This window comes from Dromaius novaehollandiae, chromosome 12 (genome assembly GCF_036370855.1).
Source record: "Dromaius novaehollandiae isolate bDroNov1 chromosome 12, bDroNov1.hap1, whole genome shotgun sequence".
Taxonomy (NCBI): domain Eukaryota; kingdom Metazoa; phylum Chordata; class Aves; order Casuariiformes; family Dromaiidae; genus Dromaius; species Dromaius novaehollandiae.
Genome location: NC_088109.1, coordinates 24,684,287 through 24,914,135, shown reverse-complemented (window position 1 = coordinate 24,914,135; position 229,849 = coordinate 24,684,287). Strand labels below are relative to the sequence as shown.

Below are 229,849 nucleotides of genomic sequence, written 5' to 3'. Positions count from 1 at the left end.
CCCCCGGCGCCCAGAGGTCCCGCTCGCGAGCCCCCACCGAGGAGCCCTCGCTCTCCAGACAGACACGAAAACGATCTTTCGACTGAAGATGATGAAGACGAATAACCATCTGGCGAGAAGCAGCCGCGGACCCACGTTTTATGGAGGCCAGATGGTGTCCGGGGTTTCTACGTGCGGATTCAATTAGCCGCCGGTGCCTGCGTCAGCGATGCTGGATCCACCCAGTCGTGTTTTTGGAACAAATATTGTAATATTCCCATGGATCCTCCAGACGGTGGGAGGTGTTTCCTTCACTGTGAAGCTTTTGGGAAGTGATGACTTCGCCTCATTTTCTTCTTACCCTGCTCGGCATTTCTGTTTTCTGGCCTTCCAGGGTTTCGCCTTTCCCCGGCATCCAGCTAGGCTCCCGCGCAGCAAAGGCACCGCAGGCTCCAGTCTGCACGTCGGGTCTCACGTTTCAGCCTCCTCGTTCGCCGCCACGGCGAAGGGAGGCAGATTTTCGCATCCGTGACGGGACGCACGGAAAGCCCGGTCCTCCGCAGCGCGGGAGCCCGTTGGCTGCCCCCCCCCTCGGGCAGCCCCTCCGCCGGGGAGGTGTCTGCTCCCTGCGAGCTGCCAAGGCTTTCCGTGGAGCTCCGCGCCGCAGGAAGCGCCGTGCTCGGCGCTCGCAGAGCTTTCGGGGTGCTGGGCAGGCGCAGGGTCCCCGGGGCTGCCCCAAGCCACGACCCCCCCCAGGGCAGCGGGACGGGGCCGGGGCCGGGGCCGGGGAGCGAGGATGGGGGTCTGGCTGCGCCGGCCCTCGCGCCCTCCCCGCACCCCACGGCTCTACCGTTGCCCCCGGGAGACGACGTCCGCATTAGACGTATCCGAGCCTCCTTTGCACAACGCTTAATGCCGGTTTACGCAGCGCTTAGCTCTGCTGATAGTAACGCGTCTGTTGCCACCAACTTACCATTATGTAACAGCGGCGTGATTTCAAAGATATAATCCTTTTACTAGGACGCAGAAGGGTGGCAATGAGCAGCTGCGTGACGGGCCTGCCCAGCCTGGCAGACGGGCTGCTTGCCCGCCTCGGGAAGCCGGATCGCGCAGAACCCGGCGATCAGCTGCGGCGATCTTCCAAACGCAGTGATTGGGGAGCCCCTTTTTCCTCCCTGAAGGAGCAGCGCGGTGCTAGGCCTTGCACCCGGCACGCTGCGCATTTGCACGTAGTCACCTCTCTGCAGCCGTCCAAGCGGGAGAAAGCGTGTCGCAGGGCCGGACGGAGCAGAGGCAGCGCGCGCGGCGGGCTGTAATTACACGCGGGAAAGGCCTTTCCCACGGACCGCACCTTCCCTCCGCGTGCTGCTAACTCGTCTGCACAAGACCCGGCCTACAGAAGCCCTCCTGGGCAGAAGGTCTCCCTAGGGAGGGACAGGATTTGTTGTTTTATTCTGGGTTTTTCTGGGGGGGGTGTCGAGATAGATGGCTTCTCTGTGCAGACGCACTCGCTGGAGGAGTCCCCTTTCCCCTCTGCGCGCGCAGGCTCGTGCAGCACGTGCGTGCCAGGGCTCGCTCCGGGCTCAGGGACGCAATGTCTCGCAGAGCCCCGAGCTCCGCGAGGACGACGCAGAACGAAGATCGCAGCACTAATCCCCAGCCAGGCCGGGGCCTCCAGCTTACACAGCCCCCGATCGCTCCGTCCTCCACCGCGGCCAGGACTCCCTTTCCTATGGGAAACCACTTTTCCAAGGGCTGCCAAGGCTCCTCCCGCTAAGGCAACGGGCTCAGCGCGACTGCCGCCCCCGAGCTTCCCCGCAGCATCAGCCGTTCAGCCGCTGACCTGCTCTGGGTGAACGTCCCCAGGTGCGACGAAGTGCTCCTGCTGCAGGCTGGGCTGGTTCCCGGGAGCTGCAGCTGCTCTTTGGTGGTCCCACAGCCTGTCTGTGAATCCACTGGCCTGGTGAATGGCTTTACCCCGCTCCATCTGTGCCTGCTCCCGTTTCTCCAGCCCAGTATTGCTGCTGGGATTTGCTGACCGCCTGTTTACATCAGCGTCTCGCTAAGGTGCTCGGTGCTGCGGCCGGGAAGCCCACCCGTCGCTGCGGGCAGCCCTGCGGAGAGGCACTGCACGCTCGGACCGCGGCGCCGGCAAGCCTGGAGGGGCACCTTGCTGGCAAGGCCCTGCTCCTCGTCCTGCACGGCTACGATCAGAGACTCGTTCCCAAATTAGAGGATTATCAGCGTAATAATGCGCAGCTAGACTAATTTCCAAAGACTTCTCTTTTTTTTAAATGAAACATAGCCCTTTTGCCAGATCGGTTCCACAAGAGGAGCCCTGAAGAAGCAGCCATCGGGAAAGAGGAGCAGCACGGAGGGGTACGAAAGCGGAGCAGGTTCTCATTAGGGCGCAAAGTGAGTAGTAGTTACTCGAGGAAGCACTGCGGATGACAGGGCTCATTGCGTCCTGGGTCCCCCAGCGACTGCAAGCTTGCTCGTGCGTGTTTGCTGCAGGCCTGGAATGTTTTACAGCTATGTCTGAGCTAAACATCATTTCCTCCTTTTTTCTCAGGAACTCGCTGCAACCTGTATCGGATCCAGCAGGCCACTTTTTCTTCTTCCCCTCGGTGCTGAACTGCTTGATAAAGCACTGACTGCTCGAAAACAGATTTCAGGCAGCTAGTTCATATCTGAGACCCCCCAACACCATGGTCACCGCCCTGGCGTCTTCAGCTGCCGTGGGCAAGCCTTACCAAAGCATCCCCAAGATGCGATTAGCGGCTGTGCCGGCTTTCTGTACTTCAGGTTTGTCTTGCTCGAGGAACCCGCCTGCATCCCCCGGCCGCCCCGCGGGACCCTCTTGGCTGCTTCGGCCCAGGCAGGCGGCAGTCTGCGCGCCCGAACCCTGCGCCAGCGCCAGCTTCACCCCACCTCCGCCCATCGCTATCCCATTTTGCCAACTTCTCCCACTTCGGATTGCTTTGAGGAAGATTGAGAGTTGGTTTGTTGACGGTTGTGACTAATGTTCTTGGGGGAAAGTACTTTATGTCAAAACAGCTCGGTTGTAAAGCAGAGACGCGGTGCGGAGATGTGTGGAGGTAGGGAGGGGCTTTTCGGTGCCGAATTTCCCTTTTGCCTAAACGGAGAACCAGACTTGCCTTATTTCTTAACACACAATAAGACACAGAAGGAAAACTTCCTTCTTTCCGTCTTTCAGTTTCTCACATTTCTAGAAAGCTGCTGAATCACCACCTTATGATACATTGTCATGGAAATGGGCCCCCTCAGACTTCACTCACGGAAGCAGCAGGGCAGCCCATTAGCTGTATTCCATAGGTGCTGAAGCCAGATGAGGGCATTACCTTCGGCTAGTCTACTCTCCTGCATAATATAGGCTATAACTTTGATTACGCTATAGTATTGCTCCTTTTCCCATTGCTTTTTACCGCAGCAAGAGCCTGAGATTGAAGGCTCTGCGAGTCTTCCCCTAGCAAGCGTAAGTTGTATAAACAGACGCACGCAAAAACCGGTAAGAAAACTTGGTTCGGTTCAGGCCTAGGTGCAACGCGTGCGCTCGCGGACAACTGCAACAGCTTTGTTCCTTGGAAGCCCTAGGGACAGCAAGCTGGGGTCAGATACGGTGTACGGAAACGCTTGTGCTCTGTGCCTTCAGAAGCTAAATGAAGAGAAAAACCATATATATTGAGGTGTTCAGAACAGGCAAAGCACCCAGCCCTCTGCTTAGTCAAGATCCTTCCACTTAAATCGACACTAAGATCTGCTGCATAACTATTCTGCTTCCCAAAGATGTTCAAGCCCAGTGGAGCCACACGCATTTGTTTATTAGCTATGCTACTGCAACAGCAAAGCCGCCTTCCTCCCTCCCCAGCTCAACTGCGGTAGGTGAAATGGCAGCGCCTTTTATAGCCCGCTGCCCACAGCGACTCCGCTGCAGCAGTCATTTCCTATTTGCATCCAAAAAATAGTTCAGCCGGGCTTGCGAAGGCTGCAGAGAGCACAGGGCTTTCCACAGGTGTGGAGCGTGACTCACCCGCCCGTCAGCAGCCCGGGGCCCGGCTCCGTCCCGCACCCTCTGCCCACGGTTATCTGCGGCTCGCACGCTCCGAGCCGGCCTTCGGCCTTCCCCAGCTCCGTGCAATTCTCAGCACACCCAAACGCAGCCCCACGGCAACCCTGTCTGGCCCCACCTTCCTTCTCGGCAGCGGTTTGGCTCTTCTCCACCTCTGCCTTCTTTCTTTTCCTTCCCAGAGGAAATCCTCCTTAAAAGCAGCCTCCTCCGAACACGCTGGAACAAGGAGGTTGGATGTCACCTGCCCGACCCAGTTTCCCCGTCTCTTCTGCTCGCCCTGCAGAATAAAGCCCTGGAGCCCTCTCGGGGCCCAGCCCAGGCTCCCCTCCCCGCTTCCACGCGCTGCTTCCCGGCCCTCCCCGGGACGAGCCCGGCTGCCCGCAGCTCCGCTGCCAGCGCCCGCCCTCGGGCTCCCTCTCACCCCTTCTCCGGCCCCGCCGCGAAGCCCGGGCGCTCGGGGCAGCTCGTCCCCCCTCCCAGGGCATCGGCCGCGAGGCGCCGGAGCGAAGCTGGGAGAGACGGGACGCCTTCTGCAAAGGGACGCCCGATACCGAAGAGCTTCTGCAACAGGCCCAGCACGTAGCGGATCCGGGCGCCAAGCCGAGGAGCCCGCGGGTTCTCCACCCGTCGGCTGGAGCCGTCGCAAGGACGCGCTGCCCGAAGGGGCAATTTAACGGGGCAGAAAGTAAAGGCCCGTCCTAGAATAATGCCGGAATATCGGGGAATTTCCTCCTCTTTGTAAAAAAATGGCCCGCGCTCTTTGACAACCAAGCGATGAGACCCTTGGGGGGTTTCTGTCACCGAGTTTGTTAAATTTGCACTCCCCTGCTTCCGACTATCCTGTGCCTCCGGGCTGGGGGGGGCATCTCATGAACCTCAAGCCCACCTCACTGCCCCCACAAAGCAGCCCTCCAAAACCTCCTTTTTCCCCTACGGGAAAGAGTGACGAGGGGCAGGGAGCCCCGTGAACCCGCGGCATCTTCTTGTGCCTTTGCCCAGCAGCCTCAGCCGCGGCGGTCGCATTGACGGCTGCAACGAGGCCATCGGGTAATTAGGAATAGCACGTCGAAATAAAAAAACCCCATGGCATAAACATCTGGCTTGAGCCCTTTAATTTTGGCTATTCTTTAAAAACTCGTTGGAAATACTGAAGCTCGCTGATTTTACCAGCCGTCCCTTGGGAGGAGCGGGACGGCTCCGGAGCAGCAGCGCGGTGCTGTCGGGACGCCCGGACGCGGCCAGGCCGGCTCTCACCGATGGTCTGGTGCCAGCTTGTAGTCCCTAAGTGCTAATTCACAGGAAAAGGCGCTCTGGAAGGCGGATTCTGAAGACGAATTTTATCAAGGTCAGCTGACACGAAACAGAACTTGTTGCAGATCATCTCCACAGATAGCTATAGGGGAAATACAGAGCAGACTACCTGGGGAACAGCCCACCTTAGCAGAGATTGCTCCACTAATCACTTTGGCTGCAATTCAGCATCGCCAAAATTGGAGAGGTTTGAGGTTAGCTTTGTATTATGAGACGACATGTCACGTTGTGACTAGATACTGTGTTGAAATTCAGCTGCCGGAATTATGGAGGTGGAAGACCTTTATTTAGCCCGATCTTCCATGGTGAAACCTCCTCCAGATTTCCAGCGAAACCCCCGTCGGAGCATGGCAGAAGGCTGAGTAACGAGACCCGCTCAGCTGACTGCAGTGACCTCTTCCAAGCTGCTTATCGCTCTGTATTTTGGATACAAAACTATCTTCATCTGCAAGTAACTTCCTCAGAGAGTTATTGGGAGATCTGTGTTTTGCTTCTGTTTTGGATTTTTTTAAATAGGAATAAATTCTGTTTTGTGTTTGCAATGAAAACTAAGAAACCTCCTGCAGCTAGGGTACAATTCCGAAATACGTGCTCGCACTCTCCTTCAAGCGCTCTTACCTCTCTCACAGACAGCCATTACTGTCATTTCACCCAGAACATCGCAACATTTACGGGCAGGAGCTTCTGCAGGGCCGGAGCTCACCACTCCCTCCACCAAAATCGCACTCGCACGGCCAGCTTTCCAGAAAAAAATTATTTCAGATCTTTTGGCATCTCCTTCATTGCACTCGAACATTACCAAATTGGGGTGGAAATTCCCTGGCAGCAGCTTTTATTTCCATTCTGCCTTTTCCTGAGAAACGGTGAAGAAAATTTCAGGAAATCAGCTGTGGGCTGCTTTAAGCTACGTGGAGCTGCAGACTCGCCCAAGAATTTAAACTCGAGCTCTTTAAATGTGATCCAAACATACATTACGTTTGGGGTAATGATGGGGACTACTTAGAGATGTCTACTGCCGCCTAAGTAAAGCTGACAGTGCCGTCTTAATCGCCCGAACGGTGATGCTCTCTCCGACCCCCGAGCAGGAGAAGCTACTCGCTGGTTTGGTTAAAAGGCGGGTGCCCCCTCCCTTGGGCCAAGCAGGAGAGAGGGTATCGCTGCCTTCTCCTCGTCTGCGTGGCCCCACCCGGCCCTTGCCAAGCACCGGTTCGGGCCGACCCGCCCGGTCTAGAGACAGCCCTGCCTCCGTCACGGGCCCCACCGCCAAGCTGATGGTAAGGTGCAAGTGGCTGGAGGAAAGCAGAGCAGCTCCCACTCTACCAGAGCAGGTCCTGCCTCAGTTCCACACCTGCCGCGGCACCAACGCGGTTCTCGTGGTGCTTTTCTCAGCCGGGACACCCCGTTTTGCTCACTGCGACACGCACGGCTTCCGTTCGGCGTGGCGTTGCGTGCTCAGCGCTCGCGCAGAGCCGTTGGGATGCCACCAGGGCTGAGAGGCGGTGGCAGGTAAGGCAGGAGCCGGGCCACATCAGGCACAGGCTATCCACACGCGCATTCTCGGTCCCTTGCCACCGCCGTCCTGTCTTTTTTCTCTCCGACTGCAGGGCACCGAAAACCCCCGGGGCCTAATACTGGCCACTTTTCAAGTGCAGCTGAACAGGAGAAGAGTGACTCAGACGAGGGGAGACTTACAGGTCAACAAGGCAACAGGGTGAAGCATCACCCCCCGTCCTCACTACGGGGAAGGAGGAAGAGAGCAAGTGAGAATTGGGGAAGTGGTGCAAGTTGGCAGAAGAGGTCAGCAGCGGGTCGGGGGGTGGGTGGAGTAATTTCTAAGCTTACTTACAGATGAAATTTAAAAATGAATTCCTCTTCTTGCATCTCTCTCGGGGGCGTGCGACGTGGGCAGACACATATGTATGTCTGTCTAGATGCCCCCTCTCCGGTGTTCGGAATATAAGATTTTTCTTTTTTTTTATTGCTGGGTGCTATCACTCAGTTGTCACACTTTATGGACGGTTTCTGTATCAGATTCTGCCAGTAAAGCGCTCTGGGACTTTTTAGAACGAAAAGTACCACCTAACTTTAAAACTCTCTCTCTCGGAGCCATTAAAGTTACCTAGAAATAATGCAATCCCTTCGATTCTGAAAACTCAGCAGGACGCAGGGTTTAGTCTTTACCCATCATTGGCCAAGTACATTCTTGCACTCCACCAAGATGTCTTAGCAACTGCCCGAAACGAACACAATGCCACACTTTCTGCTGTTAGACTGATGATTGATTGATTTTCACTGCTCGGGTAAAGAGAAGGGAAGAAGTGACATAGTGAAACGAATAGAAATGAAGCCACTAGTTAAGCTGAAAACACAGCTTCTTTAGGAGCGCTGCATTACCCGCCATTTATCACAAAATCTGATGTCTGCAGCCGAGATGGCAATGCCTCGTCACTTCAACGTTAGACTACGGCCCGTGACACCCAAAAAACCACAGCGATACAAATCCCGCGCTGTTCCCTGCCTCCCTCCCCCAAGGCAAAGAATTAGAAACAGTGAAAACAAAATCATGGGACTGAAATAATAGGAATAATAATACTGAAAAACCAAAAGTCACAAGACCAGTGGTTTAGGAGCCTCGTAAACTCTAAGCGGGCAGCGCAACGCCTGTGCCTGCAGCAAGGTGCTGCAAAGCCGCGAGAAGGCAGCAGCGGCGAGGGGCCTCCTGCGACTCTAGCTCACGGCGCTGGACCGCCTTCAGTCCAAACTGTCACCTGAACTCCTCTTTGACAAAGGACTGACTTTAAGACCACAAGAGTCTACTTTTTTTTCCCCTTCAAGCCACACAGAGCCTTCTGAGGTGGGATTTCTCCCTTCTTTGTATCTTCTTTCACTTCCTTAAATTTACTCCTGAAAAGAGGGGACAGGGGAGCCAATTTGATTTATCATATTTTATGGTGTTTTTTTTTTCCTATAAGGAAAACATTGAGGTTTTTTTTTTCCCCATGAAATTTTCAAAACCGCTATGTTTGGGGCATAACAGCTCCTCTGCATGCCTCCAATGCAAGGGGGACTTTGACTTCCCACAGATGTTGATGCAGATGCAGATGTTCGCAGAGAGGCAGGATCGAGCCCGGAGCAGGACGGCTGCGCGAGGCTGCAGCAGGTGCGGGTCCTGGCTTTAGTCCTCCCGGAGACCTCAGGCGATTCGCCTAGGCCGAGGTTAATCCATCAGCCTATCTTCAGGCTCTACAGCAACATACCTAAGCTGGGTCCCCTCGCGCTAGCCAGCAGCGGAGAGGCGTTTGACCTTGTCTGCAAAACGCCCGTTGCTCCCCATGACTGTTCAGGGAGCCTCAGGCAGCCTCTCCTCCGTCCCGTGACCCCGCAGGTCAGATGCAGGAGTTTGGTCAGATGTGCTGTCCTCTTCCCAGCGGTGCCTGGAGTCAGGGAAAGTCCCAGAATGGGAAAAGGAAAAGGGGGAGGCCTCACGCTCGAGCAGACCTTGCCAGGAGGCACATGCTCTGTGGCTTTCTGCCGGGGCCACGTGGCGAGACCCGTGCGCCCACCAAACCATCTGACGTGTAGGGCAGCGTCATGTGTTTCCCCGTGCCCACCTACGGCACGGCCTAATGCCGGGCAGTGGATTTTCACCCATGCCATGGAGACTGGCCACCCGTATCTTTCGCTCCCGAGCACAAGGCTAGCTCTGTCTTCCTCCCTTCCTTATCCTCTACTAGTCTGCTCCGTGCAAATCGATCCTGAAGGGCATTTTTAAAACCTTCAGGCTATGGCCACAGTCTATACTTTGACTAAATGTTCTTTGTCTCCATAACAGTAAAGTTGATAAACCAGTCAATTATTTTACCAAATCCATCAAGCAGTTATTCGTTCAACAAGAACTATGCAGGAACCCCAAAACCTGCTGTGCACGTGCAGCGGGAAGCACGCTTCGCCATTCCCTGACATCCTTGCGTCAAGGTGTCAGAGCTGTTAACTAACACAGTCAAGCCAAACTTTGCAATAACCCAGATCGCCTGATCCCTGGTCTTGTGCTTTGATCACAAGACAGTCTTTCCCTCTGTGCAAGAGCACTCGGTGAAGGATGAAACATGATTTACGTTGCCCAACACCTCCCCCACGGACATGTTCCCGTTAGACCTTGGTATACATGGAGAAAAGCCAAGAAACCAATGCAATAACGAAAGCAATCTGAGAGTAACCTGGCGTGGGGCTGTTCTATAAGCTGTCATCAGAAGCTTTCAACTATCAAGGGTTTTTTTCACTCCTACCTTGATAATCCCCGATTTTTAAAGGACAGATTTAGGACTGCGGTAAACTTTAGATAGGTAAGCCTGGACAGGGAGCGAGACCAGATTTGGCCATGTGAAGTCTTGTTTCTTAGGGAAAAGAACAAAAATAACATGCTGGAAACAAAACACTACTTTCTGTATGCTTTCTTTCTCTTCTTATGAGGTGTGTAGGCTCCAGCCCACAGAAAGGATTCAGTATCAGGCTAAGTTTTGCTTAACGGCACATCTTTATAAACTGAAAACTCTGTGCGTGAACTTTCATATATTCAGGATATTTCTGTTTCCTGATGCTGACCCAAAGCCCCTTCAGAGTGTTTCCACCAGCTGCAATGAGGCTAACAGAGCTGGGAGGGACTTCTCTGCAAATTCCAGCAAACTTGTCAGCCCCAAGTCCTTACGGATGCTTAGGCACTTAACACTTGTCAAACCAGGGGGAATTAGGTGTCCAAATAGCTGCAAAAGCCCAGCCACAGTTCCCCTGTGCTGCTGGTCTCCATCGACAATATCGCCGCTGCGCCTTGCCCTGTCTGCACAGAAAGCAGCTAAAGTTTGGGTGCACCGGAGATGGACATCACCCGGCTACACGAGTACCAGAGAGAGACGTGCTCCTTGTTTGATTTATTTCTAAAATCTCTCAGCTTAAAACAAAGATCGATAAAGGCAGAAGCAAAGCCAAGGAATTTGTTCTCGCTGTTAATACTTTTCTGGCCTTGGTCAAATGCTTGTTTTGCCAGTATTTACATGCTTCCAGGAGTCGTGCTCTGTCTTTCCGAACTGTATTCATCTCGTGTTTATACTTCTCAGGCATCCCGGAACTCACGCCACTCACTCCCTCATGAGTCAAGTGACTTTTTCTTTCTCTCATCAATAATGACTCTCTCAAGAACAAGCTAATTTGGGGGGAAAAAAAGTTTTATTGATCACATTTCTCACTGATCTAAACTGAACCGTCTTTTCTTAGGAGACAGAGAGTGTAGCTTTTTATTAGCCTTCTCTCCTTCCACTAGCTCGACCTGTTTCATTTCTTTTTTTTTTCCCCCCCTTTTGCCAACTGAATCAAATCCTGCAAGTAACCTTTAAGGGTTCCTTCGTCTTTATTTTGTTCCTATTAACCTTCTGTTTCTCTGGATAATTCTGCAGCCAAGAGTAGGTGTGACTCCCACGTTACAAGTCTAGCTGTGCTGTTGACTCATGTGCTGTGCTCACAAAGCCAGATCCCTCTAATGGGAAGGCTTATGCAATGCAGCAAGGTCTCCCGGAGCATATGCTTTACGAGAGTTGTGAGATTTCTGCTTGTTCTCTCCGCTAAATGAGACCGAAGTGATGGGGGGCAGCACAGAAGGTGCACGCTATTTCATAAGCCCTTACTACGCCCTGAATACGTACACGACTCCCTGATCCCCCCTTCTACCTTATTAAGGCACTTTGGGGCAGATTTTCCACTCTGCACCCAAACCCAAAGGTCTGCAGAGGGACAGTTCTTGGCTCAGGAGCACGCTAATGCTGCAGAGAAGCCACCGCCACCGGGGAAGCCCGGCTGCAGCTCTGCCGTGCCACTTCCAAAACCCAAGGAAAGGGACGGTGATAAGTTCTGACTCTTTAAAGACTGCTTGATGGTATACTTAGATTATATAAAGTCAACTTAACAGACAGTCAGATTTGGCCCGTCATGTTCCAGGGCTCTCATACAGATTTTTTTTTAGGAGGGAAACTAGCAACACATGTGGTTAAGAAACACCCTATAGCTTTTAAATAATGTCTTTCAGATCTAGCCATCTGTTACCATCAACTTCAAGTGAGAAGCAGCCACCATTTTGAAGGCAGATGCTTCAAAAAGTGAGAGTATCTACCCCTCAATTACTTGGGCAGAAACCTGCCTCAAAACCAGCGTGCAAGGCCAACATATGAACTGAAACCTCTTTGTACCTCCTGTAGGATCGAGTAAAATGGGCTAATAGCTGCAAAATTCCAGATATTCCTGCTTACGTCATCAGCGAGGCTGGTGCATAAAACAGCGAGCTCAGGCTGATTTAGGGAGTTACCTATTCACTTGTGAAGAATGCAGATTTCTGTAGCCTGATCGGGTAGCGAGAGCCGAGTTGCTTCGTCTCACTTTATTTTCCCGAGGGAGAAACGGCATCGTTGGCACAGACCTCCGAGGCAGCCCTGGACTGAAGGAGCAAGAGCTGTTAAATCAAGCCGTGGGCACGCTAGCAGAGCTGCAGGGATCTCCAAAACCTTTGCTAGCTCCTTGCTACCCGGCCCATAAACTTACAAAATGTACAAAATAAAAAAAAATAAAACTCCTTAAAAGTCCTGCTACCAAAAAACCCCCCCTCCTGCAGCAGACCTTATGCACTGTCCATTAGAGGTTTAAGTCAGATTTTCCCACAGCACGCTTTAAAAAAAAAAAGAGTTTGCGAGAGACATTTCTGAGACATGAATTCTCCGCGGCACTGAGTCATCGCGGCCCTTCGCTGGAAGTTTGGAGGAAAGCAGGCTGAAACATTAACCTGCGGTTCGCTGCAACGCTCCCCATGGCACCTTTCCCAAAAGGAGATTAAACCGAGCAGCTGCTGATATGGAAACCAACTGTTTGAACTGCAGTGCACTTACATATGCTAATAGCGTGGAGCTACCGGCTCCTGCAAACGTGATGCAGGAAATGACTAAACATTTAGTGCTCGTTATTTAGCAGTATTCCTGGAGACACGTAGGTGGTGTGGACAGCATGGTATGTGCATTAAAGTGCAATTTAGGTCAATGATTCTTTGAAAGGACCATTCTGGTTTTTTTTTCCCCCCCCCTTTCCCTTCAGGGGCATTCGCCGTTCAAAGATTAACTTTTCCAGCTCTCTTTTCCAAACAGTTACCATCAGCACAAAATAAAATAAAGAAGGGGGAAAGACTGCAGGAATTACCATGTGTTAAAAATAATAGTGTGTCTCTGCAAAGCTTTGCTCATTTTACCTTTTTTTTTTTTTTTTTTTTTTTAATACTTAGGGAAGAAAAAGCTAAAAGAAGTTTGATAGGGAAAGGTGCATGTTTAGACAGAAGCAACAGTATTTAATAAGCTGAGTCTAATTTTAACAGGTGAACCGACAAACCAAAACGAAAGCCCGAGCCGGAAACGCATGCCAAATATGGGCTGACGGGAAGGCACTCAGCACGGCTTTTAGATTAAACCCATCTTTACCGATTCTCCCTTTCTGCGAATTCTCTCATGCCCGGTGGTTCAGGAAAGACCTCCAAGAACGCAACGCGGTGTCTCCAACGCTACCACCGGCCCCAAAAGTCACCTAATTAGGAAAGTCTCCTGCCTCCTTGGAGGAAGGCAGAGCTCCCCGCGGCACCACCAGCGTGGTGCAGAGCTCCTTGGGAACCTCCGACCAAGAAAAGGGGACACTGGGGGTGGCTATGACCCACCTGAGCATAAGGAAGAACTTGCTGACTGTGAAGGTGACCAAGCACTGGAGCAGGCTGACCAGGGCGGTTGTGGAGTCTCCATCCTTGGAGATACCCAACACCCATCCGGACGTGGTCCTGGACAGCCTGCTCCAGGGTCAAAACAGCAAACGTTTTGCATAAGCTGCTAAAAAGCCATCAAAAGCATACAATTTCCACCGTTACCTAATTTAACACAGATGCTCTATCGTAAACAGAACTGCCCGGGCGGAGCTGAAGGGGCTGTTGGCTGGTATGACACGTCCCGTGGACACAGCAATCAAACAAAAAGGTCTTTTTGCTAAAGAGAAAAATAAATATATATAGCAGATAGATGGTGTTGCTGTTTCCTGCCAGAGCACTAACAGTGGGAAATTTAAGACCCTTTTCAAACACAAATGCAACTGGGCAGAATGCTGCTCTTTTTCAGGCCACCCATATTTTCCCTCTCACGGACCAACTACGCAAAATCCTGACGACAGTTCATTTGTACCCACTTAATTATTTACTTGGCAGTGCTGCTTTCAAATCCCCCCCTCACCCTCCCTCAAGAAATCACTGGTATTGCTCACGGTATCTGTGACACCCAGGGCATCAAGAAGCATTTTAGGGGGAGCTGCTAAGGGGGTTAAACTAGCTTTAATTAAAGAGGCTTTAAATTAAATACAGAGGCTCAGTGACAGAGCGAGGACAAACAGCAGCCAAAACGCTTGCCAAAGCTCGCACGCAAGTTCGGGTATAAAAGCTGGCTTTTGTGAGGGCGAGACGGTCGGCCAGGATGCCCAGGTTACTCCGGCTTTCTTCCAGCAGCTCCGCAGGTCCCGCAGCTGCCAAGCGGGCAGAGAGCGGGGTGGCCGGGGGGAGCTCAGTACGTCACCTCCTCCGAAGGACAGCACCTCCAGCAGCCTCCCGAAAATCAGGGCCTATTTTGAATTAGAAATTTAGGACCAAGCAATTTCTGAAAGCCTCTGACTTTCTTCTGCAAATCTTTTCCTCAGGCGTCTCAGGCATGCCTACAAAGGAAGGAAATAGCTACTGATGACTCCTCGGTGCTATTAATGGTAGCCAGGCAGCGCTTGTCCGTCAGATAAGGTTTTCTGAGAAGAATTTTTGAAATCATTGAGAAATCTCAGATGAACTTGATATGGACGGTGTCTCTGGAGGTCTACATCAGCTGGGATACACCTATCTTGGGTTAGGTAGTCAGAGGCGTCAGGTCATGGTAGACAGACTGTGCTTTCGTAGGAGCCACCGTTTTAATAAACCCTTCCTCAGGTCAATGGACTGCTAAGATGCATCAGCTGTGAATCTCACGGTAGGTCAAGAGGAATGAAAACCAGAAGTAAACCGCAAGAGGTCTCAAAAAAAAAAAAAACCTTCCATTATGCAGAACACTGTGCATAACTTTCCTTGGTTTACTAACACCTGATATTTGCTTCATTCCCCTTGTTCCCTGCTTCTGGTTCTCTCTGAAAGCACATGTGGTTCCCGATTCATCTAAGGTTGGAGCCGGGTAGCAGCAATATCACAAACCTCTCTATAGTGAGCTTTCATTTTGGCCGATTTTCCAGCATTAACTGCTTTTCAAGATCGTTTCTCCTCAGGTGCAAAGCCTTTTCCCCCCCGCCTAGAGATACTGATATGGCAATGCTCTCAGAAGCGCTGCCAAGGGAAAGGTGTCCCTACTGCTACGTCATTACTGTGACACTATGGGAAACTTTGCTACATGTCTCTGTAACTTGGCTGAAGACTGAATCAATTCCAGAGGCCGAACAGTATTTCCAAATGCCGGGAATTCCCTTTTGGTAACGGGGGAGGTACAGCCACAGGAATCTTTCACTGCCAGTCCGCAGACGTGCTCCTCCACGCCGCCTCGGCCAGCTGCAGGCAGCGCGGAAGTCAAGGGCCACATCTGTCCCCATTCCGCGGGCTGCGAAGGAGCCCCAGGACGCAGAGCTCACCCAGGTCTCCACCAGCACCAGCGCTACAAGCGCCGGCCGGAGAAGCCACAATGCACTGAAATCACAGCACGGGAAAGTCACTCTACTTTTCTCCTCTTAACACACTTAAGGGCCTTACACAGGGAAAAATGCATAACTGGAGGGAAAAAAAAGTGCACATGTTGAGTATCAGGAAAATACGAGCAGCTCATAGAAATGCAGTTGGGGAAAAGAGCTCTTACATTATTACTACTCCTCTTGGAGAAGCTATTAGTGATCCCTACAGAGCTCCTCCTCACTGAAGTTCCTTGTCTCACTTTCTTGATTACGGCAGAACTGCTCTGTCCCATCCCGACGTTTCCTGCACCACTGATGAGGATCTTGCCTGCCAGCACCATGCACTTTTCACTCCAGACCCTCTCTGGAGCAGTTATTACTCAGAGACCCAATTACTTAGTGTCCCCTCGACAAGAGACCTGTATTTCAGTCACTCACACAAGACATCAGCCACAGAAGACATCCAAGAGTCCAGCTTATTCGAGGCCCTAAAGTTTTTTCCCAGGAAAAGCTTGAAACAAGAAAAAGTTACAGATAATTTACTTAATGTTTACGCCATTAAGCCATCTTGCATCCTCACTTTAAGCATGCATCACTTCCATTAACAACAACGTTGCCCTTTTGCAATGCATCAGCTAAAGACTGAGTTTGGGCTTGTGAACGGAGAAAGTTTTACGTGGACGTGGGGCTCGTGCTTCACAGCAGCTCTGCTCGACCGCACTACGAAGCGACATGCTCCCTACATTTTCCATATTCTCTTCAACGTTTCATGCTTGGATCTTTGCTTTCATCTAAAAAACATAACATGGGTGGGATTTGTTTATAATGGGTGGAAGTGTGTATTAAAGCCAAGCCGGCAACAGCAAGTGTTAGGAACTGGCAGAAAGGGCAACAGCTGTTATGATGCAAAACTACATATTTGTTTGAAGACTCTGGCTAGAAAACTCTTAGAGAAATCCAGACTGACTCGTGTTCTGCACCCTCACCGGATGACTTCCGAGAGCTTCAAGCCAGCTGTCCTCCAGAAGGCTGAACCCAGACGACACGTGTCAGCTCCCTCCCCGGCCAGTCGTCCGAACGCAGGTAACCAACACCGGCCGGTCATTTGAGCCCCCCATGCCCCTTAGTGCAAGTTCTTCCTCTGGAAATTAAAAATATACTACTGCACTCAGAGAAAGAAAATTTTTCTGCATCTTGTTACATAGATTTCTCTTCATTAAAAGTATTGCAGGTAAATAATATATCAAACTTATGGCTGGACTGTAACATCAACTGCTGAGTCGCAACTGCTGACCAAGAAACTAGACCCACATAGGTCCCGTCCCACCTGGTTCCAGGGCATCCCCCAGGCCTCTCCTGAACCACACAAAGCAAGGCAGGGATGTTCAAGGCTTGAACGCCTGCACTGCAAAACCCGTCCAGCTGGAGGACTACGGTAGGGCCAGGAACGAAGTGCCCACATAGTCCATACTCGTATTTGCAAACTGCAGTAAAACTGCCCAAGCCTGATCTTTGCATGCAGAACAATTCTCTTTGCTCCAGGGACAAAAACCCTGCGAATTCAGAAAAGTGACTCTTCAAAACCTCAAGACTTTCAAACACGGACTGAGGTTTTCACAGTGATGAGCCCATGAGGAGGAGGCTCCACAGGCTAGTCTGCAATTTTGAAGCACACCCTTCCTCAGCAGGAGCTTCCAATTTACCTTCAGAAGATTAGGAAAAGATGGAAACAACACTTCTTTTGTTTTGCTGAGCTTCCCATTCAGATTTCCATGCTTTGCATGTGATATTAAATGAACAGAAAGTGCTGCCTGAAGAACCTTTCCACTGTCACATAAACATGATTGTTCAAAATGGAAAAGATAAAATCATTTCCCCTAAAAATTCTGTAAATATGAAAAATATCATCGACTGTTGGGGTAGTTCAAATTTCCCAAGATTTGGGAAAGCAATCTCAGCATTTCAGATCTCAGTTAAAGTCCCCCTCCCCCCCCCCAGCCATATACTCCAACATTTCATTGCTGGCAGCAGCATTTTTTAGGTGCTTTTCCTGGCTATATCCAGCAGCAGTCTCAAGATCAAACTCTAATCCTAGTCATATCAGCATCAATCAGCAATACTCTTCCTCCCTATCCAAATGACTTGACTTGTGCCCTGCAAGTTCAGACAAGACAAGAATCCCTAAGTGAAAAAGGCAATCAATCAGTTTGCTGGATTTCATGCATGAGGCAAGTTTTTTCCAGGTGCCTGTAGTCAGCAGTCACAGGAGTGCTGAAATTGTCCTGTTTGTCCTGTAAAGCTAATCTGACCGTGGTTAAAGCATATTACGCTCCGTGAATCCACTCCAATACTTGAAAGCACCCTTTTCTGGGTTCACACAGTCAGATTTCTGGTAGTATAAATATGTTACATAATGCTGCATTATCTCCTCAAACAGAGGCTTCGGGGGAGAAAGTCCCAGGGAAAATACTGTAGGAGGTCTGACTCTGTCACAAGGGGCCTTATTTGAAGGGTGGGGATGAACACAGCGGTGAAGAAGCCTCACTCTGCATGCCCTCTCCCTTCCGACTCCATTTCTCCCACGTGCACAGGACCGGCTTTCCCCCTGCCCAGGGACACTGCCGGGTACCACGGTCGCCGTGATCGGACCGCAGCTCCTGGGTGGATAAGCGCGTTCATGCATGTGAATCGTGATCCCGTTACTGTAAAAGGGGAAAAAACGGGCTGCTCTAGAAAAATAGTGGCAAATCCCCCCAGAATGCTATTAGGTCACATACAAGCCCTAACTTTATGAAAACGAAGACTTCTCGTGAACATTAGTTTTGAGTAAAGTCTGCTTCAGAGTCATTTGTTTCGCTCTACTGATAACAGCGCAAACTCAGAAGTTTCGCCAGTGAGCAATGTGCAACAGCAACGCCGTCTGCAAGGCCATGATGTGGCCAGAGAGGAATTTCATGCTGTGCTGTATTCCCAAGAAGTCCTCATTTCCCTCAGGTCAGGATTCAGCTTCCATCTGAACGGAGTCCTGAGGATTTGGCTGCCTTTTTCTAAGGAGAAAAAAAGAAAAAAAAAGTAGCCTATTTTTTTCCCCCTGCTGCCTGTGACAAGACCTCTATTCACAGTAATGTAATGTCTGCAGACTTGCTTATCCAGCCAGGGGCTAACGTCTGAGCATGTTGCTTAACTAGACCACAAGCAACAAAGGCATCAGCTGACAACCCCCGCAACCTTCCAGCACGCAGACCTCAAGCGGGATGGGAGCGAGCCAAACACCGATCCCATCGGCAGACTAACCACTTGGCAACTGCACCTAGCCGATAGGTTTTGCCAGCGCAGATCGCACAGACCTTCCCTGTGCGCACACATAACCATCCAGCCTACTTGACGTGAGGGGTTTCAGCATCGGTTTTGACAGCTGCAGTCCCCGAGTCCCAAGGGGGCTTGTTTCTGTCATTACTTCCATCTCCAGCTCATGCAAGCGCTGGCTCTCTGCACTGCGCAACGCGTAGCACCTCCTCGGGCCGCGCTCAGCCCCTTGTTTGCGTTTGCAGATGCGAGGGGCCGACACGCTCCCTGAAGGCGGGGACCGAGGGGGCCGCCACTCCCTGGCAGCAACGTGCTGGGAGCACATCCACGTCGTGTCGGGAATATACCCACAACGTGCAAGCAAGTTGTTGAGCTTCTCCAAAGCGCTGGCTCCACGCCTGCCTGCCGTTTTGCGTGCCGTGTTGCTGGGGGGTGTTAGGGGACCCCCCTCACTGGGAAATTTCCCCCGGCAGCAGAACTGCCCAGGCACTTACCCACCTAATCACACCCCGTCAGGTCGCACCACATGGCGTTTGGATGGATTGCATTAAGGAGTCCACTGTATAATTAAGAAAAGAAAGTTTCCCTGCTTTTGTCTGCCTCCTCCTTTTCAGTTTGCATTGGCCTTTTCTTTGGTTCTCCCATTAACCTTAACCTCTCTCTCCTGGCTTGTGATTACAGCATAGGAAAGAAAACCTCAGCAATGCTACCATTTCCTCTGGGCTCTCCAGTTCAAGAAGCTGATTGCCTACACTGGATTTATTTTGTGTTTGTTTATTTAATGGCCCAGTTAGGAAACTCAGACAGTGGGGTAACAGATGAGATACGCACGCACCACGGTGAGACGTGGCAAAAGCGCGTGGGAGCTCTCTAGTCTGCAGCTCGGTGCTAGGCCACATCGCATCCCTATCACTCACACCGAAAATGTGCGAAGATCGTTTCCTCCTCTGCGAGAAGGGCTGCTCACTTCGGCGGTGCTACCCGCAGAGCTGAGCCCGCGACATCCACCCTCAGGCTGCAGCCAGCCCCGCGTCGCGGCCCCGGTTCCTCCGCGGGGCTGCACGCAAGGGGCTGCAGCCGCAGGCTTTGCCTCCCCGATTGTCCTCCGTCTCGCGCCTGCAAAAACTACAGCATCAAGGAACCCCGTCTGGTTTCTGCAGTCTTGGTAAAGTAGTCAAATGTGAAGCAGGTCAAACTTGCATGCTTTCCTGCTGCTGACATTTCTGCTCCTCGACTTCTTATCCCTTCCATCGGAACAAGCTGTGTTCAGATGATGCAGGGAGCAGCTATGCCATCTCTCTCAGTTTTATGTAAACAGAAGATCTCCTGGGGGACGCTCTAGCTGTTTTACTTCCGTATTACACTATATACAGGAGCACTGTCAACACAGATGGATACAGAATCTGGCCCACAGTGAATAAGTAGGAAAACCAGACTTTAAGGACAGAGCCTCTGTCAACCTTCTCTACTCACTTTCCAAACCACGGCAGGGCAGGCACAGCCGCAGGAAGATTTCTCTCCTAGGCACCGCACAGAGCAGAGGGAAGCACTAAAGAAATCACAACAGAGACCACCTGGCTCCCAGCACACCAGGACGTCTTCCGTTCCCATTCCTGAGGCCCATGACTTTTATGTTACTTGGAAGTCTCCTTCTCCCTGCCCCAAACCAAGATTTGGGATTATTAGAGGAAGTAACATCTGTCAGAGCAGAATGCAAATTTAAAACACTCATCCCAAATACAGGAGTTAATAATTAGGCTCCAACATTCCCAAAGCAGCCGCACTCAGCCCCACCCTTTCCCGCACTTCTGCAACCACGCAGGACACGAACCATGAAAATGCAGTGAAAACACAGGCCATGGGAGGTTGCCTTTCTATCTCCACTTCATTAATCAGCTTCTTTTCATTTTCCCCCTTCCCTCTATCCCCTTGTCAATGAGCTTGACTCCTTGCATTTCCTATATTTAAACCTTCTACCTTTTTTCCCAGTGCTGCCCCTTATCCTGGCCTGTCCTGTCCTGGTCCTCTCCTTTTTGTTTTTTCCTCTTTAAAGTGCCTCTTCCCTTAAATAGTTCTTTTCTTCCTCTCGTTCCTTCCTCCCCTCTTGCTATTGTCTTCTCTTTCACGCAGCCAGCCAGTGCCTCCCTCCTCCCCGCTCGGATGTGCTGCGAGGCCGTTTGCACTCCTTCTGACTCACATCAGACAGGTGATTCCCATTGAGCAGCAAGCAGGGAAGCACCGCCGGCAGCCACAGGGTATCAGAGCCTCCCGCCACCTCCCCTCCCAACAGCTCACGCGACTCCTGCTCTGCAGAGTGGCCATAGGGAACGCAGAACGAGTAACGTCTGGAGGACTTCCCTGTAGAAAGTCTTGGCCAGATGTGTGCTTTAGGGAGAACGTCTCCGGCAAGGATGGCTCACTAGGGTTTCCTGGACAAACGTGAGCGCTTCTGCTAAGCACCTCTGACCTAACCAACGTGATAAATCCTGCAAGGTGCTAAGGGGCTGCTGGGTAGTCGCAGCGTCCAACTACGGGATCTGGCCATGAAGTGCTGGGGTGTACACGGAGCTGCCACCGTCCCCTGCCACCGAAACGTTCCCAAAGCCACACTTCTGCCCTGCCCTCCTTGGCACGTGCCTCGTCAGCTCTGACCCTAGGAGAACTGTTCTGTGCGTCCCTTCAGGTCGGGAGGGGCAGCCCTGCTGTCCAAGCGAACCAAAAAAATAACGTAACCGAAGGCCACCGTGCAGTCATCGCACCAGATGTTCCCGGGCCCTGCACAGCTGCAGGAGGAGGCCTGAGTTTATGGCTGCTGCAAAGGATAGAAAGCTGGAGGCAAAACACCCAGGCCACAACTACCTTGCCCTGCTAGTGCCTGCACCCTCGGAGAGAGCAGCAAGTTAGACAGGACAAGTCTTTACACGGCTTTTAAAAAGGAGACACAGCAGTTACAGTCTGATTAAAATTCCTTGCAAACACTCTGTAGTGTTAACTCTGGAATCAATGAAGGATCACGAATCTCCTTAAGCACCGGATTTACATTTAAGAAATTCTATCATTACGGTAAACCTACAAAGAGCACGTCCAAGTGACTAAACAGGAACAGCAAACACCGTGGTTTAAAGCATCTAATAAAGAGTCTACGGTTTATTTTGTCCATCTTGACTGCCATTTTAAAAACTCGCCTAAACTGAAATCCCAGGTTAAAAAAAAAAGTCAGATGATGTTTTCAAAATGGCAACTGGAAGCAAAACCAGTATTTCTTTACATACCACTTTTTCACTCTCAGACTGTATAGGTAAGAGAGAATTCGCAGGGAAAAAAGTAGAGACCTCCTGAATGGCTTTCAGCCAAAGGTTTGCAGATGAAAAAACAAGAGGAACAGCCATAATACCAAATAAAGTTTCAAAATTTGTTCTTCAGGACAGCCAGAAAATGTCCTAGAGTGACTTACCAATTGCTAGATTTTTTTTTTAACTCTCTAATTCCTCTGGGACTTTATTTGCTTCCCGACTTTGGAGACTCTAGCCAGCACTTCGGTAACACTTCCCGTCATTCTGCAGCAACTGTGACAGCTAGAAAGTGGCTTCATCCTAAAAGGGAAGCGGAGCGCTTGAGCGACCAAGAGCCCTGCAAGCCCCAGGGGCGAGAGGACGCACGTGCGAGAGCAGCCCCGGCCACCGGCCGCGACGCCGGCAGGCAGGAGGGGAGCGGAGCCCTGCGCCCCTCGTCTCGCCCGCCGCCCCCCTCCTCCTCCCGGGGCATCCCGGCCGGAATCAGCCTGCAAACAGCGTCGGGAAAGGATCCGATTTTATCCGCCTCTGCGAGCATCCAGCGTGATCTGGGATGCTGAAATGACAGACAAACAAATAGCCGTTGTGTAAGGGTGTATTTCAGGCGTTTCTAGTCGGAAACGAAGCACGAATCTCGCTCTATTTTAATCCTGCCCAGGGTCTTCTCGGAGCGGGGCCGAGGCCGGCGCTGCGGAGTTAAGAATGAAAGCCTATTTTTAGCGGGTGCCGCGGTGAGGTAAGTGTGCGTGAGTCACAGCGAGTGTGGGCTGTTACATAACGCGCGGCAGGCGCTGCCGTGGCGCGGCGCACGGGGGAGAGAGGAGGATGGAGCCAGCCTTCCCCCTGCGTTTCCTGGCATTGTCATTTCAAGACAGACCCTCCACGTTATTTAAATGCAGGGCTGCCTTCCCCCCCCCCCCCGAAAAATTTAATTAGAAACAGCAGTAGGCTGGTTATGTAATGTGATTAATTGCAGCATTAGAGTGAAAAAATATAGGGCATACAGGTCTTAAAGCTTCACATGCAAAGTCATGTGTGGGAGGGAGAGAGACAAGGGTGAAATGCAAGACTTATCTGCTTGATTGTGTATTTTTCATGGGGCAGTGATTTATTCCTTGAGTAATTTAAGAATAATAATCAGCAGATAGCTAAAGGGGGGGGGGGAAAAGGAGCAAATAAACATCTAGAAGAGAATGGGACAAAACTGCTTTCACAGCATCTCTAAAGGTTAGATGTGTACCTTGCAACAGGATGTTACCTTCAATAGCAGACCTGCCCCTAATAACTCTAACTCACACCGATAAAAATGAGGTTTTCCACTGAGTCATGGTTAATAAAGAGCAGGCACATGCCAAATGGGAGAATTGCAACCAACTTTCACTATGTTGGAGCTTTATCTGAGAGAATATTTGAAGCTTTAGGCTTATTGTCCCTGTCTTTTGTAAATGTATTACCAGAGAAGAACTAGAGTTTGAATTAGCACCCTCCTCCACCTGTGACCTCCATAAATGCTCAGAACTGACCAGGACAGCTCCGTCAATTGGGTAATCTCCATGGCTGTTGATTAAATTCAACCTAGTTCAGTAGCAGCAACAAGTCATTGACATATTCAATTGCTCAAGTGTCCTACATGTTGATGGGCGAAGTGAAGGCATGTCTTCATTGCAAACCTTAATCAAGCATCTGGGTCTAAAGCTGAGCGCCATTAAGGCTTCAGGAGGCATACTTGCATGTATGTTAACGTCGCAATTTTTCAAAGTGAAAGAAGGGAAGATAAAAAGGCACTGGAGAAGGGAACTTGTGGCAGGGTACCAAAGAGGTCTCAGCATGTTTATCCTGTGCTCTCGCTGGAGACAGGAAGGTTCACAGCCTAAGTATAGTTGCTTTAATACTATAGATTATACTCTGGGATTGTCTTGATGCCAGCTACCCCCATACTCATTAAGCCTATGAGTAAGTGCCTGACTTCTTGCTGAAGCGAAGTCTCTCCACTCAGAGAGCTCAGCCTTGTTCAAATTAGCTTCATTACTGCCAACCTTAGCTATAGAGACATGGTCTGAAAAGGAAAAGCCTCTACGCTTGATGTCTCCTGAACAAAATGAAGGCATTTTATTTGCTGCAGCCATACCCCACCCTTCCAAGGACTTCAGAGGCCCCTGTGTCCGGATTTGTCAAGCTAGCAAAATGCTAAGATTAATTCAAGCACAACTTCAGAATGGCCTTGTGTTTGTATCTTGTTTGATAGCTTTACTAATATGAAAAATGCTCAGTGATTCATGTCACTAAAAACATATTGCAGCTGTCTCCTAAGCCAGGCTCAGCACTAGCTTTGAATCGGGGGTGAAAAGCAGACAAACACACACTTCTCCAAGTGACGAAAGCAGGACACCTCCGAGAGATTTCTGGTCTTACTGGAAGCACAACGTGAAGGAGAGTGAACTGTCCGATAACCCATCAGATGGGTTTGTATTGCTACATAGTGGTGAAATAACCCTCAGCCTCATCTACGTGTTTCTAAAGCATTCCTCACCACGGCACATGATAGCTAAGCGTGAAACACATCCGTTGATTTAGCATTTGACTTCATCCGTCTCAGTGCATCGGTTACGTATCACTTGAGCATGCTTTCTTCATTACGCAGAACCTATTTGCAGACAGATATCGGGCCAAATCCTGAATATGTTATTCAGCGAAACTTTCACTGGAACCATAAACTTTTTTCCTCTCTTAGAAACTGGCCCAGAATTTGTAATGCACGCCAAAGAAAAATTGCTAAGATTTGTCAGTTAGGTATCTAACTATGCAGTAAGATTTCTCTTGAAGAAATCAAGATCAAAGCTCATACAATTAGGGACAAACTAAAATCAAGGGCACCTTTACTAAAGCTCATTAAGAACACCCTTTTTACCACTCTCCTATGTGGCACCCAAAGTCTCATAAATACAGTGGTCTAATGAGAATGCAGAGTGTGTGTGGGGGGTCCTCCAGTATTTTTCTCTTCCATACTTAGCAAATGTCATAGTTTAATTAAGGGATGTCAAAGGAACGGAGAGCTGCCCCGAGATAATCGTCGCCTGCTGCGAGATCAATGCTGCGGGGAAGACAAGCGAGAAGGGCTATCGTGCAAACGATAAATTGTGGAGAGGGGGCAAAGTGCAAAAATGTAACTGACAGAACTTTTATTTATAGAGGTGAGCTGAAGCAGCTCTCCTTGCTGGCCTTGGCGAGGGCCTCCTCCGGCCCGTCTCCCTCGCGGGCGCCCGGAGCTTGCCGACCTCTTCCAAGCCTGCGCGGAGCCTCGCCGCCTCCTCTGCAGCAGGATCCACCTCCGAGCATCTCGGCACGTCCTGCGGGCAGAGCGTCTTCAAAGGCACCATGAGCTCGCCTGCCATTACCCTCTCATTAGAGCAGAAAGCTCATGTTTAACACTGCTACGCAAGTCCTTAGCTAACGTGTGCACACAGGAACATTTGATCCCCGGTTCCAGCCACTAGTCTAATCACCAAACGAGTAGCCTTTTGCAAAGCACTCGCTGAAGACCTGACCTAAGGCCATTTAAATCTCTGCAGAGGCTCTTACTGACTTCCTTCAGGACCTTACCAAGAGCCTTTTATTCAGCCTTTAAAAGCGTGCAACCCAGTTAATATTTATCAAAGCCCTTCCAATCTTAGACTCTTGGATTTCACAACCTTTTATGATTCTCACTAGATGAAGTTTTCTTTTCCTGAAAAACAACCTAACCCTAATCCACATGGCTGCCTGCCTCTCTCTCCCCTGGTTTCTCTGCTTCCTTTCGTATAAAGGCTGTCTCACTCTCCTTTCCCTTTTTCCATGTAGGTCAATATTGATGTGGTCATGCCAACAGTAGTTTTGTCGTCCTCTTCATGCTGTGCTCCCTGGTAAGTCCATGACCTGCACAAGGTCCTTTTTTTTTCTTGTTGCCCTTCTCCAAGGCCTCAAGAATTCATACCATTTGTTTACAATTTACTTCACAGAAAGTTTTACAAGAACTGTAGTCTATGCTTTATTTCACCAGTTCCTCCCATTTCTCAACTGCTGCGCAGAAATGACGCAATAACACCTTATGGGTGCCCTGTCTCTTCAAAATTATCTCCAAATTAATATCCAAGTATAATACTCCCAGCAACACGTTTTCTTTTAGTGGAAATGATGCCCAAGAAATAACTTGCTGATGTCCCTATAAAATTTCATCAACATACAGCTCTCAGAAGATGGCAGGAAAAGACCCAAATCAGGCCTAGAGGCCCTATTCCTGAGGAGCAGAGCACCAGTCAGTGTAGAAATCAAATAAATATTTCTGTGGCACCTCAACACCTCATACAACTTCCCCACTACTCTGGGGACAATTGCAAATACGGAGCTACAGCATTTGCAGACTTTATAGGTCGAGCAGAATGGACATTTTTTTCTCTGATCTTGATGGATTTTTCACTGCCTTCTTAAGAAACAGCTGTATTTTGAATGGCTTTGCTGTATCCTTCATCTGCCCCACTGGAGAGGTTCCTAGGGGGGAGCAGCCACACAGAGGTCTCCGAGGTGAACGGTTCACAACGTAAATTATAGTGAATAATGAAATAGGAGGAGCCAAATGAATTCCATCACACTGAAAAGATAGTTTGTTTTTTGAGCCAAGAAACAACAAAAAGATTTCCATGGCTTTCCTCTACAAAAGTATCAGTCATCTCATTAGCATTAAACAAGCATCATAAAATATTCTGCAATTTTACAAATAAATTCTGATAAAACTAACCTCTCCCCTCCATACTGCTTAATTGCTCTTATTAGCAAGCCAATTGCCTGTCAGATTTATTTTGGCACATGAGGCACACTAATAATACAGGGCATGCAATTTTGAATCAGACATATGAGGTTTGCTACAAGACAGACTTTTGAAGGGTGCAACTTTTCCCAGACAAGAAGATTCTCCATAGCTGGACACAGAGAAGTGGCTGTATCTGTTGTACCAAAAGACACGGTTGTATAAAGGCAAGATATATCTCCTCCATCATACTCAGAGTGCAATATATTTGCAGACCTGCCTGCCTGGCCTCCAGGCCAGCCCAGAGCTGGTCTCTGTGAACTTGTTCTCTGACGGCTTCGTCCAGACGAGAAGAGACGCTGAACGGCAACTGATAGCCAACCATAGCAATGAAACACGGACGGAAACACACGTATACACCCATGTTAGCTTTAAGAAGCAATTTTAGCAGAATACTGGGAGATCCCCAGTGCGACTGCTGTTGCCGTGGCTTTGTGAGACCTTCGGCAAACGCCCAGCGCTGCCGTCCGTGCCGGTACCCCTCTCCGGTTAGCCCAGCCGTACGTGATGGGGAGGGCTGCTGCGCGCCTGCCCTGGCAGCCTGCAGCCACACGTCCCAGCAAAGCCCTCTGTTAACACTCTCCTCTACTCAAGCAGCTCCAGCAAAATTAAGGCTCACAAATTCAAGCTAACACTTACCCTACAATTTTACGCAGTTTGGCGCTTATGCAGGTTCAACTCGGTCTAATTCTCTGTGGTAATTCCGCTGCTCTCAGTCAGTATTATGCCCAAGATCAATTTAACCTATTTTTCAGGGCAGTGGGGTTACTCAAACACAGTTTTCGGTGGAGTATGAGCCTTCAGCTTTAAACACATGCTCTATGTTTTTTATTAAATGCATTTTTTTCTGTTTTCTGGCGAGCAGGTGGGTGAACCCTGGCACTAATGCAGTCTGTCCTCTTCTGAACCCAGGAAACCTGGCTGCGCGAGCGTGGTTCCCAAGCTCTTCACGCAGGTAAGCACTTCGAGGTCACCTGCTCCTTCTTTCCCTCCCTCTCTCACACGAATATCCTCACGCCTATAAGGTAATATAATGCTATACTATAATGATACTGTAACGCTGCTGCTTCTTTCACTGTTGGGACGGCCGTATCTCCCTTGTCTTTTAGCCACCTGTTCTACTGGGATGTAATTCTGCAGTTTAGATGATGACGGCCTTGTGAAATCTGGCCGGTATCAGCCCAAAGTTACCTGAAAAGCACACGCGTAGACGCAGCGATCGCGCAAGCATTGCTCCCACAGCAGAGGTGTTCTGCAGTGGACTCTGACCTCGCTGCTCACTATCTGTGCAGTTGCTTAGATGGCGCCTGTTGTTAAGAGTCCTCATGACACAGAAACCACCCAGACTGAACTTTCCTTCCAGACATTTACCTCAATCCCCAGCGCACATCCTTAGCACGCCACCCTGCCCTTAGTATTTCCATGAATATTCCAGCTAGGGCTGGTATGAATATTCCAGCTAGGACCGGTATGCCGACCTTAAAGGTTGCCCAACACTTTCCACAGCAAAAATCCTGCTTTAAGTTGCTTATAACTTTGAAAAGCCTGTTTCTTTCAACCACAAAATAGGAGGAGGAAATCTTTTATCCCTGTTAAATAATTCCAGAAATGTTTTCGGGGGGGGGGGAGGGGGGAGGTGTAATGCCACCACGCTTTGGGATGGTAACTTGAAATCTGGCTGGGGAGGGAAGGGAGAGCTCTGCCGTTTCAAGGACAAATCGACCAAAATTTGGACAGGTTACCAGCCTCGGCTTATAGCTTCTCCAAGCAGACATTCGGAAAGCGGCGGCGGGCCCCAGAAGCGGGGCGGCGGAGCCGGAGGCCGGGGTGCGGCAGGTGACCGCCGCGCGTCGTGTCGTGTCATGTCGCCTCATGTTGTATCGTCTTTAGTCGCGTCGCGTCACGCGGCCAGGCAGGCGCCAGGCCTCCGGCTGCCGGCGGGGGCCGAGTTAAGCGTAGTATCGGCCCCGCCGTTAAGGCAGGGTCAGGGAGCGGCCCCGCGCAGGGGCCACGCAGCCCCTCCAAGGCAACACAGCACCGTGCGGCATCAAGGGGCGCCGGGTCCGCAGCGCCCAACGCCATTGCGTGGGTTGGGTCACGGACAACCGCCACGACCACTCCTGGGGCAAAACACACCGTTTATTGAAGGGGGGGTAATTTCCAGAAGGGCAGCACAGCGCTCCGGGGGGGGGGGGGGGATCCCGCGGGCTCTAAGCACGAGGCCAGGCCCGAGGGCACAGACGACGCGGCCCCGCCACAGCGCGGGCGGGAAGCGGCTCCCTGAGGCGGCCGCTCCCCCCCCCCCCCCCGGCGGGACGTGCGTTGCCGCACGCGCGGGCCGCGGCGGGGGAGGGGCGGCGGCGGGGGGGGGTCGCGCGCCGGCCCCGCCCTCGCGGCGGGTCCGGCGCGGCCGTTGGCGGGCGGCCGTTGGCGGGCGGGCGGCGGCGGCGCGGGGGCGAGTCGCACGGGGCCGGGCGGGCCGCCAAGGCGCGTCACCAACCGGGCCGCCGGCCAGCGCCTCCCCCGCCGCGGGGCCGGCCCGGGCCGCGGCCTTCCTGCCCCCCGCCCCCCGCGCCTGGCGGGGCTTTCCAGGCCGGGCCCGGCCCCGCGGCGGCGGCCTGCCCGGGCCGGGAGCGCCGCGCCCGCCGCCCCCGGCGGGAAACGCCACAGCGGGGGACAAATGCCGCCCTCTCGGGTGTGTGTGTGTGTGTGTGTGGGGGGGGGACGGACACGCAGCGGCCGGACGGGGCTAACCGCGCCCGGAGCGCGTGTGCAGGCCGCGGTGTCGGGCGGGTTTCCGACGGCCGCCCCTGAGCAGGCTGTCTTGGGTGAAAAGAGGGCGAAAAACGGAAAAAAAACAGCAATCCACTAACGCAGCAGGTAGCCACCGTTTTACCTTACACAGAAACCCGCTTCTCAAACGCGGCTGTTGCTTTAGCGTTCATTTTGAGGTGAAACACCCCGAAAGCCTCCACTGCGCCCCGGGCTCCTTCCCCGCGGGTCTCCAGAGGTGCAGCAGGCTTTAAAGCAGGCCGACGCGCGAGGCCTCGATCTTCCCGAAGAGGCCTGGGCATGCTCTTGCACAATATTCAGATATTATCCTTACAATTACGCCGCGAAGTTTTGCTTCCCACAATTAAAGAGAAAAAAAGCCTTCGGTTAGGATTCCACTTGTCAGAAACGAATATTCATGCTTAAATACTTAATATTCTGTATTTCTATTTTACTTAAAAGTTTTTAACTTACGTATAAAAAAGGCCAGTTTCTTAGGCCGTTATCCTGCAGCTTATTGCATAGCAGCGCAGAATTGCATTTACTTAGACATCTACCTGCTCCACTTGACTCCGGCTAGGCAAAGACTATGTGATTTTCCAGACTGAGTCCTAACACTGCGAGATAGTAGGGTTTATATGCTTCCAACCTGGTGGGGGATTTACGACTAAAGTGTTGTGGCTGATGCATTGACATCCATTAGTTACAATCTGTGCTGGTCATAGATGCTTATTCTGCCCCAATTGATGCATTAGCTTGGTTCAGCAGAAATTTGTAATTTAGCACCTTTGCTTGCTCAGTGTCCTGTTTTCTTTAAGAAAGAAGCCTGGCAGCATTCTGAATTCATTGCCCCCTTACCTGCTGTAGGTGTTTTATCTCCTCAATATAATGCTACAAAAAAGTTGTTTCAGCTTTAAAAAAAATCATACGCATAATGTATACTGATGCCTCGCTTAAACCTCCTCTTACATTGAGAGTGTATAGCAAATGCATTTGAAACTATAGCTTTTTAAAAACAGTAGTAGTGTAGTTTAAATGTGTTCGTGTTTCTTCCAGTAATAAGGAAGAAGTTGATGATATCTTTAATGAGAATCAAATGAAGGAACCAGCACACTCATTTTCTGCCATTTAAGTATTTTCACATCATTGGGATGTCAAGGGGTTTTGAAGAAATTGTCACTGTCTCTTTCACATTCGAAATAATTATCAGAGTACTAAAGCTATTTTTCGCATGGGCAGGTTTCCCGTGTCAGATTTATGAATGAAGAACCTGGAGGTGGCTGATCCTGGGAGTTCCTTCTTGCATCCTGCTTGGTCTCGGTAGGTAGTAGGAGCTTTTGAGGGTTGGCAAGTTTCTAAACTTGCTACTTAGTGTTGCATTGGTATACATAAAAACATATTTGACCTATCAATAAATGAATGCAGAAGTAATAGAGCTGGTAAGGCTGCATTCATTTTGATTCTTTTTTTCCTGGTACTATAGGCAATTAAAACTTATATTTAAGAAAGCTGCTTTTGGAGAAAAGGTGTTAAATGCCTAATGGGGAAAAGGAAGTTTAGTGCTACATGAGGCTTCTTATTTTAAAGCCTTCTTCTAAAATGTCGTTTCAATTTGCTTTCAGCAAATAGTCACTACGGGTATCAATGACTTTTCCAAATGCATTTAAATTTATTTGCACTAGTCCTTCCATTTGATAGTCAGATTTTTAGAGTACACAGGTTTTTGGGACTAGAATTGGCAACTCCTGCAATAGAGGCTTACCTGCGAGGATGAAAAGCAGAACTAGCACATATTTGCTCCAGCTCGTACTTTGAAGTTCAACACCAGCGTCTGTGTGGGTAACCCACCATCTTTCCAACCAAAGAAATAACTAATAGTCAACAATGGTAGAAAAACAGAACAAAAAATACTTGATGAGTGCACGAGAACATAAATCTCCTCTAGAGCCATTGGCTTCTGTAGAAGACAAACTGATAAAAGTCTATTAAATGCACAAAAAGTGAGTCAGTTGCGCATCATTGTATTGGAAATTTTTTTGCTAGTGCAAGAGACAGCCCCCAATAACAATAGTGCTAGTGTAGAGAGGTGATAATGTGCAGAAATATAGCAAAAGTTTATATCCTTGCATCCTAAGTCGAGATTCTCCTTTCCCACCAAAAAAAGTGCAAAAAAGATTCTTGGTAGTACAGGAATACAGGAGAAGGTCAGAGAAGGTCTACAAAATACCTGACTGTTTCCTATTTAAATAGCTTTTATGAAGCTTATATGCAAAATGTCAGATCAAAGCAAATTAATGCTGCTGAGTTATGGCTAGAGTGGAAGAAACAAGCTAATTTTAAATATGATCTGCAAATTAACATGAAGGAAAGAAAAAAGCCATCCTGCAGCTTTTGAACTCTGTGTGGAATGTCACAGTGCGCACAAAGGGAACAGTGTGTCGAGGTAAGGGAAACCCTGATTAACCATTTAAATCAAATACTTAAATTCCAAAATTGTTGTAAATATAAGGTAAGGAACAGCGTAAGTGTTTTTAATCACAGTATCTTTCAAGATCTTAAAACATAGTTCCAAAATTCTTAAAATCAAAGCTGCAACAAAAGTAGATAAGCAAGTAGAAAGTCTGAAGAGTAGCAAATCCAGCCAGCAACATTGTGTTTACTTTATGTAAAATAAGAATGTATCAGTGAAAAGAAGAAGATTTTTTTAAAGTTATTCTGGATTTATTTTTCTAAGTATTTTTTGTTTTATTCTACGAACGTTCTAATTTAAAACTATAAAATAATGCATAGATTGTATGCTTCTCTAGTAGGGTTTGTCTTCTTCCCAACTTTTGCCAACCTGAGGACACAGAAAGGGCTTGAGCGTACTTGCGGAACAGGAAGCAGTGCAGTCGTGCCGGTGTGGCACCAGTGTAATGAGGAAATAGGTGTGAATAATTCTGTTGGGAAGATAAAGCTGCTTAGGAAATGCTGCTTTACTCTTCTAGAAAAACAGCTTTTCACTTTCAGTGCAATTCACCTTCCCTGTCTTGCTTTGCGAGCGGAGTGACCTCTTTGCAAACAGGGACACAGAGATCAGCTGCACGGTGAGGCTTTAGATGGCACCAGGTTGTACATGGACCGAGGGCTGGTGTTGCCACTGTAGTCTCCCATCTCAGGCCTGTGCTCACAACGCTAAAGCTCTCCTTTTTCAAACCGGTACTACCCTTAGTTTCAAAAGGGATGCAGAGTCATCGCTGTTGTGGCGTTACTCCATCACTGATCTTCAAAGATGCTGGTTATCACAGAGCGGAGGTGGGTGGAGGGAGGGCACCGTGGCCAGGCTGGCATCGATAGGAACAGTGCCAGCAGCCTAGCGAGGCCAGGACTTCATTGCTGGGTTCCAGCGGCGCCTCGACAGCTCCCTGTAACTTCGGTGCGGGTTGCTAGTTGTTAATCCCTGTGAGAAAACAAACCGAGAAACAGTTCTTGCTTAAACTCGCATCTTGCTTTTTTTGGTGGTTTAAGCAGCACACAGTCCAAAAGTCATCGGGATTTAAAAATCTCTTTGTGAATAATCTTCAGCTGTGTTGTTTCTTAAGTATTATATCTTTCCGCTCATAGTGGATTTTCCTGACAGTTTTCTGACCTTTCTCTCTTAATTACAGTGAACGCGTACGGTCTGAGTCCATCCAAAGCAAAACGTGAGAAAGGTGAAGCATCCCTAGCAGAAGGCTGACCAGGTTCTGTGACTCGATACATATGTTAATGAACATCAGGTGGAAAAAAACGTGGGCATTCAGATTAAGGACTGGAGTAATAGTTGTAAGTAGAGTTTATATTCTACTGATCATGGGACTTTCAGTTGTTTCCTAGCTGTTTTTCAGTAACGTGTCTGGTGGTTCTAAAATGAGTAGTATTTATCTGACCCAAGAGTCAGAGACATTACCTCATTGTCACAGGGTCAGCGGCAATTAGACTGCAAAGACCAGCCAAGCAGGGCCGCTGGGTACAATAGTCTGTGGCAGGCTTAACCTTTACAGTCAGCGTTGTTGCGGAGGGACAGCCCTGCAGCGTTACGGCTTCACCGTCCCGTGTAAGCCAGGCCTGGCATTTCAGTAGCAAGAACAGAACAGAAAAGGCCCTCTTCTTTCATAATGTATCTTAATGCTTATGCACACTTATCAATATACCTGCTAGAAGACTGTCATATATTAATTTAAGCAGGATTAATGGGTTGATTTTGAGTTAAAAATGAAGCATGTTCCAAAGACCACGTAATAATGGATGAAGGTAACATAAGTACAATAATTTATAGACATCAGTCATCCTGCACTTACAGTAAACATGATGTACAAAGGTTAACAGTCAGGTCAGCAGCTGTGCATAGCATAAGCAATTCAGCAGGGGAAGGCAGCTGAATTTAACCTACAAATAGAGAAGGGGAATGTAATGGCTTGTGTACTGGGGTAGCTTCTGAAGGGGCCATATCCTCTCCTGCCCTTGGTTCTTATTAGCAGCTGACCTGTGTATTCATAGTACATTTAGAACTGAAAACAGGTGCTTCTCCTTTCTGGGGAGGACAACTTTGTATTTCTCTCCTATTAATATTTGATTATGCATCATACATACTTCCTATTCATACATGATACACTTCAATCACGCGTCTAACCCACGCAAGCCAAAATGTGGTAACTAGAGAAACTCAAGAGCAGTTCGTTTTCAGATAGCGTGTTTAATATTCACCCCAGATGAGACAGCTGAGCCGCCAGATGAAGCACTTTGGTCATAGGCTTCCCACTGTTATTCATTATTGAGTGAAAGGTTTTGTCAGGACGGGTGGGTAGGATGCTGCTGGAATGCATGCGAGAGGCATTCTTCCTGATCGGGGCGCACTGCCAAAAGGGCTTTCCTCCTCCATGTTGTCACTGGTTCTCCTGATTCACTCTGGCTGCCCAGCTTGCTGCTGCACGATTTCATGCGCCACCTCTGCTTATTTGGTTCAGGAAAATTTAATGTTCTGCCTATTTATTGTTCCACTTTATACAATTTGTTTTGGCATAGGCTGAGGTAGCCCTGCTCTCCTAAAGAGAGAGGCTGTGAGAGACATTAAGGTTAGCACGATGGGTATTTTACAAGCATGTAATCTTCCCTTTCGCTTTACAATTCAAATCGCTCAGAATTAGGACGAGGATGGGGTAAGGAGCAAGGCTTTGCCCTGCTGTCCTGTAAGACCAAGTACCAGACCCAGAAAAAGCCTAGACTGAGGATTAGCTCCACAAAAGGACTGAGGTAACAACAAACGTGAGCATTTCAGTTATTACCTGTACGCACCAACTCAAGCTGTGAGTTCAGGCTCTCGGCTTTCTAGCGAGTGGATGGGAAGAGGCGGGTGGTTGTGTACAGGAGCCACAGCAGGTATCATGGGGAACAGAGCGCTCCTGCGGCACCTCGTCGGTGTGCTGGGAAGAGAGAGGGGTCTCCTCTGCTGAGCAGGCATCAGGCTCTGCGCCGCTTTTCTTCACGCTGGATTCCCAACTTGGAGCGCTGTCCGGAGGCACGGTAGCTAATAAATCACAACACGCACAGCAGCAGCACCGAGGAGCTACACAAATGCCTAGGTGCTAGAGCATCCAGGAAGTGAGAGCCAGGTGCAGTGCCCATTCACACCAAAGATTTTAATCTTAGGTTTTCTGGGTGAAAGCTCTAAATATCAAGATATCAAATATCCCTGAGATATAGGGGTGCTTTCATTGCTTTTTGTATGTGTACTCCTTTGTATCATATAATATTTAATTATCCACCAAGTGAGAAGATTGTTAACACACTGCTCTGGGATGTAGAGACCTTACTTTCAGAGCCTGCTCCAGACAGTAGTTATTTTTATTAAATATTCACTAAAATAGCAACTTTATTCAGGTCTGCTTCCTAGCAGAGTGTGTTAACAATACTGTTGTCCCTCCCTTTAGTCCAGAAAATGCTGTTAGATGTAAAGTGGAACAGTTTCAAGAGGAGAAAGTGGCATCCTCCCTAATCTGGTTGTGGAAATATTTATTGGGAAGGTACGAGATATGATCAGAAGCAAGATTTGGGCCTGAAACATTTACATTTCTAGAGAACTGCCCTGCTCAGGGCTATCCTGGATGCCTTTGCATTTTTAATGGGCCTGATCACCATCTCTTCTCTAAAAATATGTGCTTGGTTGGCTCTAACAGGAAAGGTGGGATTGAGGGGCTTAAATGCATGCAAGATGTGAGGCACTAGGTATTGTCAAAACATAGCTTATCCCAAGTATGGCAGTAAATAAGTATTTTAGAACTGGGGGAATTATTAAGCAGCCAGAAGGGCTCCCAAGTCTCAGCATATGATCTGGTAGCTCTTTTTTCTACTGCTTGTTGCCAGAGGGAGGGCTGACATGGGCATTTGGTTTGACCCATCATGAAAATTCTTACATGAATCCCCACTCAGCTGATAGTTCACCCTGTATTTGCTGAAACACCATAGACATGTCAGCGGTTCCGGTAATATTTCCCTAGGCACCTCGCGTTGTGCCTTGGTACATGCCTGCAGCTCCCAGGGTCTCATCTTAGGTCCCTGTGTGTCTTGAGCCTTCAGGCAGTCTTGGGCACACCAAACCTTCCCTTCCACTTGCGTTTCAGAGGTAGCCAGTGGAGCACAACAACAAGAAAGTTGCGATGGCGATTTCTCACTTGTAATGTAGATGAGTTGTTAGGGCGTTCGCTTGGAAAATAAAAGACTTTCCTAGCTGAGGTGGTGCAAGCCACGTCTCCCACCTTGCAGGCTGAACATCCTGGGTGTGCTCTGTGCTGCTCCTCTTGACATTGCCTCTGTGCAGAAAGTCTTCATTGGGCCACTAAGAAAATGAAGAGTAGTTACGATGGCATTGATATCAAAGGCACTGTGAAGAACCTGCATTTCAGTCTCTCTTCCCAGCATTTCCATTAATCAGCCATTGCGTACCACCATTTCCTTCTACTCCTCCTCCCATTTCTTAATTTAGAGAAAAGAATGGGCCCTCGTTACCAAGCACAAAAACGTACCTTCAGGAGAAAGGCTCCCTGGCATAGCAGGTGGGATGGGATATCTGGGAGCATGTTTAAGGTAAGCCCATCAGCAGCATTTTCCTGCCGACTATTCTTTCCTGTTTTCTAACCATGCCTTTTTCAGGGCACCAGCTAACTTGTGCGCTGCTCATTTTAGACCCCGTGCGAATGCCGTGGTCACTGTGTACTGCACGAAGGCTTTTACACCTGAGGTTTTCATCAGCTCTAGTCCTAGCTTCTTCCAGAGACAGACAGTAGCTGTAGGTTGTGGGGTATCGTCAGAGTGAGCCTGGATTTTTCAGGATGTGCATTTACGTTTAGATAGCCTAATTCTCTTGTCAGCTCTACATCTAAGTGGGCACAATCCAAATTGCTCTGTGCAAAAATCTCCTACTAAGCCAGAGAGCTGGCCTTCAATACTAGAGTGCCGATAAAATGAGATTCAGTGGTTGCAGAAATCCAAACTAAAGCCCAGAAGTAAAGTACCAATTACCAGTAAAGGCAGTTAGTCATTGAGACATATTACAAAGGTCTGCACTAAATTTACCATAACTAGGAGCTGTTCTCGAAAGTGTGGGGCAGTTTTTCCGCCAGTTACAGGATCGGACACTGGAATCACTGGGCGATACTCTGTGGTTTGTTTCATGCAGGTAAGTTGTGCTGCTTGATTATAATGGTTCTTCTGGTTTATGCATAATGAATCATCCCGTGATTAAATCACTATGAAGACTCAAATGGTACGCAGATAGAGACAAAACCACTTTCAGCTATGCTAACACTGATGGAATATAATTTTCTTTACTGTAATTTAAATATGCACGGTGTTGTTCCTGTCATTCGTAAGTGTAAGTTTCTTATAGAGTTAACAGATTCTGTTTCAGTCTTTGTTGTGTAAAAACAGTATTATGGATGCAAGTGAAATGTAAATCTTCTAAGAATCACATTGAAATTCATGGAGCAGATACAGAAATTCCACTGCTTGCTGTATTCGCATTCAGTGCGTTATGTATTTACTTAATGCTAGAGATGGAAGATTAAAACAAAATCATTGTCTCAAAAAACACCAGTAAACAGGCTTAGAGTCTACTCTCTCCCTTAGGACTGAGTACCATTTCCAGGCAAAGGAAGTACTCTGTGCAAGCAAGAGCTGCAAAGTCATTCCCTAAATGAGACAGCGAGGAGGGGAAAAAAAAAAAGAATCAAGGACTGAGTGCCAGAGTGAGAACAGACAGCAGAGGAGGAATAATGGGTGAGAGAAAGCTAAAGAGAAGACTCTGAAGGATGATAGCTCTTCTGGATGAAAAGGCTGACTTGAAATAATTCAGGCTGTTCCTGCTCTGTGGTGCTCCTGGGGAAGCACCTGGCTTAAGGCAATTTATCCAGCTGTCAGCTTGTTTTCACACAGACAATAAATGCATCCTGGGATTGTGACTTCAGCTAGGCACAGGATGGTTTTCCCATCTCGTGATTATTTTTGAAATTTCTGAAGTTTTTCCCGTGTTGCCTTGGGACAAACCTTTTCCCTTTTTCCCCACTGAGAACCGAGCGTGGGGAAGAAGAGAAGCTGAGCAGGGAGACTAGCTGAAGCTAAGGCATCCAGCAGCGTCACAGCCAGGTGACTGTGCCCCATACTCTGCAACTACAGACTCATAACACACTCGACAAAACCACTGTAGGTTTTGTCCATTTTCCTGTGAGCTGTTAAGGTTTAAATCAATTGGCACTCATTTGCTTTCAGTAAAGTTTTCTAGTTGTGATTCCAGCTGCATCTGTATTTGAATTCCCCTTTATTTTGCTCTCCTGTTACTTTGATTTGATGAAGAGTTGTTCCCATCCTATTTTTCCTTCCAGCTTTGTATAATTTTGTTGCCAAGAGTCCCACTCGCACATGTAACTGCAGTCCAGAAGCATCCTAAATAATCACTGGAGCACACCAAAAGTCAGCTAGTTGGACTAATACGACTATTTGGTGTGGCCTCTCCTGTAGGCATAACGTAGCTGAATTTCTATATGACTAAGCACATTGGCTGTGGCGTTTGAGCGTACCTTTAGAGCACTGCTCCATATTTGTCTTTCCTTCCTCGGTTCATCTTGGTTGGTTATAAACTCTGATCAAAAAAAAAAAAAAAAAAAAAAAAGAAAAGAAGTGGGTTTATAGGCGATGTGCTGACAAGACAACTGCTATGGATGGTAATAAAGTTGTGTAGCTCACAATGTAGCCTCATATTGGAAAGATATTTGTCACTAGATTTTGCTTGTCATATGCAGAGATGACATGCAGATCTCTCCTCTGACTGACTGAGAGTCATTCCGAGATGCATCCACCCACAAAAACCACAGACATGCTGCTTTACTCAAACCTTTACTTTAACCACTACTTTGTGATGCAAAACTGGTGGAGTTTTTGGTACTTTTTGTGAAAAATGAAATCTTTAGAGGGGTTTTCCAGCATCCTTGCTGGTTACTAAAAACAAATCAACATTAGCCTACTGGATGGGACAATTCAGTTTACTTGTGGGTGGTTTTGACATTCAAATTAAAATGTTTAGTCTGGAAGAAGGTTGAAAAGGTAGTAAATAAAAAGTTAGACACAGAAGTACTGCACCTCTCTTGAAGTTATCACTTATCTCACAGTTAAAATGGGAGCTTCACTTTAGTGGAGTTTTTGTCCTGGTTTCACTCCAAATATCAACATCTTCTACTGACCAAGCTGAAAGGTTAACAACATGGGGTCAGTCTGTTTGTAAGAGCAAATACGCCACGTTAACCATAAAGGTTACACTATTAACTGTTCAGAGCCAGGAAACTCACAGTTTAAGACTGGACTTCCACCACAGCATTTGAGAGTCCCGTCATGTACGCTCAAAACAACGTGGGCTCCAGTTAGAACAAAGAGCCCACACAACGTTCATCGTTAGGCTTATGCCAATGGCGTGTGCCTGCAGCAGCAGCTACCTGAATGCAGTGCCTTGGATATTTTGACACTGGCAGACTTCATAGGCATCATTTTAACACCTCGCTTGGGGCTATCATATCGCTGCCTGGAGAGAAATTGTAAGTGGGTCTGCAGGAGTACAAAGAACACAAATGGCAATGTCTTCAGATGCTTATGTTGAAAACGTAAAAGGGAAAGTACTCCAAATAAGTTTCTCTTGTTCAGAAATACAATGGGCAATTTAAAAAACCTACTAAGTATGTGTGTAGGAGCATTTCCCATTCTGGGAGACAAGTTGAATTGTTATATAGAGCTATATTATGACTTTCCTGACAAATTATCAATCAAGACTCCATTATGTAACGAGGTATCCATCACACGCGTCCTATTGAGAGTCCCTGCCACGAGCATGTAGACTGTAATCCGGGCTCCTTTGTCCTGCCCTGTGCCAATTTGCTGTAGAATTGAGGACAAGGCTAGAATTTGTCATCGTAACAGTCTTACGACCACAGCGTTACAGCTGTGCTTTCTGAACAGTTATTTGCATTGCCTTGATTAGCATGTCACCTGCTTCATTAGTGAAGAAAATCCTCATCCACAGATTCAGCCATTCATGCAAATTGAAAAATACACGGAGATCCTTCCCCCCTAGGACTTTCCATTATTAGTAAAATTGGTAGATTCTTTTTGTTCCTTCCTCTTCTGAAGGTCACTTTCATTTTCACCTCAGAATGAAAGTTCTCATTTAAAAGACAAAATAATCATATTCCCAAACTTTAAAATACAGGAATCCTGCTTAAAAATTTTTTTTTCAAGCTGAAAAATGTCAGATGCATGTAAGACAGAGGTAGAAACTGAAGTTTTAATCTAATTCTTAAACTGACTCCCATCTGCAAGGGTCATTGAATCATTAATTTTATTGGAGGTCAAGAAAGTGTTTTCACAGTTAGAAAGTTTCCTGCAGTGTAGGACCGAAGTCTCCCGGGCTCTAAGCGGAACGGTTTCTTCCCTTATATCCCCAGTGATCATTAAGAACAGATTGTCATCGCGTTCTCTCTGATAACCTATTGGAAAGCTTATTTCCTTTCTATTCCTTTCTCTGTCCTCTTTTCCAGACTACACAATTTCAATTCCTAATGAGCCATGTTTTCCAAATCTCATCATCCTTTTTGCTTTCCTCTGGACCTCTGGCTCTGTTCCCTGAAGTTATCTTTTGATATTCATAGTTATTCCACTGACTTAACAGGACACACCAAACTCGCCGCTCTTAAAGGATTTCATATGCCAGATGACCGGTCATTCTTGATGTCTTTAAGAAGTACTACCAAAAAAAACACAAAAAAAAACAAAAAAAAAAAAAACCCTCTGCAGAGCTGGACAGGAGCAACCCTGTATCTCATAATGTCTTAAGAGATGTCACTTAACCTCTGAGGTCCTGACACCGAAGGGTAACTTACGGAAACGAACGATGTAATTACATTACATAATTACAATTATTCCGATTCAAGAATTTTTTTTGCTTAGAGTCCACAAGTTGTGAATAAAGCTTTTTGCAACTTCAAGAGCTATTTAGCTTTTGTAGAAAAGAATAAATGTGGCATTTAAATACAGAGTCCTCATTTAGCTTCCTTGAGACCTATTACAAATTGACATAGTGCAAAGGATCTCAGTCAAGAACTGGAAATCCCTTACACGAGCATTAACTTGAATAGTTGCGGGGTCAAAAGCTCTACAAACCAGAAGAGGGTTTCTTCCATTCCTCCTGTCACCGCCGCGACGTGCAGAGGGAGCTCAGGACAAGCTACCTAAAGCCAGCCAAGAAGAGGAAAAACAAACAAACAAACCCGACTTCACTAGCTGCTTCGGGGAGCTGTCGGGGAGATGGCTGTAAGAGCAGAACGACAAACTGTACTGCAAAGTAACAACACTTTCAGCATTTACAGAAACAAAGGGTAAACCAAATAGTTACAGTGACGAAGGAATTCTAGGGGGCAGGGACAGAAGGCAAAAAATACAAACTGTTGGTGGCTTTGAGAAACAAATAACGCAAGAAGAAAAGGGTGAAATACCTATGGTGGTTACACGCGTTGTTGCACTGTAGCAACAAGTCTCCCGAAGTGAATGGCATGTTTGTTGATGGATGGGAGGAAAGACAGCAGCCTTCCTCTCTTCCCCAGAAGTTGTTACAGGCTACACCCAAGACACGCAGCAGGGAAGGGAAAGAACCGGCCGTGTTAACCCTCTCTAAGCCACTTGCTGCACTCGCCTTCTCCACACCGTCAGCCAACCCGGCAGCGGCAGCCACCTGCCCCGGGCCGTATTTCTAACGCCAGGGAGGTGGTTTCGCTTCGCTTCAATCACAGTGTTGCAGCTGTATCGCAGGGAAAAAAAATACACCACTTTTTGCATCTCACCACATCTCCTGGGAAATGACAACCACATGTGAAAATATCAGTAAGATCTTATAATGCTGATTTTCACACAGATCGGGGCTCGTACTTCTTGCTGAAGGCCCCCGTATTCTGCCTTTTTTAGGCAAAGCTTGAGCAAGATCACGTATTTGCACCGTGTGCAGGTGGCCTTCTTGAAGCTCCTGCCTTCATCCATTACCAGGCAGAGCCTCCTCCCTCTCACCTGACTGGAGAGAAACCAGGCGGCCTGGCAGAGCTGCGAATGTCTGTTTATTCCCGAACGGAATGAAGGGAAGAAATGAGTCAGACACGTCCCCGCTGCTCAGAGAAAATGAAATCCTGCTCCTTTTATTGCACAACTCTCGACAGCCGTCACATTTGTCACGTTTCCTATGCAAAGCCCTTGCCAGGAGCCAGCAGCTGGAGAGGCGAGGAGGACGGATTTATCAGGACACGTTAGGGAAACTGCCTGCGATTAAGGAATCGCAGTCGCCCTGAGACCCCCGGCGCGAGCTGGGCCCGGATTCCCTCCCCCCGAGGATGCAGTCGATCTGGTGTTTTGTGATGACCTACAGTAGCGAGACCCGCCCTGTTCAGACAGTTGTACGCACTTATCACATTAAAGATGATTAATGGCACCAGGTAGTTCCTGCTACATCTTACTCAAATACACATAATCAGCACATGCTCCCGAGCACACAGTACTTCAAACCGGAGCAGCTTTTAAACTCTCACAGAGGATGACAAGCCTAAAATACGCATCAAAAAGTCTCAAGTACCAAAACCCGCAGAGAGCTCCTGGGGCATAGTGCTTCCCTCCGTCAGAGGAGGGATTACTTGCTGTTATGAACAGACCAACCTCTTGCCCCCTCGCTCGCTTCTGAGGTGGGAAGAGCAAGAGCCTTACCTGCCAGAGCCCCCCGTGGGCACCGCTTTCCCGGCTTTTCCTAGCAAAAGCAGAAGGGTGACTGCAGCAGCAAACAGCAGCACGCCGTCGCGCAGGGGGGACAAACCACCAGGAGCCTCTCACCACATAGTATTTTGCATCATTTATTTAAATACCTATATTTATGCATTTACAAATTTTCATAGCTCTGTTTTTTTTGTTTTTTTTTTTTTAGACAGTATTGCAGAGAAATTAGCTTTTGTAAAATGAGGTCCATGTATAAAACTATGCAATGGATTGGAGAGGGAGGGGGGGAAAAAAAAGAGATTCCTCTCATACTCTCTGGAAGCAGAAACCAAAGAAACAGTGACCAAATGAAGAGGGAGAGGGAGAGAAAGGGATGGGACAGAATCTCAAAACAAGTGGCTCTCTCACAAGTATTACATATATCAGTGCTCAACTACAGTCCTAATGGGATAGTTCATATTTCAATTGGTGCAACGCCTGTTGTTCAAACTCCAGCAGGCACATAGGTCTCTAAGGAAAAAATAAAAGGAAGGAGTCCCACACAGAGTGCGAAGCCTGGCCAGCCTCGCTGTAGGTTTTTAAGTGTCATGGCACAAAATGCCTGTAGGAGACTGCACTGATTCATAGCAGTGCGTACTCATCCCAAACTCTCATTTTGCATAAAAAGTTCCCTTTAAGAAATGTTACCGTTTAAAAAACTGGTATCTGAGCTCTTCTAGCCTCAGTACTTTGAAGAAAACACTTGAAAAATACCTCCTGCTTTCCTGATTTGGACGCTTCAAAGTAATGTTTTGCTTTAATTGATACCAATTTAACAGCTCGTGAATTCCCAGAGTTATCTCCGGGAGGAAGAGGCAACAGGAATGGCATTGCAGGATATTTACACACATGGTACAAAAATGTCCAGGGGTATGAAAAATCACCAGTAACACTATTTTGCAGCAGCCTCATTTACACCTGTAATTTTATACCATTTATTACATTGTACTAACACACCAGATTCAAAGATGTGCACTCCCTTTAGGACATTCAGGAGTTACAAATATATTGTGATTGCATAATTCATATTGCACAATTGTATAAAAACATAAATACTAGCTATTCTATTTCTTAAATACAAAATACATGTCACATAGTCAAATATTCTTTTCAAGTGCAATTCAGGTGCTCTCTTTAGTCCTTCCAATAAAAAGGCAATTTTGATAGTTTTGGCACAAGTATAACCTCCATCATGTGCCAACAGTTCTAATTACAATACATATGCCCCAAACTTTATATAGTAGCAGTCATATACATATAGTATAAAAACATGGTATTTACAAAATGAACTAAACATACACAGAAGCAGCCTCAGTGGTTGAATCTGAACTCGTTTAGCATTATTCATATTGTCGCAAGAGGGATAAGTGACCCTTCTGGTTTATGCTGGTTGCTGTGGGTTCACATTCATGGGAGGAGGGTGTCCTAGGAGACCAATACGCTGTTTCTGCTTCCTCTGTTCTGTCATCTGGAAAATTAAAAAGTTTGCTCATTAGGCCTGGACACTTCCTGTACGTCAGCTTGCAGAATGAACCAGCGCTGCATTTTGTGGTTAGGGTTTATTCTGAAATCCACTTTCTACAAATAATGCTCTTCTGTCTGCTGTGCCAAATACTAAGAGATTAAAAGGCAACTACAAACCTGTTTTGTGAACTCATTGGGGAAATCTATGAACTTGCTCGTGTGACTGGCTACTGTTTTGCAACTGTTTTGCAAGAAAACAGATCATGAGAACCAAATGGCTGGCGTGAATTAATACGGAGAGTAGCTTGCAGAGACTTCCCGTGAAAAATTCTTTGTAGCTCATCCAACACACAAAACCGACTAAAGGGAAATAAAAGGAGAGCCCTCAAGTCAAGCTGGGAATACCCTTCTGTTTGCTGGAATATACTGGAATGCTCCAACTCTTTCATCAGAAGACAGCAGTCATCCCTCTTGATTTGCCAAAGCCAAAGTGCAAGGCAGTGATGTAAGATTAACTGCTTTCCGTAACCTTAGTGCCAGAAAGCCAAATCTTTGTCAATACTTTCCATCAGATAAAATAATGTTGGTGCCATTATAAAAGTTATGTTTGGTGCCACCAAGTCAGTTGGTGCCATTACGACCTGAAAATGGATCATCATTTTTTATTACTGTGCTATTGAAAAGTGACCATAATCCATCCCTTTCTCTGCTCCCTTTCTTGTTACAAACTTCCCGAGGTCTGAACTTTTACATAAACCAAACCCCCATATAATAAGCAACTCCAGCACGCTCGTGATTTCCATCTGTGTGCAATCGGATCGCTGCACAAGTGTTTCCCTCAGATCCCTCGGTGCCTGCGCCTCAGCTGGAGGAGCCGGTACCTGGAGGGATTTGCAGCAGCAGCCAAGGAGAGATGCGGGAGGCGGCAGCTCCAAGCCCGCTCCTGGAGCGGCTCACGGACTCGAGCGGGACGGGCACCAAGGCAAGGGAAGCGTCTTTCTGCAGCTCGGGGCTAACACCGGACAGCCCCCCTTCCTCGACACCGAGGGCCCGAGCGAGCGCCAGCCTCTGCGATGCCTGTGTCAAAGACCTGACGCACACCCGTACCATCACACCTTGCCTGGGCAGGACTCTGACAGCCCCAGGCACGTTCCGCCTCCGTCGCTTCTTCCTTCAGGCTTGACGTACCACGTCCCATGAAAAGGATCGGCAGAACCCGGCTGCCCTGCACCTGCCAGGGCAGCCCGAGTGTCCTGAGGAGCTTTGGAGAAGTGGGAAACGGGGGGCTGGGAGCACACCTGCACTCACTCACGTGTCTCACACACACACGCGCGTTTGCATAAAAGCTAGAATTTGAGAGATGGTGATGAAATTCCCCTTTTCTGGTGTGGGATACAAGGGCAGGTGCTGCGGGAGCCGCCCACATCAGTGCCGGGCCGCCCGCGGTCATCTCTGAAAGGTCGCGGCGATGGGGGGAGGCTCCCGAGGCCTGGAAGAGAGCAAGCGTCACCCCGTCTTCAAGGGGGGCAAGGAGGAGGATTTGGGGGACTGCAGGCCTGTCAGCCTCACCTCGATCCCTGGGGAGGCGAGGAAGCAACCGCTCCCAGCTACTCTTTCCAGACACCTGAAGGACAGGCAGGTGATCGGGAGCAGTCAGCGTGGATGTATAAGGAGGAAACTGTGCCCGGCCAACCCGACAGCCTTCTACAGCGAGATGACTGCTTCGTGGATGAGGGGAGAGCACGGGTGTTGCTCCTCTTGCCTTCAGCAGGGCTTTTGACGCCATCTCCCACACCACCTCCACAGACAAGCGGATGAAGTACGGGCTAGATAAGCGGGGAGCAAGGTGCACTGAAACCTGGCCCAGCTGCGGGGCTCAGAGGGTTGTGATGAGGACACGAAGTCCAGCTGGAGGCCAGTCCCGCGTGCTGCCGAACTTTACCGGAGTTCACTGTGGGAAGATGAGTTGGTTGGAACAGATAACTCTGGGCAACCTTTCGAGTATCCTCGATGTACCACAGGCTGTGCAGCGCGGGACACGTGATTAGTGTCACTCACCTAAGTACAGCAGCATGCGTCACTACGCTCCTTTAACCTCCAGGGAAAGGACTGAAGTCCTGTAGTCCTCTTGAAACCACAGTTACACTGGATTACAACCAGGTGTCTCGCTCATCTTACCGGAGGGGAGGCAGAACTATTATGTTACTTGTTAAGAAAATTACCTTGGTCTCACAAGGAGAGGTCATACCTCACGCTCTCCTTTAAAGCACTTGTGGAAGTCCGTTTTCAAAAAGCCTTGCAGAGATTCACCGACAAAAGGGAGTAGATGATAGGAAGAGAGGAGTCTTTGCATCTCTCTGCTTTACTGACACGCTCATCATAAAAGCTACTCCTCTGCCGAACCACCTGGGACATTTCCCCCCCGTTTTGTAGATAACCCACAAATTGGAAATGCACAGACACAGTGAATACTTCATTTAGAGAATGCCTGTTTATGCGAATCGGTTTCTCTGGACAGATGAAGAGCCACGATTTCACACAGCTAACTTTTTCAGAGGACACACAATAACAAAGAAAAAATCCGGGAAAAGAACAATGAAAAGAGCCTGTAATAGGTATTTTTCGTGTTGCTTAGAAAAAGTGAAGTGCATTCTGATGCAGGAGACTTACAAGGAGACTTGCCTTTTTAAAAAGGGAAGAATAAACCAACTGAAGCTGAGAGATAAATGCAACGTAAATGCAGAATGTTATTAATACGGTGAGATGTACAATTCTTGTAGAGAAGGCACAGGCCTACGAGATGGAACAATTTTAACCTTTATTACATTTAAGCAGAGAGCGAATCTCTTGCAGAAGCCTGATAGCTGTAGTAACTGTACACCTGGGCCTAACAGACAATAAAAACTATGCACGACGCTTTGCAGGGAAGCTGTCTGCTACAGGAGGGGCCTGATAGCAGGTGAGTAATGTTGAAAGGACGAAAAAAACAAAAACAAAACCAAGGGGCCTGAAGTTCAACTGAGTCAAGCTGGACTCTCAGTCATATATAATTACACAGACGCACTCTGCCTAGTCTCAAAGGTTACTTGTGAGTTGGAAGGAGCTGCAGAAATGAGCGCCATGCATGTGCCAAATGCATGATCAGGATACTGATTACACGCAGAAAAACATGCGGTGCGCGACATGCCGGCGTTTGCCTACTTTGCCGCTCGCCAGGCGGCTCGAATAAAGGAAACCCGGGCGACAGTTCCAGGAATGAGTCAAGGCTGTGGTTAGGGAGGTTAAGGGTCCCCAGCTGATCAGAGAGGTTCATCTTGAAAGAGGAGCCAACATCTATTACAAATGCATCATACTTACTGACATTGGGACGCGGCACTGGAAAGGACTTCTGGTGATTGCATCTAATCCCCTGCTGCTGCAGACAGTTATGTGGTAATCTTTTTGCACAGAATTGATCAAGATTTTAATGCCTCTTGGTGGACCTTTTTTTGTGAAAGCGGGCATGCTGAATGCCAGTTTTTAACAATTAGTCTTCAGAAACCTAACGAGCTTGAAAAATACATGAATGAGAGGCCTGCCCTTTATTTAATTACAAGTAAACACAAATAAAAGTTCCCTGAGTTAGTTCCTTTTCCTGGAGACAGTTCCTGATCAGGAGGAGGGATATACTGGTTTTGTCACATATTTGGAGCATCCTGCAACTTAAGCAGGGTTCTCAACAACGGTACTTGGGGGAATTCCTAAAAGCTATCACAACATTAATGAAGCCGATTCCCTCTTTTTCTTTTACAGTCAAATATCTCTCTAAAATCTAAATCCTTCATTCTTATTCTCACAAAGAGAGAGAGGGTTTTTTGTGCTTGGTCAGCCAACAACTGCAAGCTTTAGAAATAAATGCGCTCTGATCCAAGGCTGGCTTGAGTCGATGGAAAGACTCCTGTTGACTGCAGACCACTTTTGAGTCAGGCCCTTTCACAGGAAGACACAAGACATGTTCTAAGATAATTGTTTCCAGACAAAATAGCAAAAATGCTACACAGCAAGTATTAAAGCACAGATAAAGGAGCAACTGCTTCTACCCTCAGCTCTCTAAAGCAACTAAAGCAAGACAGTCCACGGCACAGCGTCTGAAAATCAATTACAGCCAAGAGCAGCAAGATTTTCTGCTCTCAGTCCTGCGCTTCCAATCAGGTCCTGTGCTCCACAGGGTCCTGGCTAAGAGGGCCCAAGTCTATGAGAAAAGTGGAGCACGATCAGGAGTCAGAAAGTCACGGTCCCAGTCAATACCGCCTTCCAAAGACTAATGTCTTCGTAAAGATAACTGGCTTACACAGAAAACAGGTCAAAGGAGAGCAGAGACGGGAAGCAGGAATCGCGGTAGTGTTGAAGGCGGTTGTGCCAGCTGCTCTGCAGCAGGCAGATCACATGCTGAAAAGATAACGACCAAATCCGTCGAGCACTTCTGCCCTGCGCAATTCCCCCGGCTGCCCGGGACACCGCAGCGTGCGAGTCAGCACTCGGTTTCGTCCGGGGGGCTATCTATATAAACTTAACTAGCCGAACCATCTGGCTTCGGTTATTAATCCATGAAGACACGCACTTAGTCACTTCACTGCCACAGACAGCTTGCAGGGCAGGCAGCAGCGTCTTCCCCTTTACTTCCAGCTAGGCTGCAACCCCTGCAGGCAGCGAGAAACGGAGCCCCGGGGCCCGGCGGGTTTCACAGACCCCTCACTGGGGTCGGGGGACGACCCCAAAGAGCCCCCAAGCCCAGGCCCAGCCGTGGGACTCGGCACAGCACGGGCTGCTGGCACAAGCAAACTGCCACTTGCTGTTTGTTCTGACCCCAGTAAGATGTCTGGAGAGAGCCATGGTCTATACAAAACCTGTAATTCTTTCGAGCTGTGTTCACAGAAGAAAACTAGGAAATGGGAGCTAAGAAATGAGTAGCTGGGGACAGTTACTGAGCTGCTCTTCAGAGGGAGATTGCCCCCGCAAAGGCAGCGCGAGGGTGGGCATACAGCCGCCAGAAGCGGTGGCCAGGCTCCCTCTGGGGGTTTTGTGGTACACTGAGAACCCGCGTGACGCTGCACGTGCTGCACAGGAAAGCACAGCCTCCAGTGCTTTGGTACATAGCAGAGCAGCAGTGATCACTGTAAGATGGCCCAAACATTTCTCTACCAAGATTTCATTTCTTCAGGGGACTCTGCCACGTACAAGCTTTCAATTAAACAAATTAAGTACAAGGAGTCATAAACTATACTACAGTTAATAATTCTCAAGTGGCAATTTTCTGGTCTGCTATTGTTTCACCTTCACATATCATAAGTAAGCCTTTGCCAACCTCTCCCAGAAAAGAAAAGCATTTCTATGAGAAGAACAACCTTAAATGCTTAAAACTGTTGATCTTAATTACACACAGGAAGGAACTGGACCAAAACAAAGTTAACAGGAGCAAGACCTGCTGCATTTAAACAAAAAACACCCACCCAGCCCAAAGCTTTGCCTCCCCAGTGTGCATTTGTTAAGCAGAAGCAATGCCCGGTGCAATGCAAAATATTTCTGTGGGTATGTCTGTGCTGCAGTCAAAAGCGTGAGAGTAGCAAAGCTGTACCTGCATTAGCAAACAGGGCAGCTATAGCACAGAGGAGATAAGTGCAAACTAACCACTTGCATATTTATCCAGTCTCTCAGTGGGTTTTGAGGTCCAGGCAGCAATACGAGCTTTATCAATATCACACCCTCCGATTTACACGATAGCATTAAGGTGCTAGGGTTAAAAGAGCTACACCAAAACCAAAAATATATACCTCCATACGCCCCCTACCAAATATGACTTAAGTTAACTTCAACCTTGTTTTTTTAATGCAAGTTTTTGTGTTCAAGAGGTGGGCAATTCGGAATATTTTGGTTCGGTTGGCATTAGACAGGCAGGTCAGCTGTGGTGCTGGGCTCTGAAGGCTGTTTTGTTTGCTGACTTTTTTCTTCCCTAGGAACTAGCTACTTTAGAAAAGTTCTTTGCATTGTTTGCAGGATCCACGAAGCTGTAAAACGCCAGTTTGTAAAACGGGCTTGGAAGACCTTTGTACTGCCCAGTATCAGCACGTGACGGCACATTCCCAGGCACGGTGCCCTTACCTGATCTTTCAGCTCTGACAGCTGGCCAGAGAGATTGGTCACGAGCTTCATGGTGGACTCTAACTTCTCCTGCAAGTTCCTCAGCTCGTTCTGCTCTCCTTCCGAGTCGCTGCTCACCAGCGACATGGCTCGCATCCGGGGGAACCAGTCAAGGTTTCTCTCCTGAAAAGCAGACACCAGTTAGTAATTAGCATTTGCCAGAGAAAAACCTCTCCGCAAGTGCAGAGAAATGTTTAATGCTACACTGGGACATTCTTCAGCTACGCAAGCTTTGCGGTAGTCTTATTTGCATCTTACTGGAAAGTTTGCAAAATTGCCCACTAGAGGCAATGAGGCACTTCAGACGTAACTACAGAAAATTAAGGCTTCTTGTTGTTGGCTTTTCCTTTCCTAGCAACTCATTCTCTCCAGCCGCCTTTTTTCTTTTTTCTTTCTTTCTTTCTTTTTTTTTTTTTTTTTTTTTTAAAAGACATGTTTCAGTGTAGTAGCTGAGCACTGGACAATCAAACAGCCCAGATAATGTCTTGACAAGCATCTTCCAGTGCTAGAAATCTGGTACGTAGAATCAGATGGTAAACAGCTTTGGATAACCTTTTCAATATATTTGCTTTTTCTTGAACAGCTATGACTGAGCGTTAAAATGGAAGGTTTAATTCCAAACCTACTTCACAAGGAAAAAAAAAAAATCAAGTATTTCAAAAAACCAGTATAGGAAACAGTATATATGTCCTGGTTTTGTTAAAGAACACCCCGCTGGAGAATGATTTCAAAGCTCCCCATGAAGCTGAACGTGCAAGGTGCAGTCTCAACTGCCAAAGTCTTTCCGCTTGTATTTGCTGAAGATTTTCTGCTGACAAAGTTGGTTTGACTTTTTGGGTCAGGCAAAGTTTGGCTGTGCTTTTGAATGAAAGAGAAACCACATTCTAACCAAGTATTTTTGTAAGTTGAAATATTTTCCTTCTAATGCAAAATAAAGAAAACATATTATGACCAGCTGCTGCAGTCTAGAGTGGAGGACAAATTCTCCTGAACCGCTTACCTCTGAGTTTCCGTTCGGGCACATGAGCGACCTAAAATTCCCGGCTAAGTCACGGCCGGGAGCCTCGGTGGTGCGCGGGGCTGTGCTCACGCGCCCGTGGAGGCTCGCAGGCGCCTCCCGTACGCCCCGCGACGTTAAGCGCGGCCGTGGGTACGGGGTGGAAAGCCGCCGAGCAGGAGAACATCCGCGCCATCCCAGGCAGGGCTGCGCAGGCTGCGCGAGGCTGACGGGAAGTCGGGTGCCCTACACGTAACCCGAACTGATCGGCTGCTGCTCCGCTTCGAGCTCACCAGCGCAGGCACAAGAGGGCATCGAGCAGGCCCTTCCCCGCCTAACGCGGCCCAAGGTGCCCACGCGCGGCCAAACTGCCCGAAAGGCTTTTCTCCTCGTCTCTGTCTGCAGGGCAAATGGTGTCTGCTAATAAAAGGAAAAAAAAGACCGAAACTACCGCCGGGCCTCCGGCGTGCTCCCGCAGGCCAAACGGTTTCAAAGATCAAGCGAGTTAGACTGAAACGTGATTAGAATAAAACGCACTTTTCCAGGCTATCCTGCACCCGTGGGTCCTCGGGCTGGAGCTGCTAAGCAGGCGCAGTGCAGGGCCCCAGGGCTCCTGCCCACCTCCAGCCCAGTCCTTACTGGCTGTGGAAATACTTTCATTTTAGTTTTCCCAAACAGGTGAACTTTTCCAGTCCTTACGTGCTTTCTGATGTTACTTGGCAATGCCAGCAACTGTGTTAGCTGCTTGGGGGCTGCAGCTGGGCCATTACAGGCAGCGGCAAAGCGCGGCGAAACGAAGCCAGCAAACGCTGCAGCATCCCCAGCTTCTGCAGGTCCGTCAGAAGTTTCGTATTTACTGGTCTTGTGAAAGCCCCGGCTCTTGGAGTCACTTGAGTATGGGAAATCTTGGCTTTCACTTGAAAAAACAACAAAGCGCTTCTCTGATTCTCAGGGCAGCGCAGAAAGATTAAAAATAAAAATGATCCATGCGAATACCAAGGACTGCGAAAGGAGAAGGCTGGCGAGAAGGAAACGAGACTTGCTGCTTCCATAAAAGTCTCGTGCGCCGAGGACGTGACTCACTGGGAGCCCGGAGCCGGCCGCAGCCTGGTTCATCCGCACCGGCACGGGCGCTCGCCGGGACCGGGGCCACGCGAACCCCCAGGCCGCAGCGCAGCCCGCGAGGGAGCTCGCCCCGCGCATCCCTGCACTATCTCCTTCACTCCGGCTAGGACACGCACTTTGCTGCCGTGCAAAACCAGCACCGTAAAAAGCAGCTTGAGAAATGGGAGACGATCACGGTTAAAGGCAGAGTTTGGCCCCAGCGCCTGCACTGTGCCGCTCTGGCGGCTGGTTTTGTTGGAAATGAATAAATACCGATGCCTTCAGCCGGGTGCAAAAGGGGAAGGAGCAGGAGCGCCTGCCGAGGGGCCGGCGAGCGCCCCGGCCTCCGCCGAGCGGCTGCTCGAGGGGTTTGTGCCTGGCCGGTCTCGTTTCTGCTGAGCTCTGACCACGGCGCCCGCGCGTCCTTCGCTCGAGGCTGGGCGGCTCTCCGAGGGCACAGAGCGGGCTGCCGAGCGGCAGCCGTGCCCCGGCCGGAGCCCGCGATCCCACCGTGCCCCCGGCTCCCTCTTCCCGTCACAGCGGCCGCTTCCTCCGCTCGAGCAGACGAACTGACTAAAGCCACTGACGGAAGCTGGCTAACCACAAGCGCAGGGTTTCGGGTTAGCTCTTTTCTAGGTAAAGTTGGAAAAGTCCCTCTTGTAAAGCAAATATCATTAAATCTCAGACATGGGGGCGATGTTGACCAGTCTCTTAAAATGTCCATGATTGGAAATTTAAAAAAAAGAGGAAGCCATGCTGCATGATGCAGATGCAATTCATTCTGAGAAGCGCTTGCTCTGCCCTGCTTCTGCTGAAGGGTTTATTCTAAGAAAGGTTTCTGCGGCAGCCTCGGCGTGAAACGTGCCAGCAGCTGCATCGGCTCGCTGTGCCGGCGCCGTGCCAGCGCCGGAGCAGGCTGCCGCCGGCGGCCCGGCCCAACCCGGCCCCGGGGAAGGCCCCGCGCCTCTCCCGGCTCCCCCTGCTCCTCCGCCGCGGATTTGCCGGCTGCCGGGAGGGACGACTCGGTGCTTGGCGAGCGATGAACTCCTCCAGCCCGCCCTCCGCAGACGGCCCGGGGAAGGCAGCAGCAGAGTTCAGCTTCTGTCACCTATCGTTAAAAATCATGCCAATAGAGCTGATAAGCAGCTTTGCAAAGTGCTTTGAAAATGAAAAGCTTTATGCACTACTTTATCGCGTTTGTGGTGAGATGAAACTCCTCCCGATTCTTTCTTGTATTTCCTGGAAAAAGCCCCGCAGCAGGTTATCTTTTTCTCCCGTACAAAGCTCGACATCACTTCTTCCACACCGAATCACACTGCTCCCCTCTTCATGAAAGACAGCACTTCATGATGTCCCCCTGCCCCAAATACTGTCACACCCTCGTATCCACCGTGGCTCCAGAGAGGAGACCAGCGATACAAAACCCTGCTTTTGCAGTGCTGCTCTGGGTTCATCACCCGGGGGCTGCAGGGGGGCAGGAGAAGGCAGCTGCCGGGAACGCGCTTGCCCTCAGTGTTGCTTTGCTCGTCCGCGGTGCGGTTACCTCCCCAAACAGCCCCTGCCTTAACGTGACGGTGACGGATGGCTCTTGCGGGAATGCCTGAAAGGGATTTCCGTATTCCCGTAGAAATTCCAGTGCCACCCGCGCTCAGCAACCTACTTCTGGTGGTTTGGCGCTAGATTTCAAGTGGAGCAGGATGGATTGCGTGACCATCGACCGAGCAGCACACAGCGATCAGACAGGCAACGGCTGCACGAGCGGACCGTCCCCGGTGCACGACTCACCTACTCTTGCACAACGCGGCCGCGGCATTCCCGGGCAGGGGAAGCGGCGGCCGTGAGTCAGGGCCGGCTGGCCAGCCTCCGGCCAGGTCGCCGGCGGGGCGCAGACGGGCATCGCGGCCAGGCAGGTTTCCAGCCTGCGGTTCTGCACGGCTTTCCAGGTCCAACTGTTTATCCTCCCCAGCACAACACCCTCAGTGGTCCCCAACCGGATACCTTTTTCCCCTCCCTTTTCCCCCAGTTTTGGTTTAAGGGTTGGGGGCTTCACCCTGCCCGAGTGGTTTATCAGAGAAAACCCCGAACTCCGCCACGTGAGCTTCACGTTGGCAACCAGAGTTTTGTCTGAAGTAGGCTGGAGGGCACACGGCCACCGGCACCTCTGGAGCGAAGAGCGGATTAATGCTGCGTGGGGAAGATCAGGTTGACCAACATTTCTCTCCGTGCAGCTTCTAGTTTGCATCCAACTCTTATTCCCAGGGTGGGACAACAGCTTAGCTAACTAAATGCAGAGCTCGACCAGTGCCGATGACACAGTGTTTCCAGCAGCCAGGGGCCAAACACACCTCTTCACTCTTCTCTGCCTCTGCTATGATTTGTTATTTAACCCTGTAATTATATTAGCTAACTCGGGTAAGGTGCCTCAAGATGCAGCTTGTTTGGCAGATGCCACCAAGTTGAGCGCTATCAGCTCCCGTTCAAACTCTGCCCCCCTCAGCGCTCCTCCTCTCCCCAGCTCAGCGTTAGCATTCATCTCTAGCAGGAACACCAAAGCCCCAGTTTCTTAATGTATAACTACACGACTACATACGAGCTCTTTGCACAGGCTGCTCTCCCTTTGGTGCCTGCAATTGGTTTGTTAAGTATTGACAGGACAATTTTTTTCTATTTGATTTTGTCCAAAACTGCAGGTTTTCCAGGCACGTAACTGTAAGCAAGTTCCTAATATTTTCCTCAAATTGTGATTTCAGTGATTCTCATCTCTTTCCCCAATGCTGGAATCAAAGTCCCTATCAAAACGCTTTGGGGAAGCATCATAGCCTGCCACTTGTCCTTCCTATAGGTGCTTTGGTTTAACTCCACTGTCTGGGCCATCTCCCATTGAATTTTATTCGATATAAAGCCTGGGGAAACAGGAACCATTCAAAGTCATTATTATTACGTGAGCATCCTGCATGTTCTGAATTATGCACTCTGCTGCTGTGCTGCAGAGCACACAGACAGTCACGGCTGGGAGTTTAATCCCTGAAGAATTCCTTTCAAGCCAAACTTGCACTTTTGGAAGAATGCGGTTCTGAAAGCCTGCGAGACTGATGAAACACGGCCTTTGCTTACCAGGAGGCTAAGACTTCGCAGAAGTCAAGGGCTACACTGAATACTCAAAATAATAATAATAATAATAATATAAAACACTTTCCAACTATGGCATGGCAGTTAGCTCAATACAAAAAGAAAATGGAAACAATACTACAGTTAAATGTCCAGTTTGTATGAAGAAGTTAATTCGGGCACGAAAGGAAATCTTTAAGTCTCCATTTCCACTCCAAATTCTGTAAGAGTATCTGCACCCTCTCTTCTATTTATGAACGGTCTATTTTCAAATGATGACACAGCCTGGTTTAAGACTGGGGAGTCAGAGCTCTAGATCTGGACATGTGAGCTTGGGCAATCCCTTACACCACCGCCTCAGTTTTGTAATAAAGGTTACATGACACGTGTCCTTGGTGCAACACGAGATCAAAAATCGCAGAAGTGGCAAAGACTAGCTAGAAAGCTCCATGTTAAACACTGTTCCAAACAGGTCTGTATTTTTTAATATGCACATCTGTGTGCACAAGATCACTCACAGCCATACAGCTCTTACCCACAGGGATCAAAGGCTGCCGTGAAGGTGGATATGCAAATCCACGTTACATTCGCAAGAGCTGTCTATGCAAATCCTCGCCCATGCGAGCGACAGCACACTGGGGCTGCATGCACAGCGCCTCGTGCACGAACGCTGAAAGTACGCGCCGAGCTCCAGAGCATGACTGCTACCTACTGCAAATGCCTGCAAACAGCTGTTTGTAGCAGAGGCTTGCCAACGCTCGGAGACGGCTGTACCAGCGGGGCTGTTACACGCCAGTCTGCTACAGGAACCGGAGGCAAAGGCAGAAGACTTAAGAGCAAACTCTCAGGTCTGCGAGGATGGGTAGAGAAGGCATTTAAATGAATTAATCTGTAGGGAGTTGCACCAAGTTCACATTAGTCATCTGGGTGTGGACGTCAGTGTCTGGCCAACACGATAAGTGGATCCCCCACCTCCCACACACACGGTATTATTCAGACATCACCTGATCTTCCCTGGTGCCTACAAAGCAATATAGCAACCGAACCACACGCCTTTGTTCCTGGGAAACACGAGATGCACTGAACTATCGGCTCTGCAACACCATTAGCATACTTTCCAGGTAAACACTTTTCAAAAGACATTGATCCTTCCTGAAGCCTCACTATCTGAAATGAACATCTGCAGTGATTTAGCTAGATGAACAGAAGTTAGGTCATCAGAAGAGCTGTATAAACAGTAAGAATTAAAGGCCATTTCTAGTACTACTAGATGTTTCCTCACTTCTTAGGATACTTTCTGTGCTATTAAATACATATTATGAGACCATTCAAGAATGCATTTAGAAGGTGATCTGCTTCATGACAAGCTTCTGTTTGCCATCTCCCAAAATCCATAAAGTTATCAACCTTGGAAACGCTGGTAAGAACTTCAAGACAGCAGATGATTCACTTGAACGACTAGGGTGTGTACGTGAGCTTAGTTTTTATCTCAAACAGAGCCAGCAATTCCACCTTTTCCCTTGCATTTCTCTAGCAGTTCCTAAGTAGGAATCTTAAGATGTCTCTCAAATTTGGCACTGGACATCCCAGCAGGCACCTGTTCACCTCACTAATGAAGGGGAACAGTATCCCTACTTGTAGCTGAAAAAGCTGGGGATGAATTCCAGGTCTCCTACCAAAATCTTGTAGCCCCAGGACCACAGCAGCACGGTTCCCATGCTACAGTACACAAACAAATGGGAATTCCACAATCAAAAAGAAAATTCAACAAAAAAATGTGAGAGTTATAAACAACGAGGACAGACCCATATTTGTCTCATAGGCTGGAAAAAGCTTATGGAAGCTATGGTCACAAACCAGAGCCCTGAGATATGGTAGATTAGGTTGTCAGATCACTGTGGTCTTTTGCTTTTTATTTTGATGAACATCATGGTGTTCAAAATACTTCTAAACCTTAAACTTGGTTTCCAAGTTTAATTATTGACTTCTTTCTGCACACTAACTTCATTAGCCTCTATACACGAAGAAACAGAAATGCGCTAAAGAATTGTAATTAATCATTGATTTTCATGGCTACAATTTCTTTTTATGGTGGATCAGATTCCTGCAGGCTATGCTCTGCGGGCAAGATTTAGCTTTGCTGCATCCAGTGCAGGGGATAGCCTTAAAATTGCCTCTCTGCACACATTATTTTTAGACAAAACATCAAGTTTGAAGATCATTCTTAAAGCTTGTGAATATTCACTAACTGGCATAAAAAAAATCATGGACAATTTGATAACGCAGTACTTAAAATATCTTTAAAGCACTATACAAGTAGCACTGGAGGCAACTCACAAGCTGATGGTGAATATAATTTCAGTGTCCTAAATTCTGCTTTAAATGTTCTGTGATGTTTGGAAAAAAAATCCACAAATACAAATTTTGATTGTTGCCAAAAGGCAGAAATCCAAGAGGTTTCTAAAGATATTCTGTTGGGAGCCAGAGCAAAGGTGAAACATATCTGAGGTGTATTTTGCAATCACAGTATGATCTAGAGCATATGATGCTTCCTACCCTAAACTATTAAAAATGCATATATATTTCAACTGAACAGTGGTACTGCCTAACAGGCAATGGAAAAAGAGCTGCCCCATCTATGTCATTACCAAAGATGTTAGAGTGCCACCTTGAGTCTGAAAATATGGGGAAAAATTCCCTTTTAAATCTAAGCATGAAATAACTAAACTTCTGAGGGGAATGTGGTAGCTGCAGACATCAAGCAGTCATGGGTTCCCTCTCACTCTCCACACAAATAGACAAAATATACCAGCACCTCCAACAGGGGAATCTGAACCTTTGGAATCGCTGATACATTTAAGGCTTTCCCTTACCTTTCACTTCTAGTTTTGTCTATGGGATGAAGAGAAAAAGAAGGTCTGAATCAAATCTGAACCATGCACTAAGTTACTCCTAGATACACCTCAAGCAGAAGAAAGGACTTCTGACTCTTACTGAAGTATTTAAAACAGGTCGGATGCAGAAATATATTTAAAATGTTTTCGATTCAGATTTTCTGGGGCAGAAGAGAACAAGAAAATGTTTTTAATATCAAAGGGCAATGGAAAGAAACCGTTTCGAGGTTTCTAAGCACACTTTGCCAGATCAGTCTTAAGGAGTATCTAGACTGCAAAACGCTGCTGAGAACTGCCAGGGGAGGCTAGCAGCAGCCCACGCCGCGCTAGTCACGCCGGTGCTGCCTTGTGGGAGACCACTGATGTGCAAAGCACAAACTGACTTCCTATTCCCCAGCTCGTGCATTCACAGCACGCTTGCAGCAGCCCTGCGTGGCATGGCCAGGCACACTTGCAACCGCATGAGCTCAGTTCAAAAACGGGCTCATGAAATGCAAAAGCAACAGCTACAAGACACATGCAAAATCTCCACCCGAAACACAAAGCTATATAAAATTGCACCTGCATGAGACACTTGGTCCATGCATGATTTATGCATGTTCCCATTTGCCACGTAGTAACTACCCATTGCTGTCACTTCTACGAATGGAATTCCTGGATTTCTGGCAAAAGTTCTCCACTTTTTGCGTTTCCTGCAATTGCATTCCAGGACTGGTTTTGATTCCTATCTGATTTGAACTACTAATCTGAAATTATAATTAGTTAAGAAGTTGTTAGCTGATTTGAACAATTTTTTTAAACTAGTTTGAACACGGCATGTAAAACACTCCTTTACGAGCAGCAACATTTTAAGAGTGCAATCTTTCCTCCTGAAGTAACGGTTACTGTGGTGGGATAAGTAAAGAGAGCAACATAATCGAGTCAGACTAGAAAGCGGCAGTGATGTACTTAGTTATCTCACTGTGCTAATCCTCTGTCAGGTGACTGCTCACAAGACTTCTTTAAGCCCTCATTACAGAGGCAGAAATCCAGAACTGGGACATACACTTCAGTGACCCCAAAGTAACATGTTTAACCCCTAAGAGGTCTCAGGGGGATTTACATTCTGAACAGGTCAAGATAAATTGCCCACTTTATGCTGCACCTCTACAGCAAAAAAACCTAGACATAAGACGGTAAGTATTCCATATTTTTAGATGAATATAGTTCATGAGGCTGAAGGCAAATAAAGAAATAATTAATTGAAAGGTTATAAATCAGAACGAGCTTTTGCTAACCAGCCAGAAGACACAAATTAGTAATTGGGGTTTAGACACAAAGGATCCAATTCCAGGAGCTCTGAACCTGCAGCTTGGCAGAGAAAAGCCTTTTAATTCTCCCATTAAAAGGCTTTACAATTGAGTAGATACTAATTTGAGTTTCTTACAGCAATAAGCTAAAATCATATGACAACAGATCTTAGAAGTCAGTTTAAGATACTTATATTGGGACAGGTTATAACCTGTATGTCATACTTCAGACACTTCTACCAGCGTGAAAGTGTTCTCTTTTGAACTGCAGTACGTCAGTTTTGAGAACCGAATAACCCCTCCTCATCCTTAGGTGACTGATCCAAAACCACGGAGACTATCTAGATTTCACTGCTTATACTGCCACCTCCTTTGGCACACACACGTGAATGTTTCGGAGGCTTAGCGGCCGCAGGTACGCAGAGGCTGCTGCAGCACGTGTGGGTTTGCTGGAGCGCCTCTCCTGCACCCTCTGAACCATCAGCTTGCTGCAGATGACTGGAACCTACAGCGTGGTACCACGTCTCCAATGCCTTTTTAGAGTTACTTTGCCAAATACATCTTAACTTTATCATCTTCAGAGGACACTCCTAAAAGGAATGGTATTGGATTAAGCCTATTACTGTAGAAAAAAGTCTTACTCCAAGTTTTTGCTTAATACAGAGTACTGTATTTACCAATCAAATAGCCCAGCAGATCAGTCTAGTTTAGAGAAGAAAAAAAACAAAACAAAACAAAAAAAACCCAAAGAAACCACTCCAAACTCACCTTGATCATTTCTGCCACATAACTTTCTGGTCCCGTATATTCCGTTGAATCTTTTACTTTTACTAACACAATAAAGCACAAATAGTGCCACATATTGTGCTCCTCTTTAATATGCTCTTCAAATGTGACTGTCTTGTTATCGAACTTATCTCTTTCCAAACCTACAAGAGTGACACATACATGACCCTTAGCGTTTGTAAAGTGTTACTAAGAAAATGAGTTCTAAGAACAAATTTGTTTGTACAGTTTCTTGTACTCCTTAACAGTCAAATATCATTCTTAAATGAACACTGAATAGTAGGGATAAAATCTGTAACAAATGGCCACAGTGCAGTGGGAAGAGGAGAGAGAAAAGAAAGCATTATGAGCAGTGGTTACATTTATTACACCTAATGGGAAACCTCTGGTTAAGAAAGGTGGCTACCTAGCACGCAACCAGTTTGTTGGATTTCATAACACATCTCCTATTTTTAGGCAAAACGGTACCAAAATGCAACATTTACTTTGCAGCAAACTTCCAAAGGTTACTTGTGTCAGTGTATGTGTTATGTAACTTCTGCATGACCATGTCATTTAACCACGCTGGCCTCGCAGGCTCAGCAGTTCGGTTTTTCACATCAGTACATTTGGAATTAACTGATTCGCAGACGCTACTAAACACTCTGCATCCTTGGAATAGTAATCTGTCTATAAGATCTCTCCTGCTCCAATATAAAAGTGCTCTCTGAAACACAAGAGAAACAGGAACTGAGGATTTGAAGAAAAAATGGTATATTGAGAATACATTCCCCTTCTCTTTTCCCTGCCAAGCTCCTACACATATGATCCCCGAGAATATCAACTAGTTGAGGAATGCAAGATAGGAACAGCCAATAATTCAAGACTCCTGTTTCCTAAAACCATACATTTCTTGGGTATGCTGGTCTGCAGCTAGCTCTGACTATGACAGAATTGCTCCTGGTTCCTAAGTGTATCTTTTTACACTTACCACAAATAAAGCAAGTAGTTTTTAAAATTTCTTCTTTCTTCTGTTTTTCACTCCTTAAATCAGCAAAAGTGTCAATGATCACGCCAAAAATCAGGTTAAGGACAATAATGATGACCATGAAGAAGAATAACAGATCATATATCACTCTAGCAGCAAAGAGAGGTTCCTGCAAGATACAGAATTTAATGATTAACAACCCAAATACATGCACGTCTGACCCTTAGACCTCCCTTCTCACAGTAATAGCACATGCTACCCCGCACCCCCAGCGTCGCTGTTTCTGATGCTTTCCAGTGATAACTTACGACTCAAAACATTAAATGAAACTAAAATGCACGATTACTGAAAAAAAAGTCAAGTTAGTCAGCTAACAGTATACAGCCTCTGTGAAGTTGGTCTTTCTGCTTACTATCTACAAGTCTTTCTTCTTCTCTCACACACACACTGAAACTGGCTCTTCCCATACCTCCTCCCTGCAAGCTGCTCCTAATTATATCCCTTTATTAATCTGCTTATATGTCTGGATAGTACCGGTGGTGACTATAGTCTTTTACTGGAATTTCTTAGTAGTTTCATTCATTTATGTTAACAACCATGTATATCCTCTTAAATGAAACATGAAACTAAGCTGCACTTTGCAGTGCCCATTTCATATTTAGTGGAGGCCCGCATACCTAAGCCCCATTTTAAGAAACATTCAAGCCAGCTGGGTGCCAAAGTTTTATTAGGAATTATGTAACTTTTAAACCATTTTAAGCAGAAATCAGGCTAAATATTACAAAATAGTTTGAAGTTACAGACCATACATACCACTCCACCTTCCATTACCTGATGCGAACAAAGCAGACTCAAAGCTACTGGAAGAGGAGGGACGGTGAAAAGGGGACTGAGGAGGACCTTCTCCCCAGCTGCAAGGTGTAAAGCATCCCCTCCTCCAAGCCTGCCCCTTTGGTTTGGGGAATGACGGGGAAAGACAGACCGAGACTCAGACAGGTACAGTCGGCTACGGAAACAGCCACGTGGGCAGCCTGGGGCATCGGGGGAAGGTCCTGCTGCTTCGGCCACGCTGCGATGATGGCTCCAAGCAGACAGAGCCCTTCCTTCCCAGAGCAGGAACTCTCTTGCTTCCCAAAGGAAGGACTTCCCAGAGGAAGCTCTTCTCAGCTCCATTTGCAAAGCACAGACTGTTGGCTACACCATTCCTGCTCATTCAGGCCCTACTTTGGACAGTCCTTAAGCTGTCCTTAAGCTAAAAAAGCCTCATTTACTAGAGGAAGAAAGGATCTGTGGAAGCTTGTTTGGACAGGCTGCTGCTTAACGTGACGCTACAGAGATTTAACTTGATTACACAGAGGGGAAGCTGCAGCCCCTCCTCGTTCACAACGTATCCTACATCTGTTTAAGCAGAGCGCAGACTTTCCCCAGCAGAACGCGACCTCCAGCCCGGCGTGGTTATCGCCCCGCCGCCCCCGTGCAGCAGTGCTTTACCTCCTTGGACGGCTTCCTGAGCACATCGCCCACTCCGCCCCCGCTGCGCAGCCCGTGACTCAGGACCGTGACAATGCACATCAGCAGCGTCTCGCACGTATGCTCCTTGTTCTCCTCCTCCATGTCTTCGGCAACCGCTTCTATTAACACAGCAAGCAGAGACATGTTTAGAAGACAAGGAGATAAGTTTTAAACAATTCTCCCCATTCTTTGCTGGGAACGCACTCGCTCTCTCTCGTGCATACACTGCCAGATGTCCCGCCGGGGTTGCAAACTCGTTCAGAGCAGACCACGGAGCAGGGCGCCTGCCTTGGCTCTGGCCTGCTCTCTGCTCCCCGCCGGGGTTTTCTCGTGTGCTTTAGCTGCTGTCTCCGGCTGGGTTAAAATTCTCTTTCCATGCCTGCGAGCGTGTGCAGCTCGAGCTCACCAGATGCCTGTTTATACAGAATTGGAGCTTTTTGACAGCTCGGAGGACAAAGTGTTGCCTCTTACACTCTCCCTTGGTGCCTAACAGATTGCACAGCCTTTGGGCTGCACTCAAAATGGCAACCTCCACTCTTCTTTTTCAAATGGCTAAAATATCACTGCTTATGGAAATGGCACTTAAGTAATGCACTATTTTTGACCCTCCCTCCATTTGGTGGAAGCCTCTGACTTCACTGTTTCGGTTCTAGAACAGCTAGAATCGCCTAATCCCCATAGCCCTTATTAAAAGTCTCATGACTTTCACCCCATAATAAATAAGCTCACAAGTGGATCCCCCTTCCCATGGCAAGCCTTAGAGGGGCCCAAATCCCTGTGCAATCCAGAAACATACATCAACCAAAATAGTAAATGAAGGCCAAAGATTCGGGCATCACTAACATCAGGGTTTTATATGACCAGAGGTATCAATTTGATTATTTACAACAAATGTATCCCTGCTGCAACCAAAGCGCATGAAGACGACAAAGCACATTCTTCCTAAAGCCGAAGACGGACACTATGCCTGTAGCGATGTTGACTCTCAGTTTATGAAGAGGACACTTGAGCAAAACAGGGACATCTCCTCTTGAGAGCATGGGCTCGTGGCCATTATTGACCTTTGAAACATTTGACCATAAGAGCTCCACTTCTAAGAGAAATAGTGATGTTCTGTCTGCCTCTTGCAGCCAGCAACATAAATCTCTCAGAAGTAAATTACATTTTCTAGGAAATAAAACCAAAATTTTTCAATACCTAATCTGAGGCTGATGATTATACTACAAGTAATATCTCACATGCATGTTCTCCATCTAAAAACACCCCCAAATCTACCCTGTCTACTTAATCCATGGAGTACTTCCTGATACATCAGAAATGGTTTCCTTAGTTAACTAGACAGAATAACACGGACAATAAACAATGTTCTGCTTCATCCTTCACAGGGCATTATGCTCTGAGATCACATTTAATAACCTAATGCTTTAAAATAATGAACTTTGCAAAGAGGTAAACTGCATCACTTCCTTCTCAAATTGATAAGGTAGATAATTTAAGAATATGACAGTGTTTTATCCAAGTATGGCTCAGTTCTAGTTTCTCTAGTTTAAACACTTCATGTACCATGTCATTTATGTTATTGGCTTAAATTAATCCTCTTTCAAGCTGAATAGTCCCATGATAGCTTTGTTCCCCAATTTGATTACATAAGACTTCATTTTTTAATTTTAACTTAATGAGCTTCACTAGAACAAGTATGAAAACTCAAGGTATGACATAGGAATTCAATAGGAGATACTTACGTTCAGAAGGAATAATTGAAGAACAGTTTTCACCACTACCTGCTTTACACACATCAGAATAGAGAAACTCCCCAGTCATGGTCTCACCTGACTCTGTGCGATCTAAAACACAAGTTAATGAATCAAATAATTTAACATTTTTCAGGCATTAGTTCTCAGACACGAAGGCACCCCACCACAGTCAGGGAGCAATTACTAGGCAGATGCAGAATTGGGTATTCTCCTGGAGTTTAGGAGGCCACCATACTTCGATTTGCACATTCAGTGATCTAAAGTTCAAACATAAAATTCTTATTATTTCTATGAATTAAAGATGGAAGCTGTGCATTTATTTTGTATCCGCTCCAAAGTCGAGAAAGTAACTGAAATTGTTCCAAAAGTATGTTCTAGTGGATATATTTTCAAGATGCCTTAAAAACTAACTAGCCCTTACAATGCCTTGCAAGTATCAAAACAAGTGAAGTGCCACACAGCTGCATGTCTTTGGCATTTCTCCAGCTGTATGGGAAACTTGAAATAAGAGAGTCAGTCAGGTTTGGGCCTTTCACAGGGTTGACAGTAAAATTAAAAAAAAAAAATGGTAGGAATGTTGAGTAATGCTTGCTCAAGTATCAGATAAAAAGAAAAGCAAAGCAAAAAAACAAAGTCAGAACTAGACAAAACCCAAACACCTCCTGTAACAAGTTTCCTTCCTGTACTTCCCACCCAGCGAGTTGCTTGCTTTTTGCTACAGGGTGGTAAGAAACCCCCAACTTCTACCTTACAACGAGCACTTTAAGTTCAGCACAGAAAAGTCTAGTACAGAATTTAAACTATAGCAAGTATTTGTGGGAAGTTAATACAGTCTATACAAACTACAAGCAAACTAAAGTTGGAGATAGAAAGCTCTAGCTCCTAGGAACATCTTTTGAGTGTCATTTCCCCTCATATTCATTCAGTTATTTGAGATAGAATATTAATTTTTGTTATGCTGAAAGCAAAACCCACCATTAAAAACCAATATAAACATTCAAGTTCTGGCAAACCAATTCTCCCAGTGCAGAGCCTTCCCCATGATGGCCTACCTAAAGTCTGTGTGTAATTAAACTGGAGGAGGGAGTAGGTGTAGCTGACTTAGATAATCTCAGCTGTTTTAGCAAACAGTGAGAGGAGAAATCTCAAATGTGTGCAGAACAGCCTAAGTGCTATCTCCAGGGGTTCTCCCACCCCTTCCCCCTTCACACTGCAGTAGATCACAGTGTTTTGTAAAAACCCTGGGGTAACTGTCTGCTCCAAGCAGTGGGTTTGTTGTTTTGTTTTTTACTTTATTTAAACAGCGTCCTTCGTAAGAAAGAACTTACGAGGTAACCAGCATGTCTTGCAGTCTTGAAGACTCAGCATGCCACAGAAAACAAGACCGTTACTTTCTTTAGCACTGGAATAGTCAACATAAGTACTGACCTGGCAATAGTGTTTCATTAGGGAGCTTATCTACTTCCAGGATAAAGTCATCTTTGAAGAACAGGTATCCCACTATCGAGAACAGGTAGACCAAGATGAGGGCAAGCACGGCAGTTAGGATGATGGAGCGCCCATTGCGAGTGACACTCTTAATGACGTTCAGCAAGGTCTCTTCTCTGTACACCAAGTCAAAGAGCTGCGGAAAAAGGCAAAAGCAAAGGCTGTTGGACAAATTTACTACCAATAAAACTGGTGGCATGTTACATGTTGGCACAACATAGGGTAGCCTGTTAACAATACAAATTATTATTATTAGTTTTTTATTTTAAGAGTTGGCAGTTAAAATTCAGCAAAGAAAGATTGAGCAAGAGGCTTGGGGGCTGCCCACCCCCATTGCACCTTTCTTGCGCCATGCACTTCGAGGCACAAGGCCCGGAGGCAGCTGCACCCTCCCCGTTTCACCTGCACTTCACTGCCTTGGTGAAACCACGGGGGCATTTTGGTGCATCCACCAACAACGCACCACATACATGACTTGAGGAGTTACGCTGATTAACCTAATAAAGTGTCTGTGATCATTACTTGCTTAAATGCTAGATGTACAGTGCTTGCTTTAACATACAACTGCTAACAGGTACTGTTGCACTTTTTTCTTTAGCATTATCTGCCTCATCTCATAAAAAAATTAAAATAGCACAATTCAAAATTCAATTCATTTATTGAATACATAGCTAGAGTGAGCAATATTTTTCACCAAATTAGTGTTGGCAAGAAAATGTTCTTTGTTTAAATATTTTTTTACAAATGTTTTCCTTCATTTTCCACTCTGCTGGGCCTGTGACATTTCCCCAGCATGGCCCAGGGATGGAGCTGGCTATACTATTGACAACGAGGGGACAGAGAGTAGTTAAACTGGACCTGTGTGAGTGCAGAAAATAACCAATTCAGTTACCACAGGATGTAGCAAGCACCAAACGAATGGACAAAAATACACAGTTCTGAAAGGGACTGAAGGCTTGCTTTAAAGGTGACACATTTTCTTCACCAACTCTAGATGCACTCTTTCACTGTTTATTCTTAGAAGTATTGTGTTGTGCAAGATGTATTCCACCAAAACAGGAAAAAATCCCATATGCCAGGCATCCGTGTTAATTGTTTGAGGTCTAGAGTCTAGCTAGAGTTAAGGAGAGCCTTCAAAGTAAACCAAGTGCTCAAAAAACAGGGACACACCATTATAGTTACTGACTATAACAAAGCGTAAGCTGTCTTTGAGAACTGTTTGCCTTTTACTCATAGCATGGTAACTCCACAAGTGCCTGCTGTCTAGCTAGCATTTATATGGCCAGATTTTTCAACGATTTTTTTCTCACGTAGGTAACAGTTCATATGACCTTGAGAAGACGTAAACCTTCAGCAGCTATTGATATTACTTGGAGTCAAAACAATTTAAATTATTTTATTATCTTGGAAGTCAGAGCAGGCTCACAAGCAATACATCTAACCTAGAAAACTCATACCTCAGCTGTGTGAGAATTAACCTTCACAAAGGGAAATGCCAAGCACCTTCCTTACAACTGCACATTTAATATAGTGAGTAATTTTAAATTTATTTAATGAAAAACACTTCTTGTATAATATACTTAAGAATAAAAGTCTTTCATTTGTCCACAAGAATCAGGAAGATGAGATCTGGCAGGAATCCTGTAGTCGCCCACAGCAACTTCTCCTAAGCAAAATGGCCAGAACTTAGTTTTCAAAAGACAGCTGTATAATGGTCTCCTATTACTAAAATGGAAAGAGAGCAGCATAAAACACATCTAGATACGCCTGAGACGGGACTTTACAAACACATAGAAAGAAAAACATCCTAGGGACAAAATGAATACCTACCAACAAGCTATAAAAAAATTCATGTACAAAGAGTCCCAGGGCACAAATGAGAAGGTAGAGTAGGTGATACAGAAACTCCACATCCATGATCATTGCCTTGTATCCTCTAGTGAAGGTTCCACAGTTACCCACAAAACTCATCAGAAAAATGATTTTATTACAAACCTAAGGAAAGATTAACCATAAATTAGTTACATAAAAATGAAGGCAGTTTTTCAAAGCCAGTGATAACTCAGCTACATGATGTTATCAACAACTACGCTACAGTGCCTGCTATATGACAGCATTTTACATAGAGTCACAAGCTGCTTTCTGTTGCATTTTCTGCACAGCTCTGACAGTGAGCCAAAACTAAAACTTCAGATCTTTAGTAAAACACATGCACTGACTCAATCTTCAGCTTTTTGTCCCATGGCATCAAGATTTGAAGTTTTAAAGAAGAAGGTAACAACACAACCCTGTTGTGAAAAGTAGACCTTCCTTAAAAAGTGCTAAACCACCCTAAGCACCAATCTTCCTGCAATCAAATAACTTTCCAGGCTACAGCAGCACTTACGTTTCTGAAGCAGCAATTCCTATTGCTTGTTAATAAGTGAGTACTCCAGATTCCCTCAATGATTCACCCTCAGATCAGGTACTTAATAATCCTCTCATAAAGCAGCAGCCATCAAGACCAGAGGGAAAACTCCCTTACACTTACCTGGACCTGCTAAATGCTATAATTATCAATAGTAACAACAACACTGCTAACAGTGCAACTCTGATTCTGCCGTACATGGCACTTGGTAACACATTTTGATGACAAGGGGAACTATTAAATCACACGCTTAAAAGCTGGGCACTGTAATAAAGGCAAAGGCTTCCAGAAGGCGCATCTTTGCACAGCTCCTGCTGACTCAGTCAAAGAGAAACACTTTTGGCTTACTTGCCGAGAGACCACAAATATCCAGGTTTGAGTATTAATGAAGTTCTCTGGTGGCTCAGCTTACATGCTCGGTCCACACATTACCATAGCAAAACTGCTTAGTGTCGCACTTTGGGCTGGCAGGCAGACTACAGACAGGCATTTGGGAAATGCATTGTTTAGTAAATCTTACACAACCCCGTAAATACTGCAGTTTAGTCGCCAAAGAGAAGGGTTTGAGAGAACAACTTCAAGCACTTTAGGGTCACAGAGACATCTTAACATTTTCAGCTGGGGTAGGAGCTGTTATGAGACTGTGACAAAACCTTAGAGCTCTCCAACTTAGGGAATCAGGATTACATGAAAACCAGCAAAGCACTTCTATTAAGAAACAACCTGAAGCGGGAATTACTTCTTCACCAACTGGTGCTGCCACTGCCACAGTGTTCCAGACTATTTTTGTCCGACATCTTCGTGAGCAGATAAGGAACCCTTACATAAGATGCAACAGAGCTTCAAAGCCCACTCAATACTTACATTGAATGCACCCAGAAGAAATAAAGTAGGTTGTAAACCAACTGAAAATATTAGTCGTAATATTGTAGAAGCTATTAAGGCTCTGATGCCATGGGGCTTAGGAAGAGCTATAACTATAGCCAAAGAAATCAGCATAGCGGTCCACAGCAAGCCTGACAAGTGGGGCTCTAGTGTACCTAGGATGGAGAGAAAAAACAAAAAAACATAAACCTTCAATACTTTGTGTTACCAAATAATAGTCAAATTACCAAAACAATCAGATAAGTGCCATTTTATCTTATTGTTGTGCAATATCATTAATCTACCTGTTCAGACATTACTGATTTCAAAATGGTAAGTAGAGTGTCTGAACTCAATGCCTTCAGCAGATTTTAATTATGAGTTTGTTACTAAAGCATTATGTAAATAAGCACTAGCATTATGGGATTCTTTATTTTCTTGTTCATTGCTTGCACACCTTGAATGCTAAAAAGGAGAGGCGTTCTGCTAATACATTCTGTAGATGCACTGAATGGGTAGGCAAAGACAGACAACATACTCATCAGGTCCTGATTCATAGCCTATTCTTCTATCATGCTTTTGGTCAAAAACCTTGTACAAGTTTTTATCATCTCTTGCTATTTCTGGTTCTATTTAGACTGTCCCATGAGACTGTCTGCTTACATAACATCAGCCAACATTGCTAAAAATACACTTCTGTGAAAGAACGATAAAAATACTCACCCTAAAATACCATTTACTCTGGGTCTGTGCAGAATATAAAAAGACATCTTTTCTTGAAACTCACATGAAAAAATGTTTCTCTTCAAATAACTGGTACCTCAGACAAAAAGGTGCAATTCCCCCAAATCTCACCTTCTGCAGGTACTCAGAGGGCTGTTGTGTGTTATGAGCAACATATTCAGTGAAGGTTTTTCTCCTCCCAAATTCAGAAGGGTTAAGAAATGTTACTCTCATCTGACTACAGTGAGCAGCCATTTAATTTTGTTCCAAACCACCGTAGACTAATAAAGACAGCAGAGACAGATGAAGATTAAAGCCTAAGCATAAAGTTGAACAGATGTTTCCACTGTGTGAAGGGAGTTCAGGATCTCAGAACAACACAGCAACCATCCTCGCAGCTGGCAAAAGCCCGGAGGTGCAGCACTGAAGGCGGTCGCCCGGCCGCGAAAGCCGAGCAGCGGGGAAGCAGGGGCGAGCGTGCACCAGGGAGCTCAGCGGGACCAGTCACTGCTGGGCACAGCAGCGCGGCCAGAGGCTCAGGGCCTCCTTGCAGGGTCCAGCGCTCTTTGTGCCCTTGGAAAACACAGAACACCGAGCCAGCGCTCACCACTTGTCCGCACCCAATCTAGCTCCGCCGCGCTTGCCGCCAGCATGTGGAGTCCATTACAAGTTTGTTGGCAGAAAGAACGCGTAATTCGGCAGACTTGATAGAAAGTTCTCCCTGTCTCTGGAATTCTTACAATTTAATACCTAATTCTAGGCACCCAAGCTTGTTTCTGCTACTGAAGTCGTAAGTTTTACAGCTTCTGCTACACAGTCATATGCTAATCAGCTGCTCCAAGTTCAACATGTTTGAGCAATTCAAGGCACTGATAATTTCCCCCAAATGATCTGTTTTGGAAAGCTTGCTTTCTTTAAAGCTGTATATGTACTTGTATTTTTTAAACATTCTTGATGATAACTAGTCAAAGAAGAGATTTTATCAAAACTTGACCTGATAAAGTATTTCAAATATGCAGGGTAGGGCATCTTCAAAATGCCAAATGATTCTCCCCCAATCTTGCAACTTGCAATCTCGAAGAACTTGTTTAATTAGCAGCTTTACTAGCAGCCATAAATTCAGACTTTTAAATTTTAACTTGTGACCTTTGAGACTACAGATGGAAAATTTGGTTGCTCTTTGTGCTTGTTAAAACCTTTAAACCACCAGCTGGTCAGAAAGGGATGCTGGTAATTCTGCAGTATGCTAGAATCGCTTGGTGCGACAGGAGAGGGATAGCTGCTGAAACAGGAGTCTGATGTTTCATGAGTTAGCTAAACTAACTAACCTCTCCCAGTAACATCAGATTTTGGTCCAACACACCTTGTTCTTTCTCACATGTCGTATCTGAGCATTGCTCATGATGTAGAAGCCCTAAATGTAGTATGCAATGAACAAAGGAAAGAGATGCAGAGAGAAGTTCAATAGGAGAAGATAAAAATCTGTTTGGCCCTGTTGTATTATGAATGTTAAAAGAACGAGAAGTAAAGGCTTGAGCATGAATCACATTCTCCAGGATGAGGTTTTACTTCGGGGATTCTTACTTACCTCCGCTGACACAAATGTGGCAAAAGCTCCTACCTAGATACTTCCTCTACAGCAGTTTTACAAGCGATAAACACATCATACAGACACTCACAGGAGTATTTGTCCATATTTCCTGATTTTTGCTAACATGAATCCACCCATCAGCTTGCCTTAGGGTGCATCCTTCAGAGATGCTGAATCTAAGCAAGACCGGCTGGATCTAATCAGGTCTTCATTGGAAGTATTTACTGAATTGGCTCTAAGAACCATCTCTCTCACACAAACCCACTGTTCGGATCAAAAATAACTTCCATGAGACCTATTGCAGCAAGATTGTGCAATCCCTCATGAACTGCACATGTTATCACATAGTTTTTGCTAGAAATGATAGCTCAGCAAGCTCAGCTGCTACCCACTTATGGCAAGGAAATTCGGAACGGCAGGTTGCTCCAGAATCAGGAGGAAAGGCTGGCAAGCTTTCCCTGGTTCCTTAAGCCAAGCTCTCATCTAAGTGCTCAGAGAGGTAATGTCCTGAGAAGAGAAAGTACCAGAGGAGAGACTGGGTTCTTATTCTGGCTCTCCCACTGCCTTGAAGGGCGCTAGGCAAGTTGCTTCCCTCTTGCAGGCCTCACCTGCTAACACGGGGTAATCTCACCTACACAGCTCTGCAACACTCACAGACCTCCTGATGTGCTATGTGACCACGGAAGTTTTACAGAAAGTGACATTAATAAAATGCAAGCACAAGAAAAACAACAAATTAACATTTCTTATATTTTTAGTTCAATACTTAATTACAGAACTTCAAAACAAAGTAGAACAGTCACTAATTAAAAGTGATGTGTCTTTGATAACTTTTTTCCCCTAGGAAGAAGCATGGCTCTACATTTTCCTTATCAATGCCTCAAGACAGAAAGGACTACCAAAAATCATGTTAAAATGTCCCTCCTCGCCATGATCTCTTTGCAAATACTAGGCCATGTTTTATTCAGATAAGTCTGATAACAGCAAAGTTTAAACCCCAAGACAACACCAAGAAAAGCCAATTTCTGTTCTACTGTCCCTGGTGGAGTTAATAGGGCTGCACAGACAAGTAGGAGACACAATTTGACGCATCAAACCTTATTTGTTCACATATTTTTGTATGTTAAATATTGGTACCTCCTCGAATTCCTTTGAATGGATAGAAAAATGCTACAAGTAGGTTCATAAGGACAGCCAGGTTAAAGGAAATACTGCTCCAGAAGGACATGTTGCGAGCACACCAGTACAGGAAAGGTTGAGCTGCAAAAGAAAAAACAACACTTTTAAAGGAACATTTCAAAAAAACTTCAAACATTCAAAAAAAACTATGCAAAAAAATTATCTCCACCAAAACTCAGTTTATTTTCAGTTTCAGCACAGTATCAACAGCAGTAATAACCATTGCTTATGCTGAAGTTTATCTGATTACTCTTTATCTTTAGGATATTTCCAGTTTCCTGGATAGGGCTTTACAGCAAAGGACCAATGTTAAAAGGGAAAGCATTTTCAAACATGAATCAATTTAGCAGCAGCATGAGAATAAGTTCAGAAATCCTAGAGGTCATGGACTTGTTTCCCCTCATAATATACTTCGTACTCGCATAATCAGTTAAACCAAGAGTGATTAGGAGGAATAAAATTTGTACGAGGAGTACAGGTGGGACGACTCAGCACCGTCCCTCCTAGCCATGCCACTATCGTTGCTGCCAGCAGCTCACCTACGTTAGATGCTTGCCCATCTTCAGGCTGCCTTTCCACCGGACAGAAAAAAATAAACCAAAGACAGTGCCAGGTGGACTCTTGGGACCCAAAATGCAGCACAGCAATGTAAAAATAAAGCTGAAATGTTTGACTGGCTGCCAAACACATAAGGCAAGTTTACTTCGAGCTGATAATAGACCAACATATCCCAAGATAACCTAGTTCAAGCTCAGGTGACCGTATCTCTGTACTGTGGGCAAAGGACACAAACATCTGCAGAGCTAAAACTACAGTTAAACAGCGGCATATTTTAAATTCTTAAAGCCACATACAAATACTTTTAAACATGAGTCCTAATTTTAATGATCTCTGCAGCTAGAATCAAGAGGTCCACAAAGCAAGAAGATTCGTTTTCTGAAGTGGTCATGGACCGGGAGATGAAAAGGACAGCTAAGCAGCTGCCTTAAGGTAACTGCATCTGCATCAAATTAAAATCCCCCAGAATTTAACTCCTGCAGGCTTACTGCACAGCAGATTGTGTACTGCAAAAGTCTGCAGTGGTTAAAAATCTGTTTCAAGTGCTCTCAATGAAGGGAAAGAGAACTAAGGCTTTTCCCATTTGGAAGGAGGGTACATGGGTACAGATGTCAGAGGGCAAAGGAGAAGCAGCTCACTGCAAAGTTTAGGGAAAAGATTAAAATGCAAACTCTGGGCCTGAAGAGAATAGTAAATTGATGAATGCAGCAATTCAGAATATCTTATTAGCCACCACCTCTCTTTAGTAAATCATCTCTTCTAGCAGCCTAAGCCAAAAAATGAGTTAAACAAGTTACACAATGCCTCATTATACTGGCTTGAAACGCACATAAAAGGCAAATACATTGAACAGTTGACTGTAAAGGAAAGGAATACAAAAAGGTGCCCAGTTACTGTAAAAAATAAGTTTGATTGCACCTGATTGGTTAGGCACCTGTTAAGCCTCACTGAAATGAGATGTAGCTATGTTTCAAACACATATTTCTTCTCATCTCAATTTCATTTTAACTAAAAGAATTTGTAAGCAGGTTGAATCCATCTGTATGAAGTTCTTATGTAAATTTCCAGATTTTACTTTAAACCTTCGTTTAGGATAGGCACAGGCTATCCGCCACGTGCTGCATTTTTGCCTAGTTTTGGAAGGCTCATTTGAATATTTAACTGAGACTGTGGGAAACCTATGGTGTTCATATTACAAGCTAGCTACATGAGCTTAAGGGCAGGGGGAATATATGGTTCCTTACAAACATAAAAAAAAGTTTATTGCTATGTTTAACATTTTGAGCTGATATTTTTCTCAGCTTTGGACAAACAGTAAGTTGCACCACAATGAGCACAAAGCAATACAAACCCGTTATGGCTCAAAACAACAAACCTATATTTAAGATGTGAGAAACAATTGTATTAAAAGGCTTAACAAGACCAGAATGTTAGGTGACGGACTAAACCTTTTCCTGCAACAGGAAAACCTTTCCTATAATTTTAATGAAAAATTCCAGGTCTTTTAAATAAAAATATTCTTCACTTCTGCCTGACAATTCTGATCTACTTGCAGTCTGCTTTCAACGATGGGTATCTTCGTAACTTGTTTGGAGGTAGCCTCGAAGAGGATTAAAATAATTCAGAAGTCCAGGCTTAAACCACAAAACCTAACAGAATATATGGATGCTGTCAAAGACAAAGTTGCCCACTTGTTTAAATGTTATATTTTCCCATATCTCCTGTACAGTTCTTAGAAGTCATGTTAGGAAGCAGCTTACCAGGAATTGAGACTGTCAGAACTACCAAGCCATTGTTAAGTTGAAATAGCTCTACTCTATTCAGTATTCAGATGCATCAAAAAAATATTTCAGTAGAGCTGATCAAGTTTCAGACTATCTTACCTATATCTGAGTTTGATCATTTTAAACAATAGGTTTCCAACTCGCTTTTGTCTGTTAAAGGGTCTGTTAAAATATATATATAATACATATCTATGCATACACACACACGCCCCAACAATCAGAAGCAAATATTGAGTTTCCATCAGCTCTCTGTTCTCCAGTGTGGCAGCTGGTCAACTCCAGCGTGAACTGCGCATATACATCAAACCAGGAACTGGAGAGAGTCCAGACTCGTCGTGGAGGTGCACAGCGACAGGGCAAGATGCAACAGCCACAAGTTGCAACAAGGGAAATCCCAGGAGAACACAAGAAAAAGAGCTTTTCACAACAAGAGGGATGGAAGGCTTGGAAGAGGTGCCCAGGGTACCTTTTTGTCGGTCAAAAGCTGAGTGGGCAAAGCCCTGAGCAACCTGATCTAACTTTGATGGTTGGACTAGATGATCTTTGGAGGTCCCATCTAACCTAATATTTTTCTAAGATATGCAATGATGCCCAAGTACCAGTGCAGTCTGTCAGGGAGCAAACTTCTACTACCACATCATTTAAATGGTTTGCGTTTGTCTGGCTCTGCAGGCAGTTTTTTGGTTGACAATAGCATACAGTTTTACAGCAGAAGTCCACTGCCTGTTCAACCATACATTTGCTTTAGGAGGGAGTTCTGGACCTGTTTGAGCTCTTGCGCTAATAACTAGAGTTTAACTGATTCAAGCATGGGGAACAACAGCAGTATCAGATGGCAGATGTTGACTCGAGCAGGAAATAGCTGCTTTATCTCTGACATTTCAGAGGGTCACTGTTGCTAAATTCTAACTGCTCCTTGCTGTCCACTGAAGCTGAGCCTCATGTGCAACGTTTCTATTTCAGTGAAACCAGAAACATTCTTTAAAAAATAATCCTAAGCAAATTAGATAGAAGGCTTACCAGGGGGAGTGATGGTACTGCATAGAGTAGAAAAATTTTTTAAAAGTTTTCTTAACTGCCAGAGAGAACCTCAGAGGAAAAAGCAGGAAAATGAGTGCTTGAAAAAAGTTTGCTTTCAGATATTCTAGCATTACAGGGCTGGAATGGCTTAATCAGCAGATCTTGGGGCCCATTCCTTGCCCAAAGGTAGAATCAACTCTACTTTTGCTGTTACTGCCAAACGCTTGTTCAACCTCTTCTTAAAGATCTCCGTTGCTGGAGACGCCATACCCTCCCCATGGGCAGCCCACATCAGTGCTGCATTATCTCGTCTTATTCTTTCTTTCAATTAAGGCAATGGCTTCTTATTTTCAGCACAGGAAAGGAGAACTGACTACTATTTTCTTCAGTTCTGTCCTCTCCATTTCTCCCCGCCACCAAATGCCTTCTCCTTGATGCTAAGCCACCACAAATTTGTTCCTTCCTCTTGGATCTTAAAAAAGATGACCTGCGATCTTTCTTACATTTCCCCCCCTGGATTTTCTCCAGTTAGTCCATATTGTTCTAACATTAAGCTTGATTTCCTTGCAACATAATGCCATCGTGCAGAGGAGCAGACTCTTTCAAACAGTCATCAAGGTTGCTGCCACACTGGGGAACCATCTGCTATCGAGTCAATATTTCAAACTTTGAAAGCCTGACCTAAGCACTCTGCTGGTAACACTTCACACAACGGCATCGGCAACAGCAACCTACCTCGCAATTTCTTTTGCCAGTTCATCTCATTAAAGAGGTCTTCCGATTTCATGAAGAAATCATTGATCTTACTGCCTTGTTCATCTCTCTCTGTGGTATAATATATCCGCAGCTTGGACTCCTTGGTGAGAAATTCACATATACTGGGTACAGGGAAGACAATTTGCTCCATTGTACGGTCCGACCTGACAATCTGAACAATAGTCTTATTAGAGTTTTTATTGGGTTTTAGATGTTTTTATTTCTTGCGTTCTTTTTTATTCCTTTAAAACCAGCTGCATGTAGAAACTCGGACACATTTCTGTAGAACAGCAGCTTGACAGACACTTCACTTAATTTACCTTTCAAAGCAAGCCCACACTTAGCTCCAAGAGTGATAGTTTCTATGCTGTGGTCTTATTCTGGTAATACCGTTTTTACCTGGGATTTCCAAAGGGCCCAATCAAATCCTGCACCAAACCTGCTTTGAATTCCAGAGCAATCTGGTCACCCAGTTTGAGAATCTTAGCAAGTTTTAGCCACGCTTATTGCACAGGCAAAAAAAGAGGAGTTTTATTCATCTTGCTTATTAGAAAGTTTTCATGTTTGTGTGTGTTTTACTTTTAAGCAGCATCTTAGATTAACTGTGTGACAGGCCAAATTGTCATTTAAATAAAGAAAGAATGGCAAAACATATTGCTAACTTCATGGATTCAGCCATAGTACTGGCCAAAAAGTAACACGTAAGTGAAGCTATACTTTTACCTGTGAACAGAGCTCTGCTTAGTTCCATCTTACAGCCTACACAAGACGGCTCAAAAATAGCTTCCCCCCACCCTGAGACTGTCAAAAAAAAAAAAAAAAAATATATGCATGTTCTTGTGTCAAAGATGACAGTCCACACACAGGTAGTCAGTTCAATCAAAATATCACATATAATATAACTGTTGTTTAATTACATAGTTTTTCTTCCAAATTGCTCTTTCCACAGAAGATGGTTTCCCCACACACATCTCCCAGCAGTCACAGTTTTTCTTTACCTCAATCTGTGCCGTGTGCTTGGCGTAGAACTCCAGAGCCTCGTCTCCCTCTATCTGACCTCCGGGCTTCAGCATGTTCTGCAGCTCTTTGTTATGACGAGCCAACTAAAATAAAGGAATGCAAAGGGAGTGGGAGACACCAGATGTCTCTCTGTGATATTAAATATTTGATTTTTGGCATAAAAAAAGAAATAGTACACAGTCAGCTGCTAAGAAAGGGCAAAGTTGACAGAAGGCTTGTTCCATTCCAACCAGACACCCTGTAGCTCTATTTTGGGAGCAAGTCAGAATGAATCAAATATGTATTTTTTTAATATCCATGTTGTTATTCCTCTCTTACCCAATCTCTCCCCACCCTTTGCCTGACTTGGGAAAGTTTTGAAGATTCACATACAGTTTATCCATCTACATCCAACCTAATTCAGAGGTGCACCAATCACTCAAGTATCTCAAGTATGGAGAAGAAACTTTGCCTCAGTTGAAGAGCAGATGTACAGAGCACTGCTCCAAAAAGATGCTTCTGGATGCTTCAAATTCATTTTACAGCATAATGATGTTTTTTCTTCTCACATGCAAAAGGAACAAGGAATCTCTAATAGACTGCTATATGTAGCACCAAAATATAAACATATTAACTAGACCCTAGGTCTGTCCTTTTTTTTTTTTCTTTAAAAAAAAAAAAAAACAACAACACTTGGTCTTTTATCTTTCAATCACCAAGTTGTACCAATAGAACAAATCCAACTAGTATAAAGTGACCTTTGATACGGCTGAAAAATAGACTGCTTCCTAGAACTGCCAAGATCCTGAATCACGTGTCTTCAGAAACTTGGTCAAGAGACTGCCTGCTTCCCATCATAAAAGTCCAAGAAATTTCTTATTCATATTAAAGAATTAAAGAAGAAAATTCTGTAAAGACTGGAATTTACTCTTATAAAAAGAGAGTATGTACTGAGTTTGCCTCAGAGGTGAACAATTAACTGTCAGTAAAAAGCAGATCTCTTGCTATTCAGAATTTATGATACTTGGTGCTACAAAAGCTGCAAGTGACCATCATCTACCTGGTGAGCTAGTATATAAATATTGTGTCCCACGTTCCTTGGAGATGCTGCAAGATCTTCTCCATTCTCTCCATCCTCAAATTCCACTTCACCTTGTAGATATGCCTTCTTTATCACTTCCACCTAGAAATACAGACACAGGCAAATGAAGTGACAGCTCTAGTTTGAGGGCTAAAGCCTGCAAAGGACAGTATACATTTGGTACTCCTACAGAAATCAAAGGGAGCTGAGCATTCACATTCAAGGGGTAGGTCAATGGGCTTCTAAATATCCAAGATAAAATAGGAAGCCTGAACTCAATAACTTCAGCTCAGTTCATGAACACAAGAAACTAAACTTTATGTTTCCCTCTCTAAGTAACATGTTCTGGGCTGTACTTGTGGTATGTTGTGTTACGTTCTGATCTCTGGCCGCTGCCATAACTACGCACAACGAGACAAGCTGACAGGGTTTCAGCTGAACTTTGAATGTTCTGTTTGTGTTTCCAGCAGTTAATACGTTAACCAGACAGCCAACAGACACTGCATTCATTCAGTCGAATCCTTGAAAGCTCCTCCAGTTACTAGCGATCCACGTACAGACTCCTTGAGCGCAGAGCTCCTGGCCAGGTCTAGGGCTGACAGTGTCCTCTGTCCCCAGCTGCAACGACTGCCTATCCCCTTGCTGTGGCAAGGTCAGGCAGCCAGAGCTCTAGGAACGGGCCAAGGGACTCACCAGCTCTTTCGGCCTCATGTTATACAGGATCCTCTCCGCATTCTCACTGTCGTGCCTACTCTCCATGATGGCCAGCAGCAATTTCGAAGCATTGTTCTGATGGAAGGGAAAAAACACCAGTTGCTGCCAGGAAGCAAAGGCTGAACATACCCAGCTGCGGCTCTAAAACACCCACTGCCTACGAGGGCTCAAGGCACCTGGTTTCTAGGAACATAGCCAGCAAGTTAGAGGCACCCAGCTACAAATACTGCAGGACTCCTGGAGCCCCACCTCACCAAGCATGCCATCGCATCTGTATCCAGATATATAAATTTGTGTTATTTTTATCAGTTTAATTCCCAAACCCTAGTTATTAGGGGACAAATTAACTCAATTTAAGCTTTAGATTCCTAAAATACTGAGGTTTCAAGCTTGTGCGAATTATTTTTTGTTTTAAAGATGCTGCAACATTACTAGAAGCTTTCAGCTCCAAAATGGTGCAGCTCAGCTCTACTCGAGATGCTGTTGATTAAATCAAAGGACAGCCAAGGCTGAAGACACAGACATGCTTCACTGCTTTTAACTGAAAATTACTCTGCGACCTGTTCATGCCAAGAAATAGAGGGAGGAAATGGGAAACTACCACAAGGCACCAGACTACTTTAATATGAACAATTAAGATTAAAATCCATCATGACTGACAATAAAAACCAATAAAAGTATTTAATTTTGAAGTATAATGCTAATTGAGTCTAAAAGCATTTTTTATTTAGAATAATAAAAAACCCACACTACCCATAATAGTGTGAGTCAGCAATGGAAAACAACTAGACATTGCATTGTAAAAAGGGACAATAAGTAAGACAGGAAATATTTCTTAAGTACATTATGAAGATGGAGTACTCTGTGACTACAGCTGTTATAAGACAACAGGTTTGCATATTTTGAAATCAATATAAGGGCTAATTATTTCAGCATTAATATGAATAGCCCTAAAAAAAGCTGTGATGACTAAACATCAACATAACTTTATGGTAATAAAGCATTGGGGAACCAGAGGTAGCACAAGAAATTTTATTTCCATTGTATATGTAACAGTTCATCTGACAATAGAGAATTTTTCATTGGATTTAGATTTTCAACAGGGGAATTAGAATTCCTCAGCATATCTTGACTGCCTGCAGTCCCCCACACCTCAAAGCTGGTGATTTCACATTAGATGCTGCCCTATCATTTAAAAGATGAAATACCTGCGACAAACAATCTCTGGGCACTGCCTTCAGCAATCTGATGCATATAATTTCTTGGCACTTCTGAACATTGGGATATAGTAAACACCAGCATGTTTCCATGATTCCAACAATAAAATTATGCTTCATCTTACTGTTAACGTAGACTGCAGAAAATATTCACTTGCCTTCAGTTCTAACACAAGGTCCATCCTCTTCTTTCCCAAAGGGTTGATGTCATTGAGAATTAATGCTGTGATTATGTCAATACCATTGGATTCATGAGTAGCGATGCAGTTCTGTCCAAAGAAAATTCATCACAACTTCACTAATTGTCTACACTACACACGCAGCTCAGTCTAGTGACCCCGCCAGAACAGAAGAGTCACCTCTCTTTCATCACCTCATAAGCTGTTTGAGATGGATAACTGAACAGAAAACTCTACTGGGTGGAATAACAAGAGATTAAAGCATTTTGATTCAAGCTTTTCCTATAATCAACCATGGCATGTCCTACTGAAACCACCCAGATTCAGGAAGCAAAAAGCAACACAGTTGATACATGAAGCATTTTCATGCCAAAGGGTTTAGGCTGAACATGTAGCTAAGGAAGGATATTTTTTTTCCAAGATTAGGAAGAGTTTCCTTTACTTGAGATGTGCCAATGAACACCAGCTCTGGTGCCCTCTACCCAAAGAACATGCATTCCCATAACCTTCTTGCTTACCCTTTAACCTTGCTTTTATAATGACATATAACTAAAGTGCACAAACTGACAGTAGCTTGCTGGATTCAAAATTTACAGCCCTGCTTTGTCATCAATTCCCACTGCAAAGATATACCTACATTTAAAGGTTATTATTCCGCCTAAAGTGGTATGCACTGCAGAGATAAACTTCCTGTTATGATAAACTGTCCTGTACACCTGCATGCATGCTCTTACCTAGGTCTGATTTCATCTTAGCATGTGGTCATCCCCACTATGTTTTGTTCAGCTTTGCTGTAAATTATGCTTGAATACAAAAAGAAAAAAATACTTCAAAGCACAGATTTTCTTGAAGACTTTTTGAAAAAAGTCATATTCCAATCTTTTTATACCATATTTACATTCAAACAGGATGCAAATGGGAAAAATAAGTAGATATCCCTACTTGCAAATCCTGAATCTTGCTTGTTAAATGGGTTACATCCACACCTGGAAGATGTGACTATCAGATCATGCCAGCCCATTGTAAAAAATATTCTCTAAAATACGTATTGAGCACTTGTTATTTGTTTAGTCAATGCCATAGAGCAGTCAGAGTTTGGAAAATTATTTTGGGATAGGTATTTATTTAGCATGGTTTATTCTAGACTTCCAGTCTTTAGATGTCATTCCACTGAAGGGAACAGTTATAGCATGAATCACATTTCGATCAAAGGTGGATGAATGGGCCTAATGAATTGGTGGAGCTATTCTAAAACACGGCTGTGCAGTACATCAGGAGGTGGTAGGATACGGTGGAGAAGCACAGCCAAGCAGTGCAGCTGCTGCTGCCCTATGATCTTCCCCACTGGGACAAATCGTAATTCTTGAGCAGCTACAAGCTCCTGCTTGTGCAAACAAAGTATCTTCCAAATTCATTCCAAATTCTTTAACTTTAGAGGCACAGACCAGACGAAGTCCAGTCTTGGGCCAGTAACTGCTTTATCTGATAGGATTATCACCACTATTCAGTTATGCCTTCCCTGTAATGTGATTATTTAAACTGCCATGCTTGTTTTAAAACAGTTATTCCTGCTTATAGCATAACATACTGCCAATAGTGACTATGGTTTCAGGAGAAGCCAGACCCTCTCAGAGGCTTTGCAGTCCTCGCCAGCGTGCAGCCCGTGCACGTTGAGCCAGCACCGTGTCCTCCCCAGCACTGCCAGTGTGCACGTGCTGCGCAAGCGCAGGAATCATCGTCAGCAACCCACAAGACTAAGTCTGAAAATAACCCCAAACTCCCACACGGTTATCACCTTCATTAATGAAACTGCAGCGCTCAAGCTTCTCCCTCTGGGCTGGGTGGCCACGTTTCTGGCCTCGTTTACGACAGGCAATGGAGCGCTGTTTTAGCGACGTTTTTGCTATAAAGAATTTTAAGTATAAAAACTGCCCACTCTCCCTGCCAAGTTTAGTAAGACAACATAAATCACAGCAGAGCAGGAAAACATCTATTGATGTTTTCAATGGTTTCATTCCTTGGAAGGGCCTCCAAGAAAGAAGTTGATTCTTAGGGGTTCATAAAGGCAAAAAATAAAAATAAGGAAAAAAAATTGTCAGGCAAATAAACAAGCAGCATTGCAAAGGAATAGCCAAGCTCAACAGATCACACTGCAGGTAGATGGAGAACGACTGCTCCTTCCACGGCTACCGACACATTACCTGGTTTTCATGGCAAGGCCCCTGACAGTACTCCGTCAAACTTTCCAGCGTCTGGTTGATCAGCGCCACGTTTTTCTCGTTTATATACAGGCCGAGAAGTCCAAGTCCACCAGTTGTGCTTCCGCAGATACAGTCCAGGAACTGCAGCGTCTCACACACCAAGTTGTAGTTTGTCTTGTTGTTCTGGCAGCGTAGGAAATTCTGCAGTGCCAGTGTGAAAGTCGAGGGCAAGGGAGCAGAGGAAAAAAGCATAAAAATTATGTTTGGAGTATAACCTTTTATTAAGTCCATCCACCTACGATTTCACTGCATGGTAATATTGCTGCTAGTTTCACTGGAGCTTGATCACAAGGAGGCACAATCAATCTAAGACTTTTCCAGGGCTTGTTTTCAATGCACTGCTCTCTTGAGCAGCTTGTTGGCTTCATATTTTACAGAAAACAACAAGCAATATACAGAACACATCCAATAGAGCACTGAGAACGAACAGAGTAGGCAATACACTATATTCTCTCGATCAAAAAGCTCTCCTGAGCCTGGCAGCTCCCCCTCTTAGCCTACCCGCTGCATTTAGCTACTAACAAGCACTGCAGACTCTCCTCTTGAGACCTTTTCCAAGGCAGAAAAAGCGGTTCCCTGACTTTGGTTTCATAGCACATAGCACATGCTCAAGTGGCAAGGAGGTACTGACTGCATGACTCGGAGAAAGGCATCTTTAATTGCAACTCTCTCTGTTGCATTTCTTCCCACATAATTACCGTAATCCCTGCTGGAAGCTGCTGATTAGCTGCAGTTCCTCTAATGAAATACCAGATTTATCAGTATGGATTAAACATAGTTCCTCTCTCCTGCATTCCAAAACACAAACAACAAAAAACAACAACAACAAAAACAAAAACACACCCCAAAGAGGGACAATTAATGAAAAGCATTTTTCCAGTGACTCAGATTATTCCAGTGACTAGTTGTTAGCATGTTCCCAGCAGTGTTCTGCAAAAAGGAACAGACACCACTGCCTCTTTTCCTAGAAGCTCCAGCAGGATAACTCCTATCTAGCTCCATCCTAGCTGGTTACAAAACACTTCACTTCAAAGGTGGGAAAAGAAATCCCAGAGGAACAAAATGTATGGGACTTTGGAAGCAGCAAGGTCTCTTCCCCGCGCCTGCAGAGGAGTGCTGTTAACTGATTGCCTCTAGTGGTTGCGTCAGACTAATAAGTCTTTTAAGGCAAACAGACTGAGAAACTGCCAGATTCAATTGAAGGCTAGGCTAAAAAAGGAAAATGCTGCCTATGAATGCAGACTAAAGGTGACAGTGATTCAGCACATTTAAGCTGATTGCTCGTTTAATATCCTGACTTTTGATTAACTTGTCAGAACACAGAAAGGTTGATGCTACAAAAGATCAGAGCTCTTCCCTTCCCTCCAGGAAAAGGCAAAAATAATAGCTAATACTGAAAGCGATGAAACAAAATGTTGCCCTGTCAAGAATCTCTCCCTATGGTAAGGCTTACTCTGATAACAGCTAGGTTTATACCAGCCTTGGCTTGTTGATCCAAAGTCAATGAAAACAAAGGAAAGAGGAAGAACAAGGTACAGGAGGAAAGCAGGCAACGTTAGATGGCTAAACAAGCTGAAGGAGAAAAACGCAGAGGACAAGACCCCACTCCACAGTGACAAAGCGTCCAAGGAAACCTCTGCTGAAGTCGCTGCCAACCCAGGCTGAGCTCCCCGGACCATCTCAGAGGGTAGAAAGTGGGAACACAACTCTCCATTACCGAAAATGCCAGCCAAAAACTTTTGATGGGAACGACTCTGAGGAACCGGCCCCCAAGGCTGCGTTCAGAACAGCGATCACAGAGCTGCAGGTTCAGTCAGAACATACGGCAAAACACGTCGCTTGTGGGATCCCGAGGGGAAAAGGGGAAAAGGGCAGAGGATGCCATCCACACCACCTCACTCATCCTGCACGCTCAGGCAAGGGAAAGCGTCAAAAAGACGGATTGTCTTTAGAGAGCTGGGTCCTATGAAAAACAGAAGCGGGATGACCCAACGGTAAACCCCAAACTGAGACTAAAATAGCTCTTGCAAATAACACGGTGTGTGCTGGGGGCTGGGGAGGGAGCTCAGCAGCAGCACACCTTGTTCACTCCATCTTTCACCTCCAACCACAAAATAGACCTCAAAATTTTAAACAGGCCTAACATTTCATTGCAGAATGATCCACGGTAGATCTGGATCTTTGGCTGACTTCATGTTACTGTAAGTTTTTAGACAGCAGTCCTCCCTGTTTCTGGGATACGTGCCTGTATAACAGTATAACTGCGTAACATACAGTTACGCTTCCAAAAGCAGAAAGCAGATCATCTACAGCAGCATCTGCAGCCAGTTCTTAATGCCGCAACAGCGTATCAGGGTGTTGGAGATCTTCCTTCCCTGTACACCACTGAAAGCTGAGTACCCGTTAGAGAAAATGCAATGAGTAAAAATAAAACTGGCTGCGTTCAGAATACTAGCTCAGTTTCTTGAAGACAGGATGAAAACAGAATCCCCAGACGACAAGGCTCTGCGACTTGCTTGGATAATTCCCCCCGAAACCTAAGTGTTTCCACTGGACGAAGTCTCTGTTTTAACAGAAATCAGATCCCTAATTGGAAAAAAAACTTTGTAAAGGAAGAAAAAAAAAATAAGAACCTGATTTTTCTTTACTAGCAACCAGGTACAGCAAGCTTCCCCCCCAGCCCCACTGAATACAGGCTCTTCCTTCAGTCTTAAAAAGTTAATTCTCACACATGCCTCTTGCCCAGAACAGGACGAGCAAAACCAGCTCATTATCTGCATGCAGTAGTAACGTCCCATTAGCCAAATTATCGAATCGTTATCCTGCAGCATGCAAAGCTTTACTTTTAGTTATTACCTAGGCTATGTCTCCAGAGACTAGGAATAAAAGAGACAGTAGAACCCAATGATAAAAGTTATGTCAATTTGTACAACGAAAGCAACACTTAACCTACAGACTTAGACCTTTACTCTGAACATGGCTGCCTGGCACATTACTATAATATTTAATCTCAAAGAAGTAACAACTCACTTCATAAGAAAAAAATGGAGTAATACTTCTTCCCCTCAAGATGAGATTCCTAAACCTAACATTGAAGCTGTACATTTAAATGTCACTGTGTGGAAAGGTTGGTCTTTAGCACATATTCAGGCAAGGACTGCAGAAGGAACTCTTCTCTGCAGGGAATCACCCCTTTCCATTCTTCCTCACTGTACGTTAAGTCCAGCTCTCCTGTTTATAGCCAAGTGTTCCCTGGATACTTTGCTCAATTTGTCACTAGCTTCAGTTCCTGTGACTAATTCGGTAGGATACAGGAACATCCTCATTAAGAGAAGAGACAGTATAGAAGAGATCTAGTAAGGAAACCGATGTGACTGCAGTTAGGTACAATCAACATAGATTACAGGCTGGCGACAGCAAGTCAGAGCTATTATAACTTCGCTTTCAAGGCTTGGCTCTCACGCACAATCAATCCTCAGGCCTAATGCAAGTTTAAGAGTATCCCAGGTATCTGTGTGCTGAGAAAAACAGAGATAACAGAAGTACTCCATAGCAACATTCAATGCTTTCAGTCTTAAGTGAGCACCAAAGCACCCTTAAGCATCTACCCATCAGTACCAGTCCTTCCATAAAGGTAAAGATATTGGAGATGACTTTAGTCAACAACTCCTCCAGTTAAGTGGAGTAAGTTTGAAGGAGGCAGAATACTAACGGTGTGAAATGGGGAGCAAACTGCAGTTTTGTTTGGGAAAGGAACAACCAAGTGATGGAAAAGGTACAGTACTGCAACTCCATGAGTCATTTCATGAGGACTTCCCCCTCATTTAGGAGGCATACCCTTTGACTCCCATGGCAATGACTTCTGTTTTCCTGCATCTGTACGTCAGGTTCCTCACAATTGCTAAAAGCTTGTAAAATGCTTGGTGAAAACCTGCTGGACATAAAGCTATAACTGCACTATTTGGATGACGACTATTCACTTCTAATTCAAATGCAATTCATGTCATTCTGGAAAACATAGAGCTTCCAGAATGAGAAGCATATTACATATTCCTTTACATAGTGATTCCACTGGCAATATTGATAAGAGTTAAATTATACCTACTACCTGCAGACACACAGATTTTGAAGCTTCAGACATACCTGCCTCCCTGCCAGGTCAAAAGGAGAAAGGCAAGTGTCAAGGCAGGCAGTAACAGGATTACATTTGAAATACTGTTCCTCCCACCTCTATTTTAACCTTTTTCTCCCAGAGCAGAATGCAACTTCCTGCTGCCTGGGGAATGCAATCATTCAGGACGGCAAACAGCTCAGGCCCAGCTTCTGCACTGGCTTGCAGTCAGCTTTGTTCCTACAGCTTTCAGTGCCTAGGCAAAGACAGCAGCAGCAAAGGATCCTGTGCGTGCGGTTTGGACTCCTGCCACATAAAACCGCTGTCCTACTTGTCTCCGACATTGCTAACGGCATGAAAATTGTTTGACAAAACAAAGATCAAATAGTTTCTGAAAAAATTAGGAAAAAAACCGATGTACGTAACCTCCGCACCTATACAATGTTGAAAGAATTACATGTTCATAGCACAGGAACATTAACATACAGATCTGATTTCAAATATTGCCAGCAGCAGGGCATTCGAGTTCATCAGAACTGATTCGGCAGGGCTGAAAAACACTCAGGCAGGGTCCTACAGCTCTGCCATGCAGTACAACAATACGCAATCAAGGCAATTATCCCTCCTTTATGAAGCCATTTAGTAGAGTCTACTGTGTCTCACCAGTTCCTCACTTACACTCGATCCTAATCCAGCAGCAACGGTTTCACTGAACAAAAATCATGTTAATTACAGTCCATTTGTAAGCAAAAATCTTATCTCCTGTGGAGGCATGCACTAGGTAAGATTACTAATGTACAAGTTTGGGACTCACTCTAAAATTATACAAACACATCACAGAATATCACAGAACAGTTGTGGTAAGGGACCTCTAGGGACCGTCTTGTCCAATGCCTCTGCTCAAAGTATGGTCAACTAGAGCAGGTTGCTCAGGACCACATTCGGTCGGGTTCTGAAAGTCTCCAAGCAGGAGGCACCACCCACAACCGCTCTGGGCTAACCTTTTCCAATGTTTGATCACCCTAGCAGTATTTAAAAAAATAAATTAAAAAAAGAAACTCCCCCAAACAAACAACCTTTTTCTTAATTGGAATTGCCTGTGTTTCAGTTTGTGCCCATTGCTTCTTGTCCTGTCACTAGGCACCCCTGAGAAGAGTCTGGCTCCATCTTCTTTAACCCCCACCTCCAATGAGCTATTTCTACACGCTGATAACATCTCCCCAGGGCTTCTTCTCCAGGCTGAAGAGTCCCAGCTTTCTCAGCCTCTCCTCACATAACAGAGGCTCCAGGCCCTCAGTTATCCTTGTGACCCTTCATGAGACTTGCTCCACTATGCCCATAGCTCTCTTGTACTGGGGACACCCCAGTGCTGAGATCACCCCTTTGACCTCCTGGCAATGCTCTGCCTAACTCAACCCAGGAGGCCCTTCACCGCCTTTGCTGCAAAGGCGCATCGCTGGCTCATCGTCAGCTTGGCATCCCCCAGGACTTCCCGGTCTTTGGCTGCCAAGTTGCTTTCCAGCTGGTTGGTCTCCAGCCTGTACTGGTGCAGGGGTTGCTCCTCCCCAGGGCCAGGACTTTGCACTTCCTGTTGCTGAACTTGGTGACATTCCTGTCGACACACTTCTCCAGCCTGTCGAGCTCCCTCTGAACAGCAGCACAACCATCTGCTGAATCAACCACTCCTCCCAGTTCTGCATCATCTGCAAACTTGCTGGTGGTGCACTCTGCCCCACTGTCCAGGTCATTAATGAAGAGCTTAAACAGTACTGATCCCAGGACTGACCTCTGGAGAACGCCACGAGTGACTGGCCTCCAACTGGACTTCATGCCCCTGATCACGACCCTCTGAGTCCGGCAGTTTGGCCGCTTTTCAATCCACCTCACTGTCTGCTTATCTAGCCTGCACTTCATCAGCTTGTCTGAAGATAAATCCATGCTAACTACTCCCAATCAGCTTCCATGTATTTCAAAATGGTTTCCAAGATTAGTTGCTCCGCCACCTTCTCAGGCATTGAGGCCTGTAGTTCCCCAAATTCTCATTCTTGCCCTCCTTGAAGATAGGGGTGACACTTACTCTCTTCCAGTCTCCTCAGGAACCTCCCCTGATTGCCACAACCTTTCAAAGACAATCCAGGGTAGCCTCGCAGTGACACTGACCACTCCCTCAGCACTGTGAATGCATCCCATTAGGTCCCAGGGACTTGCGTCTATTCAGCTTGATTAATTGCTCCCGAACCTGATCTTCCTCTACTGAGGGTAGGTCTTCCTTGCTCCAGACTTCCCCTCTGGTCTCAGTAACCTGGGATTCCTGAAAGCCAGTCTTACCAGTAAAGACCAAGGCAGAAGCAGGCATTGAATACCTTGGCTTTCTCCACGTCCTTTGTCACCAGGTCCCTTGTCCCATTCAGCAGCAGGCCCACATTTTCCCTAACCTCCCTTTTGCGGCTGATGTATCTCTAGAAGCTCTTTGTGCTGCCCTTCATGTCCCTCACCAGATTCAACTCCAGGTGGGCTTTAGCTTTCTTTATCTTGTCCGTACATGCTCAACTCTGAGCACATGAAGAGATCCAAAGTCAATGATATTAATTCCTCACTGAAAGGTAAGCATATGCTTAGAGTTGCCTGAACCAAAGTCTCAACATTCTGGTTACTTTCCTGCATGTGTATTTTCTCTCTCAACAGCAGATCAATAGCTTTACCCTAGGCCACCTGCTTACTTTAAGTATGTATTTAAAACAAAACAAAAAAACCCACAAGTATTGATTCCTCCATCATTAATATAAAAAAATGAACACTGGACATTTGGACTGGCCTGTATTTCTGTATTTGCCCAGCAGTGTATAAATGCAGTTTACTGGAAGATCTTCAAGGCCAAATAAGATAGTCAGTTATGTATTTATTAAAAAAAAAAAAAGAAGAAAGCATGGGATTAGCAAGACAGATATGATAGTAGTGACTGGACAAGGCTATACTTGCACACTTGCTTAGTAGCCAGACCGTACCTGCAAATCCCGATTGTGGTTTTCACAGAGTAGCTGTAAGAAACGAAGGATGGGCTGCATTATTGAGATCACTGCACTCATCTCCAAGTCATCCTTGCTCTTGTCTGTCGCAGACTGTGCTCCTTCTGCAGCTGAATAATGGTCATCAGGATCAGCTTCCCTCCGGTAGGTGTTGTAAGCCTTTCTTGTAGCTGCCGAAGCCTCTAGTAACTGATCCCGGACTTCCTCTGTGATTTGGGTCATGGGCTCTCTCACTAAAATACACAAGAACAGATCTTCCTTTGGCAAACTGAGTAAAGAGGACCAGAAAATCTGTTCATGCATTTCCTATTAAAGTTTCACACAGAGACCATAATAATAATAGCTATTCATCATCAATTCTTTCTCGTAAGTATGTTTAGTGCAATGTGAGGGTCTTGAGTTTAGAATGCTATCATGCCACTCTTCACACCTTTTATGCAAACCATATTAAAGTTATAAATTCTAATATTAATTGGTTAGGGAGCACACATCTAACACTATTAGGAGTTTTAATAAAAGGACCTGCTGTAGAAGAAAAATAGGATTTTCCAGTTATTATTAGAGAAGGCACCGACCACGACCCACGGTCCAGGGTCATTACTATGAATCAGATTTGGGCAGCTTGTCAGGTTAGACAAGGTGGCAGAGTCTCATCTCAGAAATACTTTTCATCATTTCAATAGTACAATCTCACAAATGGATGAAGAGGGGATGAAGCTCTTGAAATCCCAAGCCAGGGCACCACTGATCTCTGAACTTTGCTCTGTGGGATCAGAGATCAGAGCATTATTGCATCAATTGCAATGAGTTCAAAACAGCATTTTACTCCCTTGTCACTTTAAAAAGGGAACAACTGGGGATTACCTCTTTTTCTGTTTGGTACTTCTCTGTCCGAGTCTTCATCCTTCTTTTTATTTCCTAAATCACTTGTGTTGACTGTGACGGTAGCCTTAATTTCTTGCTGTGCCACTTTCATGCGATCATAGAAAACCTTAAAGAACTTTTCAGATTTCTTATCCTCTGTTAGTCGGCAGAAGAACGAATGCTACAAGGGAAAACAGAACAAAATATTTATCTTTATACAGAGATTTGAACATGAATTATTTCATCTTTCTGCACTGCCTGATATCCTCCAGGACTGGAAAGTTAATTAGCTTGCAGTAAACTGAAATCTAGAGAAACAGAGATTCCAATCTTACTGGTAGAAAGTCAAAGTATCTCAACTACGTTAGCTTCCTTATTAATAACTTCCAAATATACTTTTAAAGAGGCAAATACAATAAACCGTGCCTACCCTTACATGTTTATATGGCACACTTCTCACTAAACAATGGAATTAAGGTAAGTACAATGAATTAAGGTAATATAAGGACAGTATCTATAAGGTGATTTTCAGTTCAGAAACAAAACAGTATGAACAAAACACAGAGGAAAACTGTCCGGCCTTTCCTCCCATTGAATCAAAGGGGCTGTGACTCATAACATGCAATAGTCAATGTTAATCTCAGTCCCAAAAGTGTACAAACAGGGCAAACATAATGAGGGCTATTTAGTGCTAGGTTTCCACTTCTCCCGTCTGCAAAAGGCTTCTTTTTAAACCTCATTTAAATGTCTACTCTAATATGTCTTTAAGTGACAGAAATGCTCAAAGCCTTGACTATTTTTCCAAAGGTTTATTAATGTTCTTCAGCCCATATGTGCACAGAGACAAAAAGTTCTTCCTAAAATTGAGGAGAATACAAATCATGTACAGGTCAAAAAGGAGCCAACACAGTGAGCGATCAGACAATTCTTGATGAAACCAATATGCTGTTACATAAATCAGGACCAAAGCTTAAACACGACTGAAGGATGAACTTGTAAGTGGGTCACCTTATGCAGAGTATTATGAAATTAGTTAGCATTCTGCAGTGGCTCACGATCCAACAGCTTTACATGATGAATAGGAATGAAGCCTGATTTATTGAAAAAACAAATTAAAAATGGGAATAGCAATATATCCTGCCTGCTTTTCTGAGAAGCAGAGTACACAGGGCCGTCTCTGCTACGCCTGCCTTTGATCACCCCAAGCAGCTGCAGTCAGTGCACCACTGAATGACTTTGAAACACTAATAAAGTTGCTTCTTTCGTTTCTGACAGAGCAGAAGTGCTACTATTTAAAGAAGCTGGTCAATATTCACGTGAGATATCCATCCCACCTTCACAGCACTGTCTACCTGCCCAGAGCATCTTAAGTAAACTCTGAAGAGTCCTTTATTACTTCTAGTGATTAACAGAAGGGATGGAAAAGAAGAAGGATACAGCATAGGTCACCATGCTTCTGCAAAGCCAGCCAGACTTGCGCCTTCTCCTTACATCAATTCAAAAGAGTCTATTAAGCTACCACAGAGCAAAGACAGGTCATTCCTAGGACTTCATCTCATTCGAAATAATTGACAACTATTGCCAATATCTGCAAATGAGTAATATCAAAGATACCTAGGAAGTATGAGTACACCAAGTACGCTATACATAGAAATGATGTCCCCAAAGATATTAAACAGAAGGAAGAATCATGGAGACTCTCGATGTGAAAATATGTTGCAGAACTATTCTCTAATCAAAGTCCTACAAAGATTACTTACATAGACAATATTTTTATTCTAAAAACTGGCTCTTTGAACCAACAAGAATTAGCGGACAGAATACCACCCAATTACAAGCATAACCAAGAAATACATTAACATGATTTCCTTGAGCTGTCTGCCAAGAACCCAAACCAGGCTTGGGTTGTTCAGACATCCAACTCTTTGGAGGACTGTCTCTTTCCTGGGGTCTACAAGTACAGACAGAGGAAGTGTTTCTATCTAAGTTGCATCTTGACAATTTTATTTCAGCAGCACTAAATTACAAACATACTGCTAATAATGTTTCAGATACACCAGCATAAACCACTGATTCTAGGAAGGGTAACCATTCTTTGAAAAAAATAACACAATTCGCCTTTCAAGCTAGTGATTGGTGTCACCTGACTAAGCATCTAAAGAACCTGTACAGGAGGAGTTTCCCTGTGATGAAGCAGTGGTGAAGGAAAAGCTTTTTTTCCATGAACCACGGTGAAGAAATACCTCGCATGCACATAATTGTTACTTGCTGACAGGTTTGATTTTTGTTGTCTTTTCAAAGTCAACTGACTTTCCATTGCACTTCAGAGAAAAAACAAATGGAACGAACGTTTCCAGTAAAGCATTCTTGTGCGTGCTGTGCATACATTCAATGGTTGTCACAAAATGATTGTTTCAATTTAGGTCAGAATGCCTAACACCTTCACACATATGAATCAACCACATGCCAGCTATCAAACCCACTATTTTAAGAGGTGTGATTTTGCAAGTTGCACTTGAGCAGGTAATACGTGGTGATCATTATGACAAAAATTGTAAAACTTATTTACAGATACAGTCTCAAAACCAAAACTGGAGAAAGCTCTTTTTTTAAAATGGAACCAGAGCGCCCATTTTAGACGGAGAATGCCAGGGTTGTGACTTGCACACAGAGGTCGGGTAACCACAACTGCTGCAGGAGCAAGTGTGCTAGGACAGCAATCTGGAACAAAAGGAACAACAAATTCCTACTCTTATGCATTCTTGAAGAACAGTACACTTAAAGAACCATTGACAAACAAGCATTTAAGCTCATCTCCTCCTTTGAGGGGCTCCCTGATGAAACCGATGCAAGCCCAAAAGCTGAATCTATTGGGAGCAATACAGGACAGTGCAGGTCCCCTCATCATGTATGTGGCAGAAAAGCCCACAGTGGTGGTCCTGAGCTGTCAGCTACATTATTCCAATTTAGCCACTAACAAGCTGGGACTTGAGACCTCCTAGACACCCCCCATGTCTCCATTGAAAAGACAGGGCAGAGAACCAGGACCCGCAGCACACCAGGATGCAGACTGCGTCTGGCTATTCCAGCATAAGGCACTGAAGGATCCTGAAAGAAAAGTGAAGGTGTGAGTTTCATTTTATGGTCTAGAGGCTTATGCAGAGCAGAGCAGGCAGGCTGGCTCAGTGCAGTAAGCTTAGGTATCCTATTTTCTTTCTCGAGAGAGCCTCAGCATCCATTCAGCCGGTATCTTTTACAGAGCCACTGTCAAAGAGTGCATAGATGGGATACTCCTAAAGCTTTCTCAAAGCGCTGTCTGTACACCTACACACTATATTTGAGCCAATATCTAATCCCCACCAGAAACTACATTTCAATTCTTTCTGCCTTTTGGGAACGACAGTATAGTTTCCATTTGGAACTAACTGGCATTTGGCAAGCAAACACTAAACTTTTCATTGTTGAGACAAGAGCTCTGAGGAAAGAGCAATTCTGCTCACCCTTTTCAAAGTCCACATCAATTCACTTCCCCCCCAAACAAATTCCTCTTACCCTCTTCCTCTCATCTATATTCTTCTTTTCTTCATTTTTTTTCCATCCAAATTTCAGTTGGGCTCTTCATGAAACATTTGCTATTGCTATGTATGTTATATAGCATACCAAGCACTTTAAGGAATAAGGGCACTTTAGGAATAAAATACTCCCAAACATGCTACAAGGCTACATCCAATCACACAGACTTGGTTAGCTATCAACCCGCAAGCTGGCAGTGGATCAGTTTTGCTCTTACAAAATTCTGAAATCAGGCAATATGAGACTGTATTTTGTTTCATTAACAGACATGGCCATTAAACAAGAAATGCTGCATGACAGAGAAGATCATGAGGTTTGTTTTATGAATGCCAGATTCAGAAAACACAGCTTTAGTAGATGCACCTCAATGAAACGTATTACATCTCAAAAGCACAGCAACCACCCCATTAAACGAATCAAGACTCATCTCTGATGAAAGAACATCAGGGATAATGTGACTACATTTAATTCTATAGCCACAAAATTAAAAAAAAAAAAAGTGTGCCACAAAATGACAAAAACGCCCCCTAACATTCATCTATTAAACACACCTGCTTTTAACATTATAGCTTGAATTACAATGCATAGGAGCAGTACATAAAGCATTCCCAATCATTTTTAAACATGGAGTAACAGCCACCTACACACCTTCATTCAAAACTAACTTCATAGTTTAGCTTTCCCTTGGGCGAATGGAAAAAGCTATGTTAAACTGCATAGAAACACAAAGGGAAAAATCTCCTTGCGTGAAGGTCTGCAAGTGCAAAGCGTTGCAGGCGACAGAGGAGAATGTGTTTTTGCAGCGCATTGTTTCCTTGCAGGTGTCGGGGACCAGGCAAGCCACAGCACGCCGCATCTTCTGCGAGCATTTGGTGCTTCCAGAGTTACCCTGAGCTAGTGCTTGTTTCAAGGGGGTGGAAAAGGAGTAGGGTTCGGCACAGGCCATCATGCTTCTGCAAAGTCAGCCAGACACGTTCCTTCTCCCGACATCAATTCAAAATAATCTATTAAACTACCACAGAGCAAAGCAGGTAATAAAACCAGGTACAAGGAAACCTATGCAGTAACTTCTCCTTGCTCTTCCTCTCCAACACCACTCTGCTCCTGAAGGGATCGGGCAACCCTCCTTTCATCCTCGCCCCCTCCAGCTTGCTCTCTCCGGGTAGAAAAGGACAGTAAGTAAATATCATCACTAGGGATTATTTGTTCTGCTTTCTAGGCCTTCATGTCACTGGTCTGCACAAAACATTTTGCAGAAGAAAAGGCTGAAAGCTAAGTGACCACTTCGACTAGCGCACCACCGCAGTCCTGATCCGCTCTTGCACCTCGAAGCACCGCTGCAACAAAATAAACCAGAGGCAAGTCTGCATTTCAGAGCGCAGCCTGGCCTGCCCTTGAGCATCATGAGCCCTCGTAGCTCTCGCCCATTAACTGAGCTTAAAGACATGTTCAAGTAATGCATCTTTTTGAGAAAAGCATCCTGTCTTTCTTTGGAAGGCGTCAGAGATGACGAACGGTGTCTCTTTGTAGTCTGTTCCGGTGGTTAACAACTGTTCAAAACGTGTGAGTAAGCTCCTTCTTATGTCACATTCTAACTTCCAGTCACTGTTTTTTGCTTTTTTTTTTTTTTTTTTTTAAAAAAAAAAAAGGTTTTCTCTCCTGCATGGTTATCCCAGGTACGTGGTATCTCCTCCCCTTCAAATTATTTACATACACTATTAAAAGGTTACTTTTCAGTCCTTTTTCCTAAACTGACAACACTAGTTTTTCAAATCTTTCTTGCTGCCACTTTATTCTGACTTCATATCATTTTGCATAGTTATTTTTTGGTGCACTCTCGAATTTTGCAACTTATTAAAAATACAGATTCTAGAGTCACATTTAAAACCACGACAAAACCCAGGCATATTTCCTAACATTAGCATGCTACCTCTTCTCCCCTCTTGCCTTGCCTTCCAAGTTCTTTGACACAGAAATATATATAATTATCACAGATGAGTGGAAGAGAAACTCAGCTAATTACATACAAGTTCAGGGGACTGAAATCACCAGGATAACCGCAACGACATGCACAAATGCTTCCTAACATGTCTCATGCATCATCAAGGGGTAGCAAACAGGCTTGTTGAGCAGCAAAGCTGACACCAGCCCTTTGGAGGCTGAAGCTGTAACACCCAGCAGATAGCCCACGTCACAGATCGGTACCTTAGCTCGGTGTGCATTGAATATAGAGACCAAGCAAACTCACTCACAACAAACTTGCTTAACTCTGCGTAGGCCTGTGCGCAGGATGGGATTATTAAATGCGATAACCAGGAATCAGCCTGGTCCTAGCTGTCGCCTCCCAAAGGCTTCACAAGTCTCGTTCATGCGGGCTGTCACCTTCACGTGGGACACCTTAATCTCTGCAGCTCACTGTCAACTCCATCCACCCTGAAGTCACAGCTGTGTTTTGTTAACCAAGAAAAGGAACCATCCTTTTATTGTTTTGCATCAAATAGCCTGGCTTCTGTTCCCAGACTCAGTAATTACAGGCTGGACTACATGCGCTGTCTGCACGATGGAGTTGAGAGAAATATAACTAAAACCTATTAACCAGTGTTGGATTTAAGATACATTGGTTCAGATGCACGCTTCTTCCTGAAAGAAGGATGGCCTGATTTTAGGAAAGCATTTGGCTGTAAAACCCAAACAAGGACTGCCATTATCCTGTAGAGGAGGGAGCATTTTCTGAACCACACCCTCTATACTCACACAGCCGCTGTTTCGAGGGACCACAGCCACCAAACCCTGCCAGGCCACCTGAAGAGATCCCAAAGAATTCCCTGGGACAAGCCACTGCTTACCAATAAAGGAAAGCAAAACCCCAGCAATCATCTCACATACAGCTACTGTTGTCATCTCCCCCCTCATTTCTCTGCTATCAGTGAACAGAAAATATCCTATGAACTTGGCCAGCCAGGGGTATTTTGGGGAGGAAAGTCCCTTCAGATACGAGAGAGAGTTCAGCTATGTGGCATGGATTCAGGACACTTCATCCCAGCGCTACAGAGAAATTATTGTGGGGATATTAACTTGCCTGGGTTATCCGGACAGGCTGCCAGCATGGACTAACACAAGGCTTCTGCGCTACTTCACATCTGCAGCAAGCTCTTGGCACCCCCATACCATTGCTTATAGCTGGACTACTTCAAAGCAGCTACATTTTAAAAAGGGGAACTGCAGCGCTAACGCAAGCACTGAATTAAGTGCAAACCCAACCCTTTATGTTCTGCCTAAACATACTGCAAGGGATTCCGGTGCAGAACTTAAAAACCAGCTTTTCTTTCTCTCTTTTTTTCTTCTTCTTTTTAAATATCACTGACCGTCCTCCTTTCTTGAAATCTTTCGCACATCCTGGCTCGGTAAAGATCCATCATTTTGGGCCTGAGTGATAGATATCATCAGTCTTGCACAGCTTACCAAAACAGCAGCTGAAATATTTCATGCTGAACATACTTCACAGTTTGAAATAAACCCATAAGGTAAATCTGCCAAAACACTTCAATAGCCCGGTTTTATTGCAAACTGTAAAATCACCTCTGTCCTGAAAGCAGAGAGGGGACTTCCCAGCTCCGTTCTGCGCACACAAACGGTCCCGGCCGTGGTCATCGCAGGCACGCGGGGCTACGTGCCGTCCCGCGAGGCTCTGCCCCAGCTCACGCAGGCGGCTCCGGGAGCGGGGGGAGGCTCTCTAGAAACAGCCCCATGCAAACGTCAGTCTTCCCCAGCATGCAGTAAATGAAAGCGGTGGGAGAATTACGGCACTCATTTCTGGAAGAGCCCTTGTATCCTGCAAAGTTGTCCTACTGCAGCACTTAAAAGTCATACTGCAATTTAAAGTCACTTCAGAAACAGGAAAGTAAAAACGTTCCCCCCCCCAGCTGCCCTCCCCAGGGGACCGGATCCCCGCGCTGAGTCAGTACCAGCACGGCACCAGAGCCGCGGGCAGCGGCCAAGGCATGACGCCCCGCGACCGGGAGGAAGCAATGCGGCGTGAGGGGAATTACAGGTACAAACGTGACTCTTCAGTTCGGGGTTTAAAATTCCTGCGAACGGGGAGCAGATGGCTTTCAAAGCGTGGGAGCCCGGGGCCCGACCCGCTCCTCCCGCGCACGTGTGCGAGCACGCACCGAGGGCTCGTGCCGCTCGCCGGCGGCTCCAGCGCCGCGGCAGCCGGCATCCCACTTCCCCGGGGAACCGGGGAGCTACGGGGAGGTGTGAGAAACAAGGAAGTCTGCAGACTCCCTAAAAGGGGGGGAGGGAAAAAAAAAAGCGTAAGATCTTCTTGAGAGACAGAGGAATTAAAGAAAACCATAGCAACAAGTCAGTCCACCTACCCAAACCACCCACCCACCACCAGTTTCATTTGCTGACGCACTTCAAAAACAAGCTGGCTCCTACCAGCTCTGGAAGGTGAGCAAGCCCCGAGAGCTCATTAAATTCCCTTCCCAGCTCCTCTCGTATGCCTGCAGCTAGTGAGCAAGTAGGATATAAATAGAAGTTATATAACATCTCTTTGTTGATTCCTGTGCTTACCCCCCAAAAAAAAAAAAATTGCGGCATGACCTTGTTTTTCTGAATAGCTTGCCTCTGCCTGCTTGTGGAGGACTTTAATCCTGTTAGGGATTATCTTCAAAGTTTAAGTTGGACATGGTTTCCACAGAGGGCAATGGGAAGAAAGAGCAGCCGGCATCCTTGGCTCCTTGCAGTAAGGGAATCGCACCTCAACACCAACCGAGTTTCCGCAGGAGAGGCCCGTAGTCACAAATAACCACAAACAACTTTGTATATGAGGCTACCAATATGAGGAGATGAGTAATGCAGCTGAGCTCAGATGTAGCACATCTTGTATCTTCACCTATATTGCTCAACTGCACAAATGGCCACCTCAAAATCTAAGGGGAAAACCTTCCTTTGGCCAAAAAGACCGAGTTTCAGAAAGATGCTATGATACCGAAATAGCGGTGGCCCTGTTTGCTTCAGAAAGCATCAGGTGCAGCTGAAGTAGAAACACACAAGTCGTATGATTTCACTTTATGTACCCTATGCTCAAACTCATCTGATAGACACGTTATTGCCCCCAATAAGAATGAAATCATCTTTGTAAAACAAGGGCAGTGATGATTCCCAGCAGCTTTCCCCTCTGTCTCTCCCTGCATTATCATCAGGGCTTGTTTGTTTGGGTTTAACACTGTGCTGCCTGATGCCTAAGAAAGATGCTCGACTTCCCTGCGCTAAATGCGTTAAATACACGTGGAAGAGACTCCGGGTGTTCCCAAGGGCTTGCAAGCTAAAAGCTCCTCGCACGCATGACAATCTGCATCGCATTGCTACGCGCATTTCCTTAATGCTTGCTTAATTACTAGAGCAAGCGCAAGGCCTCGTTTTGAAGGCAACGGCTGCATGCAGTCGGTTCTTGATGGTTCGTTTTGGAGACATCTCTCCTGAACAAGAGGATAAGACCACTGCCTGCAGGGGAACGCAGTGTTTGATATAGGTCCTTATCGAGATTTACATTTTTGTATGTCATGTTCTGAAGTGACATATTTAGAATGTCAAAAATAAATTTGAATTTTTACAGTATATTTTAACTTGAGAAAGACTCTAATTCAAATGGTGAAAGACACGGGTGACCACTGAATAGGCACCAATAGCTTGTTGGTTTTGCATTAGTTTCCTAAACAAATATTATCAAAGCCATTAAAAAGATACAACATTGAATCCCATATCGAATGGGAATTCTGACTGCCTGTTATAAACCAACAGCAATTCTTCTCATCTCGTATCGGGGTAGGGAGCTTTCAACAGTAGAAACATTAAGATATATTTTTTTTCAGTGACCGGAAGTTCTCAGGTGCTATTTACAAAAGTTTAGTGATCCAAAAATGTTCTGGCCTGTGAAGCATTTGTCATCATGTAGATTTTGTGAGCTCACAGATGCCTGTGAGCATTGCAAATTTTGTAAAAAGTAAATTTGTTAAAAAAAAAAAAAAAGTTCAAACCACAAACCCTAAAACACAATTATGCTACTAAATCTGAGTTTTACATCATCATTACTTCTGCAATACTTTGCAAAATCTTCTCCTAAAATTTGAGAGCAATTGCAATTGTGGACACTGGGAAACTAAGTGTTTTGGCAACTGTATAGGACAGTTCATATTTAAGCCAACAAGTAAAGTGAAAAAAATAGAAGAGGTTGTCTGGCTGTTTCCAGCTATTTCACTGTTGATCTTTTTAGTGTTTCTTATCTTTCAACTTTTGTCACTTTCTTTCACAGCCAACACTACAGTAAGTTGAAGGACACATCTGTCTCAAAGTTACTGCTTCATAAAATGGGAAAGCTGCAGCAGACAGCAATAAAAATGACACATTCAGGCTGCCATGCCGCACGCACACGCGAAGAGCCAAGCATCGGAAAGCCACGCGGGTATTACCGAGAGCGAAGAGGTCCATCCCCTTCAGCGGTCAAGTTCTGAAAATAGCTTTAACGCTACAAGACAAAAACTGCTCTGAAATCATTTTAGACTGAAGCAAAAACTGAGCAAAAGGGCAGCAGAACAGATCCAAGGCGTCTGCTTTTAAAATGGTACACAAACAACCATGGCCAAATAAAGAGGTTTTAGACTCCTGAATATTAGAAGGCATTTGTATTTAGCTCTTGAGATTTTCAAGGTTTCTGCATGTTTTTCTTAGCACAAGGCCAGAACCTGAAGGACTTTTTGGTGCTTTGCAGCACTTTAGTTCTCTTAATGCCAGCACTGTCAAAACTACGCTTTCTGCCAGAGGAGGTGGGCTCCTTGTGCCTAGCAAGAATCCTAGATAACTTCATCTCAGTTTCTTTCCTAAGTGCCAGAAATACAAATGGCAATGGGATAGGTCTGGATTCAATTCCTTTTTGTGCATCAATTATGCAACTATTTAATAAGTATTGATCATCTCGGGACAGTCTGAGGCACCGCGCTCAGTAAAGGTGACCACAGATCACCTTGCTGGGGTTTTGTTAGTGGTGGCGATGCACGAGGAGAAGGTCCCCGGCGTCTGAGTGTGCGTGCCTGTGGTGTAACACAGCTGGAGACAGGAGAGTCAGGTCAGTCCAGCATTTTACACAGACCAGGATTTCCCACTAAACCAGACTAATTAAGGAGGATTTCTGGCACCCAGCTTGTTGAGGGCCGCTTTGGGTGGCTTGGAAAGACTTGCAGGTGAAGGGGGAAGCCCTTATCACACCATGCAGTGGTAGCTCCGCGGTGCACTGACTTGGGGAGGCACTCGACCACCTTCAACTCAAGCCATCAGCCTCACCTCCCCTTCCCTCACCGAAAATACTGACAGCTGTGGGGGTAATTTGTCACCTCACCTAACTTTTGAGAAGATCCCTAATTAAACAAGCTGGCCGAATCTCCATGGAGAGGAAGTTATGTAAGGGAGCTGACTTGTCATCAACTTCCACAGACCCAGGAAACCTGAAACTCGAAGGAGGTGAAGCAGAGTATTATATGGTGCATATAATTTTTACTTGGCAGATGAGAGACAAGTGTTACAGGAGCAGTCTTTCAGCATTTCCTCCACTGTCACTCATTTGCCCAGGTTACTTTAATCGAGGCAAATTCGCTGTGCGGCAGCTTACACAGGGAGAGGACTACCCTTTCATCTCCTCTGAGGGCGAGAAGCAGCTGAAAATTAAGCTCACCCAGCAGCAAAGCAATTGCCAAGCAGGGTCAGGGTGTCTGGCCGGGGCCGGCGCCTGGGCACAGGTGCCCGCGGAGGCTTCCCGGGCTGCGCCGCACCCGCGCCACGCTGCCCCAGCCAGCTCGTGCAAGGCACACGCTGCCGAGGGTTATATAAATTAATAGCAGGGTTTATGTAATTTTCAGCTCAGGGAACACCAGCGTTTGTCAGGTTCATTTGTTGTCAGGTTTCGACCCTGCGGTTCCGCCTGCATTTCTGTCACCTCGTAAATCAGGGCACCCTGCCCAGTATAAACTGGAGCTCTCACCTGACAGCAACGAGGAGCAAACTGGAGGCACCAGCAGACCCGTCAGCAGCACCTCTCTCACCGCAGCAGCTGACAGTGCTTCGGAGCATACTCTAAAAACTAGGAGTAATCTAGAAAAAGTGCCATCCGGAGGGCTCCAACTGGGCAAAGGCCTCTGTCTTTCCCCAGCCTCACCGAGTTAGAGTGAGTTTATCACGTCCACATTCACCCCCTTAACAAAACAGGGCAGCATGGGATTAAGTGTGCCCGACACTGCCAGCTTACCTGGTTCCCGAAGAGAAACCAGGAGTTTTGCTTCTTGCTCTGCTTCTCTTCCACGTTCATTTTCTTAACGCTCCCATAAAAATCATTCTTGCCAGTTATAACAAGGAACCTTTCTAGATTTTCTTTTCTACTAGAGTTGGCAACCACATACTTTGCCTAGCTTTAATATTGGCCCTGTATGTACCTAATGAAACAGCAACACCTACTCCAGTTATCCCGTTCCAGCATCACAGGGATCTATTCTTCCACTGCAGCGCATGGGAGTTTCCCGGGAACTCCCATTATTAACCAGGTTACAATCATCACATGCTAGTTTCTGTGTGTCGGTACAAACCTTTTGCTTAACTTCAGGCCGAACATGTTTCCCGTGTGAAAACCTGGAGTTAAGAAAATGCCATGCAGGGACAATACTTCCGCCTTTGCTGCAAAAAACCTTTTTACATAACCTGTCTCTATCCCACTGGTTTCCCATTCTCAGAGGGCTGTAGGTATAAGCAATTTAAGTTTGGCAAAATTTATTCAAGACAGATCACAGAATGAAGTTGTTCAGAATACTACCTATCGAGAGCTGCTAAAATAACAATAAAATCATGAAATGAAGATAAACTGTTTGTGTTGGAACTCAATGACAAAGCTGGCTGATTTGGCTAGGTCGAGTTTCACAATGACAAACATATCTATGCAAAATGAACAAAGTTTTAGTCCAGAGAGTGAAGATGACTATTCCACTGGCATTTACTGGAAACTGCTGCAGAACTTAAGAAAATCCACACTGCAGACTGCAAGGGTTATGAAGCCCTATCTAATCTGCAAAATTTGGAAGAAAACTGTAGATCAGAGGAAGACCAGGATAAAAGATCACAGAAAGTAATGGGTTCATTTTCATGAGTGAGCCTAGTTTTTGTAAGCGGCCAGAATATTTTTGCAGTATATTTTGCAAAAATAAAGTCTTACTAATAGGAGGCATCGCACTGCTGTACTCCTTTATTAAATCTTATCTGTGCTGTGGTGAAAGACTGCTGTATAAAAAAATGTCGATTTAAAGCTACGCAGACAAGTGACTACCTCAAGCAGTTCTTCTGTAAAGGTAGTGTTCCACAATAGCTTGGTTTCACCCAGAGCCTTCTGTATTTTCTGGGTGAGCAGATGTGCTATTCTTACTATGTGGAGAGAGAAAAGTTTGGTTACGTGAATTTACTGTATCAGGATCTGGTTTAACTTGGACATTGCTCAGCAATTACTCTGGGAGATACAGAACTGAAATCATGATTTTACTAATGAGTAAACCTCCACAATCATTTTGATTCACCAACGTTGAGCCAGCTGTTCTCCCAGAAGTTATACTTTGTGGCTGGCATTTTTCTGCATTTTAAAGTTTTATTTACTTGGCTTTCATGTCTCAAATACTACCAAAAGACTAGAGAGCCAAATACAGGCTGACTTTTATTGGAATTGTAGTGGTCCTGACTAAGGGGGCTCACCTGTGCTAGCGACAGTGCAAGTAAAACGAGGAAGCTCAGGCCCCAGGGAAATTGCGACGTATCACTGGCGGAGGTAAGTCAGGGAACATCTCTGTACATTAATAAATCTGTTTTGCCTTCTGCGTGTTAGGCTGTTGAACTGTTGCAGCACAGAACAGCTACGTTACCACCTCTTTGTAGGATATTTTCAGTAAAGTTTCATCTATGCTTTGCATGCACGAATTAGAGCTCCTGAGTGTGTCCAAGACCTCACAATCTTACAGTATTAGCTGTAGGCATCACCAAGTGATTTGGTTCATAAAATATTCTGTACTTAAAAGCAATCTAAATTAGAATTCCCTTCCAACCCCTTTACTGCTGCATTAGAGCACGTACACGCATATGCACAGAATAACTGCTGCCTGCCCAGAACATTTTTCTGAAGGTAAAGACAACCACTAAGCATTTACCCCTGAATGGGAAAGGATGGAAAATAGTTATTCTGGTTTGCCGGAAGTAATATCTAAAAAGGCAAGCACGCAACCAAAATTGGCAGGATCACACGGCACGGATGTCAAAGCATCATGTGATTTGCCACAACCACCTTATGCCAACAGCTCTTTCCTAACCACATAGTTATTTTACAATCTCCCATCTTGCAGCTCTCAACAGCAAATGCAAACGGAACAGTCTCCTTTTTTTTTTTTGGTGAAGAAGGTGTCTGCAGAGAAGGATCGGACATTTCCCTGTTTGGTTTGATCAGATGAGCTAAAGAACCTGTCTCCAACTTAACAGGGATTTGCATACAGTAGGGAAATGACTCTACTCAGTCCATTAGTCCCAGTGCCAGGACAAGCAAAGGATCTCTCCCTGCCAGACTGGTGCAGAATTTGTTTCTCCTTCCAGCGTGACAGTGTGTGAGGTTACCTGAGGCTACCCGTGAGATAGGAAGATGAAAGCTCAGATTCCCTTACATTTGAGAAGGGCAGGAAATTTAAAGGAGTGACTCTCCCCAAGGAATGTTAACCCTGTCACTGCATTTTAAGGTGACACGGGGCTTCAAATGATCGAGTCCCACTTTGTCTCTTGCAAAGAAGCTTCACTCTAACGACTACAGATTCAGAGACTGAAGAAGGAACCCCAAAATGTCCTCTCTCAACAAAAATTTACCATGCCCTGAAAACGCATGAAGAGGCAGTGGTGCTGTAGAGATCTAGTGCAAGTCTTAACCATAATCACCCATTATAACAAATCAGGATTCAGCACCGTGTTACACTTCACCAAATCTCATCCTGTATCGCTACCCAGAACAATCTTGCTCTTCCACACATCTCTAGTCAGGTTTTCAGCAACACCTCTGCTGTGGGATCACATCTGTTTTCATTGTCAGACTGGTTTTCCATCAGATTAGCAACTCGATTCAACGTACTCCACAACTGTACAAGTCAAAGGAGGGGACAAAGAGAGCTAGCCAGAACAGGACCGTCCATTTTGGCAACAGCCTATAATTAGGATGCAGTATAAATGACATCAAATTATAAGCCTAAACCAGTCACATATCAAACGCTTGGAAATATCACTTCTCAGAAAGAAAAGAACTGTCTGGGAAAAAGTGATTTAAGAAGGTCAGATTGTTTTGTTCAGACATATGAAACACATGGCAGTGGGGGAAAGGGGATACTCCTCTCTGCAATATCTATGCATAAAGCCCAGTCTACCTCCGAACTGTCCAAGACAGAAACAGGCTGCCTGCAAATATTCTTTTCACTTTGCACATGTTCTAAGACATTACACATTCAATAATCTTTGTAGGTATGTTTTTGCCATAGTAAGGTTTTACTTTGTGTGCCAGAATATTATATTTCTGAAATATAACAAGCTACTTGCTGTATGCTTATTAAAATTCATACAAATCCCAAGCTGGCAGGTCCAATTGGTGTAATTCTCATGTAGAGAAATCAAATCATTTAAAACATAGAAGCCAAGAACAGCAAGATCACAGGTGAGAGGTGATGATCTGGAGTTTACCATAAAGTTATTTTAAATTTTGGTCTGAAATCTAAGACCTAGGAAAAGTCTCAGAGCAACTTGTGGTTGCTTAAAGTTACTCATGAAAATAGTCACACTAACTTAAGCTGCAAAGCTATTTTGTTATACATTCTTCTATATGACCTGGGGAAATAAAAATACCTAGTAATCATGCAAACATTTAATAAGCTACTTTTTGCATGGTAAGGACTGCTACTTCCCTTAATTACAGGTCAGAGATTATTTACTCATTCCCCTTCCATCTCCTTTAGCTCCTCAAGTTTCCGAGATTTCATAAAACATTTCCCTTTCCAACATGTCCTAGTTGTAAGCTTGAGGTTTTCCATATTCATACCTGTATTGTAGTGTTCCCACCTTCCAGAAGGGCAATGGCTAGTAGGATGCTCTCATGAAAGACTCTGTCACTGGTGGCATTCATGATGAGGTCTATAACCAGGTTGGATGCACCTTCTTTATCCAGATGACACTGGACATCTGCCAAACTCATCTCACCACGGCTCATTGAACTTGATCCAGAGCTTCCTCCTATAAAGGTGATCGTGACAAACAGCCTGAGATTCAAATCCTTCCACTCTAAGGTCATGGGATCTCTTCTGGTTTAAATAATTAGCCTATCCCGAATGGTACACACATTTATTAACAGCAATGAACTCAACACACAGCAACTCTGCAAGGAAAAGTTTGCGGCTTAGAGCACAGAAGACATACTGTGAGATGGGTACCTCATACTGGTTTAACGTGTGCAAGTCTGCGGGAGGTGGTATCCTGAGGACAGCCTTGGCTGACGGTAAAAAATAGCTATTGCGATACTACTTCATCAGTAACAGGAGTTGGAAAGGGGACTGATGTACTGGAAGATCATTCTGGAAACAAAATGGAACCAGGGATACAAAGAGAAAGCAAAGGCTTTGCAGTACCAATGAAGTGATAGAGAAAGGGCAAGACAAATTCCAGTAGATGGCAAAGCGTTGTTCAGAACCATAAAACTTCCCAGACACATAGACTAAACGTAAGTGGGCAAGAGAGTCTGCGGAAGAGGCAGGAAGAACCAGAACTGAGGAAAACTGATCTAGTAAGTGGAAGAGTATGACAGACAGCAGCATTACACAAGGACGAATGTAATATATACCAATTTCAGAAAAAGGCAGGGGAGAAATAGATTTTTTTTTTTATTATTATTCCTGATCTAGCCTGCTTTCAACAGCATTACCGACAGTCTTTATGTTGAAGAAGCAAAACCCACTGAATTGTATTTTGATAAATGTGCATGGCATTACTGGCTTTTTTAGCAAATGGTCTCAAATTAAATAAGCTGCACTTTACAGTTGACTTCAGAAGTAATTTTTGCTCATCCTACCCTGCAATCTCTCTGTAATACAATGAAATGCTTTTGTTTTAGATATGGTTAATCTGACCTTCCTAAAAACACATTTACCCAATATTGCAAATACTAAATTGATCAGATTTCTTAAGCAAATTCATTCAAAGCAAAACCACAAAAAATCAAGCCAGACCCACAAAGTCTCTGGAAAGTGTAAAACGCTCTTCCTGTTTTCATTTTTAAGTATTTTCTCAAATGCAGACAGAAAAAAAAAAACCTACTATCCATCTGCATGAATAAAAAGCAGTTTACATGATTAGAGACAGGAGAGCTATGCTCAGCTCAAAATGAAATCCCTCAAGGAGAGTTAAAACATATTGAAGTTTCCAAAGCAGGACTGACATGCAAATAGGACTTCTTCACCATCCACTGAGCATAATTTCTTCTTTTTTTATGAATTGCACAGAACAGAACAGTAAGGGAAAAGTCTAAGGGGGGAGGCTATTTCACCTGTAAGATGCTCAATTTGTCATGCAGAAAGAGACACAGACAATCTGGCAGGGCAGAGTCATGCAGTCACTAATTAGCAGGCAGGCATCCTACCTCCGCCCCCGGCTTTACTAGCGCCTCCAGCAGACAGCGGGCCATTGCCAAAGCTCGTGAGGCTCTCCCGTCTTCCCGCCGGTCTGACGTTGCCATAGTAACGGTTGACCAAAACTTGCCTGAGTGCCTCACCCTTAATTCAAAGAGGATAATGAAATCATGATTTGAGTTTAACGAATAAATAAACTAGCAATATTCAGTAGCAAGAGGACCGCGCTTATAATTAGCCTACTAGCCGCGTGGGAGGGGGAGCCGCGCGCTGGAGACTCGAGAACCCACTTGGCATCTTCAGATGTTCCCAGGTGGGCTTGGACCCCAGAGACGGCTCAAAGGAGCTCACGGGCGCCAAGCGCTAAAGCTTGCTGGGCTGCTTTTGTTCTGAAAGAGTATTTTTTTCTAAATTGATAAGAACAACTATTGTCTCAGTCTTAAATGTAAAAAAAGGGGAATCTGTACACCACCAGCACAAAAGCAAGAAGAGGCGTACAGAAAAAGTAACATTAGGAAGGATTTGGTGAGAGACCAGTCCCGTCTGCTCCCACCTGTATATTCTGCCCTTTGGGAAGTGCCGAAGGGGCTGGGTGCCGCTCGCCCCTGCCCTGCGCTGCTGGCTGAAGCACCCACCACGGACCGGTGCCGGCCACCGCCGCCGGCTGCATCCCCGTGAGCTCCGGCTCCGCGACCGCGCGCTGGCTGCGAGCGCCCACAAGTTTTGCTCCAAGTACATGCTGTTTTCGTCAGCAGACATCGGAATAGATCAAAACACTTCCCAGCTTCAGTGTTGGCCTATGGACCCTGCGCTGTTCCCCTTTAAGTTTTTAAGGGGAACTCCTAGTAATTTAGCCATAGAAAAGCTGGCAGTAGGGCCAGGAATGGATGGGTACAGAAGCACCATCATTGGATCAATCTCTGTAAGGTCTTTGTGCTTAAAGACTGGCATTAATTGACTGTGAGCTACCACTCTGCTAACGGACGTGGGCTGTGATTACAGGATTACCACCCCAAGACAGGATTTGGGGTGGGGGTGGAATTTTCTGGGGATTCAAAAAGCAAAGCTAGCCCCAAATAATTTCATACCAACTAAAGTGTCTTGATCTCCATTCACAAAACAAGTGTTCAACACTGATTTCCAGCTGTATTTCAGATCACATTAGTTGTTTGGCTATAGATTCAAAATGTCATTAACTACATAGCTTAATATTAGGTGCTACATAAGTGAAGCCTTACTTTTAACCCTTCACAAGAGGTCTTTCAAACATGAATAAGCAAATAGATCCATATAAAAGTGTTCATCGGGTCATACAAGACTCCAGGGCTATCAGGCCAGACTGTTTTTGATACTCCAGTTAACACACACAAAGGTAGGTCAGATAAATCCCGATACCGCAATGCCCTGGACAGACACCCGCAGTTCCCACGACTGGAAACCTGTTCACTTGGGCTCTTCTTCCTGTCACAGCAGCGGTCTGTCTGGAAATTAAAAATCCTCCAAAAAGTTTCAGAAATCGCTTCTAAACCAAGCGGCTAAACACCTCTCTGCAATTTGACAGAGACCGCTGCTCTTTCTGTAAGGGTGGTGCTAGCGTCAGGGCTACGGCCTTCTGCTTCTCTCACTACCACTGAGCAGGTCACAATTGTTCCTAGATTATTAGCATGAAAGCGGCTACATAGGAGCTGCACTTTACAGAGTCAGAGGGAGCAGGGGAAGAGGAAGGGAGATGAGATGTAAAATAAACACTAGGAGAGCTTTCCAGCCAGCTGCTTCCAAGAGTCCGAATAAATAAATAATAAAAAAAGCAAGCCACTTTAAAGCAACAGTACAAAAAAAATCAGTACTTTTTCAAGGGGCATACACTTCCTATCACCACTTGGGCCAAACTGCAAATGTAGGAGAGGCAAGAGACTAATTCAAAGGCTCAAGCAGATTTTTTCCCCAGCAGAGCTAGTCCGACAACGCCGTGCCGCTGTTTAGTACACAACATAGGGTGTTCACTCTGCTCTCAGTCCCGCAGGTAGTCAGCAATGCACGGCAGAACAAGGTCAAGCTGGACAAAAAGCCCTCCTAAACTACATCTATCTTCCACATGTGTACCGACTACAAAGGAAACTTGTTATATTCATATAGTCCTGTGCCAAAAATCAACTTACGATGGGAGTTTTCACATTATCCTTTTCTCTTCCATTAAACTAACTAGCAATTGTCACAGCAACTGGCATTTAAAAATGGTAATTTTTACAACTTACTATGAAGATGTTAACAAACATCCAACTACAAGAAATGCTGTTCAGTAAACTCCACCTCTTCCTGAATCCAGATGGTTAACTAGAGCTTGTTGGGTTATCTCTAGCCTTTCTTTCTACTCCACTGTGGAGCAGAAGACAACTTTGATTTCGTGGTCAAAACAGTTCAGGTGAGAGGACAGAGCTCGTAGGGAATTCCTGTCCTTGTGACAGACCGGCAGCAGGTCTGCTCTCTTGCTGGGCTAGGACTATATCCAAAACAGGACAAGCCAACCAGAAAATGCAAGTGGGAACAGGTATGAAGCATCTGTAGTTTCTAGTCAGAAAGCAAAGCATGCTGATACACAGGTTCAAAGGTCAGGCCAGCCACTGCCACATCCAGTGTCATTTGCAATTCTAGCTGAGAAAAAAACCCCTTAATTTCCTATTTAATTACTCAAAAGCACTCAGCTAGTAAGTGTATGAGAATGTGAATGAAATAAAGGGGAGAAAAAAATGTGTGGTATTTAAGAAATGTTATAATTAATTCAGCTGCAATGCTTGGCTTCAGAACAGTTCTTTAACCATCATGTTACTATTATACATCACTTTGATGCATACAGTATGCAAACAAATATCAGATGTTTGGCAGCATTAAGAAAAATCAAACATGCTACCTAGAAAATCCAGCAGCATGCAGTTTCATCTGCATTCATCATCAAGGTAAACTAATAGTAAGTAGTATACAAGCACTATTGTACGTACATCAATAGAACAGATACAAACAACTCAGTGTAGGTGTTATCAAAAACCTGTTATCAGCATTAAAACTGTGTTACAGAGAATATTTAATAAAACCTAAGAGTGAAGCAGCTGTAAGTTGCTTTTATTCTATTCCCGGCTACAAAAGCAGAAGAAAGTGAGAAATACGGTAATGAACCAGCAAGTATTAGCAGTGCTTATTTTGCAGCTTGACTGTTTATGAAGGAAGAGGGTTTTGGGGGGAGGCCAAAACAAGCAAACTCCACAAGGCCCAATTAATCTCACTTTACAAGTGTGCAATCAAAGGGGAATATTTTACAAGTGTGAAGAGACTAGACCAGGAGCTGAGGTTTAATTCTACGTGACCCAGCACCCACCCCTCTCATTTATTACAATGGGAGCTGCCCATGTATCTTGTTTCATAAGCAGAGCTGCTAGTTTTAGACTTTCTAGGAGACTGACAACAACCACAGAAGCTTCCTACACGATTCGCACTTCACCATTTAGAAGGAAAAGGTAGTGGATTAACGATAAGTGTACTTGACTGCTGTACGTACCCTTCTATGATCCTCCAGTTGCCTCTGTGGTAGACTTTGATCAAGTTCCTGCTGCGCATGCAGAAATGTCATTTTAAAGCAGAGAAACACTAAAGAGACACTAACATCTTTGCATTCATGGAAAATATTAAGGAAAGTCACAGCTGAAAGCAAGGGGGGAGATAAGGAAGATCAACTGGCAAGCTGTCTAAATACAACATCAGGCCTTAATTAGCTCTAACAGTAGTTAATCGGTCTGCTTTGACACTCTCCAGCAGACCGACCACACATGGCATGCACGTATGCCAACACATTCTCGAGGATTTAAAGAAAACACAAAGTCTATCTAATTTTACAGTTATCTGGAATACAAAAGTTTTCAAGAGCTGAAACCATGCACTATGTCCATGCATACATATACACGTATACACACACGTACACACACAAACACCCCTCCCCACTATACACACACTTCTGGTGGAAGTGTAGGTACTTTAACATATCCAGCTGTGGTCAGTGAGGTTCTTTTGAGACTGTGAAGGGCCTCGGACAAAACCTATATGGTTTTCATTCCAATGCCATGGTTGTGTTTCAAGACTTCAGTGAGGCTTTACTCTGATTTACTGAACAAAGTCCCATAGCATATTCACATTTCCAAATGAAATCTCTCTTTTCAGATATTAAGTATCTAAAAGAAGCAAGTTTTCACAAATTTGCCCCAGATTAGAACTTGCACTTTGTAAACCCAAAGTATGTCAAGTTCTCGTTGCTTAGAAAGCATTCTGAAAATGCAGAGCAACCATGGCTCTGTCCAGGGACATAATTCAACCAGAAGCCATCCCCGACACATCTCAAAGTCATTCTATGACCACCGAGTGTTTCAGTTTAAACAGTCTTCCACAAGAAAGGTCTACTAACAAAAAAGGTCCAAAACATGATAAACTGCTTTCCCCCCCCCCCCCCTTCATGATTTCAAAACAGATCTAACAGCCTCCTAGACTTGGACTTCCATGTAGTTTTAGTTAGATTTGCAGTAATATATTACTCAGTGGTACAATCTACCACCACCCCCTCTGGATGTCCCATTAATTCCAAAACAATTCAAGGTTTTAATAAATCTTTATTCCTTATTTTCAGCAAATAATCTGTCTTATTATGTGAACTGATGTTGGGCTATCTCAAATGAAATATGCCTAAATACCCAACTCACAGAAGAGTTTAATCACAGAAGAGTAGTAATCTCAAAGTCAAGTCACCATTAATTGTTTCACTCTGCCATTTTAAACGGGACACCCAGCAGTTCTGGAATTATGAAATTTCCACCAGCTTCTTTTGCCACCTCCATTTCCTGACCAATCCTACCCTGGATTGGTTAAACCACCAGTCCTTTGGGTCCCTTACTTTGTCTAGGAACAAGAATCTGGGATTGGTTTACATGCTTTAATAGAGAAAGTATTTCAGATTATCAGGCTGATGCTGCATTGGGTTAAACCACTTGAACAAATCTGCTAATTTTGCCACTGTCTACACCACGCAAGAACACAGATTTCACAGTTTTTGTTTTTTTTTTTTTTTTAAACCAACAAGACACACCACCAGGACTACTTCAAAACACCAATATTTGCCTGTTGTACAAATATAGGTGGGTGACACACCTCTACAGAGCTTTCCGTTTCTGGAGGTTGCGGCAGCTAGTTGAAAGTAAAATGCAGAAAAGTTAGTCATTCTTCAAGATTCTTTCATCTCAACAGAAATCTAGTGGTCAACACTTAAGGTGAAGGGAGCTAGAAACTGTTTGACTTGAGCTGAATCATCACAAATGAATTAGAGCATAATTACTGTTTACACCCATCATGCTTCTAAAAGGGCTACATTTTGAAAATTTAGCAGGTGTCCCTTGAACAGCCCAAACTACTTTGCATGAACACAAAGGCACAAGCAAAAAGCTTAAGTAGCAGTTGCACACAGGCCTGCAACTCAAAGGCACTGCTGGACAGCTTGCTCAGCCTGCGTACAAGGCGTTTGCAATCGCGCACAGTGAACATAATGCATGTATCCCCGGTGGGGTAGGTGAAGAAACAAATGCTCTGTGCCACTAAAAGACATATTTAGAATGTTATTTTAAAAAAAATATTTTCAGGGATTCTCATTTATAAACATTCTTTTCCTGAGATAAGAGACAGGTAATACAGCACCAAACATGAGCAATGACATAAGAAGCTTAATTGTGAGTTTTTCAAATTTAAAATGCTGTTCATCATACTGAAACAGATCAAGACAAGCAGAACTTAGACATTCAACAGAGACCTAAACATTCAAACAAAACTATCTACTTAACAGCGGGTAAATTGATTTAACTTCTCAGAAACAGACACTAAGAAGTAAGTCTATTACGATACAGTAACACCAAATTAAGTCAGCCACTCATCGTCCATGTCTGCCTAAAGGGCGTACAAATTAGACAGACAAATCAAGCATAGGCTGGGAGAGTGACTGTGGTATTTTAACCCAATGTCCACTGCAGCCTAGGAAATACATGGCAAAAAACAAGGCCATTGGGATCTCGGAAAAGGCAGGGGAACTAACATTTTCCACTGTGGTGCTCAGTAGACAGGCATAGTCAGGAAGAACGGTTCTCCATTCTTCTCCTAATAGACTTTCCTCCTGGCTAATTCACATGGCCTTTGGTACACCATTTCCTTGCATTGTCACCACTCTTGGAAACCTCACGAGCATGGAAACCGTTTCTTCCACGGTCAGATTGGAACACAGAGTATTTAAGCCAGAGGAGCAAAAGTTAACAGGAAGAACCTCGTTTATGCAGAGGAACACACAGTTCCTGTCCAGTACACGTTACCGAGTACACCCTTGTTGCTTGTGGATTGGATATTGGAAAGGCCATGTCAAGTCATTAGTTAGTCGCATTGTTCGGACTGCAGACACAGTCAGTTCAACTTGCTTCAGAACAAAGCACAAAATTCCTCTGTTATTAATAAGTCATCTCACCTACAACAGCAAGTAAAATGTGCATATCGCTCTAAAGGAAATTAGGTACCTTCCCTTCCAGGGAGGGAGAAACCAAAGCAGAGAGGTCAAATAGACTCAATGGGGCAAGCGAATGTGTTGGAATTTGGATTCCAAATGGAAAAAGCTCCCTTATTCCCAGGCTTATACCATGACCACAAATTAATCAACCATGCATGAACATTTGGGGGCTGAAAACTGGCAGAGATGAAGAATCAGCATGAAATTACTTCGATCTCTTCAATTTAAATTTCGAAGGGAAAAGCAAGTATTTTAGTTAGCAAATTCCTGTGCCTTCCCTCTCTGGCAGTGACAGCACATATAACTAGAACAGCATGTCAGAACCCAGCCCCAAACTCATCTGCAGGCAGCAGCGCTGCCCTGGGCAAATGCTCCGCTGGAGCATTCGGACTTATCGAGGCCTTCAGCAATCTTTCAGTAAGAGCATAAACCCAAAATACTGAAATTGTGAGTCAAAAGGAGCTAAAATAACAAAGAATTATTGAGTTATAGTTAGTCCTATGCTTTGCAGTACCACTTCTTCTGCAAACAAAGTATTAGCCTGTACTTTACAAGGAGGATCGAATAGGGTGGGAGAGTAGAATGAGTAAGTAATTCTGCCAAATTTCTTGTGCCTCCCTATACCTCAGTTCTCCACCTGTTAAAAAAGTGATGGAGGGGAGAAAGGAAAAATAGGACACTGAAGTTTGTAAAATACCAAGACACTTCACTAACAGAGGCCAGGTGAGTGCCACAGGTATTTTAAACTAAAATGTAATGGGTGGCAGGGTCAGAGAAAAGTGCAACATTTTTCCTTTTTGCTAGCAGTAGGAAAAGTTCCTTTCAACTTACTGTACAAAAAACCCTCCTTCCTTTGAAGTTTCCATTCCTGCAGGTTGTTGAATAAATGTCTCATCATTACCCATAATAGGAGAATTACAATTTCTTTGACCTATTGGTGACCGGAATGCTTCTAACAGCCATTTCCTCAACAGATAGGCTATGTGTTTCCCAGAATGGTCTTTATCTGACTCAAGAGTAGATGTGTCTACCTCAACAACCAGCAAAGTCAGTGAGAGCTCATGTGAACTCATTACACCTCAACGAAATGATCTAAAAATAGAGGGCACATGTGGAAGAGATTTTTGTCTTTTTCTTTTACAGTTTTGAGGAAGGTGTGAAAGTTAAGTTTCATTTTCTTAAAAAGAAAGAAAAGAAAAAGACAACCACATTTCATAAGCCAGTCTTTCATTGAAAATTCAAACAATTAGTACTGTAGATACAGTGAAAAGGGTTTGAGGAAATGTAGAAAGATTTTCATTTAGATTTAAAGCCTCAGGATTACTTCTCTTGTTAATTTTTTTAAACTCACCTATTTAGTAAACATCTAGAACAAGAGCTCTCTGAAGAAGCTTGAAATGCATTTACAAAGTAGATGGAGATTCCAATTCACATGGACTAGGTCTCCTCCAAGGAATGGCTTCAGTAAAACAGGATAGAAAAAAAATCTCATATTGTAATATTAAAAAATGGATGGAAAATAATCTCATCAGGAAAAGCTGCATGTTTGTGTGAGCATATGCTTACAAACGCTTTCAAAAACCTGATCCTTTTTTCTTCAGCATCACTAAACTTTGGAATTTTGACATAAAATGGACAAAATAGTGCACATAAAAGCACAAACCTATTTCCTCCATTTCAGACCATCTCTAAGTTCAAACGACAAACAGGCTGGCAAACCTCAGACTGTTTGACTTTCACACTTTCATGCCAGTTTCCAAACTATCATGTCTCCTTAAGGTCACTTTCTATCTGAGCACTCTAAATCAGACACAGAAGTGACTAGCTAGTGCAATGCACTGCTATAAACTGACATCCATCTTTGAAGGTCTTCAAGATCAACACAATATTTTGAAGACGTTTAGTCAAACAATTTTTTTGCTCAGTACAGAAACAACTGGAGAAATTAGATGCCTGCACTGGGCAGGAAGTCAAGTTAAATTACTTAATGGTCCCTTCTGGTCTTGAAATCTGTGAATTCCAAAACTGACCCAATTTCATGCATATGTCATCTGATTATTGGGGTGGTGGGGAGAGCTATTTGGCATAGCAGAGGAAATAAAAAGTATATAAAAAAAACAACTACAGAGTCAGTCAAATATCAAATTAAGTTTTTGATAGCCAGGCTGTATATCCACATGTAAAGAATAGTAGCAAAGATCTGGGACAGAGCTTATTAGCAAACTACTGCCTTCTATTTTATCTACCTTAAATCTTACACTATCATCTCCAGTATCAACTGGCACTGAAGTTAGGATAGTGGCTGTTTAGATACAGTCCTAGAAGACCCTGTCCACTTCTTTCCTCTCTCTTCTGAATTTCTCTTCTCTGTATGATACAGTCACTATCGCTCTTACTGCAAACACCCAGCAAAGCAAAATGTTCTCATTCTGCTACCTGTCCTGAACCATGAAAACAAGTTATAGAACAAATTAGTTGGCTGTCCTTCATAATTCTTCAATAATAATAGATGAATTCCATGAAAAGATAAATACCCACCAGTGTAGGTTATTTACTTGCAAAGCCTCCTTCGTAAAGCCAATATCTTTACCTTGTAGAACTGAGAAAAAAATTTGTATTGGATGGGAAATTTTAGCCTTTGCAGATGATATGTAGGTGTGTTTGTCAAAAATGTATTTGACTTGCTATGGATAAGTTTCAGGGCAGCAGAGAATAACTGGGAACCAAAAGCACTGAACCTGCTTTGAAAAATTCTTCCCACGTTACAGTTTATCGTTGTAACAGACCCGTATCGAAGTTACTGTGCATTATATTTTTAGAATGCGACGGAGGATTTTACACTGGCATAAATTAAGCGGCAGCATCAGATGTGGAACAGTATATTGTTATGGTGCACAGCTCCTGCAGCCTTCGCGCACAGCCCGCAGGATTTGCGGGGAGAGGAGGGGGACCGCTGCACCGCGTGACGCAGCCGCAACCGCACGCTTACGCCTGCTCACCTCTGCGCACATGCGTGTGCACGCCTGCACGACTCCCACCTCCGTGCATCCGCAGAGCCTCGGTGCGCTGCCAGACCTTTGGGTGGGAAACCTGGCCCTAGGACTGTCAGCGTCTAAGCTGAAAGGTCACCAAGATCTACATATGACCGTTCGTTCTTTAGTTTTCCAGAGTTTGCAGTTTCGAAGGCATGTTTTATTTGGGCTGGGACTTTCCTCAAGTTAAAGAGCTTGGTCTCTTATATGCCACGGACCTTCAGTGAGAATTAAATCTCACTTGCTCCTCTTACAATTCCCAATCTTTCAAGCCATTTACAGTAACTGAATATAGTAAAAACTACCTTTGCTACACATTTTACATTGGTAGCTTTAATCTGCTGTTAACATGGTGCAAATATTTTGACAAATTACTGTTAGAAATGCTCCAGTCTCCTGTTCCAAAGAGCTTACAAATTCCAGGTCTAGTTTGTGCAATAACAGTCCAAAGATTGCAGGATTTGTGAAGGGAAAAAAAATATAAGGCAGCCCACAAAAATTTATTAGAGCCTGCATTTCCTCTACTCGAGACATAACAAGTGAAGCACTGTCTAAGTGTAAAATACACAAGAGAAATGACTGTGGTGTAAGCTCTCTCTACCAGGAAAATAATATAAAATTGCATCTCTCCAGCACTTAGGAGGTTAATAATTCTTCTAAATCCAATTAAAAGATCCACAAAATAGCACATATTTTGCACCTTACTCAGCTGTTCTAAAATAGTTTTACAGTTTATCATTGAAAAACATCACTGAAAAGGTTACTTCAGTCAAACCCTTTGAACCAGGATTTTCAGTTCTCTTTCCACCTACTTGAAACCTCAAGACCAAAGTGAAGAGGGAAAAAAAAGCCCCAACTCAAAAACTATATTGAGCGAGTCTGCAGGTGTATTTCATTGGATACTGTTTATTAACTGAATAAAGAAGATAACAGATGTCATTACTTAATCAAAAAACCCACTGGCCTTTTAATAGAAGTTTTACTTAAATCAGTTATTTACCTCAAATGTTAAAAGTCTTCTGAGCTAAATAATTACAGTGCAAACTCAGGGTGCTTTGAGTTTTGCTGCATCTGGTCTTTTTGCTTTCTGCTAGCTACGTGCAAAGATGACGGGCCAGGGACCATCCCTGCCCAAGGGTTCAGGCTCGGGGACAGATCACCATCAGCTCTGCAGAGGAATAAGAGCTCGACAGAGCTCTCTCTTCAGGCAGACAAACAATTTGAATAATAAAAAATACAGATCTAAATCATATGGGAACAGCATTATCCTGAGAAGAACCAGCAGCCCTACAACCGCGGCAGCTACCGCTGCAGCCTCGGCTCCTGGCAGCCTCAGCACGGGCTGAAGTAACTGTAAACAGCTCCACCACATTTATTGGCAATTACTGCTGAAGGTCACACATCAGCAGCAGGCCTAAATTCCAGGAAAAAAGGCTGCTCTTATGTAACTGCTGCTTGAATGTTGGCAGGTGCCCAATGGAGCGGTTCACTGCAATGTAGGGAGGAAAAAAGAAAAAAAAAGTAGGACATCTCCCAGTCACATTCGGCATCCTGCGAATGCCACCTGCAGGTGAAGGCTAACACTTCTCTCCTCCTTACTCGCCCTTCCGTAAGAGCAGCCTCTTTCTCTGGGAGATGCACATCTTAGTGCCTAAGGAATCCTGGCACCTACCTAAATCCAAGGAGAGCAGACTGGGAAGTTGGCACGAGAGGCAGAGATGCTTTAAAGTGGGGAGTGCTTTGCTACCGGAGTCATGCTCCTGGACCACAGAGAACCCAAGATCCATACAATCATCTCAACCTGAGATTTGGAGCACTGCAAAATCTGCACTTGTACGGTGCTTGGACTTCATTGTGGGTTAGGGACTGAACTAAAAGCAAGTCAAGTTGTTGTATCCAATTGCAGCAGGGGTTTGTTACCATTGCATCAAGATTCACACCTGAAAATACTTGAGAAAAATGTAGTTTGGTCCTGAGCTGCCTCCTAGAGAGGCCAGCATTGGTAACAACTCCATCAAGAATAAAAATCACAGGGGTACAAGCCCAGTACGTAAGGAGTAGATTAAGAGAGACTCAGCCCAAGAGCTTTGTACAGAGAACATGTCAGTGTCCTAAGGATTTTATTCTCTCTCTCTTACTAGAAACATCTGCATAGAGCCTATGCTAAGTCGTCCCTATTGGGCTTTTTAATCTGCACAGAGTCATAGCTCGTAACATCAGTCTAACGCTCTCGGAAGGTTTGCGAAGTTGCAGCACCGGGAGCCCAGAGTGGAAACAGAAAGACGAGCTCTGAACACACAACTCCCTAAGATCATGACTTGAATACCCAGCACTGGGTTTTGGTTTTCTATTAAAACCAATCATGCTTTTCTTCCATCTTCCAAGATATGTTTTCTGCTCTTTATTTTAATACCAGTCTTCATAGACCCCATCCCAAAGGTCTGTGCACGTTTACAGTTTACAGGAACTTGAATGTTTTGGAAATACTGAAAAAACAGATTTCATTTTCAGTATATCATAATTTCTGTCCCCAGAAGAAACCTGTCCTGTGAGGCCTGCCTCAATACTAGATGCTGCAGAGTCTGAAAAACATCTGCGAAAGCTTAAACATTTTATCCCCATATTTGTACGAGGAAGGTTCATGGTCCTCAGACCATATTAATAGATGTTAAAAACACGCACCACACCATACCACCTCTCCTGGAGGACAGGAGTTCCTTCCTGCCGCTCCTATCCAACAGTGCCACCAAAAGCTACCTTCAAGAGAAATCCCTCAATAGAAAGTAAATTAACTAGGCCAATGTAAGGCCAGTTGGATTAAAGCCTATCACTCCTTCCCTTCATTTCCACAGCGTGTCTTCAGCTTTGCAAGTACTTCAGAAAGTCAGATTTGCCAGCCACAGAGGTCCCGACTGACACATTCGGTTACAGGCGGTGACAATCCTTCCCGTTCTGCGGGGGATTTCCGGGGCGCCAAGGTGGATTCCAGCGTTATTCACCAGCGAGAAGGGCACTCCCTGTCTGCAGTCAGAAGTTTTAAGAGGGACTGTAACTCCAACTTCCCTACTACTACATCTGATAATAGACAGACTACATCTGATAATAGACCTTTTTTTTTTTTTTTTTTTTTTTTTAAAGAGTTCATTGCATAAGGGTGTTTGGACTCCCCTCATTGAAATTACCTTACAGTAGTAACTGCAAGATATATAGATCTATCTACGCATGCAGTCTCACTCAGATACTGTGAAATTTTAATGCAGCTATGCCATAGGACAGTTACTCTAATATGGTGTTACCCTGAGGGAAGGAGGAGCATTTCAGCTGATCAGAAAAAGTAAACTACCCAGAGTTTGACAGACAGGCAAGTTAATAATTTTGTTAACAATGGAACTTTCTGTACTCTTTGCCCTAAATGTTTACAGTTGCCAGGGGGACAAGGGAAAAAAAGAGAAAAAAAAAGGAAACACAGGGATTTCTTTTGAGAAATTGATTCGAACCAGGGTCTGAAACCCTCTCTGTAAACAGATGATGCTCATTTCCGAGAGCTATAAACACACCTGCTCCATCCAGGGCACCGCTCCACCAAGGAGCAGGAACGTTCCTCCTTCGCAGCCTTCAGACCAAACTCTGAATTGCTCTGCACATGCTGCCTGATTTATTACAGGCAGAGACAGCATGCTACGCCCAGCAACTAAAGGGGAAGATCTTCATATTATGACTTAATTTGCAATTAAACAATTCAAACTTCTGTCTGAAGTTTCTCCAAGATGAATTACACACCCTGTTCTGGGAAGCTGTAGTACCACGTAATATAAGGGGGCTAGCACTTGATGGAAATGTTAATATGCCACAGATTAAGTTTTCAAAAACAGCACATTTCTGGTGGAGTATTCTCAGTTCTAAGAGGAGGAAAAAATCTCATTTTGTTTAAAAGAAAAGAGAGAGAGAGAGAGAGAGAGAGAGAGAGAGAGAGAGAGAGAGAGAGAGAGAGAGAGAGAGAGAGAGAGAGAGAGAGAGAGAGAAATAATTACACCAAAGGTTACGCACCAAAGCACCCCTGTAGCTAAAAAATGTTAAGTTTGGTGTGACACCTGGAGACAGACCTGAGCCTTCTCGTTCTGATCCAGGTCAGAAGCAACTCCACTGGAGTAAGTGGTGTTCCACCACATGAAACAAGAGTCATTCAGAACAAAAGCCAGACTCATACTTTCTAAATGCTCATCACTTATCTTCTACACACATTAATGGGAAGTGCGCACTAAAAGTAGAAAATTGCCACAGACAGCAGATTGAACGATCTGAGTAGCTCTCATTGAAGGTGTTCTGATGAAAGAGTTTGTCACTGGAAAGTGTAGTTTCTTTGAAACTGAAACTTTCAATAGGAGACTCTTGAATTTTTTCTTAGGAAGGATATTGCAGATCCAGGATGGAGCTTCTGCTCCAAAGCAGTCAGAACACCTGAAAAGGGGACCCCAGAGCAGACCAAGATGATGGTACTGACTCGTGACACTGGAACATGGCAAAGCTGGGGCCTGAGTGTCCCAACCATAGGTTAGGTTAAAAACCACACACTAACCACCCCCATACCACTCTGGTTTGTTCTCATGAGGAATGAGTTTTCTTTTAAACTCTCTCCTCTAGAAGTCCTTCAACCCAGCACTGGGGGACGTGTCTGCTGGGGTCTACTCTTGTGACTAATAGTTAGGATCTCAAATCCATTTCAACAGCTGAGGTCCCCAAATGTTATTTAGTTCTCAAAACAAAGTTCGTACAGATAAATTCAGTTGATTAATTACCAGAAGTCTTACAGAAAATAATTTATAGCATATTTCATTATCTATTCTATTAAATAAACAAGAGTAACATTTTAAGCGTTAAGTGGTTCAATTTTGTCCCAAATAAAAGGTTGCCTTGGGAGAGAATGCAGGAATCAAACCACAAAGAGAAAAATATTTCTTTTTTTCCTGGTGTTTCAGTAGAATAATGTGCCAGTCAATCACTTTCACAGTATTATACATTTATGCAAAAAGAATCTCAAATTTAGTGCCCACACTACTTTTTTTCTTTTCGAGATGCCCGAGGAAGCTGCTGCAACAGACAGCTAAACTCAACTAATTCCACCCCTATATAATGGTGTCTGAACGAAACAGACCACTTAAAAGTCCTTAGAAAGCTTAATTTCAGTTAAACTGAAGTCCTTGTTCAAATATGGCTTTTCCGCCTTTAAAACAGCTACACATAGCATAAACATGGACTGGGCTGTTGCACTGCCAACTGAAGTGACGTTTTTCATGATAGGAAGCTAGCTTTAGAAGTTACTAATTTTCATAAAGTTACACCACACTGCTTTCACAACACATCCTAACGTTTTACATGGCTTTATAGACCAAACCTGACTAAGAAGCAACAGGAAAGACAGAGATATTTTCATGAATAGCATGAGAGTCATCTTTTTCTGTAAAGAAAGCCATAGTTTCCACACAAGGGCCCAGCCCTTTTTAGTCTCATGTGCATGAAGCACCTTGGCAAGTGAGTAATGACTCTCACTAGTCAGTAAGTAAAGACAAATCCTTTAGGGTCTTCTCCAGCTGGCTTTTGACAATTTTTTCAAAGTTATATGAATGCCACTAAAACTCAGTATTTAGATTTTCAAATAGCTAAAAGAACCTGCTTGTAGACTATGCAGTAATCACTGTGGGGTGCTAAATGCTGACGTTTTAATGGTGCTTAGGGCAGTTATTAGTCCAAAGGCACTCAGGTCTTGTCCTAAACTTTATGAGAACTATTATGGCACCAGATGATTGCAGACTGCCAGAAATTATAACTGCATTTGGACTAACGTTCAAAGTAACGTCATATGGAATTAGTTATGGTAACTAATCCCAGTGTAGACACACGGCAGACTAAAAACTCAACTAATTCACTGACACAACGCATACATATCAGAAAGGTCGGTGCTGAAGAGACAACAGGACAGATCACAGTGCTACTCATAAAACAAACACCATAGAAACAACACTGTAGAAAATAAATAAAATTAAAACCTCAGCATTATCCAATTCAATGGTAATCTGCCAGAAAAGAAAAAGGGAGGAAGAATTGAAAGCAAGCATTAGTAAGAGAAATTACAAATAAATTTCATGTTAGGATCTTGTGAATTATTTAACGCTTTAATGCTGTAATCTAACATTGTGAATATTTTCCAGTAGGCATTAGCGACATTTGCGAGTGCCGGGAGGTTGGTATATTATTACAGAGCTGACACTCCTGGAAGCACTGCGCCAGGGCACGCAGGAGACAGGATGCACAGCGGCTTTAGTCTTACGCCAACCAACAAACCACATGGGCTGGCCGATCTTGATCCAAGAACTTCACCCTTGGGCATAAGAGTCATCCCCAGCATGAGCTGTAAGCAACATCAGGCATCTTTGGGCTTTCATAAGCAGAAGCTGGAGTTTCATTTTGGGAACAGAAATAGAGTTTTAAAATACAAAAACTGTAGGACTGAACCTAATCTTCCGACAGGCACCCAGAAAGATTTGTATGAATGACATGTTTCAGTAAAGTAAAAAACTTGGGTCTAGTCTACACAGTTAATGTAGTAAAGTTTTCAGCCTATTAAATATACCACAGTATGCTACCCATCACTGCAAGAACCTGAGTGCAAGCCAAGATTAAGAGTCTTCAGCAATATGTAAAATTTCGAGCCTTCCCACAAGCTTCTGTACATCTGTGTTCTCACCACGCCTTCTGCATGCTGCAGAGGAACCGCAGCTGCTTCATGGCGGCCTTCGCTCCCAGAATCAGACAGCGCGGCACTCTCATTAGGGCTCCCCCCACAAAAGGGGGGATTTGGGGACCAGGAGGGTGCGGTGTTTTTATTATTTGTGCTGGAAGATTAAGTGTGAGAGTAGGAGTACAGTCTTTTTATAAGTCAGATTGTTCCAACGAGTACTATGCTGTATTATAGCAGGTCACACACTAAGCAAAAAACCTTCCTTTGCACTCTTTGGCTGAACACTGCTCCAGCAATGTGCGCTCAGTTCTGTGTCAGCAGTGACCACCAGGGAACTACAGGGATTAGAGATTTAGGAACTTGGGACTGAGTTGAGAGCAACTCAATCTAGGGTAGAACTGAGGCCTCAAAAATCCCACAGCAGACACTGGGTAAGTAGGGGAAAAACCATGAGAACCGGGAAAAGGAGGAATGAGAAGACTTTACAGATCTGTATAAAAGAAAACTCAAATCCACAGTAAAAAAAAAAAAATGTAGGAAAGAAAGTGTAAAAAAAAAAGATGTGAAAAGGTATATGCATTTAACTGTACAGGCACAAAATCATAAATTTAGTTGCTTTTTCATATTAAAAACTTGCAGAACTTGCAAGACTTCGGAGGAGTTTAGGAAAAATGTATAAAATAAACAAATGTCAAGTCTTTACTTCCAGAAGAAAAAGAAGCAGAGGAGATAATTTTGGTCACCCTTAGGTACCTAGGGACTACTGTATTTAGAATTTAGATTTTTTTTTTGTATACTGCAGGATGATTTTAAAAACAAAAGGTATAACCTTTTAAGCGGTGATTAAATACAGTTACGTGAGTCACAAGGAAGAATAAGTCCAATTATACTTCTCACAGCCAGACAGTAGAAGCTGTTCTACTGCTAGCAGTCTGTTAGCAATCAGCTGCTTTTTCATATTCAGAAGTCCACTTCACAGGCAAACATATCCTTGTCTTGCATTATGCAGCTGACCTACTGTTTCAGAAATTAATGCATTTTCTGCACACTGAAGACTTCTCAAATTTTGTAGGGTTCTACATGGTCTGTAATGGTGTAAGTTATATTAATCTTCCAGAAATAATGACTGAACCAAATTTGCCAAAAATTCTAAGGAATTCCTAAAAATGAATTTCCATTTAGAAAATTTTCCAAGTGCCATATTGCATTGAAAGAAGAGGGGGGGAACCCCTTCCGTTTGGCTGTGTTGGTGTATGAAAGACCAATCACCCTTTATATTACTTAGGCTGATCTTGACCAGTCTCTCCTAGCTGTTTTTAATGGATGGGAGACTGTACACTGATGAATTTACTAACCAAGTTTAAAGCCAAATCTATGATTATGCTTAATCTTTCACACTCCCTGCTTTGGGCAACACAAGTATCAGCATTCAGCTCTTGCTAAAAAGGATCATCTAGCCCAGCTCCCTTTTGCTAGAGCAGGCTCTATCTAGTCCCCTTCCAGACCAGACTTGTGCTGTCTTACAGGTGTCCTTGGAAAGGGATATACAGGCTGAAGACTTCCAGCTGTAACCACGGGGCTGGGGAAGGGAAGGAGAGTTGCAGCATGGCTTAGCAGAGAGAGGGTTACAGTTCAGCACAAATTAGGCCACCTTCGCAGAAATTAACATGTAGAAAAGAAGCTACTTCCATGCAGTTGCTGCACTTTACCTATCCCACTCTCCATCCTACACCTACATGCTTCTTCCCTGCAGCTGGTTAGGACATTTCCCCCAAGCTAAATGGGTTTATTCAAAAGTACTGCTACCGCAAGGTGAAAAAAATCCCTAGGTAGTACTGCAGATCTAGAGGAAAGGAAAAGCAGCAGCAGATGGGCAGGATTACCGGGAGCCCAGGGTAATAATGGCACATGGGAGCAGCGCTCCCTGATGAGGCAGGAGCCCAGGACAGGCCATCCCTGCTCTTCGGGTGTTTTCCTAGGCGTACCCCCTCTCTCCAGACTAGGCAGAAGCTGTGTGCAGCATCCAGTGCCATTCAGCCCAGCGACCCTACTGGTTCCCCTGGCCTCTGCAACCTCAGAAGTGCTGAGCAGATGCTTCTCAGCTTCCTTTGTGCCTACAGATATAAACAATTATTAAGAAGCTGTCTGATCTCTAAAGTTCTTTGCCTTATTACACTGTGAACATAGCACTATCCAACAACTTTAAACCCTACTGCAAGTGAGAATGTGACAGGAGATGCTACCTGCTTCCAGTCACAGATTCCCAGTTCCAGTGACTGCCCATCCACAAAACTGCTTCCCTCCTTAATTCTGACTGTTAATTCTGAATTGTTTGAGGGCAGGTTCATCAGGAGGATATATCGTTCCAGTTCTTTCCTTTGTACACTTTTGCCACAGATAGGAAATCTCTGTGCAGCAAGACAGACATTCAATATAAAAAAAATCAAGTTCGAAACCCACTGTTACCCTCTAAGAATTTATTTGCAAATCTTCCTTAGTCTAGAATGAACGCGTGTCTATTTTTAGTTCACATATGGAAACACAATGGGTTCTTCCTCTGTAGTTACTCCAAAAGGCAACGTATATATTAAACCCCTCTCAAAATCTGTAATACTGCTTTAACCCTGCTTTCTTATTTTTCCACAATTTTATAATTAAAATCATGTTAAACAGCTCTCCAACTACAGTATATCTCTGTATACCTAACCATGGGGTACGTTAATAATCTAGGTTGCTTAAAAGTGAATGAGATAGATTAGGATTTTAAGATTGAATGTAGGAGTGACTAGGTACAGAAATGAAGGCATATACATATGACTGATACAAATAGAGCCTAGGTCTGTCTGCAGCTACAGAAAAATATTCTTCTCAATAAGACAAAGGAGTTGTACGTAAGTAAAGGGAAAGAAATAAACATGGGTGGGTGTACAGGCAGTTTCCATCTATAATTCACATAAAGATGATGACTCAGATGCATATAAATTAAAATTAAACCACAAAAAACCCTCTATTGCAACGTTGGGTGACCTGATAAAGAGTCACTTGGACCCAGAAAGCAGATAAAGAGGTTACATCCTTCATAAAAAGGTAACCCAATTAAATATTTTTTATAGTGCCAGCAACCGCAGGAATCAGCTTTAAACTTGCAAGTCTAAAGTAAAAAGGCAACAGAAACAAACTTACCTTTCAAATTATATATGAAGTTACTAGTCAACTAAAAATGTTTTGTTCCTGATCCAGTGCAGAAATGCTTACACATACAAAACACAGCTTGAAAGAGCCAGAATTTTATTTTTCTTCACTGAATAAGAGTGTTGAACAGAGAATGATGAACTGTAAATTACGTACCTTTTCTCCATAGCCTCTATCTTTGGTCATCATTTCCCTGAGTGTCTGTAATACTTTAATACATAGTTTCTCCTCATTCTCCTCTAGCAGCTGTTTAGTATGCTTTATTAACCTGAAAATAACCAAGTCATCATAGTTCATTTTAGTACTTCTATTTCTAAAAACGGAAAAAGAAATATGCGGCTGGCTACCTTACTTGATTGGTTTAAGCTACAATCAACAGTTTAATTGAAACATGGTTTTGTCATACCATTATACAATGATCCTGGGAATATTCTCTCAACAGCAATATTTAACAAGCTACCTCGGACTTCACTGAAGCTGTGAAGGAAACTCCAGTCCGTGTGGCTGGAGAACAGTCAGATAAAACCCTTCTGACTACACGGAGAAAGGAATCGGAGAAGGGGCAGTGGAATTAAAGATTTGATGATCCTCCAAAACAAACACTTACAGTAAGAAGAAAAATATTCCACATACTAGTTGTTAAAAAAACATAGAGTCCTGAACAGTACAATCAGAAATCCATTCCACCCAGCATTTATTACTTAACCGGGCCACTCAAGTTAGGTACCTAGTTTCCCTAAACTGTCTACAATCTGTAACGGAAAGCATGCTCCTCCAGGATGTGATCTGAGAACCTGAGTTCAGCTCCAAATTGCCCTTTAAATGATCCTATAATCTTGCCTTTTCCTTCCCTCCAAATTTGGGCATTTAAGTGATGCAAATGATACCAACTGACTTTGTCGTATTACCCCAGCAGTAAGTACTACAAGGACAAGTATCTTGCAAACATAATTAGGGTTGAAGACGAAGACAGAATAACAGAGATGAGCTCAAATAATTTTGCTCAGTTATACTACTGTTCATTACATTTATATGCTGCACAAATGCAGAGGTTTTCAAGCATCAGCTGTGAGGGCATATCAATCAGTCTTCCTCCACTCCCAAGCAAGGAACTTAATCTTTTCAAGGGCAAACTGCATACCATAGAAGATTGTGCTTTACATAAAGCCAGGCAAGAAGGCATCACTTCATAGGGCATGGGAAAATTGGGAGGAAACAAACAAAAAACACTTCAACAAACCAGACTTCTCAAAACAACTTACTTGCAAATGAAACCTCCACTTTCACATTTCCTTCTTGCATCTGTATTCTCTGGGAAGAGCAGTTCAGGCCTATGAAGTACGTCTACCAGAACGGATAACTCTGCTTGGACAAGAGGACGTAAGCGGTCCTCTAAAGCTGATACTATGTCCTGAAATATAACCATATCAAGATTTTAAACAAACGTTAAATACGTATAAATTTATATGCTTTTTTTTTTTTTTTAAGCAAACGGCAAAAAAAGATAGGACTATGAAGTCTGTTCTGCTTAGGTAGACTCTACTGATTAAAGACTTCAGAGTTTGGCCAGATAAGACTTTCAGGGTTTTTTTTTTTGGATTGCTTGTTTTTATAGTTTTTTTTTTTTTTTTTTTTTTTTTTTTTTTTTTTTTAAGAAGCAGCCTTAATTTTTAGCAGTGCCCCAGAATACTTAATTCCCCTACTCTCCCCATCTTTGTATGTGGCTCTTGTTCACATGGGAGAAAGACAGAAAAACGTAAACTCATAGCTGCATTGAAACTTTGTGATAACGATCAGGATATTTATGCTCACACCAACTGATAAAAAAAGTACTACTGGTAAAATTATGCAAAACCAAAATACTTCCCCTTCTCATCAGCATTTTGAAAAGCTGCAGCTACCTTAAAACAAGACCACATTCATCTTAATACTTAAATAAGCAGAAAATACTGAGATGCATATGAAGTCAGAGAGAAAATTAAATCAAATTGACATGGACAAATAGACAAGAATGGCTGAAAAGTGAGGAACTATTTCAGTGAGAATGGGTTGGGCAGTGTTTTTACATTACATTATAAGTTTATGTAAAGTTAGTTAAAACTGCTTGCCAGAAAAGCTTTTGAACAGAAAATGAATCTTCAAAAGCATGAAGGCACAATTCGAGATAATGAATTTTATTTGGTATAAAAAAGGCCTTATTGAATCTTCTACAAATCTAAACACAAAATACAGGTATACCACATTAGTCCCCATTTGTAACACAGAGCACTATGTTCTTTTGAACAGAAACGGTATAAAAATGCACATGCTTTGTTTTGGGGGAAATGACTTTGGTTGCAAGGGTCAATTCATGCATTTATTTCAAGTTCTGCAGTGGTTTCCAGGCAGGGCTGTTACACGTTTCATTATACTAAGAGTTTTGATGTACAATGAGCAAAACACTGGAAGGGTTTGGAAAGCTGCAACAATGAGAGTCCTGTCTTATCAAAGAAATGTTTTATTTCAAATTAACAGTGGAATGAGAACACTTTAAGTACCGCTAACTTGAAATATCATCATCTTCCAGGGCCAAACGTCTGTACTGATTAGCTGGGAATGTTCAATTACCTTTCTGGATATAATGGTTTACATTTGATTTTATATACGATATTACATTCGGCATTAGCTAACTCAATTACCACGCGGCACTCTGACTAGTCCGAAATGTCCTTCTACTTAGTAAATACCTCCTTTTGTGTAGACATGCAAGTAAGTGGTTAAAAGAGGAAGGGGTGCTGTGTAGTCACCTGCAATCTCTCAATGATGTTTCGATAATCCCTGGAGGCAGCAAGCACCGAATCTCTGCGGGCAGCATTCCTTGCAGTCATTCGCCAGTTCATTGCAGTTTTCTGTACAATGTTATGGGACTTCAGGAAGAGATTGTTGACCTGACTGTCCAAGTCTACAGGAATTGCAATTGCTCGGCTTTTTGCTGCAATAAGCAGAAGTTGGTAAGAATTGACTCCTTCAGCCCATACACTACAATCAATATAAGAACAAGACAAGCTCTACTTGCAGTTCCTTCCACAATCCCCTTCACGTGCACTTTAAACAATGCAACATTCAACCCATATGTAACAGGCCAAACCTCTCTGTAGCGTTATATATAAAGGTTTCCATACCTCAGAGCTGTTTACTACATTCAAAGTGCGTGAGTAGGAAACTGTGCTTACACATCCAACATTCATGGTAACACACGTGCACCCATCCAATAGAGTTTGGCTTCATATGCAGTACAAATTACTCTTCCCGTTACTAAAAGCAGAGCAAATTATTGGGAGGAACAGCACTAAACTATAGATGGACCATTCCCCCACAGATCAATAGGACTGCAGAGTTTGAGGTTAAATCAAGAAAGCACTTCAGGTTACACTGACAACACCTATTGCTTAATAATGACAGTATACCAAAATAATTCTGGCTTTGCACTATCCCTTGGCTCTGAGTTAATTCAAGTAGCACCTGCTGGAGGTAAACTATGCTTTTTGATGGAAAGGATGACGCATAAACAGCAAATAACAGATGACCATGTTTGCAGCAGTAAGATCTGATTCCATTTGGTACATTTCTTACCTACATCTGAGAGCACCCGAATGCAGCTTTCCACTGATGCCTTTTGGCTTGGCATTAACCAGTTGCAATGGTAGACTCTGAACACACCTTGTAGCAACTGTACAAACACAGGTTGGCGGGTCTAGAACACAAGGTCAAAGAAAAAAGATCTAACTCATCATATCACACAGACACATCAGCGTCACCCTGAAGGAAAATAGGTCACGAGCTCTGGCCACGATTCTTTGCAGCCCAGTCACTTCTAACTGGTCTGCGTCCATTCGTTAGGCAACGTCATGCTGTAGACATTGTATCTACCACACAACCAGCAACCGAGTGGAAAGGGTGGGAATGAAGGCTGGAAGGGAAATATTAAATAAACAGCTTCTAAAGCATAAAGCCTTTGTAACTGAAGTCTGACTAAGCAAAAGAAATAAGCAGTAATCTTCATCTGTTTAATCAGAGTTATCAGCAAATCTGGCATACAGAGATTCTTCTTTCACCACTGACCAGTAGCTGACTCAATAGTTCACAGGTAAATGGGACTTCGCTCTTGGCTAAGAGCACAGCTCTGGAGTTGAAAACTCATCATTTCAAGTATGTAAACTAGCTGGTATCTAGTTTACTGAAGAAACCGGCTGCATGCTTGTTATTTTGAACGTAGGCAGCAGTTAGTGGTAACACTACTGCTGCTATGGATCAGCAAAAACTAAGGTGTGGCTTTTAACCTTGTATTTTGCAAGGTGATTTTGCACTATAGATAGATTAGCTCCTCCAACACACACACACGCACATGAGCTCTGTTCTTTCATCTTTGCAAAATCCAAAGATTATCGACCAAAACCCTGTTCAGTTCTGCACAGTAGTTTAATAAAACAATTCACCTATTTCACCTGTAGCAGACAGAGTCTTAAGTATTTCAAGTGAACCTACAGTGAGAGGGAATACCCATGTCTCCATGCCTACTAGCTATGTCATGTTTCTATCTGCTAAGTGAACCACACCACAGTGCAAAGCCCACAAGACTTAGGAACCAGTGAAAAAAATACCTCTTTTATTCTGGTCAAGATTGATGTCTGTTTATAAGAAAAAAGTGGAATTAGGAAAGAAAAACAGAAGTCCTTAATTCTATTAAATCAGCTCATTAAATAACACCATTTTGAAATATCCTAGAGGAGAGTCAAAATTTAAGAAACCAAAAATTAAGATAGCAAGTACTCATTATTCTTTCTAGAAATAAACCAAGCATTAAAAATATGGCAGATACTAGTAGTCTCCAAGGGCACTGAAAATACTTGCTCTTTTGGATTTAAGTTACCCACATAATCCTTTCAGTTCACGTTTTAAAGACTTCATCTAAAAAGCTTCGGAAGATGTTGTGTTTCCTTAAACTAGGTCAATAAGTCAGAAAAAAATTCACTCCAGGTTCCATATGCCTCCAAATAAATTTGTGAAGGAGAGTCTTGGGCAGCAGCATACTTGGGAAGCAAGCAAGCTAAACAGCACTTGATAAAAAGGAAAAATTTTGGACAGCTGTTCTTTGAACATATTTATGTTCTCCTAATTTGATATTATTTGCACTGTGTGATAGATGTACAAGGTGTTCTTTGAACAAGCAAGGCTGGTGCTGACTCAAGGAAGGTACAATTTAAGTCAAACGAGCCATAACATGAAAGCGTAAGACAAGAGGAGGCTCGCATGGGAAGAAGCGAGATGGCAAGGCGTAGCGGAAGGAACAGAGAGCAATTGAATCCAAAGGCAACACAAAAGAAAGCAGCAAAGGTCATTTGCCTATCGAAACAGTGGCGAGAGAAAAGTAGTAACAGCGATCAGGTGAAAGTGGCTGCAGATAGCCTTGCAAAATCTGAGGGGAGTGTAGGGTCTGACTCAGAGGAGCAACCTACACCAACAGCTAGTCCAAGAGGCCGTAGTCCCAAGATGGGAGAATCCACAGTTACAGGCAAGAGTGTGACAGGCAGAAAAAGGTAGAGAAACAGGGACTGTAACTTAAACCAAGATGCAGAGGACAGACAAATCTAGGATAAGACAGAACAAAAGAGCTACCAACTAAGGTGGCTGAGAGGTAAAATAAGCTGCTTCATCCCACTGGACAGAGGGAAAGTTTGAGAAAAGCTAGTGATATTAAAATTAACCAGATAGCTTTAATTGCCATCTCTGAGCTTACAGCCTTCAAGTAGACCTCCTTACCATCAGATTTTAGCTATGACAGCCAAGGAGGTCTTATGCATATAAGGTGGAAAGAGAAGACAAAGGGCAGAGCCCTGGGGGACAAGGCTAATTATTCATCTGAATTTCTTTTTCTTTTGATAAAGTTTTGGCAAATTAACATCAAACCTCGTATTGCAGTGGCCGACCTTTTAAAGCCACATGAGGAGCAAATCAACTGCTGGACTCCTCAGACTTGTGTGAGTTAAGACGCAGCCCTAATAAAGCTGTTCAGCCCAAACACAGCTGTTGCAACTATCTCCACTCTCACAGGCAGCACACAGTTTGGCAATTTAAGAGCACATGAGCCAAATGCAACTGTTGCTTTCAGTGCAACTCTCTTCTTGTTTGAATAAGGCTCACTGTCTGAGCATTATGAGAGCCAGGCCTCTGTTTAATGTAAAACAGTCAGCTGGATAGAGCTGGCAACCAGTCATCCAGACATGGGCTGAGTACACATCCGGACTCAAGGAGGGCCGACTGTTAACAAAAGATATGGACAGTCACAGAGAAGTAGGAGCATTACTGCTAATCGTGAGCAGAAAGGACCCGTAAGCCTTTACCTGATGCAAAGCCATGCAGCAGTGTTTTATGCACACTTCCTTGGAGCACAGCACACTGCAGTCACCCAGTCAGCGCACCATGACCCAAAGGGTTAGCGTAAATTCCTTGAAGAGGGACTGACAACGCAAACTGCCAGATGCCCTTTATGGCCACATTTAGTAGCCAGATGCTTCCTAACCTGCCGCCAGCTGCATTCAATTACAAACCTGTGGTTTGCATTCTGAACAACTGCCTTTTGTGCAAGGAGGTTGCACCAAGTTTCGACAATAACCACACCCAGACTTCTGATAGACACTTGGGCACCTGACCACTCCACCCACACTCCTCCCAGGGAGGTATTTATAAATAAAAGGATGATGTTATCATCATGCTGCAGTACAAATATTAGGGTTATATCCTGACACTGCTGTATGATTGCTCCTGGCCTTTTCTCCTCTAAGCAGCAAGTGGGAGGAACTGGAAAAAAGAAGTTTCTATCTCCTGTCACTTTATGAACCATCCAAGCGTCTCCTCCACATTTTCCCTACTTTTGCACAAGATCAGAAATCAGTCAGTGTAGTGAAAAATACTAGAACTTTTGGAAAATTTCTGTTTCTAAAGGAAATAAGAATCTTTCTATAAAAGCATGTTCTCTTTAAACAATCATCTTTGTACCATCTGTAATGCAACACCCTCTTCTCCTGCATGGAAGGCTTGCCAAAGTGCTTTATCATCCTTCTTCAAGTCCCTCTTGAGAACTCTTTGCTGCAATGTTACTGCTTTACTGCAGCTAGACAGTTGGCATGCTCGAACTATCAGCTAAACAAAACTGCTTCTCTTTGCTTCCCTACACCTGCCCACATCATCTTATTCTTCAGTTGTACTCTGACCTGTGGTGGAAAAGAAGGGGGCATGGATCAGGACCAGAGCCCCTTAGAGATAACTGCAGTAAGAAAGAGGGACAAATCCTTCATTTCCCTGCTTGCAGCATGATGTTCTCAGTCGAAACCACAACAATGATGCGTAGAATCTCCCTCCACGAAGACCAGTGTGGTCTCTATGGCATATACAAAATTGAATCTAATGTGATTTAACAGTTTATCTTCCGTAGAAAATGTTTCTACTCTGGTCTACAAATTTGTCTACTCCTACAGCAAAAGAAACACTCTGGTCACAAAGAATAAGTATCTGCTCCTCCATTACAAACATGCATGCTCCTTTTTAACTTAGAAATGGAACCAAAGTAGAATTAACATAATTGCACTGGTAGCATATTTGCACTCTTCTGTCTCTTTAATTTCCTACCTGCAAAGTAGTGCTCTGATCGGAGAACGGGGAACTGAAGAAAGTGGTGACTATACTCATCACTATTTCTGTAACGTACTTCTCCAATATGGAGTCAGCATGCTTTCTGTCACTGGTGTTGTTACAAGCCTGCAAGAAAATTCGTTCTTAGATCAAAAGCAGCTCAACCAAGACAGACTGATAAGTATTATGGACTCGAACTTTTGTTTTTGCATTGTTTTAGTCAGTGCAACTCCTCCCTGTCATGCTGTTATTTATGAAACTGGGATCACAGAGAAAAGCAGAAGCCCAACACTGTTGCTGCTTCAGTGTGTTGGCATAGAGCATGCTTAGGAGGGAAGGGGAAAAAAACAGAATGCCTTAGAGGAAAGAAAGTAGTAGGGTAGGGAAGACTGGGGTGTAATGCTTTCGTATGGGGAAATACTTGGAATCCCAGGCAAAAAGCCATATGGCCATGCAAATGCCAAGCTTGGAAAAAGTTTGTCCTGACCTGCCAAAAACCATTGACTATTGCTCAGGAAGGAGCTAAATATCCTGGCCAGAATAAGCAAACCAGGTGGCAGAGCAGTAAAAGGCATTAGACAAAGGAGTAGGGTGTGGGACTTGAGGGTTTTCTTTTTGAAAAGGAAAATATTATGTGTTCCATGGAATATGACTAATGAAATCCACAGGCACGAGGAAAAGAAGGCAAATATAAATGTGAAGCAGCACTGTGTTAAGGGCATTTACTGCCTTGATGCACTGTTATAACTCACTCCTACTGCTCATACTAAATAGGTTCATTTATACTGTTTGATTTCAGTTCCTAGATACAGAAATCATTACCCGACAGATGTCAACCAGGAAGTTCTCAAACAGCTTCCACATATGATTACTGGTGTAAATCTCTTTCATTTCTACTTCTGTATCCACATAGCAATGATTCAAGAAGTTGATGTATGCAATTTTAACCTAAAAGCAGAGGGGAAAAAAGCCATTAAAAAATAAAAACCTGAATGGTACTATGAATGAATGTAGTGTCACACTAAAACTGCCCTATAAATCATTTATAGGTCAACTTCTTCCTTTTATTTAAGCACTGGTGAAATTTAATGCCATGAATAGCAAGACATCATCCAATAAAAAATGCCAGGATTATTGCAGACAAAACGGCAGCATAATAATCATTTCCAGTTCTGCAGAACCATCTGTTCAAGGTTAACAGCAAACTCCATAAACCCCCCTCGCCTCCATAACCCTATAAAACAAGTACAGCATCACATACTCCCTTAAGGGCAAGCGAACGAGTACAAAAGGATTTAGTTAGCTGTCCAAATTCACTCAGGTTGCCTGTAGCAGAACCAGGAAAGGAATCCAGCTTCCCAGCTCATCGTTCACCTGCACCACCACCTTTCCTAGGCCAGACTCAGTAATATCAAATCCTTCTCAACCACTGTCAGTACATTTCAAATACATACAGGTCAGTGCCTCCAAACAGCCCTCACCTCAGGTATGCAATCTTCATGGGTTACTACCCTAACAATGTCATCCAAAGGAAGAAGGGAGTTGCATTTTATTTCTGTGTAGACATTTTTGCCTTCTGTGCACACAGCCAGCAGTTCTACTAAATGGATATGGTACATCAGTGGGCTGTTTTCATCCATCCGATCTCTCTCTGATCTCATCATTTGCACCAAAGTCTGGAAGGAGGCTCTGTCATTGTAAAACACCAGGACATCTTCTCCTGCATTCACCAGCTACCGAGAAAGAAAAATACTCTATCAGCAGATCAAAGCTTGTGCCTTTCTCCACAGCATCCTCCCCCAATCTGCGAGTTGACCATTACAGTGCAAATCCTGATTAGCTATTCTTTAGAAACTTAAAAGACGTGCAGCCCACCGAGTCAGCTTAACATTAGTCTTCATGGGATAGATGGCTCAAATGTGACATTTTCTCTTAAAGAATTTACCACTTCTAAACTGCTGAAGAACTTCAAAGTCAGTTCAACTGACTGCCTAGACAGAAGTTGTGCCAAGAAGCTTGTGACTTTCCATTGTGCTTTTTTATTTAACATACATTGCCTCAGCTGACTTTTTAGCGCAGTTAGCTGTAGACATACCATTTTGTTCAGAGAAACGCCCCAGGGGCATGCCGGATGGGAGGACTGCAGGGCTCAATAATTCCACCCTTCTGAACAAACATCATAAATTTTCCAAGACTAGCTAGCGACATGTTAAGTCACACAATGAAGATTTCTATCAGCTTCACATTTTAGACCTCGATATCCAGATTTTCAGAATAGTTCACACCTCCCATAACTCCATCAAGAAAATGAGAATGAGCTCAGGCTGAGCATGCAGGCTCAGAGCTCTGAGACAATCCTCTGTGTAGAGTCTGTGGCACATGGCTGGATAAAACATACGAGACAACCCTCCCCAGCAGATGCTGACCTCCGTGGAAGCTGATCACTGAGCATCTTGCAAACTTGACTCCATGCTGGGAAGCTCGCAAACCCATTTTTAAACGGAACCACAGAAAGTGAAAGACCTTTGATCAATCTAGTAAGATTGATACGTAAAAGCCAGAACCTGACAAATCTGATCCTCGGGCTCCCCCTGCTGAGGAGGCCAATAAACATTCCATCCTCAGACAGGCAACACGCTGTCAGACACATCACCTTTGAAGTCTAGCTTAAAGGGATTTATTCACCCTTTTCTTACCTCTCCCTCCTGTCCTGATATATCAGTTTCCCCAGTTACCTATATACCCAGATTTCTGAAGACACTCAATCTTTTTCTCCTTCAGCACTTAAGATGCTTATATTTAAATGTTAAGGATGAGAAGAAATTCCCATCAAGATACTCTACTATCATGGTAAAGTTTTCCCTCTGCATTAGTGATCTTGAAATTAAACTGTTTTTCAAATAGCCAGTTTTGCTAGAGAAAAGCACCCTTCCTTCAGCTTAAGTCCATTTATGCTCTTGCATAGTATCTTGCAAGTATCATCAAAAACCAACCCTTCTTTATACCTATAGGTGATGAGCACAGAGAGCTTCTGGTCACAGAAAAGCCTGTGCTTTCTGGTAGCTGTATGCTCTTTTTGCATTGTGAAAGCTAACTGTCAGTTTCTTGGCACTCCTAGAAGCGAGAGGATCAATTTGTCACTTTTACCAAATGGTATGTGAAAACTTCTGTTCAGACCTTGCAAATCTGTGCAGCTCTCACCTCAGCCATTACCATATCTTGGCATTTCTTAATGAATTTTCCTTCCGCCTTGACAATTGTCTGCAGGAACTTTATGTACTGAACATTTCTGCCATGTGTTTCTATACAGTGGACAAAGTGTTGAACAACTCGTTCATTAATCTCACTGCAAAGCTGGAAGTTGTTCATGAAAATGTGTTGCATTGTTACTGCTTCCAGAATCTAATGGAGGGGATAAAGAAAGAAAGAAATTAAACAAACCACCAAACCCAGAGGTCAGAATAAAGTCAACACTCCTGTAGGGTATGTGACTGAAAAGAACATTTCCGAGGATCTAATCTTTCAGCATAATGACTTGTATCTGAGGCCATTTTTCAATCCCCTTCAGCCTCTTGAACTTTCTACACTGAAGCAGTCCTAAACACATCTTGCCAACTTTCTAGGCTTTAGAATGAAAACAAAATGTGAACCCCTCAAGCAGTCGTGCATCAGAAAAGGACCAGAGGCAATCACCAAGGACAATCTATTCTTTTTTCTTGGGGGGGGGAAATACATATAGTATGAAGTTATTCTTACCCCTGGGTTAAGAAACAGGTTTATGTGCTTGTGCAGCAATGCCTGGTTCTGTTGGTTTCCAGCACAAAAGTTCTGTAGGAACTCATGTGCAAGCTTCATTATCTCCTGCATCCTTGTGTCTTCAGCCTGTGAATGCATGACAAAAGATGGGGTTAAAAAGAATCTAAAGGTTCACTTTCAGGTGAGTACACTGCATGAGCCTCAACTCCAGCTCTGCAAGAGAACTGTCACGTCTCGCTCACACTCCAAAGAAAAACAAGCCTCCACCCAGTTCACAGACATGAGGGAAGAATTTGGCCTGATTCACAGTTTTAAAGATCATCAAAAATAAAGACCATAATAGAAATTACAGTAGTTTATTCTCTAAAAATTCATAGTCCAGGACCAAGTCTGCCAGCAACGTGCTCTAGTCACTTTTACATTTCTGAACATACCAGTACGTGGGCCAAGCCACACATCACCACCTTGGGGCTACATCGGAAAATTGCCGTGTTCCACTGAAATGCATTTTAGCAGCACCAAATAGGTAGCTTATGGCAAAGAAGAGATGGAAAGTTATTATTGCAACAGTTAAGCCCAGTTTATATTTACTGGAATCTGCACACTATTTGTGTGCTTCCAAGTACAGTTCAGGAATCAGTGCCTTTCCTATGACATCAGTGTAGATTACCAGCCCCTGATGGTATAAAACACAGCTTGGAAAAATCAGGGTCTGCTTTTATTTTTAAGGAGATGCATACATTACCAAAGGTAAAGCACCTTCCACACTGCCTGTCCAGTAGCATATTTATATGTATGGGACAGAATGGGGACAAGAGGTGCTGGAAGGGCTGTTTTTGCTGACAATTTTTTTTTGGCAAAATATATATCAGGACAGGACAAGACTTAGCTTAACATTATTCAAAGCTACTGTCTGGAATTACTGGTTCTCAGAAATCTGTGCAGTTTGGAACAGAGGACAGCAGAGTAGTTGGGAAAATATGAAGAGCTTCTTCACCTATGCAATAATACCTGTCATCAGTGACTAATGGGCAGCCAAGGCAATCAGCTTGGGATGTGTTAATCAGCACGGTGCAGCGCTACCCAGAGATCCAGGCAAACTGAGCAGCCCGGCAAACTGGGCTTCTGCCTGTACAGCTGGCATAATATGGCACTCCAACAGGGCTGACAAGGAACAGGAGACCTACCCTGAATAGCCAACTGATATTTATTCCATCCTAAGGGGCAGCTGGGGATCCCACAACTGGGAAGCAGAAATGGGGGGGTTGTATCTGTGTTTGCTAACTGCTGGACACAACCCAGGTGTCTGCAGGTACGCTGCCGAGAACTCCCACCGGTGACACAGCACCCTGGTTTATCATCAGAGTTCCTGGACAGCTCTCACACAGCTACCTCGCAGTAATAACGAGTGTCTTGCTCCCATGGACGCTGCTTAACCTGAAGGCAGCACATACGCCCCATAAAAAACTGAAAGTTAAGCCTTGGCCTTATTCTGAGCTACAATGGACAAATATTTGTTCAGGAATTAGCGTAGAACATTGTATAGTGACAGACTGCAAACAAACAAAAGCTTATATAAGCTCACTATTATTTCTGAAGCACAGATATTTAAAACAGCTTCCTTGAATCCAACATAAAGGTGGAAGGCTCAGGAAGATTCAGATGAAATATTAAAAGCCAGTCAACACAATAGGAAGGAAGGTAATAGCTGCACAGAGACCCAACCTTTTCATAAGGGATCTGCAACAACTCCAGCACAACCGTGTGAGCTCCCATGTTCCTCAGAAGCCTCTGCTGCTGTTTGCGGCTTTTCCGGACTGAAGCACTTTCTTGAACACAGAGCTTGCTAAGCCGCAGCAAAATCTGGAGAAAAGATGAGCTTTAAAACTGAAATTCTGCTTTTTATAACATGCTAGGTGGCTTCCAGAGAGAAGCAACAGCAGAAAACAAATCTGAACAGACCAGAGCAGCTCTAGGTCACTGGTCTATCAGCAAAATCGAAGTTTTGTGGTCTCAAGACAAGGAGCGAAGACCAGACTAAGGCCCAGTTGCTCCTGCAGTAACAGCAGTGTGAAAGGACAGAGTGGGAATCAAGCACTGCAAGGAAACGGGGTGCGCCAGGGCCAGGGAGGCACAGGGCGCCCGCTGCTCTCCAGGGCTGACTGCCGCTCCGCTCACCACCATGCTCCCACGAGACAGGAGCCCGCATGGTCTTTCATCATTGTGGAACAGGTGAAGTAAGCAGTGTGGCAACAGCTATTTTATCACATCTGGCAGTTTACTGACTGCAGCACTATCCATTTCTCTATAACTACCTTTGGCTCTGAGGAATTCAACACTGTAAAGTTAGCGCAACATCTGGCTCAACAGCACAGTGCCATGGAAGGCCCATTATCTCATAACAATACATACATACAACAATACAACAACATACAAGTGCCAACACATGCTTTATCTGATATTTTTGAACCTAAATTTCAATAACACAGTGTTTCTGAGCGCAAGCTACTCGGGATAGGGCAATTTAAACAGCTTTTTGACTGGCTTACTTCCTTTATAGTCTTTAATAATAAAAATATTGTGTTATCATTGAAACAGCAAAATAATGTTGCATTTCTAACTAGTCCATTCTCAAGGAAAGCACATACATATTTTGCTTATTATATTCCTGGCTTCTCATTCAAGTTGGGATATGTTATTACTCAGCAAATAGTTTCCACAATGGAAGAGTGACTCAGATTTTCCTGGGTGTCTCCCACTGACTGCAGCTCTCCAGAGCTGCATTACTCATTGACACTTCCATTTAGCATAAAGCAGCAAAGTTTTACCTCTTTTACTACACGGTAGTTGTAGCTGCTAGTGCTTTCAGGTTTTTGTGACTTGCTGTGACCTTCCTGTGGATAAAATCAGACAATTTATTAGTAGCTTACAGTATTTTCTTCATGAAGACTAAAATTACTGTTCTACAGTAGTGAAGGCTCTCTTCCTGGGAAGGAGTGTCATCCTTCAATTTGCTGACAGTCTCAGGAAAATACATATAATTATCGTGTCAAGTCACATTGACCTCTATAACATAAAATAAGGTGAGGGTGGAATGATTTTACAGTCAGTAACCTCCTGTCCTTTCAATCAGTTGTAACATTCTGTCTGTAATCAAGCTCCCCACAAAACTTCTAACTTTCTCTCCCTATAGTATAATTAAACTGTAATTATATTCATAACAGAAGATGCCTCATAGTACTCTGCACATGGAAAGCAAGGAGTAAATTATTCTTATTTACTTCCAACAATAGACTTTCATATGTTGGGACTATTTCTTGCATTCCCTCACCCAGTCTTTTTTATTTGATTGCAATTACACTAAGACAGAAGACATTGAGTTAGTTCTAAGCCAGATGTTCATGCTAGGAAAGTCCAGTGATACCAGCTACAGATAAAGCACCAACATATACCAGGTTTCTTAAACACTGAGTTCCTTCGTCATTTTGCAATAGCAAATACTAAAAACTGCAGGGATAAAGAGAAATATTTGAGGATTTTTCACATCTTCTCTTCAGCATGTTGTATTTTGCATTAATACAGCACTTTAGCATATCATGTTCAGGTTAGCATTCAGCCATTAGCTTCACTAACAGATTTACTATAAAACCCACATACCATTAATACACACACTATGTTAATAGCTGTAATTAAAAGCAGTGCAACAACCCTACATTACATATGTAAATAACTTAGCCAAAGATTATCACACACACAATTGTGTCAAGAAAGCGCTGTCAACGTGACTCACTTTGGGGTTTTGGTCCCCAGGTATCCTCACTCACGGTGGTCTCTGCTACACTACCACAACTCACACTGTGTCACGATTCAAAAATACATCCCCTGAATGGTTTGCAACTCTGCGCTCATGTTATTTTAGGCACTTCAGACCTGGTGGGGAACAGGCACACTCCCTCCCTCCGTGCTTGAAAGGACACAATGTGGGAGCCAGAAGAAACCAAGCCAACTACTGTACTGGAAAAAGCCTAAAAATGACACTTCAGAGGGTGCTAATTGTGAGCAGTTTCCACCTCAGACTAACCGCATCAATTAGCTCAAGTTCTCATCTTAATTCTTGCCTTAGTGTAAAAGCAACACAAATAAATTCACAAGGCTATGCAGTGTATTGAAAAGATATCTTTCTTTTTTTAAGATCATAGTTCTGGAAATAGCTACATTTCAAAAAAGATAAAACTAGCATATGAATTTGGGTAAACACAATCTAATTACCTCTTTTTTCTTGTGTTCATTTTCACCCTGCACTCCATCCATAGTCTCATCAGGACCCTGGCCTTTGTACACCCAAAGCTCCGATTTTTCCACAATAGACCTCAGTTGGTCCAAATCTTGCTTTATCTGCTTGTAGTTGTCAACATCTTGGCTGGTAACAAGCAGTTGAACCTTACATGAATGCAATCCATTAGTTGCAGAAAAGGATATTTTAGCTGAAATACATACATTCAGATGAGGAATAACGCATATAGTATGTACACATACCTGTTTAAAAGCTTGAAGGACTTCTTGTCTCTGACTAAAATGCCGGAAGAGTAGCTGAAGTGCTCCAGACACCAGAGGAGGATAATCATGCATCGTTAAATGCAACAAAACTCTGAGAAATGTTCTGCCACCATGATCATCCAAATCCAATGGTGTATTCTCCTCACTGAAAACACAGTGTAGGAATTAACTAGCATATTCAACTTAATGTCCTAGGGGGTTATTAAGTCCAGTCTCCTATGGTAGGAAATTATTATTTTTTTTTTAAATTGGGAGGCAAAACTATCAATCAAGCATGATCTTAAGATACACAGGTTTTCTGGCATTCTGCTTTATCGGAAAACTGTTCCAGAATCTCAGGGCCAAACTACACAGGATTATTTGTCCTTATGTTAGTATCATCCTTTTGCCCAATCAGTTCTTGTTCATCCCTAGCGGACAACCTAGTACTAGGTAGTACTACCATTTCCTCACTATTTACAAAGCACAACCCTACCTCACTATCCAGGTTGCCAAGCTAACTGTCAAGTACTTCTAATCCTCTCCTTCATTCTCTTTCCTCTGCATCTCTCCTTTCTGAGCATGAGAAACTATGTTGGGTTTTTTTTGGCACCAGTGACCTTGAATCTTTCTTGCATTCTGCTTCCAACTGAGTCTGCACGCTTATATTAGAAATTCTGGTTACTAATTCTGTAAGTAGATCTCTCTCACCCCTTATCCCCCAAGGGCTCAGTTATCTTAGGTTTACAGAAAAGAACCGCAGCTCCAAACAGCTTAAAGACAGTCTGAATAAAGTTTCATGGTGCTCTAACAGATAGTGAGTGGAATAGCAGGATAAGCTCAAGCACTTCAAGTTTGTCACGGACTTGCCATTCTGTGATTCGAGAAAGGATATAAGCGGCTCCAAAAGAAAACTCCAGAAGGAAACTGAAAGTACAACTTACTTTGTTCTGCCATGTGTGCACAGTTTAACACTGCATTATACAAAAAAAGCATGGCTAAATACATTTCTATCTCAGTAAAAGTCCCAATCCTTGCCTACAGAAACTTTTCCACCTACAATTTTACAGCAGCATTCAGCTTAGATGCACTAATCCTCCAATTTCTCTCTTTCATCCACACAAGTGGAGCACTCCCATGAAGATCTTTCTGGCTGAAGAAAGACCACCCGTGCCTTATCTGTAACTTTTAATCCATATGGATGTTACTTCAAGCTGTAACAAAAGCCATTTCATGAAAATGGCTAGGAAGCCTAGGTAAGTATGACAGCTGTTTCCAGCCTTTTCCCAGTTACCACCTCACTTTCAACAGCAAGCTGCATTTCTGCTGAGCCCACTAAGGGCTGCAGCCTGGGAACTGAAAAACCATAACATAGTTATTATTAGTGAAAAGATACTTTCCTTCCACCAAAGATCCCCTCAGCTTGTTCTTCAATATGTTCAAAATCTAGGGCTCCTGAGAAAACAGGAACAGACAAATAAGTTATGTCAGAGTTGCACCAAAGATGTTTTTGCGGCCTAAAAACATTTTAAACAGTAAGTGGTGAGGCAAGTGTAAGCAAGAGGGTCATAACGAGCTGAAAGGAACACTAAGAAATTACTGAAGCAATCTGGAAAGCTAACATAAAACAATAAATTAACCTGGTCTCAGCTCACGAATTAAACTGCATAATCACTTCAGCAACATCCACGTTTAATCCTCTATTGTCTATTTTTAAATTATACCACCAGCATTTAAAGACGCTGATGGGAATTAGTGTCATTCTGAGAGGGTCACCCACAAACACACCGAATTTCAGCTATTAGAAGTTCTAAGCAATAAACTGAACAATGATACCAATACCACTGTGGCTCAATAGACAAAAAGGTCTTTACATTTCTCAGTATAAGGTACATGTTACCACATTGACTATAATTAATATTCTGGAATAAAAAAAAATGAAAAGAGTAAAACAGTGTTTGGCTTTTTTCCCCTCGGGAAGTTGATCAGCTACGTATTGCACAACAAATGTGCTTTTCTTCCCTCTGTGTTGCCCCAACATTCTTTCTGACTAGCTGAAATTACAACAGCCAGTCTGATCTGAACACTGCTGGGTGTGTTAATTTATAAAACAGTTAAATTACAAGACCTATTATTGGGTACAAAATGCAATGAAGGAAGGAGAAAAGTCTGAATGAAAAAACTGATGTTGAGTTCAAAATAGAGAAAGACTATTGATGTTACCAGGTCAGCATCTGTTTGCAAATGTTGAGACAGCCAGATCAAAGCGAATCATTTCATTTTCTGAAGCTACATTCAAAGTGCTTGCACTGCCCCCCCCCCCCAATTCTTACTGAAGTGAGCAGGAGCTGACACTCTGCAGGCACCTAAGACCCTGGTCTGTGCCCAAAGACTTCAGACTTGGGGCTCTGAATCTTTCACAAGCATTTGTAAAGAGGAACAAAAAGAAGGCACAGGGACTTAACGCCTTTGTCCAAAGCGTTTACGCTCTTTCTTCCAAAGTTCAGCACAAACATGCTGCACCAGCTCTACTCAATCAGGCCCGTTCCCAAGGCCCAGGCACTCCAAGAGAAGCTGTTGGACAGACAGTCCAAGAAAAAAAAAATTTGAGGTGAGATCAAAAGAAAGATATCTCCTCCCTTTGAAGGCTTAACATCTAAAACACATTCTCCCTTATCCTTCTCCTTTACATCTAGAAATACGGTCCCCAAATTGGGGGGGTTGAGGGTTGGAGGGAATTATTACGTATAATAAACTGCACTTGTAAAGTCTAGTGTTCCTTCCTGGTACAGGTCCTAACTACAAAACACTATTTTTCCCATGGAAAGGGAAATAGCAAATCAGCATCACTCTACATAACCAAAATACTATCCTGCTTTCAATCAAAAGCAACACTGGTAATGACAAGCTCTTTTTCTAATACCTTACACATCCATATCATTGTTTAGCAGCACTGAGATATGGTAAACGTCAGATGTCTTGTATTTAGGAAAGGAAAATTTGGGAGGGCAGAAGTATCAGGCTGGGTGGGGTGAGAGGGGATCCAATTACTCTGGGAGTCCTTTTCCCTCACCCAGAAACATTAGTACAAAAGATTTAATTCGAAGTCCGTGACAGATCACACGTGATAGTGTTTATCAGATTTTCTTTGAAGAGCACATCTCAGTCTCTGGGTGAAGTCACACTTAATACATGGAAGCAGGCAGAAGACAGTACAAATAAGTCTTGGGTTCTCTTTGGAGTACAGGGAAGTGATTTCTACTGTTATTCCCTCTGTCAGCAGGGTACCCCACTTCAGCAGTACCATCCACATGCCAAAGCAAGGTAGGAGCCTGAATCAAGCATCCAACTACAGCTTCAAGGACTAAAGAGTCTTCCCCAACACACACAAACTCACTCTTTGCAAAATAACTAACCTGGTACATTAGCTGGCAGTTCCTGATTACTGCTTCCAGTGGGCGATTCAGACATCTGGGCATTGCTTTCATCAAATTCATGCTTAAATATACATAGCAGGCAGGAGATTCTGTAGTCCAATCTCACATTCAAAATAAACTGATGACACAGAAGTAGCGAGAGTGTTAAAATAATTTGTCTATTTGTAGCACATGTACAGACAATTTGCACATATACAGTGCTACTACCATGAAAGATCTGCCTAGTAAAAACGTGGATTTCACTTGAAGAGGTACACAAAAGTATTTCTTAAAAATTCCCCAAATTCAGGAATTTTTTCAGTGATTCCACTGACAGTACAAAGATATGCACATAGTGATACTTATGAATAAAAGATTCTGACAGAGTTTTGATCCTTTACTATTGTCCAAAGTGTGCATCCTCACACCACACCCCTCCAGAAAGGAAAGCATTACTATCTCTATTTTAAATTAACAGGAACCTAACAGACAAATGTTGTTGTCTTGCTCGCACAGACTCCCAGGGGTGTGTGGCAGAGAAAGCTAAACATGAGCTGTCAAGAGCCAAGCCAGTGCCATAATCACAGAAGCAAAGCCTGCTGTTGTAAGACAACAGGTAACAACAGTTCAGGTGCACTGGAGGCTTCATTAGCACCGATGCACCTCTGAAGAGAGATTCTCCTCTTTGGTGGCATCATGACAACTCTCTTAAGAGAGGTACAAGGCAAAGAACACTAAGTTCTTTCTACCTCAGGGGACGACACTTAATGCCAGTATTAATAACTCCTGGTAACAGAGGGAATATTGGTACATTAAAATACCTCACTGCACCTTACCAGGCCCTATAAGAGAAGTTTTGGATTTAATTAAACTTACAAATAGTGAAATAGCGGAAGGAAATGAATCAAGCCTCCTCTACGTGCTGCATCCGCTGCTGAGCGGAAGGGCATAACCTCAAACCCAGCGATGTGTGAAGCCTCCCACAGAGGGCACAGGGAAGGCACACCATGGCTTTCCTGCTGCTCAGCATGCTTTTGCCCACAAGGCTCTTGCAGCATTTTGACTTATGTGAATTTGCACAAGAAGTTACCAAACAGAAGAGAGACTTTTGCATTGAGGAAAGACAGATGAATGACAGAGGCATTTTGCTTATTTTCCGTGTATTAATTTTGTGGGAACAACTACATCAAGACAGGGCTGTAGGAAAGGGAAAAAACTTTTGTCTTCATGTCCAGAAGAGTTAGGAGTGAACCACTATAAAAAGCCAGAGATGGAAGAGATACTGAGGCTGGGGAATATGCACATATAAAGAACACTTCAGGCTGATGACTGTAAAAGTCTGGAGTATCAAGTACATCCCCTTCCTCAGTGCTCTAGTCAAGAGAGCCCTGCAGAGTCAATAAAACTACTAAGATGGTAAGGGAAGCATGAGCTCCCAGCTTCAGCAAACCAAATATTTACAAATTACTGTTAAATATGCAGAAGTCGATTGCAAACTCATTTCTATTACATTGTTTCATCCAGGTACCACCCACACAAATTACAGCTCCCGTCATGACATAACATTGTCATATGCTAGAAGAGTGCTGCCTGCCAGAAAAAGCTGCCCCTGTAACACTTTGCCAGTTTGAGAGAGAGGCACACAAGGCGGGAGTGATTAAAAGGCAGTACTGCACTGCCTTAATGCTGAGAATAAAGAGAGCACACAATGCTACATTAGTTTGTATTCCTTGAATCCCTGTTACCTGAAGTATTTCGATGATCTTCAGCTTAGTATCCATTACCAGGATGTCTTCTTTCTCTGGTTCACTCTGCTTGACATTACCCTCAGGAGCAGCAGCAAGTGGGGTCATGGGCAAGAACCCACCACCTCTGAGCACCACCTGGGTCATCAGCTCACCAACTCCATGGATGGATCTCATCACATTGCTCCCTTCAGAGAGGTAGGTAAATACGTAAAGTTATGATGGTGTAATGGGACTGCATTAACAGGGCAAGGACCCTTCACGTCCTATGAAGACGAACTGTCTCCGCATTAAACAAGGCAGGTAAGCACCTAAATCCCTGGAGCAGACAGAAGTCAACGGAGCACTGTAGTATTTTTAGAAACCCCCTGCCCTCCCCCTCTTTCACCCTAGTCACCACTCAGCTTGACAGCTAAGTCTTCCATGGATGGAAAAGAGAAGATTGGGAAACCATACTGATGTTTTGAGATGAACTAGAAACCACCAATGAATTCTCTGTTCTGCCAGTCGTTTTTCACCTTACCTTTACTTTCCTCGCCTTTTGCCATCTTGGTAATAGGGAAGATGGTAGTGATGTGCACACAGTCTAATATAGCAAGGAGGATTTTGGTTAGTCTGAGGAGGTCACAGAAGTTGTAGAAACCAAAATATATCAGATTTCTGGCTAAGTTAACAACCTACCGAAATAATAATAAAAAGCTTGATTAATACTCAACATTTGTTATCAAAGTCAAGTTGTCTTAAGACAGTGAAAAGATGAACCTGGCTGTGTCATATTCTTATTATACTACCTCATAATTCAATGATACTGTATAATTCTGCATTTTATCAGCAAGTTTTTTACTTGTCCACAAATATTGTAATGCCTAAAGGTCTCTACCTACAGCTGATATTCTGTAGTTACAAAATTGTATCATATTTGTCATGTTACAGGAAAGGCAAGCTACATCAAGACCAGAAGGAATGTACAGATGCTTTTTACGTTTTTATTAAAAAAAAAAGTCTTTGACTAAAGCTTGCTGTTACCAAGTAACTGAGTTTCCCCTCAAGTCCTCCACATGTAGTACTTCAAAATCCACACAAATAATTTCAACTATAATGCAAATATTTAAGGTAGCCCCATCACCTGAAATAAAATCCTTCAAATGTCTATTTAGGGAGCACTATTGCATGTATTTGCTACATTTTATTCGCACAGACTATTTTAAATGGCCCAGTAAGTCACAAGATACTGTACTGTTCTTAATCATCAATACTGCAGGCTCTAGAGAATATCCGAGCATGCAGACATAGTGTTTAGTTTAGTTTTCAAGAACATTTCTGCCAGTAAAGCTTGACTTTGTAATCATACCGAGAACAGAAAAAGTAAACAAGGCTGCTGCAAATCTAAGACAAGCTCACACATTAATTGTATTTCAAGAACTAACACAGAATTGTCACAAACTTCACTGGGGTGCCTTGCATGACAAGCAACTATACTTGAAAGGAAGAGCTTGCTGAGGTTTAGTATTCACTTGTTACTTGACAATCTACCCAGTACTTAAAGTACCATCATTTCACAAAAAAAAAAAAGGATAAAATCAAAATTGGATAACTACCTCAAAAGTGAGCTTATTTTTCTCTTTATCAGAGAAAGGGAACCTCTGACACACCACATCTCTTAAATATTCCTCTACAAATTCCATTGTTTGTGCAAATCTCTCCTTAATTTCATCTTTGGAAGTTCCACTGCTATCATAGCTGAAGAGGGAAAAAATAAAATAAAACAAAGAAAACTTAGCATGCATATACACAGGGCCCTTTTCCCCAATACAATTTTTATTTGGCTTGTCAAAATCTAAGAAAAGTTAAAGGCTGTTAAACAATTTATCCAAATGAGGGAGTCAGGAAGCTGACACCATAGTTTCCTGGCTTTTGCTGTTTTATCCCATACGCTCATTTTGCACTATTTAATAAACGTCTGAGGAAAACAAAAAAAGTTTTGTCCCAATAAATAAAAAAGAAACCCCCTTTTTTAATGGAAACAATGAAAAATTATGTACAACATTAATGAGAGCAGATACGGCGAAGTGATGCTGACTGCGGATGCTGTTACTGCTAAGAAAACTAATACAAAAAAAACCCTACTAGACTTCAATTTTTTTCAATACAAATCCTAGGATGGTTTCCAGAGTGTGCAGAGAGCATTTTAAAAAGAGAAACCCCATCACTATTCAATTAACTACCTTTTTTTTTTTTCCTTTTGATCACACATCACTATGTGGCCTCAGCCAGAGCTTAAGCCATTTGTTTTTCTATTTTGGCATTTAAACCTGAATATGATCTACTGTATTTTAGAAAAGAAAACAAGGTTAGCAAAGGGGGGGGGGGGAAAGCAAGAAGAAACCAAGCCCCAGTACTAATACTGAAAAGACTTAAAGTCCCAAAATTTAACACAAAATGTTCAATTCCTTCAAATTAAAAAAAAAAAAGAGTTCTGAACAGGTATTTGTACTGCCAGATTATTTGTACTACAAAGAGTCAATATGAGCCAAAGGTCAAGAAATCAGGTCTACAGTCAAACTGTAGTTTTGTATAGATTTTTACCACTGTCCCAAAGCACTGTCCACAGGATGTTAAGGAACATGACACTATCCAGCACATCACTTGTTTCAGCCTCTTCCCCCTTGTTTTTGCTTTTGATGGTGCTAGCTACTGTGTGGACAATTTACCCTGAAGAGTGTCATCTCTAAATACGGCAGACAAAGGCATAGGAAGGAAAAGCAAAATACTCCTCCCTTGCTTCTCTCCCCAGGGTGAGGTCACATGACCAGAGCCAGAGCAGCACTGTGATCATGGCACCTTTTGGGGGAAAAAAACACCTACTGCCTCGTAGTTTGCACCACACATACGCAGGAAGGTTATCTGCTACTCAAGAAGGTTCTTTTCAGCAAACACTACAGGCAAATGAAGCTACAGAATAACAAGAATAACAATAACTGAATACCACAACTAGTGAGACTACTCTTGAGATTTACTTTTTTCTTTTTTGAACAGGAACAGCATAAACAATGCATTAGCTTAGAATTGATCTGCTTTTGTTTTAAAAATCAAGAGTGATCTAATTTCCTTTCCCACACCTTTCCCGTAAGTACTTACTCATCAATAGCAATTTCGGAAGGTATCTCAGACCACAGACGAGCATACTTCACCGGTGTTACTTGTTCTTGGGGGTCACGATCAACGTGCATGTGAAGCATTAGCCGGCAGAAAGATGCTCTCAGATCATATGGCAAGTTTTCATCAGACATACAACGGAGAATGAGATCCACGTCCAGCTGACCAGATATTTCATTGATGGCCAGGTACTGTCGGTCAAGGCACATTCTAGCAAAGAGGTTTAGTTGGTATCTTCAGGGGAAAAAACAAACAAACAAACATAAACAAACAGCTTATACTTTCATTTCTAGGAGTATCCACTAGGTATTCAGTCAGGTTCAGTCTATTGAAACAGATTTTCCAGTAGCTTAGCTATAATAGCTATGAAAAAAATTTTTTAAATTATCATACTCTAGTAAAAGGTAAAATAGTAGAAAAATAGAATAAAAGGGTCATTGTATTTTCCTGAGGGTTACACAGAATTAAATAATGCTATTTATGAAAGCCATAGAGGAGTTCCAAAGAACAGGAACTCAGCCTAAATATTGTAGAAGACAGAAGATTATTCACTTACTCAACAAAGTAGATGGACTACAGAATCATTTAAAATTAAGTACATGATTAAGCATACTACTGAGGTCTGCTCCCTTCAATCAAAGAATAGGTGGACAAAAGCTAAACTTTATTCTTAAACTTTTCAGCACACAAACATAAAGCAAGCAATGGCATTTAAATTATGCACGTTCAGCATACTGACAGATTAACCTTTAGGCACAAACCAAATGTCCAATATTCACAAGTGTTCATGCAGGCTTGTGCTGAGTAGTGTCAACTGTGAGGTTTCTTAAAAAAATTAAGATTTAATTGAAAGCAGGCTCCTTTTCACTCTAAGTGCTCCTCAAGAGAATTTGAGCAAACTGTATCTATGATGTAGACTGCAATGAATTAAAAACACTAGCAATCTTACTAAAAAAAAATGCAAGAAAAGTCCATTCTGAAAGCAGACTTTTTTTTTTTTTTTTTTAATACATTATAAAACAGGTCTCCTTTGAGCTCAACCTTCTAATACGACCAAATAAAAATCGTATATTAGGAAGTCTACTACATGAACCATTTCAATGTAAGAGATAATGCAAAAGAGATATATATTAAAAAAATTTAGTTGTACTTTCTGCACTACCACTGTTAAGTCTGTCAAACTATTTTCAGAAGTTTATAACCCAGACACAGGAATTTGGTCTGGACTGAACTTGATCGTACATTGTGTCAAGAACTTGGTGTCTTGTCAAGTCATCTGGAAACATCGCTTCACGTTAAAAACTGCTAAACGCATAGCTTAAGCAGTACAAAAAGAGCACTGCATTAATCAAAGCAAACTTCTTGTGGCATTTTCATGAGTTCATATATTGTCCTGCTGAGAACTACAAGACTACTAAAGGTTTTGAGGTTAGAGAGAAGTTTAGCAGGCAGGGAGAAAAGCAGTAAGTTCTTTAAAAACAAAAGCAAAGCCATTTGCAAGCTGAAATCCTTTTCCTCCTGCAAGTGCTTGTCCACCCTAACTACCATATGATTTTGGGTAACCTAAACAGTTAACATACAGGCTCTTTCTTCTTGTGAAAATACACATCTTATTAGGAAATCAAGCAGAAATACAGATATTAAATGCTGCTCAACTTCAATGCACTCTAAGCCTTAACTTTTTTTTTTTTTTTTTTTTTTTTTTAAATCAGTTTAGATTTGCTCATACTCATAACTGGACTTATCACAAATAACTTGGAGCTCTTAGCTCACACTTCAAAGAGACTTCATCCTCACTCTCTAATGGCTATTTTGCCCACTAAGCCAGTATCTTTCTTGAGAATCAATTAAAGCTATGTAACTGAAGGTTTCCCCCCTACAATCTTGATGTACTTTCCTAGCCAACTACAGCACATGCTGTTAACCTGTAATAGCTGAGTACGTCCCGATCTTCCTTCTGCCCTTCCTTAGCATCCTGAGCCAACTCTCTGATACTCTTACTGCGGATTTCCTTGTTACTGTCTCTCCAGAATAGCCACACTTCTTCCTCATCTTCTCCAACTTCCAAGGCATTTTCTCCACTTGACACTTCTTCAAACTCAAACCGAGAGAGGACCAACCTGCCAGAATGAAATGAGGTTAGACTACAGACTGCCAAGACCCATGCAGATCTGAGAACACTGCTTTTAAGACACTTGCTAAAATTTACTGGCAATATAAAAGTAACTAATTCTGTTCTGGGGAAGCTAAAGGAACATGGAAGTCAAAGATAAGGCTAACTGACTTTCAAAAACATCTTTACATGAGAACTGGTTCAAGGATCATTCAACAGACTAGCAAAAGATATGGTGAAAATCATATTTAAACTTTGATCAGTTCACTAGCCTGTAAGTGCCAATTGGATCAGAACTTCTTCCTGTTTGTGTGACAAAAATATTTAGAAACCAACCAGTTATTAAAACTAAGGCAGCAATTTGGGCTTTTACTTCTTCAACAAAAGAAAGATCACACATCTGAATCAAATCCAAATAAAAAAAATTAAAAAAAAAACAAGAACAAACAAGTGATGTAGAAACTGAAGAGAATTAAATTTGCAAGAATTCTCTCATCCATCTCGGCTTTAAATACTACCTGATAAAGTCCTGTTTCCTTTTTACTGTATTTTGATACTAATCACCTGTGCCATATTCCACATGTCAAATAAACCCATTATTACAAAAAGATGACTGGGATTTGGTGCCTGCTGTGAGCTCTGGCACTGGCAGGGCAACACTGAGAGGTGGGGACCAAAGTTCCAACAGCAGAGGGAGAAGTGAGTGTGCAGAGATGCATCTGTCTGCTCTGCTGTGAGCCAAGTATGATGCGCACACACCCAAGAAGTGCTCACTCACTTCAGTCAACGTAGAGAGGAGCTTGAGGCCCAGGAAAGGATCAGGCCCACAGGACCTTGCACACCTTCCTGCACAGCCTCTTGTACAGGAGAGCCCAAAAGACTTCTCCCATCTATGTGCTTCAGAACCTTTTAAACCACATTCAAGGTGCAGAACTTAGAAACGCACACATGCCTGCAATTTCTTCCAGAAGTCTGTCTACTTCTATCAAACATGAGATATCTGAAAGATTTCTGTGATCAGAGGAGAGAGAATGCATCTGTCAGGCATTTTGCTGCCATCAGTTTCTATTTATTGTGTATTTGTGGAAGACCCCACACATTTTTAACTCCTTTCTGTAAACATGCTAGCATTGTTCTCAGCTTTGAATCACCTTCCTTCCATTTCACACTAGCAAAACTATCTTTAAAGGTATTAACTTACTTAGTTTCAATGAGTATGTCTGCATTTGCTGGATTCAGTACGGCTTTACAAATCAACTCCTGTGTCACTGGAATAGACTTGTTCATGGAAACACACAGATCTGAGAGATAATCCAAAAACCTGTTGAAAAATGCAAGCCAAAAGGATATCAATTCTTCTTGAGATCTCTAGACTGAAGCAATCTATATTTCAGAGAGAAAGTATTCAGAACTCCAGTCTAAGGTTGCTGAGAGAGACTGTTGCCCTAGCAGGAAGTTATGGTCAGTGCCAAAAAAAAGTGAACTCATGTGCTCTTTTACTCATAGATTGGCAAATACACACTTTTCTCAGAAGACTAATAGGGAAAGAGTAATCATGTACTTAATGCAGATCTCACCTGGGCTCCCTATTTTTCCTCACAAGACTAACAAAAGTGTCAATCTCGGCAGCAGTGATGTGCTTCTCCAAGAGCTTGCGATTGTTATGAAGCAGTGCTGTAATAGTGTCCTCAGCCAAGACATCATAGCCAATTTGTTTCTGCATGAAGCCAAACTGCTTGGCAATGTATTCCTTTGAAACAAAGGGAAAAAGGAAGGTGGTGTGAGCAAATCTCAGAATTTTGGGGTGGGGGGGGGTAGGGAAAAATCAACTACAGAAGATAAAGACACTTGTTAACATCAGCGTCCAAAGGAGAGAATCTTGATTAGATTCTTATTCTTCTTCCTCTGGGAGGAAGCAAATGATGACAGATAATATCTCCCTCATTCCTGGGCCGGACATGACCAAGGCATTTATTTATCCCTACAAATTTGTTTTTAATAACTGACATCAAACATATAAAACTTCATTCACAGGTCGACTTTCAATGGAGCTTATAGTATACACACGTGAAGAAAATCTTAGAATTCACCTGGATTCAACAGTTATCAACTCCAGTTTTCTCAAATTCCCCTCAGAACTAGTGCTAATTACACAGTATATAATATCTGATAGAGATGAAAGGTGCTAGACAGAGCAAGACTGAGCAACCCAAAATCTCCTGCTGACTGTAGAGGCACACCACAGCAGAGTAGGGATTAGTTTATAGTATGCAGCTTTATTTTTTGGAGCACTGGAACAATGTTAGTGCCTTTGAAAAGTGCAGACGTATTTCCAACCTGATTCTTCCTGTAATCCTGCTGAGAGTGTCTGAGCACTCTATAGCAAAGCCGACATATGTGCCTGAAGGGAGCATGACGCTGATCTCCGAGTTCCTCCAGTCGCAACATTGGGCCATCACCGCTGTCCGTAAATGGTGCTTGCAACAACTTGAAAATCTATGGATTTATCAAAAGCCAAAGATAAAATCCCATGAGACATTGTCTTCATCTGACTAAAATTAATGTAAAAACATGTCAGTGCCTTTAGATTTTTGTAAGGTATGTCAAAAAACACACTACAGTTGCCAAGTTTGTTTCCTTGCCATAAAGTAACCCATACAGATAATGCTGCCGATCACCTTTATCCAACCCCATATTCTCTAATGTTTCTTCCAGCAACAGCACAATTAAAGGCCACCACCAAGAGCCTGCTGAAAGCTAGAAACCTGCAAGATCCTTTGGTCTCAGTAATTTGACCAGGCTCTCTATTATTAGGCTCTCTATTCTGAGTGAGAACCATTCTTGTAGGCAGATGTTAGAGGATTTGAAAAAAAAAGTCTACCTGCTTTAGAATATTCTGCTCTCTCATCAGTTTTTGCCGTTCTCTGTTAGGTTTAGAAAACACCACTTCAAGGACATCTTGTCCCGAATTAGTTCCACCAGTAACAAAGTAGACCAAATCCTCCAACAATTTGGTAACAGACCTACAGAAAAGCCAGAAGTTGTTAATGCAAGACTATAAATTCCATCTGTTAAAAGAACAATGAAAGTGTAAAGTTGCACAGATTTAAAGTGACAGAAGAATATCAATTAGACTAATCCAGATGTTGGATAAAAGCACATAGTCTTGAGCAGAACTTAAAAATAGGAACAAGTGTTCTCTATTGCTATAGTTTTAATATTTAATAACCAAACTGTGGTAAAATAACCATAACCATTTTAGGACAACCGTACACTCACAAATTTCTATTTGGCAGTTATTTTAGACTGCCAAAAAATCAGATGATAATCTCTCCAAGGTCAAATAAAAACCATTTACTTTGGAAGCATATGGGACCTAGCTTTGTGCAGCAGACTGCATATCCTTTTTGTGCAGCCATGTACTTTTCACATACATTGTCAGAGGATTTGCAAGAAGTCATGTGTTCAGTCTTCACAGGATGGATTATAAATTCCCACACACATTTTGCAAAGCCCGTCAAGAAAGGCATGCTATAGATTATTCCTTCAGGGTTCGGAGCAGTAGTTCTCGTGCTCTCATTTCACACAGCAACAGGGAGGGTTTGACAGAATATGTCTGGAGAACCTTTAGTACAGACAAGTCAACTACAAAACTATCAAATATATATTATATATTTTTTTAAAATCAAGACTGAAACGAACTCTCTTCTGAAGATAGCGTACATAAACATCATTTCATAGAAACAGTTACTGGGTAAAGGAAACAGCATTATCTGTTCTGAATTCCTGTTTCCTTACCTTCTTTCATTCTGGGTTATTGTTCCCTTTTCCAACTTGCCAGCAATGGAACCTAAAACCTTACTTGCATCATTTGCAAAATCCAAGTCTCGAACCTCTGCAGGAGAAACTGGTACTATTGCAAAAGCTTCTTTGTCCTCTTTCACTGGAGAGGTACCAATCTAAAATCCAAAGCAATTTTATTATTAAACCAAAAGGCAGAAAACAAAGTAGTGATTCACATACTTAGTGATATTAAAATAAAAGAAAAGCCATGCTCTGAAATAGCTTCACTTAGAGACTATTAAAAGTCGAACTTTGAGAACAACACTGTTCCATGCAATCATATAGGTGTTCCTGAACCAAGAGAAAACATCAGATGAGACTGAAAAACATTGCCATGAACAGTAAGAAAAACCTCATGATGACTGTTTTACAGTGGAAATTGAAAAGCATGACTATTACAGTACTACGCAAACCTTTTAGGCATAATATTTTGCATAGCCACTATTCATTACTGTTACTCTGCCTGTTGTTTGACAAGCCTAGTAGAACTAAAAGTCTCAAGGGACTGGCAGTTCTCCTACCAACAGCAGTTTCAGGGAAGTACAGGAGATAAGGGATGTACTTGTTAATAAAGTCACAGCACTTACTTTAAGCATCACAGGTTTTTCTTCTTCTTTATCAATAGGGATATTGGTACTATGAACCCAAGTGTTAGTGCAAAGGTGTCTAAGTCTGACATAAGAGTTCCTGAAAGACAGACAAAAGTTTCAGTATGAGTCAGTTTCCCAGACAGGAAATCTTAGCCTTGTTAAAACTCCAAGATGTTGGCAGGAACAAGAGAAAGAAAGAAAGGAAAAAAAAAGATAGATTCTCCTACACAGGGTGCATATCATAACAGGAATGAGACTCTTCCCTTATTTTATAATATATATTTATCCAAAGAAGTCTTTAGTTACCCTTTATAATGAAATCAGCTCAGATGTAAAACAGAACTATATCTGTATTACAGCAGCTTGGATGTCACTTTACTTCCAGGGCCCGATGGGGGAGGCGGAAGGAGGGGGGAAGGCTGATAACTGAGAATGTTCTCTGAAAATTGCTTTCAGACTGACAGAGCCAGAGATACTCAGATAATGCACTGTAAATACGTGGCAGCGAGGAATTTGGTGGAGTTTGCTCTGACCAAACTGTTTCATAAAATGCAGTAAATCCAGCAGAGGGATCACATACATGCACATGCAGGTATAGGAACATATAGATGAATACCGCAAGAAATATTTTAAAACATTATATACTAACAAGTACTAAAAGGCAAGTTAAAAGACCTTACTGAACATTACTGGAAGTTTGAGAGGTTTGTACATATTTGATGAGGTCAATCTAATTCGTATTTCACAGACTGCTATGTAACACAGTTATGAATATTAGATGTGAAAGGTCAAAAATAGCAACATCATAGGAACTGGTATTACTAGAAATACTGAATAACAAAAATATTGTTTGCTTGTGTCAGAAGCATATATACAACCCACATCACCCGCATTCTAACATTTTTATTCTCTGCACTGAATCAGTAACTTTGATTAAACAGAAAGTTTTACTTCAGAATGGATCTCTACTCTGAAAGCTTGCTCTTAGCAGTAGCAACATTCAGTGAAGATCTGCAATATCACAAACAAGCTTCAAGTCCCAGAAATTGCACCCAGTTACTGCTAGTTAATGAAACGTCCCATGTCTATGAAAGGATTTATGATGGTGCTTTTTGCCTCACATTTGTGACATATGAACAAGGAAATATGCTGCAGTAACTCAGCTGCTCCGCAGTAACACATTAAACTCGTCTTTTTGACAGCATCTCCAAATCCTCACATTTCTACATGATATTGTATAGCTGAGCTGTTAGCTTCCTCCTGTAAGCCTGTATTTTTTAATCCATAACTCCCTGCTCTCTATTTTGCACTCCCTAAACTAAGAAGTTTTAGACTAGCTGTACAAAGAGCTAGTGCTGTACCAGCATCAGAGGCCCACTGAAGTGCAAGCACACAGGACCGGCATTCAACAATTTTCTCTAACAAACTTCAACGAGTCTTTGCTCATCTTCAGACAGCAGTTCCCCAGTTGAGTTCCTCGAGTATTTCTGGCAATGACACTGTTCTGCAGGCACCAGCTTTTGGATAAAACATGGCAGGCCACAGTTGGACGAGCATTTTAGGTCAGCATATGAGACGTCTCTCAGCTGCAGGACAACTACCCTTCTCTGCACACCTGTGGCAGCCCAACAGAGGCAACAGGCAGCCAGGACTGCTGCATTTGGTGGCCACGTGAACTTATGCTAAGTTAGTGTATCTGATAATATAAAGGCTCACTGAGAGAAATTGAGTTGAACAAGTTTGCCATGCTTTCCTAGTGGGAGCATGCAGCAAAGAGCCTGCAGTCAGGCGGCATATTGTTGAAGTGTGCAACATCTTTAAGTAGCAAGAAGTACATATGAAGTTAGGTCAAAAAACAAAAAATGAAGTGTCAGATACTGTATATTAAGTCCTAGCAAACATGATACACATAGGTCACATGATACACATTACAGGAGGCCCAAGACTTTAGTTCCAGTTCTTTCACTGGCAAAAAAAGTTGCTTCACCTCAGTTTTCCCATCTGTAAAATGGTTTTTTTTTTGTTATTTATAACTCCATTGCAAAGTGCCTCCTAAAGTAATGCTCTAGGCATTTGTAAGTATTATTTTAATTTGAGATAGGACCTTAACTCAAAAGGAAAAAAAAACCCACCATAGTGGGAAACCGCTTTATCAAAACAACAACAAAACAAAAAACCACCCAAAACCCAGTAAGCGCCAAGGCAGGTAGTCAGTTCTAACAGTATGCTTAACTATACCTGGGGACAAGGCTGTCTCCTCCTCGCAGCGTTGTAGGGTCCAACTCAAATATGGAAGAGATATCATTTCCTTCAGGCACGGACACGAGTGAGTACGCCATCTTCTCCTGAGCACTGCGCAAGCCTCTCCTGGAGGCATCCTGCTCAGGATCCAGCTGTGGAAGAAGTCCCATCGCACAGTCAGACTAAGCTCTGCAGACCCATCTGCCTACTGTTAAATAAATGTGTCCCATATTTTGGGGATATAACTCTGAGCCACTCCAAGTACTGGTAAAGACAGCTCTTCTTTAGGACACTAGAAAAGCTGACAAGTAGCTGCTCTTGCCAAACCTTTCTTTACCTTCCCTAGTACTGATAACTTCTGAGCATTTGTGGATTATAAACACAATAAACGCTAAACAACAGAGGTTGGGTCTTGCAGACAGTGCCAGAAGAGACTCAAAACGCCCTGGCCACTCACCGCACAGTGCCCTGGGAACTAACTAGTTTCAGATGACCCACATCTGCTGAAATCCCCATCCTACATACTACTGGCTTTTGAAATGTGTTTAATGCATTGCAATTATCACCCTAACAAAGTAATTTAGTGAGCTGCAAATATAAATGTCAGTAACAGCACTTCCCAGAAAGATTGTTGGTACATAAACTTTGGTAATAAAAATGGGACTCGCACCTGTCAATCACGGACAATGGAAGCAAAAGCTAATCAACAAGTTAGCTGTCTCACTGTTTACACTTCAGCTTATGATGCGCTCAAACATATGGATATGCTACAAGGGACATGGCAACAGAAAATCTGGATTTCTAAGATGCCAGTAAATTACCAGCCTCTTTTATCAAAGTAAAGATATTAACATTAACTGAGTGAATAAAACCTTGGATTTTTAGGCAAAAGGACAAGTAGTCAGGAAAAAATAAACCGAGAAAAAGGAATCACAACTTTCTCCAAAACCTTTCCTAGGGAATACTACCAGTTAACATTAGGCAATAAAACAAAGTTGCTAACTGTCAAAATATAAGAGTCAGCTGTCAATGTATAAATATTTAAATCCTAGATGTAATTTTTGAAGTGATCAAGCAACCAATTTATTAGCTTCCTCATGATCTTGGCACCAGTCAAGGCAGGCACCCAAAAGACCTACTGAGGAGCCAGCACTTAAATACCCGCCTTTCAAAGTCTTCATGCAAGGCATTGCAATACTTAAACATATAGAAAAGCTACACACTGTTCCTTGTGCCTCAGGATACTCTGCAGTTAACACATTTGTAGTCAGTGAACTTGGCTGCAAAGTAGCGACATTTAAAGCCTTTGCTTTTGCACATTGGAACAGAAAGTTAGCTATACGGAACAGAAATACACATTGGGAATGTGCCTTCAAAAGAAGCAGCAACCATACACTCAAAGGAATCCATCTGGAGGCTCCAAACCAGGAGAAATTCACTCACTTGGAATGAATTCTGAGTCTCAGCTGCCTCCTTCATCCACACAATAAGGCAGCTGCTCTACATTCACAATGTGCAATACCTTTGGCACATCAGGAGATAAACTGGTCAATTACAGAAATTGTGGCAAAGCTGAAAACAAGGAGCAGTAAATCAGGAAGTCGGAAGTGAGGCAATTTAGGGAGAACTAAAACTTCAACCATCAAAACAGTTACGAGTTTGATAGAAGCAGTCCCCTGGAACGGTGAAAGGGTACTAGCTGGATTATTGTCCATACCCATTTAAGGCTCATTCCTGTAGAGCTCACTAAGGTATAAGGAAAAAACAACAACACACAGAGCTGTGCAAAGATACTTGCAGTCTTGCAGGCAGCTCGCACTTGAATCAAGTTACTCTATCAAAGCAAGAATAAGCAGCCCACACCATCTTGCCACTAGCAAGTTTTCAACTATGCAATAATTTTATGTCAGAAGTGAATTATGTGCTTCTGATACTGTTCTTTATGGTCTATTTTTGCCACCTAGTGGTAAAAGCACAGAGCAGGAAAAAAATCAGCACAAATGCGAAGCCAGTGCATTATCATTATTATTGCACTTATTATCGGAAGTAGACATTGGCATGATACTGGTAGGACAGGTATCTGTATAAAAGACAAAAACTTTCACACAGATTAACTTTCAAAAAAAAAAAAAATGCAACAGTATTGGATTCTTTTTCCCCCCCTGGAACAATAGCTTTGTGGATTTATTTGTTTTACTTCTCATTTTTCCAGTATGTTTATTGGAGTCAAGCTGTCAGAAGATGAGTGTTCACTGCAAAATACTGAAAAATTCTCTACTCCAAGAAATAACCATGATAACAGTTAAATATCTGTGGACAAAGGTTAGCTTTTTAATGGGTTGGCTATGATGACAAATCCTTTTAGGAGGAAAATTCCTCCCTGCTGGCCTTTCAAGCATCACAGTGTACTCATCTCTTCTTTAAATAGGGGATGAGCAGTTCCTTCTCATTTCCAAATGGAGCAAATCTTCTGTAACACAGGCTAATGACCAAGAAATACAGGCTTCTGTATGTACCTAAGATCTAATCCAACTAAAAAATTTAATCCACAATGAAAAGTGCTGTTCCAATTCTACCTATCAGCCACTGAAGCAATGCTGTTTCCCACTGACGTCAATGAGAAGCTTCTATTAGCATTAAGCAGCCGCAGCATGCTCAATCTTTGATACAACGCTTACTGAAAAGGACGCAGACTTGCTTTCACAGGAAAATCACAAGAATAGCATTAAAATCATCCTCGCCCAGCCGTTCTTGCTCTTTAGACCTTTTATCATGGCTTTCCCGTGACAAGTTAAAATAAGAGAGGAAATTCATTTATTAAATAAGGAGGTCAGATGATTGAGTGGCACAGCACTACACGAACATCCCATTAGGGACACTTGCCATCTGGTGTCATCTTGAGCAACTTGCTTTTCAGACCTATGGAAAGAGAATGCTTCAAGGGAGCAAAGGTTTATGAAATAGGAAGACAGAACGACAGATGATACAAAGAGTGAGGGTGGAGGTCCAAATAACATTTAATATTTGTTCAAAGTGCATTGCTCTTCACTAAAACTTGTTCCAGTGTTCAATATCCGCTCTTTCTAGACAGGCCTTAAAAGCCTTCAGATGATTCTTAATTTTTTGTTTTGTTTTGTTTTTTAAAACTTTCTTCACTAGCAAAAAAGCCTGGAGCATCTATGCACTGGCCAATTAAATACTAGGGCCTGCGTCAAGCCCTCCTCAATCAGGGGCAAGATCATACTCTTGCCTATACTTACTGAGGATTGACACTCCTGGTCATCTTCCTCATAGTCAGGGTTTACCTGATGAAACAGAATCACATGCATGTCAAAACTCTAATAGACCTGGAAGTGGGAAACAACCTCAGCAAGATCTAAACTTACATTGTAAAAGATGTAATCTTTTCTACTGCTACAGAACTACCAGACATGCAAAACAAGTATACAATGCAAATGGATTCATTTTTAATTGGGCATCTGTCTGACCAGGAATTAAGCAATTAAGTAATCTGCAAACATGCAGAGAGATTTAACTGGTTCAGGATAACCCCTAAAGGAGCAAGAGAGGTAGAGACTTAGGAAGTTGTTTTTTTTTGGGTTTTTTGTTTTTTTTTTTAATTCCAAATGGAATTTCGAACTAGCTCTAAAAAATCGCTATGACTTGGCAAAAAACCTCTTAGAACAAACACTATTCTAACCATGGACTGACCAAGCAATCTCCTCTGCTACATTTTTGCATGATGTAAGACCATGGTTTTGTTTTGCTTTAGCTGATTAGTGAACCCAAGATTTACTGGAAAAGCTCTATAATGGATCACTACTGAAAAGAATTTGTGTGCATGTGACAAAATGCTGTTGGTTCACAATCTGCGAATTAGAAGAGTATAAAATGGGATATTTAATCTAGACTTCTTCCACTGTAGCTCTCGAGTCAAGAGCACAGGCCAAAACAGCCATTCTGCCCTGCTACGTGCTCTTACACCCAGAGCATCTTTTACTTATACAGGTCTGTGTATTGTCATGTTGATATGTCTATGCTCTAAAGTAAACAAAAGCAGTTTTATTAAACATTTACAAGTGTTAAGCAGTAAAACTCACAAAACTATAACCTCCAACTTGCTATGGGCCTTTTTTATTTTTTATAAGATGTCTTGAAATTTTGAAGATGGGCAGGGGAAAGAAGAAACTCCACTATGGAGAGAGAAACAGACTTGCTTATTTTGCACTTAGACAGCTAAGCATTATCCACAATTCTTATAAGGCTGATCTGAACCTTAACTGCATTTCCATTTTACAGTCAGCTCTACAATTCTGTTCAGAAATCACTGATTTGAGAGAAACTAACAGTAGTTCAATTCATTTCCCCCAAATGGCTCTCAGCCACTTGAATTTATTGATAGATGAATAAACTGTATCTTGATTTCTACTGCCCACATGACAGGATGCTATTTAAGGTCTATTCTTTGCAAAAGAAGAGTTATTGCCTTTACAATTCATATAAAAAGTGCAACAAGCTCAACACTATACCTGTATTGAAGTATTCTTTTAAGTCTCTTTTTCTTTGTTTCTTATGTCTAGCCATTTACTTTTGCATTAATACTAAGGGCCCAAACACCTCTCTCCTTCCCTCAACTGTTTCTATTTTTAAGTTAGGAAACAAGAGATTTTCAGAAAATATAAAAGGCAGAAAATACTGCAGAAGGAAAGGCAGAGTTCCTAAGGAAACCTCCAACACCTACCTCTGCTGCTAAGTAGTGTCCAGTAGCAAGATGTTTGAACCTAAAAAGGCTGTTCCAGTATCCTGCGCCACCACGACAAGGATCATGCTGCACCACCTAAAACAACAGAGAAGCCACATTTTCACTACATACCAGTGACCTGCCTTTTCACTGTTGTATTTCAACTACATTTGGGAGGAAACAGAACAAGAACCACCAAAAACAACCCAAACAAACAAAAAAACCACCACCCACAAAAACCTTTCATGTGTGATCATATAGCACAGCAAATACTTTGAGCAGACCACCATTAATTCACCTCCAGAATTTAAGAACTTTTATTTTTTGTAGGCAGAGAAGTAATTAAAGAAGATGTTTTAGATGCATGTGTGTCACTAGGTGTTGAAGAAAGAAGAGGAGAAGAAAAAAAAGAACCATCTTCCTAAAGAGACACATCAGATCCTTTAACTTTTTGGTATAGTTAGTTCTTGATCTTCAGAAAGTGGGGGAGGGAAGACACCTGGAAATGTTTCAAAGGTAACAGTACTGTACAAAATAATTTGAAGACTGTCATATTTACTCTTGAATTTCTCCTGTGGCAAGCAGAACCTCCAATACCAGATGATCAGTTACTGCATATCAGCCACTGTTTGGGTACACCTACTTTCCTAGGGAAAACCCAGCAGAGCTGACCCCTGCCTTTCAGGGAAGGACTAGCTTATCTCCAACTGCCTATCCAGCATTTCTCACAGGGTTAGTGCATGTGCATCGGAAATTACCACAGGAGCCACTGATGCCTTGTAATGCATTAATGTTTCAAAGCCCTAACTTACAGGTAGGCTCTCGATTAAAATAGGCAAAAATCTGTACATCAAACCAGATACTTCTGGAAGGAATATCCATCCACCATTACACTATTATGGTTCTCACAGGTGGGTCACATGGCAAGCATTTAAATTTATAACTATATACAACAACTCTGTTTTAGCCTAATACCACCAATGTGGGGAGGGTACTTTAAGAAGCCTATGATGGCCAAGATGTTAGTCATTCTATTTAAAAGCCAGGTAAAAAAAATATAGTCCAGGCAAACAATGCACAGAGACTAGCAAAGAGGTGTAATCTGTCAGATAAGAATATGCATACTCACAATATTCAACATCAAAAATAGTGTGTTCAGTACACAGAGCAGTTAGCTGAAATTATTAGTTGGTCTGCGATTTTAGTGACTGGTGAGAAAATTACTTCATAGGTGCTTCTCTGTCCCCTTTTCTTAATTGTCAAGAACCTGTATTTGAGAGCTATCTGCTGTGGCATTAGAAATTAGAACTAAGTTTTCATTTTGCAAAAAAGAAAGCACAGTAAGTAAAGGAATTCTAAGATTAAACTTCAAATGCCAGCAGGACTTGTACTTAAAAAAGAAATCCAAGCACATAGTTTTTAAACAGAAACAGTAATTGTTACTACACAGCCACCCCCAGCCTTGGTTACCATTCTTACCTCTACTTCCCACAGTGCTTTTGAACTCGTTGCAGAAGTGGCTGACTGCCTCCCCGTAGTTCTCAGGAAGACATGCTGCTTCTTCCTGTGCTCATCGCAGGTCAGAAACTTCTCCTGCTCTGCGTGAAACAACCTCACCACGTCCCCCTGCCAAAGCCCAGACAGCAAGATCAATACAGACATTATGCATCCCTGAACAAGTCATGAACAAACTGAGTTTTGACTCTTACCCCTTTAAGAATATCATCCTTATTATCACTCCATTTCATGAAAAGGACTATTTTCCAGCTTGTATTGCAATTCACAGAGTTGACCTAAAAGGAGAAGTAAAACCATTAGCCACACTGGAAGGATGCACATTGCCTGCACAAGATACTGCCACAAGCTACCACCTTTACATGATTTTCAACAGAATACTGCAGTCCCTGTTGCACCACTCTAGAGAAAGAAAGCTGCTCCTGCACTCAGTCCCAAAAAAGTAACTGCAGAGTTGACTTCTTTCAAAGTAACTCGCTACACGTCATTGTACCATGACTATCGGATTTGAAGAAAAGTATTATTTTTAGCCAATCAATAAAAGAGATCAAACTCAAATCTTTGTCTAGGGCCCAACAGATAGGAGAAAAGTCTGGCAGCTTTATTAAGGTGCTGAGTAACCAGGTAACTGCTCCAAAACAATGCCACAGGTACCCATCAACATGGTAACCGAGAACTTCGTTTTCATAAAACACAAGTCCTAGCAGCTTAGCTGAAACGTACAGCAGTTTATAGAGTTGCTGCAAACTCCTGCACTACCGACTCCATCATTCTGCCCTTACCTCGTTGCATCCTGGATTATCAACAAGCTGATGACTACTGGCATGAAGAGGCTGGCCAGCGTTGACAGGATTCAGGACTACTTTGTCTCCAATGACAACCTGTAGATAAGCGCACTATCAGACACAAACTTGCAACCAGAGAAAAATTTATTTACTGGGAGTGAGAAGAGGAAATCGTCTTCTTGCAGGCTGGAGAGATACCAGTCTGAGTATGAAAACCGGAATTCCGATTGCTCCAGAATTCAGTTTACCATATTCTAGTATTGATGCGGGGGAAAAAAAGAGGTTCAAAGAGAGGCTCAAAAGAGAATCAGATGCTTAGAAAAGGAGCACGGTCTGCAATTGTGATAACTCATCTGTTACTTTTCATGCAGTTATTTCATTGGTTAACATTTAACAAATAATTCCTACAGCAAAAGGTCAGCCAAAAATCCTCCTCCTTCAAGACACACACTCATTTGTAAAATCAGATTCTTGACCAGACTGGCACATGACTCAAGATAAGTGCACTTTATTATGGACGGTAAAGGTCCTGTGTTTCCCTTCCTCCAGGGCAAATTCTTTCTTAAATAAAAAATAAAAAAATAAAAAAGGCTTTCTCTGTATTGACAGGAATTGCTCTTTCTGATAAAGTGTTTGCAAATCAGTGGGATTTGAAAAGGCTTAATGACCACTAAGGTTGCATTAACCTATACTTTGTCTTTACCTATCTTGCACGTAGAAAAGGTACATTTGCACCAAAATAAATGGGGCTAGTCTACTATATAAATTATTCCTTTTTGATAAAGTTCTCTGTGTTTAGATGCCAAATATATGCACGGGCTATACCACAGAGCATACTGAATCTTGTGACCTCTCCTGATTTTAGGCAGATAGTCTACCCAGGTGCCTCAGATTTGTACAAAACAGACGAAGAGATTAAAGTGGTAATGCATTCAGTTCAGAACCAATTACTTTCCAGAGTTCCCACATATAACAGGACCATTTAACCTCATTATTACCTCACTCCTCACATATAAAATTACGATGGATTTTGATTCAAAATTTACAACACTGAAAACCAAGATGCTATTTGTTCTAAATCCACTGAAGCAACTCAACATTTCCTACCCTTTTGAAGCGGACAGGAATTCTGAAAGGCTACTGTAGTTAGGTCCCTTATTCCTTCCAATGTTAAATCATTCCTTGTTTCCAAAATACTAGTTACCATAGTAATGTTCCTCCCCCTCATTACAGCATAGGGAAAAGGTTGTCGCTGCAACATTATACACTAAAAAATCTGTGCATTTCATTAATTGCAAGAAAGAGCTCCTGAAATAGGCTTTCCCAAGCCTTGCACAAAAACTGTACAGGAAGATAACAGCTCTCCTTAGCACTTACACTGTCTCCAATGGAGCGTAGCTTGTAGAAAGGCTGTATGTAGAACCAGGAACCTTCATTCCCAGCTTCATCCAAGGTCACCCTCATAGCATTCTTCTCTAGTAGAGCTGGAAGCCTCTTATTTACTGTTAAGTATTTGTTACTTTTTAAATGAAGCAGCTAGAATAAGAATTAGAGTTCAGTTCTAAGAATGCTCATATTTCTTCTCCTCAATAGACATTGAGTACACATAAGACTACCAAAATAATATACAGAAATTAAGATAAAAGTTAAATTATGCTAAATTAACATCAAGATGAATTCAGGCACAATTCCACTTAGACGTCTTTCAGTATACATACAGTCTTATGGCATAAAAGATGCTCAGCTAATATATCCATCCCTTCTCCAGCAGAGGACAGACATACAAAAACCTGTGCCCCTTTACAACAGACTGCTCAAGAATACAGGAGCAAAAGTTGTAAATTTTACAAATTCAGTTGTTTTCCCTGGTTGGGAGGAGAGCGGTGAGAAGTAAGGCTGCTCTTCAGTTGCTTTGCTTTTCTGATTTGCTTAACAGGAAACCTTACTCTTCTTTGAAGACTCTCTTCAGAGAGTCCTGTTCTCAGACCCTCCACCGTACAGCATTTTGCACAGATTACACACAATCACCATGCAAACATAAGGTGCAAGAGGCCACACCATAGTCCCTACCCTGTTCAATTCAATTTCCAGTAAATTCTGCAAACTAGAAGTACTCTCACATAGACAGCAGCTTTTTAATGCCTTTTGACTACCGAAATGGTGGTTACTCATAGAACACTTCTACCACAGGGAAAATACAGGCAAAAACCTAGTACTCCTCTTACTGTTGATGCCTGTAGTCTTACCAATTGAAAACAGGTACTACCATCTTTCTTTCATCATATAATTAAAAGTGGATATCCTGCCTCAAACATGCAGGCCAACAGTGTGCTTAATTCAATCCAGAAAGACATTCCCTTGCCCTCCCTCCCTTCAGGTTGCTCCAAAGACTGCAATTACTTTCAAGCGCAACCAGCCAGTATCTCCTTACAACAATATAGCCTGTCTGTGCCCCTAGCCACCCATTCTATTGTTTGGAATTATGTCAACAGAATAAAAGTCTAAAACATTTGTATACAAATTTCTTAATCTAAGGCTCACGATGCTCAGGTAATATCCCTACTTCTGAAGTGCTGAGGTACTCTACCTAGTGGAAGCTGGTGAACCAGCACCCACTGCAGATGACATTCCCCAATTAAATACATGTTTTTCTTTCATTATGCAACTATTGTACTTCCCATTTTTCCTGATGTGTGATTTCAGCTTCTTTTCACTCCCTGGGACCTAGTAAATTCTTTGTTTAAGTAGACTGCAATTACTTAGATAGCTTGATTCTCCTGCTTTTGCCAGTTTACTATTTGGTATCTCAACATTTGACTGTGTGAAACAACATTTGGAACTATAGTGTTCTGTATGTGCCATCTTCCAAATGGCCAACTGCAAGAAAAGCACAGAAAAGAAACACTCCTGAAGAAAGCAAACACATGGTGACCTCAAAAAAACCACAGCTTACCCATAATAAAAAAATAAATAAAAAAACAACTTTCCTCCATGTCCTCACACAGTTCACAGCCACAAACACAGTTCTTGCTTCACAGGATCACACTTCAGGACACTGTCAGACCATGCAAAGCTACGTGCTCTTGTCTATGAATTTCACAACTTCAAAGTCAAACCGAACAAGGGATTTTGAGCAAAATCCTATACAGCTTCCACGGATGCCCAGAACCTACCTGGATGACATTGCCATACTGGATAACTGTTCCTAGCAGCTTTCTGTTTTCAGTTTCATTCTGTTTCTTTTCCAAATCTGCTGCATGCTGAAATCAAAGGAGAACAATTCAGTCACTAGCTGTTTTATAAACAGCGTAGTCAAACACCTGAGGTTCTGTAAAAGTATTTCACAGAACTGGGAAAAAAAAAAAAAAAAAAAAAAAGGAAATAAAAAAGAAAACTTGAAGCTGTGTATCCAACTTCCTTTCCCAGTTTTTCAGGAAAATAGAGCATGTACTGTGAAAAGATCCTATAGATGAAGTAGCAACAACACAGAATTCATATTCTGACTTGAATTTGACAAACTTTTTAAATAAAATATGAGATGAAAAGCTCTTATCAGAAGACAAGCCATGAGAAGATAACAAAACACCAACGCGTGGATGATGAAAGGGAAGGGCGACAATTCAAGCCAGGAAGTCTATGCTCTTTCTACCGACTTCCATATAAAATGAAAGGAAAGGACCTCAGCTTTGGTCCTTTATTTTACTTTGCCAAGATAGGCCCCCACTTTTCCACACTACCTTTTTATGGCAATTCTACTCACCATTGTCATTCAGTAGGATTATTTAGATGACATTTACATACACCCACTGGAGCTCCAAACATTTGATTTCCCAACTTCCCCATGTCACAGATTTCACACTTCATTATCAAAGGATTCTCTGAGCTACATTATCACACCAACGTGGTAATAAAAGTGGAAGCATTCGCAAGACTGAATGACCATAGTAACAAATTGTTCTATTTAATCTGACCTAATTTAATACAATAACCAGCTCTTATAAAAGCTGACATTTGATATGTACTCTGTATATTGACCATTCTCTTGAATTTTGTTTTGTATTAAAAGTGAGGCATTTATCTCCGGTAGTTTTTAAATCATTTTATTTGGTAAAGAAATTCTCTCTCACTTCACATGAAAGATGATTTTTTCATTAAAAAAATCTACATTAACTGATATCTAGTGGTACAAAGTGATTTAAAAATAGACTTTTTAGGAGGCTATGCATGAATGCTTATGGTTTGGTTTGCAGATTTCTAGGACTCTGCTAGGTCCAGTTTCCCCTCGGAGGAACTGTGGGCAAAGTTTCTTGTCCTAACTGCAGTGAGACAAATTTGAAGAACTGAAGAACACAGGACAAAGTTTACTTACTGCAAAGGAAGAGCTTTCTGTATACTGTTAGGAAGTTTTGTCATCTTCAGCTTACACACAATTTGCTATTTTTAGAAACTCTGCTAGGTATGATAGCTGGCTCTTTCTCCAGGAGAACCTGGAATACAGCTGCTCCTTTAAATTCCAAAATATATTCAAAATTACAATTCAGGATAATTTCCTTGTTATTATTGAAACAAAACATTATTTCTGCTCAAGTTCAAAATATTCTGTCAAGAAAGGACTTCTTGAAGCAAGTACTAGAAGTCCTCAATCATCAACAACGACATAAGAGAGGACTTCCACGCCTGCACAGGGCTGGGCACTAGATTTATTCTAAAGAAAATTATCACAATTTTTACAGAACACACTAAGATTCTGGATACATTTCAAAAGCACATAAAACTGACACCACTACCCGTGTCATTTGGGAAGAAATAAGCATTTTCTCTGGCCACTAGATGTCAGCTTTTCAAACAGCATTGATTCCTGATACCAAAGACAGACAAGTGTCCCAGATTTTATATCCCTTAAATGGCATTAACTTAAAATAACCTGACCTCAGCATTGAGCACTCCACAGTAGATAATAAATTCTACCAGTAGACAAACAGAAGCCAAAAAAGGCAAGTGATGATGAATACATCTTGGATCACCAATTTCATTAAAAATTATATGCACTGATAAAGAAATCTAATCATGGGCAAAGGCAACAATGGCACGTATGTTTTGGGACATAGCCCCCCTCACCCCCACCCCCACCACACATTCTGCAAAACAGGTTTTTTATTATATTCCATGCACCAATAAATGGAAAAGATGACACATGTACCATATAATTGGCAGAAAACGAAGTTTTGATTTATGAACGATGTACACGGGACTAAATTCTTTTAAAGCCATGCAATAGCCCCAGGTCACCAAAGACCTGATTTGGCACACGCTATAGCTTAGTTTTAATGTGAAAGTGATGTATCTTAAGCCATTTCCAAAAGAATTGTAAAGTAATCAAAACCTTTCATCAAATCAAGCAAGCTGTTCATGCATGGTGGCACATCTCTGTATAACCATCAGTCAGCTGTGACTAAATATTGGAAAAAGCTAATCCTGTACTTCCAACAGAAGGGCCCCTTCGTGAAATGGTAAAGTATTAGCTTGCTAGGCAGAAGAGGAGGAACAGGCCCCAAACACCTGAATGGGAACGTACTGGGGAAAGAGAAGGCAACTTTAAATGACATTGTACCCAGCACAATTATAAGGTATTTTCATTCAACATGACAATATTTAGAGCATACTTTTCCATAAAATACATAAATACATACATATCTTAGGGGCGTAAACTGTCTTTTCCTCTTCCCTTCCTTTACATACCAAAAAAAACAAAGCCAGAATCATCTGATACTTAAAGCTTGAAACTACATCAGTTTTTTTTTTTTAATCATTAAAGGGACAGGAGAAACGAGGCACAAGTGAGGAACCTTTGTGCTACAGCCAGTACAAAAATAACTTTCTCCTTGCCAAGTTAATACTTCTAGGTTATAAAACTATGTTTTCAAAAGCAAAAAGAGTCAAGCGCTCAGCCTTTGTAAAATGCAAGAGTAAGGCAGCCATATGGCAATCAGCAAATGGCACTCTCCTACAGGGCCCATTTTGTATTTCAGTCTACAATGAGCTTAATATAGGCTTTAAGAGACTAAAAATATTTAGAATTGTAATTTTGACATGAAGTACTTTAATTATGTAATTTTAAGATAAACATGTAGTTTATTTAACTCTAAAGTCAACAGATGGTATTTAAGTTACTTGGCTTTTTTTCCTCCTCCCCCCCCCCCCTTTTTTTTTAAGGAACTCTAAAAACAGCAATCAGCTTCCTTACTGGGTTTTCAACTGCTGAATGCCAACATTTTACCCGTAAAAATATTAAAGACTGCAAGCTAATAAGGAAGGAATTTTGTGGCCTTATAGTTACTCTGGGTCTAAACGCAGAAACCTTTACGCAGATCAATAGCAGCAATATCTGTATGTGGAACTCCAAAAGATCTATCAGACAAGCTGCTCAGAGGGTGGGGATCAGCACAGCGAGCTCCCGTGACTTAGTATGTTGAGATACGATCCCTGAGAATCAACTCTTCAGTGTAGTTGTTTGAAGGGACGCATTTTAATACTGTTACTACTCAAAACACCCACGTAGAGCACTACTATAGTTAGTGCAGGCTAACAACTAAAGCGTAAATGGCCACCACAGCACTAACCCAATATCGTACAGATAGACAACAGGACACAGCCCCTCAACAACTGATCGTCAATCAGAGGGTGTTCAGAGAGTTGCATCTCAGTGCATGTCTCAAAAGGATTTCTGTATGCTCATTTATATATACACTTTTTCAGTACTCCCTGCTTAAGTGTGTCAAGTTTGCTGGACGTACTTATTTTAAGCTGTATGGATGAGTGGGTTTATGATCAACAGCAGCCTAACCATTAATACTTACATGCAGTTTATTGAGTAGCACTGCATCTGTTGTGCTGTTAGCTCCTGGTTTTGCCGCTTTCCAGAACTGCTTTTGAGCAGAGTACCGGTTCATAGGACATAGTTTAAACAGGCAATCTATAAAAACACATGAAAAACAGAGAGTTTGCTTCAGCCATTCATAATTATCTGCGTTTTTATTGCAAAATTGCCTGAACATTTCAGCAACATGGAAATGATTATAAACAAATTCCACAGAGCTCTTGAGCAGACAAACACTTTTTTGGGCAACAGGAATGCTGCCCCTTGAATGATAAAAATTAACTGTCACTGCCAAACTTCTGATGCAAGACCGGAAAATTTAAAAGTAACTTGCCCCTGTCAAAAATCCTACCATACTAAAATGGTAATACTTCTCAATGCTTTCCCAGGCACATAGATTTGTTTTACACATTTTCAACTTTTAGTTTTTAATCCTTCAGTAGTAACATTACTTCACATAATTAATATTAGGCGTACAAGATTTAGACTTTTCATCAAATCCTTTCTATTGCTGGGAAAATAAGGCAAAGAAAATCAGAGATGCTCACATAATAAAAGTAGTGGCAGCAGAACAAAATACCCTCAAACAAAATAAGAATAATATCATGAAAATGCAAAGACAGACATCTAATGCACAGCTCAAAGGTAACAGTAAATGCCCCGGCGTGTCAGCTTCTTTACTGAGTTCATAGGCGCTGTTTATTTAACATTCTGCCTGGCAAAACTCAGGAACAACAGCTGATCAGTCTTATTATAAATATATTTTTACATTAATGAGATGCTAACTTATCAGTAATGAAACTAAATTGGCCGCATTTACTATTTTTTCCTCTTGCCTGTTGCTAAGCAACTGACAACGCAAAAATTAAATGAAGCTATTCAAAGGCAGTGCCTAAAGTAGCAGCTCAGAAGTTTAAACAAGGTACCCAAAAGCCAGACCAGCTGTTCCTAGCACCCCTCTGGCAACGGTGCAGAAGTGGGGCTTCGGGCATCTAACCCATATTTCTAAAGGCTCCTGATGTCCTCTTCCAGGCAAGTACTGGAATTTGGGCAGCAGGAAGCTAAGGACATAGCTACCTTTCTTTTCACTGTTTAAAAAAAGCACAACTTCTGCCCGGCTAACAGACGCATAACAGATATACGTTAACCAAGAGGGAGGAAAACCCACAGTGAAGACACATGAGCTCAGTTCTGCCACAAGCTGAAGTCGCTGCGGAGACGCAGCCCCACTCGGACAAACCCCCATAACTTTACGTCGCTGTGCCCTTGCAGATATACCCCTTCACACTTTTCATGCCTGCTTCCTTAAGGAAAAATGCCATTTGCTATTGCACGGCTTGCCTGTCTAACCCATCCTCAAAGTAACTGTAAGGCACGTGGGCCAACATCCAGCACCTTTGACAGAAGGGTAAAGCTCTTCAGAACTAAAAACCCTTCCAACGTTGTGAAAAAACAGTGGAGGGTTTTCATTTCACCTTAGAGCAAACCACTGATTGCCAGACTGGCCGATAATACAGGCATTGCTGCAAAACAACTGCAGCATTCACCGTGCTCTACTTAGCTGGCAGGCCCAGGCGACCAGTAGAAGATACAGTAAGGAGCTGGATATGGTACTGGGGACCTTTAAAATCAGAGTTATGCACACTGGGGAAGGAGCAAAAGGGAAGAAGGGAGTAGCACTGTCCTTGCAGTCACAGTCTCTCCTGTTGACATTTTCAGCACAGAAACTAGGGCACGAGTGAAGCAGCTGTCCTAAAAAGACGACGACACAAGGAGGAGCGCAGAGCATTGCAGCTCGCCTGGCCTTGGGCACAGGGGACATGGGGCTTCATTAGTTCCCCTGCTTCCCAAATAACTTGCTTCCCAGGACAGCACAAACTGCCAGTTACCCCGAGATAACGAATGCAGCTATTTTTACAATGAAGAAGCTACTTCAGAGCCCATTCTGAACACTGCAGACTGAATGAGCAGGAGCACTGAAAAAAAGATATACAATGTTCAGGTGGGAGAACTTTGCTGTGATTCCTTCTGGCCCCAAAGATAAGGACTTTGGAAGAAACAAAGAGGCTGCAGCGGTAACATAAGGCACAGGATTACAACTACAAACCAACCCAATTTCCAGAATCAGACTGGAATGAGGAATTAGCTATTTTGCCAGATTGGTGTTTTTTTTAAAAATAGAAGTAGTCAAGTGTCTTTTTATTTTGGCAAAAAAACTATTGCTGCTGAGAGTATGTGAAAGGGGATCTACCCACACTTACCTCCATTTAGACACTACCAGTTCGTAACTTCTGACCATACAAGAAAAGTGGAAAACGCAGTGTGAACTACACTTCTCAGGTATGCTCTCCTAAAGACACCTTTCATATTTACATAAAGATGATTCATAGAGCTTGACAGCATAGAAGAGGATTCAGAAAGCCACTGCAGGCTTGCACTTTAAGTTAAGACTATGCATTGTAAGCAACACACCAGTTATAAAATTTTCTATTTTTGCCTAAGCCATCAGTTCACACAATGACAGCAATTAACACAGAGAGCTGCATAGAAGAATTAATTGTATGCTAGATTTAGTCACAGTGCAAGTGTACTTTTTTTCCTGCCTTTTCAGCCAAGAAAGTTTTCAAGTTAGGCTTAACTTCTAAATGGATAACTGCAAGCAACCCCCTCTCTTCCCTGGAGTATAACGGAGAGGTCTAAAAATGTTTGACCTTGTCCAATGCAATGAGGGAAAACATAACATGTCTTTCCTCAGTTTTGCTTCCTACTTTAAAAGCTACAAATCTAAAACAAACAATGAAAAGCACCCAACACTTCTTTTCTAATATTTGTTCAATGAAATCTATTTCTTAAGTGGTGATTAAAGAGATAAACTTAGCCCTATTTGTCATTCACCTTAATATGATCAGAGCCCTGGTTAGTACAGAATGTGTTTTACCTACCTAGGAATGGGATCAAACTCCATGAACTTTCTGGTCAAAAGACCTTTAGATCTCCAGATGCCATAGGTTTATATGTTCACAAAAATCAACATGCAAGTACATGCCAGTTGAATATCATCATGGTCAACACTACTTCTGCAATCTGAGCTGAACGAATGCAACAGCAGTACTGGTGATTGTGCAAAACACAGCACACATCACTTGTCAGATGCTATAGTTCAGGAAGTTAGATCGATTTCCAACAGCTCCAAAATGAAGTCAATGTAGTTAAGTAGCTCATTGACTTCACTGCAGTTGAAAAAACACCACTGCCTACTCTGATCACAGAAACTATTCTTAATCATTCAGAAAGCTTTATCCATATAGGAAGGTCTTCCTGATAAATAAACTCTTACTGCAAAGGAATTCCATCTTACTATATACAGCTTGTTGAAACATTCATGGTACAGAACATCCTTATCCGTGAAGGAATATATTTTGTTTTCAGATCTGCATAATACATTGTAAAAAAAGGCAGTCACACACTGAATAGGCAGAAAAACAAAATACTGGGTAACTGCTGATTAAGTGATGACACACCATCATCAAGCCTCAACACTCAACAAAGCAAAGGTCCTGCAGGGAAAAAAAACGGTGATTGTGACATTGTGTACTTCCTCATCATGCATATGCACAAGGACGATGAATGAAGGTTATATGGACACGTTTCAAATGTGCATTTCGGTGTTTCCAAGCTAAAATCTGTTCTTCTGTCAGCAACTGCCTTGCCTCTAATAAAGCAGGCTGAATAAGACGGTAATTGCACCATGCAATATATGGATGTTCTGCCTGCTCCAACATCTACATTCCCACATAGCCCTCTGCTACCTGAAGCTCACAAAAATACCCAACAGTAACATTTGGCCATCCTCCGCATGTACCCGTTATACAGAGGAATAATGAAAATCAAGGATACTAGAAATACGAGAAAATTCCATATTCTGAAGTATTTTGGGATTCAATGAAAAGATGCACTTACCAGCTAGCTTATTCCAGCAGCAATCCCTTCTGCTCCACCAAAAAAGAAAACTAACTAGATCTATCAATTTTTTTCTTTTATTTAAATGGAGTCTGTTTTAAAGTGTGCTTCTCACTGAAAGACACGCACCTGGCTGTCATGCCCTGTCCAGTAAAACAGTTTGTTGGACTCCCTTGAGTTTCTGCTCCCTCTTTGACTTCGTCAGCTGCAGAAGAAACAGTCAATCTTTTAGCAAATCTGCAACTGGAAATCTTGACGCAGCTTTTCACAGCGAACTGTAAAACCCCTGCCTTGCCATCAACAGAACACTAGAAGTCAGGAATCCACAATCCCAACCCCAGGAGTCAAGTTTTGTTTATAGTCATTAGAAATTGGCTAACTAAAAGCAGTGATCAGTATAGCACAAAAAGGTTTGAATTATCAGTATTAGAGATCTGCGTTCTGTGCCTCGCATAACCTCAGATTTTGAGGGTGGGGGAAAGGGAAGGAAGGGAGTTGTGAGAATGGCAAAAATCTGCTGAATATTTCCCTCTGGTCTCTACTACTTCAGCTAACTTGTAAAGTTGCATAGGAACTTAAACAGCAGTTGGGGAAGAAGAGTTAAATTTCTTCTCTCCTTTTTTTCCTGTGTTGGGAAATTTTTCTCAGCCATGGAAGTTATTGGTGACAAGACAGGTTTTCAAACCTCTGTTGCTTATAACATAGAAGATTTGTCACCAAATAAGCACATTTTACCTGTTAGGTGTATCTTCCATTATCATTAAAAGGGATCATAAAGATCTGTGTACAACAAGCACTTCAGGAAAATTCATGGAGAGCAATCACGTGTCCAAAATGTGCATCTTGGGTGCATTACGTTGCTTCCACGAGTGATAAAAGGAAGAGAGAGACTAGCAAGAAAGCTGCTCAGAAGGTACTAAATTTTCAATTGTTTTTTTTTCCCCAGTTGAATTTCCTCAAACCACCACGGAAAGGTCAACCTACATTCAGATTACACACTCAGATTTTTTTTAGCCACTTGATTAAAAGCTGTATGGGAATTTAAGTAGCATTCAGGTAGTATGTTAATAAGACTGTTATAAAAAATAATGCAAGAGGTGTCCAAAATAGCAAATACCTATTAACTTCAGAGAGGCTGGAATCTCCTGGAGAAGCAAACGGAGGAGTCCAGAGCGCAGCTAAGATACAGACACCGTTTTTCACCACAACTCTAGAAATACACACCCGGAACTCATCCTACATATGCAATTTCAGTCCTCTCTTCAGGTTTTTTCACTGCCTGGTGTATTAAGCAATGTTATTATGACAAATCCACCCTCTACATATGAATAGGAAGGTGCTGAATTTGCACTGCTGATTTTCAAAGCTCTTAGCGGTGCCTCAGCCTTGCAGCCTTTCCTAGGTGGCAGCTGGACACCAGCTACTACTAAAACTTTTCACCATCGCTACTTTATAGTGTGATCAGCTCAGACCAGCTTTGACTTCTAGTACACAATTTAGTCTGCCATTAGTGTGCCATTTCCTAAATTATCTGGCAGTATTCGTAGTTTCCACCAGGCTGGTTGTGTAGTATGCCACTCACTCTTTCTCCACATCTCCCTTACTTTAAGCTTTTAGGAGAGACTTTTCACCAATTCTTCTGCAGTTTAAGAATGTATGCATCAAATATTTGCTTAGCAACAAAAAGGTGCCTTTTTTTTTTTTAATACATACAGACCTGGACTTTACAAAACAGCAACTGAGAGAGAAAAAAAGGTAAGGGTCTAGTAAGAAGTTACTCCCTCTCAAAAAGGAGACTTCTATAGAGATGAAGATATTTAAATAAGTCACTTACAAAACCTGCCGAACATTTAACACCAACACAGCTGTTTCTTCGTTACTCAATAAAAAACTCCTTTTTGTAGGGAATTACTAAATTTAAAAGAAAATTAACAGTTCCCTATTGAAATTTAGCAGTTTCTTCAGGCTTTTCTATATTTAGATACCTGATATTTCCCTAACGCCAAAGCCCGCTCACACTAGGAAATAGTATTAGGATAATTTTTTTTTCCCAATATAAAAATAGCAACAAAGATGAAGAGGTAACAGAGCCAACAGAGCCAGAACAGAGATGAAGAGGTAACAGAACCAGAACAGAGCCAACAATTATGGATATATTGTAAATATTAAATAGATGTTTTCAACTTTATGCTTATGAAGGTTTCATAGCTTTAGTATGCTCAAAGATGGTAACACACCACACAGATGAAGAGATCATTTATTTTGAGACAAAATGAAGACCTTCTTTCTATGAAAGTAAAATGTTTTCCCGCAGGAAGCATGAAGCATATAGAATAATAAAAAATGCATATATTCAATCACAGATAAGTTTCAGCTTCTCAGGAGCTGCTGGATTACTGCATTGTCTATTTCTATACCTGTTCCTTCTGAGTTTTAAAATGAATAGATGACAGCCAAAGAGGTTCAAAGAATTTAGTACAAAAGAGGCTACAGAAATGTGTTGATTATTAATCATTCCTGCATTTCCATACAGAGAGGAAAAAAAAGAACCTGATCCTACTGAAATTACTGTCTTTGTGATGAGAAGACATCCTTTCATTTTCAATTTGCAGCGAACAAGCTTTTCTAGGAGCACAACTCATTTCAAAATACGTATTCTGTCAGGATGCACTAGGTAAAGGCTTGACCTTCTATCCCAGCAGAGCTCACTCCATCATCAGCTTCAGGAAAAAAGGCTAGAAAACAAACTTGAACTGTATACATTCAGCCCAGTGAAAGAGCACTGAAGTCAAATCTCTTAGGTTGCTAATAGTTCTGCCATGCAACAACTGAGGAAAATTCAAGCACAGGCCAGAAGGGCATTTATAAGGGCAAGCTAAAAGATCTTGTCACAGTCGCATATGTCACTGCAAAGCTACTCAATCATTCAGCATTCACACTCCAAATTAATTACATGACAAAATATATTAGAGGCTTCTGCTGCTCTGAAATCTGTTACTTCCCTTCTGCATACTGTTAAGTATCTTGCCCAGCTCAAGAGCTTTCGATGGCTTCCTTTCCAAAATAGCATAAAGAAGAAAAGTCACCCTTGCAACAAACATTTCAATGGAGAGGCTGCATGATCTATGACCTAAATGTATTCTTCTGTTAAAATAACCACCCTCCATTTGTATCTGCAAGATGTTAGGGCAACCATCCTCTTGCCATTGCACTCATTTATATTTAGTTCTACCAATGGAAATCACTACTTAATTTTTTCAAGCTGTAACAACATAGGAAACAACATAATTGTTAGCAACTCTGGGCTGAGACATCACCAAACAATGAGAGGAGACGGCAACAGTGATTTCAGAGAAAAAAACCGCATCTGAGAGCTGGATATTGAATTTCAATGACTACTAAATCAACAGTCTTGTAACGCGACATTCATTGAAAAGCAATGGCTTTTTGAAGACAAAACACACACGGGTATAACTTCACAGAACCCTTAACGACCTCACAGTAATAAACACAGGGCTTAAGCGCATGGTGTAACCCATATTTACTGCTGGAAAAGCCTCCTCTTCAGCGAAAACTGAGTGAGAAAACATTCCAGCAAGGAAGGGCAAACACATAGTTCCCACTTGCAGGAAAAAGAACACCTTGTGAGACTCTATACACATTGCCATACCCAAGGTTAATCTAAAGAACAGAAGCAAAGACAACTGACATTACAAGCAAAACCCCTCCAGAAGTCCTCAAGACCACAACGGCAGCAAAGCATCCCAAAAGCCAAAGACTAACATGAGAGAAATACCTTTAAGTAAACATTCTAGATATCAGAGAGTTCAGGATACAGCAATGTTTGTTTGTTTTTTTCCTGCATGTAACCTCTTTGGTCTCCTTCAAAAAGAAAACTGCTACTTGAAAAGAGAGAAATATTTACACACCAGATACACAGGCAGTTCCAAAGGAAAACATCTGCAGGGAAGACCAGCTATTCCTGGTCTCGAGCAAAGTTGATTGAAGGTGTGCGGTGAAAACCAAGGCACAAGGAACAGCAACACAAGCGGAAGGAGGAAAAAAAATATATATATTGATCAATTTAACTAAAGTATATCCCATTTGACATCGAGGGCATCAGGCTACAGAGTCCAAGATAACCGGCAGTCCAGCTGCAGTGGAGAAGGGGGACCGTGACAGACAGCATGTTCCTCAACTGACCACTGCGGAGATACGAGACATGAAGACACCGCAGCACGCTGAGCTGCCTCATAGAAAACCATTCAGGACAGAGCAGATACACCAGACATCCTTGAAAGCATTAAGGGACAGCCCTATTTATGGACACAAAGGATAATTTAGACCAAGAGATGCTATTTAAGTTAAGCCAAGAATAATCTCAAGGATCTAAAGAGTCAGTCAGAACACCACTGTGGTTCATGGCCAATCAGAAATACAAGCCAGAAAAAACTCTTAATGTTGAAGTAAGGGAAAAAGAAAAAACACACACAAAAGAAAAACTAGAGAAGAGTTCACAACTACATACATCAATTTGAATTACTCCCTCATCTCAAGTAGGTTATTGATTTCCATGAGCATTTTTACTGCTTTAGATAGCTCATCTCAGTCTCTGGTCCAGCACAAAAAGAAATCTGGACAAGAGACAAACCTCCTAGTCAAAAGGCCAACCAAGCCTTCCTGTCCCCTGTTCCCTTTTCTCTTCCATAGGTTCTCAAAGTTAAGTTTTACACACCACAAGGAGAAGCATTTATATCCTTTATATGAAGGGAATTCAGCAACTCTAACGGAGTTAAGCACTGCAGAAACATTTAAGTAAACTGTCTTGGTTTTAGCCTTTGCACAGCCTTGATAGCTATATTCTTAACTCAGGAGCCCTCCACCACCCTTGGTCTTCCTCCCTTTTGATAGTTTCCATGAGAAGGTCCACTGCAAGGCATTAAAACACACATGGTAGAACGTGACTCCTAAAACATTCTCCGTCAAAATCTTCAGGTCTTTTCAGGGTACGCCTGTAGCATTTTATGCCAGTACTCAATCAAAGTATATTCATCGGCTAGCTAGATTTCATTTTTATTTCCACCACTAGCCTCTTGGATTTCATTTTCACATTTGCTTCTTCACTTGTCCCTGCTTTTCCGGACTAAAGTTCCTGCTCCAAACGTGGCAACAGAAATCTTTGAGGAGGTTTCTGCCGGGTCAGGAAGCGGGGGTAGGAGGAGAAGCTCTTGCGCAGCCTGAGCACAGGAAGAACAAGAAATAGATCAAATTTCAACCACCATCTAAGAGTGTAAATGTGGAGCAGTGGAGAGAGAACATGATTATGTTATTAGGCAGAGGTGAAGTGACTGCACAACATAATAAAAATTGTTTTGTGTGCATGTCATAAGAAACAAACCACCATACCTTGGGGGGGAGGGAGGGAGGAGGCAGCAAATTTTTCAGCTGTTCAATAAAGTACCTTGATTTTTATTCTTTAGCTGCAATTTGGCTTTAAAAAAAAACCTCACTACTGAAAAAGCATCTGAGATGCTCATTTGTTTCTTTCATTTTGCACTGCTTTGTGTCTTCCCAATTTTTGGCCCAGCTTCCACAGATGTGCCCACCTCTCAGAATCACAGGACTGGAAGACCCTTAGAAAGCTTATTTAATTCACCCCTCCATCTCAGACAGAATTAACGATGCCTGCTCCATTCTTGGCATATCTCCTAAAGCAATCTATTCCGGCACTCAAGTATTTCTATGCCTAACCTATTTATTTTTGCAATTTAAGCCCATTATTTCTTTCCCTCTCCTTGGGGTATGCAGAACAGAATTTCCTCCTTTCCCAATCTTTTACGTAATTACAGACTTCTACATCCCTGTCCCACAACCATGGCAGCACAAGACTAATCAACCTTGTTTTTGACCACTACTCTTCTCTGGATTTTCTCTAGTAGGCTCATATCTTTCTTGAAGTATGAGCTGTAAAACTAAACAAGATAGTCCACTTGAGGCTCTGCCAGTGAGTAAAATTGGAAAAATTACTTACTGTGCCTTTTAGGCAATGTTTCTTTTTTTATAAATTCCAAGAGAGAAACTGCATTAATGGCACAGCATTGACTCCTCCTATTCAAGTTGCGATTCCTGTAATTCCTAAATCCTTTCCTACAGAAGCACTGCCTAAGCCTGTTGTTCTCCACCCTGTGTTCAGCCAGTAAAGCACAGTCTTTGCCATATCTCCCCACTGAACTGCAATGCTATTTTCAGACTATTCCTTCAATTTTTCAAGGTAATTCTGAGTGAATCATTACCGCTATGCCACAAGTTTTCTCCTTCCCTGTAGAGCTCACGGAAGACTGCCAGCTGTGAAAAACGCCGTTACCACCAGCGTGGCAGCAGACCCCCAGTGCTATGCTGACAGCGGGACACAGCATCCAGAAAGGTGCGTGCTGCAACACAGATGTCTAGATTTCCAGTAAATCGGTTAACATAAACGGGCCCGAGCAGCACAATTTGAGAGAGCTTAGCAAAGTAAAGAAAATAAAAATGTAAAACATGGGCAGACCTGTCTCAGTTACAGGGAGCAATATCCTGGAGTTGAATGGAGCAGAGCTGTGCTGCCAAGCAGTGCTGCGCTCAGGCAAACAGAGTAAAATACCGCTGTCCCCATGCATTTTCTCAATCTAAAACTTTTCCTCATTCCTTTCCGTTCCTCTCCTTGGCTTGAGCCTTTCACCTCACTCACTGAGGCCCTCTCCCTCTTACTCTAAACAGTCACCACCCTTCTGGCAGGGGACCGCGGGCGCTCCTGCTGAAAGCCTATCCAGCGGTGCTGCTCATCCTGCCTGGATCCGCTCAGCCAGCGCACGCCGCTCCCCTTCTCAGGCAGAGAGCTCAAGACGCTAACAAATCAAGCAACTAATTAAAACTTGGCTGAGTCCTCTGCAACATAGTCTTAGCCCCAAAGGCTGCACTGTGTCAATTTAAAAAGTAGATTTTGTGTTGAAAAGCTGTAAACATGAGAGCTGCCATATGTTGCTGCTGCCCAGATCAGCTGCATCAGCACGCTCGTGCGTTGCAACTGAGATTCAAACACGTCGAGCACTTCTAAAACCTGCAGTACTCCAGGTCCGCAGCACTGAAGAGTTAAGCCATGCCAGCACTGCTGCAGAAACACAATCTATTGCTGCAGAGATCAGAAATGAAAGTGGAAAATAGTCCCTAAACTAGTAAAGCAGCCCCGTCCAGGAACAGCCTAAGAGCACTACTTTACCAAATAAGGCAAGTGAAAGCTCAAAGCCAAAGAAGCAAACCCACATTGTATTAAAAAAGTCAGACAGCTGGATAATAGAAATGCAAAAAAGCCAGTTTCACTAGACCGGATTGCAAATGGGAAGAACAAATGTGCAGAAACCATGAACGGAAGCAGAGACTGCCAGCAGAGGCCTGAAGGCATTTATCCCAGCCTGCAGGAGCCTACATTACATTTTCATTGGATTTTTTTTTTTAAATGCAATCCAATACCATCATTCTAAATGGGCAACAGAATCACCACAGATTATGCTTAGAAAGAGAGGCTGATTGGGCGCTTGGCACTTCAGTTCAGTGAGCCTGGAAAATTAAAAAAACAAAACAAAAAAAGCTAGAAAAACCACTAGACCCTGCTGTATAAAACTGCCCACATGCTACTGGATAAGGACAAGTATTAATGTAGAGTTACTGAAGAGAATATTCTTCATTTCTCAACTTCAACAAAAGAGACTAAGCTGCTTTCACGCACACACACACCCCTGCAGATTTTTTTACATCACAGACATCTCAATCATTTTAGCTTCCTGCACTATTTCATTGCCCTCCAGAAAAGAGACCTCCAACCTGTTCTGATCATCCGTCTCTAAGGGATGTTTGATACAGGCTCAAAACATATGCCTTCTACAGAAATAAATTTAATATCTATTTTTCAATGCACATGGCAGCTTTTGGACCCTTAGGGTCATTGCAACAGATCATGTCCCTGGAGAATGGATTCTAACAGCTTGTGACAGTAACACCAAGATCTCATGCAAGAATCCAGGAGCTAAAACATCTGCAAAGGAAACATCTGTTTCTCTTCTCTACCTTCTCTGCCCAACTACTAAGTAGAGCTACAGGTTCTTCTGGGTGCCATGATGTGGCATGGCAATGCTGCCGTATCTCCCTGAACCTCCGAGACGAAAGGAACCTTAAAAATCCCATTGCACCGGCACCATGGTGAGGACATGCAAGCGCTGGACTCCAAGTGTTTTTTATACCCTTCTGTCACCACCGCTGCAGAGGCTGAAGGGGAGCCCCCCTGCACCGTGCTCAGGTGCTCCACCTCTGCAAGGCTTTGCTGTCCAGGCCCTGCCGGAGTCCTACTCCACCCGCAGCCAACAAGGATGCACCCGCCCGCGCGTGCGGCTCTGAGCGCTGCTGACTTCCTAAGCCAATTTGTCCTTGAGAACACAATATTTACCAGTCATCGAATTTCAAGGCCTGTTATTTGTTGCCTTCTCACAAAGTGAGTGAATCAACAGATCCATTCATTTCAGTCCCCTCTTCTGCCAGCTGCAGAGAGATCAACAAATCTGCGCATTAATGTGGCATTTGACACTCACAGCTGGGAGGTCTTCACAGCAATGCAAAATTGACAGAAGACTGGGAGGGCTATGATTAAAACTTTACCTAGCTATCCCTACCATTTAGACAAGGTTTTTTTCCTTAATACTGTTTTAAATCAAAATGTGTTTTTCTAAGCTTTAATCATTCCTTGGGATGGAACTGTAATGAAGCCTAAGGGCCATCACAACTAAACTGCAAGGTATTTGCATTGCCAAGAGAAGGAACACAAAAGGTTATGCCTCATCATTTGAGCTTCAAGGCACGACCGTTGTATTACATGGACTTATATTAAACACCATACACACTCCCCTACCTGTGTTTGTTTCTTAAAAGCCTTGAGAAAAAAAATTTATTCAAGCTGTTTCATGCTAAATCCCTTTTTAAAATTTCCTTTTCCACCAAGAACAAGAATCAGGCATCTTCTACATTTTTAAGCCATCTTTCAGCTGCCTTACTGACATAATGATAAGGCATCAATCAGTACAGACGAAAACTGGATTCAAAAGTGACGGATGGACTGGTGAGAGCTATTAAATAATGCCAGCTGCCTCACTATCCAAACCCATCCTACACTCATATCAGCACAGAGTTAGCAAAGATGGTCTTCTTGGAGCATGAATACTACCTTTTTAAGTAGTCTCCAGAAAGTAATATCCTTAATAGTTCATAAAAATGCACTGAAGTCATCTTTTAACATTGTCTGCTCCTTTCCCTCCTCTTCATTTGTTTCCATCACTTTTTTTTTATTTGTAACAATTGCTTTAAAACTATTTCCTGGTTGTTTGCATCAGGTTGTTCAGTCTCTACTTCCAGATTTACATCAAGTTTATTCCCTTCTTTCAGATTCATTTTCTCTTCCTGCACAAGACTGTGGCATTCGGAAAGAGCAAAAGCAACTGAAACCAAGCAGGTTACATCCAATAGAGATGATACTATTGATTTACAACTGTTGTTCTGCAGAATACACAAAACAGAGCAGCAGTGCAGATGGATGAAACCTTTGGCCAGGAACGCCAGGAGAGCCTGAGATAGCAACTCATCGTAAAAGCGGCAATCTCACCCAAACCCAAACACGCTCACGGGTTCACAGGCAGCACCTCGCACCGCAACTTTCATAGACGTGACAGAGTGTTTTAAAAATTACTGTGGTCCTCTCCCGCTTCCTGGTAAATGTAACAGAAGTTCACAAGAACGACATCAACAGCGACGTTTGAACAGTATCATTTCACCCATTACTGTGCCAGTTGCTGTTTTCAACCGCTAAAAGATGGCTCTTGGCACCGACAGCTAACAGAAAAGTAAATGCCACCATCTGATGCCAGCTCTCCCACTGAGAAGGTCTGAAACAATGCTTTCTAGATTTATGACTTTAAAAGAAAATCTCAATAATAAGAGTTAGCATTTCACTATTGTACTCATTTGTAGACCCCATGGATCATTTTTATCCACAATAATTTTAACATGTTTTTGGGGAAACAAGTACAGCAACCTTCCGAATCAAGAAATAACTATCATGCTATTAAACTAGACATGGGTTATGAATATTGCAAGTATTCTTGATATTAAGATGCTCAAAAACTAGATTCTTCCTGGGAGTTCAGAAATAAAGGCTATTTCTGCAAATCATAAATGGAACACAGACACTGATGCCATCCAAAGGCTTAATCACAGAAATTGCCAGCTATATTGATTAAATATCTGAACTTTATCCAAAGATAACTGATGTAGTTAGAGCCAATCCTCCCCTCAAAACACATGAGGATATATGTTATATATTGAAACAGAAAACTGAGATAAAGGTCGGTAAGTTACTTACCTATCATTAGATGTACAGAATTTCCATATGCTTTTAGATCTGGATGAGTGTTTAGGACTTTCCTCACTGACTTTCAATTTTAGTAAGTCACTCAAAGTGACTTATTAAACTGATTAAACTAGAAACAGTGGCTTCAACTTATTTTTCTGCCATGCTTCTGGGTTTTTAAAAAGTGAATTTCAAGATACTGAGCATGTTGCCTTCCTGTCCTTTGAAAATGCTCAAAAAGCCTGCTACTTTTCCATTCAAAGACATGAACTGCACATGAAAAATATTCAGGCACAAATCCATTATTTTCTTATTAAAGATCAGCACACTAATGATACTACATTAAGCTAAATGAAGAACTTTTTAAAGAAAGAGGGATTGTGAGACTTAACCAAAAGATACTGGCTGGCATAAACCCATGTGAAGTGAATTACTTTTCTGTGATCTTTCACTGTCAAAGGAGGAGAGGACTGGGGAAGACCTTACGTGGCCGTTAGCTCCTTGCACACTCCTGCAGTGCGGCAGCAGAGAAGCACCTCCACGCTGGGGTTTTCAGCCCTCGGACCAGGCAGCAGGTGACAAGCAGCCCACTGATGGCAGCAAGAGTTCTGCACCTTCCTTAGGAGCCCCACCAAGAGGACAGACATGCCTAAGCCCACCCACAAACCCTCAGCTGTCATGATGGAGAACAATTACTCAATCCTCTTACAAAAATAATAGTAATTGTTTAAAAATCCTTTTACATATGGGAGAAACTCCCACCCATCAATCTTCTCTTCAGTCATTTTCCAGCATGATTTCTTGTGAATCTCCAATTTGTCTCCATCTTTCTTAAAATACACGGAGACCACAGATGATGATAATTTTTCATCAGAGGAACCAGCATCTCAGAGCAATGTGGAACAGTTACTTCCCACATGATGCATACAGTGCTTCTTTCAACAGGTTCCTGAACAAGATCACCTCTGCCCCAGGCAGATGGTGTTGCAGCAGTGCAGCACTGCTGATTCCCGCAGCCCACGGTCCAGCGTAACATCCCAGATCCTGCTCTGTGGTATCGCTGCCTTGTCAGCTCTCCCCCTTTCTCTACCTCTGCATTTCATTTCCTGTTTTCTCCCACACACTTGTCTTTTAAACTGGAGAAACGTGACAAAAAACAACATCAAGAAAGTAAAACTGAACTTTTACTTCTGAGCCTGTCCCCAAAGTACTTGCAAACAGCTTTGCATCATGCACAACTAAGTATTTTTCTGCATTATTATTCAATCATTAAAGAAAATGTTTCAATAGGCATTTCTCATTTACTGTCTGTTGTCGTATCTTCTGTCATCATTACCTCTGTTTTCTATTTTGAATCTCACTAGGATGTTATAGCAAACCATTCTGAGTTTACAGTTTCCACATGAGGAACTTTAGTAAGTTATGGCATAAACCAGAATTGCTCATCTCACACTAGAAACTGTGTCAGTTGTTTGTCACAGCAAACGCAACCCATTGCTAGTATAAAGATTAAATACTAAGACTAAAACATTGAAGAATGACAAAATCTCTCAAGCACATCTCATATGAGATTATACACAGTATTAAAAAAAAAAAATTTCTCCAGTTATTCTGCATTTCCCTGACTTCATATAAAAAAGTATTTCTTATTTGTTCAAAACTGCTTAGCATACAATGCTTGACTGCAGGCAATGGAGCAGGAGTGCCTCATCTTCCTCGTTCACGTCAATTCTGATTAAAGGTCTGAATCTCAATCCAGGTCAGCAGAAACACTTCGAATGGTGAAGCCATTTTAAGGTATGATTAACAACATTACAAAGACTCGGTATTTAAAGAAGAGAAACAGATAAGCTGTTTAAGGGGAAGCGTTAGAGAATTTGCATGATGGTATAGCAGCAAGTTACTGAACAAAACCTCTGCTACGATGTGGGAAGAATCATCACATTTTTTCAAAGGAAATATCAAGACTGAAAGTGTCATGGCAGGTCACAGCATGTGACCTGCCAGAGTAACAACAGATCAACAATTTTTGCATTCCATCCCTGAACTTGCACTGCTACAAACCTTACCAAATATTATGCTATTTTCATGCATATTCTCTCCATTTCTTTACAATAACATTTTTTGAAAGTTGTCATCAGATGGTCCACACACCCAAACAAACCTACGTTTGGGGACACAAATGATTGCTGAAATCAGAAAGTTTTTAGTCTTCACTTGAGAGCAGCTGTCGAAATTTTAATTAACTCCATAAACTCCAACCTTATTCTAGAGAACAAGTTTTTCTTGTCAAACATCTCCATGCAGTACTTTCACTAATAAATACATCCAAAGAACTGCTGAGTAGAAAGCCTTAAGCCATATGCTTATGTATACAAATCAACTTATTTTTATGAAAAAAATATTTAAATGAAGACTGCTGACATACCCACCATGCCATAAAAATGTAGGATTAGCATGGATCTTTCAAGTTCAGCAACAGAACACCCTTTTGCTCCTATTGTAATAAAATCTGATGAAACATCTATCTCCACTGGTCAAGATACAAACAGTCTCTATTTTGTCAGGTCCAGTAGACTTGGGATGAGAGTTTTCACAGATCACTGGAAAATGGTAACAAAATGGGTCTAAATGATTGCAACGCTTGATTTGACAGAGATACCAAGCATGCACAAAGAATATCACATCACATCATCTTTCCTGCTCATAGTATCCAGGATTTTTTGTTGCCCTTCCTAATGCCTGAGGACAGCTGAGGAAGACTGTTGTTTGAACCTGTACTGAGTCAGACTAATGACTGACCACTCCATTTACAGCCCATTTACAAAAGATAATATGCACAGGAGCAATCAGAAGACGTCATGCAGTTCTGATAATGATACCTGGAGTAATTTCACCATTCTGTCCAGTCCCCTACCATCAATTTGTTGCTCTGCAGGAATCTAATCAACAGATAAATGCTTTCAAAGCTATGTTAAACTTAGCCTCAAACAGCAGACATACCCAAGCCGTATGGAAACTGCAGACTGTAGGAACACCTGACCTAAGTTCTTGAGAAGGGACAAATAAATTTTAACATGCATGCAAAGCAGCTGGCCAAATCACAAACATATTCCAAGTAAAGGTGTCTTAATTATCAGCAAGTTTATTACGCTAACCTAAAGATTTCAAACAATGTGCTTTTTACAAAAAAAGTAATACAATTGTACTGTGTATGCTTTAAGGGCCACATCATTAAAAAGCAGTACTTGTGTAAGCAATGCCTAGGGCTGTATGAGATTGCCAAGGCACTCTTGGCTGAAAAAACAAAGGCCCGTGAACAGCACCATGAATGTTCGGTTCTGTGACCTCATCGCTCCCAGGCAATGCAGGGAAGGGACTGGCATCCCCGTTTTGCTCTTAAAAGATCCACCCTTTCCTAAGAAGCCTTCAGAGCTCTTCCATAATGAATGCACACAACACCTGACAGTGAGAAGTTCCCAGGACTGTTTGCAAGAGCAGACTTCATGCATTTCTCTCCCATTATCCTCCTCCAGCCTTCCTCCCAGCATGGCCCTAAAGCAGCTGGTTCCTGCCTACTCCCACCCCACGCTCTCCTCCATGGCAACACTTCTGTGTACCAACAGGCAAACACAGAGAAAACGAATAAGAGATTATTTTGATGTCCCCTGTTCTTGCACTGAAATGACATCAGTAATCAAGGATCATTGCAAAGTAACATGCCTGCTTCAGCAATTCAGCCACTTCTATGAGTTTTATCAAGAGATTAGACTAGCCATCTGAATCCAGAAAGCCCAACCTGACAGCTGGCTGTGCCAGACTTGTAAGCATAAAAAAATCCACACAGGATGTTACCTGATGAAGCCCAACCTCAGACTATTAAAGAAGTTGTCCTGCAAGGTGCTACCTCTTATGGAAGAGCTATTCCATTACACAGATTTTACTTTTATTTGGTTTAATCATCACAAATACATGTTCACTATCACCCATCCCTCCTAGAACCCTCAAGCTTCTGTCCACCAAATAAAGATAAAAGGATATATTGCAGCTCTGCCACACTGAGGGATAGATTTGTGCATTTTCCTCTCCAATCTACTGCTTTTGGTTTTTGTATATATCACACAGGTTTTGCTCAAAAGTTTCCTTTCATGCATCTGTAACCATCTCTCACCAGGCCATCTAAGCGATTTTGCAAAAACTCTGTCTAGAACCAACTCTGTCCAAGATACTAATACTGTTCACGGACAAAGAGCTCGAGGCTGGATAACGCAGAACAAGGCAGGTCTTGTCCTCGAGAACATGGAACATGGGACAGAGACATGGAAGAATTACCTGAGCCCACAACAGCAAAGATGAGGTACTTAAACTGGATGCATGCAAGGATGTCGATGGAATATCCTGAAGGCATGGTATAACCAGCACACAGAGCTGAGGAGGTCAAAGCACTGTAGGAGAAACTGTTCATTTCTTCAAGTGAACTGATTCAGTTAAAAAAAAAAAGAAAAAAAAAAAGACACCTCCCCCCACACGCACACGCTGAAGGACTTGTTTTCAATTCTTCAGCAGAGATCAGAATAATCCAGCATTATGCTGTTATAAACATTAGACACTCTTTCTGAAGCAGTCACTTTCAAGTGGAGAAAAAACAAAAACAAGACTAGCTTACCTTTTGCAGTTGCAAAATAATAAATATTTATAAATAAATGTTGTTCTTTCTACTTACGAATATCACAGTACTATGCCTCTACACTTCTTCAAAAATTATATATTTAAAGTATATCTAAAATCAGCATAGAGCAAAAGTTACTTCCAATAAAGTATCCACCAATAACAATCAACTTTGGAGGTGGAAAAAAATCTTAAGGCCTCCAACATGAACCACACAGCACCAGAACAGATATTCAAAGCAGCTGAGTCACTGTGGTTTTCTGAAATGAGCCTTTAACTACAACTTGAGGGAAAGAACATTAAGAGACAGGCACTTCAAAATCTCTGAAGTATTAGAATTTTTTTTTTTTTTAAGTTACTGCATTTTTATGTTTGAGGCTGCAACTCATTTTCCTGCCTTTTTTTTTTTTTTTTTTTGAATACTTTGATGCGTAGTTCCCAACACAATGTTCAATTTTAATCCTTTGTCAGCCACAACTTAAACACAGCACAAATATCACACTGCTCTTTAGCCCAATCAACTGTTTGGTAACTCAGTGTACGGACTCAAGAGAACTAGCTGAGAACTACCTTTAACTCCTTCACACATGTAGTGAGAATAATCTCTAGCAACAGACTTGTGTGTTTTAATAAAAGCCTACTGACGACTTTGTTTTAAAATATCTCTATAATTAACATCCTCTCCTGATTACCTCTATTTGTGGTTTTACAGCTAAGATAGCAACCAGGGCCATCCAAAATGTAACCACTGGAAGTACATAAAGGGAAAGCTTAGTTACAGTAAGACAGACAGACAGTCGGTCCTTTTCCAGTTAACAGACAGATGCATCTGAGGCAGGAACAAACCTTAGTGAGGACCACAAAGATCCTCTTTATAGCAGAAATGTATGCAAGCTATTGGTTATTAAAGGTTTAGCAGAGAAAGTTGGAAAAGAGCGAAAACCAATTTCTGAAGACAGAAACTTTTCCCCCTCGAAAAAGTCTGAAAACAGAACCATTTTTTCTGGTGATCTTCCATGAACTTTTCTAGTTCTCCCAAACCCTTTTGAGTTTGTATATTTCTTTTGATTATTTGAATTTCAGAAAATGAAAAACTTCAACATTTTCATGCTCTTTTCAATAACATGTTCTTGGAAAAGCCTCAAGAATGGAATATTCTCTCCAGTTTTACTCTAAAGATTCAGTTATTCTTGCTCATCTAAAGAATGACAACACTGTACGCTTCACATCTATTCTCTCAAAAGCCTGCAAAGGGCTTTCCTCTCTCCCTGGAGTTACTCCCTCTCCCTCCATCCCTTCTGCTTGCGCACACAACTGATGATGGTTTGGGGCATACGGGCAGAACTAGGAGTGAACTGTAACACCTTTCTGGAAATGCAAGGTCATGCCTGCAAATGCTTTTATCTCAGTTTCCATTTAAAACTATAGCACAACTCAATGCGCCCTAAAACACCGCCCCGTTTCAGGCACAGCTTCCTCATGGTCCCTGATCAATTGGATTGTGTCACAGTAGGCTTAGCCTTAAGTCATCTCTTAGACCATGTTCATGCTGACTGAAATGGAGTTTAGCTTCAACACAGCTGCAGGGTTTCTCCTCAATCAAACATTTCCTAGAAACAAAACACCAATTATTCACATTTGTTCCTTGTATGGAAGCACTTTATGGTGTTTCTCTGCTACCCTCATGCCTTCAAGGTCCTCAAATTACTGCTCAGCACTGAGGATTGTGAAAAGCCATGATGATGACTGCTGGCTTCCCTAGGCAGCTTTAGTTGAACACTAAAAATAAATAAAAATATAAGTACCCTCTCGTAGATAAACAATAGAAATTATGTCCGCCATAATCTTCGCTTTCTTTTAATCTTAAGTGAAACGCCAGTGGGTATTCATAACAATCTACTACATTTAAATAGAAAATCTACAATACATAGTACACTTCCTTCTCTTGCAATTATATATACATATACAAGCCAACTTGTAACAAGATGGGAAGAAGAATAAACTGCTAAATTCCAAAGAGTTCTCTGCAGGCAAACTGTGATCCAAATGTGGAATTATCATCTGTCAAGTTGTTTAACATTTCAGGATTAATACTGTGGTGTACAATTTACAGTATAAATGAGTACAGCATATTGAACCAGGATAAAGTTGTCAATCTTCCCTGTTTGGAGCTGAGTTGCTGCTTTGTACGAATGGGAACCAAGCACTGAAGCTACCACCCCACAGATTATTTATCCCAAATCCTCACAAAGCACAAAAACTTTATGCACGTGACTGATAGCATATGGAAAAAATATATTTAGAATTAAATCCTGTGGATCATATTTGAAGGCTCTTCCCCTCATTGTCATTCTTCATGACCAAGACCATCTGCCTGACAAGGAGTAGGAGGGGATAAATTCTTGAGAGAGCTTATTTTAACACTTGTCAGTGATAACCAAGAATTATCTGTAAAATACATATTGCCTTCAGATTTGACCCCCCCCAATCCCTCAGACATTAGCTTGTAGGGTGTTGTCAGCAGGGAGAACTATTCTCATGTGTGTATACACGTAAGTGTATTGCTCAATACTGAGTGCACTTGCTGCATGTAGTCACCATCCAGTTTCCATAGCCAAAAGCTCCTAAAGCAACCAGTGAAAATCAATTATGTTTTTCTCGGAAAAAAAGTCTGAGTTATTCTTGTAGTTGAGTACTTCAAGTTCTTATCAGCTTTCTAGTGTCACTTCATTGTGATCACATGAGTGTGGGACAAGTTATTTGCTTATCAATCAATACTAAGCTGCACTTTCGAAAGACAGAACTAAATAAGCCAATGACTTAACTATTGCACTCCTGAGCAGAGCACTTAGTGCAATTACAAGCAGGAATAATCAATTTTTCTTATTTAAAATTGACACAGCCCTCCAAAAAATTGTGTATGCATGTGTTCCAAAAAGCAACTGTGCTTAATATTAAAGTTAAGACATGAACAATAAGTCAAAGGTAGCTGTATGCTTTTGACAGGAACATCTAATTAGGTTAAAAGAAAAATGCTATAGTTGAGAAAGTCATCTGCATCTGTGCTCAGGATATTCTTGATCTGGTGATACTGCAAGTCTGCTACAGGGTTCCTGAACCTTTCTCTGAAACCTTTGGTGCCGATTAATCCAAACTTTAACACAGGACTGATGAAGCATTGATCAGATCAGTACTGCAATTTCTACTTTTTGAAGATGTTTTGAAAAAACACTTGAACTAAGAATCCAGCTCAGGCTCTGAGTATTCCAGTATTCCCGAACATTCAGACTCAATTCACTGCAGAGGTCTGCAGGGAGGGGGGTAAACATTTCCTCTTGCCACATAGATACTGGTTACATTCTAATAATACCAAGATTTATTCTTGTTTCTTCAAAAATAAAACCCAGCTTTAACACATAACGAGCAGTCATGGACTGGAATCCCTAACACAAACAAATCCTTTTGTCCTGAACCCCCACCCTGTTCCTAAAGACCGGCAGGCCGACATCAACCCAAAAGTCTGCCTCTTTGGGTTGTTTAAAGTTAACTGGTGAGATCATGTGCTACTCTGAAGGGAGGGGGCAAGAAAGCAAAAAGATTTTTGTAGATATAGCTAGGATTTTTTCCTTTTCAGGATGGCTGCTCCCTTATCCCGTTCTCTCACTTCCTCATGCCTACATGTTCTGTGTTTATTTTTTCCTTGCATAATTTTTAACCCCAACGAATAAAAGGGCCAACATTCGCTATATAAAAGGTCTAAGTGCTACCAGATTGCTTTTGTACAGCAAAGCTTTTTATATCTTTAATGTAATCTGAATCAGAGATAATTTGTTCCAATTAAACTAGGAGAGAATCCTACCAAAAAAAAAAAATAGCAGTGTTTTCTAGAAATGTCACTGTGTTTCTCTGCTGTCAGCTGGGTTTAGAGAAGGTAATTTTTTTATTCTAAAAATCTGATTGAAAGCTACAGAAAGACTATTCAACTAAAACATAAGGAGGTATGTTTTCACTGAACTTCTGTATATTATATAGTCAAAACAGATGATAAATGCCAACACTGAGAACTCAGTGCTGATTATTTTCACAAATTAGGTACAAAGGAAATGCTAATGCTAACACATAAGAATCTCTCACTTGGCTGAATAATAAGTTCATTAGAACAACATTTTGTAGGAACACTGCATTTACTGTCACTCAGTCTGGGATGGCTATTCTGGTATTTGAAACATTCACATGAGACATGCCAACCTTTGTGCTTTGACTCGCACAGCAAGGTAACAGTATTTAATGAGAGCTACCTAGCTCCAATTTCTTCACATCTCTCTATTAGGCTGCATCTAGACCAGCTGCAGGCACAGAGAAACAAATGGCTCCATTACCACTTAACAGCTTGCAGAAAGCTTTCACCTGAGCTTCTGCAAATTACACTGAACACTGCTTGTGTTCTGTCCTTTGCTATGACCACAAAGTCAGAAGCTTAAATGGCAAGTGTAGTGCTTAAGAAACAACCTCCTACACACACTTTTTTTTTTTTTTTTTTAAGAAAGCAAATAAGAAGAGTTAGCATAGATATTATGTTTACAAATAGTACCTTTGCTAGAGGGGAAACACAAGGCTACTTTATATTAGGTGTATTTGTCAGAGGCCACTAAATGTTACTCCAGAATTTCTATAACTACCTACTCCAGCAAGTCAGTTCTGAAGAACAGGAAACAAACTGATATTTCCTGTTTATTCCTAAAGAACTAGCAAATATTTTTTAAAACAGACATTCTCTAACAACCAAGCAGAGAAACAAATTCCTCTCTGAATTGCAAAAAAATGTAATATAGTTTTCAGAATCAATAACCTTCACCAGTAATTCACTTCCTGTTTCCTAGCATTTGGATCGAAAATACTTCAAAATTATACAGGAATGACTGGGAGATTTTTACACAAACAGGTCTCGAATCACAAGAAGCTTGACAGATTAGCATTGGCATCTTGATCTCCACTCAGCCAGCAATGCAAAGAGCTCAGTTGGAGGTGCCAGTGACACACTAGTAACTGAATAGGAGAAATCAAAGCCCTATACTTAGGTGTTGGCATACTAAATACTTTTTATTTCACCTTGAAAGATGAATCTGAAATGAAAGGTGAATCTGAAATTCTGAAATGAAGAGGAGAGGTTTCAATCTCCAGTAGCAATGCGGCAGTGGAGGAATATGAACTGTCATAGATGGCTCACTGAAGACAACTGGCAAGGTCCAACTTTCATAACGCTGCATTTTTATGGCTGGCTATGCTGGCAGCCTCACCATTTTTCTTCCGACTGTTCTCAAACAAACCCAAGTACTTACAGGATTACTTCCCTGAACTCACAGCTGAGGACATACCGGAGCTTTAGTCAAGACTCTCAGTCAGTAAAGAACAGACTATCCAGAGAACAAGAAGTGAAATTGTTTAACTTCTCAGTTGAGGCAGGGTGGCTCTTTCACAAATGGCTTCCCTGTGGCACTTAGACATAGTACCTGTAAGACATTCTTGTTATGGAGTACTTAGCATAAAGGATAAAAAAGGCATATTTGTCTCATGTCTACTTAAGTAAGCAACCTAATTTGAAAATGTTTTTGAACTGTAGGTCCTTGCAAAATATAAAGCCTTATTTTTTGGGTAAAGTAAAACAATCAAGCCTTAGTAGATCTTCTACTGCTACTATAAGCAGCACAGAACTTCACTCTGTCCTAAAAGCAACACAGAACTAAGATCCTACAGAAGAGACTTTCTGAAGAGTTAGGCATAGTTGAGATCCTCAGGTGTCAGCCTTAAACACCGCATTTTTATTCTCCCTCAGAAAAACGAAATGCCCGATGATCACATCTCAAGTCAAGGGCAAGAGGAAAGCAAGTTCAGTCACGTTAAAAATGTAAAGGTGAAAAACCTTGGGAATATTGTCCTTGCCTTCTACCAAAATAAAGATGTATGAATTCCTGAAGTTTGCTGTGGAAGATAGCTGGACTTGCAAGGCAGATGGACAAACCCTGAAGCGTACACATGCTAATCCAAATCTGTATCAGACCTGAGGATATGCATCACACCTTTCAGTGATCATGTGCTGTTTCAGGAATCATAAGCTACAAGTCACAAAAGCAAAACTAAGAGCTGAGAGGAACTATCTGACAGCTGAGCTATGCAAGGCTCAGCTCACTCAAGATGAAGAACATTTTTCAGAAGGAAACTGGTGCTTTTGTCACCGAAGTACACAGACTGCACGTTTGTGCTCCTACACATCCATGACAGTACCAAAGTCAAGTCTCAGGAAATTGGCTAAGCAAATTATGGTTACTTTTGACTAAATACAGGCACTTTTAACCTTTTAAAACACTCCACAAGAATGATTACCTTGGCTTCAGCTGCACAGCACTGTCCGAAGAGGTGAGGGTTCAGTAGTAACTCACTCCAGCTGACACAAATAGCAAAAACTACTGACACAGAGATAAAAAAAACTACCAAATTGATAAACATTGTTTAGAGTAACCTCCTTGTCTAAATCTTTCCCCTGTGTATTCAGTATCCCTCGAGCACCATACAGTAAGAGCATGCCCTTTATCACTGCGCAATACAGACAACGGTCAGGACGGAAAGTTGGATAACGTAGGTTCTACTCTTGGTACTGCCAACAAGACATTAGCAAAGCTGTGTTTCACTATCACGAGCCTGGCTGTACATCATGTTTGCAGAGAAGCCTGCTTGGCTTTCTTAACTAGAAGCTACTGTTGTCTCAAGACCTACACAGAAAAATTCAGCATGTCAGGGACTCCATAAAGCTAAGTGGGCAATGCAGTTTAACCAGGCAGAAACGCTGAGCAGGCTGAATGAGAACTTCTGTTTCAAACATGTAAATGAATACAATACAGCTCACCTAGCTTCAAGATAAATTGCATATTACATACTTTTCATATATTTATACCGAAATAACCCACTTGCAAATAAAAGAAATGCTCACAATTCATCACAGTTCTCATATTGCCAAGAAACAGTCTTTTACCCTGGGTTACAGCTCTTTTACAAAAATCTCACCCAAGACTTGGCCAGTTAGGCAAAGAATATGCACTTAGGACAAACGCACTCTCAAATAAGGTGTTATAAACTGATGGCAATATTTTACAGGCAAGACATTACTGAATCTCTCCAAGTTTCTCAACACTTTGGACAATAAGTGAAAGCTGCTTCCCTTCCAACACATGCTCCTTGAGTTTTTTTCCACGAACTTGATACTGAAGACTTCATTCATCTGCTTCAGTATTTGCATCCTTACGTACAATTTAGACTTCTTCCTCTGTAAAGCACTCAGACTGTACTAACGAAAAGCACTACACTAGCTAGGTAATTTATTTTCAGGTCTTCTGGAAATAGTATATGAATTCTTAATATTGATGAGAGTCACTGGTATCTCCATTTTCCCGGTTTATAGGAACAGACTGAAAGCTTTTAGAAGGAACAGAGTAAAGTACATGGAGCACATGGAAGAACACAACAGCTGAGCCACGCTAAATATTAAGCGAGCCACAAATTTTAATAACTTTGCTATATTAAAAGATACGCACCAATGTCACCCCACCCCCACAATTCATCAAGGCATTTCACTCCCTTGGGCTCTTGTGACTAAGTATAATATTTCATTAAATATCCTGTTCATACTGGCTTATGTACTAGGGAACACACTAATTTTAGAAAACTGATTAGCTAGTTCTTTCTAACTGAATGTTATTGTAGCTAAGGTCAGATTTTGCACTGAAACTATGGCAACAAAGCCACAGTATTCTTTTGTCTACAAGGTTGGGGCTAGGTTTATTAACAGTACCGTTCTACTTAATAGCTAAGCACTGCTTTTTGGCAAACCCTCCCTCAGTCCTACCTGAAATACCCTGAACTTTCCACTGGGAAAAAAGCTCAGATCTGTGAGAGCGGATAATAAAGAATGAATATTTAAATCAGCACTTAACTTATTTCTTCATTTTTAATACACAGTCACTAGCTATATCAGCACATGTCCCATGTCTTCTTGCATCATATACCTGGTAAGTAGAGAATTACATCCCACATTTTTTAGACAGGCAAATGAAGCACACAGAAATAAAAGCTCATGCTAGTTCAATAAATTCCTCCTTCATTCTTAACCAAGAGACTGGATTTTTTCCCCATACAGTGTTCCAGTTATGCATATTAAGGGCCACTTCATATTTCAAAGGGGCTTTGCTCTACCTTCATCTAGATGCAAAACATCTGAGATGAAAGCACTTCAAACCAAGGACTGGCAGACAGTTGTTTGACCACAGCGCTCTAAGCACACACCAGCATGCAAACTCAGCCCGGCCAGTTTTCATAGCCTGTGCCTCGTGTCCCAGATGGGCCCGTCTCCTCTCCTTGTTCAGTATCTACAGCTTCTTAAGCCACATTAAACAGACTCTCTTCCAAAATAATCTGTGCCATACAGACCTTTCCCATTTTGGTCTTGGTATCCCATCTCTAGGATGCAGCAAAACCATGCTAAACCATCACTTTTAAACCAACCATTGTTTAGCCAATCATTTATTCACTATTTCAGCAAAGCACACATGCATCATTGAGTTGGAATGTGTTTAGGATGTCTTGGTGTTTCAGCACACATAGCCACCAAATGGACTGCAAACTTGTCTTGCTCAATAGGCCTATAAGGAATAATGTTGAAGTAGACACGGCAAATTAAAGAACAGCCCACAGACCCACTCTGCCATGACAATACTTCCTGTGTAAAAAAAAAAAAAAAACAAACCAAAAAACAAACAAAAAACCCTTCCCCTTGCTACATCTAATCACCACTGTCAAAGCAAAGCAAGTTACTGTTGCACATTAAAATTAAATAGAGGACACAGCATCTACACAAGTGAGTGTATAACTTCTATTTTCTAGCTATGCATATTAGCAAGCCATATAAAGCAATTGTCATTCATGAGGCTGGCACTACCACAAAACCTGTGGTTAAAAAAATGTTTGGAAATGTGGTATTCGTGATACCACTACAAAGTCACCACGGGCAAGCAGAGAGAAAGTGGTGTGCAGTACTGACCACCTCGCTGGGACAGAAGGAAGGAAGCTTGGGTGTGTTCATCTAAGTGGAGCACCAGCACTTGATTAGTATTCCTTCCTCTCACAGAATTCTCCAAACTTAGGCAGACATAAAACATATTCCTGCAGCCTGAAAATGCAATTCTTCTGACTTGTCACTTTTGTGAAGGATCTAAATACCACTGTGACAGTTGTCTATAACATCTGCCTGTATGTAGGATGCAGTGGGCTAAGGATTCACATTTTAGAGATACAGCACACAGGAATTCTTGATCATATAAAGGGCACCAAATTCAAATGCATACTAGCAGTTGGAAGATTTCTCGTATAGTTCTATAAATATTCAGAATCATGCTAAAAGGATTCCTCATCGAGGCAGAGAACATGTACCTTAGATATTATAACTGTATCCTTCTGCAGGATCTAAAGATTTTTTTCCCCTGCAGAAAATGACAAGAAATTATAGACACAACATTAGACCGCATTTGTATTGTTTTCCTCTTCCCTAACTCTAACCCTAAAGCTTCTTTTGATTTTACAAGTAAATCATGACAGTAATATCCTTTTTGAAAAGGGACTAAGAAACATTTTTTTCCTATTTATGCCATTTGGCTCTTAGGAAAAAAAAAATCTAAAAGATATTTGAGTAGATGTTTATTGCTGTCACCCTGCTTCAAACTTTGGATACTCAATGAGTGCATTTTAGTCTGATTTGGACATTTTAAAACTGAAAAGGAGTCACTTTTCTACTGCAACCTATTTACTACTCTTCAAGATCACCATGCTAAGCCTTGAACTTCGTACACAAAAGCTCTGCCTTAAAGGAATCCTGCCATTTTGCCTGTTAATACATGGTTATCAGAATAAACTGGACAACTTCAGACATAAGTTTAAATATTCCTAGGCAGTTTAACAATTAATATACCCAAACATTTCACCAGTATTAGTAGTCCCATGTTCTAAGAGAAAAAGGAGCCTAAACTTGGCTATGCATCCCAGGTCTAACACTCCTCCTTTTCACACCTTTATCCCAGAAATGTGCCCTCAATCCTCTGCAAAACACCAACTCTAACTCGTTTAATATATGCAGAAAGTTTTTCAGTTCAGGCTATTTCATATCAAAGTTTAAAAAGCAATCTGAACTGATGTAATTGCTTCCAGCAGAGTAGATTTGGAAAAGTATTCATAAGTATATGGAAAGCAATATGATTTTAGGCTACACACTTATATGAAGCTGAACGGATGATATGTAAAGGCTCATACTGCTAAAAATTCTTCTGGACAAGTACAAGGGGATGGCAGTGAATTACCTTACTACCCAGAAGGTGCACTTTCATATTCAGCTAATATTTTTCCAAAAGTAACAGTCAGATGGATTTGGTTTGCGTTTATAATATTCTGAAGCATTTGGGAAACAACTGCAGACTAAGTTTATCACCCTTTAAATGAAAATTCCTTTAAACTCGGTTCTAATGCTGAGCTATAAACAAGGTTGCATTCTACTCAGTCTAGAAAGCTAAATAGTCTAATATGTATGCAATATATCATCTAACTCCATAGCCTGTATCAATATGGCATACATTATGTGGCTTTCTTCACATTAACCAAAGCAGTAGGGTGTAAGCTTCAGATTATTGATGGCAAAGCTATGAAGAACAAAACATGCCTCAAAACATTTCCATTAAGGAGAAAGCATACTGACTTTCATCTGCGTTGGGCACAGTGTGAATTTCAGAGAAATCCATCAAAAGAATCGGTATATATATATATTAAAGCTTTTCTGTCCAGATTCAGGTCATTACTTCCATTAAACATGAACTTCTAGTTCAAAGACTCAGACCCTCAGCATTAGCCTTAACAACGCTAGATAAGCATGACAGAATGCTTCATGACAGCGATACTCAGAAACAGCATACAGGATGGATTAGGATCAAAAGAACAAACAATTTGAACTACTCATCTTCTGCTTCACCATGAGGGTATTTTAAGTTTAAGAGATACGGGTTCGTTCCTTGAACGCCTTGCCAAAAAATAAAAAGAGCGTTGCCCAGCAACTACTAAAACAATGTTCTGGGAAGGAGGTGGCTGCCGGACAAGTTAACCCAGTAAATGCCCTTTTTCCCTATGCTTCGTGGAGCCGTTGCAAAGCTTCTGGATCACTCGCAGGCAAATCTGCATCCCAAATAAAGAAACGCAAGGAATTTCCCAAGAAGGCTGTCAGACAGACTGTTTTGGTGTAGTACTTGTTTCTTGCATTGAGCAAACGCATTTAGCTCAGCGCAGTGCTACGCTCCAATACAAAATGAACACAGATAAAACCTCTACAAAAGCACATACAACTAACAGAGCATGGGTCCAGCAGCATATGCACAAGATTTGCAGCCCTGGGTTCTGCTTCAACTTTGCCACTATTTCTAAGTCTTTTTTTTTTTTTTAATTTGCAAAAGAGCTATCTGTTTCTGTGCATTTAAGTACAAATGTTTTCTAATGAAACACTGGTGCTTTTAGCCCAGTTACAGTTCATACTTTCCACATAAATCCATGCATATTAAAAGGATGTTCATTTATAGTCACTATTCAGATGCATATCCATACTCAAGGCAACAATTATAGCAGCGAATCCAGCTTTATAAAATTTCTTTTTCTTGTTCAAAATAGTGCAGATAGAAAGACTGAGACAGTTCCTTGTTTTTCTGGAGACCTGTACAACTAGGATTTTTTTTTCCAGGAATCTCATCTGTACACAGCATATTCAGATAAGTAAAATACTGTTTGACAAGAGTTTTCATATTAACATTTCTAAAAAGAAATAACCTAATGAACCTACTCTTAAGTCTTAAAATGTTTTTCAAGACAATTTGAGAGGGCTTTTGACTTAACTGAAGCTGAAAATATGAAGTGCCAGAACAACTTATTGTACCTTAAAAAATAAAAAGTCATATTTAAAGCAAATCCAGAAAGCCAGAGGAAAAAAAATCCACTCAAATCTCACAGCCCATAATTAGCATCCACCCTCAAATGAACTTCAAGTGCTATCTAGTTTTGACAGGGAAAGGAGAAAGGAAAAAAAGTAGAAAGATCAGCCTTCGCACCTGCAAGTGATTATACTAGTATGTTAAGGATCGAAAGCTACAACAGTGTATAAGTATGTGAAATAACTACTGAAAAACAAACTCAGAGTAACTTGGAGCCAAGGAGCTGACTAGTAACTTTCTTCAGAGTTCAGAGGAATATTACTACTTCATCCCATCCTACTCTAAGTCTCCGGTTGCATTTCCTCCCTTTCAGTGCTCCACCACCACCAAATTAATCCATCAGTCTCCTTTTACCACAGCTTTGTCAACAAAACAAGCCCTCGTGTCCTCAAGATACCTCTGTACGTTTTTGTCCAAGCAAACTACAAATCTCTATCGTTCCCATCTCCAGCTCTAGTCATGCCTCTGCAAATCATTCCATCCAACTCGGTTCATCCAGACACACATCAAGATTCCCTCACTGAGTTTTCCTTCAGACAACTTTTACAAATTTTGGCTTCAAGGAGCAACTTGCTGGCATACAAAGCCACCTCCATTTAAGCTACAGAGTGCTTGCTTTTCAAAGCGCACTCCTCAGGCAGGCAGTGTTTTCACACTAGAAGCAGATCATCAGAATTTAGTGATGGTATGTGCTCACTGATAAGGTATCACTATCAACTATCAGTCTTTCATACAAGAGACTTTCTTCAGACGGAAGGACAGTGCACGTACACCAGCACTCTGTGCACAGCAGCTCTGGTATTTCAAAGGCCTAAAGTAGAAAGAAAAAAATATCACCCCACAGACCAGGGCCTTGCAGTACCACTAGATGCAACTGATTAAGTGTAGCCTAGGCAACAAGACTTCTAAAAAGCTGAAATACCCATGGCTAAGAAAAAGCAGGATGGACTGATTTTGCCACTGGAAATACATGCTTTAGTTTCTCCCTCGATTTTATCAGTCATTTATGCATATCTAAGCAGTGAATCTGGCTTTTAAACATCTCCCCACCACTTTGATTAAGCATAAAAATTATATTTACAGCTATTTTACATCTGCCCACAGAAGCTACATCTGCTCACAGAAGCAGAAAATTGTATTTCTTAAAAATATTATCCAAAGTGAGATTCTTTAGATTGGCCAAGAAATCATACACATTCAGTGTTTCTTTCAGAAGGTGACTTAAGTTTAACTGACCTGTATCTGGAAAGCTTAAAGCACGCTTCATTTGAAAGAAGATTCTCATAGATATATAAAACAGGTTATAACACAGAGGCATTCTTCCAGTACTGTGCAAAGCCATCATAGAAGTCACTGACATTTGATTAATTTTGGTTCATGATTAAGTTTGGTCCTGCTCTAGTGAGATCTTTGCAAGTTACTTCAAGTTATCGGTGCTAGTGTTTTCCACCTATTCTAAGTTCGAACCAAGATCACGCTTCTTCTCAGGCCCTTTTCAGGCCTCAACCTGCTGTGAGAACAGCTCCGCACATCAATCCTATCAGCTGCTATGGCTAGTATGCACTATGTAAAACCATTGAACAAACTTGGCCACAACTTACAGAATCCATAGGATGCTAGAACATTTCCACGTCAGTTCCAACCTCACTCTGCTAATGCACAGCAGGTATCTCGTGTGACTGATCTACTGTACCTGTGACACTGCCCAAAGAAATAAAGACAATCTCAAGTATGACAAAACTAAATACTGGGAGTCCTGAATTACATTCGCCAAATGCCTATGGTTGCCTTAGATCCCAGAATTAAGTGGTACTGATTGGTTAAATGCACCTTAAGAAGACTTTGTGTTCCATTTGCAAGGAAGGCATTTTTGCAAGGCATCATTAAAACTCCAAATAAGATTGAAGAGACTCGGATGTAGTTCCTATGTGACACTCAATCTCTCAATCTCTAGGTGCCTTTGGTTCATAATAAAAAGGGGGGGGTGTTCTTCAATGTGTGCTGAAATAAACTTCATTATTACATCTTCTGAATATATTTATTGTGGAAAACGTTTTATCTGAGATTATACTTACAAAGCATGTGTATAAATAACAAATGCCTTTTAAGATTTTTATGAGTTTTGCTACCATTCACCATTAAGCATAAACTTTAGTGAAGTTACTACAAAGGTTGAAAAGGCTCGCACCATCCTTTCTCCACATATAAATTATGAGTAACATGAGACCTTTTACAACATCTAACCACAATGTTTTATGTCAGCCAAATGTCTCTTCGTATCTGCAGTCCCTAAACTGTGCTAGTAAGATTGCCATTTTCTTGTTCTCTCTCTCCCTCTCCCTCCGATTTTATTCCTTCAATTGATTCTACCGTTAAGGCAGTGTTCTAGTTCATGTAACAACAGCATTCTTTTTCTAGAGAGCTTAACACTGAATGCTAAAACTTCCCCAAGCTGCCTCTTCAGTATTTGAATGATGAGCTATTTAATTTTCCAGTAAAAAAGGGGAAAAGCCCACCAAGAACTGATGGACTACAGCAACCCTACAGCCCCCCTTTAAACAGAGGGTTTCATGGTGTCAGACATCTCTGGCACAGCTAAAAACAAGCAAACCAAAAAAACCAAAGCAGCAAAGGCCCCCAGTAGTATAGAAGACACACGATTTTATGGGGCAATCACCTACAATTCTGATCAAATCTGAATTATGGTAACTCTGAGCTTCCAGCAAAGCCAATGAATAACTAAAGAAACAAGTTTTATCCAGCAAAAACAGATGAGAGGAACAGATGCTGCCACACTGATCAGAATGGCAATAAAAGGTAGATCAAGTTTTAAGAACATTTGGGCTGAGCTACCTTTTGGGTAGAAGAGGCAGTCAAGGGGTGAACCTTACAGGAACATCATGTTTGCACAGAGCTGAAAGCTAGTCTCAGTTAGCAATCCCACCTTCACCCTCCTCACAAAGTATACTTTTAAATCCCACAATTCCATTCACACAGACCTACATACACTTTTTTTCTCACCTACAGACAGCAGTAAGTTTAAAAGTTGCCCTTGGTGGAAGACGACAACACACTAACATATTCTATAGAAAGCATCGAAGGCAAAAATAATTACATGTGACTGCACAGATGAAGCACTTCTTCCAACCAGAAAGGTGATAAGCTGCCTAATAAACTTACCTCTGAACTTTTTGGGTGGGTTGTTAAGATCACCTGCTTCTGGCTGTACAACACATCGATCATCCACAAGGCTGAAAAGAAACGAGCAGTTGAAGTGAGGTTCTTTTCCTTTGCAATTGCTTACATCCTTATTAGCAAAAACAAAGTGGTTTATTTGCAATGTTTTATCTGATTGGCCACGTCAGCAGAAGACATTCCCCAGATGCCAACTTATGCCAAACCTTTCTAAAAAGCATGCAGCTAATTTTTACTGTTGCCCAGAGCTATGCTCCTGGATAGGTGGGACAATAAATAAGTCATTGCTCCCATTTACTGCATCTTCTTTATGTCCCCTCCTTGAGGTGCAGACAGAACAGCCCATATTCTAGTTACGTGACAGACAGCCTTAGAACAAATATTGCCTCTTGGACAGATTTGAATAATGTTGCAATTGTGTTATATTAAAGGATAGAAAACAGGAAAATATGACAACTAGGCAAACTGGACACTACCCCGTGACCCCTCAAGTATCAAAAAAAGGCAGAAACCTCAACTGCCACAGTAGAAATTCACTCCCAAGAGAAAGGCAGGCACAAATACACCCCCTTGCGTACCAGTCACCAACACAAGAGAAGTCAAGAGCTTATACTAAACTCCTCCTGCTTTACCAGGAAGGAAGTGAATTGTACAGCTGAAGCCAAGACATTCCAATGGGGAATTCCAGGAAAGAGCTTCTCTTGTGACTACACATGGGCAAAACACCCACAAAGTCAAGTTAAAGCCCACAGAATAAAGAAAATAGTGAAGATGCACCTGTCACCCCTGCTGTGCCCTTAGCACACTTTGAATCAAAGTGGAATTGCACTTTCACCAAACACTATTTCCAAATCATGAAAATACAACTGTAACCAAATATTTTGTAGTTCCTGATTTGATCATAAATTACTCAACTTGGCACCTTTAAACCAATCTGTCAAAGAGGCCTTCTACACAGAAGTAGAAAGTAAAACTCCAAGGTCTTAAAGAATTAAGATGTCCATTCTCATGCAGAATCTAATTGAGAAAGAGATTGAGACCTAGAATATGAGAGTTGTTCCTTGCAGAGGCTGGTTACATGCAGGGAGCATCTTGAGACAACAATTATGGAAAATCATGAAGTGCATAAAAGTTAAGTGATCCAGAGAGATTAAGTGGACTCAACAGTTCTATGCTTCTAAAATTTGCATATGCAAACATTCAGAGTAAGTTGCTTTTTCCCCATGGATTTTCCCCCTATTCACTTTATATATATATATATACACATATATATGTGCTCCAACAAGAACATTAATATTAATATTTGAGCTGACTGAAACACCTACTTCCAGTGAACAAAGGGACAAAAAAACGTTAAAAGTCAAATGGGTTACTCTGATAATCCCCCAGATAGTTAATCTCAGTGCAATATATCCCTCTCATCCTGAGATTAAAGTGGAAATAAGGAGGAACTTCTGAAATTACTAAGAAAATAATTTTATAGGGTGTGAAACACAAAAGAGGATATATTATACACCAGTAATCATAACGATTACTGAGCACTGAGTTTGGGAAACTGCAAGAGTGAAGTCCTGATTAAGCAAGAGTCGTGTCATAGGAAAATTTAATAGGAATACTCTTCAAAGATAGAGTTACTTGGTTAGAACTACATTAGAATGTATAGCGGTGTCTGTTTCTCAACCTTCATTAACCATATGAACAAGCGATTACACAGTTATGACATAAGACTGTCAAAACTCCACAAGGTATAGAGTACAATTACATTGAGTCTTTCCTTTGCTTCTTTAATTTTCTCCAGGACAAAAGCTAAATTAAATATGGGACAAAACTAATTTGATTATGAAAGCTTATTAAGATAATAATGCATTTCATGTTTCACATAGCAATTGGGATTTCTGGCTTAAATCAGGCTCAGAAGATGTGTGGCCATTATATAACACAGTTACCTTAAACGAGTACTAACAAAATCAAAGAGGATACTTATAGCACTGAGGGATATTTAGACCTGCTATCAGAAGATCTGATAAAGCCTAAAAAAATGTATGTACCAAAAAAAAAAAAGTACATACAAAAAATGTACTGTAGGGCCTACAATGTCTAAAAGGACTACCCATGGTGAAAAATATCTGCTCAGCAATGCCATCAAAAGCCACAGCCACTGCATACTGTTCATCATGCACCGTATGGGATTAAACACAACATAACAACTTTCTACTTATTCTGGAATTATTTACTGCCAAACTTGCTTCAATACTAGGAAGAAAAAAAAAAATAGCCAAATATATATTGTTCAGTTCGTTTTGCCAGTTTTCAGCAGATAGTATTTGGCCAGTTACACAGCTGATCGAATACTGCAGAGTGTACGTGTCATATTTGACGGGTACCTGGGAAATCTGTCAAATACATTTGCCAAATACTATTTGACCAACCCTACTTACTACATCCCTTGCTTTTATCATACCTTCTTTCCCTTCTGGCAGCATCCCATATTTTCTTCTCTTTCCTATAATAGATCATGGTGCATCTTCAGTGTCTGCTTCCTCCTCTGCCCCCTTATTTTCCAGAATCCTAATAGCTAGAGGACTAAACCTACAAGTTAGTTTGGAGTCACTCAGATGAGATTCCAGCCCACTGTTTCCTGATGAGAGACTTACCAGGATGCTGTCTCTGTACCCTGCTTGGGAGCTCCATTTATCAGATGCATCTTGACAGTAGTAGGCATCAAAAAAATCTGCTGTCACTGTACCCACCCTGAGGCCCTTATGGCTACTGGAAATGAGAAAGAGCATGTTGTGTGTGCCCACTCATGACACCATCAAGCTTCCTGCTTGCTTCTTTACTATCCATTCAGTATTGAAGTACCACAGCAATGTGGCATACTAATTCCCTCCCTCTAATTTCTCACTGCTTTGAAAGAAGGTGGCAGATGTGCTCTTTTAGCCTCTCATCCAGCCCCCTGGGTAAGGTCTGCCAAAGCAGTACACAGCTCCACTGCCAGTTTCCGATGTTCTGCGAGATTTCTCCTAAACAGCAGTTGAGCAAAATAAAACACCCCCCGTCACTTGTCGAAGCTTCAGTTCTACTGTATGTCAATTGCACAGCTTTTGTCTGCAAAATCTTCCTTGCCCGAGGTAATGGCTACTTTTTTGTTTAATAAAGTGGCATACACTTCTTACTGGTTAAAGGTACTCTCTGACAGAGTACCTATGGGTTCACAGGAGAAAGCGCAAAGGAGGTCTGTGAGGAAGCACAACAGGTGACAGGAGTAGGCAAGGCATGGCTCCCATTGCAGTTCTGGGGGATGCTGGCCATTGGCAAAGCCAAAGATTCAAAACATGTTCTCCTTTGACTGGAGAAGTACAATTTTGTTTGTATGAGAAACCTCAAATACTGTAAGAAAAGACAAAACCAGTCATAGTGGTAAGTCAGTGGTGTACAAACGGTTTGGCTCACGGCTTTCCTTTATTTACTTTTTTCCTCCCCCTCTTTTTCCTCCTTTTCTTTCTTTTTTTTTAAACTACTTACATTGCCTATGCTACATTCTTTTTTCCAATCAGCAGATTGCACTGTGGGGCCTATTCATTCCTGACTGGGGAGAGAGGAAGAGGGGATGGGAAGGGACAGGACGGGACACACGGATGGACATGGGACAGACAACATGAAAATCATTTTCTTGCATTCATTCCCTCTACCCATTGCTTAAACTTGACAAGCTTCTTCCTCCCCACCAAACACATTAAAACTGAATGATAGTCATTAATATCCTCTCCAGCTTCCCAACATTTAACTTTCCATTTGCTATTTTAACTTCATGCCATTTTTAAATTTAGGGTCAAATCTGTACAGAAGGCTACCTTGCTTTACCCAGTGTTTCCTGGGAGTCAGGCTCAGGATAGCTAGTTGGCCTCTGTCAGTCCTTCATAAGGATGTTTTTAGTACAAGAGAACAGTTGTTCTTACCCCAAAGTGCTAATAAATCCATTTGTTGAGCCCTCTGCATAGAGAGAACAAATATCTCCAATATGAAGGAAGCTCGACATCTTGTCAGTCATCTCTGGCTTACCGCCCCTAGAAGAATAAAATGGAATATTACTATTTATTAAGCAGAACGATTTCTTGACATAAGCTACTTGGAGGTTACAACAATAACACCCTTCACTTTTATTTGTTTATTTTCATTTATTTGAAAATCTGAATGAGTCCTTGCCATGGAATTTCAGGTATCAAAGAACATGTAGCATGTCAAGATACTTGCTTAGAAAAATAAACTAGGTAAAAACAACAAGCTATTGGCATCCCATTCAATGTGGGATTGTTTTAGTGGTAGCTGTATTTATTCCCACAGATGCTCATGGACATACCAGGCATACTGACCCCATTCACCCCATGGTGAGACAGGGAAAGGGGGAAGAAGAGCAGGCTGCCTCAATTTAAGATGTATTATTTACACTACCTAAATCACCATGTATTCCTCTGCCTAACTGGTTTTGTCAGAATCAAAGCCTGCAGGTTTGAGTGTATTTTAAAGGTCCTCTGGAGTGCTGGTGCACCTCAACACTGAAATGGTGCTCTAGAGAATTTTAATGTAAAATATTGACATGATTCATAATAGCGTCCATCAGCTGCATCACCATCAGGGGTAGCCACCTTCTTACAGCTGCAGTTTTAAAGAAGGGATTATGTGAAAAAACACTGAATAGACCCAAGAACAGATTTTCCATGCAAAAATGTAAAGATTAAGATTTTTCAAAGTCAAATACTTTGAAGTACATCAAGAAGCCAAATCCCTATGAAACTAGGAACATTTCAATCCTGTTTTCAAACAGAATGCCCAGATGTAACACTGAGGAGACAGCCACTTAGTACTGTCAGCTGTCTCAGTATTAAGAGCTATCATTATTTTCTTTAAAGCCCCAAATCCTGGACTGAATGATTCAAGACTTACCCGTCATTCAAATAAATATGAAAAAGCAAGTTTCTATCTGTCACAGCAACAAGGAAAGAGACAAACATGATCCGTAATAGAAAGAAGCCCAACTGAACAGCTTTCAAAAGACCTCTTTTCAAAAGCCATTTACTGGCTTCTTGGAGATCCTCCCAAGCCATGTTTTTTGATCACTGGGTTCCACAGGCTGAAATAGCTTTCTGTACACTAGGTTTCAGACAGCAGGCTGTAACAGAGCTCTTCCAAGCTGCTCATTCTCATAGTCTGATGACATGCTCTGAACACTGCCCAGGATCAAACCCTCAGATTTAAGGAAACGTACTTGAAAAATGCCTTCACCCCCCCGCCCGATATCTAGCATGACACACCAAAATCAACTTTAAATGGTCTGCCATCAGGAGAACTAAGGAGCAGGAACTTATGCTTATTACACAGCACAGCCCTGACATTGTACGTGGGATAAATATTCCCTTTCACTGAACATTATCTTGTTTACCAAAAGTGTAAGGATCAAGTTTATTAAGCAACGCTGGGGCTCACCAAGGACAGATTCACAGAGATTTAAAAGTTGATGCTGATAACACAGTGCAAGCAAAAGACAGGGGCTGCGCTTTTCCTCTGAAAAGCTGCAGATAGCTATCCTTCTTCGCTTTCCCTCTGCCCCCAAATAATAATAATAAACAATAATAAGTCAAAGCACATCATAGACATGATTCTTATACCTGGAAGTCCCTTTGTTATTTGTACAGTTAAAATCAAAGTTAAAAAAAGCAAAAGATAACAGGCCAAGTTCATAAGCAGGGTAAGAAGTCTCTACTCCTCTGAAGTCAACCTGTGTGCATACAGAAGCAAGCATTTGGCTTCAGGTTCCTTATTTAATGCCAAGTCCTTCAGCCACTGCATGTGTCACACAGTCCATTCCCATTCTCTCGATAACTGGACAGCATAATATCACTACCTATTTTAAACTAGATGCCAAAAACATACACAAATACTCAGAATGACTGAATTAGTACCACTAGAAATATAGCTTTCCTCATTTCCTGACTTGGATTTTAACCATGGACTTCATGCCAGAAGTTTTCAGGCCTTCAGAGTTAAAACTGAGACTTAAATTCATACAGCCCAAAGCAAAAGTATCTGAAGTCAAAGGAAACAGAGACACTTCTGAAAGAAGCTAACCATCCATCTTACTCTTACATTTAGGCCGATTTTAAATACTTTTGAACTTTTGGCCTGTGGAGTACTATAATATGATTACACACACACAAAATATTTTTACCTCTAAACTGTTCCTTTTTAGAGTGGCATATAAGGTATCCCCTTTGTTGGGGAGGGGGGGCATTTTATCGGACTGCGTTGTTTTACTTTAGAAGAGACGTAGGTTCACCACAGCTGTTCCCAAGAGAACGTGAAGGTCAAAATGATTGACTTCCATTAAAGAGTAGAGAAGAATTTTTTTCTTGGCAAAAAAACTAAAACCCCACACCACTGACCAAAAGCAGGCCTAAGGATGGACAATCAAATGTCTGCATCATATTAACAATTGTGTGTGACAATACAGAATCTTTTTTCTGTATTTTCTTTACTGAGAAAGTTCCACACATACAACATGTAAAGCATGATATTCCAACATATAAAATAAACCCATTTGCAATCTATTGACATTTCCATTAGTAAAATGTTTAGCAATTTCAACTATAACCATTATTTCTCCTTACAGATAATGGAAAGATATTTTTAACCCTCAAAGTAGTTCAGGTACGCTATATGATTTGAATTTCATTACCTATCTGTTCACTAGATTATTTTTAAATTTTTCCATGCCAGCTAATAAAGCCAAATTCTACTTCTGTTTAGCTCAGTGGGGCAAACTGCCTGCATCACGGCAGGCAGAGTATGGGAACCGCAGCAGAACTTCACCAGCAAACGTGCTCCAGACAAGGCACCCTGACCTCTCCTATTCCCAAGCAGTCCAACTGTGCTCTTCAGGCTTGTAGTTGACCATCAACTCTGTGACTCTGCTGGAGTCGAGACTTACACAGGGTTGACCTGACTACAATAATCTTATTTTCTATGGCTTTCCTGAGGCATGCAGTATCTGGTAAGTACGTACTCTTCCCTTCCCACACCACCCCCCATATTCCTTTTTGAATACTATTTAAACACTGATCAGCATGACGTTACCTCCAGTGAAGCATGAGATATTTAGATGGACCTCGCCTCCACCGCTCTAATGAAACACATTGCCAATTCCAAGTAGGACAAGCCCCTTAGTAAAACACCTATTTATTCAGGTCATCATAAGGCTTGCCCACACTTAAACCTGACACAACTGTACGTCTGTTTACATCTATTACCTTCTTTTATAACTAAATACCAAAAGCCAATCCGTTTAACATTTATCTTTAAACATACTGTTTCGGAGGTTGGACAGTGCTCAGGAACATGCTGAGCTGGCAGATGGAGTGAGGGACTAAATGACCCAGCAAGCCTCCTTATATATATGGTTTGCTAATTTAGCTTACTTCAAAGCTGCTTTGATACCATCCTCAATAAGGGGCTCGTGACGTCTAACAAAATTAGCCTACTGATTAATCAATTATTTGCATTAAATGCCATAAGTGATAACTACTGCAAACTGCGTATTTTACACCTTTGACTAGGAGGCAAAACTGAGATATTTGAGAAAAATAAAAATCCCAAGTTTTTCAAGATCAATGTATCCAGGTGCTCAGTTTGAAAACCCTTTCAAAAATGTGACTGCCAATTTCTGAAGACTATGGTAATCCACATGAAGTCAGACCTCTTGGCATCTCAGTTTGAGATACAAAAACAAACAAAAAACCTGTCAACCTTGGCACTTCTATCCCAAGTTCACAGCACAGGTGGGCCGCAAAGGTTCCCTCCTGGACATGTCAGTCAAGAGTCAATGGACATTCCCTTGTCAGGAAGGATGCTCTTCCTCCCTCCCCTCCCTGCCCCTCTCCCCCTCCATATCTATGAACACTGAAGATGACTACTAGAAAAGGCTTGGAAGAGAAAGGAAGGAGGATTCTTACATATGCTGTCAATACCTGGCTTTTACGGTTAAAAGCATAATCACTCTGCTCAAAAAACAATTATGTGCAACAGATAAATATAACCGTTACTCTGCAATTTATATATTTCACATACGGCAGCGCTAAGAGCAATTAATCCTAGAGAGGGAAAACCCTCAGAGAGTGTTTCCAACTACTCCTAAGCACAGAGTTTTAACAGCATTCCCACACTCTCACAGAGGAAAAAACTTCTGCAAGAAACCCATCATATTCCAGTTATATCTCAGCAGTCTCCTGGCCATGAAACAGAGCAGTCCTCTTCCACTGAAACACGGTGGGGCAGCGATGGGGCCAGGAGGTGTGGTGGTGATTTTTTCTAGGTAAAACGACTTGAAAGATTGATGATAAACTCTAACATAGAAACAGTAGCAGTATGGCAATAAAAGCATACGAACGTAGAAAGTGTGAGTCAAGTTTCTCCAAATTTGCATTACAAGCTTTAGCTCAGATGGCCGGAAAGTCTACAGCAACAACACAAGATTTAAAAAAATAACAATGTTCTTTTCCTACTAAGCTGAAGAATCCAATTTCAACAGACATTTACCAATTTCTACGATGAGAAATGAAACATGAACTAGAAGTGGACTGTATATTGAGAAATGGATTGTATTTATCCATAGACAGAGAAAAATGCCTGAAAGATGAACACTATGTTACATTTTTAAGCCTTGGCAGCCTGAATTCTTTTAATTACACTGGTGATGAATTTATTGTCTATATTATCTATATAAATGTGTGTGTTTAAATATGTTTTATACACAACTTCTCCATACAGGAAAATAAAATTAAGTCTCTTAAGAAGCTACCCCAAAAAAATAAATACAGAAACCTGCCTGAGCTTCATGAGAATTGCAAGGTACTGCTTTACAAGTGATTTTGCCAAGCTATAGCATTGTTCTGCAGGAGTGGACTTGAACACAGATTAATTCGCTGACTGGATTTAGCTAATGCAAGTAAAACCTCCCATTCACATCTTGAAATTTTATTACTTGCCTACCCTACCACTCGGTAGGGCTCTGGTGAACACAAATCACTATCGAGACCTAGAAACTGGTCTTCTGACTGAACAGGAAGTACAATAGTTACTGTGGGTTTTTTTGTTTTTTCAAAAAAGAATTACCTTGTATTTCCCCAAAACAAGCTGCATTTTATACAGTGAAAACTAGTGAAAAGAGCCAGTCTTGAGATGCAAAAATAAGCACTTTGAAATGGTTTGTACAAAGCCTTTCAACACAATCACTGTCATTCCCCTTTGAGTCAAAGGTGATATCCAGCAGACCCTCCCACTCACAAATTTTTCCATTGGCTTTAGGGAAGATTCAGACAACTCAATCATATTATAGGGCACAGGTAGATCATATGCTTAGCCTGATGACCTTGAGTAAACTGGTACAAACTGATGCAGTCACTCAAATTCAACTCAGATATTTCAACCCATTTTCTCCTGAAAGCACATTTCATAGTGGTAGTTAAGGCAGAATTATCGCTACAGATAGTTAGAAATCAAAACAACTTAATTTCAGATATCTTAATGAGACATCTGCTTTTTGAAGATCTCAGAATAGGAAATGCAACTGATTTGTAAACATTTCATACTAATTCACTCACTCAGTTCTTGATCATCAGTTAGAAAAAAAAAGGCTTCAGAGCAACACAGAGAGTTTGCTTTCCTTGAATAACAAATTCAAGGCCCCCTTTTGAAGTTCCTCCTTACCAGGACAGTATGTAACAAGATTTTTGCAGTATACCATTCCTCATCTCAAGCAATCTAATACTGAAAGGCTCTTCAAAGAGTTTTCAGCTCTTTTGCCAATACCATGTCTCATGTGTTTGCCTAGTGTGGGATTTTAATACTTTAACCTATGACTGGAAATCCTATTTGTAAAATAAACAGGATCAAATAAGTCTTATTGCTGATGGTTTGATTTCTAGCTACCAGGATACAAATGACTTAATATTTTTAAGATTGTTCTGATGATGTTTGTTTTGAGCAAAAAAGCTCCTTGCTGTGCCTTGTAGTTCCATGATGTACTCAGTTCACCATTAACATATTTTCACTGCGGTTTAATGCTCAATTAGACTAGCAATTTTGTAAGTATTGTTTTAGAAATTGGGGCAGCACTTTATCAAAGTCTTTTTCACTATTTGGATTATTTAGGTAAAGACTAGAATCTCAAATTGTACTTAACTACTTAGAAAAATCTACAGATAGAAAAGACTACAGTGAAAGCTTAATTTTGTTTCAGTTTTTAAAAGAAAGAAGACTGAATTCTTAACAGCAGAGAGGGATGGAAAAGCCAACAAAGAACTGCTGTGGCATAAGCCATTGCCATGCATATGATGAAGCATCCGTAAATTAACAGATATCACTAATATTACAACAAGACTATCAATTGATAACCCACAGAGGCAGATAAGTCAAAGTGCTCAAAGCAAATGCGATCGGGTCCTTAACATTTCTGGTTTAGGCCTAGCAAGCTGACGTTTCTTAAATGTGTCCAAACACCGATTCTCTAGATTTTGGTTACAGTCAGACACTTAAACACTTTGGTAAATCTAAACTTTATAACAAGATTACTTGATCAAAAATTTGGCTTTATAGGCTTGATCCAAAGTTTCTCTTAACTAAGATTTTTCTAACGATTTCAATGGGGTTTTTTTGATAGAACCCTAGCATTCGGTATCTGTTTTTACAGGTGCAGCTAACTTTTAAAAAATGAAACAAAAAACTGTTTCCCATCCTTATTTTAAAAGATAGAAGGTTACCTCCCTAAGGGCTATGAGAAAAAAATCATAAGAATTTCATTAAAACAGCCAAAGAAAGGAGGAAATGCTCCATCTAAAAGATCATCTAGTGAATAATCACTCTTCTGGGGCTGCAGGAAGCACTCATTTTCAAAGCTTCTGACTTTGCAAACCTAGAGGGGGCTCTTTGCACACATGCACACAACATGGAAAGACAAATCCAGCAGAGTTTGGGTGACAGAGCAAAAAGGCAGTTGGCTCCTGACAACTATGATAAGCACCATACACCAAGCAGCATGTCCCGGGAAGTTCATTAACTCCTTAGCTGAACACTAGGTCAACAGTAGAGTGAAATTCAGACGCTTCTCAGACACCAACTCTGTTCCCAGCACGCAGAAAATGACAACAGCACAAGGAATGGCAGCCACACCGTCTCAAACGTTAGATTTCTTTCCCTGCTCGCCCTCGCACGCTTTCAGTGGGAAGTAGCTCAAGAATCATGTTAAGTATTGACAGGGTTATGTACTGCTAATTTCATGCATATGTAGTTACATTTTGGAGATTACACATTTAAAAAAATATCAACATGGTATGTTTATCTACCACATGATCTTGTTTTCCACGTACTGCAGCCTTTCATGTCCAGGAGCCTGCTATCTGCACACAAATTGTCATTTGATGAATGGGGAGATTAAAGAGGAGAAATGCACTTTCTCAGAGAAAGTATTTTTCTTCCTAATACTTATAATGCAGCAGATTTTCCTACAGCTTGCAGTCTAAATAGACAAGACGGAGAATGTGAAAGGGGGGAAGGAGGAAGCAGCACGGTACTGTGATTTCTCAAGGTCATACAGTAGGTTAGAGCCTGGATTAGGATCCATGTCTCCTGAAACCCCATCCACCAGTCCCTACTGCCTCTCCTCTCGCAGGAGAAAGTTCAGCCCAACTGTACTTCTAATCAAGCACGTGCTTCCTCCTTGTCTTGAAGGAAGTTAGAAGAGGCATGTAAATTCATGCAGCAAGATGGTGGCTAAGTTCTATCCCTACTGCTTGCTACTCCACAGATAAACTCTTTTTTTTATAGTTACCCTACAAATGTTAGTTTAGTTATTCAGAAGTGACTAATAGGTGCAATGAAAGTCAGTTAAAAAAAGGGGGGAAAAAGACATAAAAGCAACTCATTTTGTACACTTCAACCTGAATAAACACTTAATACAGATGAGCAAACGTCTGCGACATCCTTTTCTCCTCAGAAAGGATGCATGCATTTCTTGATTTGTCCAGTGCAACCAGACAGGATAAGAGCCATGCTATAGTTACGGAAAGTTAGGGTTGAAAAGGAAAACACTCATAACTGCGCTAAGCAGAAATTATACTTTGACAGACATATCTTATACAGCAGCCATTTCATTGATACAAGAAACACAACTAACAGATCCCCCTTGACGGGCATTTGAAGAAAGCTGAAAAAAGAAAAACTAATAGGGGCACATTGTCAGGAAAGAAAAAGATCATTTTTAAAGTTTCAGACCAAGTATGACCTGACAGCAAATTTTTAATTCCATTAAAAGGAAGAAGTTGATACTTACTTAAGTTGATACTTACTGTCTCTAACCCTGAAGGGAGAAAGCAGCTTAGACATCAGCCTCTGGATGAGGCCCCTACAAGCACACAGTGTTTTCCAGAATATTTCTATTAGAAGGAGAGAGCAGGAACATGCCAAAAGAACCAGGGCAGCCAATGTCATGGGGAAAGAGAGCAAGCTTGGTTTATAATATCTACTGGAGTGTGGCCAAAGAAGAGAAGTGGCCAGGGAAGAAGAATGTACAGAACAGTTCCAATTTCATTTTGCATGGCCATATATCTACTGAGGCTTCACCACAGAATGAGCCGTCTCCTACAGTCCCTTTCATCAAGTATGAGCCCTCCCACCACCTCACAAGATGCAAGCTCTTTGGCAAATGCAATACTCCCTCAATTTACCAAAGCATTTTCCTTTTGTCCTAGTCAGTCTCGCTAACCCTCATCCTCCTACTTCTGTTCATCTCCCTCTGATCATACTTGCCCAATACTTCCATCCTTTCATGTCCTACACTCCCCATTTCTTCCCTTGCCAATACTTCACCTTGGTGGGGGTTCTCTGGCCTCCATGGCAGTGCTTGAGCCTTGTGCTGAGACTAGACTCTGCTGAATGGCTCCTGGTAGCTTCAGGTCCCTGCCAGCGATAAAATTAATGCTTCTCTCCTAGTAGCAGGTTTCTTCTATTGAAGGCTTGCAAGTCTTCTCGTCTTGCAGTTACGGCAACCCTTACAAGGGTAAGCTCACTGGTCTTCCTTCCTAGATACCTCAGCAGGCATCTAGGTCTGCAGTGAAAAACCTAAATGCCTGTGAGAGGCAGCCAAAGAGGAGGAGCCACCACCACCACATGATTAGCACGTGTGGAGAACCACTGGTGGCCAGGGGACCTACTTTGAGCCCTACTGATCTAAAAAAATCCCAGTCAGTTGGGCTTCTTTACAGATGAAGGCTCCAGGTTCCAGGCTGACTTGTACATGTTGGTCCCCCAAAAGTAATTTTCTAGAATGCAAACATGAGTCATTCTTCTGAAGCAAAGGTTCAAAATACTGCACTAACTTAGGTCATAAAGAGCATTAGCAACTGAATCTGCTTAACCCTTACATACGGAAGAGTGACCAAGGATTGTTGAGTTATTGTAATCATAAGATAAGTAAGTTTTCAATTAACTCTTTAGATCAAGGATCATTAGCCAGCTCTGAAAGGGTTAGGCATCTGCCTTCATGTCCACGCATCTCCTGTTGGAATGGGACAGAAGGGACATACTGGACATCATACTCATGCAATTAGTGCTTTTTTCCTCAGAACTTCTTGGCAGATTTCTGAAGAATAAGATAGGATACGCTAGGGTACAAAAGAATTCTTTCCCCCCCCCCAAAAATCTTCATACTAAACTGCTACTAGAGAATTCCCGGGGGGGGGGGGGGGGGGGAGCTACGGTCTTCTGACAGTGGCCATTTTTTGGCCTACTGTGGTCAGACACACTTCATATACATACATGCACAGAGATGACTCTTTTCTGACTCCAGACATCTTGCACAAGACAGGGACAATGAAGGAAAGAACTGTTTTTTTATATATATATATAAAATATTATTATTTTTATATATATAAAAAATTACATCTGGATTCAGTATTCAAACTTCTTTCCCTATAACTTAGTATCAGATTACTCCAAAAGCAGAAATATCGTCTAATATCCTAATCCAGAAAGTCACCTCATTTGGCCCTGAGTCTTCCCAGAGTTATTTACTATTCTTTGATACTCTGTTCAGTAGAATGATCAATGAGGTATAAACACTAAGCTTTCTGCAATGCTCCTTATATTAACATTTGGCATATGAGGATGTAGTTTTATCTCTGCAAACTGTAAATCAGCAAAGTAACCTGCAGTTCCAAGCACATTGCTAAGACATTTTTCTCTCTAGAGCAGTTGACGTGCACAGATCTGAACTGACATTTTATTCTCAATACAACAGTGTGAGGAAGGAAAAATAAGTTCTGATGTAAGTTTTGATAGGCTTAACCAAAACCACAGCTATGAAAATGAAACTTTTCTGAGTTTAGAATCCACAGCTGAATTTTGCAGCTTTCCTCCAGTTTGAATTACAGTTCCTGTAGTTTCCATTTTACCTTGATTTTCTTCCAAAGGAATTTAGTCTGCTTAAACATAACAGCATAGAAGACTAGAAATTGTAATTTCTCAACAGGTACAGAACGAGCAAGAATAACATACTTCCTGTTGCTGCCTCTGCCAGTCTAACGAGTAGTTGCAGCACCCTGAAAAGACAGCTCCAACATCATACCCAGCTGTAGCTCAGCATCTGTGCCAAGACTGAGAACCAGGCAATAACTGCTGTAGTGCTTTTGTAGCGTCTATTGGGAACAGAAATAAGAATGGAATATCGGGCCATATCACAGCTCGCCTTGTCTGGCATCCTGCCTCCTACAGCAGCCAGTATGAGATGCATAATGGAAGAGCACAGGAATCTGCATAAAAAGCTGAGGGAAGGGTCCCACTATAATCTTCCTCGACAAAATACCCATTTTGCATAACTATGGACAAAGGTAGATAGGATCTGACTTAGCAGCCCATGTACCATCCACTGACTTCTGAGGTTTTCTGTTTCATAGCACCCAGTAAATCAGTATCTATGTGTACCTGCACTATAGCACAGGCTGCTATATAAAACTGCTCAAGGGTTTTTAACCCATCTTCTGCACTATTACACAAAAAAGGCAGAAAAATGCTTCAGGCTACTGAGGCAATAGCAACTAGTGAATGTGCTATCTCAGCAGCAGAAGCAATCGACACAAATATTCTGCAAGGAAGATTTTCTGAAAACCAGATTAATACCATGGTCACACTGTCACAGAAATGTTGCATTTATGTAACTTTCCACCAGCACACTATTTTCTACCTCTAAACCCCTCTGCTCTCTATAAGCTTCTTTGGTGAGGCTGTCTTCCCTCACACTCACCCACAGAAAAGCAGCAGCTAGTCTATCAGATACTACAGAACCACTACCTTCATTCCACCTCCCACAGGATCTTGAGATTCCTTCTGCCTTAAAGCATAATCCTACTATAACTATCTTATATTTATGGGATAATAATGTCTCAAAGACTCCCAGTATGCTTTGCAACTTGACACATCAAACATTCCTACAGCATATACAACGCACTCAAGAATTACCACGCATGGTATCACGGGGGAGTAGCACAGTTGACCAAACAACCAGAACAGACTATGCCTGCTCATGTAGCTGCTGCATTTAAAGGGGAGCACAAGGGCTCCAAGATATCTAGGTCCTGTCTTAAGCCTGCTTTATAGCACTGAAAAAGAAGCTTCACCTCAGTATTGTCTGTCTTGGCAATTTATCAGAAGAGAAACTTGCTCATGTTACAGGAAGCAGTTGAAAAGAATTCCTGCCTCCATCATGGACTTCTAGATCTACTCTAGATCACTTGGGTTGGAATTTGACCAGGAACCTGGACTAGTACCTTTCCTCTCACACACACAAGACCGTCACAGTTGGAACCGTGGCTTTACATTTCTGTCATTCCTGTGGGTGACTATCTTCTCACACTGACGTGTTCTAATACAGATTCAGAATTTGCTTTACAAGAAGGTAATTGTAACCACACAGCAGTATTACTTCACTGTTTATAAGGATCACTCTAAATTAGTCACACTTGTGAGGAGCCAGGAGTTGAGATTCAGCTTCTTCACCTGAACTTGATTTCTCCACTTTCTAGTCTATCCCACACAAATGCAGATTTGTTGAGGTGACCTGAGAGGATAAAAAGACACAGTGCCATAAATACAAGCCCATTACACCCCTTGTTTATAACCATAACTATTATTTCCACCTCACTCCACTTTTTTTCAGTCCCAGTATACTTCCTCCATTCAGCTGTTCTTGACTAGACTTGTGGCTCCAACATCTGCTGCTGAAGACATACACTCAAAGTGTTCACTTCTTCAGCATTATCATTAGGGCCTCTTCCACCCTCCAACCACGGTATTCGTGACTAGCTAATGTTAGAAGAACACATTATTTCCCACAGTTAAGCTCCACTCCAGGACTGCAAAGGCAAATGAAAGTTACTCTTGCTGTTTGTTTACTTCCTAATTTGTGAACCTCTGTAAAAGAGGAAACTGGATTGCTCCTTATTTCAAGAATTAATGAATACTGCACAAGCAACGGATGGGGGTGGGGGAACCCTCATCTAAGCAAACACTTTAATCTCAGAGTGGAATGAGGAATTTTAAGACGAAAAACTTATGTTATTGACAAACAAAAGATTACTTAAAGAACACATTAGAAATAATCGGCTCAGTGGACAGCTTACTTGACAGTGCTTCTACAACAGCTTGTTTTGAAAAACAATGAACTGTGTTTTTCCTTCCCACAATTACTTTTTTTGGTTTACACGTATTGATTGGTACGCATTCACAGCATTTCAAGTCACCGTTTTTTAAAGCGGTTAGCTTCCACATTGGCTCTGACAGGAAGTATATTTTGCAGTGTCCTGTTATGGCAGAATTTTTTGGTCTGATCAGTAACACCAGCTATCTCCACTCCCCAAGTAGCTAGCATTAAGTCATCAACACTTTGCTATAGTCATGACAGCATGCAATATTGTCATTTCCGGCACTAAGTTTACTCTTTTAAACCCATGTGGAGTATTTAAAACCTAGAATATTTGCTCTGTGTGGAAATTAGTTTAAAGCAGAGGCTTACAAAAAAGCAAACAAAAGACCCAGAGGCTAAGAGCCCATTAACTTGGCCACAGAGAAGCTTCTGAAGGAAAGAACTTGATACAAGCTTCATCTTACACTCCTCTCCCAGGTAACTGTACCATGTGAGGAAACCATCCAGATGCGGACCTTTGGACTAGGCTCCGAGTCAGTGGGTCTTTTCGGCCACCAGTTTTTGGGAGTCCTGGGATACCAGGCAAATTTCTGAGCACAGAAAAAGAAATTCAAAGGCAAATAACACAATGCACATTTAAGAAATAAAATGCACATGCAAAGTATTTAGGGGAAAAAAAAAGCAAGCGGTCCTCATTAAAAATTAAAGTGAACAGCCATCATCTACCTACTACTATGGGTCACTAAGTCTTGACAATGCAAGGATCTGGGCTGCATTTACCATGCTCTCTTTTGCTGATTTGAGTAGTAATACTATAGCTCATTGCACCCGAGTGAGCACCTGCAAACTGTTGCACTGGCAGGCAGATAACATGTTTGATGGAGTATTTCAGCCCTTTTGCCTGTTGGGGTTCTTTATACAGACAGACTACAGTGAGCCGTATTGAACCCCCACGAGTCAAAGACTATGTGAGGGCTTTTGTACTAGAGAAGAAAGCTTGACCCCCAAGCCATCGCTGTTGCATCAAGCCAGCTGTTGCATCCAGTTTTACCGCAAAGTCCCCCTCGCTGCTATGGTAGTGCAGGAAGCAAGGAGGAAGCAACACCTCTGCACGTTCAGATGAGCGACAAGGCAGACTTAAGTCCAAAGACGTCCAAAACAACCAGCAATAATTAAACTTTTAGCAAAAAGACGCAAAACAGCTCAGAATTATGACGCATCCCACATACATGGAATGCACATGTGCCCCCTCCCCCTCCTCTTAAGTCCAGTTATTGTAGCCAGGAAACAGCTAAATATTTAGACCGTTAGACGAGTTACCAAGACCCTCAAAAATATCCACCCACCATTGCCCAGCTTTTGACCATTTAAGAGTAAGATCATCTATAGCCAAGCCTACATCAGCGCTCGCGAGTGTTTACATAACACGAAACATCTCCGCGCAGCAGCGTGTCTAGTGTGGAAGGAAGAAGCAGAGAAAGTTGGAGCCGACACGCTGCTCCCGAGCCACCGCCGCAGAGGCCGAGACCGCCCCCGACGCGAGGGGCACCGAGCCGCGACGCCCCCCGGCGCCTGCGTCTCCCGGGCGCGCTTCGGGAGCGCCCCAGCGGGCGGAGGGTGCAGCGAGCGCGTTTTAAGCTGAGCGCTGCCGGCTGTCAACAGGCGCTCCAGAGAGCGGTCCGCTCCTCGCAGGGGCTCCCCGGAGCGGGCTGCCGCCGCCGCCGCCGCGGCGCCCCCGCGCCCGCTCCCCCGCGCCCGGGGGGCGCTCGGCGCTGCCTCCGCGCTGCTCCGCGGGCGGCGGGGCGAGCAGGCGGCGCCCCGCGACGGCGCCCCGGGCCCGGCCCTCTACCTGGTGTCGGCGCGGAGGGGCGGCTAGCGGCGGCCCCGCAGCCCCATGGTGGCGGCGCGGCGCGGCGCTGCCCGGTCCCGCTGGGCTGGAGGCTGCGCTCAGCGCCGCGTCCACATGGTTACTGCGCCCGCCGCTCGCCGCCGCGCCTCATATACCCCGCGGGGCTCGCTGGGTAACGGAGTCCCCGCGCCGCCGCGCCGCCGCCGCCGCCCGCCGGCAGCGCGCCCCGCGGGACTACAGCTCCCGGCGTGCCCCGCGCCCCCGCCCCGGCCCCGGCCGCTGCCCCGGCGCGTCCCGCCGCGGCGACCCGGCTCCGCAGTCCGCGCTCGGGGAACGCGCTCCCGGGACGCGGCCCCGCGGCTCCGAAACGCTTGCGGTCCCCGCAGGCTTCCGCGCAAAGCTTTGGCCGAGAGCGCGCGAGGGGGGAAAAGCGTGCAACAGCCCCAAAACGCGGGCTGGCGGCGGAGCAATCCCGCGATGCGCGAATAACGCGTGGCCAGGCAGAGAAAGCGCGAGGAAGGGAAAGCAAACCTGCAGCAACTGTGGGGTCCCGGCACAGCCTGGGGAAGGCGCAACAGCTGAGCGGCTACGCTTAAACTGCTGTGCTTAAATATGAGGGGTTGAGATTTTGCAAGTTTATTTACAGACAGCGCTTTCACTTGTGCAGTAATTCAATTACTGGAAGATAAGAGGCTTTCGCTGAGAACAATCAGCTGTGAGGAAGTACAGTACCGTGGGGTAAAACAACTGTTTTGCAAAGGAACACTTCAAAACTTTGCAAGTAGTGAGTTCTATTTCATTTCCTCTTTGGCAACACCATCTGCCGTCGGGATGCTGCCAACGGTAAAGCGTACCTACTGATTGACAACACAGCTTAAGCCAGAATGACCAGCGGCGATAAAAAATGGCTTCCTTTATTTATTACGTTATGCAATTATTTGCCCTTAAAATATGATTCAAGGTATATTGTCCTTGAGTGTAATTTTATGCCGTTTATGGGGTACAACTGAGTACATTTGGCAACGCAGGGAGTGGAATGCCTCATCAAAGTGGATGCAATGAGTGCACTGCAGACTTGCTGCATCACTTTAATTGGCATAAGGTGAAAAAAACACTCTCTTCCTCTCATTTCCACCTGCACCTACCTGCTGCATTGGGTAATGGAATGGAAATAGTTATATATAGAATAATTGTTGCCAATAAACTCAGTTTGTTTCCCTCTCCCTCTACAGCAGTGGACTACTGCTGGAGAAAGGAAACAAGTCTGGATGAGCCAGCGGTCTGGTTCAACAGGACGTACCACTATATTGATTCTTCATACAAAATAACATCAGAGTGTTTGTAATTATTGCCATCAAGCGAGAATATTCAGAGATCTGAGTCCGTGACTTAGAAACTTAAGCAAAGGTCAGTGCATAGAGTTTCCTGGTGTTCATATATGGCTGCAATGCTACAAGCCATTACTCATCATCAAGTTGGCAGAGTAATGGTTCTTAATTTCATTAGGAAATCCTAATGAATTCTCATTGTAATCAAATCTAATTTCTGGATGACTTCAGTAGGCTGAGGAGGGTGAGTG

At 42.8% G+C, this 229,849-nt stretch overlaps 1 protein-coding gene and 2 long non-coding RNA genes across 5 annotated transcripts; 1 reads left to right on the top strand and 2 right to left on the bottom strand.

Annotated features, from left to right (window-relative positions):
• The first annotated feature begins 22,161 nt into the window (after positions 1-22,161).
• Positions 22,162-40,424, top strand: LOC112989475 (uncharacterized). Of its 3 annotated transcripts, XR_010391310.1 has the most exons (7): positions 22,162-22,462; positions 25,564-25,625; positions 27,432-27,521; positions 30,578-30,658; positions 32,986-33,142; positions 36,339-36,439; positions 37,481-40,424. It is a non-coding gene; the product is annotated as an uncharacterized LOC112989475 (long non-coding RNA). The 3 variants fall into 3 exon arrangements; XR_003260834.2 differs by lacking the exon at positions 36,339-36,439 and having other exon boundaries at positions 22,167-22,462; XR_003260835.2 differs by lacking the exons at positions 25,564-25,625; positions 36,339-36,439 and having other exon boundaries at positions 22,168-22,462.
• On the bottom strand, positions 31,441-36,187 carry LOC112989484 (uncharacterized). The gene is made up of 2 exons (XR_010391312.1): positions 34,642-36,187; positions 31,441-32,777 (listed from the first exon to the last, which is right to left on the bottom strand). It is a non-coding gene; the product is annotated as an uncharacterized LOC112989484 (long non-coding RNA).
• Positions 40,425-42,761: 2,337 nt separating the features above from the next.
• ITPR1 (inositol 1,4,5-trisphosphate receptor type 1) lies at positions 42,762-222,703 on the bottom strand. Its single transcript, XM_064519235.1, is given in 63 exon segments — positions 42,762-44,147; positions 50,282-50,443; positions 60,481-60,641; positions 61,469-61,634; positions 62,957-63,096; positions 64,720-64,821; positions 66,160-66,355; positions 68,050-68,214; positions 69,491-69,666; positions 72,942-73,064; positions 77,081-77,273; positions 78,100-78,204; positions 79,161-79,283; positions 79,875-79,970; positions 81,271-81,381; positions 83,493-83,693; positions 90,669-90,922; positions 91,554-91,734; positions 107,272-107,462; positions 108,862-108,994; positions 112,401-112,451; positions 114,035-114,070; positions 124,501-124,527; positions 128,541-128,652; positions 129,647-129,795; positions 131,171-131,355; positions 131,997-132,117; positions 136,050-136,178; positions 136,875-137,000; positions 137,534-137,785; positions 139,254-139,454; positions 139,809-139,934; positions 141,534-141,671; positions 142,637-142,702; positions 144,078-144,248; positions 144,345-144,506; positions 145,741-145,799; positions 147,761-147,899; positions 149,506-149,693; positions 150,029-150,182; positions 151,104-151,245; positions 152,644-152,895; positions 154,587-154,781; positions 155,976-156,095; positions 156,352-156,524; positions 157,112-157,270; positions 157,656-157,797; positions 158,573-158,733; positions 159,205-159,304; positions 161,446-161,600; positions 164,709-164,753; positions 166,190-166,285; positions 167,669-167,815; positions 167,899-167,982; positions 168,487-168,585; positions 169,867-170,025; positions 171,663-171,749; positions 175,347-175,462; positions 209,663-209,733; positions 212,332-212,405; positions 212,407-212,446; positions 213,637-213,744; positions 222,593-222,703. Coding segments are annotated over 63 exon segments (8,409 nt in total). The 5' UTR covers positions 222,619-222,703; the 3' UTR covers positions 42,762-44,060.
• Positions 222,704-229,849: the final 7,146 nt, after the last annotated feature.